Below are 283,231 nucleotides of genomic sequence, written 5' to 3'. Positions count from 1 at the left end.
CTGGCACCGGTCATACAGGGACCGAACCGCCCTTAAAAGGGAGCCCGGTACCCCATACTCCCGGAGCACTCCCCACAGGACCCCCCGAGGGACACGGTCGAATGCCTTCTCCAAGTCCACAAAACACATGTAGACTGGTTGGGCAAACTCCCATGAACCCTCCAGAACCCTGCTGAGAGTATAGAGCTGGTCCACTGTTCCACGGCCAGGGCGAAAACCACACTGCTCCTCCTGAATCCGAGGTTCGACAATCCGACGGACCCTCCTTTCCAGGACCCCCGAATAGACCTTGCCAGGGAGGCTGAGGAGTGTGATCCCCCTGTAGTTGGAACACACCCTCCGGTCCCCTTTCTTAAAGAGGGGGACCACCACCCCGGTCTGCCAATCCAGAGGCACTGCCCCCGATGTCCACGCGATGCTGCAGATGCGTGTCAGCCAGGACAGCCCCGCAGCATCCAGAGCCTTGAGGAACTCCGGGCGAATCTCGTCCACCCCCGGGGCCCGGCCACCGAGGAGCTTTTTGACCACCTCAGCAACCTCCACCCCCGAGATAGGCGAGTCCACCCCCAAGTCCCCACACTCTGCTTCCATATCGGAAGGCGTGTCGGTGGGATTGAGGAGGTCTTCGAAGTACTCTCTCCACCGACCCAAAACGTCTCGAGCTAAAGTCAGCAGCGCACCATCCCCACCATAAATAGTGTTGATGCTGCACCGCTTTCCCGCCCGGAGCCGCCGGATGGTGGACCAGAATCTCCTCGAAGCCGTCCGGAAGTCGTTCTCCATGGCCTCACCAAACTCCTCCCACACCCGAGTTTTTGCCTCAGCGACCGCCAAAGCCGCATTCCGCTTGGCCTGCCGGTAGCTGTCGGCTGCGTCTGGAGTCCCACAGGCCAGAAAGGCCCGATAAGACTCCTTCTTCAGCTTGACGGCATCCCTTACCCCCGCTGTCCACCAGCGGGTTCGGGGATTGCCGCCGCGACAGGCACCGACCACCTTACGGCCGCAGCTCCGGTCAGCCGCCTCCACAATGGAGGCACGGAACATGGCCCATTCAGACTCAATGTCCCCCGCCTCCCCCGGGATATGGGAGAAGTTCTGCTGGAGGTAGGAGTTGAAACTCTCCCTGACAGGGGATTCCGCCAGACGTTCCCAGCAGACCCTCACTATACGCTTGGGCCTGCCAGGCCTGGCCGGCTTCCTCCCCCACCAGCGGAGCCAACCCACCACCAGGTAGTGATCGGTTGACAGCTCCGCCCCTCTCTTTACCCGAGTGTCCAAAACATGCGGCCGCAAGTCCGACGACACGACTACAAAGTCGATCATCGAACTGCGGCCTAGGGTGTCCTGGTGCCAAGTGCACATATGGACACCCTTATGCTTGAACATGGTGTTCATTATGGACAGTCCGTGACGAGCACAGAAGTCCAATAACAAAACACCGCTCGGGTTCAGATCGGGGGGGCCATTCCTCCCAATCACGCCCCTCCAGGTCTCACTGTCGCTGCCCACGTGAGCATTGAAGTCCCCCAGCAGAACAAGGGAGTCCCCAGGAGGAGCGCTCTCCAACACCCCTTCCAAGGACTCCAAAAAGGGTGGGTATTCTGAACTGCTGTTTAGCGCATAAGCGCAAACAACAGTCAGGACCCGTCCCCCCACCCGAAGGCGGAGGGAGGCTACCCTCTCGTCCACTGCGGTAAACCCCAATGTACAGGCACCCAGCCTGGGGGCAATAAGTATGCCCACGCCCGCTCGGCGCCTCTCCCCGCGGGCAACTCCAGAGTGGAAAAGGGTCCAACCCCCCTCAAGGAGACTGGTTCCAGAGCCCAAGCCGTGCGTCGAGGTGAGTCCGACTATATCTAGCCGGAACTTCGCAACCTCGCGCACCAGCTCAGGCTCTTTCCCCCTCAGAGAGGTGACATTCCATGTCCCTAGAGCTAGCTTCTGCAGCCGAGGATCGGACCACCAGGGTCCCCGCCTTTGGCTGCCGCCCAGATCGCCTCGCACCCGACCCCTATGGCCCCTCCCATGGGTGGTGAGCCCATTGGAGGGGGGACCCACGTGCCTTGTTCGGGCTGCGCCCGACCAGGCCCCATGGGTGTAGGCCTGGCCACCAAGCGCTTGCCATCGAGCCCCACCCCCAGGCCTGGCTCCAGGGGGGGGCCCCGGTGACCCGCGTCCGGGCAAGGGAAAACGTGGTTCCAATATTTTCATCATCATAAGGGGTTTTTGAGCCGCGCTTCGTCTGGTTCCTCACCCAGGACCTGTTTGCCTTGGGTGACCCTACCAGGGGCATAAAGCCCCAGACAACATAGCTCCTGGGATCATTGTAACACGCAAACCCCTCCACCACGATAAGGTGTCGGCTCCAGGAGGGGCAGTTGTGACTAATTACCTGCAAATGAATGTGCTTTTATTCCATTTTAAATGCTCACTTTGCCATCACTCACTTCTCAAACCCTACAGAAGCTTCCAGATCAAAGGTCTGGCAGTCATTTGGTCTGATCCATAAAAGTGATTCCAACATTAAAATGAATCGATTATCCCATTAATGTTTTCATTGGGTAACTGCATTAAGGTTTTGATGAATTGCACCATACTCACTCTATGACAGTAATTTTTTCTCCATACTGCAAACTCTAAATTGTCTCAGGTTTTGTTCCCAGCCGCTCACCATTTCAGCTTTTCCTTGCCAATGCTTTTTATTGACTATTATTTCTGCTGGGAACATGATGGAGTGGAAGTCAAACGACAGTCATTAGCAGTATGTGCTGTAGCTAGCAGCTCCCACATTCTGTTTGATCCAGCGACAGGATGCCGTCTCAAAGCTGACGGCAACACTGACCGCTATCCTACATTGTTTCCTGGATGAAAGGGTCATGCTCTTTTTTCCTCCTACAACGAACATGTTATAAAACATAGAGGAATGTCACATTGTCAGGGCAGGCAGATGTGCCTGAGAAAGAGGTAATGCTATGTTAACGGCCAAACGAACGACGTGACGAGGCTTCTTCACCAGCTTCCTGTGAACTTTTTCCATCTTTAGTTATAAACGAAACAGAAATGAGACTTTCTGAGAAATGCCAAGCCCCAGGAGGTGCAGTGTGCATGCGACCTCAGGACTCTGGGCATTAACCCACCTTCAGGTTGGTATTTCCTGTCAGACTGGTCCACAGGCTATGGCCATCCTGTACCACCACACCATTTCCAAAGCGACCCAGCAGGACATTACCCTGCAAATGGGAAGGCTCTTTTACGAGCAGTTCCAGTTGCCCCCCCCGCAGGTCCATCAGCTGTCAGCCAGCTAAGCACACAGTAGGACATCTGTTCCCAGCACTGATATGTCCTAACATCGAAAAGCACTGTCTGTGGCCCCTGTCATCCCTCAGCCTCCCTCAGAGGGGACTCCAGTGGTGAGGTTACAGTACAGTGGCAGCCATTTTCCTGGACATCGCTTCACGGACAGTGACTCTAATAGTGAGACGGAAACCTCACTGCCATCAGAGTCACTGGGGGCATGGCTGCACAGTGGGAGAGGTGCCGAGTCTCGGGAAGCCTGGTCCACATTCCACCACTGGAGCCCGCTCACACAGGTAAGTCAGTAAGATGTAAGGAGCTGGCACTGCGAAGGAGAGTACGACCCAGACTGGGACGAAGGGGGGCGTGGTGCTGTGGGGTGGACAGGCACAGAAATGCAGGGGGCTGGGCATGTGCTTCAGGCTGCTATTTAAGGCCGAAATTAATTTAACTTTATTGGCAGGACAGCCCCCCTACATCCCAGCCTGGAGGTGTCCGCAACCCTGCCTGGTAAGGAACTGCTGAGGACATATTCTGAGTGTGTTCGCTCTGTAGATCCTCAGCTGTTACAGGATTGAAGCAATCTGCAGGTGAGTGTCAGAAAGCGACGTATTTCCCAGTAGATCACAGTGGAGTCTGGTCACAAGGGGGGGCAGTGAGGGTGGGGGCACCAGGCCCGACACATAAGCTGGCTTTGGCAGGAAGGGGTGTGCGTGAAGTGTGTGGCATTATGGGCTTGTGTACCAGATAATAGGGATTAGCTGGGTGTCCAGTAGATGGCCAGTTTATCCTGGGAACACAACTGGTATAAACACAGGAAAACCCAGTTTAGTCTCAACCTGTTCTGTAACAATTAAGCCTTATTAATAACCCATTTTCAGCACAGAGGAACATTGCACTGTGGTTTAACCCACCCTGCTCTTAAGGCTGCCTGATTTGTTGATTTTGTAGGTATGTACACACGTGGACAAAATTGTTGGTACCCTTCAGTCAATGAAAGAAAAACTCACAATGGTCACAGAAATAACCAGACTGGAATTTGCCAAACTACATGTGGACAAGCCACAAAGATTCTGGGAGAATGTCCTATGGACAGATGAGACAAAAATTGAACTTTTTGCCAAGGCACATCAGCTCTATGTTCACAGACGGAAAAATGAAGAATATCAAGAAAAGAACACTGTCCCTTCTGTGAAACATGGAGGAGGCTCTGTTACGTTCTGGGGCTGCTTTGCTGCATCTGGCACAGGGTGTCTTGAATCTGTGCAGGGTACAATGAAATCTCAAGACTATCAAGGGATTCTAGAGAGAAATGTGCTGGCCAGTGTCAGAAAGCTTGGTCTCAGTCGCAGGTCATGGGTCTTGCAACAGGACAATGACCCAAAACACACAGCTAAAAACACCCAAGAATGGCTACGAGGAAAACATTGGACTATTCTAAAGTGGCCTTCTATGAGCCCTGACCTCAATCCTATTGAGCATCTTTGGAAAGAGCTGAAACATGCCGTCTGGAAAAGGCACCCTTCAAACCTGAGACAACTGGAGCAGTTTGCTCATGAGGAGTGGGCCAAAATACCTGCTGAGAAGTGCAGAAGTCTCATTGACAGTTACAGAAATCGTTTGATTGCAGTGATTGCCTCAAAAGGTTGTGCAACAAAATATTAAGTTAGGGGTACCATCATTTTTGTCCAGGCCTGTTTCATGAGTTTTTTTTTTTTATTAATTCTGTTGAAGCATGGTTAAAAATCAATGTCTGACTTTTATTAGTTAAATTTCATAGAATTTTTATTTATTATTACTTTTGTCAGATTAAAGTTATTTCTGTGACCATTGTGAGTTGTTCTTTCATTGACTGAAGGGTACCAACAATTTTGTCCACATGTGTAAGTTCCTGGCTGTGTTTAAAACCCTGCATTTCCATGCATTTCCATTTTAATGCATTTGTTAGCTCCAAATAATCTGGGGTGCATTTCCTGAAACCTTCTTAATGCTGCATCATTTGTTCTATCTTAAGTCGTCTCTTGACGCTCCAGCGTGTTTCCCGAAATGTTCTTCGGTAAGTATATCCTCCGTAAGACATTCTTTCCTAAGGTTGCTCTGAGCCACTCTTAGCTGTCTTTTATCGTTGTTGTTGCCTCATTCTACTAATTTAAAACAAGATCATTATCAGTTTGATAACCAAACATCACTAAAACGTAACTGATTGGTACGATAAAATGATTTTGTCTGAGTCATGACTATAATCTTCTTTAGTTTCGTCCTTGCGCTGTAAAGCGAATTTGCCTCAGTAACGTTTGGATTCATAATGAAAGATAAGGAACGCGGCTTAAAATATTTTCCCCCAAAAAGTACCCTGGAATAGTCCTTAGTAGTCAATAATGAAGCACATTCTCTTACTGTATGTTATGAATGAATGAATGAATGAAAGTTACATTTATATAACGCTTTTCAAGACATACAAAGGACTTTACATTAATGCAACTTTTATTTCGGCTATTGTACCATTGCTTGCCTCAGTATCAATGACATGCACCCATATTGGTGCACATAGGTGTCTTGTAGAACAAATAAAAATAAAATGTTGATACTACATTCTGGGGAGGCAGATTTATGCACCCAGTCAGCGAAAATCATATTTATGGTTGGTTTGTTAATTTTGTATTTTATTTTTAGCTTCTCCCCAGATCTGATTAATGCAGTATTTTGAAGCATTCCTACAGTGTTATTTATAAAGAACTGTACTTTTTCTCATGCGGCAGTCAAGCAATGGCTGCATGGAGGGAATAATTGATTCTCGAGCCATCAATGTCAACCGGCGCCTGTTTAGTTTCCACGTGAGAAGCTCTCCCTTAATCAATCTTTAAAGTCACTGTTCGGGAAATAGGCCTAGGAAAAGAAATACCTTTCGTACGATATATCTTTAGAGTCTTCGCAAGACCCCAAGAGTGACTGCACACTTGGACACCTCAGCCCTGGTGGTTTTGAATCACAGCAGAATAATAATATCAGTGTGAGGTTCCTGCCTCAGCTATTCGTCCACTTTAACGTTCATTTAAGAAGCTAATCTGTAGATTTTTTTATTATTTTTCCCTCATTTCTGATGGCTGCTGAATACTTATTGAAATGCTATCAGTAAGGGGTATGTGTAAGTCAGACTGACATATTTAGCTCAGTGTTCTTTACATATTTTATCAACATGGAGAATAGGTCTTATTGTACGTAATATAAGTCACTGCTTTGCATTTATGTGTGCATTTGAAATTCTCTGTGAACGCCTCTTCTGTACATTTCCATTGTCTTTCCTATTCACTGGCTCCCAACTGACATCGTTCATAATTCATCTGCTCTTTCGGGCTAAATAAATGCTGGGGAAATGACTTTCTTTAATAATACTTAGGGAAGGAAGCCCAGTATTCACAGTGGGCATACTTATGGTGGGAGTTATCCTTGTTACTACGGATTAATCTTCTAACCATCGGATTCAGTCTAAGCTAGAAAATGCCTTATAAATACTGCATTTATAAAGACTGAAAGCATGTCCTTCGGTGCCACCTTTCGAAACTTGTGGCTGTAATTGGTCACTTGCTACCTCCTTATTTCATTAAAATTGTCGTGCCCTTTTTGACCTCCTGACCCGGAGAAGGTTCCTCGCCGTGTTGAAGTCAGCGTGAGCAGCTTCGCGATCAGCATGAAGGCTGCAAACGGCCCAGAGAAATGAGATCTTGCACTTATATATGAGAATTACCAAGGAAAACATGGAGGTAAATCCTAAGTGGAGAAAAGTCCAAACTTAATGCTTTTCTGTTTAACAGGAAGTAAGAAAATGCATGTGTGCCAATGCAGCACATGTGGAGTGAGGTATGAGGTTGTGTCTGCCTGTCTGGCTCAGTGGGCTGTGGCTCTACATGTATGTCTGTGATCAGAAGGTTGCTGGTTCGAGCCTGACCTTGGCACGTCTGCCAAGCAATGCTATGGGTTGTTGCCCTGACCTACAGAGAGTGTGTTGGGGGATACCTTAAGAGAGTTTCCCCATGGCATGAATATAAGTATCTGTTATTATTATTATTATTATTGGGAGGTCCTGGTAACACCACTCACGTGCTGCCGTTAGCCTGCACAGAACTACACAGAACTACGATGTGTGCGGCTTTATGGTAACACTGACTCATTTGGGCCAAACCCCAGGAGGCAGACCACCCCCCCCCAACCACAAGGCCTCCAAAAAGTCAATCCAGTGCTTACACTAACCAGTGAGGAAATGAAAGCCCTGCCAGTGAAGTGAGCACAGTGCTGATGGCACCTTCTATGGGCAGTGTGAGCCTTTGATGCTGTGACTACAGAACCGAGGGAATGTAAACTGCCAGGGATTCCATATGCATGTCCTTTACTGAACACTTTCCAGGGATGTCCATCGGACTGTAATTTAAACTGCCAGGGATTCCATATGCATGTCCTTTACTGAACACTTTCCAGGGATGTCCATCGGGAGGTAATTTTAACTGCCAGGGATTCCATATGCATGTCCTTTACTGAACACTTTCCAGGGATGTCCATCGGGAGGTCATTTAAACTGCCAGGGATTCCATGCCCATGTCCTTTACTGAACACTTTCCAGGGATGTCCATCGGGAGGTCATTTTAACTGCCAGGGATTCCATATGCATGTCCTTTACTGAACACTTTCCAGGTATGTCCATCGGGAGGTCATTTAAACTGCGAGGGATTCCATATGTATGTCCTTTACTGAACACTTTCCAGGGATGTCCATCGGAGTGCAATTTAAACTGCCAGGATTCCATGTGCATGTCCTTTACTGAACACTTTCCAGGGATGTCCATCGGGAGGTCATTTAAACTGCCAGGGATTCCATATCCATGTCCTTTACTGAACATTTTCCAGGGATGTCCATCAGAGTGTAATTTAAACTGTCTGGGATTCTATATCCATGTCCTTTACCGAACACTTTCCAGGGATGTTCATCGGGAGGTGATTTAAACTGCGAGGGATTCCATATGCATGTCCTTTACTGAACACTTTCCAGGGATGTCCATCGGAGTGTAATTTAAACTGCCAGGGATTCCATATGCATGTCCTTTACTGAACACTTTCCAGGGATGTCCATCGGGAGGTCATTTAAACTGCCAGGGATTCCATATGTATGTCCTTTACTGAACACTTTCCAGGGATGTCCATCGGGAGGTCATTTAAACTGTTAGGGATTCCATATGCATGTCCTTTACTGAACACTTTCCAGGGATGTCCATCGGGAGGTAATTTAAACTGCCAGGGATTCCATATGTATGTCCTTTACTGAACACTTTCCAGGGATGTCCATCGGGAGGTAATTTAAACTGTCTGGGATTCTATATCCATGTCCTTTACCGAACACTTTCCAGGGATGTTCATCGGGAGGTGATTTAAACTGCCAGGGATCCCAGATCCATGTCTTTAAGAAATTGCCATAATGGTCAGACAGTAGGATCGTCATTCATACTAGTCTCTTTTTTTTGGCCATTGGAATGGAGCCCTGTGTGACCCAGAGATGGGAAGAAGGAAAGAGTCTGGTAGGTCTGAGCAAACCAGAGAAAGGAGAAGGTAGCCATTTTGGTATTAACAGATTGGTTCAGGAAGCAAACGTTCCCACATGTGACTGAGAGATCTTCGTAGGAATCTTCTGCTGTCATTTGTGGCTGAGGTGCACGCGCCTACCTCAAACTGCTGCATAAACTGACAGCTGCTGGCTTTCATCAGGTTGTGCATGCTAACCACAGGTGTGCAAATATTCCGTGACAGCCGCGTTTCACCATCTTCGTGACACGACACCTCTGCCACGTGATTCAGTGAGGCCCGAGTGACACATCTATATGGCCTGGTGAATGTGTCACAACAAGGTGGCACCTGAAGGACTTCTGTGCTTAACATCTATGGCAGCTGGGTACTGCATTTTTGTGACATTAATATAGTGGATCCAATGGCTGACTACATTAAAATGTAAAAATAGAGGCGTACATTGCTGAGAACATGCCAGCTCCAACATACCCCTGTGTCAGGTTGCTCTACTGGCTTCAGAGAGGCACGCCATGCACATGCGTACTGTATAGTAACCCCAGCCCGCTCTGTGTTGGAAACTTGTCTTTCTGGGATGAAAGGAGCAGAAGCCCAAGGGGAGGGGCCCCAAGCTTTGATGTGCATACAAGCGGGAGGCTGTGGTGGGGCCCTTCCCCTGTCACCGTGGTGATACCAAGGCCCCGTTTGAAGGCACCCTGCTGCCCTCCCATGTGGTGTTTTGGCTGCTCTCTGTCATCACCAGAGCAGATGCATCCTCATTAACTTTCATCGATGGTGTCCACCTCACCCCACTTCGTTCACCCCCAAGGCACTTTAAACAACAGCACGGGGCCCGTGGCCACAGAACCAAGCGCAGAGTGGCTCTCACTAAAGCCTCTGAAGGGACGTTCTGTCCTGCGTGGTGAGGGTAACACGTCAGTCCTGGCCTTGTGTGTCGCCGTGTCCAGGGATGTTCTGTCCTACGTGTTCAGGGTTACAAGTCAGTCCTATCCGTGTGTGCCGCCGTGTTTAGGAACGTTCTGTCCTGTGTGTTCAGGGTAACACGTCAGTCCTGGCCTTGTGTGTCGCCGTGTCCAGGGACGTTCTGTCCTGCGTGTTCAGGGTAGCATGTCAGTCCTGGCCTTGTCTGTCGCCGTGTCCAAGGATGTTCTGTTCTGCGCGTTCAGGGTAACACGTCAGTCCTGGCCGTGTGTGTTGCAGTGTCCATGGACGTTCTGTCCTGCGTGTTCAGGGTAACACGTCAGTCCTGGCCTTCTGTATCGCCATTCCAAGGGACGTTCTGTCCTGCGCGTTCAGGGTAACACGTCAGTCCTGGCCTTGTGCGTCGCCGTGTCCAGGGACGATCTGTCCTGTGCGTTCAGGGTAACACGTCAGTCCTGGCCTTGTGTGTCGCCGTTTCCAGGGACGTTCTGTCCTGTGTGTTCAGGGTAACATGTCAGTCCTGGCCTTGTGTGTCGCAGTGTCCAGGGACGTTCTGTCCTGCGTGTTCAGGGTAACACGTCAGTCCTAGCCGTATGTGTCGCCGTGTCCAGGGACGTTTTGTACTGTGTGTTCAGGGTAACAGGTTAGTCCTGGCCTTGTGTGTCGCCGTGCCCAGGGACATTCTGTCCTGCGCGTTCAGGGTAACACATCAGTCCTGGCTGTCTGTGTCGCCGTGTCTAGGAACGTTCTGTCCTGTGTGTTCAGGGTAACATGTCAGTCCTGGCCTTGTGTGTCGCCGTGTCCAGGGATGTTCTGTCCTGCGTGTTCAGGGTTACAAGTCAATCCTATCCGTGTGTGCCGCCGTGTTTAGGAACGTTCTGTCCTGTGTGTTCAGGGTAACACGTCAGTCCTGGCCTTGTGTGTCGCCGTGTCCAGGGACATTCTGTCCTGCATGTTCAGGTTAACACGTCAGTCCTAGCCGTATGTGTCGCCGTGTCCAGGGACGTTTTGTACTGTGTGTTCAGGGTAACACGTTAGTCCTGGCCTTGTGTGTCGCCGTGCCCAGGGACATTCTGTCCTGCGCGTTCAGGGTAACACGTCAGTCCTGGCTGTCTGTGTCGCCGTGTCTAGGAACGTTCTGTCCTGTGTGTTCAGGGTAACACGTCAGTCCTGGCCTTGTGCTTCGCTGTGTCCAGGGACATTTTGTACTGCGTGTTCAGGGTAACATGTCAGTCCTGGCCGTGTGTGTCGCCGTTCGCAGGGACGTTCTGTTCTGTGTGTTCAGGGTAACACGTCAGTCCTGGACTTGTGTGTCGCCGTGCCCAGGGACATTCTGTCCTGCGCGTTCAGGGTAACACGTCAGTCCTGACTGTCTGTGTCGCCGTGTCTAGGAACGTTCTGTCCTGTGTGTTCAGGGTAACACGTCAGTCCTGGCCTTGTGTTTCGCTGTGTCCAGGGACGTTTTGTACTGCGTGTTCAGGGTAACATGTCAGTCCTGGCTGTGTGTGTCGCCGTTCGCAGGGACGTTCTGTTCTGTGTGTTCAGGGTAACACGTCAGTCCTGGACTTGTGTGTCGCCGTGCCCAGGGACATTCTGTCCTGCGCGTTCAGGGTAACACGTCAGTTCTGGCCATTTGTGTCGCCGTGTCTAGGAACGTTCTGTCCTGTGTGTTCAGGGTAGCACGTCAGTCCTGGCCTTGTGTGTCGCCGTGTCCAGGGACGTTTTGTACTGCGTGTTCAGGGTAACACGTCAGTCCTAGCTCTGTGTGTCGCCGTGCGCAGGGACGTTCTGTCCTGTGTGTTCAGGGTAACATGATGAAACAGGATGAAAACACCTGTGTGGTGGCGAGGTTCATTTTACAGGTTCAAAGGCAAGAAAGCATATGTGAATGAGATACACACGTGGACAAAATTGTTGGTACCCTTCAGTCAATGAAAGAAAAACTCACAATGGTCACAGAAATAACTTTAATCTGACAAAAGTAATAACAAATAAAAATTCTATGAAATTTAACTAATAAAAGTCAGACATTGATTTTCAACCATGCTTCAACAGAATTAATAAAAAAAAAACTCATGAAACAGGCCTGGACAAAAATGATGGTACCCCTAGAAAAGACTGAAAATAATGTGACCAAAGGGACATGTTAATCCAAGGTGTGTCCACTAATTAGCATCACAGGTGTCTACAATCTTGTAATCAGTCAGTGGACCTATATATAGGGCTCCAGGTAGTCACTGTGTTGTTTGGTGACATGGTGTGTACCACACTCAACATGGACCAGAGGAAGCGAAGGAAAGAGTTGTCTCAGGAGATTAGAAAGAAGATTATAGACAAGCATGTCAAAGGTAAAGGCTACAAGACCATCTCGAAGCAGCTTGATGTTCCTGTGACTACAGTTGCACATTTTATTCAGAAATTTAAGATCCATGGGACTGTAGCCAACCTCCCTGGACGTGGCCGCAGGAGGAAAATTGATGACAGATCAAAGAGACGGATAATACGAATGGTAACAAAAGAGCCCAGAAAAACTTCTAAAGAGATCCAAGGTGAACTTCAAGCTCAAGGAACATCAGTGTCAGATCGCACCATCCGTCGTTGTTTGAGCCAAAGTGGACTTCATGGGAGACGACCAAGGAGGACACCATTGTTGAAAACAAGTCATAAAAAAAGCCAGACTGGAATTTGCCAAACTACATGTGGACAAGCCACAAAGATTCTGGGAGAATGTCCTATGGACAGATGAGACAAAAATTGAACTTTTTGCCAAGGCACATCAGCTCTATGTTCACAGACGGAAAAATGAAGAATATCAAGAAAAGAACACTGTCCCTTCTGTGAAACATGGAGGAGGCTCTGTTACGTTCTGGGGCTGCTTTGCTGCATCTGGCACAGGGTGTCTTGAATCTGTGCAGGGTACAATGAAATCTCAAGACTATCAAGGGATTCTAGAGAGAAATGTGCTGGCCAGTGTCAGAAAGCTTGGTCTCAGTCGCAGGTCATGGGTCTTGCAACAGGACAATGACCCAAAACACACAGCTAAAAACACCCAAGAATGGCTACGAGGAAAACATTGGACTATTCTAAAGTGGCCTTCTATGAGCCCTGACCTCAATCCTATTGAGCATCTTTGGAAAGAGCTGAAACATGCCGTCTGGAAAAGGCACCCTTCAAACCTGAGACAACTGGAGCAGTTTGCTCATGAGGAGTGGGCCAAAATACCTGCTGAGAAGTGCAGAAGTCTCATTGACAGTTACAGAAATCGTTTGATTGCAGTGATTGCCTCAAAAGGTTGTGCAACAAAATATTAAGTTAGGGGTACCATCATTTTTGTCCAGGCCTGTTTCATGAGTTTTTTTTTTTTATTAATTCTGTTGAAGCATGGTTAAAAATCAATGTCTGACTTTTATTAGTTAAATTTCATAGAATTTTTATTTATTATTACTTTTGTCAGATTAAAGTTATTTCTGTGACCATTGTGAGTTGTTCTTTCATTGACTGAAGGGTACCAACAATTTTGTCCACGTGTGTACGTCTTTGCAGTTAGCTTAGCTGCATCCGCCGAGTCATGCAGCACACCATCTTTACAGGTGGTATTTCAGTTATATTACATGCTTTATATCACGTCTCCTCACGCCACAGTGCTGTCTGGGCTGTGAGTTCAGGGCAGATAATCTTTTAGCATTCAAAAGCTGCAATGAACAGGTGAATAGACAGAAATAGCAATTACTCAGAGGCATTTCCAGATTTGTCCACATCACTGTCAGTTTATGTGTTATTTCATCCATCTGTAATGTATCCAGGGATGCACCAATGACCCTGTTGATGATGTGGGTCCGTGTCACTATGCCGTTTACCTGCAAACCTCTAGGTATGGTATATCTATTTAGACCAAAAAAGCAAAAATGAAGCAAAAATTGATTGTTTAGAGAAAAGAATCCTGGTCACATCCAGCAGGTATATTTCCAACAAACACTGAGAATTGCCCGTTGATGATCTCCCATGGTCGTCATGCTGTGCTTTTTTATATTGTGATAAACTGAGATGGAAAACATGAGTGTTACCAAGGAGACCATGAGCTGTGTACAAGTTCCATGACCTTGTTGCTTCTCTTGAATCCAACAGGCAGTCATCACTAATGTAATTCCGCAGAATTCATTGTAAATATCAGCAGACTGGCAAGTTAAAGAAGCATGTGTGAGGTTTAGGCGAAGGTTCCAGGAATGCACTCCCGACGCTGCCACTGCCATCCTTGGTCTTCCAAGTCTCGCTTCCCGTGACGGTGCACCCCGCAGTCGGAGGACTAGCCCCCCCCCCCCGCAGTCGGAGGACTAGCCCCCCCCCCGGGGCTTCCGCACCTTTCATCCCACAAAGACAAAATGCTGTGTTTCCGCAGCGTTTGCCTCCTGCCAGAATTAAATCAGCCCTTTTTACTCTAATGGTATTTCAGAGAAGACAATTTATTATAATTGTGTAAAACTGAATGAAGGAGAGGGAGGTCTAGGAACTTGGCACTCTCATGCGGATATGACTTTAGCAATCGCCTTTAATGCAATTTATCGACTTCTTGACCAATATCGTGTTCATTTAGTGTTATGTTGATATTTACTGGTAATTTTCTGTGTATAATTCTTAGTGAAGACCAATTCTGTACCAGAGGAACAAATGTCAGCATGTAACGCCCTATACATGCCCAGTTGGGAGCGAAAGCTGGATCTCGGTCAGGTTACAGAGCTCTGGAAGAAAGACGTGTTTTCCTGGATATGAAAGCACAGCCATGCACCTCTGCATTCTTATGCCTTAGAGATAAGCTGCATGAGCTTCTTGGAGACTCTCCTCTGCCGGTCCCCAGTCATGTGTATCTTAGGATCCACCCTCTCAGATGTCTCTGCCAAGGACCTGGCACTGGTGGGTGTGACACCGTCATGAAACATGGAGGCTAAAATTGCTAACGACACGACAGACATCCGCCTTCAAGTATCAGCTCTTACTAATGTCTGCATTTTACTCTTATTGGCCTCCCAGGTAAGCCCTAACGAACGCTGTGTTAGTCCATCACACGGCACAAAGATCTGCGGATAATGCGGAAAAGTTTAAATAAACCATGTAGATGTTTGTTTATAACGCAGTTTGCAAATAATTACGCAAATAATTAATTGTTTAAATAAATAGTATTATTTCTTAATACTGGGCTGTGGTTAATATCTGGAGGTACTCTGAATATTAAATTCTAGCTGCCAGTGGTAGGCGGTATGGCCTCGGAAGTCATCCCAGCCCCTTCTGCTATGGCCTCGGCAGTCATCCCAGCCCCTTCCGCTATGGCCCCGGCAGTCATCCCAACCTCTTCTGCTATTGCCCCGGCAGTCATCCCAGCCCCTTCTGCTATGGCCCCGGCAGTCATCCCAGCCCCTTCTGCTATGGCCACGGCAGTCATCCCAGCCCCTTCCGCTATGGCCCCGGCAGTCATCCCAACCTCTTCTGCTATTGCCCCAGCAGTCATCCCAGCCCCTTCCGCTATGGCCCCGGCAGTCATCCCAACCTCTTCTGCTATTGCCCCGGCAGTCATCCCAGCCCCTTCTGCTATGGCCTCGGCAGTCATCCCAGCCCCTTCCGCTATGGCCCCGGCAGTCATCCCAGGCCATTCTGCTATGGCCCCGGCAGTCATCCCAGCCCCTTCCGCTATGGCCCCGGCAGTCATCCCAACCTCTTCCGCTATTGCCCCGGCAGTCATCCCAGCCCCTTCTGCTATGGCCCCGGCAGTCATCCCAACCTCTTCCGCTATGGCCCCGGCAGTCATCCCAACCTCTTCTGCTATTGCCCCGGCAGTCATCCCAGCCCCTTCCGCTATGGCCCCGGCAGTCATCCCAACCTCTTCCGCTATGGCCCCGGCAGTCATCCCAACCTCTTCTGCTATTGCCCCGGCAGTCATCCCAGGCCATTCTGCTATGGCCCCGGCAGTCATCCCAGCCCCTTCTGCTATGGCCCCGGCAGTCATCCCAACCTCTTCTGCTATGGCCCCGGCAGTCATCCCAGCCCCTTCTGCTATGGCCCCGGCAGTCATCCCAGCCCCTTCTGCTATTGCCCTGGCAGTCATCCCAGGCCATTCTGCTATGGCCCCACCGTCATCCCAGCCCCTTCTGCTATTGCCCCGGCAGTCATCCCAGCCCCTTCCGCTATGGCACCGACAGTCATCCCAGCCCCTTCTGCTATGGTCCCGGCAGTCATCCCAGCCCCTCCTGCTATTGCCCTGGCAGTCATCCCAGCCACTTCTACTATGACCCCACACTCATCCCAGCCCCTTCCGCTATTGCCCCGGCAGTCATCCCAGCCCCTCCTGCTATTGCCCTGGCAGTCATCCCAGCCACTTCTACTATGACCCCACACTCATCCCAGGCCATTCTGCTATGGCCCCGGCAGTCATCCCAGGCCATTCCGCTACGGCACCGACAGTCATCCCAGCCCATTCCGCTATGGCCCCACCGTCATCCCAGCCCCTTCTGCTATTGCCCCGGCAGTCATCCCAGCCCCTTCCGCTATGGCACCGACAGTCATCCCAGCCCCTTCTGCTATGGTCCCGGCAGTCATCCCAGCCCCTCCTGCTATTGCCCTGGCAGTCATCCCAGCCACTTCTACTATGACCCCACACTCATCCCAGCCCCTTCTGCTATTGCCCCGGCAGTCATCCCAGCCCCTCCTGCTATTGCCCTGGCAGTCATCCCAGCCACTTCTACTATGACCCCACACTCATCCCAGGCCATTCTGCTATGGCCCCGGCAGTCATCCCAGGCCATTCCGCTACGGCACCGACAGTCATCCCAGCCCCTTCCGCTATGGCACCGACAGTCATCCCAGCCCCTTCTGCTATGGTCCCGGCAGTCATCCCAGCCCCTCCTGCTATGGCCCCGGCAGTCATCCCAGCCACTTCTACTATGACCCCACACTCATCCCAGGCCATTCTGCTATGGCCCCGGCAGTCATCCCAGCCCCTCCTGCTATTGCCCTGGCAGTCATCCCAGCCACTTCTACTATGACCCCACACTCATCCCAGGCCATTCCGCTACGGCACCGACAGTAATCCCAGCCCATTCCTCTATGCCCCCACCGTCATCCCAGCCCCTCCTGCTATTGCCCCGGCAGTCATCCCAGCCCCTTCCGCTATGGCACCGACAGTCATCCCAGCCCCTTCTGCTATGGTCCCGGCAGTCATCCCAGCCCCTCCTGCTATTGCCCTGGCAGTCATCCCAGCCACTTCTACTATGACCCCACACTCATCCCAGCCCCTTCTGCTATTGCCCCGGCAGTCATCCCAGCCCCTCCTGCTATTGCCCTGGCAGTCATCCCAGCCACTTCTACTATGACCCCACACTCATCCCAGGCCATTCTGCTATGGCCCCGGCAGACATTCCTGCCCCTTCCGCTATGGCCCCGGCATACTTTTAGTATTCTCAGGTTCCCTGTGTTCACTGCCCCATTAATGGGACCTAGATCCTCGATGATTCAGAGCTCTGTTGAAGGCATGGAGCTGAGGTTTCCTGGTCTGTCTTCGGTGTTGTATCAGCGCCTTTACAATTGCAATAAATCTCACACTTCTGAATCTCTGAAGGAAAAGCTTTAGTCACAATCCCATGGAGAAGGGAACTTCACATCAAAACGACCTGAAGAGGGATCCTTTAACACTGCGGATAAGTCCAAACAACGTCTCATGCATGGTATGTCCAGTGAAATTGAAGTTCAGCCTTCTTCACTATGCATGTGCACAAGTGTTACTTAAAATGTCTGACCATGATACAAGCAAAGAGGTCTGGGGGCTCTTTGCTGATGTTTTACACTGTTCTCAGAATGTGTGCCCCCAGGCAATTACCACAGTAATCTACAGTAAGAATTATGGACAATCTATTTTTTAATTCCTTTAAAAATAAAATTATTTACTAGGGGCACCTGACTAAACGATTAGGCAAAATAATAATAAATGAAAGCTTCACATCACTGATGTACTTTTATACCGTTTTATGTAATGTGGCTCTCATATTATGCAGTATGGAGTCTGCCTTGCATTACAGTGTGGGCGCAGTGAACACACGCGACCTATGGATCAGACGCACCCAACACCAGCTGAGAACAAGGACAAATGGCAGATATTAATAACTCGCCATGGCTGATTTGCCTGGGCCCAGCTCTCCATGGAAACCCTCAATTACAGTACATTCACACACTGCGTTTAATATTTAACGTGTCGTGTGACATTAAGCCACTATCTGTCCTGTTCTTTCTATTATATCCACTTTACCAGATTTATATTCTTCTCTTATTAATGGTATAAATTGATTTTGTTCTCGAATTGTTTTGCCTCAAATCGAAATGATTCGCTTTTTTTGTGAGGGCTTAAGCATTCGCAGTTCCAGCCAAGAATCTGAACAGCCAGTGGAATTATTAGATTATAACGCTTTCTGTATTTCTCCCAAGGGAAAATCCAGTGACTGTGTTTATCTGTGTCGATTACTCCATAGGTCCCTGGACACTGGGGATCTGTATGTTCTCCTGTGTCCTGACCCTCCCCTTGATGATCTGTATGTTCTCCTGTGTCCTGTCCCTCCCCCTGATGATCTGTATGTTTTCCTGTGTCCTGACCCTCCCCTTGATGATCTGTATGTTTTCCTGTGTCCTGACCCTCCCCTTGATGATCTGTATGTTTTCCTGTGTCCTGTCCCTCCCCTTGATGATCTGTATGTTCTCCTGTGTCCTGACCCTCCCCTTGATGATCTGTATGTTCTCCTGTGTCCTGACCCTCCCCTTGATGATCTGTATGTTCTCCTGTGTCCTGACCCTCCCCTTGATGATCTGTATGTTCTCCTGTGTCCTGTCCCTCCCCCTGATGATCTGTATGTTCTCCTGTGTCCTGACCCTCCCCTTGATGATCTGTATGTTCTCCTGTGTCCTGACCCTCCCCTTGATGATCTGTATGTTCTCCTGTGTCCTGACCCTCCCCTTGATGATCTGTATGTTCTCCTGTGTCCTGTCCCTCCCCCTGATGATCTGTATGTTCTCCTGTGTCCTGTCCCTCCCCTTGATGATCTGTATGTTCTCCTGTGTCCTGTCCCTCCCCCTGATGATCTGTATGTTCTCCTGTGTCCTGTCCCTCCCCCTGATGATCTGTATGTTCCCCTGTGTCCTGACCCTCCCCTTGATGATCTGTATGTTCTCCTGTGTCCTGACCCTCCCCTTGATGATCTGTATGTTCTCCTGTGTCCTGACCCTCCCCTTGATGATCTGTATGTTCTCCTGTGTCCTGTCCCTCCCCCTGATGATCTGTATGTTCTCCTGTGTCCTGACCCTCCCCTTGATGATCTGTATGTTCTCCTGTGTCCTGACCCTCCCCTTGATGATCTGTATGTTCTCCTGTGTCCTGTCCCTCCCCCTGATGATCTGTATGTTCTCCTGTGTCCTGTCCCTCCCCTTGATGATCTGTATGTTCTCCTGTGTCCTGTCCCTCCCCCTGATGATCTGTATGTTCTCCTGTGTCCTGTCCCTCCCCCTGATGATCTGTATGTTCCCCTGTGTCCTGACCCTCCCCTTGATGATCTGTATGTTCTCCTGTGTCCTGACCCTCCCCTTGATGATCTGTATGTTCTCCTGTGTCCTGACCCTCCCCTTGATGATCTGTATGTTCTCCTGTGTCCTGTCCCTCCCCCTGATGATCTGTATGTTCCCCTGTGTCCTGACCCTCCCCTTGATGATCTGTATGTTCTCCTGTGTCCTGACCCTCCCCTTGATGATCTGTATGTTCTCCTGTGTCCTGACCCTCCCCTTGATGATCTGTATGTTTTCCTGTGTCCTGTCCCTCCCCTTGATGATCTGTATGTTCTCCTGTGTCCTGACCCTCCCCTTGATGATCTGTATGTTCTCCTGTGTCCTGACCCTCCCCTTGATGATCTGTATGTTCTCCTGTGTCCTGACCCTCCCCTTGATGATCTGTATGTTCTCCTGTGTCCTGTCCCTCCCCCTGATGATCTGTATGTTCTCCTGTGTCCTGACCCTCCCCTTGATGATCTGTATGTTCTCCTGTGTCCTGACCCTCCCCTTGATGATCTGTATGTTCTCCTGTGTCCTGTCCCTCCCCTTGATGATCTGTATGTTCTCCTGTGTCCTGACCCTCCCCTTGATGATCTGTATGTTTTCCTGTGTCCTGACCCTCCCCTTGATGATCTGTATGTTCTCCTGTGTCCTGACCCTCCCCTTGATGATCTGTATGTTCTCCTGTGTCCTGACCCTCCCCTTGATGATCTGTATGTTCTCCTGTGTCCTGTCCCTCCCCCTGATGATCTGTATGTTCTCCTGTGTCCTGACCCTCCCCTTGATGATCTGTATGTTCTCCTGTGTCCTGACCCTCCCCCTGATGATCTGTATGTTCTCCTGTGTCCTGTCCCTCCCCCTGATGATCTGTATGTTCCCCTGTGTCCTGACCCTCCCCTTGATGATCTGTATGTTCTCCTGTGTCCTGACCCTCCCCTTGATGATCTGTATGTTCTCCTGTGTCCTGACCCTCCCCTTGATGATCTGTATGTTTTCCTGTGTCCTGTCCCTCCCCTTGATGATCTGTATGTTCTCCTGTGTCCTGACCCTCCCCTTGATGATCTGTATGTTCTCCTGTGTCCTGACCCTCCCCCTGATGATCTGTATGTTCTCCTGTGTCCTGACCCTCCCCCTGATGATCTGTATGTTCTCCTGTGTCCTGACCCTCCCCCTGATGATCTGTATGTTCTCCTGTGTCCTGACCCTCCCCTTGATGATCTGTATGTTTTCCTGTGTCCTGTCCCTCCCCTTGATGATCTGTATGTTCTCCTGTGTCCTGTCCCTCCCCCTGATGATCTGTATGTTCTCCTGTGTCCTGACCCTCCCCTTGATGATCTGTATGTTCTCCTGTGTCCTGTCCCTCCCCCTGATGATCTGTATGTTCTCCTGTGTCCTGACCCTCCCCCTGATGATCTGTATGTTCTCCTGTGTCCTGACCCTCCCCTTGATGATCTGTATGTTCTCCTGTGTCCTGACCCTCCCCTTGATGATCTGTATGTTCTCCTGTGTCCTGACCCTCCCCTTGATGATCTGTATGTTCTCCTGTGTCCTGACCCTCCCCTTGATGATCTGTATGTTCTCCTGTGTCCTGACCCTCCCCCTGATGATCTGTATGTTCTCCTGTGTCCTGTCCCTCCCCCTGATGATCTGTATGTTCTCCTGTGTCCTGACCCTCCCCTTGATGATCTGTATGTTCTCCTGTGTCCTGACCCTCCCCCTGATGATCTGTATGTTCTCCTGTGTCCTGACCCTCCCCTTGATGATCTGTATGTTCTCCTGTGTCCTGACCCTCCCCCTGATGATCTGTATGTTTTCCTGTGTCCTGACCCTCCCCTTGATGATCTGTATGTTCTCCTGTGTCCTGACCCTCCCCTTGATGATCTGTATGTTCTCCTGTGTCCTGACCCTCCCCTTGATGATCTGTATGTTCCCCTGTGTCCTGACCCTCCCCTTGATGATCTGTATGTTCTCCTGTGTCCTGACCCTCCCCCTGATGATCTGTATGTTCTCCTGTGTCCTGACCCTCCCCTTGATGATCTGTATGTTCTCCTGTGTCCTGACCCTCCCCTTGATGATCTGTATGTTCCCCTGTGTCCTGACCCTCCCCTTGATGATCTGTATGTTCCCCTGTGTCCTGTCCCTCCCCCTGATGATCTGTATGTTCTCCTGTGTCTTGTCCCACCCTCCGGGAATCTGCATGCATTTGTGTGTCCTGCTCACCCCCTGGTGATCTGTATATATTCTTGTGTCCTGTCCTGCCCCATGGTGATCTGTACATATTCTTGTGTCCTGTCCCACCTGCCCCCAGAAAGCGAGACCCCAGCATGGCCTCCATTCTGGAACCTGCGACCATATCATGCTCATCAATGCAGTTTGTTTACATTAACAAGGCATGGCAGCCCGGCCTTCCTGAGATCTTTATTCCCAAAAGGGTGGGCCTTATACCCCTCCCCACTGAGTCCGTTTTAGGAGGTTCTGTTCCATCACGAACCAGAGCTTGCAGAAACATCATACTGACCTTATTCTCATTCCTCCACCGTTCCAGATTAATTGTATGGAAATTTTTGGGAAAGCAGTGCTTATCTGACACCAAGAATCACCCAAAGCGTAGCATGCAAATGCTGGCTGACTATTATTTATTTCTTATTCTATTCTGCACACATATGGCTGATCTGGCCCTATAAAAGTCCCCAAGGAAGCAATTAGCCCAAGCGGCCCGGCTGGGGTCCACACGGGTGTCATGCGAGTGCAGGGTGGTAGCCCAGCCGGATGCCTGTGTATATATTAATGCACACGTGTGTCTGTCTGGAGGCGAGGTGTCCTAACTGGAAACCTGATTACACCCAAAACAGGGCTGCCTGCAGCCCAAATGGAAATGTATTCTTTTTGGCCATATTTCTTTAGTTTTAGTGCATATTTCTATACTTTGGGGATGCAGACTGCTTTTGTTTTATTTGTATGCTCTAAATTGTTATAGTTCGTATTATAATTAAAATATACTTGATACATCTGCAGTATGCACCATCCAGCTCTTTTAGGCCAAGCGAGGCCTCGGCTTGGCTCCCACTCCTGACTGAAGTCTTTTGAAGGACTGTCTGCGTCCTAATATGTCTGAACACCACACAGAATTCTCTTCATCTTTTGGTTTCATTAGTTCCTTGTTTGACAGGTTATTTGTCCAAAGCTGAGGAAAGGAGGAAGCATTTGGTCTGGCATCCTGTCCAGGGTGTCCCCAGCCTTGTTCCCTGTGCTGCTTACACTTGTGCCCTGTACTGCCTATAGTTGTGCACTTTGTAGACTACATACACACACACACACACACACACACACACAGGCTTGTAATTATATGCTTGTGGGGATTCTCCATTCATTTCTATGGGGAAAATTCCAACATGACGACCCTTAGCCAACCCTAACCAAGTAATCAAAGTAACCAAACAAAATATGAGACTTTTGGCATTTTTTATTTTTTGATTGCATTCACAGATCTTTGTGGGGACCTGAACATTTGGTCCCCACAATCGAATATAAACATCACACACACACACAAACACCCACACATAGAAACCTCCACCTCCCTTCCCAGCCCTGTGACCATAACCAGAATCAGCTGTTAGAATTTTAGCAGATGGATATTGTTTTAAATTCTGGGTAATTAATTTTGGTAACCGAATTTCTTCGACTTCAGTTCACTTAAACTATTTATGTTCTTTGGGCAGAGAAACACCAAAATATAGGCATGTCACCTGTGTTAATTTTGACTGCAAATTTTTATTTAGTTTTTGTCATAGTCTTTCGACTAAAATGTAATTTAATTTGTCATAATTTAGTCATCTAAATTATTTTAGTTTTACTTGTTATAATCGCGGGTTGGATGGGCAAACAGGCAGGCAGGAAGCAGGGAAGGATGAGGCAGGCAGGCAAAATAGAGGGAAATGAGGGTTTATTTGGGGAGACCCGGTAGACAGCGACGCACTAACATCAATGACAGACACCCGACTGAGGAAGACGTGGACTGATATAGGTAAGAAAAGGCAAAATTACAGGGAACAGCTGGGCACAATTGGGGAAGCACACGTGTGTGACCAGGGGCGCGTGGCACTCATGAGGACTGGACGCGCAGGTCATAACATTACTCTAGTTTTAGTTGACTAAATATCATAAGATTACAGTCGACTAAAACTACAGTTCATTTAGTCGACTAAAATTAAAAGTGCAAAGAATAATGTTTAAAGTTTCCCTTTGATTTCTGAAAGTGATTATGTTCACCAAGATGAAATGAAACCAATGTTAAGGAATGGTGTTAAGGTCTGATTGTGCAGTACATAAATACACAGATTTCACTCCTATTTGAAACACAAACATGTGTTTATTTACCCGGAAACTGAGTACTGTAAAATCAGTAGTGCCATTCGTGCAAAAATAAAATTACTTCAAAGAAAAAGGTCATCGGCTATAATGCCACCAGGCCTGCTCTCTCTGGATATTAAAATAAATATTTGTAATATTTTTATTTGCTATTATTCGCTGTTTAATGTTTCACCTAAAATTCTCAAACATGTTCAAAGAAAAAGAACAATAATGGTCTCAGGGATTTATACCCATTATCAGGAAAAACTAAATTCTATCAGTAGCTGGAAGTGCAACCATTCTATTTTAGCATTTTCATCATCAAAATAATCACCACAAGGCTGCAATTCTATTAGTGCATAGAGCCAAAAATCAACTCTCTTCTCTTTCAGGTGATTTCATGTTTGTTGAAGTTTCCATTTTTTAACAACTGTATAAAGCAGGGGTCTCCAACCTTTTTTGAAACTGAAAGCTACTTCATGGGTACTGAGTCATATGAAGGGCTATCAGTTTGATACACTCTTCTTAAATAATGTAATCTTAAATCTTCTCTTCTCTTCTTAAATCATGTATAATACACATGCTTTACATGCTTTACATTTTTTTTTTAGATATTGCCATTTTCAAATCTATATAAATGCAAATGTGATTAAAGAATAATAGCAACAGGATAAAATAAAAATTTATACGCTGCTCACTGGTGAGTTGTGCTATTTTTAGAACAGGTCCGCGGGCGACGCATGTGGCCCTTTGGGGCGTCCTGGTGCCCACAGGCATCATGTTGGTGAGCCCTGGTATAAAGTAATGTTATTTGTTATATAAATCAACTCAGGTGAAAAAAAAATTTATGTTTCCAGGTGCCAGGAAGCGGGCGAACGTGCTGGCAGGCGAGCAGGAAGGAAGCAGGCGAGCAGGCGTTAGCAGGGTGAACGGGGATTTATTATAATAACGCGGACTGGGGAACATGGCACGCCGACTGACATCACGTAACATCAATGACGGACAAAGGACTCGGGTAAGACACGGACTGAAATACACAGGACTGATTGAAAATAAGCAGACACAGCTGGGTACAATCCGGGAAACACACGTGGGTAAGCAGGGGGCGTGGCACACAGGAGGAGCCGACGAGCAGGTCATGACACCAGGATTGCCAAATCACAAGCATCTGGCATGACACTTTCAGACTCAGGACACAAGAAATCTTACGGCAAATCTATATTACTCCATTATAAACCTAAAATTAGCTATGTCAGAAGTGTATTTACACCGTTAAATATAAAAGCAGACTATTTGCATGGTAAGCACTGTTAAATATGTGTGCAGACAACTCAAACTGAAAACACAAAAGTTTGTACTGTATGTACTTATATTAAAACGAGATTTTAATTGTATTACCAGTGTGGGATTATCGAAACCAGAACTTAAATCCATGAACACTAATATATATGACATAAAAACTGAATTAGGGTTTTACGGCTTAAGTTACGCACTTTATTTAAAGATGCACAATTTTCACATTTTATCTTATCTCCTTTTGAAATGCAGCCCTACTTTTAAAATGTCCTTTTAAAACTAGTAAATGAGAAAACATACTTATCGGCAATAAATATTGTCAAAAAGTTTTTGAATTGTACTGAATTCATTTGATTTGACAGTCAGGTATTGATTACATGCAATGCTGATACAACTAACAGGCTACTTAAACATATGTCACACTAAATAGTTAGACGTTACGATCTTCCGGACCTTTGCTTCAAGAAATATATTCTCTAACTGGACCTCCTTAAATTTCAGTTGAATCCCCCTATATGCGAACTACATTATTTCTGATTGGATCTTGTCTCTGGCAAACATTTTCCTCTCGTTTTTATTCGTTGATGAAAGTGTCAGTACACTTCGTCATAGTTTTAGGCCTTGCGAAATCATTTTTATTTAGTTATCATCTCATTTTAGTCTGAAAATAATGGTCGTTGACGATAACTATGACGATAAGTTTTGAATCTTAGGTGCATTCTGCCACTGACTTAAGTCCACTTAAGTGCATTTTTCTGTGTGTCCTGAAGGGATGTATTAAGTTACATGCCTCTACATGGCCAAACGTAATATTGCAGTTTTCAGAAAGCCAAACATGTAACAAAGCAAAACGTTTAAGGCATCATACATTCCATGTATCATTGATTGTAGAATGCACCATTTTGAATTGCGATTCATGCCATATTTTCATATACTTACACACCTACAGATTGAGAACTACTGCACCTTAGTGAAGTGTAAGCAGTAACACATCTCAGACCAGCATCTGGGAGGCTGTTGTAGTTGCTTCTGCTAATATAACAGGTAATAAAATTGATTTTTGATCAAATAAAAAACTTGACAGGTCCAATGGATAACAGGCATAAGATAGTCACTGAGAAAAAAGATGTCAACACAGAGCAGTAATCCTGCTAAAGTGGACTGCATAGAACAGGCAATAGCGTATTCTGTTTGTCCACTGAATAACTCCTTTTAACTCTTTGTGATTATTATTTCTCTGTATGATACAGTAAGAACAATCTATTTTCTGAATGACTCTGCACATGCATAATTCAGTGTTTTTCTTTTGTATTTGTTTGTTTCCGGGTGGCATGCTGGTGCAGTGATTAACACTGTCACCTGACACCTCTGCGACCTGGGCTCCGTGTGTGGAGTTTGCATGTTCTTCCCGCATCATCGTGGGGGTTCTTCCGGGTTCTGCGGTTTCCCCCCACAGCCCAAAAAAATGCTGAGGTTAACTGGAGTTACCAGTTTGCTCATAGGTGTGCATGTGTGTGTACAAGAAAAGCGGTTTCAGAAATTGAAGGATGTATGGGTGAATGTAACATTTTATCACTGCCTAAGATTATCATCAGGAACAGCACCTGCCTACTTAATCTGCTCATGGTATTCTATTGCATGTTTGTTACCTGACTGGTATCAGAGGTCATTTAACGCTAAATCTCAGTTGTCTGCAGTACTGGGATTTTTAATATATAATGATTTACTAGGTGGAACTTGAGGAAGACTCTCTGTAATAATATAGTTTCTCCCCTGTTGTAATATGCAATGTAGATTATACAGTGTAACACATATTCAGCACTGGGGTCAGGATAGACGTGACCAGAGTGTCTTCCCACATCTGACAGGGATGTGAGGTCCTGTCTGGGGAAGGGTTTGGCAGGGGGTCCTCTGCTAGGTAGCACTGGGTTTCTGCTATTATTAAAATGAGCTCCGGCTGTAATAACAGGGGTGAGGGGTGGCGGTGGCCGCATGGGGGGCTGCCCAGGGGAATTCTCCCATTGTTTTTCTAACTTTCACTTGCATTTTCCAAGCTTTGCTTGCAGGCAGATGGCTTTGGAGGTTTTTTACTTTTTTTTAAGAAAAACATTCGTTTTTGCTGTTTCCTTCAGCATGTTTCCTGAAGGCGGCCGCAGTCCGCAGACAATATTGTAAAATGCATGACAGCCCCAGTGCTAAATCCACTAAGTTGGATTTAATCTGCACCCTTCCCTGAGCACAGCGACGGGAAGGACCACGATGCTTTCGTTTGTTAATTGATTACTACCTCTGGGGCATGAGAGACTGACTATCCTGCAATTAGGCATGATGCTGCATGGAAGCATTATCCTCAATGTGATAAATTCCTTTTTCTTGCAGCAATATCTTATTTCCAAAATAAATCTGTAAGTAAATCTGTTGTGTAGAATCTCGACATTAATCATGCCATCCTAATAAATGATAATTGGTGCTATTCTAATTAGAGCCATTGAGAGTTTTTTAGTGGTTTGTTAAAGTGATGTCCATGACACAAAAAATGTTACATGAGTGTCTATATATCAATTGTTGTATTTAAATTAAAACCACCCTTTAAATTAGAGCACCTCCTACTGGACCACATGGCCCCTTCGGGGTCGGATTGTGTGGAATGAGCCCAAACATCTGATCAGTGGTAAACATGCAAATACCAGTGTGCACTTGGCCTATGGACTTCCTGTCAGTTATGGCTTCACACAAAGTAACCATCTGAACTTACCATTCAGAATAATACTGGGGTGGACCACGCACCCCCCACCATGAGGATCTACCAGGCAGGTGTCCTGAACGAGGCGTGAGCCTCTTCGGGGAGCCAATGAATACCACCCAGGGAACCTTGGCTTGGCAAACTGTATGTCATAAACAAGCACACCAGAAAACAAAAAGCTTATTAAAGCACTAAGGATCTCTTCCGTGTTAATCGTGCTCCTCTCAAAGCTGCTGCCTTCACAGCTTGTGGCACGTCGGTCCTTCACATCAGTTTCCTCAAACAGGAGCCGTGACTTATTAACACTTCATTTTGAAAAGAGCTGTATGTGGAAAGCTGCCCCTGACTTCTGGCACAACAGTCAGTAAATAAACCCGTACACCCACGGTCACCTCCAGGGTGACACTTCTGTATTGTCTGAAAACACAGCTGGTCAGATCCCACCCACCCATCTCCACCCTCAGCGTGAAGCACTTAGCGTAAATAACAACAAATTAAACTAAACTAAAGATTGTAATGGCCTAAAGAGGGAGAGAAGCAGAGTACTGCCACTCCCGACCTTAAATTTTGGCCAAAAGTGTAGCTTCAAATGTTGATGGACATAAAATCACAATCCAGGTCTGAACGATGACTCACTCTCAGTTGAACATTCCTTGGTTTGTTTCCATAACCCTAAAATATTAGTTTGCTCCACAAAATAACAAAAACATCAAACACAAATTGTCTGCGATTAAACGTGGGAGCCTGGCACCACCGTGCAGAGTGCAGCAGGGCGTCCGACCGGCCACAGGCATGTAGAGAGTGGCTGTTTCTGCAGCTAGGCAACAACGTGCTTTGGTTTCAGTATCAAAAAGCACAGACACAATGCGAACAGACGGCCCCCAGAAAGGAGCACAAGCTGGCAGCTTCTGAAATGCTCTCAGCTGCACATGAACCTGGCGTCTTTGGTCCTGCAGATGATGTCTGAAGCAAGTTTCAATGAAAAATCGCATCTACGTAAAAAACTCCTTCCTCTGGCCGGCCCTGTTTTATCCTGAAACTCAAAAGCTCTAGAATCGCAGACTGTAAAGTCCCTTAAAAAATGGTTCCAGCAAGGCGCTGAGTGTGGTCAGTCTCCGGCATTATGCTGCGTGTGGCCAGTCTCCGGCGTTATGCTGCGTGTGGTCAGGCTCCGGCGTTATGCTGCGTGTGGTCAGGCTCCGGCGTTATGCTGCGTGTGGTCAGGTTCCGGCGTTATGCTGCGTGTGGTCAGGCTCCGGCGTTATGCTGCGTGTGGTCAGGCTCCGGGATTATGCTGTGTGTGGTCAGACTCCGGCGCAACGCTGCGTGTGGTCAGGCTCCGGCGTTATGCTGCGTGTGGTCAGGCTCCGGCGTTATGCTGCGTGTGGTCAGGCTCCGGCGTTATGCTGCGTGTGGTCAGGCTCCGGCGTTATGCTGCGTGTTGTCAGGCTCCGGCGTTATGCTGCGTGTGGTCAGGCTCCGGCGTTATGCTGCGTGTGGTCAGGCTCCGGCGCAACGCTGCGTGTTGTCAGGCTCCGGCGTTATGCTGCGTGTGGTCAGGCTCCGGCGTTATGCTGCGTGTGGTCAGGCTCCGGCGTTATGCTGTGTGTGGTCAGGCTCCGGCGCAACGCTGCGTGTGGTCAGGCTCCGGCGTTATGCTGCGTGTGGTCAGGCTCCGGCGTTATGCTGCGTGTGGTCAGGCTCCGGCGTTATGCTGCTTGTGGTCAGGCTCCGGCGTTATGCTGCGTGTTGTCAGGTTCCGGCGTTATGCTGCGTGTGGTCAGGCTCCGGCGTTATGCTGCGTGTGGTCAGGCTCCGGCGTTATGCTGCCTGTGGTCAGGCTCCGGCGTTATGCTGCGTGTGTTCAGGCTCCGGCGTTATGCTGCGTGTGGTCAGGCTCCGGCGTCATGCTGCGTGTGGTCAGGCTCCGGCGTCATGCTGCGTGTGGTCAGGCTCCGGCGTCATGCTGCGTGTGGTCAGGCTCCGGCGTCATGCTGCGTGTGGACAGGCTCCGGCGCAACGCTGCGTGTTGTCAGGCTCCGGCGTTATGCTGCGTGTGGTCAGGCTCCGGCGTCATGCTGCGTGTGGTCAGGCTCCGGCGTCATGCTGCGTGTGGTCAGGCTCCGGCGTCATGCTGCGTGTGGTCAGGCTCCGGCGTCATGCTGCGTGTGGTCAGGCTCCGGCGTCATGCTGCGTGTGGTCAGGCTCCGGCGTTATGCTGCGTGTTGTCAGGCTCCGGCGTTATGCTGCGTGTGGTCAGGCTCCGGCGTTATGCTGCGTGTGGTGAGGCTCCGACGTTATGCTGCGTGTTGTCAGGCTCCGGCGTTATGCTGCGTGTGGTCAGGCTCCGGCGTTATGCTGCGTGTGGTCAGGCTCCGGCGTTATGCTGCGTGTGGTCAGGCTCCGGGATTATGCTGTGTGTGGTCAGGCTCCGGCGCAACGCTGCGTGTGGTCAGGCTCCGGCGTTATGCTGCGTGTGGTCAGGCTCCGGGATTATGCTGCGTGTGGTCAGGCTCCGGCGCAACGCTGCGTGTGGTCAGGCTCCGGCGTTATGCTGCGTGTGGTCAGGCTCCGGCGTTATGCTGCGTGTGGTCAGGCTCCAGCGTTATACTGTGTGTGGTCAGGTGCTGCCGGTACGCCGGACACTGACAGAGATACTGGCTGTACGCCAGACACAGACACAGCTACTGACTGTACGGTGGACACTGACACAGGTACTGGCTGTACGCCGGACACTGACACAGGTACTGACTGTACGGTGGACACTGACACTGGTACTGGCTGTACGGTGGACACTGACACAGGTACTGGCTGTACGCCGGACACTGACACAGGTACTGGCTGTACGCCGGACACAGACACAGGTGCTGGCGATACGCCGGACACTGACACAGGTACTGACTGTAAGGTGGACACTGACACAGGTACTGGCTGTACGCCGGACACTGACACAGGTGCTGGCGGTACGCCGGACACTGACACAGGTACTGACTGTACGGTGCACACTGACACAGGTACTGGCTGTACGCCGGACACAGACACAGGTTCTGCTGGTACACCGGACACTGACAGAGGTACTGGCTGTACGCCGGACACTGACACAGGTGCTGGTGGTATGCCGGACACTGACACAGGTACTGACTGTACGGTGGACACTGACACAGGTACTGGCTGTACGCCGGACACTGACACAGGTGCTGGCGGTACGGTGGACACAGACACAGGTACTGACTGTACGGTGGACACTGACACAGGTGCTGGCGGTACGCCGGACACTGACACAGGTACTGACTGTACGATGGACACTGACACAAGTATTGGCGGTACGCCGGACACAGACACAGGTACTGACTGTACGGTGGACACTGACAGAGGTGCTGGCTGTACGGTGGACACTGACACAGGTACTGGCTGTACGCCGGACACAAACACAGGTGCTGCCGGTACGCCGGACACTGACAGAGGTACTGGCTGTACGCCAAAACTGACAGAGGTACTGGCTGTACGCTGGACACAGACACAGGTACTGACTGTACGGTGGACACTGACACAGGTGCTGGCTGTACGCCGGACACTGACACAGGTGCTGGCGGTACGCCGGACACTGACACAGGTACTGGCTGTACGCCGGACACAGACAGAGGTGCTGGCTGTATGCCGGAGACTGACACAGGTCCTGGCTGTATGCCGGAGACTGACTCAGGTGCTGGCAGTACGCCAGACACTGACAGAGGTACTGGCTGTACGCCGGACACAGACACAGGTGCTGCCGGAACGCCGGACACTGACAGAGGTACTGGCTGTACGCCAGACACTGACAGAGGTACTGGCTGTTCGCCGGACACAGACACAGGTGCTGCCAGTACGCCGGACACTGACAGAGGTACTGGCTGTACGCCAGACACTGACAGAGGTAATGGCTGTACGCCGGACACTGACAGAGGTAATGGCTGTACGCCGGACACAGACACAGGTGCTGGCGGTACGCCGGACACTGACAGAGGTACTGGCTGTATGCCGGACACAGACACAGGTGCTGGCAGTACGCCGGACACTGACACAGGTACTGACTGTACGGTGGACACTGACACAGGTAATGGCTGTACACCAGACACTGACAGAGGTACTGGCTGTACGCCGGACACAGACACAGGTGCTGACTGTACGGTGGACACTGACACTGGTGCTGGCGGCCTCCTAATCATTTTGTTCAGGATGCTTCAACAGAAGCAACAAATTGTCTTGGAGCATCAGTAGGAGAAAATATATTTCACTGTATACAAAAAAAAAAAAAACATTTGATTGTTTGCATATGAAATCTTTTACTCTTTGGAGCATTTCTTTAGCTCAGAATCCCTGAAGAAATATCACGCCCTCCCCCAAAGGACATCGAAATGCAGGAAGGAGGTGGAGGGAGGTAGTGTGAGGACACTGTGAGCGGCTGCCTCTGCATGGTATTTATGAGGATAAATCGATCAGGCTGTTTAAAAATCCCCAATCGACCGTTTGTCCCGGGCATCATGTATAAATAATAATCACACAGCTAAGTGCTGATATGTATATTAATCAGCATCATTTGGGAAGAAGAATAAAAATATTCATTTGTATCATAGAATTTTCCAGAACCTTTTCAAGGATGAAGAGTGCCGGCACGGTACTGCTACCTCCCGCAAGCGGGGGGCGCTGACCCCCTTCCTGACAGTCTCAGCCAAGGCTGAGGTTTCAGACAGACATTATTCTACAGAAGCTTCCAGGACGCAATGTGGCCCCTGGGGGGGGGGGGGGGATTCGGCACCAGACCCGCATGAACAGAAATAAAAGATCTCTTATATTAGCCATGAGCTGAAGCCGAAATTGAAATTGATCAAGGGCAGCACCTGTGAATCTGCCATAGCAAGGCGGAGAATAAGAGCCAGGACAGAAATGACGGTGTGTCCAGGGGCACCAGCAGAGTCCGGCATTGTATTACTTCGGGGGGAGATGAGACATGAGAAGGGCGGAGGAGCACCTTCTCTTTAAAGGTACTGTGTGCTCAAAATGACCATAATCCCTGAAAAGAAGCATCTTCATGTTTCTGAAGACCCAAGGGAAGCAAAGGGCCACTATGCCTGCAGAATATACAGGAAGAGGTTAGACAAGCTCCTGCTCAGCGCTCTGGCAATTAGATTCTCTATATCAATCTGATTCCCTGTTGCAGAATGATGGCTGTTTGAAAATAGCATGGAAGGATGTAGGGTAATTTCACGTTGTATGTTCTATGTTCTGTGATGGATAAGGTACAGAGGCCATGCTCACCTTTTGATTTGACGCAAGGTAATTTCACGTTGTATGTTCTATGTTCTGTGATGGATAAGGTACAGAGGCCATGCTCACCTTTTGATTTGACGCAAGGTAATTTCACGTTGTATGTTCTATGTTCTGTGATGGATAAGGTACAGAGGCCATGCTCACCTTTTGATTTGACGCAAGGTAATTTCACGTTGTATGTTCTATGTTCTGTGATGGATAAGGTACAGAGGCCATGCTCACCTTTTGATTTGACGCAAGGTAATTTCACGTTGTATGTTCTATGTTCTGTGATGGATAAGGTACAGAGGCCATGTTCACCTTTTGATTTGACGCAAGGTAATTTCACGTTGTATGTTCTATGTTCTGTGATGGATAAGGTACAGAGGCCATGCTCACCTTTTGATTTGATGCAAGGTAATTTCAGCTGACTCAAGGTGCTCTTCTTCCATCCACATATTTGCCCACAAATTTTATAATTAAAGGAAACATTAATCCCTGTTGCAATTGTTTTGATCATTTCATTTTAAACAATGTATGCAGGTACAGTTTCGTAGATACAACATTTGACTGGTTCATACATGTGTGAGGAGCCAGTAAAGCTTTAATCCACGTTTCTGACTTTAAGCTTCTTATATTTTTCACAGTGTCTTTAAGACCTTTACACAATGCTGTCATTGTAAATAAAATTAAATAAGCAAATTGTGGGAAATTAGTGGGTGTTTTCCCTCATAATTTTACTTAATAGATGGTATTTACTTATTATTTTCATTGAATGAGAAGATAAAAAATAATAATAAATTTTTGTAATTTAGTCAGACTGGATGACTGATTAAATGGTAAAAAAATTGTGGGTGGTCTGTCTGCTAAAGCCACCATTCCGGAATGCTCTCAGGAAGGGCCTGAGACAATGTGGAGAAGCTTACATCTGCAAAATGACTGCAGCAGCTTTGACAATGAGAATAGAAGTATCTTCGATGGCCCTTCATTTCTCCACAACCTGCCCCTGGAATTCTTTACGTCTGACTGATGAACTCTCTTTCTGGATGGTTCTGAGATGGCCTCAGGCATGATTGACACCCATCCTTGTCCTGTAACTCTGCTGACATCCTTGTGAGGGTGATGTTATTTCAATGCCACTGAAAAATGTAGCTCTGTTGCATGAGAACAAACAGAATACAGCAATATGATCCTGTTTGGTTGGCTTATCCATCGCCCGCCTCATCCATTGCCCACCTCATCCATCGTGGGAGATGTGGCAGATCACAGCCGCCAGTCGTATGTACTGCGGCATTCAGACCTACCCCAGGAAGCATTCTCTCATTAGCAATCAGCAATATAAATTACAGAACTCTGGAAGGCACAACAGGCCCATCTCACCCATCCAGCTCTTTCTACCCCATTTGAAGGACAATTCTCATTCTCCATGACAGCCATTACAAGACCAATCATCTTTATTTATGTCTTTCTGTTTCCCAGTTGCTCTGGAGCTAAAGACCAGCGGTGGTGTTCAGTGCTTAGGATGCGGGAAGGGGGGTTTCTTATTACCTCCCCTGTGAAATACAACCGTGTTTATTTTCCATGCAGAATCTATTCTGGAACACCCTGTCACCTTGTCTGTGAAACTCCTCAAGGATGTTAAAAAACATTATTCGCAGTGCAGATCTGGAGTTTCATGGATAGTAAAATGACAATAACAGCACTTGAGGCAGTCGCTCTTGCTGGACCTGAGTCCTGCCATGGGCCTAGTCAGACCTGTCTGTGAACTAACTGTACAGGCCTTGAAGAGCTACAGGAAGCGTATGGCACCCAGAGACACATAATAGGGATCCATTTAGAGCTTGCGGAAAAAAACAGAACTGTTTATCTGCCAAACACGTGATGTGCCACAGAGACACAGGGCCACCCAAACAGGTGGCAGGGCACAGAGACACAGAGCCCCCCAAACAGATGGCGTGGCACAGAGACACAGAGCCTCCCAAACAGGCAGCAGGGCAGAGAGACACAGAGCCTCCCAAACAGGTGGTGTGGCACAGAGACACAGAGCCTCCCAAACAGGCAGCAGGGCAGAGAAACACAGAGCCTCCCAAACAGGTGGCGTGGCACAGAGACACGGAGCCTCCCAAACAGGTGGCGTGACACAGAGACACAGAGCCTCCCAATCAGGTGGCGTGACACAGAAACACAGAGCCTCCCAAACAGGTGGAGTGGCACAAAGACACGGAGCCTCCCAAACATGTGGCGTGGCACAGAGACACGGAGCCTCCCAAACAGGTGGCGTGGCACAGAGACACGGAGCCTCCCAAACAGGTGGAGTGGCACAAAGACACGGAGCCTCCCAAACAGGTGGCGTGGCACAGAGACACGGAGCCTCCCAAACAGGTGGCGTGGCACAGAGACACGGAGCCTCCCAAACAGGTGGCGTGGCACAGAGACACGGAGCCTCCCAAACAGGTGGCGTGGCTCAGAGACACGGAGCCTCCCAAACAGGTGGCGTGGCACAGAGACACGGAGCCTCCCAAACAGGTGGCGTGGCTCAGAGACACGGAGCCTCCCAAACAGGTGGCGTGGCTCAGAGACACGGAGCCTCCCAAACAGGTGGCGTGGCACAGAGACACGGAGCCTCCCAAACAGGTGGCGTGGCTCAGAGACACGGAGCCTCCCAAACAGGTGGCGTGGCACAGAGACACGGAGCCTCCCAAACAGGTGGCGTGGCTCAGAGACACGGAGCCTCCCAAACAGGTGGCGTGGCTCAGAGACACGGAGCCTCCCAAACAGGTGGTGTGGCACAGAGACACGGAGCCTCCCAAACAGGTGGCGTGGCTCAGAGACACGGAGCCTCCCAAACAGGTGGCGTGGCTCAGAGACACGGAGCCTCCCAAACAGGTGGCGTGCCACAGAGACACAGGGCCTCCCAAACAGGTGGCGTGGCACAGAGACACGGAGCCTCCTAAACAGGTGGCGTGCCACAGAGACACAGGGCCTCCCAAACAGGTGGAGTGGCACAGAGACACAGAGCCTCCCAAACAGGTGGCGTGGCACAGAGACACAGAGCCTCCCAAACAGGTGGCGTGGCACAGAGACACAGAGCCTCCCAAACAGGTGGGGTGGCACAGAGGCACAGAGCCTCCCAAACATGTGGCGTGACACAGAGACACAGAGCCTCCCAAACAGGTGGAGTGGCACAAAGACACAGAGCCTCCCAAACATGTGGCGTGGCACAGAGGCACAGAGCCTCCCAAACACAGAGCTTCCTAAACAGGCAGCAGGGCAGGGAGACACAGGCAGCGTGGCACAGAGACACAGAGCCTCCTAAACAAGCAGCTGAGCAGAGGGACACAGGCAGCGTGGCACAGAGACACAGAGCCTCCTAAACAGGCAGCAGGGCAGAGAGACACAGGCAGCGTGGCACAGAGACGCGGAGCCTCCCAAACATGTGGCGTGAGACAGAGACACGGAGCCTCCCAAACAGGTGGCGTGGCTCAGACACACAGAGCCTCCCAAACAGGTGGCGTGGCTCAGAGACACAGAGCCTCCCAAACAGGTGGCGTGGCACAGAGACGCAGAGCTTCCCAAACAGGTGGCGTGGCACAGAGACACGGAGCCTCCCAAACATGTGGCGTGACACAGAGACACAGAGCCTCCCAAACAGGTGGCGTGGCACAGAGACACGGAGCCTCCCAAACAGGTGGCGTGGCACAGAGACACGGAGCCTCCTAAACAGGTGGCGTGGCTCAGAGACACAGAGCCTCCCAAACAGGTGGCGTGGCACAGAGACACGGAGCCTCCCAAACAGGTGGCGTGGCACAGAGACACGGAGCCTCCCAAACAGGTGGCGTGGCTCAGAGACACGGAGCCTCCCAAACAGGTGGCGTGGCACAGAGACACAGAGCCTCCCAAACAGGTGGCGTGCCACAGAGACACAGGGCCTCCCAAACAGGTGGAGTGGCACAGAGACACAGAGCCTCCCAAACAGGTGGCGTGGCACAGAGACACGGAGCCTCCTAAACAGGTGGCGTGGCTCAGAGACACAGAGCCTCCCAAACAGGTGGAGTGGCACAGAGACACAGAGCCTCCCAAACAGGTGGCGTGGCTCAGAGACACAGAGCCTCCCAAACAGGTGGAGTGGCACAGAGACACGGAGCCTCCCAAACAGGCAGCAGGGCAGCGAGACACAGGCAGCGTGGCACAGAGACACAGAGCCTCCCAAACAGGTGGCGTGGCACAGAGGCACGGAGCCTCCCAAACAGGTGGAGTGGCACAGAGACACAGAGCCTCCCAAACAGGCAGCGTGGCACAGAGACACAGAGCCTCCCAAACAGGTGGCGTGGCTCAGACACACAGAGCCTCCCAAACAGGTGGCGTGGCTCAGAGACACAGAGCCTCCCAAACAGGTGGCGTGGCACAGAGACGCAGAGCTTCCCAAACAGGTGGCGTGGCACAGAGACACGGAGCCTCCCAAACATGTGGCGTGACACAGAGACACAGAGCCTCCCAAACAGGTGGCGTGGCACAGAGACACGGAGCCTCCCAAACAGGTGGCGTGGCACAGAGACACGGAGCCTCCTAAACAGGTGGCGTGGCTCAGAGACACAGAGCCTCCCAAACAGGTGGCGTGGCACAGAGACACGGAGCCTCCCAAACAGGTGGCGTGGCACAGAGACACGGAGCCTCCCAAACAGGTGGCGTGGCTCAGAGACACGGAGCCTCCCAAACAGGTGGCGTGGCACAGAGACACAGAGCCTCCCAAACAGGTGGCGTGCCACAGAGACACAGGGCCTCCCAAACAGGTGGAGTGGCACAGAGACACAGAGCCTCCCAAACAGGTGGCGTGGCACAGAGACACGGAGCCTCCTAAACAGGTGGCGTGGCTCAGAGACACAGAGCCTCCCAAACAGGTGGAGTGGCACAGAGACACAGAGCCTCCCAAACAGGTGGCGTGGCTCAGAGACACAGAGCCTCCCAAACAGGTGGAGTGGCACAGAGACACGGAGCCTCCCAAACAGGCAGCAGGGCAGCGAGACACAGGCAGCGTGGCACAGAGACACAGAGCCTCCCAAACAGGTGGCGTGGCACAGAGGCACGGAGCCTCCCAAACAGGTGGAGTGGCACAGAGACACAGAGCCTCCCAAACAGGCAGCGTGGCACAGAGACACAGAGCCTCCCAAACAGGCAGCAGGGCAGCGAGACACAGGCAGCGTGGCACAGAGACACAGAGCCTCCCAAACAGGTGGCGTGGCACAGAGACACAGAGCCTCCCAAACAGGTGGCGTGGCTCAGAGACACGGAGCCTCCCAAATAGGTGGAGTGGCACAGAGACACAGAGCCTCCCAAACAGGTGGCGTGGCACAGAGGCACAGGCAGCGTGGTACAGAGACACAGAGCCTCCTAAAGAGGCAGCAGAGCAGAGAGACACAGAGCCTCCCAAACAGGCAGCAGGGCAGCGAGACACAGGCAGCGTGGCACAGAGACACAGAGCCTCCTAAACAGGCAGCAGGGCAGAGAGACACAGGCAGCGTGGCACAGAGACGCAGAGCCTCCCAAACAGGCAGCGTGGCACAGAGACACAGAGCCTCCCAAACAGGCAGCAGGGCAGCGAGACACAGGCAGCGTGGCACAGAGACACAGAGCCTCCCAAACAGGTGGCGTGGCACAGAGGCACGGAGCCTCCCAAAGAGGTGGAGTGGCACAGAGACACAGAGCCTCCCAAACAGGTGGCGTGGCTCAGAGACACGGAGCCTCCCAAATAGGTGGAGTGGCACAGAGACACAGAGCCTCCCAAACAGGTGGCGTGGCACAGAGGCACAGGCAGCGTGGTACAGAGACACAGAGCCTCCTAAAGAGGCAGCAGAGCAGAGAGACACAGAGCCTCCCAAACAGGCAGCAGGGCAGCGAGACACAGGCAGCGTGGCACAGAGACACAGAGCCTCCTAAAGAGGCAGCAGAGCAGAGAGACACAAAGCCTCCCAAACAGGTGGTGTGGCACAGTGACACAGAGCCTCCTAAACAGGCAGCAGGGCAGACAGACACAGAGCCTCCTAAACAAGCAGCTGAGCAGAGAGACACAGGCAGCGTGGCACAGAGACACAGAGCCTCCTAAACAGGCAGCAGGGCAGAGAGACACAGGCAGCGTGGCACAGAGACGCAGACCCTCCCAAACAGGTGGCGTGGCTCAGAGACACAGAGCCTCCCAAACATGTGGCGTGGCACAAAGACACAGAGCCTCCCAAACAGGTGGTGTGGCACAGAGACACAGAGCCTCCCAAACAGGTGGTGTGGCACAGAGACACGGAGCCTCCCAAACAGGTGGCGTGGCTCAGAGACACGGAGCCTCCCAAACAGGTGGCGTGGCTCAGAGACACGGAGCCTCCCAAACAGGTGGCGTGGCACAGAGACACAGAGCCTCCCAAACAGGTGGCGTGCCACAGAGACACAGGGCCTCCCAAACAGGTGGAGTGGCACAGAGACACAGAGCCTCCCAAACAGGTGGCGTGGCACAGAGACACAGAGCCTCCCAAACAGGTGGCGTGGCACAGAGACACAGAGCCTCCCAAACAGGTGGGGTGGCACAGAGGCACAGAGCCTCCCAAACATGTGGCGTGACACAGAGACACAGAGCCTCCCAAACAGGTGGAGTGGCACAAAGACACAGAGCCTCCCAAACATGTGGCGTGGCACAGAGGCACAGAGCCTCCCAAACACAGAGCTTCCTAAACAGGCAGCAGGGCAGGGAGACACAGGCAGCGTGGCACAGAGACACAGAGCCTCCTAAACAAGCAGCTGAGCAGAGGGACACAGGCAGCGTGGCACAGAGACACAGAGCCTCCTAAACAGGCAGCAGGGCAGAGAGACACAGGCAGCGTGGCACAGAGACGCGGAGCCTCCCAAACATGTGGCGTGAGACAGAGACACGGAGCCTCCCAAACAGGTGGCGTGGCTCAGACACACAGAGCCTCCCAAACAGGTGGCGTGGCTCAGAGACACAGAGCCTCCCAAACAGGTGGCGTGGCACAGAGACGCAGAGCTTCCCAAACAGGTGGCGTGGCACAGAGACACGGAGCCTCCCAAACATGTGGCGTGACACAGAGACACAGAGCCTCCCAAACAGGTGGCGTGGCACAGAGACACGGAGCCTCCCAAACAGGTGGCGTGGCACAGAGACACGGAGCCTCCTAAACAGGTGGCGTGGCTCAGAGACACAGAGCCTCCCAAACAGGTGGCGTGGCACAGAGACACGGAGCCTCCCAAACAGGTGGCGTGGCACAGAGACACGGAGCCTCCCAAACAGGTGGCGTGGCTCAGAGACACGGAGCCTCCCAAACAGGTGGCGTGGCACAGAGACACAGAGCCTCCCAAACAGGTGGCGTGCCACAGAGACACAGGGCCTCCCAAACAGGTGGAGTGGCACAGAGACACAGAGCCTCCCAAACAGGTGGCGTGGCACAGAGACACGGAGCCTCCTAAACAGGTGGCGTGGCTCAGAGACACAGAGCCTCCCAAACAGGTGGAGTGGCACAGAGACACAGAGCCTCCCAAACAGGTGGCGTGGCTCAGAGACACAGAGCCTCCCAAACAGGTGGAGTGGCACAGAGACACGGAGCCTCCCAAACAGGCAGCAGGGCAGCGAGACACAGGCAGCGTGGCACAGAGACACAGAGCCTCCCAAACAGGTGGCGTGGCACAGAGGCACGGAGCCTCCCAAACAGGTGGAGTGGCACAGAGACACAGAGCCTCCCAAACAGGCAGCGTGGCACAGAGACACAGAGCCTCCCAAACAGGCAGCAGGGCAGCGAGACACAGGCAGCGTGGCACAGAGACACAGAGCCTCCCAAACAGGTGGCGTGGCACAGAGACACAGAGCCTCCCAAACAGGTGGCGTGGCTCAGAGACACGGAGCCTCCCAAATAGGTGGAGTGGCACAGAGACACAGAGCCTCCCAAACAGGTGGCGTGGCACAGAGGCACAGGCAGCGTGGTACAGAGACACAGAGCCTCCTAAAGAGGCAGCAGAGCAGAGAGACACAGAGCCTCCCAAACAGGCAGCAGGGCAGCGAGACACAGGCAGCGTGGCACAGAGACACAGAGCCTCCTAAACAGGCAGCAGGGCAGAGAGACACAGGCAGCGTGGCACAGAGACGCAGAGCCTCCCAAACAGGCAGCGTGGCACAGAGACACAGAGCCTCCCAAACAGGCAGCAGGGCAGCGAGACACAGGCAGCGTGGCACAGAGACACAGAGCCTCCCAAACAGGTGGCGTGGCACAGAGGCACGGAGCCTCCCAAACAGGTGGAGTGGCACAGAGACACAGAGCCTCCCAAACAGGTGGCGTGGCTCAGAGACACGGAGCCTCCCAAATAGGTGGAGTGGCACAGAGACACAGAGCCTCCCAAACAGGTGGCGTGGCACAGAGGCACAGGCAGCGTGGTACAGAGACACAGAGCCTCCTAAAGAGGCAGCAGAGCAGAGAGACACAGAGCCTCCCAAACAGGCAGCAGGGCAGCGAGACACAGGCAGCGTGGCACAGAGACACAGAGCCTCCTAAAGAGGCAGCAGAGCAGAGAGACACAAAGCCTCCCAAACAGGTGGTGTGGCACAGTGACACAGAGCCTCCTAAACAGGCAGCAGGGCAGACAGACACAGAGCCTCCTAAACAAGCAGCTGAGCAGAGAGACACAGGCAGCGTGGCACAGAGACACAGAGCCTCCTAAACAGGCAGCAGGGCAGAGAGACACAGGCAGCGTGGCACAGAGACGCAGACCCTCCCAAACAGGTGGCGTGGCTCAGAGACACAGAGCCTCCCAAACATGTGGCGTGGCACAAAGACACAGAGCCTCCCAAACAGGTGGTGTGGCACAGAGACACAGAGCCTCTTAAACAAGTGGAGTGGCACAGACAGACAGAGCCTCCTAAACAGGCAGCAGGGCAGAGAGACACAGGCAGCGTGGCACAGAGACGCAGAGCTTCCCAAACATGTGACGTGACACAGAGACACGGAGCCTCCCAAACAGGTGGCGTGGCTCAGAGACACAGAGCCTCCCAAACAGGTGGCGTGGCTCAGAGACACAGAGCCTCCCAAACAGGTGGCGTGGCACAGAGACGCAGAGCCTCCCAAACAGGTGGCGTGGCACAGAGACGCAGAGCCTCCCAAACATGTGGCGTGACACAGAGACACAGAGCCTCCCAAACAGGTGGCGTGGCACAGAGACACGGAGCCTCCCAAACAGGTGGCGTGGCACAGAGACACGGAGCCTCCTAAACAGGTGGCGTGGCTCAGAGACACAAAGCCTCCCAAACAGGTGGAGTGGCACAGAGACACAGAGCCTCCCAAACAGGTGGCATGGCTCAGAGACACAGAGCCTCCCAAACAGTTGGAGTGGCACAGAGACACGGAGCCTCCCAAACAGGTGGCGTGGCACAGAGGCACAGGCAGCGTGGCACAGAGACACAGAGCCTCCCAAACAGGCAGCAGGGCAGCGAGACACAGGCAGCGTGGCACAGAGACACAGAGCCTCCCAAACAGGTGGCGTGGCACAGAGGCACGGAGCCTCCCAAACAGGTGGAGTGGCAGAGAGACACAGAGCCTCCCAAACAGGTGGCGTGGCTCAGAGACACGGAGCCTCCCAAACAGGTGGAGTGGCACAGAGACACAGAGCCTCCCAGACAGGTGGCGTGGCACAGAGGCACAGGCAGCGTGGTACAGAGACACAGAGCCTCCTAAAGAGGCAGCAGAGCAGAGAGACACAGAGCCTCCCAAACAGGCAGCAGGGCAGCGAGACACAGGCAGCGTGGCACAGAGACACAGAGCCTCCTAAAGAGGCAGCAGAGCAGAGAGACACAGAGCCTCCCAAACAGGTGGTGTGGCACAGTGACACAGAGCCTCCTAAACAGGCAGCAGGGCAGACAGACACAGAGCCTCCTAAACAGGCAGCAGGGCAGAGAGACACAGGCAGCGTGGCACAGAGACACAGAGCCTCCTAAACAAGCAGCTGAGCAGAGAGACACAGGCAGCGTGGCACAGAGACACAGAGCCTCCTAAACAGGCAGCAGGGCAGAGAGACACAGGCAGCGTGGCACAGAGACGCAGAGCCTCCCAAACATGTGGCGTGACACAGAGACACGGAGCCTCCCAAACAGGTGGCGTGGCTCAGAGACACAGAGCCTCCCAAACAGGTGGCGTGGCTCAGAGACACAGAGCCTCCCAAACAGGTGGCGTGGCACAGAGACGCAAAGCCTCCCAAACAGATGGCGTGGCACAGAGACACAGGGCCTCCCAAACATGTGGCGTGACACAGAGACACAGAGCCTCCCAAACAGGTGGCGTGGCACAGAGACACAGAGCCTCTTAAACAAGTGGAGTGGCACAGAGACACAGAGCCTCCCAAACAGGTGGCGTGACACAGAGACACAGAGCCTCCCAAACAGGTGGTGTGGCACAGAGACACAGAGCCTCCCAAACAGGTGGCGTGGCACAGAGACACAGAGCCTCCCAAACAGGTGGCGTGGCACAGAGACACAGAGCCTCTTAAACAAGTGGAGTGGCACAGACAGACAGAGCCTCCTAAACAGGCAGCATGGCAGAGAGACACAGGCAGCGTGGCTCAGAGACACAGAGCCTCCCAAACATGTGGCGTGACACAGAGACACAGAGCCTCCCAAACAGGTGGCGTGGCACAGAGACACAGAGCCTCTTAAACAAGTGGAGTGGCACAGAGACACAGAGCCTCCCAAACAGGTGGCGTGACACAGAGACACAGAGCCTCTTAAACAAGTGGAGTGGCACAGACAGACAGAGCCTCCTAAACAGGCAGCATGGCAGAGAGACACAGGCAGCGTGGCTCAGAGACACAGAGCCTCCCAAACATGTGGCGTGACACAGAGACACAGAGCCTCCCAAACAGGTGGCGTGGCACAGAGACACAGAGCCTCTTAAACAAGTGGAGTGGCACAGAGACACAGAGCCTCCCAAACAGGTGGCGTGGCACAGAGACACAGAGCCTCCCAAACAGGTGGCGTGGCACAGAGACACAGAGCCTCTTAAACAAGTGGAGTGGCACAGAGACACAGAGCCTCCCAAACAGGTGGCGTGACACAGAGACACAGAGCCTCCCAAACAGGTGGTGTGGCACAGAGACACAGAGCCTCCCAAACAGGTGGCGTGGCACAGAGACACAGAGCCTCCCAAACAGGTGGCGTGGCACAGAGACACAGAGCCTCTTAAACAAGTGGAGTGGCACAGACAGACAGAGCCTCCTAAACAGGCAGCATGGCAGAGAGACACAGGCAGCGTGGCTCAGAGACACAGAACCTCCCAAACTGGCGGCCAAATAGGTGGCATGAGCGATGAACTCATTTTTTCAGAGGAATGCAAGATTAAGGCCCCGACACTGCACATAGAATCCCTGCAAGCAGCTCTTCTTCCAGCAAAGTAAGAGAAAGGTAGATTTATTTCCAAGGGCCGCTATGACTTTATGACACACTGGGGCTTTACTTGACTGTAGGATACTTTATTTCTCCTGACTGTTATATTAAAGAACAAAAGGTCATGGCTGACTGGGGAGCAGGAAATCGCCAGTCGTATACAAAACATGTACACAGTTTACAGGTTGTAGAATTATATTAAAAAAAAAACGCTTACATTACACAGTCTCTGAATTAATTGTAGTTATTTGTAAGCATCGCTTACCGAAAGGGTAATTCTTAAAATGCCTTGTCAAGTCCAGGGTTATGACATCACTACACACAGATTTAACATAGTGCAGTGGCGGGACTATCAAACAAGCCCTATAACGAGTTCACTAGTGGTGTAATAGGGAATTCAGTGACCAGTTAAAACACGGTTCTCTTCAGCATATAAATCTTTACGCATGTAGACAAGCCTCGACCAAACAATGCCACTCGGAGCAGCTCCCATTTTTCACAAGTGAATTTTGGCAATGAAGCTAAATGGAAGGTGGCAGGTGGCTAATGCAATTAGCGGCGACGCGAATCGGGATCGGCGCCGGCTTCTGCCGCCTGTCATCTTCAATAGGAAATATGTTAGCATCTGGCTATTAACACAGAGTGTTTTTAGCTATAGCCTGAACCGTGTTTTTTGCTTTTGTGACTTGACTTTTAACGATTCTTTTGCTTTGCATATGGTCGTGTTGGGTGTGTGCGTGTGCAGGGGGGTGGTTCTCCTTGGAGAGTTCACATCTGGTTCCGTGCATGGCTATGGTGTTAGCTAAATGCTAAATGGTGCAAATCAGGCCTCATAGAGACTGCACTTCTACTAAAGACAGCTTGAAAACAGTGTGGGCCCTAGTGATAAAGACGACTGCCACCCCCCCCATCCCCCCATATACCATCACAATTGCTGCTGGCACTCACCAATCTAAAAGAATGAGGGTTTCTATGGATTTTCCATAGAAATATCACACAGCACAACCAGAATCCACCACTCACTATGCTATACTGAATAAAGTTTAATTTATTGATTAATCCTGCTAATTGTTCGGAAGTCGATCATTCCACTAGCAGCCATTGGCTGATAAATAAATGTCGCCAGATGGAAATAACATGAGTAGGGGTAGATGGTAATAATTAGCACCTGTGTTCACTGACCGATCCCATTGTATGCCCTACCACCCCCCACCCCAAGCCCAGGAATATTTGGTTTGTTTTCAGCCCTGTGTTGACTCGTTCCCTTCTGGCACTCGCTAGCACATGCTCCATCCAGCATGCCTGGCACCTTCAGGATCACCTGGGCTTCGAGCTCATAGGAAATATGTGACAGGGAGGTAGAGATCCCTTCATAGATGTAGGTGTGATCTTGCTAACCGCTGTTCATTTGGGTCAAGTAAATGGACAACAGAAATATACACCCCTGTCTGGGTGAGTCTGCGTGTAACTTAAATACATGCAAGGGTACTTTTCCACATCACTGGGTATCATACTTCTAGTGCTGAACTTTTCCATTGACTTCTGTTTGAGCACCAGCAGAAAAAGTTCCACTGCCAAAAGTGCCAAACCAGCTGTCCTAGCGATATCACGGCGCGCTGTCCTAGCGATATCACGGCGCGCCGTCCTAGCGATATCACGCCGTGCCGTTCTAGTGATATCACAGCATGCTGTCCTAGCGATATCAAGGCGCACTTTCCTAGCGATATCACGGCGCGCCGTCCTAACAATATCACGGCGTGCTGTCCTAGCGATATCTCGGCGCGCTGTCCTAACGATATCACGGCGCGCTGTCCTAGCGATATCTCGGCGCGCCGTCCTAACGATATCACGGCGCGCCGTCCTAGCGATATCACGCCGTGCCGTTCTAGTGATATCACAGCATGCTGTCCTAGCGATATCAAGGCGCACTTTCCTAGCGATATCACGGCGCGCCGTCCTAACAATATCACGGCGTGCTGTCCTAGCGATATCTCGGCGCGCTGTCCTAACGATATCACGGCGCGCTGTCCTAGCGATATCTCGGCGCGCTGTCCTAACGATATCACTGCGCTGTCCTAGCGATATCTCGGCGTGCTGTCCTAGCGATATCACGTCGCGCTGTCCTAGCGATATCATGGCGCGCTCTCCTAGCGATATCTCGGCGTGTTGTCCTAACGATATCACGGCGCGCTGTCCTAGCGATATCTCGGCGCGCTGTCCTAACGATATCACGGCGCGCTGTCCTAGCGATATCTCAGCGCGCTGTCCTAGCGATATCACACCGCGCTGTCCTAGCGATATCACGGCGTGCTGTCCTAGCGATATCACGGCGCGCTGTCCTAGCGATATCACGCCGCGCTGTCCTAGCGATATCACAGCGCGCTGTCCTAGCGATATCACAGCGCGCTGTCCTAGCAATATCACGCCGCGCTGTCCTAGCGATATCACGGCATGCTGTCCTAGCCATATCATGGCGTGCTGTCCTTGCGATATCTCGGCGTGCTCTCCTAGCGTTGTGATTTTCTTGTAAAAATATTGGGGTATTTTTGCTGATGCAAACAATGATCCAATCCATGGCTCAAAACCCTGAGTTTTGTATTCTGTTGTACAGCTTGTGACCTGTGCTGTCTGGGATAGGCTCCAGGTGCCCACCATGATCCTGACCTGTATAACCAGTCGGAATATTTAAAATAACCTTAAATGATGCATGTTCACTCATACAGTGTAGATGTGATCAGAAATTATGGTTTTTCCACTTCTTCACTCTAGGCCTCGTGAGACCCCCCTCCCTGCATGGAATCTCCCAGAGCTCATCTCCCCAGCTGCCTCTCAGAGCCATCAGCTCCAGCTCAGCATGGAACCTGGTGTGGCCCTGCTTAACAGATGCACCGGAAGGATATTGGATCTGACGGGCAACTGGAATACGCGACACACCGAAGATCGCTTTTGTTCTTCCAGTTTGTGCTGTGAAGCGAACCACATTTTCCATTATGGCTCCACCTGCCTCCATTACCCAAGACAGTTTGAGATGGGTGGGGGGGGGATTTAATTCTGTCACCCGGGTCCTGATGTGACCGGCTGGGTGCAGGAAATCCTCAGCATCACCGATACCCTCTCATTGCCTAACGCTGACATCTTACAGTAGCTATAGTATGCTGTATACTAATGACATGCATACTAAGCATTTCTCAGCCATTACTACAGAATTCTTTGTACTGTCTAAATGTGCTACTGTAAATTTGCAATTCCCTTCAGGATTAATAAAGTATCTATCTATGTAAAATAAAATACTTTTTTAATCCCAGTCCTTAATCAATTATTGATCCATCCATCCATACATCTATACAGCTATGCAGTCTTTTGTTAAAAATAAATAACCGGATGTTTTGGATATTGATGATATCTATGTACTGTGTGTGTTTAAACTCATATAATGAGGTAAAAAGGACAATGGAAATGAATAAACATCACAAGATAAAAAGATATAATTAATATGCATTAATAGGAAAAATGTTTTAAATGAAAGGGATTTAAAAACAATGTGGGAGATACGTATGGACTTCCTTCTCTGGCTTTTTGTTTGGGGCAATAACGTAGCAGCGTCAGATTGCCTTTTCCATGTGAAATATCTTAAATGGTCTTTTAGAAAGCCCATCTCTGGAGACAAAGAGGCAGCCTGAAAGCATATCCGGAGCCGAGGGGTCAAGCACGTTCTTTAGAAGCAGCAGTCATGCCCTCGTGGACCCCGAGAGCCACTTCAGTCGATTGACCGTAATTTTGTTCCATTTCCTCTTTGTCATGCCTTTCTGTAGAACTAAGGTGTTAAAAGTCAGCCTGTTACTCTTAATGGATTGCAGGAGATTAAGTGCTACTTGTCGAATAATGCAAAATACACCTTTAACTGAAATTAAAAGATGTCATTGCTGGAGTGTGAAGACGAGGCTGGATATCCGAGGCGTGTCCCTTGCCCTGGGCACTCCAGGAAGTTCTTTTCACGTCTTTAGTGAATGTTTGATCCTTCCCTGTGAAAACCAAAAGATCAGCAAGGCCTGCAAGCAGATAATGTCCCTGTCAGGGTCTGTAGCGTCCGCCCCTGCCCACTATGACCCTTCCTTATTTGGCCAGCAGGCATTACTGGCCATTCTGCCTTTCCCTTCTCTATCCTATTTCCTAGAGTACCCTAATGTGCTGCATGGTGTAGTGGGCTGAGCAAGTGGATCAGTCTACAAACCCAGGAGTTCTGGGTTCGAAGCTGGCCCACCCCTGTTTTGGGTTTTGTTTGACTTTTGTTCCCCAGTGTTTGTAATTTTGGGTTGTTTTTCCTAGTGTTTGATGACAGTTCTCCCATTCATGGTCCAGCCTCCCTGTGTTAGGGTTTGTTTTTTTTGTACTTGTATTTTGTATCAGTCTTGTATTTTCAGTGTTTGTATTAGTATTTTCTAGTTTAACCTCCCTGGTTCTGTGATCTCTGCCTGTTCATTAGTTTCACCTGCTGCTTTCCTTGTGTTCTGTTTTGATTGGTTATTAAATTAATACTTTTATCCTGTGTCCTCGTTAGATCAATCTGGTTTGTATATTTAAGTTCTTACTTTAGTTCATCTCCCCAATTTGCTCCTTGAGTTACTTTGCCAGAGTATGTTGAGTTGATTCTCTCTTTGGGGTTTCTAGTTCGGCTCCCTGTGTTGCCCTTTTAAATATTTTTATAGTTAGTTCTTGTTTTCCCCCGTTTGCTTTTGACCCCTCGTGGTCCTTTAAAGACTTTGTTCCTTCCCCAGGGTTCAGTTCCCTAATAAACCCCTTTGTCTTGTGAGCCACCTGTGGCTCGTCTCCTGCATCATGCCCTGCGTCCGCGACAGTCCCTCTCTCACTGGCCTGATCCCGCCATCATTCTGTCCATTATTTGGTGATTTATCACCAGTTACATATTGATTTGCACTTTTAGTAGTAGTTATGTGAGAATGAAAATGATCTGCTGAAGAAGACATGGGCTGGACAGTGCACTGCCAGCCACAAACAGAGTGGGTGGAGGGTGTGGAGGTCGGGGGGCAGTGAGTTAGGGAGAACGGACGGGCGCCGCTGTGCAGCAAGGAAGCAAACGGTGTCCCCTCTTTGCAATGACACATCTCACATGAGGCACTTTCACACCAAAGTTCTGAAACCTGGTTCTGGTTTAAACTTGCAGGGCTGCCTGGACTGCAAACCTTTGTAGCTCCTGACAACTTTTGTGTGTCAGTTTCACACAGGAGTTGGGACCTTCATGTTAAATTCGCATGGCAGATACAAAAAAGATTGTAGGGGAAACTTCATAAATAATTGGAAGCTACACCGCCATGCCAAAACAATGGGGGGTTAATCAGTCCTTTTGTTAGTTATTTATTAGTTATTGGGGTGATTGATCACCAACAAAAGGGAACACAGCCTTTTATTTATATTTTACTTGTATGACCTGTGACATGTTCATGATTCTTATTAAATCTGGCCAGCAAATCAATCTTTCTTCTTCCACAGAATAGAAAAGAATGTAATGTTATACTGCTAATAAGCTCTGGCACGCTTCATTTCCTGCACCACTGATATTAAAAGTGTGTTGGTCAGTGATGTAATTTTCAAAAATATGGAAACACAAGCAGAACATTATTCATTGATCTATTAAAAAGTAATTGGGGTACAAAAATAACTCCATCTGCACATTTTTTGTTTTGCTACATTTCCTTTTCTGCACTTTCACTTAACTTACAAGCTAGCGGTGGTGCTTGTGGTGAACCAGTCAGCGAGCTATTGCTGTAAGCACCTTCCCAGCAGTTTGTGTTCAAGAGAAAAGTACAGAGTCTGGAGTTAGTACTAAAAAAAGGCTTCTGGAACTGCCTGCGAGGAATTACAATCAGTAATTGTTGCCAAGTTCCTGCGGTATGAACAAAAGTCCTTGGTTCCAGAAAAAGGTTCTGGTTCCAGAAAAGTTCTGGTGGTGAGAAAGTGTCCATGGAAATGCTAATGCTCCTGATCCTGGATCCTGGATTGGCTGGTACTCCTGTGATGATGTGTACAGTAGGTACAGTTTTTTTGTGTGTGAACCATCTGTGCACACATTGTATGCATAGAATGGTATTTATCAATTTCTTCCTGTGCTTAAAATGTGTGCATATTTACAAACATACCCAACCATGTGTACGCACAAACCCCTAGGGGCAGACACTGATTCAGCAAGGCTGTTATCCACAATATGGAAAATATTTTATCATGATTTTTTTTTATATATATATATATATATATATATAATCAAATGATATTGATAATTATTACGATATAATTCAGGTCACTGTTTCTTAATCTTTATTTTTTCAGTGCTCCATTTTTACTTAAAATTCCCGTACAACTGCCCTTAAACAGGTTCAGTACATGATCCGCTGACCCGGTCAGCAGCCCTGCATATTCTAAGATGAATATTAGCTGTTAGCCAATGTCCACATTTAGACAAAGACTGGGCTCATTTACAAATAAGCAGTAATATTCCTATCATTATGAATTATGTTTTTCTAGGCCCATTTCCTTCGAACTTGCTGCCAAATTATTTTGGTTCCAGCTATATTGCAACTATGCTTTAGTGACTCCAGAGTAAGATACTCACACTTGAGTAAACTTAAACTCCAAAATCATAATCAGTGTTTCTGGAATCACAGTTATGTTGTTTCAGGCTCATTAAATTCAGAGTTCATGTTAAATCCTGAATATCCTGATGATATCTAGAGACTCAGGATTAACAAAATGTTCTTTCTAGTTACTTTTAATGGACACGGTCCATTTGGAGAAGCAAATAGTGTCATCTCCGGATGAAGCATATTTTAAATAAATAAATAAATTTTTTAACTATTTTAGAAATTGAAGTGCTGTAATACCAATTAAAAGTGAATTTTGTGGTTGTCAAAAGATGGATGATTCTTAATTGCTGTGAAATGACCAAGTGCAGGAAATGAAAAGCACATGAATGAATCTGCAGCAAATTTGTCTTTATTTCATTTGTCTTGTTGGTCATAAATGATCACTAAGAAAAGTAGTGATTTGCACTGAATTCCCAGTGAACTCTGGCATCTCTGAGGCCTGCAAGGAGGGGGCCTGTTCTTCCTCACTCAGTGTGCGGTGCAGCAGGATGGGGCCCTTAATTTAAACTGAATGTAAAAGTCACATCCCATGTGCAAATTTGTTGTACAATGTACATCCCCTATAAATCCATGAGTCATGCACAGAGCCTGACTATTTCGCCTGGACATTGAATGTAATTTGTATGATCTTGATAATGTCTGCAGGGAAGCTCTAATGAGTTACAACATATCGGCAACTAAACTTTGAACTGAATTTGAATTAATGCATTACACTAATGCGAATGTGAATTCTATGCTAGTAATCCTGCAGTATTTATACAATTATATTTATTCATTGTGATAATATATTTAGTGCCATCACCCATGAACATTCCTTTAATAAATGACAAACAAGAAACCTGCAGGCACTGTCCTTTAATCGATATGCGAGGTTTATGTCTGGGGAAAAACGAGGAAAACAGGCAGCGGCGTTTTGACTGTTAGCATTTTGCAGTCGCATTTGACTGCTTTCATTTCCAATATTATATAAGAGGCTTCCAGTAGGATGAAAACGGAGGCAAATACATAAGGTTTGTAAAGATGTGAGTGGAAATCCACGGTGTGTAGCATTTTTAATGATTAAGATAAAGTTTAATCAAACTTTACTGGTCCCAGGAGTATATTAAGCTATTGAATAAATCATGAACTGGAATGAGAGACAGAACCGTTTGCAAAGATATTCACAGGCAATGACACAATGACTAACAGGAGAAGAATTTCCGCTAAAACGGGCACGACGAATCAAACCACCACACTCTGCCAACACAACGGCTGCCCTGCACGCTAAATCAGCAGTTTAATTGAGCTAAACCGCGGAGCAGCAATGTCTTGATTAGATGTACATTTACATCCTTATTCCTGTTTGTGATGTACTTTGCACTACATGCTTGCATTGTTATTTGAAACTGGACTTTGCTATTAAGAAATAGAGCAAGAAAAAAACATCAACATGCAGAGGAGGGAAAAGCGGAACTTCAGTGAGAATGAGGTGGAAGTTTTGCTGGATGGAATAGAAAAAAAAATAGGGGGCGGGTCAAAGACAGCGAGGTTCCCAGCATGGGGACAGGTGACACATGCAGATCATGCTGCGTAATACGCACACTGTACGCTACAGCAAATCATATAAATATCACTCTATAATGAAAAGAGATTTCACTTACATTTCACAAAATATAAGGCATGAACATGACCTGCCTGCACATACTTTGTGTGAACATAACGACGTTATTCTATTTGTCAATCTATCACAGTTAAGCGGAAGTCTGTGCATGTCCAATGTGCAGAACGGTTTGCTTCAGTTCCACTTCTTTGCCGCTGCGGGTTTGTGTTCTGAAAAGGAAGCGTCAATGAACAGGCCGACTGATTAACTTCCATGCCTTTAACGATGCCCCCGCCTCACCACTGAACATGGGACACTGGGCGGAGCCCAAGAGGGAAATACGATGGATAGAACGACATCCCCACACCGGCAGGCTAGCTGAGAGGCCGTATGGTCTGCTTGTCATGTGCCACATACTGTACCATATCAATCAGGATGCCATTTCACTTCTGTGCAATGGGACCTTAGCTAACCTACCCCCCGCCCCACTGAGTCTGCCCTCCTGACATTTTGTACAAGCATTTTGGTGCCAGCAGCGAGTTCATTGCTTTAGTGAGCGTCAAACCATAGGGGGCAATGCGGAGTGGCCTATTATTTACGTAAAAGTTTGCCAGCCCACATTCACCGGTTTCCACGGTGACTGAACTGTCATGGTTCACATATAAAATATGCCTTGCTCATATATATAAAAAAAAATCTCTTGCTGTTCTTACACTTACCGCGGGCTTTCTGCACTGCATGGTACCAGTGAAAGGCTGCATGTGGCCTGGACCTGCTTTGTCCGGAGCACAAAAATAGCTGGTGTCAAGAGCGTGTGAACGAGGGCCTGGGGAAGGCGGCTGTGGGCCCCCGCCAGCAGCCCATGCTCACACAGGCAGACTGCCTGCAGACCAGGGCAGCCCCACCTGCCCCTAACCCTCTGGCCTTTATTTTGCTCTAAGAAACCACATGGCTGGGAGATATACTGTGGACACCTTGCAGTGTCCTGTGCACCACCGCTTGTGGATACTCAGTAAATACTCAGTGAATAGTTGCTTTGGCTAATTATTATTTCAAATAGACAGCAAGAAACTCCCACTATGGACAACTCACCCTAAAACAGAGGTGGCCAGTCTTATCCAGAAAGGGTTGTTGTGTGTGCAGTTTTTCTCTGCAACTTCCTAGTTACTAATTAGAGGACTGATTGGCTGAGCATGTGACCTGCATACACAGCAGCCCTTTGTGGATAAGATCGGCCACCCCTCCCCTACAACATCGTTCTGCTCCCGTTGTGCTGAAAATATGAGCATCTGCTTTAGGGGGTTGTTGCAGGCGCCCAGGGTTTGTCCGGTGGTGAGCATTTGGGATGCACGTCTCTGTTAAAGCTGGCGCGGGAAGATATTCAGGAGGAGATCAAAGCCGCTGCCCGTTAGGGACATGGACTTCAGCTCACCGTGCACCAGCAAATTCCCACATTTTCATCAGTGACTTCAAACTCGTTTGCGTTCATTTCTTTGTGATCAGAGGAAATCCCAGCTTCCTTTGATTACGTCCCTAAGCTGACGGGGGTTGTGGCATTGTGCTCCTCTCGCAGAGCAGACTTTGGGAGGCGCGGTGCAGCTTGTAATTGCACTCTGCGGGATTCTGTCCCACTAAACAGTGACGTTGTTCATTAGCATGGCGTGGGGGGAGGCTGGCAATGACAGTCAGGGATCCCTTTATCGGGAAAAACGAACACACATATGCATTAAGGAGATTTGCTGCTATAAACTCTAACTGCCGATGCTGCCAGGTCCCTGGGGAGTGGCTGTCCTTTCTGAGCTGTACAGTTCACAAATGCAGTTAAGAATGTTTCACAAACCCCATACTGCACTCTTTCCAATTTTTCCAACCAGTTTTTTTTCTGATAGCTGACTACTGCAGCACACGTACCGCGCCTGGGGAAGAACGGGGGCTGAATGTTCCGGATAACTAGGCAGATGTGTTAAGGGAACATATACGGAAACATTTCAGGGCTGCTAACAGCCAGGACGGCTTTCCTGATGAGAGGGTTAGGAAGCCCGGCTGGGCTGCCAGAGGACACACACGGGCAGGAACCCCAGGCAGGCAGCTACAGCAGGCAATGTCCAAGTGTTTTTTCCTGTCTGTTCTTCCATGGCTCCTCCCGAAGTTTCAACACTGCCCAGCGGAGCCGGTTCACTGGCTTCCAGGCCTGGAATACAGCCTTTGTTTGAGATAAAAGAAACGCATGGAATCGTTCTTTTCTGTCAGGAATCTCTTGCGGGATCAAATGATCAGCTTCAGCTGGATGGCTTCTCATCTTTCATCTTGGCAAGTTCACGCAATACAAAATGTTTAACATTGGTTCCTCCATTAAAACATCATTTGAGGACCTTAGCTGTGACTGAAATCATCTGTCTGATAGGCGGTGAGATCGGACAGACAGTAGGACTGTCGTCTGAGAACACGTCCGAACCCCCCACAGAGCACACCTCCAATGAGTGATGCACCACAGAGGGGGGGTTAATGCCAACAGGCCTCGCCACCACACGGGGCGGCTCACTGGAAAGCTCCATCTTCATGAGGCCCCTGAGAGTGCAGTAATTTGTAATAATGATGCCGTCTTTCTTTTTAATGAATTAATTTGTACACCTGATCTCCCCTGTCCAAGAGTGCAATATCGCCAGGCCTCAGTGGAAACATAAATGTGGTAAATGGGTTTTCTTTTGAAATAAATCTTAGAGAAAAGAATAATGCGATTATGATAATAATTTGCTGATTTAGGAATGACTGTATATGAAAAGTCAACAGATTTTATTGATCTGCAACATGAATAATGAGGCGAGGGAGACAAAGTAATTCCTGCTTTAAAAACATCCTTGAGTGACCCAGCTCTCAGGCAAATGCACTGCAAAAGCTAGTCGAGCCGACAGGGAAATCAGCAATGGCATTGGGAGACACTCACTCACACTTACAGGATGCAAAGTGTCTCCATAAAGCACGTTAAGGAGATGGAGTACTTTTAAATCACTGGAAAACAATGTACATATAGTCATGCCTCCATCTGATGGGCTGTATTACTCCTGTACCTGCGGTCACTTGTAAACCTTGACCTTTGTCACACTGACACCAGCCCAGGTGCTGCATGCAGTGACAGTGATTGGCTGTGGGTGGGCGGATGCGGCGGGGGGCAATTACTCTGGGGACTCCGTAGCAGTGCATAAACATGAGCGAAGCCTTGAGTGACTGCTCTGATCAAATGTGGAACGTGGCGGAGTTTGTGCCATGCTCCCCCACTGAAGGGCAGCCTGCCCAAAAGCTTGAGACCTCCAGGGAAAACAAACTGCACATTTTACCCTCCATTTCCATAACGCATTAGAATTGCGTGGATGGTGTGTCTGTGAGCGCAGTGATGGTGCGGGCGGTAATGGCTGAAATGCACAGTGCTGTAAAGGAGGCTCCGTCTCAGTATGTACACGGGCATGTAGTCAGCATTTCGCAAACACAGAAGGCACCGATCCAGACAGCCTCGTTTCCCATGTTCACAGGGGAGATGAGCGGTGCAGGGGAAGGGGGCCCCTGGCTGTTTGGCTGAATATTAACCCCCGACCCTTAGGAATATTGACAACACTTGCCGGAAATTAGAAATAGGTTTTCCTGACTCTGTACCAGTGCAGGTGACAATGGCAGTTACCGGGGCGGCGATGGAGCACAACAGGCTTGGCAGGAAGCTGGTATCTCCCACACACCACAGTGCAGGCCCAACTGTAATAGTCAGTGTCAAATTCATCACTAAGACGACAGCACAGAGAAAACCTCCCTGATCTGTAGGTTAATGCATTTTCCGGGCTCACGTCGCGTTGCTTTTCACCTGCATTCCGTTACACGATGGGGAAATGTCAAATAAAGGAGAGGACAGCAATATGTACTATAAAAAGGGTGCAGGACCCCCCCCAGGGAATAACGGAATAAAGGACCATAACTCTCATGGGTGTCATGTGGTCGGGTATATAGGTATGGGGGGGGGGGGGTGACACAGGGCAGAGTCAGAGCTCCCTTAGTGAGAGAGCAGACCTGTGCTTGTGAATGCCACCCAGCAGCTGTGTGACTTCTAATAGAGCTATTATATTAGAGTTTGGACAAATTAGTGCATTAGCTGTTTGTGCCAACATGCTGCAACTCATGCAACATGACAAAATGCATTAGTTGTCTGTGGCAACGCGCTGCATCTCTGATAATATGGCAGTGTATTAGCTGTGTGTGCCAACATGCTGCATCTCGTGCAATATAACAAAGTGCATTACTATGTGCCAATGTGTTGCATTTTGTGCAACTTGACAAAGTTTATTGTCTGTGTGTGCAAACATGCTACATCTCCTGTAACATGCCACAATGCATTAGCTGTGTGTGCCAATGAGCTGCCTCACCTGTAACGTGATAAATGCATTGGCTGTATGTGCCAACATACGCATCTCCTGCAACATGGCACAATGCATTAGCCATGTGCGCCAACATGCTGCATCTCGTGCAACATGACAAATACATTAGCTGTATGTGCCAATGAGCTGCATCACCTATAACATGATAAATGCATTGGCTGTATGTGCCAACATGCACATCTCCTGCAACATGATGCACTCCATTGGCTGTGTGTGACAATGCGTTGCACCTCCTGCAACATGACAAAATTCATGTCTTGTACCGTCTACTGTATATTCATCTACTGTTATATTTGCATTTAAACACTGCCATTTCTGTGTATATGGTCTTATTTACCTGTTGTTATCCATCTTGCTGCCCCTTGCATATCACTTCTACACATACAGTATCGTACACAGTCTAACTTAATCTGCCATCTAACTGAATCTTGAACATAGAGGCTGAGCACCTAACCAGATGCTGTGGCCCGGCAGACCAAACTCCGCCCACAGCACCACCTCTGCTCTTCTCTCACTGGCCCAAGTGTGACCCAAAAAAAATCACACATATAGTGGCACTGAAAAAAAATCAAATATGGACACGCTCTTCAGTAATGAAATCGCATGAAAGTATTATGGAGAATTAAGGGGGTTTGGGGTGCCCTGTGGAGGGCACCACCCTGGTTGTTCATGCTTTTCATGTCATGTTATTGATAAAGTGCATATCTGCCCCCCCCCCCATGTCAGTGTTCTCACGGGGCTGGGGGGTAGTATGAGGCTGATTGAAAATGACAGTGCAGATGCCCCTAGGCTCAGCCAATCACAGATGCGACACAGTTCTGTGATTTATATAAAAATTAAAAGGAAAAAAAGCACAGTTTTTGTTTTGGAGGGTTAAAGCACGCCGTGGACTTCTGACTTTCAAGCCTTGGAAAAACGTAACACAGAAACAGCATGGTTACTGCACTCATCAGCAGCGACACATTCAAAGGTGCCGCATTTCATTACATGTTAAATGCATCACTTTTAACCTTTACAGCTCTCATTGTCAGGGGAATGTGATACATGTTGTGCCACAATTATGTGTAAATTCATTATTTTTAAAAGATCCAAGATTAGCATCTGTGCCCCCGGTGGTTGCTACACTAATGGCAGTGTGGGGCTCAGGGGGCTCAGTCTCGGTGCCTGTCATCAGAAGGTTGTCGGTTCAAGCCCAGCCCTGGTACGTCTGCGGGTCCTTGGGCAAGACCCTTAACCCCCAGGTCCCTGGGTGCCACAACAGGTGGCTGCTCTTCTCAACCAGTTTGCCGAAGTGTAAACAGCATTTCTTCACAGGGACCAATAAAGGATCATCAATTATTATTTTTATTATTATTATTATTATTATTAATGGATACAAATAGTCTTCAACACTCCCCAGTCTTTCGCTGCACGCCAGATGCTTGATGTCCAAGGCGACCTTGTGCCCTACCATGACCTGGGTACTGACCTTTGACCTTTGCATGTTCATTTGTAGCCCAGCTAACAGGCAGGCGGGGTCTAGCGAGTAGGAGCAGTGATTGTGAGGTAGGGGGCCCAACTCTTGAGCAGGCGAGGTCTGGCAGGTAGGGGTGGTAGTGGTGAGGGAGGGGGGCATTCACATTTACTGTTAGTACAGCTAGTTAAGCCTGCACTAAAGCTACAAGTGTATAGGCTTAAAGCCTGCTGTCTCCAGTCATTTAAAAATGTGGGGGGGGTGGGGGGGGAGGGGTGCAGTTCAGCCTTCACCTTGTAAAAGTCCCTCAGCAGTATCGAGGCAGATGAAGGCGAGTCTCTGCTCGGAGCGCAATGAAGAGCCGTGTTCTCCGAGATAAAAAGAGCCGAGTTTCACTTCAGTGGAAATCCCTGGACGAAAGGTATGCCTGGTTTTCTCAAACGAGAGAATCCAAAGTGCAGCCTTACTCCATCACTATCCCCTCACTTTCTGTCCCATTTTTTTCTCTTTTTAAACATTTTCCCTGGCCTAGTTCGGGCCCATTGCTGTGGAGAGATACACATATAAGTGGAAACATCCCGACAGGTTTTATTTCACCCAACAACAGGTATCAGAGCTTTAAAGTAAAATGCAAAGTAGGAGCAGCGTCCTGGTCCGGAATAGATAACATGAGCCGTGAATCGGAAAGAATGACTCCACGCACCTCATTGAAACAGCCTGTTTTAGCTGTTTATCTGTGCTTTAACCAGCCAGACTGGATTTTCCCATTCACTCATGTCTACCTGCTCACACCCAAAGCTGATGCCATTGAGAGATCTAAGTGAAGGACCTCAGTGAGTGTCTGATCCCCATGTGGCCAGGCCCTCCTTCACACAGAGATGCTGTTATTCCCACACATGGTCCTGAAAGACCTTCTCCATGCTCCATTTTAAACTGATGCACAGCACTGCTGTGGAAGTCTCACCAATGAATTTCCATGCTCTTCTTGGTGTGATGAGTTAAAGGGAATCTGTGTTCGTGGTCATTATTTGGCACCAGTCTGGCTGTTTGGCATCTTGTTTACTGGTTTTAGGGGAGCAGACTGCCAGCACCTTCCGGGTACCACTTGGCCTGAGTCCAGCCTTGATAGCCAGTGAGACATCAGCTGACCTACAAGTCTAACCTCCCAAATCTTCAAAAACCTGCCTTGTGCCATTCTGAGGAAAACGTCTCAATGTTTTCATGTCAGATCCAGTTATAGAAATTGTTGACTGTGGTCATCACTCATGGCTGAGCTGTGTGGGGCCCCCTGTTGGCCACAAACAGTCACCACACTATTTATTAAAAAAGGTGTCCCTGATTTAGGATTTGCTGAAGCAGTTTGTTCTGCTAACCAGCTAGTTAGCTACCATATTCTGCCTTTACTTGCTAGATATTTATTTTTGTTTTTGAAACACCTGAGAGAGGAGCACAAAGTGACTTTTCAGTTGTGCCCCTGAAGCAGCAAACCTACCCCTGTGTGTGTTTGCATAGTATGTGTGTTTTGGGGAGGGGGGAGTCAGTTAATCCACACAACCCCGCCCCAAGATGCATGTCTACCTGTTTCCACACATCTGTAGTCTGTTGTCTTACTATGCCGTTACTCTTTTTACAGGCTAAGCTCCTCACCACACGTTGAGTAATGGAAGGGCTTCCTTCATGGGCCCGGGAAGGGAGGTGGGGCCAATTTAACCACCAGTCACACAGCCTTTTTTAGCACACCCTGTCCACCTGTGAAATCCTTCCCCTCAGATTCAGACAACCTACATTTCAAGACCCACCGCTTGGTGAGGATCCATGACAGGTTTGGACAGCGCCGTCATTGGGATGAGAGCCTGTCCAAAAGAGGGTCTCACATGAAATGAGTTACCACCTGCCTGTCAAAATTACCCCTGTGCCAAGCGAAGATCAAAAAAATAAAACTAAGTTCAAACTCCTGTGGCAGAGAGCATTGTCCGCGTGGATGCCACAGAAGAGAGATCTCATTATTTAGCTCCAAGAGTGATAGCTTGAAACATGATCATTTACTGTAAGTGCAAACTTCTGGCTTTAAAACTTTTTGCATGTTCCCCGAGGGCTCCACCGGCATGCATCAACACACTCCCTGTATTTCTATCCCGATCTCCGCACGCACAGCTGGCTCTCATCATTAACAGAGCGGATGGGAGGATGCTGAGAGATGCAAGCTGATTTGTTCACCATAGGTTCAAGCCTTCTAGTAACAGTGGAAACATTTGTCACCCTTAAGCCAAAAATCACTGGATTAAAGGCTCTAAAAAAATTGAAAGGCAGATTTCATGTTTTCTAACATTTTATCAAGGCTTCTTGGTCACGTGAAGTAGGTTGATAATTTGCAGATAAAAAACTAAATCATACAAACTAAATGACCAAATCCTTGATTTGAATGATGTAAACAGTAACTGGGTTCAGAATGGGGTCTGTTCAAGACAATATTTGCCATTTCGGTTTTGTTTGACTTTTAGTGGTTTACATCAAACCCTATTATACAAGTTATATTAGGTGTCATATGCTGGATGCATAAATATTTAAAATTCAACAAATGCAACTAATGGCTGAATGATTTAACCAAGCTACATGACAGCTAGTAGCCAAGACAGCATTCTGATGCCGAGGAGCAGCGGCTCCACTTTGAGCCCCTCCCGAATGTCTGAGCTCCCCACCCGATCTCTAAGGCTGACACCCCCTGAGGAGGAAACTCATTTCTCCAGCTTGTATTTGTGATCTCACTTTTTCGGTCACTACACAGGGCTCATGACCATGCTATGCCTTCCAGCTCCGCTCCCTTTTTACCACAACAGAACAGTACAACATTACTGCTGATGCCACACCGATTCATCTGTCGATCTCCTGCTCCTTTCTTCCCTCAGTCATGAACAAGACCCCAAGATACTTTAAACTCCTCTGCTTCAGACAGCAACTCATTCCCCACCGGGAGAGAGTAATCTGACCAGCTTATGCATTTGGATCTACCAGGTATATCCGGCATCTTCCCCCACCATCCAGTTCACCCAGTAGGTCAGATACTCTGAACTGCTGTTCACACACACAGACAGCATTCAGAGCCCATTCCCCAAGTCAAAGTTGAAGAATGGCGACCCTCTCGTTCACTGGGGTGAACTCCACCACACAGGCACCGAATTCGGGGACTAGACCCACCCCTGCCAAGTGCCTCTCCCCATGGGCAAATAAATATATAAAATTATTCATCATGGGGGATTTTCTGAATTGTATTGTCTGATCGTTCATTTAGGACCAATTTGCCTTAGTAGACCCTACCAGTTGCACCTGCCCTGGAAAACATAGCTCTTAGGATCATAGAGTTATACAAATCCCTCCACCATGAAAAGGTGGCTATTCAAGGAGAGGGTGACGGTTTTTGTTGTGCTAATACAGAAAACCAAATGTGAAATTGCCTCCAATTTGTGGTGGGTGAAAATAATCACAATCAAGGGTTTAATGCAGCAGAGGAGGTGGCGGGTGCATGCTGCAAACACTGCATCACGTTACATCATATTACATCATGTTATGACACAGAACATTACAACATGATACATTGAGTCATTTTATAACATGTTACATCGTGACATCAAATATCACATTCTGCCATGTTACATTACATCATGTTACGACATGTTACACCATGGTACCACAGTGTTATTCAGGGTCTCAGTACACCACTGTCCAAACAGAGGTGCTTCGGTAAAAAGCACATTTTAACCAGCTAACTGTCCTGGCTGGATAAGAATCGCTCATCGAACAGCCAGCCAGCCCCCATTCCCATCATCACGTGCCTCGCTGTTCAATATATAGATAACAACATGTCTGGTCTAAGAGCCACCCCTTCTGCCCACAATTCACTGACTAGGATGCAGCATCAAGTTCCCGCTCTCTGTGGCAGAGCAGGCAGTAGGAGCTGGCTAAAGTCCTCAGGAGAAGCTGCAGGTGCCCTTTGGTCCAACCACAGCCACAGACTTCATTCGCTCTATCCACGGCATCCGTCATCATTTCCGTCAGGGATTTTCACTGAATGTTCTTCCTTTCTTAATTCAGGCAGGCCCTGGGTGTACCCCAGAACTCATACAAGTTTGAGTTTGTTCCTTTCTGCATCTCCAGTTTTGTTCCTTGAAATTCTCAAACTGACCTTAAGCAAACTGTTGTATTAGAGGTCCTCATGCCAATGCATTGTGCCCACTTTCTCATCATGTTTCAGGAAACCTTGGTGGGTACTGGCTTTCTGGCACAGTGGCATGCTGCTGTACCACTGGGGGTGATATCTTCCTTGAGAGTAACCTGCTCTCCTTTGTGACAGATGTCTGGAGTCAATCAATTGTATGCTCACCACACACCACACCAAACAGCATGACTGGTATACAGATGATAGTACAGGGGTCATAATTACCTACTGTAATCATTCAAAACATCCTTTACTCATGAGATTAAAGGCATGGGGACAGAGCTCTGACTACATGTTACAAGCTCACACACATGCCCATAGTGACTTGCAGACCCTGAGCGGAAGAACACAGTGACAAAATGAGTATTAATGGCTGGCAGAAGGCACGAGGAGCAGAAGGAGTGGTGTCCGTTTGCCAGGTCATAATTTGCATTCAGGCAGGGTACAGGGTGTGGGGGGGGCAGGGTTGATCTCGGGGAGGCAGCCAGGGCACAGTACCTGAGGGAAAGTGTCATAATGGGCTTCATGCAGAACCAAGCCCTTAGCTGGGGATGGAGTCCAAAGAGGTCCAGCCTTAAGGCACTTTGGAGGGCGTGGCATCCAGGATGGGAACTGGAAGATAAAGTGGTTCGCAGTGCCAATTCCTGGGGCTCTCTTGTGTTTAAGACTCTGCGCTGCCAAGCCCTCGGGATGGTGGAGACACAAAGGCCAAAAGGGAAATAAAAATCATGGAATTTGAGCAGAACGGACCAGCAGCTAAATGCTAATGCTGAACGAGCTAACTTACATTCTCACTGGCTATCACTCGTGTGGTCAACTGTTTAAACACCGACTTTTTTTTTTTTTTTTCTGCTTGGTGTTCAACAGAAAACTGAGGCGAGCTCCTGTGGCACTGATACTAATCGGGTTGTGAGCTACCCCTTACAGTCGCCTCAGTACTGGGCGAACACACTGATCTTCAGTGTTACAAGTCAAACCTACACGCTGGAACTAAACCAAATATATTTGTTATGTCAGTGAGGAGAAAAGGAGGAATGCATGAATACAAATGCAGAGTTTCCATGGAAAAAAATTCACATGGCGATTGAACTTGACAGATGGGATATAAACTGCATTACTTTGCATTTTGGATTCCAGAACCTTACAGAACAAAGTTAGAGGAATCCTGCCGTCAGTCTAGAGTTGGAAACATCAGCGTGAAGTTTCTTTGCCTGTGCTCAAGATAGATCTACATCCCAAAAGCACGTAGGCAGCAGCCCCTAACGCATGTCATCTTGAACGGCATTAAAGCATGGATCCGCCCGGAACATTCCACTCCAGTCAGATGAAGGGTAGTGCATTTGTCGTGGTGTGCAACAGAAACTCTGTGAACTGCCCCACTGCAGGTACATGACATGCTTTTATGAAATGTGAGCGCGCTCTGGTAATTACACGCAGATCTTCAGGGTAGGAGCATTCACATGTAATGGCATGAGCCAAAATTAACCAAACGCAAAAAACATATATTTTCAAACCGAACATCTAGCAGCTCAGGGAAGTAATTCTCACCATGGTGACCATATGGCCAATAAATTATTGGATTCAAGGTAGGTCTTAATGAGCTGAAACTTGAGCGTTTCCTCAGGGTGCTGAACACACTATGGAGACATTATAGCCCCCTTTTTATGGGATCCCCACATCATTAAGGCAAGGTGGATGCATACATGGATGGATGGATGGATGGATGGATGAATGAAAGGACAGAGGTCATTATAGACTGTGCATATCCGGCAACTTGTTTTTTGGCAACTTCTTCAGCCAATGACATGACAGAGAATACTCAGTCATGTGACAGAGAATACTCAGTCATGTGACAGAGAATACTCAGTCATGTGACAGAGAATACTCAGTCATGTGACAGAGAATACTCAGTCATGTGACAGAGAATACTCAGTCATGTGACTGAATCTGACCATCACAGAGTGCCCCTTCCCTCACCTTCTCTGCCTCTCTCAGACAGTACACGCCCTGATGTGGAGTTGTGGGGACCCCATTTCCTGCTGGAAAGGTCTGTGGGCAATATCAATTTGGACATGATTCTGCTATTTGTGTTTCTGGGCAGAAATGGACTTTTAGAAATGCATCTCGTACAGGCGCCCCTGCCCTCGATCTATTTTCGGGAAAGAGAGTGATATGCAGAGAGTGCAGCTCCCGGTACACCCTGCTGCAGTACCCCTTTCCTCTCTCTCTCTCTCACTCCCTCTGTCTTTTTGCCATTCACTTAAAAAAAAAAACAAAACCTGACCGTAATTGCCTTCCTATTGCGTTGATTGTGTGATTAATCGTGACGGTCTGTGTGTAATTATAGCTGCAACAGTCACATCGCTGACAGGGCTGATTAACACACAGCTTACTGTGGTCTCTCCATAAAAACAAAGTAAACATTTAAAGCATGAGCCCTCCTGAGATGCTGCACTTTAACCCTGGGAGGAGGGGGGGCTAGATCTCACAATTACTGAGTGGAAATGTGGGCCTGACCTTGATGTTCAGTAGCTCATATGTGTCCAAAAATACTCTGTATCCACTTGATGTTGCTAAATCCTAAAACGTCACGTTTGTCCCACCCTCGATGCCATAATCAAGTGTTTGTGACAACTCATGCGTGATACACCTGATATAAGACAAGCCCTGCTGATTGGCTAGCACGTAGTTCCTCGTCATTCAGGCTGCCTTTTCATTGGTCTGTCATGACTAAGTGTTGAGAGCTCACTGGCTTTTCACACAGAAGACAATTCCACACCATCTGTCATGGATGGATCACAGTGCCTCCTAGCCTGTCTTCTTCCACATCGTCATTCACGACTTGTGGATTTTCCTTAATGTGGGAGTTCTAGCCTCTCATTCTCTGATTCTACCTTTTTTATGTCATTCATTCGTTGTTATATTTCCCTGTAGCCATTTAACAGACCTTACATTCTGTAATATCAATTATCTCAGGTCATTATCACCATAGAAACAGCAAACGGGGGTTGGCTAAAAACAGAGCACCCCTGTATGTCTATGCCAGCTTTCTGATACTCACCTCCCTGCCTGGTTTGGTCACTCTGGCCGATCCTGTGATCCTACCTGTTCCGCGGACTACACAGTCTCCTGTGCACTACACACCATCCCACGGAATACACAGTCTCCTGTGCACTACACACCATCCTGCGGAAGACACAGTCTCCTGTGCACTACACACCATCCCGCGGAAGACACAGTCTCCTGTGCACTACACACCATCACACAGACTGTCGCTGTCTCTGAAATCACATTATCCTGCAGACTGTTTTGCAGTAAACAGACTATCCAAAAGACTATGTACTGTCCCACAGACTACACACTATCCTGCAGACTATGCACTGCCCCCAAACTACACGCCATCCTGCAAACTACACTCTGTTCCACAGCCTAGGTATGCTTCCTCTCATGAGAGCAGCTGCATTGTGAGGGCACACTCTAGTTTTATGTTTTGCGTTTTATGGTCTGACCTGAAAATCAATTAAGTAAAGGCTAAGTATTTAACTGCTTGTCAACAATTATTGCCATGCAGTGGAGATGTAAATGATATTGGAGTCATGCACTGGGGGAAAGGTCATGTGACCCTAAGCATGCGTTTATGTGCCTATACAAATACAGTATATTAGTGACACTGATGGGGTCACTGACAGCTCAAATTAAACACCCTTTCCCCACAGAAATACCTCCCCCTCATGTGTACATGCTTCACGGGGGCTTGGTAGCCTCACCGAAGTGACAGACGGATAGAGGCGTGACCATCACCTGGATAATGGATTTGATGGAGAGCTTTACAGCCTGATCCAAATGTTCCTGGGACATAATCAAACATTTGGACTGACCTTCAAATTCCACTTCATTTCCCAATAATACAACAATTCATCTTTATTTTACAGAAATAATCGTACATTTAGGACAGGTCTAAGGGACTGGGAACAATCGTACATTTAGGACAGGTCTAAGGGACTGGGAAGTTGGCATTATCAATTACCAAATGATTGATTAACTTATACTCTCTATATAAGTCCATTATCGTACTAGTCTGTCCGTATTGGTTGTTCAGTTGTGTTTCCTTGTAAAAGCCCATAATGTGTCCAGCTTCCTTAGCTGATGGCTGATCTTCAAAGAAGTTCTTTGACAGAAAGTTCACTGACCGTTTGACTAGGATCTGTTTTCGTTAAGGAGCAGTTGCTGCTCTTGAAGAGAAGATCATGCCCTCTGCAATATTTATTGGCACCGAGACCACATGAGAAAATAACAGAACTTTATCTTCTGCTTCACTTTGACGACTTGCTTATTGGCAGTTCAGCAAATGCCCTTTACGATTGTGAACTCACCAAAGAAATGTGTGCATTTAATGATGGTGTGTGGTGTTTGTCTCAGTGAAGATCTGTACTGGTAACTAACATTAGATGGACTTTATGAAACAACATGTTTCCGAAAATGGTCTTTGACATTGCTAGATGATACACTGAAGCCTAAAATAAATGTATTTAATCTATTTAATCTGCCATTTATACAGAATGTTGGTGTTTTTAATTAAAGTTTTCAAAGTAATTTACATATGTAACAAAAACAGCACCTACTGTATAAAGGAGCTAGATAAGGAGTTGTGTGTTCACTTGTTCCCAAGACATAAAACTCACATCTGCCTTGGAAGAGTGTTTTCCTCCATTAAAGTGCCAGCCTTAATGTTCAGTTTTAATATAAACCAAATGGCTTATTTTCAAGCCAGATCTTGTTCCTAATTCCCCAAAATGACAATTCTTCTCTCTTTTAATGTAAACCTCAAGTTCTCCATCCTTGCTGAGGACAGATCAGCGGTCTGTTTGCACCGTCAAGGTTACCCTATCCAATCAAGAGTCAACTCAGTGTGATGCCCGGCTCGTCCGCTCCTCGTGTGTGCCACGCCCCCCTGATTTCCCACATGTACTTTCCTGATCGTCTCCATCTGTGTCCGTTTACTTTGATTAGTCCCGTCCTATTTAAGTCCTGGTCTTACCTGTTCCCCTTGTCCGTCATTGTAGTATCGGTGTGGTAAATGTCTCCTGGTCCCTTTTCCCTAATAAAACCCAGAGTTTTGCCCCGAGTTCTGCCTGTTCCCTGCTCCTTACCAGCCTACCCGCACGATCGCCGCTCGCCTCTGCCGTGATCGTGACACTCAGACATCGTCAGACCAAAATTGGGGGGAATCTCTGAGGATTCTATAAATCTACTTATCGACCACTGAGCAATGAGGACTGGAGTCCATAACTGGCCATGACATGTATATAAAGAACTGAAGATGGTTTGTGCTGCAGGTCAGAGCTCAGTAAGTAACTCAGGGTGGAGAGCGAAGTCTGCAAATCAAAATGTATATTTCCCATGTGAAGATTTCCCCAGCATTGTGTTTACAACATATGTCGTTATTTCATCTGCATTGTGCTGTATTTTCAGTTGTGGGGTTATCAGCTCCCCCTTGTTCCATCTGAGATTATCCCTGCTCTGTCTGATGATAACAACGGCCGCAGATTTAGCACCGAAAAGCCATCACACATTTGTGTTTATTATTCTTGCTAAAACTGTCTTTTTCTTATAAATCAAACTGCATCTGAAACTATTTAAAAAAATCCTATACAGTTCTGTCAGAAAATGCTGAATGGGCATGTGAGAAACCGTTCTCAAGCAGCTCCAGCATTGGAATACGATGCCATTCGGATCCTTCCAGATTATTTACAGGGTAACACAATACTTTTCCCTAATTATGTGTATTGGACATACGCACCCCCCCTAACAGATGTTTACTTTTTGATGTCAGTGTTTGTGAGAAATTTCTTTCTTTCCCATCTGACTGTCATTCCATTGTTGTGTTTTTGGTGGTGGGAGGGGTATTTAATACACAAGAAGTAGTTCTCTGTTTCACCATTCCACAGGAAATGATTCCTAAATGTGAAGCACATGACTGGGTGTCTTTGAGTAGTAACCCCGGCCACTGTGGGGTGTAGGTGGACTTCTCGATGAAGGAAGAGTGCCACCATGTGGCCGTTCACTTCTTTAAAATCACCCCCATGTTGGAAGTGGGGGCACAGGCCATGAAAACACAGCGGGTTTGTTCTGGATCCTTCTTGTTCACCCTGTTCCCAGGGAGCCGCGCTAAATTCAGGGTTTTGTTCGGACTTCGGTTGGTTTTAGAGAATATCGACTGGTTGGGTGTCTGTCAGGTATTTGTGTGAAATCCTTTGAGACAGCAAAGAAATCTTAACGGGGGCTGGGGGGTCAGGCAGAGGGGCTTCTGCACAAGTACAGAGGTGCTTTTGTTCATCAGCACCTCTTAAAAATAGTAATGCTCATTAGTATGCAAACGAAGAGATGAAGAGAGCAGGAATGAGAATCACCATGGCCGGGTTTGGATAATCAGGTTTGGATAATCAAACCAAAACTGCAGGCCTGTTTTGGAGCTTTTCCCACACAAGAATAATTGGGCTGTTTTTGAGAAGCACGGTGGCCGTGTTTATCTTTTTTGTTAAAATGAGTCACTGTAAGCACCCGGCTTTGAGAAAGCGCTCAGAGCTACGCCGGAACATGGCGCCAGGACGACAGGGACGCGACGCAGGCTGGCGCGAGTTACCATGGAGACCATGGAACGTAAACAAATCATTTTCTCGCATTAAATATGTATGAATTAATAAAAATTTTATTTCCTTTAACAAAATGTAAATAAATAAATAAACAACTAGAAATACTCATTCTCCTCTTATCTTTCCAAGATAATTCACGTATAAGGTGGCAGTTACTGAAGACTGTTATGTAGCTGGGGAATGAGAGGGCGCTGGTTACAGGAGTGGTCAGTCAACAGCCTCATTCGACTTCTGCCTTCCGGCTGCTTCTTTGTTTATTTAAGCCTTGGGCTTTCGCTTTGGTTTGCGCGGCTCGATTGTGGGGTGCGCACTGTACTGAAGTGTCAGTGACCTGGGGCGGAGCCTCCGGCACCAATTAAGCAGTGAATGACATTGTGAAAGAGCGGTGAATTAATCGATGAAGTGGATCTGTGCCTGTCTGAGTGAGATTGGTGTCATCTGTATAACGGCCACTTGAAATGGGCTGACCGCTCTCCCACCCTCCCCCCTAGGCACATACAGAACCCCCAAAGGATGACACGTGGAAAGTGGCTTCTCATTCATTTATTAACACCCATGAAGGAGACAGGGCTACACGCCAAATGGGATGAGGTGACATGACCTGCAGGGAGTAACGGCTGAACTGGGCCGAACTCAGAGCACAGGAGTGGGAAGAAGGTTGTTTATTCGCCCTCAAGGCTCCGCTGAGCTAATTGAAAGTGCCGGTTTTTAAGACAGATTTAATTCACAGAACATCAAAGCTGGTCATTTTTCATGCGAGTATCCTGGGGGGGAGGCAGCCAGGTTCATTAGTACTAGGAAACCCCCCCAATGGCAAATGCTCTTGCAGCTGCAGTCTCGCCTCACAATGATGCACTTCCGGCGTTACTAAATATAGCTCCATTTTCTGTAGCCCCCCCCCCCCCACTGGCGCTGTCGTGAGAGATGGCAGGAATACCTCCCCCAATACCTTCCCCTTTCCTTTCATAAGTCATACTGTAACATTGTCGTTGGGTAGCCACCGTGTCTACCTGACATCAGCAACTCCATGGTGTGTTCTTTACTTTCTCTTGGAGGGGGTGACTCCGCGGCCCACGGGTTTGGAGGGGGCAGCGGTCTTGGCTGCTGGGGATGGGGCTGGGGCAGGGGCAGGGATCTCAATCTTGTTGAGCACAATTCGCTTGGGTGACATGGTGGGCTTGACGTCGGGAACCTTGTCGCCATGCTTATAGACACTGACAGTGATGTCCACCTGCTCCCCGCCGTACTTGTTGTGTACATCCAGTGTGTACTTGCCCGAGTCCTCTAGAGACACGCCTTTGATGGTAAGGCTGGCGAATTTGCCCGAGTCCAGGGCAACCACAAAGTGGTCATCAGGTTCAACTTCCTGGTCATTCCTGTACCAGCTGACCTGGGGCTTGGGGTCTCCACACACAGTGCAGGTGAGACTCAGGGTCTTAAAAAGACATCAACAAATGGAGATCAGAAACAGCTCAACTTAGGGCAAATCGTTTAAGAGTTTTTACAAGGAAGCATAAGTGCAATAAATCTGCCTTTTAATAAAGATAAACGTGCATATTTAGAGCACTGTGATCAATTAAAAGCTGATGTATTTATCTTGTGTGCAGAGATTTGTGTATTTGTGTGATGCATAATTTTTGACATGATGCATCTCTTCACAGAGGTTCAAATTGTCCCATCCGGAGATCTCAGAGGCACTGCAATATTTCAAGCAGTTGGGGGGGGGGGTCTCTGAGCTTTCAGCTCCTCCCAGCAGTGGGCAGAGGAAAATCAAGCGCAGATGAACCAGACAACAATGAGTGCTGAAGCCCCAGGAACAGGGAAGGCCTTTCTCCCTTCAGACCAAAGTGGAATATGAATACAACCCAAAGACACCAGCATGGGAAACCTTCAGCTGACACTGCAGTGCCCCCATGTGGCCATTACAGCATTACAGTGCCCACAGCTCAACAAGTAAGCCAGACAAATAGGGTGACTTTTCAGTTTGGGTCAACAACATATCCGAAGTCTCAGGTTCAGTCACTGAAGAAAAGAAACAGGGATGAAAATGGATGACTATATATACTTTATATTTTGACTACACCATAACTGCTCTCAAGATCCTGGGCCTTTAAACGACTCGCTGCCGCTAATTCGAGAAAATGGTGTACATACCTGGTCTCTTGTATGTCTCACATGCCATATTGTTTTGGCTTACAGACTTCCTTAGATTGACTTTAGCACATTAGCAATCGGCAGCTCACCTTCTTCTCCATAATAGTAACAACATCAGGCAGGCCGCCGACCACCTTTCCACGGTCTGGGGGTGTAAACACGATGCGGTTAAATATCAGAAGTTAATGCCCCTTGTGGTGGCAAAGCATCCCCAGCTCACCTCCCTCCTGCCCAGCTGTACTTACTCTTCTCGGCAAAGGCCTCGGCCCTGCAAGACAAGGATGAAATGGTATGGTTATTACCAGCCGTTTGCTCGATGGAGAGGCTGCCTTCCCCACACGCACGTTCCATGTGCATGTTATGCATTTCAAAATCTCAAAGCTCAAAATCATATATTTATTTTTTTCCAAGGCTGTTTAAAATTACCCAGGTCCCACAGCAACGAATGGATAGAATTGAGAGTAATGAATGAGAAGGATTACAGCGATGATTGCCTTACTTGAGCCTCTGGAATTCTGCATAGGCGTTATCATAAGCTGCAATGAAAAGACATGCAGATTATGAATAAACCATCTTATATATTTGCTGCAAAATATATACCACAATTACTATAGTAAATGTAATAAAAAAAAAAAACAGGCCTCTGCAGCTCGTGTTTCTAAAGACAGGCACATTGGAATGTCATTTGTTAGTGCCTCTTTAATTCCACTTCTGCTCAAAACGAGCTTTGCGGATTCTTCCTATCGTTTGCTTTGCTATTCGGTGGAAACAGCGAGCCCGAATCAGAGACTAGCTACTTGTCCTTAAATAACAAACCCAACTCAGAATTCAGCCTCAAAAGGCAAGCCCAAGTCAAAGACCAGCCCTTTATCCTCGAATAGCAAGCCCAAGTCAAAGACTAGCCTTAAACTGTGAGCTCAAGTCACAGACCAGCTACTTGTTCTCAAATGATGAGCCCGACTCAGAAACCAGCCTCAAACGGCAAGCCCTAGTCAGAGACTAACCTAAAACGATGAGCCCAAGTCAGAGACCAACCGCTTGTGAGGCAGGGCAGCTGCCTCTCTCTCTCTGAGGGAGACATCTACGTGTATGTGTACTGCTGAACAGCTGACCTTTTCCTGCTTTCAGCTACCACAGCTGAAGAGAATGGCAGAGGGCAGAGTGCCTCTATTGACTTAATCATTCCCTGAACATAACCCCCAGCCACCACTGTGAACATGACAGCACTCGCGTCCCTGAATTACAACTGTCATAACAGCCGAATGCCTAATTAACGGACTTCTTGGGTGATGTCATGTGGTCTTCCTTAGCCTGAGTCTTTATAAATGGGCCCTCATGTCATCTGGTGAGTAGTTGCTGTACTATAATCACAGCAAACACATCATTGCCCAGTCAACAGAGATAAGATGCCTAAATATTAACATCGGCAAACATATGCTGAAATATAATGTACAAATATAGCATCGTGGTAATTCTGCTTTGCATAATGGCTTCAATAATAATTTCCAACATTGTCAAACAAGTAAACATATCTTAATGATGACTATGTAAATGTGTTTAACCAATAATTCAAATCTATTCCTCATTTCCCTCTAAATGCACAATTAATGACATCAACGGGAAACTCCAGTGTGGTATTTGTGTATGTCTGTCACACATAAATTGAGTCCTAATCAATGCTTAATTAATGCTCTAATGAATGCATGATGTGTGGCGTGTTTTCCGCAGCTCAAACTTTCACACAAAGGATTCGTAATCTCCCATGGCATGAGGAGAAAAACACGGCACCTGCCTTTTCCAGAAAGTTCCAGGGTGCGAGTGTAGGTCTTCTCCACATCCAAAATCTCTATGGTGTACTTTCCCTTGTCCTTCTCAGTGGGCTCCACGATCTCCAAGCTGGCCATATCCGGAGTGCCACCAACCCGAAGCCTCCCGGAGGCCGAGACTCTGCTCTCCCTATGTGACCGGCGGGGACGTAAAAAGAGCAGCACTTTGGGAACTTTGGGGGCTTGGGGTGAAAGGCAGAGTGATGCAGCGATGGACACAAGCTTGTTCGGAGACATTTAGCTTATTGCCTACTTTGAAGGAAAGAGATCCACTTTTCTCCATTTGTTAATTAGAGCAGATTGGAAATTATGTGTTAAATCATGTATTCCCGTCTGCATTAAAGCAGGATGATACTTAGTGAGTTAGTGAGTTGAGTGAACACCCTGCTCTGTGAGTGTGCACTTCACATGTCCTCCGTGTCTCATGAGTGTTTCCTCTCTGTTCTCTGGCTTCCTTGGTAGTCTTAAGACATGCAGTCAGTTTGGTTGGTGACCTGAAATTGCCCGTAGTGTGTGTGTGTGTGTTTTTGTACCCATTAATGGAAAGGTATCCTGCCATGGTTGCCCTCTGCTCCAATCTCCATGGTTCCTACATCCCCGTATAGGATAAGTGACTGGGAGATGCATGGATGGAGCTTAATGTTTCGTAAAGTGGTGGAATCAGGAAATACTAAAAGTTGTTTTTCATATCCTCCAGATTTCACAGCCGGCAAATATGCAGCCTTAAGGCTTCACGTGTCATTTAGGCTTTCCCATTCTCGGGTAATTCATCAAATAATTATCTCGTAGAAAGCTCCAAACAATGCTAAATAATTTGAAGATGCTGGTCTCAACCTCCTGCAGGAGCCTCCGGGTACCAGAAATGAATTTATGTTCCTCCAAGAAAGAGGGAAAGGTGCAGAGTTAAGGTCCAAACTGGCACTACATTCTGCACCCCCACCCCCCACCTATGAAAAACTATCCATGGTATTTACACAGAGACTGCAAGAAGTATGGATCTGAGCCCTAAAACTGCCTTGCACTGCATCGAGTTTTTCCTCTTTTTCCCAGAAACCATCCTTTCCTGCAGGGAGCATTTTCTTATGATGTAGATATTCTCCTCACTGGCTAAAGTGCCTTGGGGCATAACATGTAAACTGTGAGTCTGCGAGATGGTGAGAACGTTAGACTGGGGTGTAAAAAAAGGCAGGCAGGAATAGCATCCATTCTGCGCTTTTTTCCCCAGAATCATTTTATGTGTCATGCCAAGGCAGTAATGATTTTAAGCATTGTCTTAAACTACGTTTACACGCAAAGCTCGGTCATGCCCGGGACAGATTCTCGCAAACACGGAGACGGGTTGCATCTCATTACAACGACGGAATGTCTGCATACTTGTGGGACCACTGGATTTTCATCTCCTCTGTGTAGTACTTCATGTGACACTGCAGGCGGATGCCCTCTGCAGTGCACTGAATGGCGAGGTCGCCAGCCGAGGACCCTGCGAGGGAGAGAGAGGGTCGCCTTAAAACCTGAAATCCCGAGAGTAAAGGCCACTGCTGGGACGCAGATTCTGAGGCACGTTGTGGTCAGGTGACAAGCGGCGTTACAATGTGAAGTGTTTACAGTAACTGTTAGTCCGTGAGATTGAAACACTGCCATCCATCAGAGAGTCTGGGTGTTCTCACGTCAGGCCAGTTAATCAAGGACCAAAACTGTCTGTCTATCTGATGTGCATTCCTGTGTATGTGCCCAAGGTGAAAGGACTGTGAGAAAATTGTCTGAGGGCAGGAAGACAAAGATAACCATGTGACACAGGGAAGGGGCGTGCAGTAATATGTTTATTAGGGTTGGGGTTAAGGATTGGATTAGGGTTCAGTTGGGGTTTTCCGTTCACAGGGGAGGTGAGGAGATGGGGTCGGCAAAGACAGGAAAAACGCTAAAGGTTGTTTTCAGCAAGGAAAGAGGTTAATTCTGATGTGGGTGACAGTGAGCGGGAATCAGGGTGGAGCCTGGGATCAGGACGGGCGTGCTGGGGGTGAGAGAGACAGAAAACAGAAATTCACACCATCATCTATGAGCAGGTGGTTTATCATGTGGTATATGCAGCAACATGCTGTAATCAGCACATGCCCCTCTCCTTCAGGACAACCCATTTTCACACACATTCGTAAATATGACTGCGTGGCCAGGGGCTTGATTTTATACACTTGTGGCAATGGGTCTGAATGAAACACCTGAATTCAATGACTGAGAGGTGTCCCAATACTTATGTCCATATAATGTATTTTCACCTTCTGATGTATCAGTATCACCCCCCCCCCAGTTCCCCCACACCTGAGACAAGACAAATATTCAGCCACACATTTGTTCATGATGAATGGCTTTAACTGATAACAAGCCTGCAAAGAGAATCAAGAAGACAGGAATGTCTCTGACAGAAACGTCACTAACGGGGTCGACAGCACTGCTGTTTTGGATAGATGGGAAAAGCTCGCTAACCTGCGAGATCTAGCCACTAACCCTAACCCTAACTCCCTCCCAAAATGAGCCATTACACATAATCACCAGTGTGTCTTAAATGGGAAACACAAGACATACCAGCAATGCGGGTCAGGTCTTTGATGATGTTCTCGAACACTACAAGGGGAAGTCACAGAGAAGATCAGGATTAGCCTTTGCCTTTTCATTGCACTTAGTCTGGTATTTGGCTGGGAGACCAAGGGATAAATACCTTGACCGGCAATTTCGATCTGAGACACATCTTTCCCTCTGCTGTCACTGATCGTGGCTTTGTAGACACCCTGGTCTTTCTTGGAGAACTTCATACAGTCAAGAAGACGTAAAGTGTGAGGAAACAAAGCGGCCATGATTCAGAAGAGCATTTTCTGCCATCCATCCATCCATCCATCCATTTTCCAAACCGCTTATCCTACTGGGTCGCGGGGGGTCCGGAGCCTATCCCGGAAGCAATGGGCACGAGGCAGGGAACAACCCAGGATGGGGGGCCAGCCCATCGCAGGGCACACTCACATACCATTCACTCACACATGCACACCTACGGGCAATTTAGCAACTCCAATTAGCCTCAGCATGTTTTTGAACTGTGGGGGGAAACCGGAGTACCCGGAGGAAACCCCACGACGACATGGGGAGAACATGTAGACTCCACACACATGTGACCCAGGCAGAGACTCGAACCTGGGTCCCAGAGGTGTGAAGCGACAGTGCTAACCACTGCACCACCATGATTTTCTGCCATCTTTTAGGTCATATGGGTAGCTATTAGCCAAAAGCTAATACATAACATACATCACCTAAACTGCTCACTTCATAATGTTTGATAAAATATCAGACTGACTGTTGCTAGCACTTCATGTGAAATTGTCTCACTGAGTTATATGAGTTATGTGGATGTCTGGGGGGCACCCACAAAGTCTCTCTCCCCTCTCCACAAGGTGGGATGGCCCAGGTAGGCTGCCCATGCTGGATGTGCCGTTTGTCAAGCTGACCTGGATACCCTCGCCGACAGGCTGGTATGGATTACCGGCCCACTGCTACTTGTTTACTGCTCCTCCAGGGCTGCACTCTGCCCTGGCTCCGTTTCACTGCTGGCTACACACGCTCTTGGACTCAATACGCATTCTATACTCGCTGTCTGACTGGCTCTTCTTTTACGCATCTTTGGCCTGGCTGGATTTTTCGTGGCCCCTGGGAGACAGTAACCTTGTGCCACAAAAAGCCCCAAAATTTCACCCTGCCCAAATTCCTGGGTTACAACGAGGTTACGACTGACATGATCCTCTGCGCCTATCTTTCAGAAAAACGTCCAGAGTGTTTAACGTGTAACAGCCATGACAGGGCAGCCAATAACAGAAAGGCACTTCAAATTAAAAGCTCTCTCGGTTAATAGAAGGTTACCTGAGGGAGGGGCAGTCTGCACAGGCCAGAGGTCAGATCCGCAGGGATGTCAGGCACAATCTCCTCATCATTCTTGAACCAGTGGAATACAGACTCTTTCTTCAAGTTGGCCACCTGCAGAATAAGGTGCGGGCACTTCCTGAGTCTCCAGAGTGCAGTAGCGGCCATAGGCATGCCTACGCTAAGCATGTGTGACATACGGTGCCTTACCTTACAGATGAGAGTGACTGAACAGTCGTCCCCAACTTGCACAGACAGGAACTCCATGAAGTGGGGACCTGGAAGGAGGGCAGCATCTGGGATGATGCTCGCTGGCATTTGCTGATGAAGTCACATCAGCTAAATAGCAACATTTTGCTACAGATATATCAGCAGACTGAATTCTCCATGATGGGCACCGTATGCATAAAACACAGACATAAATCAGGCAACTTTAGCATAAATATCATTCGTTCTTTTCTATTTAAAGGACCTAAACATTTTTGCATCTTTAACACCCGATATAAATTTTAAATAGAATATATTCCAACACAGGAGAGTGAGATTCTGGGCGGATGTTTCGCAAGCAGCACCTTCTTTCACACGGATGTACTCCTTCCTCTGGTATTCAGCCTCTGCCAGGGCTGCCTTGAAAGCTGCCAGGAGACAAAGGGCAAAGGGGCCATGTCAAAGCATGTCAGGCAGCGGGGGGGGGGGGCGTAACTGTCCATCAGCTGGGGGTCCTCACCATCTCCAATGAGGACCAGTGAGGACTGCCCCTTGCCCTTGCCATCCTGCATCTGGATGGCATAGGTGCCCTCGCTTTCTGCGGTGAAATGGTCCAGCACCATCTCCACAACGCCAGTTGAAACATCATGACTCATCTTGTATTGCTGTGAAGCATCAAGAACAAAAATCACTCTGCTCATTCCAGCGTAGGGCAGGGGGCAGTAGAAGGCCTATAGATCAGGCTGGCTTTCTAGAGAACCCCACCCCCCTCCAAGCAAGCCCATTCCCTCAGTAAACCACTGAAATGCTTAATCATCACGCACGGCCTGGGGGCAGCAATCCAGGTCTGGCAGCCAGCCCACAACTTGCCTCGCTTTTCACCACCTCCATGTTGTTGATGAAGAACTTGTATGTGACAGCAGAGGAGATCCTCTCGGCCTGGACCCAGAAGCGGACGCGACCCCTCTCCAGGATCTTGTAGGCCAGCTCAGTCTTCATGGGAATGACTGGAGACAGACAGGAGAAGCTTCAGCCTGCAGATCCATATCCAAGCAAGGGAGCTGAAAAGCCTTGCCCCAAACACGCGCCCCCCCCCCCCCCCCACTCCAATACAAAAGGCTGTCACTGTGCCAAGATCCCGTTGACACGACAGGGACACCAGCAGGCCCCGGAAAGGCAGAGGCACTGCAGTAATTCAGGATCTTGCTAAAAAGGCAGCATGCACATTCGAGGAAGGCCCCAAGCCTGAAGAAAATACCCAGTGGTGGGAGAGACGGGCTAAGCTGCGAGATGCGCACGCCGCACATCGTGTGAAATATCCGCTGTTTCATTTAAGGGCTGACTAGGGCCTGCGAGCTAATCCTCTGAGATCTTCCTGAGCAGATGGGTTAATGAATGCTCACTGGGATTCCTGATTTCATGGCTCTGGGCCAGCATCTTCTCCATTTCTGTAAAACAAAAGGAACAAATGAAGAGAAAGGCAGGAGAAAAGAGCCTGAGGAATGTCAGTACAGGAAGCAGCAGAAGTACTACCTTGTTTGGAGATCTCATAGCTGGCAGAAATGCCGTCGGTGTGTGTAACGGCCACAGAGAAGACGCCAGTATCCTCCAAGTCGGGGGTTTTCAGTATGATCTTGGACCTGAGAATACATGTGTGTGTAGTAAGTGAAATGGCCTTGTGCTGGGTGCACAGTCACTTAATTACTTACTGCTTGCCCTCCGTTTTGATCACAATGCCTTTGGAGAAGTCAGTTATTTCTTTGTAGGACTTCTTCCAGATGAACTTCGACACCTCGGACACCTCACAGCTCTCAAACATCATGTAGATGTCCCCTGTCTCCTTGTCCACGCCGCACTCGATCTCCTTGGTGCCTTGGCGTTCAGAGACAGCGGTAGCAGATCATTCAGAAGGCACTTTACTGAGCCCAGGTCATGCTGCTCCTGCTCCTGCTACAGTTCCTGCTGTGACTCCATACTGCCCTCTCCTGGCCACCAGCTGCTTGTTCCTTTATTATCATTCTGGTGGATAAGTAAATTTCTAATTTCCAGCCTTCCCACTTCCTTCCCACAGTTCCTTATCTCTTCCAACCACAGGCTGCCCCCCTCCCAGCCACTCCTTAAGCCCTCCCCACCACACACACACCCTATAGTCAGCCTTTCATCGGCACATGATTCCAGTAACCTGGTGAATCTCTGTCATAACACATCCTGCTCCTTATATTTCTCAGCTGTGTTTTTGATCTTCGACCCCTCATTCCAAAAAAAATGCTCTGACTCATCTCCGAGAGGGACCTTCTCAAAGGTCCCTCAGCATTCATACAACCAATGGATGGAGGTCCTGTTTGTGCATGTTGGGGCTACCGTTCCGTCACCCTCCAGGGATGAGTGAATATGTAGGTTTCAGGGGTATGGATCTACTTTGTGTTTTTCATCCATTACTTATGTGTTTCTGATACTGTTAGCAGCGATACCTGGCAGCGACTTGGCGATAACAGGATCTGAGATGCAGGACGCTTGCCCAGTGCCATCCGTGTTCTGGGCACGCACTCTGAAGATGTAGGTCTGGCCCTCCTCCAGGCCGGTGACCTGAGGACCGCACAGGATAAAATGTCGGAAGGTGCCTGCGCTCACAGGGCCACATGCAGTGCCCTCCCCTCCGCTCACACACAGCGCCCTTCCCTCTGCTCACACACACGGCGCCCTCTCCGGCACTCACACACACGGCGCCCTCTCCGCCGCTCTCACACGCGGCGCCCTCTCCGCCGCTCTCACACGCGGCGCCCTCTCCGCCGCTCTCACGCGGCGCCCTCTCCGCCGCTCTCACACGCGCCGCCCTCTCCGCCGCTCTCACACGCGCCGCCCTCTCCGCCGCTCTCACACGCGCCGCCCTCTCCGCCGCTCTCACACGCGCCGCCCTCCCCTCCGCTCACACACGCGGCGCCCTCTCCGCCGCTCTCAAACACGGCGCCCTCTCCGCCGCTCTCACACACGGCGCCCTCTCGGCCGCTCACACACACGCCGCCCTCTCCGCCGCTCTCACTCACGCCGCCCTCTCCGCCGCTCACACACACGCCGACCTCTCCGCCGCTCTCACACACGCCGCCCTCTCCGCCGCTCTCACACACGCCGCCCTCTCCGCCGCTCACACACACGGCGCCCTCTCCTCCCCTCCACTCACATGCAGGACCCTCCCCACCGACCACACACAAGGGTCTCCTCACCAGCCACACACAGGGCTACATGAGGCGCCCTCAATGTCGCTCACCTTCAGGAAGCAGTGCTTTACGGCCATGTCACCCATCACCAGGCTCCACTCCTCCGAGCCCTTCAGGGACTTCTCCACGATGTAGCCAGTTACCTCACTTTTGCCGATGTAAACCGGCGGCTTCCACTCGACCACCAGGGAGTCATTCCTCACCTCGCAGCTGGTCACGTCATATGGGGGGCCTGCCATTTGTAAATGGGACTGTGATACACATCACTGAGGACTGTCACATTCACCGCATGTGCACACGCATCAGTGTGTTCTGTGTGGCTGAATGGCATCTGCATATTGCACTAATAAGAAAGTATAGAAAATTCCATCTGTCTGTCTGTCTGTCTGTCTGTCATCAAACCTTGGATCCTGGCCAGGGGGTCATGGGGGGTGTGGCGTTCCCAGGCAGGGATGTCAGTCATACACACAATCACACACTACAGTGGATTAAGTAACAGCAAGTTCAAATTTACTGTGGAAATCTGAGTATGAGCTATTGTGGCATCCTGTGACTGTGTCTGCCTGTCTGTTTGTGTGTCTCTCTGTCGGTCTGTGTCTGTATATATGCGAGTGAAATGGTCTGACTTACATGCCTGCTCCTTGTCTGTAACTATTGCCACTTTACAGTAAATTTCAAACGCTCCCCCCTCCGTTCCCACCTGGCTCCGGGAAGCTCCAGGCCTGGCACAGGAATGCCTTGCTGGTCTCAGACGGGGCCCCCAGTCCTACCAAGTTGGCACCATAGACTCTGAACTCGTAGCGGGAGCCGCTGTTCAGGCCCGTGACCTGTTGCCATCGGGAGAACCGAGTGTGCGTTACGTGGGGATGAAATGACAGGCACTGCAGCCAGCCGCTTGGTGGGGTGGTCTACCTGCATCAGCCTCTTATGGACAGGGCTGGTGTTCACTTCTCTCCAGCGCTCCTGTGGCACCTCACGCTTGTCGAAGTAGTAGTCGGTGACGACGGCACCCCCTGACTGTCGGGGACGCCTCCAGCTCAGCGTCATGGCGGCACCATCGCAGTAGAGCAGCGCAATGTCATAGGGGGCGGACGGTTTGGCTGTGGGGGGGGGGGGGATTCAGCACCATCTGACAGCATCGCCTTACACATGCATACATTCCCCACTGTCACAACATTACATGTATCAACATTAATTATATCCCATGATAATGTCTCTATTATGCATAACAGTGTGACATATGCAGACCTGCTACATGATATTTTGCATAGGCACTAGTCGATGCGGGTTTTCATTGCAGAATTCTTAGTTTTAACCTTAACTTGGTCTGGATTTGCAAGCTCTCAGAAGTCAGTCCCATGCAAGGAGAATGCAGATGCATGGTTCTGGGGGGTTCAGGCCAATAGCACTTACAGAGAGCGGCTTGGACAGAGAGCGGCGACGACTCCTGCGACTCCTCACTCAGTCCCAGCTCGTTGATGGCTTGCACTCGGAACACATACGTCTCTCCGGTCTTCAGTCCGTATACGACAAACCTGACACAAAACTAGCTGTAGTGAACAGAAACCCAAGCTGGACACCTGCAGATAGTTGGGAGTGTTTCCTGTTTACTTTAGGGATGAGGCTGAACAAGCACACAGTGGGTGGGGTTTGCTGCATGCTATCAGTGGACTACACTCCCGCCCACTCTGACGCCCTACCGGGTGTCCTTGTTTGGCTTGTGGTTACTGGAGAACCAGTCCTTGGAGCCTTTCACGCAAGAGTCAATATAGTAGCCAATGAGGTTGTTGGGCTCTTTGGGTGGGGCCCACTGCACCAGAAGTGATGTCTTGGTATCACGAGTGGCCACTACCTGTCCAGGAGCCGACGGAACACCTGGAGGAGGCAAAGCACAAAGTGGAGCACTGACGTTCAGAGGAGGAATGTTAACAAGCAGATTCAGCTGCAAAGCTTACTAATGAAGTGCGTGGACTTGGCGGTGTTCTGGGTTGACGCTCAATAGGAAAAGCCTCAGGCTATCACAAATACGCACGGCTCGCCAACAATACCACTCAGACACGTTACTCAGATCTCTCAGGGAGAGAGAAACAATTTGTAATTATACAGGTGTGACAGCAAGACAGTGCAGCTGAATGCAAGGAATCTGATCTTCCATCTCTATGACACCTTTACACGAAACAGTGCAAATGTACACAGGGAAACATTGTCCTCCCTGTAGGGACATTAAACTCCCACTAAAAGCATGGCAGATATTTTGGATCAGATCTGATAGGAGGGATATGCTTCTGCCAGTAAGCACTCAAGTGTCCATGCAAGCTGCTCTGCTGCTGTATGTCCAGGACGGATGTGCCGTCACGGTATATGGGGTAGGAATGTTTACACCTGGCGTGGGCTGGGCCTTGCTGGCATGGGGAGGGGTGCTATCTGAGACAGCAGGCCACCCGACAGGGCCTGAGGTGGCATCGTGTGAGGAATTCACCACGTCTAATGCTCGGCCACTCGGAAGCATTCAGATGGAACTCATCATGCTTTTAATAAAGGGCAAGAAAACAAATAAAGGATTTAACAAAGTGAAGAAGTGGTGCAGTTCTGTGAGAATGGGGGTTTGGGGTCAGTACGGTTCTGTACCACGCAGCTGCTGGGTCTTGATGGGCCTGGTGGACTCGGACGGCTCACTGGCGCCGTGCACGTTGGCCGACAACACGCGGAACTGGTACTCCTTCCCCTCGGCCAGGTCAAACACAGCGTAGCGTGGGGACCGCACAGGGACCTGCGTGTTCACACGCTGCCAGGAGCTACTGCCCGCCAGGCACTGCAGGGGGTGGGGGGGGTCAGTTACAGGATGGTGTGGTCAGGGTCCCATGTGTGAGCATCCACTGCAGCGGAGCAGGGCAAACCTTCTCAATGTAGTACCACATGGGAGACTTTCCTCGGTAGCTGGGCGGCTGCCAACTCAGCACGACATACGTGCGGTCCGTCTCAGAGACGTGGACCTGGGAAGGGCTTCCAGGCGGCTTTCCCTCTCCTAGAGGAGTGATGAAGAGAAAGATAGAGAGGAGAGAAAGGGAGAAAGAAAGAGATGAGGAGAGAGCAGGAGGGAGGGAGAGAGAGGGAAAAAGGGAAGGGGGGACAGGCAGTGGACCAAATGGTGTGAGGGTCTTATCAACAGCCAGTGGGGTCCTTGCAGATAAAGCATAATTACCACATGCATAACGACTTCTCGTCATTTAAAGGGAAAGTCCAATGGGCACATGTGCAGGTGACACTTTAGCATAAACGTACGTGAAAAAACACTCAGAGAGGAGGAGCTTGTGAAAGACACAACACTGTTCTCTATACAGATGGTGCATCCCAAAGCATGACACAAAGGCCATGTGACTCATTTCATTACTGTAATTAATGTTTCAAAATGTTCATATTCTAAATATAACATGAATACAAATGTAATTATATGTTAGAATGGAAAGTGACAGGCATCCCCTACCTTCCTCTTCTGGCTGACAGGTGACAACTTGAAGTTTTCCCCCCAGCTTCATAGCTGTTATTATACAAAATAGTATGGTAGACTGTCAGGGTTGAGGTATATAGTATTCAGTAATACTTCCTGTAACACTCATTAACACTTCCTGTAACACTCATTAACACTTCCAATCTGGATTGAGATATACAGCACTCAGTAACACTTCATGTAACATTCAATAATATTCAGTAACACATACTGTAACACTCAGCAGCACTTCTTGTGAGGAATGAGATATGCAGCATTCAATAACACTTCCTGTAACATTCAGTATCACTACCTGTAACACTCTGCAGCACTTTCTGTCAGGACTGAGATATATAGCACTCAATAACACTTCCTGTCATTCATTATACAAGCTACAAGCTCCACTAATGGTCCAGACTATAAGTGCCCATAGGTATGCCTATATCAGTGAATGGCGTGTGAGTGTGCCCTGCGATGGATTGGCGCCCCATGCTACGTTGTTCCCTGCCTTGTGCCCATAACCTCCGGGATAGGCTCCAGACCGGGGCTGCCAATTCCCACTCCTAGAGATGTAGCACCCTGGAGAGCTTAGGCGCAGCCCTCATTTAACACACCAGATACAGATAATCAAGTCCTTAAGTACCATCTCAGTAGCTATATTGAAGCAAAGCTGGCTCTAGTTAAATTAAGGCTGCACCTAAGCTCTACAGGGTGTTGGATCTCCAGGATCAGGGCTGGGCAGCCCTGCTCCAGACCCCCCTTGTGCCTGAGTAGTTTCAGGAATTGGGAGGCTTGATGGAAGTATATATTATTATTATATAAAAAAACTAAATAGGCCTGCCTGGTCCTTATAGATGAATTAAAACCCTTAGAGTTTTTGTCACACAGCCACAGACCCTGATAAGTGAATGATACCTTGAAGTCTTTCGAATTCGGTTGGGTCGAGAGCAGCAACTGGATCAGACATCTTGGAGGGTCGGCTGATGCCGTGGGAGTTGACGGCCCGCACCCGGAACTGGTATGAGTGGCCCTCAAAGAGACCTGGCACTGGGTATTTACATATCTTAACAGGCGAGTCATTGCACTGGATCCAGTTTTCCATTCCGACTTCACATCTGCTGACCCAGAAGCAGCAGGCAACCGAGCTTTAGACACAGGACATGCTCTGCTAGAAAGGAGACTGCGTTCCCTCTACACACAGACACTATGTTTTTGGGTCAGTGAACATTTTCTTTCAAAACAGTTAGCACACACAAGCCTAGAACTGTGGAAAAAAAGAATTTCATTTGCAGCAGAAAACAACCCTGGGCTAAATTTTGATTTACAAAGCTGTCCCACTTGCTAAACAATGTGAAAAGGTGGCCTTTGACATGTCTTTGTGATCTCTTCCAGAATTATCTGGGCTGGCATTTACAATGGAATGATTTGTTTGGTTTGGAAGACAACTTTTGGGTTATTTCAAAAAGCCGTTGTAATGGAGAACACCGATAGATATGACCTGTCCACAAAGTATCCGATAATGGGGCCCTCGGTGGTAGTGTTGGGGGGCTTCCAGGACACAATGACGTAGTCCCTGTTGGCGTCATGGATCTTTATGTCCATTGGGGCACCGGGAGCCTTGGGTACTGGAGGGGCCGCATCTGTCAGACGAGCACAAGGAACTCAAGCACATCAGCTAGCTCATTCAGCCACAGTCCTGCCACCTTCTCCCTGAGCACCTCAGCTAGCTAATCCAGGAACAGTCCTGTCATCTTCTCCCTGAACACCTCAGCTAGCTCATCCAGCCACAGTCCTTCCACCTTCTCCCTGAACACCTCAGCTAGCTCATCCAGCCACAGTCCTTCCACCTTCTCCCTGAACACCTCAGCTAGCTCATCCAGGAACAGTCCTTCCATCTTCTCCCTGAACACCTCAGCTAGCTCATCCAGGAAATGTCCTGTCATCTTCTCCCTGAACACCTCAGCTAGCTCATCCAGGAACAGTCCTTCCATCTTCTCCCTGAGCACCTCAGCTAGCTCATCCAGGAACAGTCCTGTCATCTTCTCCCTGAACACATCAGCTAGCTCATTCAGCCACAGTCCTGCCACCTTCTCCCTGAGCACCTCAGCTAGCTCATCCATCCACGGTCCTTCCACCTTCTCCCTGAGCACCTCAGCTAGCTCATCCAGCCACGGTCCTTCCATCTTCTCCCTAAGCACCTCAGCTAGCTCATCCAGCCACGGTCCTTCCACCTTCTCCCTGAGCACCTCAGCTAGCTCATCCATCTACAGTCCTTCCATCTTCTCCCTGAGCACCTCCACTAGCTCATCCATCCACAGACCTGCCACCTTCTCCCTGAACACCTCAGCTAGCTCATCCAGCCACGGGTCCTTCCACCTTCTTCCTGAGCACCTCAGCTAGCTCATCCATCCACAGACCTGCCACCTTCTCCCTGAACACCTCAGCTAGCTCATCCAGCCACAGTCCTTCCACCTTCTCCCTGAGCACCTCAGCTAGCTCATCCAGGAACAGTCCTGTCATCTTCTCCCTGAGCACCTCAGCTAGCTCATCCAGCCACAGTCCTGCCACCTTCTCCCTGAGCACCTCAGCTAGCTCATCCAGGAACAGTCCTGTCATCTTCTCCCTGAACACCTCAGCTAGCTCATCCAGCCACGGGTCCTTCCACCTTCTTCCTGAGCACCTCAGCTAGCTCATCCATCCACAGACCTGCCACCTTCTCCCTGAACACCTCAGCTAGCTCATCCAGCCACAGTCCTGCCACCTTCTCCCTGAGCACCTCAGCTAGCTCATCCATCCACGGTCCTTCCACCTTCTCCCTGAGCACCTCAGCTAGCTCATCCAGCCACGGTCCTTCCATCTTCTCCCTAAGCACCTCAGCTAGCTCATCCAGCCAACGGTCCTTCCACCTTCTCCCTGAGCACCTCAGCTAGCTCATCCATCTACAGTCCTTCCATCTTCTCCCTGAGCACCTCCACTAGCTCATCCATCCACAGACCTGCCACCTTCTCCCTGAACACCTCAGCTAGCTCATCCAGCCACAGTCCTTCCACCTTCTCCCTGAGCACCTCAGCTAGCTCATCCAGGAACAGTCCTGTCATCTTCTCCCTGAGCACCTCAGCTAGCTCATCCAGCCACAGTCCTGCCACCTTCTCCCTGAGCACCTCAGCTAGCTCATCCAGGAACAGTCCTGTCATCTTCTCCCTGAACACCTCAGCTAGCTCATCCAGCCACGGGTCCTTCCACCTTCTTCCTGAGCACCTCAGCTAGCTCATCCATCCACAGACCTGCCACCTTCTCCCTGAACACCTCAGCTAGCTCATCCAGCCACAGTCCTTCCACCTTCTCCCTGAGCACCTCAGCTAGCTCATCCAGGAACAGTCCTGTCATCTTCTCCCTGAGCACCTCAGCTAGCTCATCCAGCCACAGTCCTGCCACCTTCTCCCTGAGCACCTCAGCTAGCTCATCCAGGAACAGTCCTGTCATCTTCTCCCTGAACACCTCAGCTAGCTCATCCAGCGACAGTCCTTCCACCTTCTCCCTGAACACCTCAGCTAGCTCATCCAGCCACAGTCCTTCCACCTTCTCCCTGAACACCTCAGCTAGCTCATCCAGGAACAGTCCTTCCATCTTCTCCCTGAACACCTCAGCTAGCTCATCCAGGAACAGTCCTGTCATCTTCTCCCTGAACACCTCAGCTAGCTCATCCAGCCACGGTCCTTCCACCTTCTCCCTGAGCACCTCAGCTAGCTCATCCATCCACAGTCCTTCCATCTTCTCCCTGAGCATGCTTGTAATGTAATTTCTGTAATTTGTACACCACTTTGGACAAAACCATCTGCAAAATAAATGCAAGTATAAATGTAAAGATCAAATTGCAAGCCAATCACGTATATCTTGCAACGGTACAACAAGCCCCTCCCCTCCAGTGGCGTGCCCTCCACGCTCTACCTTCCACAAAGACGTAGGCACTGTGCTCAGAAGTGCCCCCTTTGGTCACCATGCGTAAGGTGTACAGGCCCTCATCATCCTTGTAGAGCTGGGGCAGGGTCAGCCTGGCCACGCCGCCCCCCGCCTCCATTTTTGCCCACTTAGACTCCTTCAGGAGCTGATCTGGAATAGAAAAGACGAGTGTGTTAACCCCCAGGGCCTCATTCACGTCCGGTTTGCATCCTCAAATGTAGCTTTTACTCCATCAAAAGCCTGTTATTTTCTTGTATCCTGTTACCTAGGGGACTGACCTAACAACATTCCGAATCCTCAACCCCTAGAACAGGGTTCTTCAAATATGGCCCTCGATTGAAATCCAGGCCTTTTTTCAGTTCTCTCTGGTAGTTTCATAATTACTGATTCTGATTGGTCAGAGGCTTCACACCTGGCTCACAGGTAAAGGAAGGCTGGAAAATCAGCTGCTAAGACCTTGAGGACCATGGTTGGAACAGCCCTGCCCTAGAGGAGCAGAGAGGATCCTCCCCCACCTGCATGAGGGTGGCACTCCAGCCCAGTCAGCGCCTGTGTGACTAATCATATAGCCTCCTGTAAGTACCTCCGAACCTGCTCTTTCCACTAATTACTTTCATGAATGAAGTTTTGAATATGACCTGACTGGGGTAAAACACTGAGAATGAAGTAACCAGTCCAATTCTCTCAGTCATTTGTTTCACGTAATAATCATATTAAGATAAGAAATAAAAAGAGATTTACAAGCATCCCGGCTTAGCTGCTTTCAGAAATGTGTATCCATGAGATAAAATTAAATCAAATGTCCATTGGTGCTGAAGTTCTGTTGATAGACTTTCTCATCTTCGCATTTTTTGACCTGATGGCAGAAGTCTGCGTTTTTAATTCTGCCCTTCCCACCACATACCACTGGGGGGCAGCACTGCTAATGTAATGCAGAGTCATGTTCCAGCGGGAGCTCTATCCACCTGATTGCCATCCTGCCCCACAACACCTCCCAGCCACCACCCCAGCAGATGATGTTCACCTACCGTCTCTGAACCACAAAGCTTCGGGCTGCAGGTTAGCCAGGTTCGGGCTGATAATCATCTTGCAGGAGAGAGACAGGCTCTCCCCCTCGGTCTTGAACTTCACGTCAAATGTCTCCAGGAAGGTGATGTCAATCTGGGTGTACTGGATCTCTGGCAGCATGGAGACTGGGAAGAACAATCCCATTCACCATGAGGTCCCCGTAAGATTGCATGATCATAATAACCAAATAGCTAAATGGTGCTGTACATGCAGCAGTGTCACTAAGGTTTAATAATAGCAACTCTGGAGCAGGAGCAGCCTGTTCTGGTCTTACTGCAGCCACATACACTGGTAGGGAAGCCAGGCGTAGGCACACAACTCATCTTCTGCCCTGAACCCTGTTGGAACGCAAAGAGACGCTCAGTGATTTGGTGCCTTCCACCCTGAGGGCTCACACCAATGTAGGATGCCTTGCTTTATCTAGTTAGCTGGTCAGATGTGGCGTGATATTATCAATGAAAGGTCAAATGGCATTTCCTAATGTGGTCAAATCAGCATCTCTGCAAGACCCACCATGACCCCTGTGCATCACCGTAAGCAACAGCTACAACAAAAAGATCATAAAAGGTTTCTGCATTTGTTTTTCAGTCTGTCCTCAGAATGTAAGCAGATGTTCCACTGAACTACTGCGATACTTCATAGCAATCCCACTTACTTTTGACAATCAAAGAGGCCTGAGATGAGGCTTGGCCATGCGTGTTGGTTGCCACAGCAGTATACTGGGCCGTGTCCTCAGGGTTACAGCTGATGGAAGAACACGGTTTGTTATGAACATTCCCTGAAGCATGGATGGTACAGGTGAGGCCGAGATTAGTTCAAGCAGGGCTATGGAGGCTGGGATGGTGTTGATAATGATGCAAACACACTTGGCTGCACTTTAGGCTGCTTTGGGCACAGCAGAAAGGCAGCAGAATCCCTCCCAGTATGCAGAACTTAATTTCTGAATGGTCAGGGTAAGAATCATTTTGGTGAAATTGATGATGCCACGTCAGGGTGTAGCAGAGAGCCACAGAAGACCAAATCAGAGGCGTTAAACCTCCGGACAGCTTTGGGTGGCATGTTGAAGTTCAGAAGGTTGTTAGGAGAAGGTCAGGGGTCTATCATAAGCCCTGACGAGGCTGACAGAGCAAACCGGGCTAGACTGGGATTAAGAAAATGTTTGTTTACATTTAAAGGAATTGGGGATATGAATCAGTGTCCTACGGGAGTGCTACAATCACAGATCTTCCAATTACCCAAGTAAGGACTACGTTTCACATGATATTTTCCCCGGTCCTCAGCTGCAAGGGCAAAGCCTCCGTCCTTTGTCAATGCTGGGCCATTTTCAGGGAATCACAAAAGTTATGTTTAGATACAATGAACATACAAACTTTGCAATGTCTCACATTCCAGTTGTTCCATGCACAGACAAATACATTTTTTGTTTTCCACTGAACATTTAAAGACCTCATAAACACCACGTTACAAATGATGCCTTTAAAAAAATCAACAAAGTACTTCAGCTACTTGCCAACGAGGCAGCATAATGAAGGAAGTGCCCTTCGACGGGCCCTGTGACCTTCAGAAGGGACTTGATGTCCCAAAGGCACATTCCCAAGGCTCCCGAGGGGCGCAGCATTACGCATGAGAAGGGGGGTCACGTGCTCGGCAGTCCAGGAGAGTCCAGGTGGTGGGGTGGGTGGGGGGGGAGTCACACGATCTCAGGGCGTGACACTTTAGAGCAGGCCGTCTCTAATCGCCTGCAGACGCCCCCTTCCCTCAGAGCTCACCAGTCTCAGGAGACATTGGGCTCAGTGGACTAGGATACCATGCCTATGATCGGAAGGTTGTAGGTTCAAATCCCAGGACTGGCAGCATGACTTTGCCGTTGGATCACTTAACGGCTCCAGGACAGTCTGATCCTGCTTATTCAAAAAATGTATGTCGCTTTGAATAAAACCATCTGCTAAATACATGAAATGTAAACGTTCAGAGCAGCTTTTTCACTGGGACTGCTGACAACTCCTCCGTCTTTAGGGGAGTGATGGGGTGTAACATGACACTGACCTCAGCACTTAGGCATGAACAGCTGAGTTGGGGGGAAAAGGGGGAGGTGGGTGGGGGCCAAGGGCCGACACTGAACTAAACTGGGAAGGCACTTAAGGTGCCACCCAAGGCGTTACCTTTCCCGGATGGTTGTGCGCATAGCGAAGCTATGCTGGTAATTCACCAGCATTAACGCAGGACATAACCTGCCTGCAGATGGTGAAAGAGTGCTACCTTCCTTAGTGCATTCTAGAGGGACTTTATCAGCCTACAGTGAGTTCTTGCTCTCTTCACCCCCTGCGCGCACCTTAACGTGAAATGGGACTTCTGGAAATGGACCCTCTGCTTTCGTCACATGTGGGCCATGTGAGGGATGTATGAGCACATTACTAGCATGTCCTTTGCCAGGAACAGCAGCTTCTGCGTGACTCAGAGGACTACCTGAAGATCTCCAGGCTGTGCATGCCGTAGCCACCATCCACCTTGTACTTTCCCGGCATTCCCGCAGTGTTGATGAGGATCCCATCCTTGAACCTACAAACCATAAAAGGGAGAAGTCACGCATGCCTACATTTGCAGTTTCTGCCGCTTAAGAAAGGTAGGGCCCTAGGCCTCATTTATGATCCTATAGGAAGTGGAGCTCCTCCTAGCATGTGATAGGAGACGGCAACCCGCTAATTGGCGATTTAGCATTATCATTCCAATGGTGATAGTGGCCATGACTCAAATGCTCAACGCCAAAATGGTCTATGAATTACAAATCCGTAAAAAATTACGGATTTCTGGGCACTAACCCTCGTTAACCTCACAACGCACCCGCCTGATGGCCCCACCCACAGAAAGGCCATGGAGCCCCAGGAAGAGAGCCCACATCCTTAGCCACCACGTCACCTACTAATCTACACGGGGCGGAAATGCTTTCACTATCTCTTATGCACCCATATGGAGACAGCAAACATCATGGCACTAAGCAAACATAAATGTATATACACAGTGTATACGTTACCATCTCAGACTGGGGGTGGGGTACCCAATCACCATGCAGTACAGCCTAACTGGCGTGTTCTCCCACACGGTGTGGGACCGCAGCCTTGCCACAAACTTCGGACCACGGATCATCGACTCCTCGCGGATGTACTTCTCCGTGGACGCCATCTTCTTCTCCACCTGCAGGGGCAACAGTGAGGTCAATTGCATTGCTGGGAGTCACAGGATCACAGGCAATGAATGGTGGGAAGCAAAGTCCTCCAGGACACAGTGGTAAAGAGATGAAAATTAATGGGAAGTAGAATGGCTTCCTATTCCAGGTTAATAATATACGTTATGTCATCGCAGCTCAGCATGCAGCACACTTACTGGTGATCATCTTCCCCTCATACTCATACATGCAAGCTGGGTTCCTACCACTTGATGGACCCTCCTGTCCACCTGGTACTTGTAGTCAGACACTTCCTCCTCATCTAGCACCTGTCCTGCCCTGCAGAAAACGCAGGAAATGTGAAAACAGGACCCACCTGCCACACATTTTAAACACAAGGTGATAGTTCTGGGATGTGTCCCAGACTGCCTTGATAAACAACTATGAGAGAAGCATGCTTAGATGTAATGCAAACACGTTTGCAGAAGAACACATCTATTCGTCACGTATGGAGTTTGATTTGCCGTATGACCTTAATTATGTTTGGTACCACTGAATAGATATCGATGATTTGAAGAAGCAAAATGAATTAAGGTTGGAGTAACTGAAATTATGAGCATGTTGGCATTTCCTTAGGCCCTACAGAAACTCACACCTGAGATTATCTAAATCTAACATATGTCTGTCTGATTTTAATGATCTAACTACACATTACAAAAAGTGAGGATGTCTGTCGGGTTTCCTGCCATGAACTTCCCCTTCCTTCTTATCGGAAGCTGCAGGATTAATCGTAAGGCTACCGGTCGCATCCCTTATATGAAAACTCATTTCCCACATCCACTGTCATTTCTTACACCCAATTTAATGAATAGCCTGGTGATAAATGCTGTTAACCATGAGCCAACTGAGCGCATCCTTCACCGACGTGTCACCCCACATTAATCATCATAAGCAGCGGGCCGCTGTGACGGACAGTGTAAATGCTGCCTCAATAATGCGCAACAAGAAATATGACATCCAGTCACATCTGAAAATTTGGCTTGAATAATTATTTCTGCTGCAGAATTTTATTGAACGACTACATCGATTGCCTGTCTCCTGTCCCACTTTTTTTCAAGTAAAATGTCCTTAAACTGGGATTTTACAATTTACTTCTGGAAATAACCCCGAATATTATTAGTTCATTTCAGAGCATTATATCTTGCTTTGGGAAATATACAACTTAAAGGATCCCCGGTAAGAGCAGAATGATTGATATTAATTCTGGCTGAGTTTATTAATGTCTTAATGTTTTAATAAACTGCACATATGTAGTATTTCATCCATCCATCCATTTTCTGTAATCCTTTATCCTACTCTGGGTTGTGGAGGCACCAGCACTCATCCCAGAGGCTACAGACACAAGGCCTATTTCATTTATCTCTTTATTCATTTTTCTTTTAATAGGGAAATTTCTCTAGTGTTATAGCAAGTTTGAAAAAAAAACTTTATTTAATCTGTTGGTAAAATAACCATAACCCACTATATAAAGTAGTTGATTTAGTGATTTAAGATAGTGATTTGAGAATTTTCTAACAAATGACGGCAGAATGTTGCACAGTTGCAGTCGTTACCTGGCTGAAGAAGTAGAGTATTCCTGGACTACATATTTAGACTGGGAGCTCCGGTAATCCTGTCCAAAATGCTTGTGTTTCCGCTGGTAAAATGGCAGGACCTTAGAAGCCATGACTGATTTCAGAACCTACAACAAAAAACATATATATATTATTTGGTTTTGAGGAAATAATACTGTACAGGAGAACATTGATTATTTTTTTAAATCATCATTCACCCCTCCAGCCACTAGGTGTCACCCATGGTTATTTAAATTAAATTTATTGACAATTGTTTATAACAACCTTGCAGTGCCTAAAGGTCAATGAGTTGCATTAATGCAATTTAACTTTTAGGCCATTTCCAGTTTTTAACTGGTTTAATAACATTTACATTTGATTTTTTTCTGCAATAAAGAGCAGGTTTGCATCATGGTTTTTGCGTAGTTTGCAGCCTCTTCTAAAAGCAACATCATTCTGATGTATGTTTAACAGGAAAGACAGTAGAATATTTATATTCTACACAGTAGAATATAAAAGATCCTATGTTTTTGATTCTCTTTCCAAAGTTTTATAAGTCACCTAAACAGAAAACAAGATTGGTCAACAAGTCATTTTACGTGATAACTCATTTCCTCTTTATTACATTAAATGTTATGCAATAAATAACACAAATTGTTGACAACAATGCATAAATAAACATTTTAACTCATTATTAGATATTATTAGGTATTAGATAATACTGAATATACAGAATACATAGGAAAGAAAAACAGTAGATTGTAACATAAAATGTTTGTAAAATGTTTACAATCTTAATTCAATAAGAATATAACTAAAGACTTGCCCATTTGTTTTAATATCATGCTATTTTTTATTTTTAAAATAAATAATTAATAATTATATTTTAAATATAATAAAATTATGCATTTTAAAATACGTTATTGAATCTGTTTTCTCCACTGCAATCCTTAATTTCCTTCAAAAGGCAATGCAACAAACTGTTTTGCAGAACTCAGCTCAACATAATGTAACAGGCAAAAACCACTGTAATCATTAATGGCATCGTCTGTCCCATCATTCCCATCACCAGTGCACCGCAGATCCCAAATGGCATTTCTCAAAAACGGTCCTGCATTTTTAAACGAGGTATCATTAACCTGCAAGAGAAGGAACAGCTAATAAAGACTTACCCCAAGAGAATACAGCAGCGCAAAGCAGAGAAAGAGCAGCTTAGCCACACCAAGGAGGATCTGCTGATGAATATAAAAATATTACCCATACAGAATGCCAGCTCACTGGCCACCCATTTATGGAAAGACATCAGACTATATATAGCATTACCTCAAGTTTCTGCTTCAGTTCTACCTTTCAGCAAAACCATCTTCGAAGGACTAGGAGACACTGAGTTTCCCCAACCATAAAACTGAAAAATGTGTTTTTCTAGCTCTATCTGAAGCATCCATCCCCCCTTGTGGAACTTTGGAACAGAGCGTTTGAGGAAGTTGTGGAAGATGGTTGTGGAAGTTGTGGAAGATTTGTCTTCACAAGGTGAAAGAAAAGCAGAACGCTGGCTCTGAAGAGCACGACTCAGACCACTCACATGAAGATTTCTGGGGTAGCAGGACCTTTAGCTGGATCTCTGAGAACTGCCACAAAGGTGCAGGCAATGTAACTGGCACACAAACGTTTTCCTGGAAGGAAGGTCATCTTAGAAAGCTTTTAAAAAAATGTTCTTGGTTTCTTTGTACTTCACAACTCTGCATCTCCCAAATCTGTCAGGTTCTGTGAGGCGTCAACCCTAACCCCCCTCCCACCTCCCCAAGCTGAATATTTGCCAGCCGCTATTTTTAACATCGTCTTAAGTTTTTAGAAAGTCTGGAAGCTGATCTTCCCACAAATTACAGTAGACTCACAGGCCAGAGCTGACAGGTGTGAGCCTGTGCTTTGGAGAGTTCCTCTGTCCAATCAGCACAAAGCAATCTGAGCCTGCATGCTCATTCATGGATGACAGGTACCACTGATAACCGACTGCTAATGAGCTTCAAGATAGATGATATGTCATTAATAACAAACCTTAGTATTGTAAACTTCTGATTTGACTTTAGATTTTTGAAGCGAAGAACTGACTTATTGATGGACTTTGTCTTTGACCTTGAACACAGTTTACACCTTGCTTTTAGTAAGCAAGTCCACTCTTTCTGTTTCGATAATGTTAGTGTGCCTGGGGGCAGGCAGCCAGCTAACCTTGTACCCCCAGAGTGTTTTTTTTCTCCTTTTTGGGAGTTTTTGATTCCTCTACTCTGCTGTCATCTAGCTTTCTTTATCTTTCTTTCTTTTCTTTCTTTCTTTCTTTCTTTCTTTCATTTCTTTGTCTTCCCCTTCTCCGTGTTCTTGAATTACTCAGTCTTAATGATGTTGCAATATATCACAACATACACAAGTAAAGTGCTTCCAAATGCATAATTATAAATGCCAGTATAGACTACCTGTGTAGTATTTTGATTAATGCTAAATAAGAAAAACTGAATAAAAATAAGTTTATGCATTTCTATTTTTTTTCATATATTTTCTTTTTATCAAAGCCTAATGCTCAGTAATAAATCTGTACAGTCAAAAGGTGACAACGCTGCCTTGCAATAGTGATACAATGCTTACTCATTTTTTATGTGAATAAAGAGAAAAATGTTCTCATATTTAACTAACTTCAGGTCGTTCATTCTGCGCCGCATTCGCTGGCATCTAGAAGTATTTTTTTATAGTATTTTTCCTATAGGGGGTGCGCGTACCAATGTTCTCGGTCGCACCCAGCTCGCGCTCGGAGCCGCATCGGGAGCGAGCAAACACGTGACTCAGTGTGCGCTTGCGCATTGACGCGGTCTCTTAGGAAGAACTGGGAGGTAGGTGGGAGTTTGTGCCGTGATGATCTATGTGCGGGAGCGTTCAGGCATCTCTCTGGAGGCTGTCACCGAGTGAAGAAAAAGTAAGATAAATCCAGGTAACTCCGAGGGCACCGTGTATGTTCCTTGGGACAAAATGTCATTTGTGAAGCCATTCAAGTTTAATGAAAAGTAAGAGTCTTTCCTTTTTAAAGGACCTGCTCTTCAACAACAGTACTTGACAGTCCCAAACTTGAAATGATTGAAATGTTTTTAATTAGCGTGTTACTGTAACACTGTGTTCGCTTATTCGTATTTAGGTTACGCAACTGCATCCGCCCGTAAACTTCCCAAAAACTTCTCATTATACTCAGTTTCTAAGATCGAGCGAAAACAACATGCCGATCACTCGTTGGTTAATGTTACGCCAAGCAAAGTACAGTCTTTAAGCATGGCCGTATGATATACGGTGATCTCCGATGGTGGCCAGTGATATAGCTTAACTGGAGTGATCTCCCGACGCAAACATGTCAGTTGATGGTGATCGCGTACTCTATAGCTTCATGGACGCTGTCTGAATTAATTATCATGTATATAATGTGCGTGTTCTGCCGGTCATGTGACAGTAAATATTGCTTGGGGTCAGCCTTTTCCCCTGTCTTACACACAGGTTCCCCTTTCACTGATGATGGGCTACTCGTGTATCACCGCCCTGCTTTGCTTAAGCTGCGGTCTGCTCGTTTCTTCATACAAGATCGAGGCGTAAGTGACAACATGTTTCTCAACATAAGTGTTGCTTAAGAACTGTTTTAACTGTGTTTAAATGTGTTGAATGTCCCTTTGTGCAGTGCTGCTTCTGCAGTATCAGCAGAAATTTTGCGGTAGGGTGTTTTTTCGCGATTGTTGGCGTTACTGTTTCTGTGTACATACAGACATGAATGGGACAAGCTGATTCTCACTCACCAGTGGCCTCAGACGTTTTGTTCTGTAAGTGAAGTGATCTGTCGTTTCCAGCAGTTTCTCAAAACTTAAACCCATCACAGAAATTTTGTCTAATGACCTGTTACTCCAAAGGACAGCATAAACTAAACCATTAGTAGTAACTACAGTACAGCATATTCAGATGAGTAGACATTAACGATGCGTTGACAAGGACTGACTGCAACATGATCTGTAGATTTCAGAACCAGGTCTAGTGGGTTTTGCTCATGACCGGTGGGGCTGTGGGTTGGATGTGTGACCATGTGGTCATCTCATTTTTCTTAGATGGAGTCTTGTGAAACCAACTTGACGTACTGGACCATTCACGGACTTTGGTATGATGTGTCCGCGAGCGCCGCTCTGTCCGCGAGCGCCGCTCTGTCCGCGAGCGCCGCTCTGTCCCCGAGCGCCGCTCTGTCCCCGAGCGCCGCTCTGTCCGCGAGTATTGCTTATCTCTGAGATTCTGCTGCAGATGACCTTGTGATTAAGGCTGCTTCGTCCCATTGCAGTACTCAAGCAAACGTTTTTCACACATGGAATCTTAAAGAGTTCTGATAGCAACAATATCAGTCTGTTATGTGAAACTGCTTCTTCTCTTATGATTTACGGTTGGCATCTTTTTTTCCAGGACAAATAAAGGAAACATGTGTAATTCGTCTTGGCACTTCAATGAGAGTCAAATACAGGTACTGCTCCCCTTTAAATAAAATGGGGGTCCTCATTGTAGTGATGTATCCATGGTATCCCACTTTGCATCTGAAGGGTGCCTTTCCTTAAAGCAGAAACTTGAGGCCATATTTCCACAAAGAAACTTGTATATCATTGTCAGCCACATATTAAGTAAATAATCAGTATTTTTTCCTGGCTTTCTGTCAGGATTTGTTGCCAGAGATGAGGAAATGGTGGCCTGACCTTCTGAGTTCCGGCCCCTCTGCTACCTTCTGGTATGTTCTGTGATGCAGATTTGGGAAGTTAGCGGTGCTCACTTTGCGGTGCTGCAGAGAGGACCGGATGTGACCCCACCCCCCCCAGTGGCCTTCACCCACACCTTCATGAGAGGTTATGATGCCACATCAGAATAACCAGGCACTGGGAAATCCGATTAGGCTGCCCCCCCCCCCCCAGCATTAATCTTACAAAAGCCCAGATTAGGAGGGGAGTTGGAGTGGTGCAGGCTGACTCACTCCTTATGTGTGTATTTTGCTTTCCAGCGGTGACCCTGCTTGTGACAACAGCAGCCATGTGACTGTATGCGCAGGCTCCTAGCACCATGACGGATAGAGGACATTAACGCCCCCCCCCAGTAAATTGTGTGCAATGTGTCTGCACCTTCAGGAAGCACGAGTGGACGAAGCATGGGACCTGTGCTGCCAAGGAGGAGGCCATGAACAGTGAGCACAAGTACTTCAGCAAAGCCCTGGATCTCTACCACAAGCTGGACCTCAGTGGGTGGGTGTCTCCGTGCAGCCCAGCCCCCCCCCGGCTAATCCCCCGCAATCCGGCCATGTCTGTCAGGTCATACTGGCTGTTTCTCCAACATAAACAGGCTCTGTGATGGCAGGTGCTTGTTTCTGATGATCCTGAGGCGTGGCAGAGGCTAAGTAACGACTTTGATTAATCTGACTTTTAGGGTTTTGACGCAAGCCGGGATCGTGCCAGGAGAGAATCCCTACTCTGTGAGTGAACCATTACTTGACCAATGCAGAGCACCGCAAACCCCTTTGCGTAAAAATGTCTCTCGAGTTGTTGCTTGCCAAGAAGGTCTTGACCTTGATCTTCACTGCACTCTTGACTTTGATCACCATGCCCTGCACTTCCTGACTTCCTGTCATGGGTTTATTCCCCTTCTGCTTTCATGGTAGTTTATGGTAGTTCATGGAATAGTTTTCCATCTTTGTCTTTCGTAGGAAGACAGAGGTGTGTGGTTGTGGCATGTCCACATGCCCGTTGGACCCATGTCCATGTCCCGGTTCTGCTGGGCCGAGGCCCCTGCTCTGAATACTATTTTGTTTTCCTCCTGCTTTAGCTGGAGAAGATCGAGGGGGTGATTGTCAGTGTCTACAGTGCAAAGCCAAAGATTCAGTGCACTCATCTTAATGTGAGTTCTTTGTGTGCGTGCATGTGTGCCTGCCTGCGTGCATGTGTGTGTATACACACTCAGTTGTTGCGTCTCAGAAACTTCCCACCTGTGGTCTGCATGCAGCTATCTTTACAATGTTTATCACCATGGTGGTGTTCTGCAGGGGCAGATGGAGCAGGCCCTGGGCCAGATTGAGATCTGCTTCGACCGGGCATTCCAGTTGACGGACTGTGAGGGGCACGAGGCAGATGTTTGGGGTGGCCTGAACGACGTGCTGGCCTACGAGCTGGACGAGTGGGGGGGATTCGGCGTCTGTAACAGCTCGATGCCTGTGGTGTACCCCCCTTATAAAAGTGCAAAGCAGCGGGGGGGTGGGTATTTACCATGAAGGGATGACTAATCAGCTGTTCTTGTAAAGGGGATCTGTATCAATCATGATTTAATCTCTCAGGTGCTTGGCGAGGGTTAAGGGTAAAAAAATACTGATAGATAGGTGTCTCTGTGGTGACCAAATCCTGCCCCCTTGGGGTATCATCCTTTCCGCGTCTTTGTGATATTTCCCTAACAGTCCATATGATTTCCCTTAATTAAGTGCTTTCAGACTGAGGTCAATTGGTTGATTAGTTTAATTAGATTGTGTGGTGGTGTAATGAAATGGGTGATGGGCTCGGGTGGGGCTTGGGGATCCATGGAATTGGGGGACTTTCCTCTCAGGGAATTCCAGAGAAGCAGGTGGCATTGACAGCCAGTAGCAGGGGCTTAACATGCTCCACTTCCTATGCAGTCACGTTCCCAGCAGAGTGGCTGTCGGAGTCCCTGCTGATTTCTCAGGCTCCGTATCTGACTTGATCTTACTTTCGGTGCTTTTGAGATTGAATTCAGATACAAGTGGTTCTGTACAGTAATAAAATGCATACAGGACGACAAACATGGATTCCCCTCTGTGTGTCTCTGTGTGTCTTCCTGTTTCTTTGGCTTTAACCGGAACCTGCATTGGGGTGGATATGCCACTAGATGGCAGCATGTTTAAACAGACGTTTGCTCATTCTGTCAATATCCACGTTTTCTGCTTTTTTTACTTGGTTTATTGGAAATGGTCGATTCCATTGCCGTTTCCTCCTATAGCCTTAACACATGCCTTAACACCACGAGGGCTCTGAATCATTTCCTCTTCATAGAACATGTTGCCCTGTGATATTCACTTCCTGCCAGGACCAAAACCACCTAGCCCTGAGTTGTCATAATGTTATTCTCGCTGTGTACAGCGCTGAACGCTTTATGAGCGGCGACGAGGGTCTGTAAGCTGTGAGTTTCCGGTAGCTTCCCCTCAGCTCCCCTCAGCACATCTCCGCAGTCTGCGCATAGACTACACCCCCATCGTGTGATGTGGCAGGAACAGATAAGGTCACTGCCTTAGCTACTTACCATCTCAGACTGAAATTGTTCCCCCTGAAAGGAGGATCACACTGAAAACACTCCCACACTTATCTGCGCTTGTGACATTTGTTTTTGGCACCAGGTCGGTAACAAAGTCACCTAATTCAATGTCATTCTGGGTGTTAAGTTACAACATACCAGCTAATACCCTGGTGCCCTGTGCCCCCCCCCCCCAGGCCTTAAAGGGGATAAGCAATGGGTGAATGGCCACAGCGGTCATTGTGTTCTGCTGGATGCACATGTTCCAGTGTCTCTGAGGCTGTTGGCTGGAAAAGACCAGTTTGACGTCCAAATTACAGAGGCAACACCTCTGCCCCCCCCAGCCAAAACACACAAAGGCAGAGTGCACTGTAGCAAACACCTTCAGCGTGCTGTAGGTGCACTCTCACCCTGTGACCTTCATCTCTGTTGGTGCCCTGAGGTCACCTCAGGGTCACGTTAGGCTCAGCAATCGCAGCACAGCATCAAAGCACCAGGTTGGGTGATCACCTTGGGACCCATTTTGATTATGGAGGAAGCTTCCAGAAAGATTGCTGCAGTGCTTCTGGAGTATGTTTGGTCACAAATGTCATATAAGAGGGTCATCCGGACTCAGTGTCACTGTCCAGTCACATTTTCCATGTGGGGGGGGAGTGGATGTGCTGAAGCGGAGTATTCTCCCACACCAGTCAGAAGGCCTGCATTGACCATAATGAGGTTTCTGCAAATGATGGGGGGGCCTTCTGGCAGGATGTGCCCCCTCCCCCCCGAATAATCTGCGTGTCCTGCGTGCCGTGTGTGATGCCCACCAGGGCCTTGGGAATTGTTAACCCATTTTTAAAGGCAGGGCTGAGGGGGGGTGGGGGGCTGTGAGCAGGTACCACAGATAACAGGTCAGTACCGGCAGCCTTCCTGTAATCCTGAAGGACCTTGTGCCTTTATTTAGACAGTGAGAATCCCCCCCTGACCCCAAGCAGAGAGGGAAGCGTGAAGATGCCCTTTGAGGACCATGGCAAGGTGAGGGTGCCCCCCCCCTTCTCCCAATGCTGGTTCCCCATGAGTGTGTGTGTATGTGTGTGTGTGTGCGTTTAACCCTCAATCCCATAATCCTCCTCAGAGAAAACAAAAGGGACCTGTGAGAAGAAGACTCTGCGAGGCTTAATCTCACTTCAGAGATTCAGGGGAGTGTCAGAACATTCTAGAACATGAATAACGGTTTTAAAAAAGACAATAATAAATGTAGCAGATTCCTCGCCGAGAAGTATGTCTCGCTGTGTTGGGTGTAGGCAGGGCCGTTTTGGTCCTGACATTCCCTCGTCATCATGGCGGCCTTCTCCGTGAGGCACCGGCTTCACACCACGCGACCATCGTTTAAATTCCCAGCTGGCAGCAAGAACGCAACATGATCTTGGCCCCTTTCCGGTAACTTAATTCTCGCCAGTCAGCACTTTTCCTGTGCAGCAAGCTTGTGTCAGGAGGCCACACAGAGGCCCCAGTGCTATCTGGGCCACCGTAACCACAGGGCATCCTGCCATGGTGCCCTCTTACCAACCAGAGAGAACCGCGCTCCGATTTTCACCATGTTTCTGGACATTGTAGATAAAATACCGCTGACCTCTGCAAACGAGGAAGTGACTTCACTAACAAAGCTCAGGCCTTAAATGCCATAGATGGATTTCTGCTCTTGTATACAGCAGAATAGCATGACGGCTTGGGAAACTGAGTCAGCTGGCTGTGGATCGATATGCAAAGCCCTGGTTGCTTGTCAGAAGCTGTGGTCAGCGCTTCTCTCTGTGTCAGTCACGCAGATGGCGTCTGTGGGAGCATGGCTGTGCAGGGGACCCTGACTGCGAGGTCCTGGTCGCCTGTCAGAAGCTGTGGTCAGCACTTCTCTCTGTGTCAGTCACGCAGATGGCGTCTGTGGGAGCATGGCTGTGCAGGGGACCCTGACTGCGAGGTCCTGGTCGCCTGTCAGAAGCTGTGGTCAGCACTTCTCTCTGTGTCAGTTACGCAGATGGCGTCTGTGGGAGCATGGCTGTGCAGGGGACCCTGACTGCGAGGCCCTGGTCGCCTGTCAGAAGCTGTGGTCAGCACTTCTCTCTGTGTCAGTCACACAGATAGTGTCTGTGGGAGCATGGTTGTGCAGGGGACCCTGACTGCGAGGTCCTGGTCGCCTGTCAGAAGCTGTGGTCAGCACTTCTCTCTGTGTCAGTCACACAGATGGCGTCTGTGGGAGCATGGCTGTGCAGGGGACCCTGACTGCGAGGCCCTGGTCGCCTGTCAGAAGCTGTGGTCAGCACTTCTCTCTGTGTCAGTCACACAGATAGTGTCTGTGGGAGCATGGTTGTGCAGGGGACCCTGACTGCGAGGCCCTGGTCGCCTGTCAGAAGCTGTGGTCAGCACTTCTCTCTGTGTCAGTCACGCAGATGGTGTCTGTGGGAGCATGGCTGTGCAGGGGACCCTGACTGCAGGGTATTGGTCTGTCATTTTGCCTAAGTAATTTTTTTTATATAAAAATTATGGCCATTTCAGAATAATTCAGATGTGAGAGATGTCACTCCATATATATTCTTTTTCAAAGTGTAGACACACAGACTCGACAATGATTTATGGATAAAGACACTGAAAATTAACATCCTCATTTCCGACACCACACTCAGCATGGCATCAACAACATAATTGCACTTGCTAGAGATTTTTTGTGACATGGATTCAAGCTTCCGTTTTTAACAGCATAATCCCACCCTTCAGGGCCTTGTCACCGGGGCTGTCCGTCGCTACAAAAATACAAGTGGAAAAGAGCAGATTAAGGGCCTCGAGCTGGCTTGGGATTTCCTGAAAAAGCATCTGCTCAGCACAGTGGTGCCTTCAGCAGGGGGATCTTCTTCTCTCTGTGAATGTTTTTATTAAAGCTTGTTAGGGATACCTTTTGAGGGCCCAGAAAGCTGATGATTCACAGGAAGAAAGAAAATCTGTGAGCAGGGGCTTACAGCTAAAAATGTCTCTTCCCAAAAAGAAGAAGTCTATAGACAATAAATGGCTGGTATCTTAAGAACATCACCAGGATTAGTGTTTCACACACACATATTTATCTTCTCGGTGAATCTTTCTGAAGGATTATTACATGAATATGCTGATCCATCAATGTAAAGTTATTTGGATGACCTACTCTGAAGTTTGGGTTAGAAAAAGTCAGGGCATTAATATAACAGCCAGTGGATCACTCCCAAAACTTAGACCTTTCTTAGCAATCTGTCACTGGTGTGTGCATGCTGTGCGTGCTTGTGTATGTGGGGGGGGAGGGGCGCAGCAATGAGGGTTTCTCATTAAGCTGAAATACAAATGGCAAGTATTTAATTAGGAAAACAGGCAGGACACAGATTACTTCTGTACCAATGACTGATGAGTCTCCTGTATGCCCAGTCATATTCATCTCTCATTACTCATTTACAGAAATGTAACTAGTAAACACAGTCTCTGGCAGAGAACTCTTACTTGAGTATTTGCCACCAAGGGCAGTGTTCACCCTGCAGGTCACGTCGTCAGGATGCTGTTTACCTCACAGATGACACTGGAGGTATGCTGTTCACTGTGCAGGTCATGCCTTAGGGCACTGTTAACTGCACGGTTACACCATCAGGATGCTTTTCAATGTACAGTTATACCATCAGGATACTGTTCACCACATAGGTCATATTGTCAGGATGCTGTTCACGGCACAAATTATACCATCAGGATGCTGTTCACCATACAGGTTATATTGTGAGGATGCTGTTCACCGCACAGATTACGCCATCTGGGTGCCGTTCACCGCACAGGTTACACCATCAGGATGCTGTTTACTGCACAGGTCATGCCTTCAGGATTCTGTTCACCATGCAGGTGAATATTATGTATTTTTTGTTTGAAGATGGCTTTTCCATATCAGAATGTTGGTTCAGTTCAGTGAATACCGTAGTACTTTGGAAGTAGCAACTTTTTCATAATGTTAGGACCTTTTTCTGTGTTTTATGTAGTAATAAGTAAAACATAACTTTGAAACCAATGGAAAATGGATATTTCAGTTAGTCACTGACAGGTTTAACCCAATGTAAACCAACTTCTGAATAACTTATTAATCCACTTTCATCTTTTTACTTTATGAGTTAAGATTGACTCAACCCAGTCAGTGATTAACAGGACACACTCCTACCTTTTTGGATACTAATTTAACGTGTGAAACTTATTTTGTGTCTTGGAAAAACAATATTACAGGCTGAGCAGTCGGCTAGCAAGGAGATGGAAATAATCTGTGTTTATGCCCATGAATAACAAAAGATTAATATAAGAAGTTTTTATTAAACAAATTAGGATATTTTAATACCCACTGTGTTCTGTAAATCGAAGTTGACATGGATATAGTTAATGGATGTCCTAAAAAGATCTGACTTTTCAGTTCAGTTCCAGATTTGTAAGGTGTTTCACAATAGGGATTCAGCTAAAAATGGGCATACAATTTTTATGATAATTTCCCCATCCTGGTCGAGCTCTACACGTATCAACGGCCATTGAGAACTTGGCTGTGATGTATTATGTGAGAAATTAGTTCCTACGATACTCCCTGCTAGCGTGTCAAAGGACCTCTATCACCATGATTCAGCCTCTAAGCTTTGCTGTTATGATGTACATTACATCCGTGAACATGCGTTCGTACAACAGGACCAAACAAAATACTCATAATGAATGTGCTAAGAAAAAAACCACAAATACAGAAGAATGCCATTAAAACATAGTCTGTTATATTAATGATATTTACAATTAGCCTTACTCAGCCTTATTAGGCTTACTCAGAAGAGGAACATGTTTGAAGGGAGATTTGGGAATCTGCACATAACGAAAAATGTGCTTTTCCCCGTCAAAATCTAAAGGCACCTCCGGAGAAGACTCTCCGATTACAGAGGTGTCTGGAATGAACTTTATCCCTGAGAGGAAACTGGGTGAAAGATTGATTTTCAAAGGGTGACTGATTTTGTTCGAAACGTGTTACACTTTCACGAGCCTCAATATGCATGTGACTGAACGGGGATCGATATTCTCATAAAACAAGGAGTCCGGACGAACCACTCTGATGCCTGTCAGTTTGGAGGATGACTAACCGGCCTGGCTAACCAGTCTGACTAACCAGCCTGACTCATTCTAATCAACCAACTAATGCTCGTCTTTAGCGATGCACAGTGCTGTACATTGTTGGATCTGAGAGTTTGGGGACAGACTCACATGGGGTCAAAGGTCATCTGCTTATCGTATAAAAACTAGTGATGGAAGGATTCACCCATTCACATCGGTGCACCAGCGTAAAAGTTCACACTTTTTCAAGTGTGCACCAGACACGATTCGCAATGAGATCCTAACAATGCATCTCAGTGATACAGATGGTTGTCGTGTCCCCTCAGGAATGGAGATGTGCATCACATCACCTCAGGGTTCCCCTTTTGTGGTTGTGGGTTCGAGGCTGGCCAGAGGCCAGTCTCAACCAATTAATGTTCATTGTCTTCCTCCTTGTTTCCTGTTCATTCGGTTGGTCCTAGTTTTGTTTCCCTTAATGTTTGGTCCTTTTCCCCATCTGTTAATTGCCCTTTGCTGCCTGTTAATTGCCCTTTGCTGCCTGTTAATTGCCCTTTGCTGACTGTTAATTGTACTACCCTTAATGATCAGTTTGATTTTATTGTCCTCACCTGCTCCTTGTTGCCCCTAATTCTGTGTAGCCACACCTGCCCCTTGTTAGTCATTGTGATCAGTGTATTTAAGTGCCTGCCTTTGTTCTATTTGTTGGTCAGTCATTGTTAATGTCATTCTGTGCTACTTTGCCTGGGTTCCTTCGTAGGGGTCGTCATAGTTCTGTTTGTGGTGTTTTCCCTTCTTTGGTTCTGACGCCTTGTGGTCCCTCTTATTTTGTGATTTTCCTGTGTGTTCTGTTGTTGTTTAGTAAGCCCCTATTGCCTCTTGGAACCATAAGTGGATTGTCATCTTTTTTTCCCCTGCATGCGCCACACTCCGAGTCTGTAACAAAACATTTTGGCATGAGGTGTTGTTCATTCAATTGAAGCCCTCAAATACATGTGAAGTCTTGTGTGTGTGTGTGTGTGTGTGTGTGTGAGCCCAATCGGTGGCCGCTTCACCTCATCTGTCCCATTTGGTAACAGGGTGGACCGCTGTCTAACATGTTATCAACATTAATTCAAGAAGTAAGTCTCCTGTCATGCCAATGAAAGACTGTCCAGTGTGGTGCCCTTCGGGTGACTGGCAGCGTCACTGCAGCGTGCCAGTGTGCCCCCGTGCCAGGAGCCTCAGAACAGGTGCCACGTTACACGAGTGGCAGGACCAGCATTTAGCACAAGCAGCCTCCAGTGATCACACACAAGCATTTCTAACCTAGTCATCAGATGTGACCAGTTATTTTTAAATTGTGCTTTCCACCTCAACTAATACATCAAGGGGCTTTTACCCAATTTTGTAGAACCCTTTCACTGCAGGAAATTGTTCCCAAGCCAACGATTTTTCGCAAAGGCTGCTCCTCCCAGCTGCTAATTCACACCCTACACCTACAGTTCACATGGGAGAGAATGGTGAATTTTTATGGAATCAAAGGTTAAGCAATTTAAACGGTTTGCAAGTTAAAACTGCGGTTTGTACCTTCGGTTTGGCTACCTGCATATGAGTGGATTTGTTTTCAGGAATTCACTACTTATACGATACTAGTATAGCAAATATCACGGCATTGAATCAAGGTATTTCTTGGTATGAATTTTAAATAAGCGGTAGCTGGATGGGTAGGGTTAGTTGAGAGACCTGTGTTGGTAAATTGTTATGCTTTGAGTCACCAGAGTTAATATGCTGGTATAAAAAGGCAATCCGGTAAGAGGAATATATACCTATAACAGAAGCCCATAATACACAAAACCATTGCCCAGAGTCTCCCCCGGCCCATATCTTGCTTTGATGGCCCTTCTGGCAGGACACTGTGTAGCTCCAGCCATTCCCAGGTGCGGGGAGGCGGGCTGGCGTTCAGATGGGGGATTTATTAACGCGTGTGGACTGGAGCCGGGGGTGGGAGCTTTCCGTCGCCCTCGCCTCCCCACGGGCCGCCGGTGCGTACAGTCAGAGCTCCGTCTGCTCGGGCTGGGAGGACACTCATAAACGTCGTGAAGCGGAGGGGAAGCAATCGCACTGCAGCTGAACGGGAGAGGGGGACGGACTGGCCGCCGACGGCGGCATAGGTTTAAATGGCCCCTTCGCTTCAAAGCACGATCCGCGATTTAAAAAATCTAAATTAAAACCACCTGAAAGTCTGCATCTCGCAGAAAGCGCCGTCATGGCATAGCGAAAGGTAGCGAGGAAGCGACAGTCAGTCCCCATTGTTCTGCTGTTCTGTGGATTATCTTGGAAGAAGAGCGGAGGTCCGACACCGAGCCGGGGCACAGAGATGGACGCGAACATGCGCAAATTCACTGTGCGCCGCTTCTTCTCCGTCTATCTGCAGAAGAAGTCCAGGTCCAAGAGTTCCAGTCTCTGCAGGTTGGAGGTGGGTTTCTGCCGAGGTTCGGCTCACCGCATGCAGGTGTGCGGTTGTCCATGGTGGAGTCGCCCCGAACCGTGGTACCGATAAATAAACAAGCCCGTATGGGGAGGGGACCAAAAGTAACGCACTGATCCACTGATAGGCTGTATATCTGCCCATCCAGTGTGTTTATCTACACGCATTATTTATATAATCAAGCTGTAATTACAGTGTAACGTTATTCGCTGGTTAATTAGGTTACTGTAATTAAAAATGCTTGTTTAGTTTAGGTTCAGTTTTAGGAATAGCTGCTTTCTAAATTTCTTTCATTTTCTTAAATCTCGTCAGATTGATCCTGTATCTTGCGCAGACATTTCAGTCCGTCTAACCGAAAATAAATCACGATGTAAAAACACTCTTTATTGATCAGTCTATTGTATAAGATTTAATGAGCTCTAACAAATGAGTGACGTTAAGATCAATTCAAATAACAAGCACAAACACGTGTAACCTCTTTTTTTTAAGGAAATTAATTTATTTCAGTTATGGACTTTCTGTTGAAGAAAAACCCCTTACTGCGGAAGTGGTCTGGGTTAAATGATGCTTTTGATTGTTTAACATACTGCATTTATCAGTGTACTATTGTGTACTTCATGAACTAAAATGTGATAATCAAACGAGAAGACTACAGATTATATAGGCCTAATAAAGGACCAGTCCATCACAGATGAATGTCTATAGGGTTAGGAGCCCGGAGCCCGGATCCCGTCCGAAGCTTTGCCGGTCACCTGGCTTCGCACGTGGAGATATTGAGATACGGGCATATTTAATAGCAATAAACCCAAACCATCTTTCCGTTCCTTAACTGTTTCAAAATCGAAGGTTTTAGTGTGACATTAAGCACTTGTTCGGCAGTTAGTTTCCTTATCTTAATTTTAAAAATCATTTTAATGAGGAAGCGTACATATTATCCCAAGGTACATTTATAACACTGGGAATTTCACAGGCGCTCATTTGTGATACGTCGCCTGCGGAGACAGACATTTATATACGGGCCTGTTAGCAAACGAGCATGTCAATCATGCAGGGCTGCCATCAGATCTGTCCCTGCACACCCTAACCCCACACCAGACGGCTGAGAGCATAATGATTTTTTAGCGCATTTCGCTTACTGTGTGACATTTCATTTAAAATACCGACACTGTGCTTTGCGATTAATCTCCGAAACGGAGCAATTTCACAGCCACCATTCCTTCATAAGCCAGTGAATTTGCTGTCATGAAACGCAGCTATTCGATGGAGAAACATTACAGCCTAATTGACGGTTTTAAGTTACCTCAGTAGGGAGTGGTGTCGCTGTACCGAGAAAAACAATCATTAAAACCAAAAGAGTTAAAGAGAGGTAAAACAGATAACCGATGTGGTGGCTGCAGAACAAATAGTAGTCTTTGCAGTGGTTTACAAAACGGTTTTAGTAGATTTTTATAACATGTTCATTATTTATATCTGACATTTTACGTTAATATTATTCACGTTGCAACCACAGACGTAACTGAGTAACCAGAAACGATAAACATAAAATCCATTTTGAATGTTTTATTTACAGTGATTCAAAATGCCCAAACTGTATAAATATTCCATTATCAAATAGTTTGTCCAGTACAGTAGAAGTACAGTGGTAAAATATATGAAATGCTACTGAAATAAATGGCTGCTGAGCATTGACCAACGGTGCACATCCCAGTCATCAGAGCATGTTAAGGCACCGTCTCCCATGAAACATCTGTTGTGATTGATTTCCTTCCCCAGTATTCCCATATTGACTTTCCGCCTGCTCCCAGTTGACTGTGTAATGACTGCAGCCCCAAGCTGGGTGTTTCCAAACACAGTATCCTGTGTGAGATGCATCCCGGATAAGCCGCATCCTCACATAGCTGGGCTTGCTGCTGGGTTTGCTTCATAGCAGTCCGCCTCTTTGTCGCTTTTTGTTTTCTCATGGGGGGGTGCAGGGGTCACCAAAGAGGGCAGGCCTGGATCACCCACCCCAGCAAGACCCTTAATTTTTTTCATGATTTTTATGCGCATGATATATTTTATTTATTTATTATATGGTATGATAGTTGAAAAACAGTTAAACGACAAAAAAACAGGCCAATGACCATGTTAATGATTGAGTGTGCTGTGGTTTGGATAATCTACATACAGAGAGGCAGTGGAGGAAACACCCTGGGCTTTGTTACAGTGAACAGATCGATGGGACACAGTGAGCTGATGATGATATGGGCTGATTCTCCCTCGCAGTACAGCAGGCTGTAGGTTTGGTTTCAGCATTGGTAGGGGCCAAATCAGCCCCCCGCGCCCCTAAACTCCCACAGCATTGAAATGGACACGTCCCTGTCACCCGTACCCAAATCTCTGCCTTTGTACTACAGAGCTTTTGCTCTCTAACTTGAACAACCAAAACGCAAAAACCCCGAAACTCAGACTGAACTTTCCCGCTAACAGAACAGACAGTTTATGCATTTCTCAGTATATCGCCCATCCCTGACCCCTCAACCGAAACATCCACAGCTATCCCATATTCCACAGTCAGAAAACTCCAGTCTGAAGCCTTTTGACACCCGGCCGGAAGCGGAAAGTGGAACGTTTTGGCAGATTTTATTCATTTAGCATCTCGGTAGATTGTGTGATAGTTATTACGGTGGTAGAAGCCACATTAGTGCTAACCGGATTTCCAAGATAAACAGCCAAGTGTGGGCACGCTCATTGAAGAAAATCGATATCCAGCTATAGCAATAAGCCGGATCCATGCTTGTTACTGAATTCCATAAACTGACTCTGGAGAGGCGAATGCTTGAGAGAACTGTCTCCAATTTCAGGGGACGTTAATGTCCGGCGTTTAATGGAAACCGCTGCCATTCTGGAAATCACATTTCATAATCCGGCACTTTGCTTGCCTGACGGAAGCACCACATGTGACTTAGAGAACGCAACAAACTCAAGCAATGTGAGCTCGATGTCCAGCACGTTGTAGGATCCACAGCAACATATGAAGCACTTTTCTGTCTCTTTCATTGGTTTTATTGTAGGGAGGCGACTATCTGAGTGAAAGAGGAGGTGCTCCTGCTCCTGGTGGAGCTCATGGCCACACAGTGTACACAGTTCTTTCCTGTGGCCTCTGCATGCTGAAAGCCGTGTCAGCATCAAGAAAGATACACAAAATAGAAACCAAAAGTAATTCTTAAAGAAATCGCATCCTGTGAGCACCAGCAATCGGGTAGTAATCGTGTTGTTATTAAAGTGATTTGAGCCATTAACAGATTTGAAGCAAATTGTTAACAGGTCAAGAAACAGAGATACAAACTCAGTCTGATGCTTTGGTCAGCTCTGTTATAAATACAGTGGCAGCCTCTTCATTATGAACGGTAGTAATGCTGGTTAAAATTAAAGGCATTTTATTTCTGAACATCTGGCTCATATTTATGTAGCTAAACACTGGGACTCGCTGCTTAACAAATATATAGTGGCTGGAATCCCATCCAGGGCATCTCCTGGAGCCTCCTCGTCCCTGGGAGAGGCCTCCTGTCCTGGATGAGTGGTAATAGATGGTGGGTAGAAGGATGCAGAGTCAGTCTGACAGACACCAGCGTGCAGTGAGCAGGATGGTCATGCAATAATGGCTGCTATGAGGCTGACTGCAGAAGAGGCTGAGGACAGCACTGGAGGGAAACATCCAGTGGATGGAGCTTACTGGCGCCTCAGTAAATACTCTGGTGTAAAAATTATGTACGGGAGCATGCAAGGGGAGGCACATGGACCCAGAGTCCGATTGGCTTTTGGTGTGGTCGTCGTTTTTATGTGTGAAGAAGCCGACAATAAAAGATTCCCCAGTGGCTTTGAGAGAGCCCCATTCGGGGTCAGACAGAACATTCTTGAATATAGTGTGGGGGAAAAACCCTGAATTCCTTGCTGTTTGATCTAGGAAGCATCTGCAGAGATGCTGTGTGATAAATGCAACCTTGTGCATATTGCAGTAAAGCAAAAATGCCTGCAGATTTATTCTCACACATTGCAGAAGTGAAGGACAAATGATTATTATTTTCTGTCTTCTTAACATTTTCCTTAACCCGTCAGCATGATTTTAAGGTGTATTATAAAACATCGCTTTACGTTTGCGCCTGTTAGCCGCTATGTTTGTAAGACGAGGCTTCAGTCTCCCCTCCAGGTGTTGGTTTGGTCAGCAGAAGATTAGATATTAAGCTACACTAGTATCTAGACCTGTCTGTGTATGAGTTTCACTCCTTGAGGACTATGCTCTGCTTTTGACACCAGTCCTTCGATGAGCCCTCAGAAGCCGCCCCGTTCCTCGATGCCTCCCCATACAGGCTCTGGACCTTGTCTCTCTTTTATCTGTTTATCTTTTCTGAGATTATTGTTGCCTGGACTCGGCAGTATGCTTCAGCAGAGCAAAATATTCAGAATGGTTAATGAATCAATCCATTGTCGATACATAAAACGTCATCTCTATGGATACACCACAGCACGTATTCCTGTTTTATTTTTTGTCTGACTTAAGCCAATGAGACCTCGCGCGTATCATTTTAAAACTATTCATGTTTTGGTTCTTTGAATTATTTTTCACGCCTCACATAGAGCAGAGAAGCCACCGTCTCAGGCTCCACGCCTCCAGTCCGACGTCAAAGAGAGTTTTCCCGAGGGAGAGAGCGGGAATGCTGAGCCGCCCGGGAGCTGGGAGTGTGGCAGGAACACTGGGAAGCTGTGAGCATGAATATGGATCGATTCTCTGGAGATGAAACAGTGGTGTTTGGCTGCCATGGGTCAGCAAGTGACCCCTCACATTAACAGAGGGTGAGCATTCAGGCATTTCAGGGGAAAATGTCAAGCAGGTTTCATTTTAAAACTGGGTTACAAAGTGTAAAGTGGTTTAGGCTGAGAAAACCTTTAAATAAACAGACAGAGACAGTCTGTCGCCCTCCAAGCGGTTATCAGAATATAACCTGCGCTTCCTAGCATGCTTGTGTGACATACAAACGTGGAAAAGGCAGTCATGTTGTATCTGGAGTAAGGGGACAGAGAGCGGCTCGCTCCACGTTCCAACTTTTGAGGATCTCCTGCGACTCCCTGCCCCTGTCCTGCAGAGTGGTGCGGACAGGCGCATTTGCTCTCCTCGGGCAGTGACAAGATGGCCCTCTACACATCACCCACACAACGTAGCCTCCCAAGAGAGCACGTGTGCGCGACATGTTGCAGTCAAGCTAGTTCAGTGACTGCTGAAAGAGTCCTCCATAATCATGAGGGACAGGAATCTATGGGTAGCATAGCAGTGCAGAGAGAGAATTATGGAGGAACCTAAGACTGCAGGAGTGAAGAAGGAGCTGGTGACAAAGACAGAAGTGGCCTATGAGGTGCCAGTCGGCCAGAAAGGAGCTGTCTGAACAACCCTTTCTCACAAAGACGCCATGTTGGAACAGTTTGTAAGTGAAGGCCTCTTCTGCCAGAGCAGTCTGCTAGTGGAGCAGTGTAGTCATATTGGGTCATATTGTGGGCAGAGCATCATTGGGAAGAAGATGTTGGGGGTTGGACATCATTGGGTGGGGCTCATTGGGGGATGGAGCAGTATTGGATGGGTCATATTGTGGGTGGAATATTCATGGGGCTGGGCATGAAAAAGTATTACTGGGTGGTGCATGTAATGGGCAGAGTCTCATTGGGCAGGGCATGCTGGGATGGAGTATCAGACGTTTCCACGTCTCTGTTAGGCCTTCGTACCCTGGCATCGAGCCCACAAGCGTGTGAGCAGCAGTCCCACCTGTCCGTCACTATGCCATGAGTTTGGTGTTGCTGGGCAGTAGGCAGCAGACATATGCAGTGAATTCAGTCCGTGGGAAACGTGAGTAAAAACAGACGAGGCAGCTTGGCAGCGACAGTGTGCGAATAGAGTCAAACCCTTGGATATATATATATGCATTAGCCAACTGGCAGTGGACTGTGTTTCTGTTTAAGGGCATTATTTTGATGAATTATAAAATTATGCAGCGCTGCCTGTTTCTGCAGTGTAAGCTGCCCACCGTCGACAGCTGGTGACCCAGATCACCGAAAATGTAATGAGGGGAAACGCGACATTGTCCATGTGTAGCACCTGGTGGGCGGCACCCATGCAGTCATCTGCATCGTTGGGGGAGAGGAGGGGGCAGACTGGCCTAGAATGCAAAGTATCTCCGCTCAGTGATAACACATGTTATTACAGGAAATGGTAATGGCCAGTTCCGTTTTCTGGGTACATACCAGCAGCGACGTGGTTAAACCTCCGAGTTACACAATGTTTCAGGCTCTAATGCCGGACGTGGTTTCATGGGACACGTGGTGCCCGGCAGACGGGGGTGTCATCTGGTAGGGGTGGGCGTCCGTGTGAGCAATGGCGCCTCTCCACCACACTGCACTCCACCACACTGCAGTCCACCACACTGTACTCACTCCACCACATTGCACTCCACACTGCTCAAACATTATGTACGGTGTATTTTTTGTATGCCTGATAAGCATAAAACAGAGAAGGACCGAATGGCTTCTGATCTTTGTGTCTGCAACCACACCCTGCCCCCCGACCCCCCCGCCTATGTCAATTCGTTTGCAAAGGGTGAGAATAACATTTAGTGACAGCTTGGGGTCTCTGCATGCTGGCTGCATCCCTTCGGGCTTATGTAACAGCGCTGCGGGCTCCAGAAAGTGGACATATTTGCAGGGATAAATGAATGAAGAGAAGATGCCGACATTTCTGCGGGAATTACAGGCGATCCGCATTGTTATTCAGGGTAGCACCAGCGGATTAGTGAATGTGGTATACATTATTAGTGAATGTGGTATACATTATTAGTGAATGTGGTATACATTATTAGTGAATGTGATATACATTATTTGTAAATGTGGTATACATTATTAGTGAATGTGGTATACATTATTAGTGAATGTATTCTGCGTTCATTGTAGTCTGTATGCCGCTCGGTCAGCGCTGACAGCAGATGCTTAATCATTTTTAATTTGTCTTTATGATGAAAGAGAGTTTGAATCAACATTGCTGACCTGTTCTTCTCTGAAAAAGCCACTGACTTTGTATCAGTATTACATATTATGTACCACTATACTGACACCCTTACACAGCATTAAATTGCCATTTCAGCATTTCATTGCCACACATTTCAGTATTAATTCCCACAGGTGCACAGTGAAAGCTCCCATTTTATCACCCCATACAGAAACATATTTAGAACATTTATATGAAAAAAAATCTAATTTAAAGTTCAAAAATTCATGGCCCTAAAAAATGAAAAAAATATATATACGGAGATCACGTAGGTGCATTGCTGTAAAGATGTCTGACCTATTGCTGTAAAGACGTCTGGCCCATTGCTGTAAAGACGTCTTTTAAAACGTTCTGCTTATAAATAGCTACTAACAGTTAGTCGTGTTGGCAGCATCATATTGATTCAGAAGCACTGAGTCAGCTGCAAATAGCAGGTTTGCCGTAGCACCTTGTGTCAGCATAACAAAGAAATCTGAAAATTTGAAATACTTCACTGTGACTTATTTAAGGAATAATGCAAAATGTCCTGCTGCAGGTTAAAGGCTGCTGTAATGCGGTTTAATAGGCGCACCATGGCTGTTGTCAGACATGTGCTTCTTCCCTCTCTTTTACCACAATGGTGACGGCGGATCCTTTCTGTTGTAGCGGAGACTTTATATACTCACAAAAATATAAGCTAGGGCCGCATGTGCAGGAAGCCCTTATTCATAGCGCACAGCCCGGCACCACGCTGGGGGCTCGCACCCAAGACCCACACCCAGGGAGCTTCGGCAGGCCCACCAAAGGATCATCTCTCACCAGTGTCCAAAATGCTGCTTTTAAAGGGCACCAAATAAATATTCTTATTATTATTATTATTAGCAGGAAAATTACAACTCTGAATGCAACTTCACTTCATGACAGCCCTTCAGTAATTTTAATCCAAATGCAGAGCTTTCTGAACATGCTGCTGTAAGTGTTTTGCACCGTGGAACAGTACATTCTGCTGTAGCCATCGCAACCTGTAATTTCACAAAACTGGAGGGTATCTTCATAATGATTATGTTACCTTTGCAAAGTATCCTAAATAAGGTGAGCACTTAAGTCACGTAACACTGTCTGCTGAAGTATGATTACCTTTGTACTGAAAACAGACAAGGATAATTAGCATGACCTCATAAAGTGAGTGGGCCAGTAAATATACATATATATTTTATTGTAGTACAGTAATAAGGGACATTTGTTAGCAGCTTAAGTAACAGGTTGCTTTGAGGTAAGGGAAGGTAAAATGTCCCACTCCGGCAGAGCTGCAATTATGTGCTATGTTGCCGTGCTTAAATGTGCATGTTTTGAAACTTTAAGCAGTCTCATTAACTGTGACTAATTGCGACCATCTGCGTGCAGAAGTAACTTTTTACAGCACTAAGCAGGTGTGATGTGACGCACCACTGACGGGGACCCACAGCCTGGACCTCGCAGATGGCAAGCTTTGGCACCTCTCTTTGGTCTAAGACTGTTTATGTCACCGAAGGACTTGTTAAATGAAACATATTTGAAGAATCGCCCGGCACAGCTTGAAATCAGTGCAGTATATACTGGCACCTGCTACGCAGCCGTGCAGTGAGATGCTGATTTAGTCTCTGTTATGAACAAGCTGTCAGCACGGCTCTGCGTTTCTCTTTCTCCTGATTAAGGTCACTCCTGGCATCACACGACTGCATTTTATTGTTTTATAAAGTGAATCATGGTGATTCACAGGGAAACCACACACTGGATGTCAGCCCCTTTCCCTCACACGCGCGGGACGCATCAGTCCACCCTGGCCCACATCTCACTAGCTTAGGACCGCCGGTGGAATCGCGATGGCACAGGGTGACTTTGAGATACCCACTTCCCTGAAAGCAGTGTGCTATTTAAGCATGGGGGGGAGGTCACATGACCTTCTCCCAAGCCGATTCCCACAGTCTATACAGACTGCACACCAACGCAGACCACCCTGTCCCCCACCATGTCAGCTGGTCATTTGGCTGCCCCCAATCAATGTCTATTCTGGCATGACATATGTTGGGTCTCATCCAAGTATAAGTGGTGCCCCCTTCTGTCCTTCCTGCTCCCTGCAGGATGAAAGCATCGTCAAAGAAATCGACATCAGTCATCACGTCAAAGAAGGCTTTGAGAAAGCGGACCCTTCCCAGTTTGAGCTGCTCAAGGTGCTGGGCCAGGGTTCCTACGGGAAGGTAGGTCAGCCTGCTCATCTTTCTGGAGCCTTTGGTGACCCAGTCACTGGAGCCCGAGGGGATGAAGCATTCATCTTGAAGATTAAACTAATCAGATTAGCGAAAGCAGGCGCACCAGTGTGCCACGCCAGAATCCTCTGTAATCTTTCATTCCATCATATTTTAATTTTCCATGGTACTACTATGTTTGTAATGGGAACAAAGAAATCGGCAAAATGCATTTTTCCCTGCACTTAATATGAATGAATAGGTTTCATGTTTTGCACGTTTCTTTACAAAAAGGTTAAATATCAGAATGATCTGCCCTTATCGCTGATAGTTGCACCTACAGTATGTGTAGCAGCCTCCTTTTTTATAATGTTTGCAAAAACTATTTCTCAGCAGCTGTGAAGAGCATCGGCGAAACCTGATATTTTTACCCCTCTGCAACTCAAACTAGGTGTTCCTGGTGAGGAAAGTGAAAGGCTCAGACAAGGGTCAACTCTACGCCATGAAGGTATTAAAGAAGGCCACCCTGAAAGGTTAGAACCAACAAAACCTGTGACTGGTTCCCTATTCCTCCCACCTTCCTGCGGAGGCTCCCAAACATGGTTGCTGTGGGGCTGCTGCTTTGCTGTGACTCGAGCTCTCCTGTCTCACATGGCATATTTGGGCAATAACATTCGACAGGCAATCACATGCTTCAGAGTGGGCAGAGACAAGCTGTGCTTCACCCAGTGGAAAATCAGTAGTTCCAGAACAGTCCAGTGAGTTCTGCCATGGGCTGCTCCGTCATCTCAGTGCCCATCGGCACTCTCTAATGTGATATCTAGTCTGCATTTCATGTGCTGCACCAAACCAGAGGCATCGTCTCATCTTAGTGAAGATTCCAGCAGTGTAATTAAGAGTGAGCAAATAACAACATCCTCACATCTTCCCAGGCACTCCAGGATCTGTGAAACAAATGCGAGATGCAATAACTGTGACTAGGCTGTGTTGTGCTGCAAAGATATTTAGTATTTTGTATTTCTTCACGAACGCTAACTATACCACCTTTGATTCCAACCACCCACACATGAGATGTAACCATGGTTACAATGTGCTGATGTCACCTGGGGATGGTGCAGGGTTTCTAGTAGCCAACATCAGCACCGGCACAGGTTACTGAGGCTGGATGCTGCTCACACACGCCTGTTAGGTAACAAGGGTGTGTCTGTGCCAGGACCCAACCTCAGGGGGACCCATGGAGGCTGCTCATGTGTCACTGCTTCTCATTTGGAAGTGTGGGGGAGTGGCTTTAAATCTGAGTCCTGCAAAGAGGATATTTTCCTCCTTTGTCACATAGAAGGGAGGAGCACCAAGCAGAACTCAGGGGCCTGTTTCACAAAGCTAGATTTCTTGCTCAGTTGGATAACTTGCTGGCACCAGATAACTTGTTGTTGACTACCTTAAATCATTCGGCTAGCAAGAAATCCTGCTTCATGAACAGACCCCAGAAGAGTTTGACGATGTCAGGGCCATAGGTGTTTCTCAATACCAAGAACACAAAAATCGTAGTTGTGGTCTCGGCAAGACTGGTCTTGCTAGCTTGCTTCCCAAGAATGAACTTGAACACAAGTAAAGTTGTACGCTTTAGATGATAGGCAAAATATTTGTCAGGACGCCAGCTTTTCAGTACGATTTGAACAATTATTTACGCCCACGATGTGGCACTATTTGGTTATGTGGTTGTCCAGCTCCCTTAAAAGTATCCTGGGAGAAAGGTCATTGCTCCTGAATGGAAGTGGATTTTTTTTACCTTTCCATCTGTCATAACTTGCCTTCCTGTACAGAGATGGGGGCTAATTTTTCTGTGGGACTTCACAAATCTTACTTCACTCCCTGTTTCTATGCAGCTCCACTTGGTTACGTGATGTTCTGTCCAATAACTTCTCTTCGATGTTCATGTTGTTCTGGAGTGTCATGTCTCCATGTAACCCTATTTCATTACTTCCACTTGTGATCTTCCTCTGACTTCCCTTTGTCTTCTCAGTGCGAGACAGAGTGCGATCAAAGATGGAGAGAGACATTCTGGCTGAAGTGAACCATCCATTCATAGTAAAACTCCACTACGGTGAGACTTATTTTGTTATGATGCTTTTATCTCACGGTTTTAGCCATTTACTAAGTGGGTTTATGCCACAGGCTTTTATGTGAAGTACCTTCCTTGGGGGGGTGTGAGCTGCCCCCTGGGGAGCCATTAGCCTCCTCCTGCTCACTCATGTCTGCATATAAACAAACGGGAAGCCGCTGAGGCCGTGACTGGCAGCATACAATGATCCTGCCCATTGTAGGTTTCAGAGTGCCAGTTTGCTGGCACCTCTTTTTGTCTCCAGTGACTACACTGGAGTTTTGCAGTTTTGGAGCAATTCTGCGTAGGAGCTAGAAGCTGCTTTGTTTCGTGTGCCCAACAGGGGGTGCCTGGTTTGAGGGGAGGTAGACACCACCAATTTGGGCAGTAGTGAGTAGACAGGGACACATGAAGAGGTCAGCTGCTGGGGAGTTTTGGGGGGCCTCGGTGAATCTGTCACACTTTTGTGCCAGCCTGACAAGAGTCGCAGCACTGCTTAGAAGGTAAACCTGCCTTTCCCACCGTGCGCTCACAGATCCACTGTCATGAGGTCCTATTGCTTTCCTGTCTCCCAGCCTTTCAGACGGAAGGGAAGCTCTATCTCATCCTGGACTTCTTGCGGGGAGGAGATCTCTTCACCAGACTCTCCAAGGAGGTCAGTGTCTCCGTGTTTGCAATCTGTTCCCGCTGCAGATCGGTAATGAATAGGTCCACATGGGTTTGCAAAGCTCTCGACCGTGATTCCAACTTCAGCATGATTAAGTAAGCCTTTAATGCACAGGCCATAATTAAATTCATCAGCCTTCATTAGCATATCCATCAACAGATCACAGCAGAACCCAGGAGCCCTCAACCCTTGATCAGATTTGAATTTCTAATAAAAATGGAAGTGGACTAATTTAATAACTCTGCTCTGAATACTTCTCACGAAATGCATTCATAGTGAGTGTTTGCTAAATCTTGTGACAGTAACACCAGACAGCAGAACAATATCTCTCAGTCTTGTGTCTGTGTTGCTGGCTTGTGCTTTGCTGTAGTAAAAATCACTGAGCCTCAGCTGAGACATCGGGGTCAGGAACCACCCCGTTTCGACTGCAGGCAAAGACTGAGGCCCCCGATGCTCTGTAAGCAGCACTCAATACCCACAGCTCAGATTGGTGCCCCCTGCTGGTCTGTTGGCTGCATCTGGGGTGTGGGGGCAAGGCTTGGTGGCTAAAAGGGTTGATATTAGTTATGACCATCAGCATCCAACCATCCAGAGACGTAAAAAATGCTGTGTCTCCTATGGTGACGTCATCATCTCTGATGGCAATATCCTTTTCTCTGATGGCAATGCCAATGTCTTTGCCGATTTTTGCCGATTATGGCCGTGTCTCAGATGGCAATGCCCATGTCTCCAGTGGCGATCATCTCTGATGGCGATGCCGTCATCTCTGATGGCTATGCTGTGTCTCCGATGGCAATGCCTGTGTCTGTGGATGACATCCGATGGCGATGTCATCATCTCCAATGGCAATGCCCGTGTCTTTGATGGCGATGTCCTCATCTTCAAAGGCAATGCTTGTGTCTCCGATGGCAATATCCTCATCTGAGATGGCAATGCCCATGTCTTCAATGGTTATGTCCTCATCTCTGATGGCAAAGCTCATGTTTCCAATGGCAATGTCCTCGTCTCCGATGGCGATCGTTTCCAAGGCCAATGCCTGCGTCTCCGATGGAATGTCCTTGTCTTCAATGGTGATGCCCGTGTTTCCGCTGCCAATGCCCACGTCTTCACTGTTGAAGCCCGTGTCTCCGATGGCGATGTCCTCATCTCCGACTGTGATGTCCGTGTCTCCGATGGCAATGTCCTCATCTCCGATGGTGATCCCTGTGTCTCCGATGGCGATGTCCTCATCTTCGACTGTGATGTCCGTGTCTCCGATGGCGATGTCCTCATCTCCGATGGTGATCCCCGTGTCACCGATGGCGATGTCCTCATCTCCGATGACGATGCCCACATCTCCACTTGTGAGGGTTTTTTAAGGAAATAGAGGACGCTGTTATGAAAACAAATACAAAGAAACTCCTTTGATTATGAAACGGGTAGTTCGTTGTCAAGCTCGTACTACGGAGAACACAGACCACAAAAAACCTAAGCTGACAGGATTAGGGTTAGGGTCGTGGGGCAGGCTGGGATCGGGAAACCGCAGGCTAACAGCTTGTTGAAATGGAGAAAGGTGGATCATGGAATCCCCGGAGGCGTAGTCTTCCTGACGTCAGTATGGGATCCCCGGGGTTGATCCATGACATCGCTGCTTATCCCCGCATCTCCGATAGTGAATTCCGCATCTCTGCTGCATCTCCAATGCCTGTGTCTCCGATGGCAATATCCTCATCTCCAATGGCAATGCCCGTGTCTCCGATGGCGATATCCTCATCTCCGATGGCAATACCCGATGGCAATGTCTGTGTCTCCCATGCTGATGTCCTCGTCTCCAATGGCGATGCCCATGTCTCCGATGGCGATGTCCTCATCTCTGATGACAATGCCTGCATCTCCGATGCCAACATCCTTGTCTCCGATGGAATCTCCTTGTCTTTAATGGTGATACCCGCGTTTCCGATGCCGATGTCTTCATCTCCGACATTAATGCCCGTGTCTCCGATGCCGATGTCCTCATCTCCGACAGCAAAGCTCATGTTTCCGATGGCGATGCCCATATGTCCGATGGCAATGGCCACATCTCCGATGGCAATACCTGTGCCTCCGATGGCAATGTCCAACATCTCTGATGGCGATGCCCGTGTTTCCGACGTCCTCATCTCCGATGTTGATGCCCATGTTTCCGATGTCCTCATCTCCGATGGCAATGCCCGTGTCTCTGATGTCGATGTCATCATCTCTGATTTCAAAGCTCATGTTTCCAATGGCGATTTCCTCATTTCCGATGGTAATACCCATGTTTCCGATTCCATGCCCATGTTTCCGATTTCATCATCTCTGATGGCAATGCCCGTGTCTCCGATGGCGATATCCACATCTCTGACGGTAATGCTCGTGTCTACGATAGCGATGTCCTCATCTCCAATGGCAATGCCCGTGTCTCCAATGCCGATGCTCTCATCTCTGATGGCGATGTCCTGATCTCCGATGGGAATGTCCATGTCTCCAATGGTGATGTCCTCATCTCCGATGGCAATGCCTGTGTTTCCGATGTCCTCATCTACGATGGCAATACCCGTGTTTTCGATGGCGATTTCCAACATCTCCGATTGCGATGCCCGTGTTTCCGATGTCCTCATCTGCGATGGCGATACCCGTGTCTCCGGTGTCATCATCTCTGATGGCGATGCCCATATCATCGATGGCGATATCCTCATCTCTGATTTCAAAGCTCATGTTTCCAGTGGCGATTTCCTCATTTCCGATGTTAATACCCGTGTTTCCGATTCCATACCCGTGTTTCCGATGTCATCTCCGATGGGATTGCCCATGTCTCCGATGGCGATATCCACATCTCTGATGGCGATGTCCTGTTCTCCGATGGAAATGCACAAGTTTCCAACGGTGATGTCCTCATCTCCGATGGCAATGCCCGTGTCTCCGATGGCGATATCCACATCTCTGATGGTAATGCCCGTGTCTACGATGGCGATGTCATCCTGTACGATGGCAATGCTTGTGTCTCTGATGGCAATGTCCTCATCTCTAATGGCAATGCCTATGTCTCCGATGGTAATATCCTCATCTCCAATGGCAATGCCCATGTTTCCGATGTCCTCATCTCCAATAGAAATGCCCATTTCTCCAATGGCAATGTCCTCGTCTCTGATGGCAATGCCCATGTCTCTGATGGTGATGTCATCATCTCTAATGGCGATGCCCGTGTCTCCAATGGCGATGCTCTCGTCTCTGATGGCGATGTCCTGATCTCTGATGGCAATGCCCAAGTCTCCAATGGCGATGTCCTGATCTCCGATGGGAATGCCCATGTCTCCAATGGTGATATCCTCTTCTCCGATGGCAATGCCTGATGGCAATGTTCTCATCTCTAATGGCAATGCCTATATCTCCAATGGTAATATCCTCATCTCCGATGGCGATGCCCGTGTTTCCGATATCCTCATCTGCGATGGTGATACCCATGTTTCCCATGTCATCATCTCTGATTGCGATGCCCGTATCACCGATGGCGATATCCTCATCTCCGATTTCAAAGCTCATGTTTCCAATGGCGATTTCCTCATTTCCGATCTCCATACTCGTGTTTCCGATTCCATGCCCATGTTTCCGATATCATCATCTCTGATGGCAATGGCTGGGTCTCCGATGTCGATGTCCTCATCTCCGATGGTAATGCCCGTGTCTCCGATGGTGATATCCTCATCTCTGATATTAATGCCCGTGTCTCCAATGGCAATGTCATCATCTCCGATGGCAATGCCCGTGTCTCCAATGCCGATGCCCTCGTCTCTGATGGTAATGCCTGTGTCTACGATGGCGATGTCATCCTGTACGATGGCAATGCTTGTGTCTCTGATGACAATGTCCTCATCTCTAATGGCAATGCCTATGTCTCCGATGGTAATATCCTCATCTCCGATGGCAATGCCCAATCCTCCAATGGCAATGTCCTCAGCTCCGATGGCAATAGCCGTGTCTCTGATGGTGATGTCATCATCTCTGATGGCAATGCCCGTGTTTCTGATGGCGATATCCTCATCTCCAGTGGCAATGCCCGTGTCTCCGGTGGCGATGTCATCATCTCCGATGGCGATGCCTTTGTCTCTGATGGCAATATCCTGATCTCCGATGGGAATGCCCATATCTCCAATGGCGATGTCCTCATCTCCGATGGCAATGCCCGTGTTTCCGATGTCCTGATCTCCGATGGCAATACCCTTGTTTCCGATGTCATCATCTCTGATGGCGATGCCGTGTTCCCGATGTCCTGATCTCCGATGGCAATGGCCGTGTCTCCGTTGGCGATGTCCTCATCTCCGATGGCGATACTCATGTTTCCGATATCATCACCTCTGATGGCGATGCCCGTATCACCGATGGCGATATCCTCATCTCCGACTTCAAAGCTTATGTTTCCGATGGTGATTTCCTCATTTCCGATAGTAATGTCCTCATCTCTGATGGCAATGCCCGTGTCTCCGATGGCGATATCCACATCTCTGATGGTAATACCCGTTTCTCTGATGGTTATATCCTCATCTCCGATAGCAAAGCTCATGTCTCTGATGGTGATGTCCTCATCTCTGTTGGCAATGTTCTCATCTCCAATGCCGATGCCCTCATCTCTGATTGCGATGTCCTGATCTCCAATGGGAATGCTAATGTCTCAAATGGCGATGTCCTGATCTCTTATGGCAATTCCTGTATCTCCATTGGCGATATCCTCATCTGCGATGGCGATACCCGTGTTTCCGATGTCCTGATCTGCGATGGCGATACCCGTGTTTCTGATGTCATCATCTCCGATGGCGATATCCACATCTCTGATTGTAATGCCCGTGTCTACGATGGCGATGTCATCCTGTACGATGGCAATGCTTGTGTCTCTGATGGCAATGTCCTCATCTCCAATGGCAATGCCCAATCCTCCAATGGCAATGTCCTCAGCTCCAATGGTAATGCCCGTGTCTCCGGTGGTGATGTCATCATCTCCGATGGCAATGCCCGTGTTTCCGATGTCATGATCTCCGATGGCGATACCCTTGTTTCCGATGTCATCATCTCTGATTGCGATGCCCGTGTTCCCGATGTCCTGATCTCCGATGGCAATGGCCGTATCTCCGTTGGCGATGTCCTCATCTCCGATGGCGATACTCATGTTTCCGATATCATCACCTCTGATGGCGATGCCCGTATCACCGATGGCGATATCCTCATCTCCGACTTCAAAGCTTATGTTTCCGATGGTGATTTCCTCATTTCCGATAGTAATGTCCTCATCTCTGATGGTAATGCCCGTTTCTCTGATGGTTATATCCTCATCTCCGATGGCAAAGCTCATGTTTCTGATGCTGATGTCGTCATCTCCAGTGGCAATGCCCGTTTCTCTAATGGCGATGTCCTCGTCTCTGATGGCGATGTCCTCATCTGCGATGGCGATACCTGTGTTTCCGATGTCATCATCTCTGATTGCGATGCCCGTATCACCGATGGCGATATCCTCATCTCCGATTTCAAAGCTCATTTTTCCAATGGCGATTTCCTCATTTCCGATCTTCATACCCGTGTTTCCGATTCCATGCCCATGTTTCTGATGTCCTCATCTCTGATGGCAATGCCCGTGTCTCCGATGGCGATATCCTCATCTCCGATGGCAAAGCTCATGTCTCTGATGGTGATGTCCTCATCTCTTTTGGCAATGTTCTCATCTCCAATGCCGATGCCCTCATCTCTGATGGCGATGTCCTGATCTCCAATGGGAATGCTAATGTCTCAAATGGCGATGTCCTGATCTCTTATGGCAATTCCTGTATCTCCATTGGCGATATCCTCATCTGCGATGGCGATACCCGTGTTTCCGATGTCCTGATCTGCGATGGCGATACCCGTGTTTCTGATGTCATCATCTCCGATGGCGATATCCACATCTCTGATTGTAATGCCCGTGTCTACGATGGCGATGTCATCCTGTACGATGGCAATGCTTGTGTCTCTGATGGCAATGTCCTCATCTCCAATGGCAATGCCCAATCCTCCAATGGCAATGTCCTCAGCTCCAATGGTAATGCCTGTGTCTCCGGTGGTGATGTCATCATCTCCGATGGCAATGCCCGTGTTTCCGATGTCATGATCTCCGATGGCGATACCCTTGTTTCCGATGTCATCATCTCTGATGGCGATGCCCGTGTTCCCGATGTCCTGATCTCCGATGGCGATATCCACATCTCTGATTGTAATGCCCGTGTCTACGATGGCGATGTCATCCTGTACGATGGCAATGCTTGTGTCTCTGATGGCAATGTCCTCATCTCTAATGGCGATGCCCATGTCTCCAATGGTGATATCCTCTTCTCCGATGGCAATGCCTGATGGCAATGTTCTCATCTCTAATGGCAATGCCTATATCTCCGATGGTAATATCCTCATCTCCGATGGCGATGCCCGTGTTTCCGATATCCTCATCTGCGATGGCGATACCCATGTTTCCCATGTCATCATCTCTGATTGCGATGCCCGTATCACCGATGGCGATATCCTCATTTCCGATCTTCATACCCGTGTTTCCGATTCCATGCCCATGTTTCCGATATCATCATCTCTGATGGCAATGGCTGGGTCTCCGATGTCGATGTCCTCATCTCCGATGGTGATGCCCATGTTTCCGATGTCATCATCTCTGATGGCGATGCCCGTATCACCGATGGCGATATCCTCATCTCCGACTTCAAAGCTCATGTTTCCGATGGTGATTTCCTCTTTTCCGATAGTAATGTCCTCATCTCTGATGGCAATGCCCGTGTCTCCGATGGCGATATCCACATCTCTGATGGTAATGCCCGTGTCTCCGATGGTAATATCCTCATCTCCGATGGCAAAGCTCATGTTTCTGATGCTGATGTCCTCATCTCCAGTGGCAATGCCCGTGTCTCCGATGGCGATATCCACATCTCTGACGGTAATGCTCGTGTCTAAGATAGCGATGTCCTCATCTCCGATGGCAATGCCCATGTCTCCAATAGCAATGTCCTCATCTCCGATGGCAAAGCTCATGTCTCTGATGGTGATGTCCTCATCTCTGTTGGCAATGTTCTCATCTCCAATGCCGATGCCCTCATCTCTGATGGCGATGTCCTGATCTCCGATGGGAATGCTAATGTCTCAAATGGCGATGTCCTGATCTCCGATGGGAATTCCTGTATCTCCATCGGCGATATCCTCATCTCCGATGGCGATACCCTTGTTTCCGATGTCCTGATCTGCGATGGCGATACCCGTGTTTCCGATGTCATCATCTCCGATGGCGATATCCTCATCTCCGATTTCAAAGCTCATGTTTCCAATGGTGATTTCCTCATTTCCGATCTTCATACCCGTGTTTCCGATTCCATGCACATGTTTCTGATGTCCTCATCTCTGATGGCAATGCCCGTGTCTCCGATGGCGATATCCTCACCTCCGATGGCAAAGCTCATGTCTCTGATGGTGATGTCCTCATCTCTTTTGGCAATGTTCTCATCTCCAATGCCGATGCCCTCATCTCTGATGGCGATGTCCTGATCTCCAATGGGAATGCTAATGTCTCAAATGGCGATGTCCTGATCTCTTATGGCAATTCCTGTATCTCCATTGGCGATATCCTCATCTGCGATGGCGATACCCGTGTTTCCGATGTCCTGATCTGCGATGGCGATACCCGTGTTTCTGATGTCATCATCTCCGATGGCGATATCCACATCTCTGATTGTAATGCCCGTGTCTACGATGGCGATGTCATCCTGTACGATGGCAATGCTTGTGTCTCTGATGGCAATGTCCTCATCTCCAATGGCAATGCCCAATCCTCCAATGGCAATGTCCTCAGCTCCAATGGTAATGCCTGTGTCTCCGGTGGTGATGTCATCATCTCCGATGGCAATGCCCGTGTTTCCGATGTCATGATCTCCGATGGCGATACCCGTGTTTCCGATGTCATGATCTCCGATGGCGATACCCTTGTTTCCGATGTCATCATCTCTGATGGCGATGCCCGTGTTCCCGATGTCCTGATCTCCGATGGCGATATCCACATCTCTGATTGTAATGCCCGTGTCTACGATGGCGATGTCATCCTGTACGATGGCAATGCTTGTGTCTCTGATGGCAATGTCCTCATCTCCAATGGCAATGCCCAATCCTCCAATGGCAATGTCCTCAGCTCCAATGGTAATGCCCGTGTCTCCGGTGGTGATGTCATCATCTCCGATGGCAATGCCCGTGTTTCTGATGTCATGATCTCCGATGGCGATACCCTTGTTTCCGATGTCATCATCTCTGATGGCGATGCCCGTGTTCCCGATGTCCTGATCTCCGATGGCAATGGCCGTATCTCCGTTGGCGATGTCCTCATCTCCGATGGCGATACTCATGTTTCCGATATCATCACCTCTGATGGCGATGCCCGTATCACCGATGGCGATATCCTCATCTCCGACTTCAAAGCTTATGTTTCCGATGGTGATTTCCTCATTTCCGATAGTAATGTCCTCATCTCTGATGGTAATGCCCGTTTCTCTGATGGTTATATCCTCATCTCCGATGGCAAAGCTCATGTTTCTGATGCTGATGTCGTCATCTCCAGTGGCAATGCCCGTTTCTCTAATGGCGATGTCTTCGTCTCTGATGGCGATGTCCTCATCTGCGATGGCGATACCTGTGTTTCCGATGTCATCATCTCTGATTGCGATGCCCGTATCACCGATGGCGATATCCTCATCTCCGATTTCAAAGCTCATGTTTCCAATGGCGATTTCCTCATTTCCGATCTTCATACCCGTGTTTCCGATTCCATGCCCATGTTTCTGATGTCCTCATCTCTGATGGCAATGCCCGTGTCTCCGATGGCGATATCCTCATCTCCGATGGCAAAGCTCATGTCTCTGATGGTGATGTCCTCATCTCTGTTGGCAATGTTCTCATCTCCATTGCCGATGCCCTCATCTATGATGGCGATGTCCTGATCTCCAATGGGAATGCTAATGTCTCAAATGGCGATGTCCTGATCTCTTATGGCAATTCCTGTATCTCCATTGGCGATATCCTCATCTGCGATGGCGATACCCGTGTTTCCGATGTCCTGATCTGCGATGGCGATACCCGTGTTTCTGATGTCATCATCTCCGATGGCGATATCCACATCTCTGATTGTAATGCCCGTGTCTACGATGGCGATGTCATCCTGTACGATGGCAATGCTTGTGTCTCTGATGGCAATGTCCTCATCTCTAATGGCGATGCCTATATCTCCGATGGTAATATCCTCATCTCCGATGGCGATGCCTGATGGCAATGTTCTCATCTCTAATGGCAATGCCTATATCTCCGATGGTAATATCCTCATCTCCGATGGCGATGCCCGTGTTTCCGATATCCTCATCTGCGATGGCGATACCCATGTTTCCCATGTCATCATCTCTGATTGCGATGCCCGTATCACCGATGGCGATATCCTCATTTCCGATCTTCATACCCGTGTTTCCGATTCCATGCCCATGTTTCCGATATCATCATCTCTGATGGCAATGGCTGGGTCTCCGATGTCGATGTCCTCATCTCCGATGGTGATGCCCATGTTTCCGATGTCATCATCTCTGATGGCGATGCCCGTATCACCGATGGCGATATCCTCATCTCCGACTTCAAAGCTCATGTTTCCGATGGTGATTTCCTCTTTTCCGATAGTAATGTCCTCATCTCTGATGGCAATGCCCGTGTCTCCGATGGCGATATCCACATCTCTGATGGTAATGCCCGTGTCTCCGATGGTAATATCCTCATCTCCGATGGCAAAGCTCATGTTTCTGATGCTGATGTCCTCATCTCCAGTGGCAATGCCCGTGTCTCCGATGGCGATATCCACATCTCTGACGGTAATGCTCGTGTCTACGATAGCGATGTCCTCATCTCCGATGGCAATGCCCATGTCTCCAATAGCAATGTCCTCATCTCCGATGGCAAAGCTCATGTCTCTGATGGTGATGTCCTCATCTCTGTTGGCAATGTTCTCATCTCCAATGCCGATGCCCTCATCTCTGATGGCGATGTCCTGATCTCCGATGGGAATGCTAATGTCTCAAATGGCGATGTCCTGATCTCCGATGGGAATTCCTGTATCTCCATCGGCGATATCCTCATCTCCGATGGCGATACCCTTGTTTCCGATGTCCTGATCTGCGATGGCGATACCCGTGTTTCCGATGTCATCATCTCCGATGGCGATATCCTCATCTCCGATTTCAAAGCTCATGTTTCCAATGGTGATTTCCTCATTTCCGATCTTCATACCCGTGTTTCCGATTCCATGCACATGTTTCTGATGTCCTCATCTCTGATGGCAATGCCCGTGTCTCCGATGGCGATATCCTCACCTCCGATGGCAAAGCTCATGTCTCTGATGGTGATGTCCTCATCTCTTTTGGCAATGTTCTCATCTCCAATGCCGATGCCCTCATCTCTGATGGCGATGTCCTGATCTCCAATGGGAATGCTAATGTCTCAAATGGCGATGTCCTGATCTCTTATGGCAATTCCTGTATCTCCATTGGCGATATCCTCATCTGCGATGGCGATACCCGTGTTTCCGATGTCCTGATCTGCGATGGCGATACCCGTGTTTCTGATGTCATCATCTCCGATGGCGATATCCACATCTCTGATTGTAATGCCCGTGTCTACGATGGCGATGTCATCCTGTACGATGGCAATGCTTGTGTCTCTGATGGCAATGTCCTCATCTCCAATGGCAATGCCCAATCCTCCAATGGCAATGTCCTCAGCTCCAATGGTAATGCCTGTGTCTCCGGTGGTGATGTCATCATCTCCGATGGCAATGCCCGTGTTTCCGATGTCATGATCTCCGATGGCGATACCCGTGTTTCCGATGTCATGATCTCCGATGGCGATACCCTTGTTTCCGATGTCATCATCTCTGATGGCGATGCCCGTGTTCCCGATGTCCTGATCTCCGATGGCGATATCCACATCTCTGATTGTAATGCCCGTGTCTACGATGGCGATGTCATCCTGTACGATGGCAATGCTTGTGTCTCTGATGGCAATGTCCTCATCTCCAATGGCAATGCCCAATCCTCCAATGGCAATGTCCTCAGCTCCAATGGTAATGCCCGTGTCTCCGGTGGTGATGTCATCATCTCCGATGGCAATGCCCGTGTTTCTGATGTCATGATCTCCGATGGCGATACCCTTGTTTCCGATGTCATCATCTCTGATGGCGATGCCCGTGTTCCCGATGTCCTGATCTCCGATGGCAATGGCCGTATCTCCGTTGGCGATGTCCTCATCTCCGATGGCGATACTCATGTTTCCGATATCATCACCTCTGATGGCGATGCCCGTATCACCGATGGCGATATCCTCATCTCCGACTTCAAAGCTTATGTTTCCGATGGTGATTTCCTCATTTCCGATAGTAATGTCCTCATCTCTGATGGTAATGCCCGTTTCTCTGATGGTTATATCCTCATCTCCGATGGCAAAGCTCATGTTTCTGATGCTGATGTCGTCATCTCCAGTGGCAATGCCCGTTTCTCTAATGGCGATGTCTTCGTCTCTGATGGCGATGTCCTCATCTGCGATGGCGATACCTGTGTTTCCGATGTCATCATCTCTGATTGCGATGCCCGTATCACCGATGGCGATATCCTCATCTCCGATTTCAAAGCTCATGTTTCCAATGGCGATTTCCTCATTTCCGATCTTCATACCCGTGTTTCCGATTCCATGCCCATGTTTCTGATGTCCTCATCTCTGATGGCAATGCCCGTGTCTCCGATGGCGATATCCTCATCTCCGATGGCAAAGCTCATGTCTCTGATGGTGATGTCCTCATCTCTGTTGGCAATGTTCTCATCTCCATTGCCGATGCCCTCATCTATGATGGCGATGTCCTGATCTCCAATGGGAATGCTAATGTCTCAAATGGCGATGTCCTGATCTCTTATGGCAATTCCTGTATCTCCATTGGCGATATCCTCATCTGCGATGGCGATACCCGTGTTTCCGATGTCCTGATCTGCGATGGCGATACCCGTGTTTCTGATGTCATCATCTCCGATGGCGATATCCACATCTCTGATTGTAATGCCCGTGTCTACGATGGCGATGTCATCCTGTACGATGGCAATGCTTGTGTCTCTGATGGCAATGTCCTCATCTCTAATGGCGATGCCTATATCTCCGATGGTAATATCCTCATCTCCGATGGCGATGCCTGATGGCAATGTTCTCATCTCTAATGGCAATGCCTATATCTCCGATGGTAATATCCTCATCTCCGATGGCGATGCCCGTGTTTCCGATATCCTCATCTGCGATGGCGATACCCATGTTTCCCATGTCATCATCTCTGATTGCGATGCCCGTATCACCGATGGCGATATCCTCATTTCCGATCTTCATACCCGTGTTTCCGATTCCATGCCCATGTTTCCGATATCATCATCTCTGATGGCAATGGCTGGGTCTCCGATGTCGATGTCCTCATCTCCGATGGTGATGCCCATGTTTCCGATGTCATCATCTCTGATGGCGATGCCCGTATCACCGATGGCGATATCCTCATCTCCGACTTCAAAGCTCATGTTTCCGATGGTGATTTCCTCTTTTCCGATAGTAATGTCCTCATCTCTGATGGCAATGCCCGTGTCTCCGATGGCGATATCCACATCTCTGATGGTAATGCCCGTGTCTCCGATGGTAATATCCTCATCTCCGATGGCAAAGCTCATGTTTCTGATGCTGATGTCCTCATCTCCAGTGGCAATGCCCGTGTCTCCGATGGCGATATCCACATCTCTGACGGTAATGCTCGTGTCTACGATAGCGATGTCCTCATCTCCGATGGCAATGCCCATGTCTCCAATAGCAATGTCCTCATCTCCGATGGCAAAGCTCATGTCTCTGATGGTGATGTCCTCATCTCTGTTGGCAATGTTCTCATCTCCAATGCCGATGCCCTCATCTCTGATGGCGATGTCCTGATCTCCGATGGGAATGCTAATGTCTCAAATGGCGATGTCCTGATCTCCGATGGGAATTCCTGTATCTCCATCGGCGATATCCTCATCTCCGATGGCGATACCCGTGTTTCCGATGTCCTGATCTGCGATGGCGATACCCGTGTTTCCGATGTCATCATCTCCGATGGCGATATCCTCATCTCCGATTTCAAAGCTCATGTTTCCAATGGTGATTTCCTCATTTCCGATCTTCATACCCGTGTTTCCGATTCCATACTCATGTTTCCGATATCAGCATCTCTGATGGCAATGGCTGGGTCTCCGATGTTGATGTCCTCATCTCCGATGGTGATGCCCGTGTTTCCGATGTCATCATCTCTGATGGCGATGCCTGTATCACCGATGGCGATATCCTCATCTCCGACTTCAAAGCTTATGTTTCTGATGGTGATTTCCTTATTTACGATAGTAATGTACTCATCTCTGATGGCAATGACGGTGTCTCCGATGGCGATATCCACATCTCTGATGGTAATGCCCGTGTCTCAGATGGTAATATTCTCATCTCCGATGGCAAAGCTCATGTTTCTGATGCTGAGGTCCTCATCTCCAATGGCAATGTCGATTCTCTATTGGCGATGTACTCGTCTCTGATGGCGATATCCTCATCTGCGATGGCGATACCCGTGTTTCCGATGTGATCATCTCTGATTGCGATGCCCGTATCACCGATGGCGATATCCTCATCTCCGATCTTCATACCCGTGTTTCCGATTCCATGCCCATGTTTCCGATATCATCATCTCTGATGGCAATGGCTGGGTCTCCGATGTCGATGTCCTCATCTCCGATGGTGATGCCCATGTTTCCGATGTCATCATCTCTGATGGCGATGCCCGTATCACCGATGGCGATATCCTCATCTCCGACTTCAAAGCTCATGTTTCCGATGGTGATTTCCTCTTTTCCGATAGTAATGTCCTCATCTCTGATGGCAATGCCCGTGTCTCCGATGTCCTGATCTGCGATGTTAATACCCGTGTTTCCGATTCCATACCCGTGTTTCCGATGTCATCTCCGATGGGATTGCCCATGTCTCCGATGGCGATATCCACATCTCTGATGGCGATGTCCTGTTCTCCGATGGAAATGCACAAGTTTCCAACGGTGATGTCCTCATCTCCGATGGCAATGCCCGTGTCTCCGATGGCGATATCCACATCTCTGATGGTAATGCCCGTGTCTACGATGGCGATGTCATCCTGTACGATGGCAATGCTTGTGTCTCTGATGGCAATGTCCTCATCTCTAATGGCAATGCCTATGTCTCCGATGGTAATATCCTCATCTCCAATGGCAATGCCCATGTTTCCGATGTCCTCATCTCCAATAGAAATGCCCATTTCTCCAATGGCAATGTCCTCGTCTCTGATGGCAATGCCCATGTCTCTGATGGTGATGTCATCATCTCTAATGGCGATGCCCGTGTCTCCAATGGCGATGCTCTCGTCTCTGATGGCGATGTCCTGATCTCTGATGGCAATGCCCAAGTCTCCAATGGCGATGTCCTGATCTCCGATGGGAATGCCCATGTCTCCAATGGTGATATCCTCTTCTCCGATGGCAATGCCTGATGGCAATGTTCTCATCTCTAATGGCAATGCCTATATCTCCAATGGTAATATCCTCATCTCCGATGGCGATGCCCGTGTTTCCGATATCCTCATCTGCGATGGTGATACCCATGTTTCCCATGTCATCATCTCTGATTGCGATGCCCGTATCACCGATGGCGATATCCTCATTTCCGATTTCAAAGCTCATGTTTCCAATGGCGATTTCCTCATTTCCGATCTCCATACTCGTGTTTCCGATTCCATGCCCATGTTTCCGATATCATCATCTCTGATGGCAATGGCTGGGTCTCCGATGTCGATGTCCTCATCTCCGATGGTAATGCCCGTGTCTCCGATGGTGATATCCTCATCTCTGATATTAATGCCCGTGTCTCCAATGGCAATGTCATCATCTCCGATGGCAATGCCCGTGTCTCCAATGCCGATGCCCTCGTCTCTGATGGTAATGCCTGTGTCTACGATGGCGATGTCATCCTGTACGATGGCAATGCTTGTGTCTCTGATGACAATGTCCTCATCTCTAATGGCAATGCCTATGTCTCCGATGGTAATATCCTCATCTCCGATGGCAATGCCCAATCCTCCAATGGCAATGTCCTCAGCTCCGATGGCAATAGCCGTGTCTCTGATGGTGATGTCATCATCTCTGATGGCAATGCCCGTGTTTCTGATGGCGATATCCTCATCTCCAGTGGCAATGCCCGTGTCTCCGGTGGCGATGCCTTTGTCTCTGATGGCAATATCCTGATCTCCGATGGGAATGCCCATATCTCCAATGGCGATGTCCTCATCTCCGATGGCAATGCCCGTGTTTCCGATGTCCTGATCTCCGATGGCAATACCCTTGTTTCCGATGTCATCATCTCTGATGGCGATGCCGTGTTCCCGATGTCCTGATCTCCGATGGCAATGGCCGTGTCTCCGTTGGCGATGTCCTCATCTCCGATGGCGATACTCATGTTTCCGATATCATCACCTCTGATGGCGATGCCCGTATCACCGATGGCGATATCCTCATCTCCGACTTCAAAGCTTATGTTTCCGATGGTGATTTCCTCATTTCCGATAGTAATGTCCTCATCTCTGATGGCAATGCCCGTGTCTCCGATGGCGATATCCACATCTCTGATGGTAATACCCGTTTCTCTGATGGTTATATCCTCATCTCCGATGGCAAAGCTCATGTCTCTGATGGTGATGTCCTCATCTCTGTTGGCAATGTTCTCATCTCCAATGCCGATGCCCTCATCTCTGATTGCGATGTCCTGATCTCCAATGGGAATGCTAATGTCTCAAATGGCGATGTCCTGATCTCTTATGGCAATTCCTGTATCTCCATTGGCGATATCCTCATCTGCGATGGCGATACCCGTGTTTCCGATGTCCTGATCTGCGATGGCGATACCCGTGTTTCTGATGTCATCATCTCCGATGGCGATATCCACATCTCTGATTGTAATGCCCGTGTCTACGATGGCGATGTCATCCTGTACGATGGCAATGCTTGTGTCTCTGATGGCAATGTCCTCATCTCCAATGGCAATGCCCAATCCTCCAATGGCAATGTCCTCAGCTCCAATGGTAATGCCCGTGTCTCCGGTGGTGATGTCATCATCTCCGATGGCAATGCCCGTGTTTCCGATGTCATGATCTCCGATGGCGATACCCTTGTTTCCGATGTCATCATCTCTGATTGCGATGCCCGTGTTCCCGATGTCCTGATCTCCGATGGCAATGGCCGTATCTCCGTTGGCGATGTCCTCATCTCCGATGGCGATACTCATGTTTCCGATATCATCACCTCTGATGGCGATGCCCGTATCACCGATGGCGATATCCTCATCTCCGACTTCAAAGCTTATGTTTCCGATGGTGATTTCCTCATTTCCGATAGTAATGTCCTCATCTCTGATGGTAATGCCCGTTTCTCTGATGGTTATATCCTCATCTCCGATGGCAAAGCTCATGTTTCTGATGCTGATGTCGTCATCTCCAGTGGCAATGCCCGTTTCTCTAATGGCGATGTCCTCGTCTCTGATGGCGATGTCCTCATCTGCGATGGCGATACCTGTGTTTCCGATGTCATCATCTCTGATTGCGATGCCCGTATCACCGATGGCGATATCCTCATCTCCGATTTCAAAGCTCATGTTTCCAATGGCGATTTCCTCATTTCCGATCTTCATACCCGTGTTTCCGATTCCATGCCCATGTTTCTGATGTCCTCATCTCTGATGGCAATGCCCGTGTCTCCGATGGCGATATCCTCATCTCCGATGGCAAAGCTCATGTCTCTGATGGTGATGTCCTCATCTCTTTTGGCAATGTTCTCATCTCCAATGCCGATGCCCTCATCTCTGATGGCGATGTCCTGATCTCCAATGGGAATGCTAATGTCTCAAATGGCGATGTCCTGATCTCTTATGGCAATTCCTGTATCTCCATTGGCGATATCCTCATCTGCGATGGCGATACCCGTGTTTCCGATGTCCTGATCTGCGATGGCGATACCCGTGTTTCTGATGTCATCATCTCCGATGGCGATATCCACATCTCTGATTGTAATGCCCGTGTCTACGATGGCGATGTCATCCTGTACGATGGCAATGCTTGTGTCTCTGATGGCAATGTCCTCATCTCCAATGGCAATGCCCAATCCTCCAATGGCAATGTCCTCAGCTCCAATGGTAATGCCTGTGTCTCCGGTGGTGATGTCATCATCTCCGATGGCAATGCCCGTGTTTCCGATGTCATGATCTCCGATGGCGATACCCTTGTTTCCGATGTCATCATCTCTGATGGCGATGCCCGTGTTCCCGATGTCCTGATCTCCGATGGCGATATCCACATCTCTGATTGTAATGCCCGTGTCTACGATGGCGATGTCATCCTGTACGATGGCAATGCTTGTGTCTCTGATGGCAATGTCCTCATCTCTAATGGCGATGCCCATGTCTCCAATGGTGATATCCTCTTCTCCGATGGCAATGCCTGATGGCAATGTTCTCATCTCTAATGGCAATGCCTATATCTCCGATGGTAATATCCTCATCTCCGATGGCGATGCCCGTGTTTCCGATATCCTCATCTGCGATGGCGATACCCATGTTTCCCATGTCATCATCTCTGATTGCGATGCCCGTATCACCGATGGCGATATCCTCATCTCCGATCTTCATACCCGTGTTTCCGATTCCATGCCCATGTTTCCGATATCATCATCTCTGATGGCAATGGCTGGGTCTCCGATGTCGATGTCCTCATCTCCGATGGTGATGCCCATGTTTCCGATGTCATCATCTCTGATGGCGATGCCCGTATCACCGATGGCGATATCCTCATCTCCGACTTCAAAGCTCATGTTTCCGATGGTGATTTCCTCTTTTCCGATAGTAATGTACTCATCTCTGATGGCAATGCCCGTGTCTCCGATGGCGATATCCACATCTCTGATGGTAATGCCCGTGTCTCCGATGGTAATATCCTCATCTCCGATGGCAAAGCTCATGTTTCTGATGCTGATGTCCTCATCTCCAGTGGCAATGCCCGTGTCTCCGATGGCGATATCCACATCTCTGACGGTAATGCTCGTGTCTACGATAGTGATGTCCTCATCTCCGATGGCAATGCCCATGTCTCCAATAGCAATGTCCTCATCTCCGATGGCAAAGCTCATGTCTCTGATGGTGATGTCCTCATCTCTGTTGGCAATGTTCTCATCTCCAATGCCGATGCCCTCATCTCTGATGGCGATGTCCTGATCTCCGATGGGAATGCTAATGTCTCAAATGGCGATGTCCTGATCTCCGATGGGAATTCCTGTATCTCCATCGGCGATATCCTCATCTCCGATGGCGAAACCCGTGTTTCCGATGTCCTGATCGGCGATGGCGATACCCGTGTTTCCGATGTCATCATCTCCGATGGCGATATCCTCATCTCCGATTTCAAAGCTCATGTTTCCAATGGTGATTTCCTCATTTCCGATCTTCATACCCGTGTTTCCGATTCCATACTCATGTTTCCGATATCAGCATCTCTGATGGCAATGGCTGGGTCTCCGATGTTGATGTCCTCATCTCCGATGGTGATGCCCGTGTTTCCGATGTCATCATCTCTGATGGCGATGCCTGTATCACCGATGGCGATATCCTCATCTCCGACTTCAAAGCTTATGTTTCTGATGGTGATTTCCTTATTTCCGATAGTAATGTACTCATCTCTGATGGCAATGCCCGTGTCTCCGATGGCGATATCCACATCTCTGATGGTAATGCCCGTGTCTCAGATGGTAATATTCTCATCTCCGATGGCAAAGCTCATGTTTCTGATGCTGAGGTCCTCATCTCCACTGGCAATGTCGATTCTCTATTGGCGATGTACTCGTCTCTGATGGCGATATCCTCATCTGCGATGGCGATACCCGTGTTTCCGATGTGATCATCTCTGATTGCGATGCCCGTATCACCGATGGTGATATCCTCATCTCCGATTTCATAGCTCATGTTTCCAATGGCGATTTCCTCATTTCCGATGTTCATACCCGTGTTTCCGATTCCATGCCCATGTTTCTGATGTCCTCATATCTGATGGCAATGCCCATGTCTCCGATGGCGATATCCTCATCTCTGACGGTAATGCTCGTGTCTACAATAGCGATATCCACATCTCTGACGGTAATGCTCGTGTCTACGATAGCGATGTCATCATCTCCGATGGCAAAGCTCATGTCTCTGATGGTGATGTCCTCATCTCTTTTGGCAATGTTCTCATCTCCAATGGCGATGTCCTCGTCTCTGATGGCGATGTCCTGATCTCTGATGGGAATGCCCATGTCTCCAATAGCGATGTCCTGATCTCCGATGGCAATTCCTGCATCTCCATTGGCGATGTCCTCATCTCCAATGGCGATGCCCGTGTTTCCGATGTCATCATCTCCGATGGCGATGCCCGTATCACCGATGGCGATATCCTCATCTCCGATGGCGATGCCCGTGTTTCCGATGTCATCATCTCCGATGGCGATGCCCGTATCAGCGATGGCGATGTCCTCATCTCCGATTTCAAAGCTCATGTTTCCAATGGCGATTTCCTCATTTCCGATCTTCATACCCGTGTTTCCGATTCCATGCCCATGTTTTCGATAACATCATCTCTGATGGCAATGGCTGGGTCTCCGATGCCGATGTCCTCATCTCCGATGGCAATGCCCGTGTCTCCGATGGTGATATCCTCATCTCCGATATTAATGCCCGTGTCTCTGATGGCGATGCCCTCATCTCTGATAGCGATGAACTGATCTCTGATGGGAATGCCCATGTCTCCAATGGCGATGTCCTCATCTCCGATGGCAATGCCCATATTATTGATGGCGATGTCATCATCTCCGATGGCAAAGCTCATGTTTCCGATGGTGGTGTTCTCATCTGCAATGGCAATGCCCATTTCTCCAATGGCGATGTCCTCTTCTCTTATGGCGATGTCCTCATTTCTGATAACGATGTCCTGATATCCGATGGCAATACCGGTGTCTCCGATGACAATGTCTGTGTCTCCCATGGCGATGTGTTCATCTCTGATGGCAATGCCCTTGTTTCTGATGGCAATGTCCTCGTCTCCGATGGTGATCATTTCCAAGACCAATGCCTGTATCTCCGAAGCCAATGTCCTTGTCTCCGATGGAATGTCCTTGTCTTCAATGGCGATGCCCATGTTTCCACTGGTGATGCCCGTGTCTTCAATGGCGATGTCCTCATCTCCGTTGGCAATGCCCGTGTTTCCGATGGCAATGTCGTCATCTCCGATGGCAATGCTAGTGTTTCTGAAGGCGATGTCCAACATCTCCGATGGCGATGCCCGTCTTTCCGATGTCCTCATCTCCGAAGGGAATGTGCATGTCTCCGATGGCGATGTTCTCATCTCCAATGTCGATGCCCACGTTTTTGATACCCTCATCTACGATGGCGATGCCTGTTTTTCCCATGTCATACTTTCTGATGGCGATGCCCAGGTCACCGATGGCGATATCCTCATCCCCGTTGGCAAAGCTCATGTTTCTGATGCAGATGTCCTCATGTCCAATGGCAATGCCCGTGTCTCCAATGGCGATGTTCTGATCTCCAATGGCAATGCCCATGTCTCCAATGGCGATGTCCTCATCTCCGATGGCAATGCCCGCATCTCCAGTAGTGAATCCCGCATCTCCGCTGCCGATGATCACAACTCCAGTAGTGAATCCCATACCTCCGCTGCCGATGCCCACATCTCCATTAGTGAATTTCGTGTCTCAGATGGAAATGCTTGCATCTCCTTGAACTAATCTAGTCACCTTTGCCATGATGCACTTGTCACCTCAGAGTTCAGCCTGCCATAGGTTACCCGCATAATACAGCAAGTCATTCAGTGCCATTGTGAATCCTGTCCTGGCAGTTTCAGGTATATTAATAGGACAGATTGGTGTCTTCATGTACAAAAAGCTGACCAGAGCTCTGTGTAACACAATGGAAGGTAACACTTTGACGCTGTGCATGACCAATTGGTTGCCCCTGTCCGATAATGTCTTTCTCTCACTGGAAATTTTCCCCAATGGTAACTCATGACCTGAAACAAGGTTTCACATTGATATGTGAGTCATCTTTAATGTTTATTGACTCTAATGCATGATTTGTTATGCCCCTGCACAATGCAGTGGGCAACATCCTAACAAAATTACTGAAACTAGCCATCCATTGTACTGTTATATGTAATGAATTTATACTGTGTTTATGAATGAATTATGCCTGACAGTAAAATTGATGACATCAGGGAATTACGCTATGCCTTAAGAATGGATTAGTCATGCCTAATTATTACATTTAGCACTGAGTGCATTGCATTATTATTTATCTTACCTGACTCATTATTTCCCATTGCTGTACTCGATAATAGCATCTCTCCGCCCTAGGAGACCAAGCTGCCCATACAAGGCCGTGAATAATATGAGTTGAAGTGTTTAGAACAACTTGGTAGACTATAGTGACGATGTTAAGGAATGTCTGAAGACTCAGATAACCTGTGTGCAATGGCCATCACCATTTGCCTTTTGTTGGGCCGCTGTGCTGGAGAGGCCTGCACTGCTGCTGAGACTGCATGCTGCTTCTCCCAGGATAATGAATCGTTACTCACGCCATAAATCCACTCATCTTCATGGAGCACGTGTTAAACCCACGTGACATGCAGAGCAGCTGTGATTCCAGCTGTGACTCCAGGTGCTTCTGTACAACACATCTTCGGAAAGCCACTGGAACAGCCCAGAGCTATTCTTCACTGATGCTGCGGTGTATTCAGTCTACATCCACTTTGGTGGAGCTCCTTAAATCTTGCCCAACCTGAGCAGACCTGAATTTAAAGCTCTTCCATGTCACAGCATAATGGTACATCAGCTGTTCTGGTTTCCTTTGCTAGGTAATGTTCACGGAGGAGGACGTGAAGTTCTACCTGGCTGAGCTGGCCCTAGCGCTGGACCACCTTCACAGCTTGGGCATCATCTACCGGGACCTCAAGCCGGAGAAGTGAGCCCTGACCACTACACACTTCCTGCTGCCCTGGCCTGGGATTGGCCTTTTGGTTTGATGTCCCTATGAGTGTTCATGGGGGATTATTACCATTTGTAAATGAAATTGAGGTAAAGGGCATCTGGGTGAGATGGTGAGATGTTCGTGAGATGCCCCCCCTCTCCCCCAGATGAAGGATGTGGGTGCAATAGCCCCTTGTGATGAAAATTCCCATGAGCCAGTTGAGGAGTGAAGAAAGAACACCATAGTTTATCCTCATCCATCTGTCATCCACCTAGCAGTCAGTCACCCAGTACAGGGTTACGGCCTGACTCTAATTCCACACATACCGTCTGATTCCATTGTGTCTTTCACAGCATCCTCCTGGATGAGGAAGGCCACATCAAAATAACCGGTGAGTCTAAGGTCTGCCCCCATCTGTCATGGGGTTGGGGATCCCCTCTCACCGTGTGCCTCCTCCGTTTCAGATTTTGGCCTGAGCAAAGAGGCAATAGACCATGACAAGCGGGCCTACTCCTTCTGTGGGACCATCGAGTACATGGCCCCTGAAGTGGTGAACAGGAGAGGCCACACGCAAAGCGCAGACTGGTGGTCCTTCGGGGTTCTCATGGTACAGGCCGGCTGCTCACCCTGCTCAGATAGCTAGCTTAGCGGCTGCTCACCCTGCTCAGATAGCTAGCTTGGCGGCTGCTCACCCTGTTGAGATAGCTAGCTTGGTGGCTGCTCACCCTGTTCAGATAACTAGCTTGGCGGCTGCTCACCCTGCTCAGATAACTAGCTTGGCGGCTGCTCACCCTGCTCAGATAACTAGCTTGGCGGCTGCTCACCCTGTGTGCCTGTAATCAGAAGGTCGCCATTTCAAACCCAACCTCAGCACTTCTGCGGGTCTTTGAGCAAGGCCCTTAACCCCCAGCTCCCTGGGTGCCCTAACAGGTGGCTGCCCTTTGCAGACAACTTACTCTACAACAGTGGTTCTCAAACTCGGTCCACGGGACCCACTGCCCTGTTTGTTTTTCAGCTATCCCTGCCTTACACACAAGTCCCAGAGGAGTTTGAGAACCACTGCTCTACAAAGAGCAAGTTGAGGGAGGTGTAAAAACAATTTCCCCACAAGGATCAATAATGTATTATTATTATTATTATTAGCTTTGTGGCTGCTCACCCGCTCTGATAGCTAGCTTAGTGGCTGCTCACCCTGCTCAGATAGCTAGCTTAGCGGCTGCTCATCCTGTTCAGATAGCTAGCTTCATGGCTGCTTATCCTGCTCAGATAGCTAGCTTAGTGGCTGTTTATCCTACTCAGATAGCTAGCTTAGCGGCTGCTTATCCTGTTCAGATAGCTAGCTTCATGGCTGCTTATCCTGCTCAGATAGCTAGCTTAGTGGCTGTTTATCCTACTCAGATAGCTAGCTTAGTGGCTGTTTATCCTACTCAGATAGCTAGCTTATTTGGCTGCTCACCCTGCTCAGATAGCTAGCTTAGTGGCTGTTTTATCCTACTCAGATAGCTAGCTTAGTGGCTGCTCACCCTGCTCAGATAGCTAGCTTCGTGGCTGCTTATCCTGCTCAGATAGCTAGCTTAGCGGCTGCTTATCCTGCTCAGATAGCTAGCTTGGTGGCTGTTTATCCTACTCAGATAGCTAGCTTGGCGGCTGCTTATCCTGCTCAGACAGCTAGCTTAGCGGCTGCTTATCCTGCACAGATAGCAAGCTTAGCGGCTGCTTATCCTACTCAGATAGCTAGCTTAGCGGCTGCTTATCCTGCTCAGACAGCTAGCTTAGCGGCTGCTTATCCTGCACAGATAGCAAGCTTAGCGGCTGCTTATCCTGATCAGATAGCTAGCTTAGTGGCTGCTCACCCTGCTCAGATAGCTAGCTTCATGGCTGCTTATCCTGTTCAGATAGCTAGCTTAGCGGCTGCTCATCCTGCTCAGATAGCTAGCTTAGCGGCTGCTCATCCTGTTCAGATAGCTAGCTTCATGGCTGCTTATCCTGTTCAGATAGCTAGCTTCATGGCTGCTTATCCTGCTCAGATAGCTAGCTTAGTGGCTGTTTATCCTACTCAGATAGCTAGCTTAGTGGCTGCTCACCCTGCTCAAATAGCTAGCTTAGTGGCTGTTTATCCTACTCAGATAGCTAGCTTCATGGCTGCTTATCCTGCTCAGATAGCTAGCTTGGTGGCTGCTTATCCTGCTCAGATAGCTAGCTTAGCGGCTGCTTATCCTGCTCAGACCGCTAGCTTAGCGGCTGCTTATCCTGCTCAGATAGCAAGCTTAGCGGCTGCTTATCCTGCTCAGATAGCTTGCTTAGTGGCTGCTTATCCTGCTCAGATAGCTAGCTTAGTGGCTGCTCACCCTGCTCAGATAGCTAGCTTGGTGGCTGCTTATCCTGCTCAGATAGCTAGCTTAGTGGCTGCTCACCCTGCTCAGATAGCTAGCTTAGAGGCTGCTTATCCTGTTCAGATAATTAGTTGAGTGGTTACGGCTAATATCCATCCGGATGAGGTTTTAAGCGCCTCCTTTGATACGTAGTTTAAGTCTCTCAAGGGAACATCTACACTGAGCAGGTCTCCGTGGTTTATATGGGTCACCATGGATACGGGTGTTTTCTGGGCAATTAAGTCAGGCTCAGGAGACATGAGCTTGCAGATTCAGAAAGTCACTTAATGTCACTGGGATGGGAAGCAGAGCTGTCATCAAGAGTCAGCGAGGCGTGCTGTCCTGTCACACCCCGGCAGTGCTGGGGGGATCGGGGGGGGGGGCTTTTCAGTTCAGCCAGGATGAGCATGATGTGCTGAGAGCAGAGGGTGGAGCCACAGGCTTCAGATCTGTGCAGCTGCATTTCAGCTGCAGAAATGGAAGGCAAAGGTGTCCTATCCTTTTAGGTTAATGTAGCTGACTTCATATTTATTTCTCTAAGTGGGAGAGACTGTAGGACGGGGAGTTTGATATAAATGGAAGCATTACGTGGACACTGGGAGTCCCGGGCTCTGTTTTGAGTCTGATTTGTCTGATACTGTTCACACATCAATTAAATGCCTTACGTAAGTGGCCCTGTGGTAATTTATGTTGGTTGGTTGGTTTTCCTGCTGACTTTGTTTGGGTGTCCTGCGTGACAAAGCCGGGGGGGTGAGTGCCGCAAATGGCAGCCCTGTTCCGCGTCTGACGAACGGCATCTCTCTGTGTTTCAGTTCGAAATGCTGACGGGGTCTCTGCCTTTCCAAGGGAAGGACCGCAAGGAGACGATGGCACTCATCCTGAAGTGAGTGGGAGGGAAAGCAAAGAAGCAAAAGACATACCGTAATAACTCACCCCATGCCAGGGTTGTGCATTAATACATATTATTTATCATTTTTGTTTCAGAGCTAAACTTGGAATGCCTCAGTTTTTAAGTCCAGAAGTACAAAGTTTGCTACGGGCCCTTTTCAAAAGAAATCCCACCAACAGGCTCGGTGCGTAGCCCACGTGACGTGCTCAGGCCTGTTCATTTCACACATGCTATTCCTGCTCTGTGAAAATAGGTGTTAATATCTGTTGTAAACGTTACTGTATTTCTAAATTCAATTAATTGAATTAAGGCAGTACAGGGATGGAAAGTGGAAATGATAAGGGAGACAGTGGTTAAGCAGTGTTTTCAGTAGATGCAGCATGCATTTGTGTGTGTCTGTGTGTATGTGTGTGTGTGTGTGTGTGTGTGTGCCTGCATGTGTGTGTGTGTGTGCCTGCGTGTGTGTGTGTGTGTGTGTATCTGTGTGTGTCTGTGTGTGTGTGTGTGTGTGTGTGTGTGTACTGGGTTATAGTAACCCTCGGCAGGTCAGCTCCGCCCACCATGTGCGTGTGATTTCCCGAAAGGAGCGGGATCCGACGGTGTGGAGGAGATTAAGAGGCACCCATTCTTCACCTCAATTGACTGGAATGTGAGTATGGTGTGGATGCAGCACAGGGGGCGCCACTCAACAGGCAGGGATTTCACATGAATTTTAAATATACAAGGATAAAAATGTAAGAAAAAAAAATCAATATTAAGCATATAATTTAGATTCTGTCAGGTAAACTGATGTGCAGTAAGTGTTCTTTATGCTAATTGGGCAGGAATGTAAACTTGTATTTATCTGTTTGTTTTTTTTGGGTGGGTGGGGCAGAAACTGTACAGGAAGGAAGTAAAACCTCCTTTCAAGCCGGCAGTGGGACGGCCAGAGGACACCTTCCACTTCGACCCCGAGTTCACTTCCCGCACGCCTACGGGTAAGCCCCGCCCCACCACTGTGGCGCCTCACACTAATGCTCGTTCAGAGACTGAGGTGGTTTCTCATCCCATGTTTACTCCCTAAACACCTACGGGTAAGCCCCGCCCCACCACTGTGGTGCCTCCCACTAATGCTCGTTCAGAGACTGAGGTGGGTTCTCATCCCAAGTTTACTCCCTAAACACCTACGGGTAAGCCCCGCCCCGCCACTGTGGTGCCTCACACTAATGCTCGTTCAGAGACTGAGGTGGGTTCTCATCCCAAGTTTACTCCCTAAACACCTACGGGTAAGCCCCGCCCCACCACTGTGGTGCCTCCCACTAATGCTCGTTCAGAGATTGAGGTGGGTTCTCATCCCAAGTTTACTCCCTAAACACCTACGGGTAAGCCCCGCCCCACCACTGTGGTGCCTCCCACTAATGCTCGTTCAGAGACTGAGGTGGGTTCTCATCCCAAGTTTACTCCCTAAACACCTACGGGTAAGCCCCGCCCCACCACTGTGGTGCCTCCCACTAATGCTCGTTCAGAGATTGAGGTGGGTTCTCATCCCGAGTTTACTCCCCACACGTCTATGGGTAAGCCCCACCCCGCCACTGTGGTGCCTCCCACTAATGCTTGTTCAGAGACTGAGGTGGGTTCTCATCCCGAGTTTACTCCCCACACGTCTACGGGTAAGCCCCGCCCCACCACTGTGGTGCCTCCCACTAATGCTCGTTCAGAGACTGAGGTGGGTTCTCATCCCGAGTTTACTCCCCACACATCTACGGGTAAGCCCCGCCCCGCCACTGTGGCACCTCCCACTAATGCTCGTTCAGAGACTGAGGTGGGTTCTCATCCCGAGTTTACTCCCCACACGTCTACGGGTAAGCCCCGCCCCGCCACTGTGGCACCTCCCACTAATGCTCATTCAGAGACTGAGGTGCGTTCTCATCCCGAGTTTACTCCCCACACGTCTACGGGTAAGCCCCGCCCCACCACTGTGGCGCCTCCCACTAATGCTCGTTCAGAGACTGAGGTGCGTTCTCATCCCGAGTTTACTCCCCACACGTCTACGGGTAAGCCCCGCCCCACCACTGTGGCGCCTCCCACTAATGCTCGTTCAGAGACTGAGGTGCGTTCTCATCCCGAGTTTACTCCCCACACGTATACGGGTAAGCCCCGCCCCACCACTGTGGTGCCTCCCACTAATGCTCGTTCAGAGATTGAGGTGGGTTCTCATCCCGAGTTTACTCCCCACACGTCTATGGGTAAGCCCCACCCCGCCACTGTGGTGCCTCCCACTAATGCTTGTTCAGAGACTGAGGTGGGTTCTCATCCCGAGTTTACTCCCCACACGTCTACGGGTAAGCCCCGCCCCACCACTGTGGTGCCTCCCACTAATGCTCGTTCAGAGACTGAGGTGGGTTCTCATCCCGAGTTTACTCCCCACACGTCTACGGGTAAGCCCCGCCCCGCCACTGTGGCACCTCCCACTAATGCTCATTCAGAGACTGAGGTGCGTTCTCATCCCGAGTTTACTCCCCACACGTCTACGGGTAAGCCCCGCCCCACCACTGTGGCGCCTCCCACTAATGCTCGTTCAGAGACTGAGGTGCGTTCTCATCCCGAGTTTACTCCCCACACGTCTACGGGTAAGCCCCGCCCCACCACTGTGGCGCCTCCCACTAATGCTCGTTCAGAGACTGAGGTGCGTTCTCATCCCGAGTTTACTCCCCACACGTCTACGGGTAAGCCCCGCCCCACCACTGTGGTGCCTCCCACTAATGCTCGTTCAGAGATTGAGGTGGGTTCTCATCCCAAGTTTACTCCCTAAACACCTACGGGTAAGCCCCGCCCCACCACTGTGGTGCCTCCCACTAATGCTCGTTCAGAGACTGAGGTGGGTTCTCATCCCAAGTTTACTCCCTAAACACCTACGGGTAAGCCCCGCCCCGCCACTGTGGTGCCTCCCACTAATGCTCGTTCAGAGACTGAGGTGCGTTCTCATCCCGAGTTTACTCCCCACACGTCTACGGGTAAGCCCCGCCCCACCACTGTGGTGCCTCCCACTAATGCTCGTTCAGAGACTGAGGTGCGTTCTCATCCCGAGTTTACTCCCCACATGTCTACGGGTAAGCCCCGCCCCGCCACTGTGGCACCTCCCACTAATGCTCATTCAGAGACTGAGGTGCGTTCTCATCCCAAGCTCACAAAGAGCAGTGGTTCTCTTGCTTACATTTCTAAACTGGGACATGGCCTTTAGGGACAGATTCAAAAGAAATTGCTCTGCTCAGGAATTAAATGGTAGTGTGTACTAGATTTCATTAATAAAAACTAAGCAGTAAAGACCTGAGAAACACTAACGGGTTTTCAAAGTGTAATCACATTATATAAACTGCAGTTTTATGTCATTTAATGCCATATTTGTTCTTACACATAATTTCATTCATTTAATCTCAAAACTGCACCACAGGTTTTAATAGGTATTAATATGTGCATTTGCCTTTTTTCATTTTGTTTCAATATGATGAATACACTTGTGACAGCAGTAGCCACTGTGAGGCTGCAGAATGTCTGATGCTGATGAATTTTAATGCATCTGATGCTGTAGCCGTCTGTCCCCCAGGTCCTACGCCCCCCACCCGCACCTGCACCTGGGCACCACTTACATCAAACCACGTGCACAAATCACCCCACTCCATGTACAGAAATGGCTTATTCATACCGATCCTCCATTTGGTGTATTTTAATGCTCCCAGAGTCATGTTCCCAGCGGTCTGGGTGCAAGAGGAAGCAGCAGTGAGGGTAGGTGCCTCACAGGCATGTAAGGGATCGATGTCTAGGGAGCTGGGATTCTGTAGAATCACTCTCCTCTGTGTCCTTAACATTTAACTGTTTACTACACAGTAATGTATGGCTGGGACACGTGCCCGAGTGATGAAACAGACAGCAGTGACCTGAGTGACTTTCCCAAAACACTTGCCCAGCATGAGAGGCGTGCCCTAGCAGGCGGGTCAGAATTAATGCTGCACAGACAACTCTCTGATAAGAGCCTCACAGTCTTGGTGTAGTATAGTGCTGGTATTCCCCACAGCAACCACCAGATGGCAGCATGCTAAGTCTCCACTCTCATGTCGCAGACTCACCGGGCGTGCCCCCCAGCGCCAATGCACACCAGCTCTTCCGCGGATTCAGTTTTGTCGCTTCCAACGTGAGCCAGGAGCCCTCACAGACTGAGCAGAGTGTCAACACTGTCAACCCAATAGTGCAGGTAGGCACCACCTCCTAAGCTGATTGGCTGATCGGTCTTACTATTCACACATATAGCCATATAGTAAAAATCAGTGACTGAGGACAGAAATTGATCAGCATGACAATGATATAAGATAAGATAAGATAAGATAAGATAAGAAAAAACTTTATTTATCCCGAGGGAAATTCTTTTGTCCTTTACATGCTCAGTGCAACAATAGGAATAAAGGTAAGGTAAAGAAAATAATAGTGCAAAATAACTATGAGTGATACTTGTATTGTAACTCTATAAATACTCATAAATACTCATACTCTGTAAAAAGTAAAAAATTTGTTAAAAATATCTATGGAAATTTGAACAGACTATAGCTAGCAGAAATGGCAGGTGTTGAAGGTGTGAGACATGGTCCCTTCCGGATAGCAGTGAAGGGGCTCCTTCAAATCTCCTCTTCCGGACGCTGTTCTGGCTCAGCACAGACTCCTCTGTGCTGGACGCATGAAGTTGTGTTGATGCCATGGCCCCAGCAAGCCTGACCCAGAGTGCAGCTTGATGCAAATCGGGGTGACACCAACCGCAAATGTTAACAGGCATCGATTAAGCAGGAGTGCTGTCACCCGGCAGATCTCCCTGAGGCCGAAGCGGGAGCCAGGCCATCACTCTGCTACTTACTTGTCCTTTTCCTCAATATTGTACTATATCGTACAGTTACATGTAACAGCATTTTACATAATGTGCAGAATATCAGAGGGACTTGAGGATACAGCAAAATCAAATGTTTATAATCAGGCTGCTCTGAGGAGAATCGTAATCCTGGGATATGAGGATTTCTAAGTCTCTGTCGATCCAAACAAGAAAATCGCCACATTACACTGAAACGTATGCTGAATTAGCTGTTCAACCAACGTTTCTATGGCCCTTGTTTTCTCTTTATCGAATAGTTTAACTTCCTTTTTTTTCTTTGCAGCAATTACATGGAAACAACATCCATTTCACGGACGGTTATGAAATAAAGGAGGATGTTGGTGTTGGGGCGTACTCCGTCTGCAAACGCTGCATCCATAAAATCACCAGTGTGGAGTATGCTGTGAAAGTACGTCTTTTCTGAGAAGTGACTACCAGCTTGTAATTATAAATCATCTGTTCCCATTGAAAAAATGGTAAAACTACATTTTTAATTGGCCTGAAATCATTCCTGTGGCTAATTGTCTGGAGAAGATAGTGCTAATTCATGAAAACCTCCAGGTCTGCTGGGAAACCCAACCCATTGATGGGCTTGACCTTCTTGCAGATTATTGACCGTGCGAAGAAGGATCCATCAGAGGAGATCGAGATCCTGCTGAGATACGGACAGCATCCTAACATCATCACGCTGAAAGATGTGCGTAAGATGCTGGACGGCTAGCCAACTGTGAAGCAAGCAGGGTTTGGGGGCCTTTGAATGAAAGTACATTCATAACTGTGTACCTCTGCATGTCTTTGGTGGCTCAGGTGTACGACGACGGGAAGTATGTGTACCTGGTGATGGAGCTGATGAGGGGCGGCGAGCTACTGGACCGCATCCTCCGCCAGAAGTGCTTCTCAGAGCGAGAGGCCAGTGCTGTTCTCTGCACCATCACGAAGACGGTGGAGTACCTCCACTCACAGGGGGTGCGTGCATAAGGAGCTGGGAAACACAGGGGCACCTTCCGGAAGCCATGCCTCATCTTTTATACATTGTTTGTGACCCTGAAGGTCGTCCATCGAGATTTAAAGCCCAGCAACATCCTCTATGTGGATGAGATTGGAGACCCCGAGTCCATCCGGATCAGCGACTTCGGCTTCGCCAAGCAGCTGCGGGCCGAGAACGGCCTTCTGATGACACCTTGCTACACTGCCAACTTCGTAGCACCAGAGGTGCGAAGACGTCTCAGAATTTCTGCTATGGTTGTCCAAAACAAGTCAGCAAATAGCTATAAATGCTAGAAATGCCATGTGTGCTGTATAATGCTCCTTCCACGGCTCATTCTGTAGCTTACTGTCATGCTTTGGGTTTGCCCTCCTGCTCTGTGCTCTGTCTAAATTCTACAGTTTTGTAGGTAAGTTAAGCAAACATAAGGCACTTTTTGAAGTCAGAGGGTACATACAAACGAAGATGCTTGTAATGTAAATAATCATTCTGAAAGTGGAAAGAAGCCAAACAGGAGTGTAACCTACTCAGTTCGTTTAGGCTTTCACTGGCTTTGGCTATGTTGTTCCCTCGCTCCGTCACACTGACAGTTTGGGGTGCTTTAGTGAACTCTTGAGATACGTTAAGGTTTCTAGATGATAGATTATATAAGAATGAGAGCAGGGTAGCCATCTCTCCATCTGGTGGGGGCACCATGCTGGTTTATGTAACTTTCTCCCCCATTATGGCTGTTTCCCTTTCTTCTTGATATGGGACTGTGTCTGTAAGCATCCAAGAACCTGTACCTCGTAGGATTATCATCTTTCTGCTTATCGGTTCACGGTTGTTGTTGGTTGGGTGAAATCCCACTCAGCTCCATCCCTGCGTGGCCTGAGCCGTGCCGCCTTTCCCACAGTACATCTCCTCTGCCGCAGGTGCTGAAGAGGCAGGGATATGATGCGGCCTGTGACATATGGAGCCTGGGCATACTGCTGTACACCATGCTGGCCGGGTGAGTCATCACACAGGACTTCACTGGAAACACCTGTAACTGTATTTTGCTCTTCCTTTTCTTCCTTTTATTCCTTTTCTTCCTCCAAACCTGAACTAAACATTCCCTTCCATGTACATTTCCCATTCTGTTCATGTACTCTCTTCCTGTAGAGCGACCTTGAGATTGTGAAAGGTGCTATATAAATGTAACTTATTATTCTCATCTGACTACAGCTTACTGCACCACAAAACAAGCTCACACACTACAGCCCTCTGTTAAGTGATTATGTTGCTCTCTGTGATGTTTACGGGTCTATTCTTCCATGACACGTCTGCAGATAAGTCATATTTTGTTGTGGTTACAGGAGCTACGTCAATCCATACCATTTTTGTTTTCTGCAAGATGATTCTCAGAGGTAGAGTCTAGACAGCTGGTGGACAGACACTGTCCATCATCTAAGTGCTGTGGTGTGATGCTGGTGTTACTCTTTGGACATGGCTAACCCTGATAGACTCAGTCTGGTCTGTCTGGACTGAGTCTTAATTGTCATTTATTTCTGCCACAATGCACTGCAGCAGATCTTCTTGGCGAGTCGCTTGCTTACGTTCATAGCCTTTGTCCCAGATGAAGACCTGTTTACTCATCCAGAATTCACTGTTTAGTTAGCTTCATTGTCATTTGCCCTGGAACACCATTGCTAAACTAGAGGTGGTCTTGGCTTGGGACAGGTATCAGAAAACAGGCTAAAAAAGGGCATAACATTGAGGCCCGTGGAGGAGCAATTACAGGGTTAGGGTTTGGGTTAGGGTTAGCCAGGCCCAGGTTAGGGTTTGGGTTAGGGTTAGCCAGGCCCAGGTTAGGGTTTGGGTTAGGGTTAGCCAGGCCCAGGTTAGGGTTTGGGTTAGGGTTAGTCAGGCCCAGGTTAGGGTTTGGGTTAGGGTTATCCAGGCCCAGGTTAGGGTTTGGGTTAGGGTTAGCCAGGCCCAGGTTAAGGTTAGGGTTAGCCAGGCCCAGGTTAGGGTTTGGGTTAGCCAGGCCCAGAGTAGGGTCAATACTGTCTAACTGCAACCCATGCAGGAGTCATGCAGGCATGCTGCTTGTGGTTTAAATCCCCCTGTAATCAAGGTTTGGAGCAAAACAAATCTTTTGTGGCTGAAAGAGGCAAATCAGGAACTGTTGGTGGAACCTTTTCGAAAAAAAAAAAAAAAACATGTATACTTTGATTTTTGAATCAGCACACTGACCTGGGAGTGATGTTTGCGTATGACCTTATTACAGGAGCCCAGTGAAACAACAGTGTATATTACAATGTCATTCATATGTCATTAATATGGCCATGACTGCAGGGGTGCTATGGGTCAGAATTATACTCTGTGAATTGAAAACACTCAGCTTTTATTACCTCATGCTAAGGAGACAGGTCATGTGACAAGAAACTCAACACACTGCCCAATCCTCATTCACCAAAGTTTTCCGGCGACTGCTGAGGCCATGTGGAACCTGGTAATGAACTGATTTGGTGTGGGTTAGATTAACACAGGTTTCAACTACAAAGGAGTTAATATCGGTGAGCTATATGTGAGCTTTCTGGAGGTCAGGGAATGTCAAGTTAAACCAGTGACATTGCTTTAAATCAGTAACATCGCTTTAAATCAGTGACATCGTATGCATGCAGAGGTTCAGACACGATCTGACAGTTCTAACCCCTTCTGACAGCTTCACCCCATTTGCCAACGGGCCAGACGACACCCCCGAGGAGATCCTAGCACGCATTGGCAGCGGGAAATACGCTCTTTCAGGTGGCAACTGGGACACAGTGTCAGATGCAGCTAAGGTAACTCTTTGTGAGTCCACTTCCAGGGAAATGTCATTGGACAGAAACAGTGTACTGTCCCAATCACACTGCAAATTGGCACCAGATGTTTATGCGCATAAATTGACTGTGTAGTTTATCTTCATTCTGTGAATGATAAAGATACATGATATCCCAGGCAGCAGGGGGCACTGTGGACACATCACAGAACACACAGACACAATCACACACTCAGCCCACAAAACCTGCAAATATTTTTGTGATGGGTGGGTATTGAGACACATGCTGGAACCCCTCCCTCCCGCCAAATATGTCGAGAACATGAACATGCAAAGTGCACACAGCAGCCGCCTCTCTCCCCAGGACATCGTGTCCCGGATGCTCCACGTGGACCCCCACCAGCGGCTGACAGCCCCCCAGGTGCTGAGACACCCCTGGGTGGTGAACCGAGAGCAGCTATCCCAGAGTCAGCTCACCAGACAGGACGCGCAGCTTGTCAAGGTGCGGTGTCTGCCACACACCGTCAGCATGGTCTGTGTCCCACAGCTTAGTGGTTAGGAATGTGGGCTTGCAGTAATTCAGAGTGCTTAGCCTGTAGTGTTTAAGGAAAACATCCATCTGTATAATAGTAGAAATTATTCTGGATAAAAAGTATCAGGCAAGTAACTTATTATAATCTAAACATAAATGCAACAATCAGCAGACAGATCAGCTTTGGCTAAATGCTAATCCTTCAGGGACATATAAATGCTTAATGCTCTAGTTAATGCAGATAAATGACCTGATGCTGTTTCACTGTGCCGCTCGAATTTTCTCTGCACAAGCACTTCCCCTCTTCCATTACTCACTGTCGCCACCTACTGACAGTTACTGCAACTATACCTGTAAGAAGTGAGTGTCCCCACTGGTCATTCTGTGTAAATGCTTTTGCTGCTAATGTCTGCTGTTTCCCAGGGAGCAATGGCTGCCACCTACCTGGCCCTGAACCGTACGCCACAGGCCCCCAAGCTGGAACCCGTGCTGTCCTCCAGTCTGGCCCAGAGGAGGGGCATGAAGAGGCTCACTTCAACACGCTTGTAGCCCTGCCTTCAGCTCGCCATCACTCTGGACGTCAGGGGCCGTGAGTCAGGGGCCGTGAGTCTGGGGCCCATTCAATGTCTTCTGCCACGTTCAAGATAGACAAGAAACTCACAAAAAAACACGATAATAAAGTGAAGCAGTCTTTGTGGGTCAGGGTGCCGAGCGCAGCATCCTACCCAAGCTTTTGAGGGACATTTCTCACCAAAAACTGTAAGAACAGCCCCCTTCCCCAGTCATACTGAAGAATATGTAGCATTTACTAAAAGTAATATATCTGCGTGGCCCCCTAGTGGAGTAATGAGGGTTTGACCAGCAACACTGGAATGCGCAGTGATTATCGTTAAAGCGAGTGCAGGGGAGGAACACGCGTGTGCTGTGTGTGTCGCAGGTGATGCAACAACACGTCTCATTTGTATGATTCCATGTTGCTTACAGTCTCCTTAGTCCCTTTTGATAAAACATGTGGTATATGCTGCTTATGACAACAAATCAAAGTCCTTTTTAATTAAAGCTAATCAAAGTAATATTACAAAGAGTGTATAGCAGTGCTTCTCAGCCCGGCCCTCGCGGACTCCCTGTTGGAATACATTTTTCCTCCATCCCATCTTTCACAAAAACATGAACGTCTGGGAGCCCTTGAGGATCAGCTTGAGAAACAGTGACGTGTAGAGTACAGTGTACAGTTACCGCATTAACTACTGAAATATACACAGATGTTCTGCAAAACGTGTTAAGTACAGGAAATCAGTTTCAGGGAGCAACCTGGCAAAGTCTGCATTAGGAATAGGACAGTTTGCGAATCCTTCTCTTGCAGTTACTTTAAGGCAGAAATATCTGTAAGTGGTAAGTGACACGGTTTCGTGTGTTTGTCTGATTAGGAAGGCAGGCCCTTGTATGTTTGTAAGCAGATAGTCTTTATGGGTGTACAGTGTATATACATGTTCTTTGGTTTTGTGTTTCTTTTTGATGAAGTGCACTTTACGGGTGATGTTGCCTGTCTTTCGGTTTTGCTGCACATGCTCTGACAGCATATCCTGTCACCTTGGCCATGGGGGCGGAGATGTCAATGCATGAAGGTTCTTCTCTCCCCTGCCAGTATAGATATCGACATTTTAAAAAAACCTATTTAAAAGGCCATAAGTGTTTATTCACCATAAGTCAATTTCATTGTAAATCTAATTGCCCCATAATTTACACACAGAGCCCTGAAACTGTTTTCAGTGTAACACGAATGATTCAGTAAGCCTGTGGAATGTTAAAGGGTGCTGTGTGTGTTTTTTTTAAAGAAAGTGACCTTCCACCTCCATTGACTGATCTAAACCAACCCTTCAAACCCAACAGGTTAGGGGGAACAGAGAAAAATAAAGAAAATAAATGAGAAAATGGTAAAAGATGCGGCAATATAGACAAATGTACCATGGGCATGTAAGTTTATGAAATAATGCACATTGAATTACAAATCTTTATACTTTCAGATAAAATTTGTGATTATTACAGAGAATATTGAGTTTCCGTTCAAATGGCATTTACTTCCAAATCTGTCTATCCAGGAGTAGTTTCAGGAAACACTTTTGTATTGATCTTATTTATTAAGATAAATTGTATTTTTTAAATGAGGCAACAGGACCGTGGTGAAAACCTACTGGAAACCAGCAACCCGACCGCCTGTGACATGCTGTGCATCTGCTGTGATCTTTCACTGTTTCTCTTCTCTGGCAGGAATTTCTTTCGTACATCTCAGTCCTTATAGATGACTCATGTTTGACAACTGTGCAATTGCACTCTCATTGTTGTGTTTGTTCAAGGACTTTGTGCATGAGATTAGGTTGTCTGGGACACTAAGCAGCTGCGGATTTTTTCACCTCTGCAGTACTGTCCCGTCAATTTGCCAGGTTAAGGATCCCGTTGGTCCCAGATACCATGATGCATTCTAAATGATAACACATTACTGGTTGATTATTGTTGACAGAAGTCAATGGAGTCACATGGGTTGAGGTGTGTAAAAGCCTTAAAATTTTCCACTTGAAATCTGTAAAGCTTTATAAATGCACTTGCAATAAGGATGTCCAAAACGATGTCTATTCCTCCCAATAAGGAGCTTAAAAACTTAAAAATGTCTGTTCCTTCTAAAAAGGATGTGCCAAGCAATGTCTGCTGCACACAGCTCATGTGAGTCAGTCTTTTGCTGTGTTATTTACGTTTGTCATCCTGTAATTTTAATGATCTGCATCTATGTAGTGATGTAAGAAACATTGTTCCTTTTCACCAAGTCTCACAAACTCCACAAGTTTATATAAAAAAACTAATGTCTGACATTAATAGGAGCTTAGATACAACACAGCACTGTGAAAATCAGAGCAGAGATTTTTCTATTTTTCGAATGCAGAAGACCTAGTCTGTCCTCAGAGCTGTCACAACAGACCACCTCCAGCAGGGGGCTCCTCGGAGCAGCACTGTGGCTTGTTCGTGGGTGTCACCGCAGGTGTCATGTACCTCTCTGCACGCTGGCCGCGACCTGCTTCTGGGAGTCTGCAAACCAATGCAGAACAGCATATCCTGACAAGACAGCGCCCTTCCACTGAACACTCGCAGTTCCCGAAGCTGTAGATGCGAAACTGTGGCAACGCTCCCCCATCATCCCGGCGTTACGCAGTGCTATTCGTATGAAGAAACGTTACGTGGTTGTCGGCCTGTAAATGTTGAATCTGCTTTGTACTGGTTTGCTATGCCAAATGCGTTTATAAATAAATAATAAAACTGCACAACTTGTGTCTATAGAACTGTTACGCTACGCTACGCCACGAAACACTTTATACATTTATACACTATATCACATTTCAGTAGCGGCGTGGATCACCTGCAGTAAGAACTGTGGCGCCATTATTTATTTGTCAGCGATTGTTTGGAGACAATAACATGGATTGCGCGGACCTTTAACAGGCGAAATTGTAAGTTTAATGATATGGTGATCTGGTTGGGGGAGCCCTTGCTTTAATTAGAATATTCGCAACCTTCCGAGTGGACAACATAAAATACATAAGAAATAAACATCAGCGTGACCACCTAGGGTAAAAAACAACGGATTAATGTAATTTGTGTATGCAGTTACCATAACAGACATATTTGAAATATTAAATTCACAGAATAACACATTGTTCATTATCTGAAGCAGGCATCAGAACCTAATGACAATCCATGGTTGTAATTTGATAATTAATTATTCAATTGACGAACAAGGGATGCCAGCGGCTGCAGGTTTTTGGAATAATTAAAAAGGCCATATATATATGGAATATAGGGCTTAAACGGGGATTTACAGTAGACATTTTAGGCAAACTGCTACTTCCTAAAATTCCAGAAAAGGCACTTTGAGCTTGCGACCTTGGAAGAGAAACAACAGATATTAGATGTCAGTTTTAATATAAAAGTAATGAATTGAAATATAATGTAACGCATAATTTTCACCAAATGTTATTAGGGAAAAATTACTTTATTATCCAGAGACCGGATAAGAAGTTGACTACAGGATCAGCGAGTTTAACTGGAACTAATGTTTTGATATATAAAAACATTCTCTGTGATTTTCATGTTAATAATATGCCAAGGCAAACAGAGATTGTATGTACTGTTGAAGGAGACCGCCTTCAATCTATTAAGAAAAGTAGATAAAAGGTCATTTGTGACGGTGGTTCACCACGAGGGATAAAGACTGGTAGATTTTTGAACACTTTGCTGGTTTATGATGTTAAAACTGTTAACTACAAGTCAGAGACGATATCATATACCCATGTAGCAATACAATATGTCTGACCCAGCTGGCTGCTGAAAGATGTGATTCCCACATTAATTGCTAATGTAAGGGTAAGTTACAGGCCCCGGAATAAATGCACCATATTTCTGTTTAATACTAGACGGACATTTCTACAGCAATAAAAAGAGCTCCAGTTTGACTGGTTAAGAAACAAAATTCAGACCGAGCATAATTAACAGATTCCACATGTTACAAAGCAGTCTGCATTTACTCAAGATTGCTGGTGTGTCATGGCCCAGTTATAAGGTATTTCAAAATACACCGCATTAGACATCGCATTACATAAAAAAAAACTGATTCGTACTGTCATAATCATTCAGTCATCTTGAATAATCGACTGTATACACATATGCGGATAACGTAAAAGAAAATGTTTTCATTAAATTATCTCCAGCTCAGTCAGCCGCCGACGTAAGGTGGCCTGTGACTTTGTGACAGTGTCGTAAAACCGTGACGTAAATGCTGTCGTCAGTCGCGTTACCTAAACGACCTCGCTTGGCTAGGCTAAACTAGGTTAGGCTAGCAGACACAAGAGGCGTCTCCTCTGTTTGGTACGACATTGCTGGTGTTTAACCTTCACGTTAGACTCGATGGCGGGCACTTTGGTTCGTAAAGCTGTTGACCAGCTAAAAAGTAAAGAGTTCAGGGAGTACTTGATGAGGTACGTGCATCTTATGCTTATGGTTGGTAAATCCATAGCTTTCTATTGCATAATAATGTTAATAAAGTGTCACCCGCGGCTCGCTAACTGGCTAACGAGCTAGCGGCGTCTTGGATCGGTGCCTGCCGGACAGTGGGACCGGCTTCGTCGGCTGACTTATCTGCGTGAAACCCGAGAGGACAGTGCCGACCTTCGGCGGTTTTTCAGTCCCAAGCTCCTCTGCATGATCCTTTTTGCCGGCGTCCTCATTGAATAATAACAATAGTAATAATAATAAAGAATATGATGCTACTTTGTATTTAAAGTGTTTAATAAATTACCTGGGATGTTTGGTTTCTCTCTACATATTATAACGAGGTAGAAAATTCATACTTAATATCCATTAATATGAACCGCGTGCGCGTTTTATGTTATGTAGGAGGATTTTGCAGCGTTTATTTTGTGAACCGAATCAGGACCGCAATACTGATGGCCTGGCTGTTAAGTGACGAAATGAACACCGTATTCGTTTAAATGTAATTTACCCATGTAAAAATTCAACACGTAAACTTCACCCAGCGGTAGTACTTAATGCACATGGAGCTTAAACTGCTCGCTATAAGTAACTATAAATTCACTGCTTACGTTTTGCTCCCATCATTGCAAAAGTGCTGCTGGTGATTACAAAATTGTAGCACTGCTGGTGATTACAAAAGTGCTGCTGGTGATTACAAAAGTGCTGCTGGTGATTACAAAAGTGCTGCTGGTGATTACAAAAGTATGCTTATAACCTTTGTTTTTTTGCCTGTTGGATGCTGCTCTTTCTGTGATCTAAATGTACCTGTTGGGGAAAAACTTCTAATAAAAGCACGGTAAGAGTCACATAGTTTTTTTTCTTTTAATCGTAAATATTATTTTACTACTACTGTGTTGTACATATTTTCCCACTGGAGCTGTAATCTCAGATTAATACGCTGCCCCTGTCCTTTCTGTAAGTCCTCTGGGATTTTTTAAAATGGTTTCTTGACTCTGCAGCATGTTAGATCGACTCTGAGTTTGTGTTTGATTTCAGCACTTCTGGGGTCCGGTGGCAAACTGGGGTCTTCCTATAGCAGCGATTAGTGATATGAAGAAAAGCCCTGAGATCATCAGTGGCCGGATGACCTTCGGTAAGAGGCAGAGGGCTCACCTCCTGTGTGAGAGTGTGTCCCTGGGGTCCCTGGGACTCCTGAGAAGGTTTTAAGGTTGTTGCTTTGAGCTGTAGCAGTGACACCTCCCTGGCCTTGGGGTCATGGCAGTGGCTTCCTCTCCTTCTTTCCAGCCTGACCCCTGCCTGATTTCTGTCTCCTCAGCCCTTACGTGCTACTCCCTCCTCTTCATGCGGTTTGCGTACAAAGTTCAGCCGAGGAACTGGCTCCTGTTTGCCTGTCACCTAACCAACGAGACGGCGCAACTGATACAGGGCAGCCGGCTCATCAAATATAAGTAAGTTGACCCTGGGACCTGGAACTGGCTCACTGTTCATGTGGGGAGCCCCTCAGGACAGCCACACTGCACTCCTACTGTACTAGATACCGGCTAGGCCAGTTTCACAGTGAAAGAGCTCGCATAAACTGGCGTTGATATTCTTGTTTCGTGGGCTGAATTCACTTGCAGCTTTTTGATGGGTTTTTAACCTCACCCAGGAAGATGTTCAGGACTGTATGTCAAGCCCACAATGCCTTGACTTACTCCTGCTGAGCTGAATAAACCAGTGACCCAATTTACTGGGTTATTGTACAGTGAGGAGTTGAGTCCACAGTTCATGCCCAGTAGAAGTTATTCAGCTGTTCTGAATGATCTTTGGAAGCCTGTTTGGTCTTTAGGGGGAGCCAGTATACAGTGGTCCAGCTTGTCCAGGCACTGATAGGATTATCAAGACGGGGAAGCTTCCTCAGGTGATGCCTTATGGGAGTTTCAGGTCCTATTTCTTGTTAAATCGATTTGTACAATCAGTTGCATGACAGCTCTTTTCCATTTCGATGATTTTCTTGTGGCATACTGAACACTAATAGTGCCACTCAGTGGGGGTGGAGCGCAGTGCCTTCCGCTTGCTGTCACATCAGGTGCATACTCTTTGCAGTAGGAGGAGCATAAGAATATCAGATAAGTGTGATGATCTGGAAGCATTTTACGCTTGAAACAAGAGCTAGTAGCATAGCGATTAGCAATTTGTAAAAACAAAGTTTTGAGACATGGAAGTAACATTTAGTGTAAAATCCCACTAAGTACAGCGCATGCAAGTGTGCGAGACAACGTGAGTAATATGAAAAATCAATGGATAAATTGTACGTCATTTTAAGAATTCTCCATTTGTCTATACTCTCTTGGAAGATGTTCAAATGGTGCTACAAATGACTCAAAAATACTTAGAACAAAATGTACAGTCGAGGTGGAACAATACCCTATGCATGTTTCTAGTAACCTAATTAACAAAGCTTTTTTGGCGTACATTGTTTTCCACTTGTATTTACTAGTTTAAAAAAAAGAGCTCAAGTATCAAATTGGTACTCATATCGGCTGATACCCTTCAGGTATCGGGATCATGTCGGCACTGACAAAGTGGGATCGGTGCACTTCTAGTTATACTGTAATTTTATGTTGGGTAATTGGATAAGTCCTAAATATCCCCAGGTAATCCCTACAACCCAATTGGAGTGGAACTAAATTGGTAAATGGGTTAGAATTTCAGCTTCAGGTTTCAATACAAAACCACTGCTAAATTCATACAATAAAAGTTAGCGGTTATCATTAGCTTCCTCTACATCTTTTAGTGATTTATCAGTTTAGTGTTATCAAATTAATCTTTTGAGTTAGCAGATTAGTGGTTATGAAAACTAACTTTTCGTTTAGCTGTGCCCACCACTGTCTTCCAATTTCATGAGGCACTGTCTGTTACATTGATAACCATCTCTGGTATTAGAATCTGTCACTTCTGCTCTCTACCTGGGATGCATTTCCCAAAACCATAGTTGCTAACAATGTTAGCAACTTGCGTCGTTCGAACTATGCAAGTACGACGCAGGTGTTTCCCGAAAACATAGTTCGAACAAACATTCGTAAACACCGTCGTTAAGTTGTGTAGTTCGAACTACAGTTCTCGAGCTGTAGTTAGAAGCTTAGTTCCGGGTAAATACGTCAGCGATTGGTGGAAAATGCAATCTAAGAAGTTTCCTTGTAAGTAAGAAATTTAATAATCTTTAATACCTAAGAAGTAATAATTTAGCTGTACGATCACATATAAAGTGAAGTTGTCTGAAAATGTAGCTTGAAACATAATTATGTGGGTCTCTGGTCATAAGTACGACAACTGTCTGTAGTGAGCAGTAGGGACAATTCTCAGACTGCAACGTATTGTATTAGCACAGGGGTTGCTAATTTTATCCAGAAAGGGCCATTTGGCATGCAGCTTTTCGCTGCAACTCCCTACTTAGAATAGTACGTAGAAGACTGATTGACTGAAGAGTTCGCACATATGGGTTTGAGCAACTGATCGAACGGTTATCCCAAAAAAACCTGCAAACACACCGGCCCTTTCTGGGTAAGATTGCCCATCCCTGTTGTAGCTTATGCAGTTAGTGTGTATTGCTTGGTAAAGGATGTTGTACCCAGTGGTCATTGTGCTATCTGGTACACTTCACCATATATAGTAAAAATAATAATTATTATAAAGAAAAGAATAAAACCCCATAATAATAATAATAATAATAAATCATTATCCCTTGTATGTATACATGTGTGTATTTGTAGCCCTATGCAAACCATCGGATGTTGTGCAGTTTCTTCATCACACACACAACTTCAGAGGGACAACAGTCGCCTTAGAAAAGAGTACAGCACTTTGAGGTACTCCTTCATCACTGACAGGTGTCATTGCCATAATGGAAGAGCAGAATGACACTACAGCGGTCAGATACAAATCCATGCCTTTGTACTTCAGAAATGACGTCTGTGATGTTTTATACGCACCTGTCTATTCCAGTCAGCCACTAACATTCTGTAAGCGACAACGTCGGACCAGGAATTTGTAAGTGTTCATAGTGTGATTGAAACACAATGAACTGAAATCACCGTAATTACAGGTGGTGCATCTTTCACAAAATGCAATCTCATAGCTAAAAGTTCTTCTGTCTACCACTCCAAGGAGCGTCATTATTTTGCCGCTGTTGCTATTTCTGAGTTTTACATATTATTGGTGTTATTTGACAGACACAATAAATTGATTACACATATATATGTGTGATTTTTATATGGTATTACACAGTTATGGAAGTTTTTGTATGCGACCGGCTGTGAAAGTTACACCATTGATATTATAAAGTTTAAATGTTTGTTCACCACTCGCCATCAGTCTGACCAATCAACGCTGGAACCATTGTAGTTCCAACTATGGTGATCCCAACAAACTAATGTGGTACGACGGTTTTGGGAAACAGTTGTACTTCGGATGTTGGTTTGTTTGGACTGCCATAGTACGATGCATCGTTAATGCTAACTTCTGATGTTTGGGAAATGCACCCCTGGTTGGGTTTGGTTGCTCTGTGTCTCCTACTTCACAATTTTCTTGTGTACTGTCGTCTTACAAATTATGAGCCTGGAAGTAAGTTGCCTCTTAATGTAGCACTCTGCCTGTACAACCAGAATTAAACCATGATTTAACCTCATAAATCTGGAGTGGCCTCTTAATTTTTTCCAGAGCTGTATACCTGTTGATTGAAATTGCAGGCATCAGTAGTCCGCTGTACGTTCCGATAGAAGGTCCACATATTCTCTGCCAACTTCCTTGTCAGTCTCCATTACTGGAAAGTCTTGCTGTGTGTATAAATACCCACAGGATCTGTCTTATGGCTGTCCACTAGGTGAAATGGTCAAGGTTCCTGATATGGATTTGGCAGCAAATGTTCTAATCTTTGCTCTGTAGGAGTCTTTGAGGATTAGAACTGCAGCTGGCTTTGTTGGTGTGATGCCTGGGACCGTTTTATATGACTAGCGTAGGAAAAGTCAACTTTTTTCCCAGTGTTGTCCTACCTTGGTGTCCCAGGTGTCTTTTATATGTTTATGTTCTTTATAAATGGTTTTGCTCTTCCTTTTCAGAATGGAGAAGAAGAGTGCCTAGTGTATTTAGGCATACTTTCTTCAGACGGATGAATGGCTGCAGAATGAAGAAGCATTTATGTGTGTTTGATCATGGGTGAAATCTGTGCAAACCTGGGAATTGTTTCTGTTACAAAGGTATCAAATGGGTGAGGACTCTGAGTGTGTCTAACTATGAGCATCCATTAAAGGTTGTTACTGAATCTGTGATTTGTGTTCCTTTTTGGGGATGTTTGAGCATTGTTCTGTGGATTACAAAAAGCATTATTCTTATTTTTAAATGAACGCTCGTGCAGTACGCAGACAGTCACGAGGCTAAATTACTGTTCAACCAAAAATGGGCAGAACTACTGAGCTGCTGTTAATGTTGGTGCCTCAGTATTTCTGTATACCATAGATGTTGAGGAAACACCCCAATTTACTTTGTCTTAAATTAACAATGAAATATGTATTTTCAGGCTCTCCACCTATTGGAACACATATCTTTATAAAAAAAATACTTTTGTACTTAAAGCATTAACATGAAATACAAATATTTATTGAAAGTAAACACATTTTCACACACCCATCTTCCATGTGCTTATCCGATAGTGTCACATATGGTTGGTTATGTCTAAATATTTTATGCAAAATGCTTATGCTCATACATTACATACATTTTTGAAGTAAGTCCCTAATTGGTTGACTAATACATGCTATTGGGTATTCCACAGTTTAAAACCACGCGTCAGCATAACTGCTTACTCGAATTTTTGCTTTTGTTTTTTTGTTTTGTCTTCTTCAAAATAGCAGAAAAAGAAACTATGATAAATATTTTTAGTAACGTCATCAGGAGCCTCATAAGTCATCGCTGGTGATGACCAGGCCGTTGGTGGTGGGGTTTTCATAGGTGACACAATCTTCATCCTCCTGTGTGAATAAAGGAAAAACAGAATTAGGGCGATTAGATGTATCGCTCCCTGGATTCGGCGGTGGTGGCCTGACGTGATTTGCGGGTATGTTCTGCCTGTGTCCTCCTCCATTTCTGCCTGGCTGCCTTACTACTGATTGCCTGGCGATCTGAAGGAATGCCAGCACCGGCTTGTCATCACCTCCCTGCTCCCCGGTTGTGTCTCAAATCGTATGACTTGGACAGTGTGACTTGGCACTTAGCCATCTCTCCTATTTGATTCTCCCTGCCGCCCCAGGAGGATGGGCTGCCCCTTTGAATCTGGTCCCTCCCAAGGTTTCTTCCTTCTAAGGAGTTTTTCCTTGCCTCTGGCTTACTCACTGGGGGCTTTGGGTGGGGATGCTGTAAAACTCTTTGAGACAATGTTGTGATAATGCGCTATATAAAAATAAATTAGTTGTTTGTATGTATATTCCAGGTCACTCACATCATTGGCTGGCTTGTAGTCTTTTTCTGTGCTGATGTAGGACAACACATGGATGAGAGTATAGATCCTGTAGGAAAGATAAGGTACCGGCAATAAATATGAAATATAGCTGTTTAGCCTAGAGATTGAGCTTATGTATTTTGTCTCCAAAAATGTTGGACATTTTGGGCACAGCGATGTCGGCTGCCCTTTTGAGCCCGGGTCTGGAGGTGGTACCTGTGATAGAGCATGGCCAGGAATTGCACCAGCAGCAGGATGGCGAAGCTGAGCAGGAACATGAGGCTTAGCGGTTCCACCTTCATGTTCTCGCCAGACATGGTGCCGTTTGGGTAGTACTTGGGGATATGGATGCTGATGGTGTCGCCAATGGTTTGCAGGAAGAAGGTGGCGACGACCCAAAGGACGTTCAGGATGAAGTAAAGGAACACGGCCTGCAAGTACCATGCTGTGTGAACAAGGTGCACCTTCTCCTCCAGATCTATTCAGGCACTGTGCAAAACTCCCTGCATGGACTGACCACAACACCCCCTACCTTGTTTCGTAGGGATTTCAGTTCCCGGGTCACCTCTTCTGTATGTGTTTTGGTGTCAACTATAGGTTTCAGGTATCGGTCTATGAGTTTGCCCCAAAAGTCAGTTTCATCCTGCCAGACCGCAGAAGGAGATAAACTGTTAGCTCAGCCGTCAGAGGAGATCTGGGGAGCCATGAGGGATTCGGGGCCTCACCTCATTGAGCTTGTCCACCTGGGGGGCAATCAGGGTCTTCTCGATAGCCCGCTTGACCCTTCTCTCCAGCCTCTCGGCCCGGTTGGTTTTCAGGATCCTCCTGGCTGCCTCGTTGAGGGCATACTGCAGCTCCTCCAGCTGGCTGTCACACAGAACGTCCTCGGGATCGATCTTGTCTCTCAGCTCCCCATTTACCACGTCTGTCAGCATCAGCACAAGCTCCTCACACACGTCATCCTGGTCCTTGTTCCGCAGGGTGTAGCGGATCTGCTCCTGTAGGTTCCTCTTCATGTTGGCATATGTCAGCTTCTTCAGGAATTCCGTCTTGACAGGATTGACCCATTCTTGAGGAAGAGGAAACGGCAAGTGAACACAGGCATTTTTGTCAGCTATGAAATAGTTGTAGAAGCTAGACTGCATATTAGTTTCTGTTATACTCACCACTCTCAGGAACAACCTTCAATTCCTCTTCATCAACATCATCATCATAATTATCATCATCAAAAGATTTTTCATACTCATTTCTGTCCATTTTTTTGTTGACGCTGTCATCACTCTCACTGTTGTAAATAACACATTACTAAGTGATTGCAGAATATTACATTTAAAGGGTAATTTTATTTTAATGCCAATACAGTTACACAGTGAGTAATGCTTGTGTAGGCCATACTGACTGCTTTGGACAGAAATTTCTATGCTGTAATATTTTTCCACTATCTGAATTCCCTTCATACTATATAACATTAATTTTGACATATTGGTGTTATTGGTTCAAAGACCACACCCACTGATATTTAGATTTTCAGCTTTTTTTTTTGCTTTGATGTCTGAATCCCCACCTCATGTCGGAGGCATCATCATCTTCCCGTTGTTCCTTCTGCAGGACTGTACCCTTCCGTTTGAGGCTGTGTCTAGCTGGTGTGATTAGCTGGTGACTTTCCATAGCTTGTTGCAGCTGTCCATGCGGTTTCTCCTTGTGTTCCTGGGCATTCGTGGACTGCCCTTGTGCATTAGGTCCGACGGCATTCTGGATCTGCTGCAGGATCAGGTTCTCTGTCTCCTGCGTGACCTGGATCTTGAGATCCCAGCAGCAGAGCTTGCAGTTGCGGTCGCACAGGACACCCACAGCTTTTCCCACTTCCTTCTCCCGGTTCGACTCACGTGTCCCCCAAGACACATTGTGCATGTTGACCAGGGAGTAGATGGTGAGAAGGAGGTACCCGCTAGGGATGCAAATGAAGTACATTAGGCCGTAGATGATCATGCTGAACTCCTGAGGGTGCAGTATGGCGGTCACCAGGTACAGGATACTCATGGACACCAAGAAGATTCCAGTGGGTGTGATGAAAGTCTCCTGTATGATCATGTCACCTAATGCAGAGAGGATGATGATGGTCAGACATCACTCCTATCTTAAGAAAGCACAACACAGCCACAAACAAACCGGACTTGAATTTAATCCTATTTATATAATGTCTAAATTTGATCATTGTATCCTTAGCTGTAGACAGAACTTCTATCAATTTTCCGTAACCACTTGTCCTATTCAGGATCACATGGGGTCCAGAACCTATCCGAAGGCTACGGGTGCAAGGCAGGGAACTCTCACACACCATTCACTCACCCAAGCACACCAATGGGCAACTTGGCAACTGCAATCAGCCTCAGCATGTTTTTGGACTGTGGAGGGGAAACCAGAGTGCCCAGAGGAAACCCCACGATGACACAGGGAGAACATGCAAACTCCACACACGTGACACAGGAAGAACATGCAAACTCCACACACGTGACACAGGGAGAACATGCAAACTCCACACACGGAACTCAAACCCAGATCCCCAAGCTGTGAGGCAACAGTATTAACCACTGCAACACCATGCCGCCCTGGGTAGAATTTGTGGATCATTATTAGATATCATTAAACTGCTTTATGGATTTTTATACTACTTTAACTTTGTTTATTACCAAAGTATTCGTGATGAGCCATCTGTACACACATGTCTGTGTAAATATCTCCCTTTCAATGAGGAAATATGATACCATGTTGTAAATGCTCAAGATTTACAATCGCATTCTTGTACTGACTATCTTTTTTATGAACGTCTTGCTTGACACATAAATGACTCGTGTGTGAACCTGCGTCAGATTAGCGCTCAAAGTCCATACCTATGATGGAGAAGAAAGAGGCAGTCATCAGGAAGGCATAGAGCACACTGAGGATGGCTGCAATGGAGATCTGGAGGTTTGTGTTGCATACAAAGCAGATGAGCATGTAAACGACGGGAGGGATGACTGCCACAATGATGGCCAGGCTGCCATCCATCCTAAAGACAAACTGAAAGGCCCCTGAAATGGAAAAGGCCAAGCGTCATGGGGTCTCACAGCAAACACTGTCGGAAACATCGAACGTGGACAATTGTATGGCATCCTAATCTGGTTACTGTACCAATCAAAAGTCTGGACACACTTATGTGTATTTGTCCATATTTTTTTTTACTTTATGGTAGAAGGTCTCAAGGCAGTGAAATAATATATATCAAATATTGCAATGACTAAGAAAAGTGTTTAACATCTCATAATTTTCTCAAATTTTAAACTCTTCAACATATCCCCTTTTTGCTTCGATTACAGCACTGCATACTCTTCTTTCATCCACCTTCAAGATGCAGCAACCCAGAATGCTTATCCTACAGTCCTGAAGGAGTTCCCACAAGTTCTGGGCATAAACTGGCTACCTTGTTTTTACTTTTACTAAAGAAAGAAATGCTGTCCAGGAACATAACAGATAAAGTAATGAGGGTAAATGACTAATTCAGTCATCACACTGTACTCTAAACCTTTTATGTATGTGTTTCCATTATATTTTGTTATGGATGAGGAGAATGAAGAATTCTTTGATGAAGATATGAAGCTTTCTTGATTCCTCAAAGATCCCAGACAAGACTTGTAGACACGCTGATCAATGTGATCTTCTAGGGATCCATTATAGATATCATGAAAGGCACATACCAGCAATCATCAAGGTGACGGAGGCAGGCCCCAGAATGGAGGATCCCACAGTAAAGATCTGGTAGATGATGTACAGCATGGAGATGGATGAGTTCCGTTTGGCTGTCTCCTTGCCACTGTGCAAGAGATCTAGCGTATTAGCCAGGGTGGAGGGTCCCCAGCGCCGCCTTTGGTTGTAGAACTCCTTAAACTCCTGTGGGGCGTTGGTGTAGGCATCTGAGGCGGCATTGTACTCCACCCTCCAGCCTTGCTGGAGCAGCAGTGTGCACAGCCAGCGGTCCTCTCCTGTGCAGGTGGGTAGATACAGGTTACCAGCGGCTCACTAATGTTCATGATCATAGTCACCTTCCCCAATAGAGAAATGGTGATGATCAGCGACAGCACATACTCATTCCTCCATCATTCATTCATCATTTATTGTTGTTAAAACACTTCTCGTTGTTAAAAACAGCCACCAGCAGATGGATGAAATACTGCAAGCTAAACTCCATCTACAGATGCTAATGCTTCTCCTTATATCAACCAAGGCAGGCACAGTACATGGTAAATGCCTTACAAAGCCTCATTTCTCCACCTCTGCCAGTGTACTGATTCTGACATGCTCTCCAGCTGTAGAAATGAACAGCTTGTAAACCTTAACAGTTTCCTTGGCTAAATATAGCCACAGCACAACAAAAATTGCATTTATTAGCTAGGAAGTGGAAAGTCATGGAAAAATGCAACAGTGAAGGTGGTCACCTTGATCATATTGGACGTACTCAGCCGCCTTGTTGGACTTTGTGGTGTATCTCTTCAGGACATTATCGTCCATCAATGCCGAGCCCCTGAACAGGCTGAAACATCCAGGGCTGCACAGGACCGACCCAAATACATGTTCTGCAGTTTTTTGAAGCCAGTGGCCCACAGCATATTCAAACTTCTGGTACCAGACCATGGGCCCTGCGGTGATAGACAGAATGTCATGTTGCATGTCATGTTGCAGGTTTAATGGAGCCTCTAGTTCAACTGTCATATATATAAATAAATAACCTGTAAATAAACATACACTGCATTTTTCCACACAATTCCTGGTGTGTGCTCAAAAGGAAATATGTAATACAATGAAAAATAATATAAAAGATATATTTTAATTAATTACATAAAAATGGTAAAATAAACAATGTAAATAAAATAGATAAAACAAAGTAATATAATACAAATAAAAAACATCAGTACTGTGCTTTCTGTATCTACATAGGAGAGAATCGGTTTATGTCAGTCTGATGCTTCTTTATGTTTCCTGATGTTTTTATGTTGCACTTCTAGTCCTTGAATAGTGCTATTAGGTTCTGGTTCTTGCTTTGCTAGAATATATGGTGTCGTTGCTATAAGGTTGTGTAGTTTTTGTCTAGCACATTCATTCTCTACAGGAATGTCAACCAGGCTTAAGTGCCGCTAGGCTGAGCTTCCAGTGAACGGCCAGGTGCGGGTGGGAGCAGGATCAGTGGCGCATGGCTTCTCAGTCGCTGAGCTCTCTCACCCATTCCTGTGGGATGGATCCTTCCACAGGCCGCGCCGACATTCTCATACATCCTGAGCCGGTCCACCAGCAGGATAACAGCGGAGGGGTGGAAGTCGGTATCCCCATCCAATGCCAGGATGTACGTGTTTTCGTCAGAGATGTACTTTCTCTTACTGTCGTTGTCGTAAGTCGGCAAGAATAAACTTTCACCGTCCATTGAAACAAGAGAAGCTCGGCACGGATTATTCTGCCTCTATAAGCCAAAAAGACGGTGGTTTGCTGAGATTTTCCATGTTTGTTTACCGTCATATTTCAATGCTATAGCTATATTTTACGAGAAAACCTACCGTTATTTTCTGAGGATTTTTGGCCACGTAGCCCTTCCATCCCAGTAAATAGTACATGTACATGATCTGAAACATGCATGTGTGTGTAAAAAGTACAAAGTTCCATTGACATGCTTCTTTTACTGTATATTTATCTATGTCAAAAAGCGCAGTATTGGGATACACAAGCGCAGTTCAGCAGTGATGGGGGTCACTCACCTGCGACCATCTCTTTTTGTGACGAATTAGCTGCTTGTCCTTCAGATGTATGTATAGCATGTTTCCATCAGGCATGACAAACATCAGCCGCCCTCCATAAGGTGTCTCAATTATGGACACGTCGTCCGGCTCTTTGTTTGTGAAAACCCTGGAAAACAAACAAAACTGGGAGCTGAGGAGCTGAAAAGTAAACCGCAATGTAGACAGTGCACACAAATTCTGCTGCTTGTCCACACGAAAATGGATTCCCTAGGTATATATTTTGAGCACAGATTTCTCATATATTTACCTGTACACCTCTATGACCACCTGAACGAGGTCATTCACATACTCATTGACAAATTTCTTTCCAGTGTCTTTGTCTTGTCGAAACGCATCATCTACAAATATGTGGCATTCGAAGTCAAACTCATCTTTGTGCTGCTCCTTCGGGTCGCCCCTGTAGCGGTCCAGCCTAAAGTTTAAAAAGATTGATGGTCACACATCTGTTTCTCTACTTAGGCTAAAGCACATTTGGGTTGTGGTTGTGGCTCACAGTTTACCTAAACATGGACGTGAGGATTTTGAGCATCTCGTCGTATGTTTCATGCCACATGGTGGCACAAAGGTAGATCACACAGCTCTCGAGTTCATCATGACTGCAGTAGAATAAAAACAAGTCAAATAAACCTTTTTTTTTTTTTAAATCACTAGATGTCAACTTACATTTCAAAGAGGTTAGTAAAGAAATTAACTTAATTTAAGTTGAGCTATACAGGGAAGCACAAGTTGGACCTGGCCTCTACTCTCCTTTTTATAGCTATTTTTGTGGTTATGTTTGTAGAATGTCACCCAGTTTCATGGCTGTATCATGTAGAAGAATGATATTGTTCCTTAAAATAATTTAGTTTCACTTGCAAATCTGTGGATTAATGCAGAACATCAGTGTGTGATGTGGATCTATGAAAGCCATGTGACTGAGTAACATCTGACAACATGCTGTTCTGGGTACGGCCTCTCTTGGTTACTGGCCTCTCTTGGTTCCTCGCCCTGACGACCTTCATCCTGGTATTGAGCAGCATCGACTGGTCGATAAAGGCAGATTCATAAAGTCGCCGCACAAATAGCTGGGAGGTCCTTTCTATCCTCTGCACCTTGGTCTTCCACACATAGTGCGTGGCAGTGAGGAGACCCAACCACATGCAGATGCCCTCAGTGACCAGCATGGCGAACGGCCATGAGCGGTAGTGGCTGTTCAGGGTGGTTCTGCAGATACTGTTGGAGATCTCAGCCAGCACAATACCTGTGGCGTTCCTCATTTGGGTTCTGCGCAGAGTCAAGCAGAATGTGGTGAAGTTGCCCATGGCCATTGCATCCATGTTTTTAGCCTCTGTGATGAACAGGGCTAAGCCGACAATGAGGACTGTGGGTCCCGTGAAGCACGCGGGAAGAGCGAAGCTCATGCGGACGGCATGGATCTTACAGGCCACCACCCCAAACCAGTGACATGCTGCCGACATGAATGCCTGTAGGCAAAAAATCCCAATTCCCAGGTTGAGCGTCTCCTGGGTGATGTTAGAGAAGTATAGCCAGTCAATATGGGGCTTCTGAAAAAATTGAAAATAAATGGAGTAGACGATGCCGATCACCACCACCCTCAAGATGCTGGTGATCACAAAGACAAAGTCACGGAAGCCCTCCAACTCCGTGAGCATCTCCTGGATGTTATTGCTGGCCTGGAAGGGGTTCTCCCACCAGTTGAGGGAGACAAATAGCGAGGCAACAATCGCAATGGCGACGTACGCATAGTTATCTGTCGGCTCAATGAAGGAGGTCACACGCACATGGTAGTCAGTCACCAGGAGTCCGTAGCCGGTCAGCACAAGGATGAGAGAGCAGATGGGGAAGAGGATCTTCCAGCTTTCTTTTTGCAAGCGGAAAATTATCTGCAAAGCACTAGAAAAGATGCACACACCCCCGGTGATGAAAAGGTTGGTGAGGGCGTCAAACTGTGGCATCACGATAATCACGAGGACCGATGTTCCCAGGGAAACCAGACACTCAACCAGGCAGATCTGTGAAAGAGATTTAACGTGCTGTCACCACTGAGCTTTGTCTGTCATTCGTCTGTGTAATTATACAAACACAGGTCTAAAGACCGACATTTACAAAGGATTACACATACAGCAGTGAGGATCAGATGTAAACAACTTAATACTGTTGTATAATGTCTCAATCATTCAGAACCTCAGGCATTGCTCTGTGATAACATCAACAATAAGTTAAGGACACTCTGCATTATGAATCTCTCCCTTAGGTTTTACAGTTTGGTTAATAACGGCCAAATATTTCAACTGTGTTTTTCAACATGTCACCAATTAGGAATTAGGAACTAAGAATTAACTCACAATTCCCATGGTCTTCTTGTTTGGGTTTACAAAGCTCTTGAAGGTGCACTTCCACAACGACTTAAGAAACATCAGCACATTTGGCACTACCAAGGAGAACACCAGCATGAGCAGGTAGAACTGCTGGTCATGGTTCTTTACCAAGGATTTAGGACTCGCCAGCATGCAAAGGACCAGCAGGGAACCCTGGAGTTGAGGAAGAAGTACTGTACTGAGATGAAGAACCCCTGGTGATATGACAAATTTATACGTCAATTTGTAATATACTGCTTTTAGCTGAGTCACTCACATATTGCATGTTAGAGAATTACTCTACAAAACTTTGATGTTTTGCAGTTATTGCTGAGACTCACGCTACATCACTAAAAATATTTGTCATAGCTACTGAGAGTTACTTTGATGTTTAATGGAAAGGTTTTGCTTTTGTCAGTCAAGAAGTGGTTTTGTTTGATAATGAGAGGGACTACTGTAAAGCCCTTTGTTTCCCAGTCATCAGGTTTTGCAGGTTTTCATTGTGTCATGAATACCCAGACTATCACCCCTCCCTCCCAGTCCCCCACCCCTGCTCACCCGTATCCAAGTAGAAGGAAAACATGCATCATAACTCGAAAGAACGTGTATGATTTCTATCTCGTGCGAGCGGGGAATTAGACAACGTCCCAGTCGTGCTCTGAACTTTGGACACTGTAATAATGTGTAACCTTCTGGCACAAAAACAGACGCCAGTTTCCTTCTAGCAGTCCCTATGCTGCCTGACACCTTGTCCTTTCAGTCTGAGTGTGATACACGTCGGTCTGTACAGGAAGATTTATATTGCTCAGCTAAACCTAAATGCTTTGGCCAAATTAAGACTCAGGTTGTCAACCAGTGTACTCTTTCACTTCCTCTGTAGCCTGATGAAATTAATATGAGAATCCTGAAAACGGCAACCCATGGCAGCTGCACCTTGCTCAAGATGGCGCTGACCAGCACCAGCAAGCCCACGATGATGGCCACCAGGTACTGGATCAGGGAGAAGCATCGCTTCTCCTTCTCCTTCTCTGAGCCGACAGGGTTCAGCTGGAAGGGATCCCATGTGTCCCTGCCAAGGGAAGATTCCTGTAACTCACAGAGCAGCAGTGGGCGAGCGTGCCTTCAGATCGAAAATGGATATACAGAAGGTTTCCAAGTGTGCACAGAGCAGACAGCATGGACATATGCCTGCAGTTTTATACATAAGCCAATGAAACAAGCTGACAAGACACAACAAGAAAGTGAAATTTTTATCAGATATTAGTAGTTTTATCTAATAATGGTAAAATTTAATGGAAAGATCAGACTTAAATCTTTGCTTGCGACTGTGAGATTGCAAAGGTCTTAGCTGACGCTGCCTGTCTCCTTCACGATGCTCCATCCATGAGCACCCTGCCATGCAGTGCTCAGAAGCTCGGCTGGAGTTCCTGCCTTTGAATTGGGAGTTCCTAGCCAGAAATTTCACCTGGCACACCCTCTGATGTCGGAATTATACCTCCAAAAGTTGGAAGAACATTTGCAAATCTGATCCCAGAATTCAAGATGGCTGCACCATTCATCCTCAGAAGTGAAAGCTGTAGTTATATACTGTACATTGGCACTTATGTCTTATTTGTATTTCATGAAATTGGTTATTGACAGACTGTCCTGTCCAACCACTATCTGGGGACATGTTGCTACGGTGTTTGTACATGATGTTTTCAGCTGGTGTTGCTGACAATGGCTAACAATGCTCCTGTGTAGAAGGGGGGACCTGCTAAGCAAGAAATCCTGCTTTTTGAAACAGATCGCTGGTATTGCTAAATGGCTTCTCACTTGTACTGGAACGCGGTTAACTCATGTGTGATGTCATTCACAGCTCCGACTTCTGACCTCCAAGGTAAATGGAATGCAGCAAAAGCATCCCAAGTGCCTGAGCGACCATCAGCCAGGCGGGATAAAACCAGGCCAATGACAAAATCCAGCTTTTTGGTCCAGTTTGATGTGCGCTTAATGTGCTCATCTGCCCCATATTGTTAGTAGTGCCTCAGAGCTCCCTAATACCCCCAAAGAGGAGCAGCCCCGCCTCACCTGTGCCTCTGCTCTCGTTTCTTGTGCCGATGCTTCAGTTCCTCCATGTCTGGGCCTCAAAGCTCTTCCTCCATATGGCGATCCTGCTGTCCGTAGGGCCGATGCAGTCAGATAAGGTGATGAAGCAAGTAGCTTTATTTCAGCCTCTCGTCTCTATCAGCTGAACTTGAGTCCAGCCCCTTTTTACTGGCCCTGGCTGTACAAGGATCACCTGTGAAACGTTATTCTTTAACAACCACTTTCGACTTCCTGCTCATCTGAACTCTGAAGCCCAGCTCTGTATTCAGCGTTTCAAAGCTGGCGTGGAGCTGGTGTTTACAGACTGATTCTGGCAGAGTAATGAAGAAAGTAGCTTCCTGGTTTAGAACAGGACCCCCTACTCACCCTAAATCAACCTAGAATTGTTATTAAAGTTAGATGGATTTTGAACCTACTCTGGTGAATTAGAGGAGGCCATTCGGCCCATCAAGCTCGCTTGGGGAGAACTAAACTAATAGCTCAGAGTCGTTAAAATCTTATCTAGCTCTGATTTAAAGGAACCCAAGGATTCAGCTTGCACTACATTATCAGGAAGGCTATTCCATACTCTGACTACACGCTGTGTAAAGAAGTGCTTCCTTAAATCCAGCTTGAAATGTTCTCCCGCTAATTTCCACCTATGGCCACGAGTTCGTGTATTTAAACTAATGCTGAAGTAACTATTTGGTTGAACAGCATCCAAACCTGTTAGAATCTTATATACCTGGATCATGTCCCCCCTCAGTCTCCTTTGCTTGAGACTGAACAGATTTAGCTCAAGTAACCGTTCCTCGTATGACATTCCTCTAAGACCAGGAATCATTTTTGTGGCCCTACGCTGCACCTTTTCTAAGGCCACAATATCCTTTTTAAGATATGGTGACCAAACCTGCACACAATATTCTAGGTGAGGTCTCACCAAGGAATTGTATAATCTTAGCGTTACCTCCCTTGACTTAAACTCCACACACCTGGAGATATACCCCAACATCCTATTGGCCTTTTTTATTGCTTTGTAGCTTAGGAAGAAGCACTGTTTCAATATGTACAAGATAGGAAAAACAATGGAAAACAGCCCAGTGTCCAAGTTGGTGAAATCATCTTAGGTTATTCTTTGTGCCATTTTTCATCATTGTTCCTGCTAGTTTTTTTGTTTGTTTATCTTGTGGACACTTTTATGTATTGACACTGTGCCAAGTAAAGCAAGGAAGATAATGGGGAAAGTGCTGGTGCTTAGTTACCTGGTATGTTACCGTGGTATGGCTCTCAGTTTTATGAACTTATTTGTAGGCATTTATAAAATACGCAGTTATGCTGACAGGACAGATTATTGCAGCAATATGAACAATAAAACCACGAACCTTGAACGCAAACCTTTTATTGATACGTGTTCCCCAGAACCCAGGCATAACTGGTAAACAAACAGTAACAGAAGAATCAAAATGGATCACTCTTTAGAGGTGAAATAACAATAAAACACGCCTTTTAAAAATAAAAAGCAATGGTGGGATGTTTTTGTAGTTATCATCTACTGGGACCAGGTAGCATCCCTCCCGCCACCCCTGTCACATCTGGTGCCCCCCAAATTACTGAGTAATTCACTAATTCAAACTATTAGATGGGTCAGGAATGTATGTGTTTCAAAATGGTGACAAAGGGAGCTAAAGCAGAGATTGCGTGTCTATTTCAATATCTGCTAAAAACTGATATCATGATTCATGATTCTTACAGAAGAGGGACATTATGCTGAATGCAAGTATGTTACATACTGTCTTTGTAACCCTGTCTTTGAAATGGCATTTATGGTTAGTGAGGTGATGCTGATTCTAGGATGGGAAAAGGAAACTGTGTGTGTGTGTGTGTGTGTGTGTGTGTGTCTGTGTGTGTGTGTGTATATGTGTGTGTGTCCCCAACATGAAACATTTACCGAGAGAATAATACTTTCCTTTTTACTGACAGGTGGGAGTGGGTGGGGTTCTTTGGGGAGTGGGCGGGGTTCTTTGGGGAGTGGGTGGGGTTCTTAGGGGAGTGGGCGGGGCTCAGAGCTGTATGTGCCATAATGACCCCCCTACACTTACACTTACCTACATGCGCTGAAGACCGGTGTGACGCAATGCAGTTTTAATCAGTGCGGTGGCTCATCCTGCCATGTCACACAGACCTCGCTGAGGGGTGGGGTCACACCTCCCCTGCCCACCAGGGGGGAATGTTATCTAGCACAATCAAACCAGGAAGCTCCCTGCACACACCCTGATAAAGCATACCCCTTGCTTACATCAAGCACATTATTAGGGACACAAGGGCAGGGAGTGGCTTTTACTGTCAGTAAGACACATTTCCCGTGTCTAATGATGCAGCCTTACAGCGACAATTGTAATGTCAGGTGGCTCCTTAGTGATTACAGCCCCGCATGGAGTTTGTATATTCTCCTCGTGTTCACACACCTTTCCTTCCAGTCCCCGATGACATGTAGTTGGATGAACTGGTGTCTATTAGTTACCCATGTGTGAGTGTGTGTGTGTGTGTGTGTGTGTGGATTAGGTTTATATTACATTGTGAGGATTTGCATAATGTAGCATTTGACACAATAGATCACAAAATACTCCTGATTAACCTGGACACTTGGGTGGGCCTCACTAGAAATGTCTTCACCTGGTTTAGGGCAGGCTTAGAGGGCAGAGGTTATGCTGAAACTGGCAGGCATAAATCGAAGTAGACAGCTATTAACCATGAAGTTCCATAAGGATCTACCCTAGGGCCCTTCTTCATCTACCTTTATATGCTTTCTTCAGGCTACATTCTGCAAAATAATAATGTGGGTTACCATAGTTATGCCGATGACACACAGATTTACGTGGCTCTGTCACCCAATGATTTTGGCACCATAAATTCCTTGAGCAAGTTCATTTCTGGATGCAGCACAATTTCCTCCAGCTCAACAAAGAGAAAACTGAGGTGATTGTTTTACCACCTTTGGAATATCATACACTGGCTTTCAGTTGCCATTAGAATCCACTTCAAAGTGCTGCTGCTTGTTTCTAAGTCACTCTGTGATCTCGACTCAGTTTACATCACAGACTATCTAACTGAAAATAAACCTAACAGGCCACTAGTATCATTAGGAGCTGGTCAGCTAATAGTGCCACGAATGAAAAGTTAGCAGCTAAATTACCTCCAGCTACTGTGCCATTCATAACTAAAACAGACTCCCCAAGGAGGTTAGAAACACACCAAAAACAAAAGACTCACATCATTTTTGTTCCATTGTGCCTTTGATTAACACTGTAAGGATGTTGTTGCTTTTTGTTCTACTTTTATTTTAGTGACATCTATTTGTAATTTAGGTGTTCAGGAGGGAGGAGAATTCCTCAGCTCACAGGTGTGGTGGTTTATCGGGTTCATCGGGCTCCTCCAAGTCACTGTCACTGAGCAGATCTATCAGCAGGTTATCCACGACCCAATGAGGTGTGTGGCCCGGGGCTGGTTGCAGGGCAAGCGTGCAAGTGGAGATGCAGAGCCGCTAGGAGTCCAGTCATTCTGTCATTACTTGAGGAATGAATAACTCGTTGAATTTTCTGAACATATCGTGGAAATAAACAAGATCGCGAGGGATCAAAATGGGAGGAGTGGAGCAAGGAAGGACACAGGCAACACAAGGGTTCAAAGTCACTGACCGGATTGGGACTGACGAGACAAACATGGACTTAGATGCAAAAACAAACAAACAGTCTTCCAGCGTGGCTCATCAGGGCCACATGAGGGAGGAGACAGGAGGGTCAGACATGCAGGATGTGACAAACGACAGTCATGCATAAAGCAAGCACATTTTATTGCTTGTGTTCTTTATTTATTCTTATAATTTTATTGGCATTGAATTTTTTATCTTTTCAATGTAAATAAATAATCAGGTTTCATCACCATTCCCATTTACATCAGTCAATTTGGCATGTTCATAGGAGAAGCTGAGAAAATTGTAAAATGTCCCGAAATTTACAAAACAGCCTAACTGGCTGTAAGGAAATATAGAAACATGGGATCCACAACCCAAGAAAAGCAGCTATTTAAAAACATTTTAAAACAACAATCTTAGTTATCATTCGAAGCAGGCTTTCCAGTGATGAGCTGGACTTCACCAGAACCTTGTCCAGAGTGATGAGGGGCTACAGGAAGTTCTGCAAAAGAGAATGGGAAATTTACAGAACGTTTCATGGAACAGCAAACATCCATGTGAGGTCAAACTTAATATATCCAAGTCAGAGCTCATTGACCGTGAGAGCCTTTCAAGGATATGCAGTTGGTAAATGGGTGGCTTGTTTGGTTTATTTCATTCATACTTTTCATTTAAATACTTACAGTGGCCAGTCTATTAGGAACAACTGATTATTAACGCAAACAGTGTGCTCCTCCAGCTGACGGTTGGGAGCTTCAGTCACTGAACAGCTAAGGCAACAAACCTGAGTGAATTTGGACGAAATGCGATTGTTGACTCCAGATGTGGAGGTGCAACATGTGAACATGTCAGAAACAGCCGCCCTCCTGAGATTTTCACACACTACAGTGCTTAGAGGAAGGTGTGATAGAATAAAACAATGCAGTCTGTGGCATTTTGATGTCTGAAACCATCTTGTTATTGAGAGAGGTCAGAGGAGAATCACCAGACTCATTATAGCCAACAGGAAGACCACGAGTTCAAGAGTAACAGCTCATTATGATAGTGCCATGCAGAAAGGCATCTTTGATGCACAACTTGACAACCCTTTGAAGTGGCTTCTGAATGAGGTATTGAGATGGGTTACCTAATCATGGGCCCACTTAGTGTGTCCTGTAAACCTTTAGTTTCACAATGATGAAGCACAGATGCTGAGCAGTGAAAATGTGCTGGAGTCCTGTACCTTCTCAAAGCTGGTGTCCTGCATGCTCTTTTTGAAAGCCCTCCGCTCTTTGGATGCTGTTTCATTGTAAGCCATGTAGTGCATCAGTGTCCCAATTCTGAGGGAGAAACTCACCGTCACGAGAGCAGAGAGTGCAGATATAGCAACACTATTATTTATTGACACTTTGCATGACATCCCTGACCACACTTACATATAGAAATATAGTCCTTTATAATTCCATACTGCTATGCTATACTGTAGCATGCTACACTACACTATACTATACAATACATGCTACACTACACTGAACTACTTCTGGTTGAATTACCTGTGCCAGAGCATCGCCAAGAACTGTATCACTATCAAGGAGACGAAGCCGAAGAGAAACATTAACCCAATTGGGTCGATGTACATATACTGGTCACGGACAATAAACCCAGTGGAGTTGATTCTTGGGAGCTTTATGCAGACAACTGAGCCAATTTCCTGCAGGAAGAAGGTGGCGGCCAGCCACAGAGCGTTGCAGAAGAAGTAAACAAAGGTCACCTGGGAAGGAAGAAAGGAAAGAGATCCACTCATTTCTTTAACGGGGAGCCAGTGAACAACTTGTGTTCCAGAAAGATCTATCACACTTCTGAATAAGGACGTAGGAACCAGTGGGTATAGGCGGACATATACCCCCCAATATTTAATTTGGCTACATTGCCCCCCCCCCCATTAAAAAAACCTTTATATATAATTTTTAAGTTGTGTCTCCCCCAATATCAAACTCTCTCCTACGCCTTTCCTTCTCAGAACGATATTTAAATCCAGAAGGTCCTTTCTTAAAGTTGTAATTGTTTTTGGTCATTTTCATGAAACAAATTTTAAAAATTTAACCAAGAAAATTTCACCACAACATAAAGAAGCAGAAGCTTCTGGAGCAAGACCTTATTCCGCAGATCCTTCAGGTCTGTGCTGATTTTCTTCTGCTTCCCTTTATCCTCATCAAGAGGCTTCAGGTATCGCTCCTGGAGGTCTCTCCAAAACTCTGCTTCTTCCTGTATATGACATAATGAAAGGCAAAACATACTTAAAGGAGTGTTTATACCCATTTAACAAGCAGGATTACTCTCTGATGAGCCAACAGCAAGGCCAGGGTAGTGCTTCAAAACACCTCGTCAAGGATGTCCTCCTTCAGGCTAATGTCATATGACTTCTCTTTCAGTTGTGAAATCCAACCTGCAAACAACATTTAAAGTGTAACCTTTACTGACATGCACACTCAGTGGCCACTTCATTAGGTACACCGTATGAGTGTTGCTTATACCAAGAGCTTGCTCCTATATGCAGTAAGTTTACAGTGCTGAGTTTTTACAGAGGTTGGGTTAGCACTCTGTGTAAGCTGTATAGTGTTACTTACACATTTCTGAGGAATCTTTCTCCCTAGAAGGGATAAAGGAAGGAAAAAGAGGGTGAGTGATTCGCCCTCCAGCTTCTCCAGGGTCTCTCAGCATGTCCTGTGTTGTGTCCCATCCGCAAACTGATGTATACAAAGACCTTCCGTTTCAGACGGCAGTCAGGTATCAATTTGAATGTGTCTTAAATACAAATTCAAGGACCACCCCCAAAATGACAAGAGACATGTAGAACCAGGAGTGCTCTGGCCATCTATACCTGTTGTCAAACAACTGTTGCTCCTTCTCATCCAACTGAGTCATCATCGGGGTCGGAACATCTCCAGGAATTACGACCACCTTCACGTCCTCGTCCACCTGGAAGCGGATATTCCAGCAGCAGCACCTGCAGCTTCTCTTGTACTTCACCACTGGGGTGCTGGCGGGCGTAGGCTTGGCGGCACTGGCTGTCTCCCGTGTTCCCCAGGATACATTGTTCAAGTTCACCATGGAGTAGATGGGAAGCAGGACATAGCCACTCGGGATGCAGATGAAGTAGAGGAGCCCGTAAATGATCAGAGGGAACTCCTGGGGGTGCAGCACTGCGGTGGTGAAGTAAATGACCGTGATCCCAATGAGGAAGAGGCCACTGGGGGTCATGAAGGTCGAGTTTATGACCAGATTCCCTAGATGGGTCCAAAAAGATGTCAGCAGGTGGCCAAAATCTCCTCATGCTACTGTTATGAAAGTAGAGGCTATATCCATTCCCTCCTGCAATCAATAATATTTATCAAATTTAATCTATATTAAGGAAGAAATTAATCACTGATCTTTCTGGATATTGTAAATTACAAATAAAATGAATCTGATTTTCAACAGATTAATCTACTTTAAATATCGATACCATAATTTCCTCTCTCTTTATAAAGATCATACAAGCGTCCCTGTGCCGATGTCTGAAACTGCAGGCCTTCGATTACCTATGACCTATTCGTTACCTATGATGGACAAAATGGCCGCCGTCACGAGGAACGCATATCCGATGCTCATAAGGGCTGCGATGGTGATCTGGGTGTCAGCTTTCAGCTTGTAGCACAGGATCAGGTAAATGGCTGCTGGCAAAATTGCCAGCAAGAGGCCAACGTTCACGTTAATGTTGAAGACAAATGTGAAACAACCTGCAACAGTCAGATATGCAAATGAAAGCATAACAATGGACATGCAAACCTGATACCAACTAGCATGCAGTAAAGCAACTTTGATTTCTTCCCTTAAAGTGTGGACAACTCTCACCTGCCATCATCAGGCAGACAGTAGCTGGGCCAAGAATAGAAGCTGCCGTGTTGATGATCTGATAGAGAATGTACGGTTTGGATATCGATTTGTTTTTCTGCACTGTTACAGACGCTGTGTTCAAGAGATCTAGCGTATTAGCCAGCGTGGAGGGTCCCCAGCGCCGCCTTTGGTTGTAGAACTCCTTAAACTCCTGTGGAGCACTGGTGTATGAATCTGAGGCAGCATTGTACTCCACCCTCCAGCCCTGCTGGAGCAGCAGTGTGCACAGCCAGCGGTCCTCTCCTGTGCAGGTGGGTAGATAGAAGTTACCAGGAGCTCACTCAAAGCTGATCAAGAATGAAGATACTTTATTCTTCCCTGCGGGAAAATGTTCTTTTTCCCTGTCCCACCTTGCTATCCATGAGACACATAGAAATAAATACAGGTGAAGGCAGAGGGGGTGGCCACAGAATGCTAATCTGCATATAATGCTGAGTCTTAACCTCCATTGGATGCTAACCTACAGAGTGCTAACAATCACAAAATGCTAACCTGCATAGGATGCTTAGGGTAACCAGATAATCCATGTCAGGGAGGACACATTGAGCTAAGACAGGATTTTTAAAATACCATTTTAATTAAAAGAACCTGGATCTCAGTCAAGCACCAAGTTCTTGCTGTGTGCTGATTGGTCAGTTACCTATAATCATGTATATGCCACTAATGTTAATGTGTAGCAGCTGGATGTATTTTTCAATCAAAGTAGTCAAAACACAAGAATAAGTGAGCTATTTAGCCAAGCACAGGTGCCTTTCAGTTTTAAAGTAGTTTGTAAAACCTAGAGTAGGTTGAAGTGTCCTAAAGTGACATGGATTATCTGGTCAGCCTAAGGATGCTAACTCACACATAGTGCTAACCCTCACATAATGCTGATCCACACAGAATTCTAACCTACACAGAATGCTAACCCACACAGAATGCTAACCCACACAGAATGCTAACCTACACAGAATGCTAACCTACACAGAATGCTAACCTACACAGAATGCTAACCCACACAGAATGCTAACCCACACATAATGCTAACCCACACAGAATGCTAACCCAGCCATGGTGCCCCATCAAGCAGATGGATGTGGGGGGTGGGGGTGAGTATTTTTATATTTACAATTGTAGCAACCTGGCAGCATGCCATGGACCGTACCCTGGTCGTATTGCAGGTAGTGGATGGCCTCTGTGGGCTTGGTGGTGTACATCTTCATGACGTTGTCGTCCATGAGCGCCTCGGCACGGAACAGGCTGAAGCAGCCGGGACTGCACAGCACGCAGCCAAACACGTGCTCTGCCGACTTCTGCAGCCAGTGGCCCACCGCGTATTCGAACTTCTGGTACCAGACCATGGGGCCTGTGCGATGCAGACATGGCCCGTCACCATGCTTGGTGTGATGAACACTTACGCCTGAAACTCCCTCCCTGGCATGGGTACGTGTTAACGCGCTCTGGCCTCTTCAGCCATCAATAATCCTCGCTGCCATCACAGCCCTGCAAACCCATCCCATGCACGGTCTCTTCAGCAGAAAGATGCACTTTTAGTTGCCTGATAGTTCAGGATTGTTCTCTAATCGTGGGGAACACCCCCACCAGCTCACGGGACGTCACAGTGCATATAAAGGCATAGTGCCTATTTGGACACAATGAAATTCAGATGAGACAGGGCATGCGGACAGACTTAGGTTCAGGGCGAGGGATTGGATTCTAGTGCCCCCTACCTACACCTGTTGGATGGATCCTTCCACAGACCGCACCAACTTCAGGATACAATGTCATCCGGTCGACCAACAGCATGACTGCTGATGGCTGGAAGTCAGTATCGCCATCTAGTGCCAAAATGCATGTGTTCTGCTTTTCTTTCTGGGAATGACAGAAGTACATATTAAAATTCCATATGTAACTGTGAAGGAAATAACTTCAGATGTCCTTTCATGTTTCTTACCGCCCAGCTCTTCTCCAGGGTGCTCTTGTTTTCTCCATTCTGATACCTTTGGCAATACTTCCTGTTGAGTTTCCAGCCAAGCAAATAGTACAGATACATGACCTGGAAAAGAGGTCCACCTTCAGCAATGCCCTGAGACGGACTGTGACTGTGGTTTTAGTGGACAGACCTCATTGCCATTCGTAAGCAGTGCTCCCACAGGCCAGAGAGCACTTGCTGACTTGTTGTCACTCAAGGTTTTATTTTCCTAATTTATATTTAGTTTGATGTTTTGAAGTGGAACATTATATGTTTCATATTAGTTTACTTATTTCCTAGGCTTTGAGTTATGTTACACATCATATTTTAGCACCGGTGGGGTGATTGTTATACAAGCACTGATTGGGTGCTGCCTTAACAGCCTATTTGCTAATTGCGTCGGTTTGTCTTAATAAACAGCTGTTCACACTGGTGGAAGGCCTAGTGCCAAAATGTCTGTGTTACACTCATAGTGGGTCACTAATACTGAAGAACATAAGCTACCCAAGTTCACACCATATTACTCTTTATGTTTGTCTCATCTTGAAACACCTCTGAATGAACTTGTCAAAAGCCGTAGAGAAAGCAGATGCACGGCATCCCGTTGGTCCCACAGAACTATCTGTCATCATGAAGAATGTCCCATAAAGGATGCTGCAGGACATCCACGACAAGGCTGCACTTCTTCCGCAGACCTACCTGAGACCACCGTTTCCGGTGACGGATGAGCTGCTTGTCTTTCAGGTGAGCGGTCAAAATGTTGCCATGTGGAAGTGTGTAGCGGATCCGGCCTCCATAGGGCGTCTGTATGACCTTCTGTTCTGGAAGCTGAGCCATTTCCTTGAAGATGGATTGATTGTCTTCACTGAATATCCTGGTGTGTATAAATGTATAAGTGAACATCCTGTGACCTCTTTCACACAGACAGAGCTAAACTGTCATCTTCAGGGCGGGAAGCGAGCGCTTACATGTAGACCTCGTTGATGACCTCCGCCAGGGTCTCCACGTATTCGTTCACATGGCGCTCTCCACTGCCCTCCATGGTGTAGAAGGAGTCGTCGAAGAAAATGTGGAAGTCGAAACTGACGTCGTTAAAATGGTTTCTCCTTGGGCGAAATTTATCCATCCTTCAAAAGAACATGGCGCGTTCATTCTACCAACTGCATCTTAAACGAATATTTAAGATTGTCAACAACAGCATGAAAGTTTTGGTTTCCTATGATAAAAATCTAATTTATTTATATAAATATACATCGCCCACAGAAAGCCTTGGATGCTTGTTTAATTCTGTAAAATTGTTCCAAATTTATTGGTTTCATAACAAAATTCCGTCAACAAGCAATGTTTATCTGCACAAATCTTACGCACAGACATTTTCTTTTTATTAGGTGTCACAATTATTCTTGGTGACTTATTAAATTCTGTTCTTGCAATTTTGCTACTAATTCTGGTCAATGGCTCCCAAAGGGATATTAAACAGAAATGTTTGGTGTTTTATGTTATTGCAAAGGTGTTAGTAATTAAAAAGCATTCAATGAGACAGCTTGCTAATGAACTTTTAAACTCAGAACAGCTTGTTTAGAACTATAATTTGGGCTTAAAATTTTGAAATTTAAATTAATATTTTACTTAAAACTACTGGTTGTTTCTAATGTGATATATTTTTGTAAACAAATGAAGAATCTATCCAATATATCAAGCAGGAGAAGGCATGCTCACACCGGTCATTTACACAGCAGGTCTACAGGCAGGGGCGTCAGAAGCATTTTGCATGTGGGGGGGGGGGGGGGGGGGGGTCCAAAAGAATAATTATGAAATGTGAGGGGGACCATGTCTACAGGTTTGCTTACCTGAACATGGAGATGATAATCTTCATCATTTCATCATAGGTCTCGTGCCACATCGTTGCACACAACTTGATCATCACTGTTTCCTTTCTGTCACTGGAGGAGAACAGATTGATTAGCTGCTCGTTTAATTTACAGCAGAAAAGACGAAAGCTGGTCTACTTGATGAATGATACCTGGAAGCCTTTTTGGAAAGCTGGATCTTAAAACGCGTGTTGAGCAGCATCCCCTGGTCGATGAAGGCTGCCTCGTACCCTTGCCGCACAAACAGGTCCCGGGATCTTTCAATCCGGTAGACTTTGATGAAACAAGTGTAAATGGTGCACAGTACAAGTCCGATCCACCAGCAGAAGAGGGAGCCCCCTACTATGACCATACTCATTTGGTTCTGCTTCTGAAAGATATCGCGGGCACAGATTGTCCAATCCACATCCTCAAGCAGCTGGAAAAATGTGACGTTTTGACTGTTTTCCAGCTGGTAACAGTAGCTGCTGCTTGAGTTTGCACCACGGTGAACTACAAAGATTATTGGGAACGTAATCAGGACAATGGGTGAAATGAGCCACAAGGGTGCAACAAAGCCGCGGCGAACCTCATGCATTTTACAGGCTGCTACCGCAAGACCGTGGCAGAGGGCTGTGGAAATAACCTGGATGGCAAACAAGCTCAGTATGATGGGCTTGCTTTGCTCCAAGGGAGATAGGACACTCGACCAATCCTGTGCCGACAGCTTCACGTAAGCTCCAAGGACAGCAGCTGTGACGGCAATACGAACAACACTGGAAATAATGCAGATCATATTCCGGGATCTCCTGATGTCCTCTGCGATTCTTTGCAAGAACCCACCCTTAAACAGCATGCTGTAGTTCTCCCACCAGTTAAAGGAAATGCACAAAGTTCCAACTATAGCCAGTCCAATCGACAGTCCCATTTGGTTAGTTTGTAACAGGTATCCAATGATAAACAGCACATAGCCACATATCATAAAGACGACAGCCAGGAGAGATGTTACAGTGAATCTCGTTCTCTCCTTGGTGATGATGTTGCCAACCATTTGAAGCATGGCGGACAAGATGCCCACTGTGTTCAGTATGGCCACATTGGTGAGGACATCAAAGTCAGGCATAGCAATTAAGATGAGTAATGCTGTTCCAAAGGCCACCAGGAACTCTGTGAAGATCACCTGCAAAATGCACCCAATCAAAAAGAGCATCATCTGTGAGTTTCCTCTGCTGGTGTCTGCAAAAACATTTAGGCCTAATTATCCATAAAACCTATCAAAATAATCTCTAAGCATGCAAATATAACCTAGCTCTTTAATTTGAGGTTATACTCACCCACAAAAGGGTTAGCCTCTTGGGTGTCTTTGAGTCTTTAAATGTAATTTTCCACAGTGCCTTAATGAGGGTAAAAATACTCGGAGCAATGAGCGAACAGCCGAGAAAGAGCAGGGCATAGGGCTTGCTGGGGACGGCTTTTGAGTTTCTGTTCGAGGCTGTTATTAGCAGCAGAAGAGATGACTGAAAATACAGGACAAGCAGCATCTTAGCAGTCACAGTGGAATATGGCTTTTACCTTTCCCTTAACCTCCACCATGCAGTGCCTACTAATAAATTGCAGATTTTGTTGTATTTTAACAGGAGATAAAATTTACATATCTGGATGAGAAAAACTCTGTACTGTTAGAAAAAAATCACTGGTTTATACATTTGAGTGTAGGTACAATTGTCACTGGGGCTATACCCTCAAGGGTCTGCCAATTGTACCCTGGCCATAGGCTAAATCTACCTTTTAAAGTACAGAAATAGAGTTCATTGAACATTTTTGTACCATTGGGGGTACATTAATATTATTTCTACCTTGGGGTACAAAACTGTACAAAGGCTGTACCCTATTTTCTGACAATGTGGTTAAAACATCAGTGTCTAGCAGGCAATTTATATAACGAGTTACAAAAACTATACCTATGTTATACCTTGCTTAGAAAACCCAGCGCAATAACCATGAAGCTGTTGATGGTGCAGATGACGATGCGGATGAAGCTGAGACGTTTCCTGGGTTTCTGCTCATCCTGAACGATGGGAACGACCCGACAGCTATCCCAAGCCTGCCTGCCGGTCACACACTCATGCTGACTCATAGATCTCACTTTTGATCATAAATCTCAAATGACATATTTTCACCAAAATATTACCTGTCAGGTGAATTAGTTAGGTGTCGTTGCATAAATGCTCTGAATGTTTTCAGTGAGCATGTCTGTTTGTATAATACGTCTTTTATTACATTTTAAAAATAAATCTGTTAACCAGAATTTATAGCAAATTACAGATATTTTAATGAGACCACAAGAGAAACTGGTTTGCAAAATGCACAGTCAAAATGCAGCAGAGGCTAAAGTGAAGAACACATATAAATATTAATATATTTTTATTTTATATAATAGCACAGAATGAAATAGGCTACGGTGATCATTTAGAAAATGTAATACATTGTTCTATTCATGAATTATATTTTTTCTTCTTATTTCTTTATATTTATATTTGTGTAAAATATGTATTTTTAAACAGCATTATTGTCCTTAGTTGATGCTCATTACCTGCGCTCGCGCCTTCTGTCCTTCTCACTCTTGCCGTCCCTCATGGCTTCAGCTTGTCTGGGCTGCTGGAATTAGACTGATGCCTGTTATGTTCAGGCGTGGCCTTACCGTTGGGAAACACCCTAACGAAATTAACACCAGAGATGCTTCAAGAAGGGGAGTGTTTCTTTCTTTTTTTTAGTGTGATATGTATCGACGCAATTATTTGTACAATAGTATAAGAAAGATGCATGTGTGTAGGGAATCAATAGTCCCCATATACTGTGGTGTTGGCGCTTTAAATTCCCTTGCGAAGTAGCAGCCCTCAGCGTCACGCTATTTAAAGTTACTGCCGTTAAATTTTGTCAGTATTAGACGATGCAACTAAGAGTCTTAAAACTTTGCACAAATAGTGGAGAAATTGACCCCCTCCCCCCAAAAAAAAGAGACATTGAATATGTATAGATAATTAAAATAATTAAACTAAGACACAATTATAGTTGTCATTCGTGGATTTATTTGACCTGACACGAACATGGGTGGGTACTTCGCAAGAATGTGTCGGAGGGGGGATTAGGGGTGCCTGAGGACCCAGTCCCTTTGAAAGATTTGAAAGTGCCCACCTTTAAGTCCTGGGTGTCACGGGACGCTCCGGGAAGTGGGCGAACGCGCTGGCAGGCGAGCGGGCAATAAGCAGGCGTAAGCAAGGCAAACGGGGATTTATTAGAGAAACGGGAACAGGAAACATCTCACACTGACTGACATCAATGACGGACAAAGGACTCGGGTAAGACACGGACTGAAATACACAGGACTGATTGAAAATAAGCAGACACAGCTGGGTACAATCCGGGAAACACACGTGGGTAAGCAGGGGGCGTGGCACACAGGAGGAGCCGACGAGCAGGGCACGACACTGGGGGCCCCTTTTTGATCAACGACAATCACACAAAATTAACCAAGTGAACCCTGTTCGAACACCTACTCCTCAAAAGGTCTCTGCAGTACTGACATATGTCCTGTTATGTCCTGCTGCGTAATTATCAACACTCCTCATGTCTCCGGACTTCTCCCTATTTTCCACCCCTCTTACCACTGAACTTCCAATTTACCTTTTCTCCTGACAAACTCCCCAGACTCCCCCTATTGACATTTAGTACCAGGTGACATTTAGTGAGAATCAATCCCCCTTCCGCTCGGCAATATCTTCCAATATGTTGGCAGGTATGTTGGTAGGTATGATGTGTTGCTGTATGTTATCACCCCTGGACATTGTGATTAAACACTAAATCCTTCATAAGCAGAACGTTTTGACAGGCATTTTACACAGATTACCGTCGCTTTGAAGTCGATGGTTCTGGTATTACAAGAATTGAAATAAACAAAATATAGAAGCTGCCTGGTTATGTTGTTTCATTGAAACTGTCTTCCCCGACCCGTTTTCTGTTGTGCACGACAGTCAGGGCTGACGTGCAGTTACGTGCTTAACAAGTTAATACAAAACTGCAATGACATTTTATTATTAGCACAGTTTAAACAACAGAAAATAAAAAAACCTTTATTAAGTTTCACCTTCGGTTATCTTTGGTTAACCTTGGATCACAAGTCTAATTTCAATCCCATCCCTGCACTGTTTGTATATCATGTGGAGTTTGAAGGTTCTCCCAATGTTATATCAGTTCCCACTCATATAAAAGTAAACATCTCTAAATTGTCCATAGTGTGTGTATGTGTGTGTCCTGTGGTAGACTGGTATCCTGTCCAGGGTGTCCCTTGCCTTGTGGCCTGTGTTGGACTGGTATCCTGTCCAGGGTGTCCCTTGCCTTGCGCCCTGTGATGGCCTGGTATCCTGTCCAGGGTGTCCCTTGCCTTGCGCCCTGTGATGGCCTGGTATCCTGTCCAGCGTGTCCCTTGCCTAGCGCCCTGTGATGGCCTGGTATCCTGTCCAGGGTGTCCCTTGCCTTGTGGCCTGTGGTGGACTGGTATCCTGTCCAGGGTGTCCCTTGCCTTGCGCCCTGTGATGGACTGGTATCCTGCCCAGGATGTCCCTTGCCTTGCGGCCTGTGTTGGACTGGTATCCTGTCCAGGGTGTCCCTTGCCTTGCGCCCTGTGATGGCCTGGTATCCTGTCCAGGGTGTCCCTTGCCTTGCGCCCTGTGATGGCCTGGTATCCTGTCCAGGGTGTCCCTTGCCTTGCGCCCTGTGATGGCCTGGTATCCTGTCCAGAGTGTCCCTTGCCTTGCGCCCTGTGATGGACTGGTATCCTGTCCAGGGTGTCCCTTGCCTTGCGCCCTGTGATGGACTGGTATCCTGTCCTGGGTGTCCCTTGCCTTGCGCCCTGTGATGGCCTGGTATCCTGTCCAGGGTGTCCCTTGCCTTGCGCCCTGTGATGGACTGGTATCCTGTCCAGAGTGTCCCTTGCCTTGTGGCCTGTGGTGGACTGGTATCCTGTCCAGGGTGTCCCTTGCCTTGTGGTCTGTGATGGACTGGTATCCTGTCCAGGGTGTACCTTGCCTTGCGCCCTGTAATGGCCTGGTATCCTGTCCAGGGTGTCCCATTTGATGAGGGCTTCAATTTCATGGCCTGCACTTCTGAACTTGTCTGGTTGGGCAAAGGCGCCACAGACGAGGTATGAGAGAACAGCTAAGTGCTTATTTGGCTGATAATGTCATACTTTAATTAACCACAAATATGCAAGACTCGCAATGGGCTGACCGACTAACATGCATACGTAACATAGGGGTGGGAGGGAGAAAGTGAGACATTACAGACAGGTTTGACAAGAATAGCCAGAAGGAATGAGAGAAAAAAGATGATTGTGCAAGGAAAACATGAAGAAAAGGGAATAGGTGCCCAAGGATCCTGCTTCTGACATAATCGCACGTCTCCATGTGACGTACCTAGCCTCATTCTTCACAGGTGAACAGTGTCACTGGGATACTGCATAGGGCATACACAAGAAGGCAGTAGATTCTGTGTATTTATAATAATTGATTATTTGATTGGTTTATTGATTGATTGCTCCTTCCCCCAGCATTCTTATACCTTAGAGTGCTCACACACTTCATCATAATTCTACTCACTAGGGATACTATTCATCACCATCATACCAGGAAGTAACCACATGCCAATTTTGGCCCGTAAGTGAACATGAGAAGGAAAGTAGGTTTCTGGGATGCCTTCAAAGGTAGCAGGGGCGACCAAGCAGAAAAACTGTTTGACTTCTTGACACATGAGGGTTTGTAGCCCCTTATTTGCTCACTATGACACGCCTCACCAACCATGCCTGCTTTTATGGATCCGGTCATTTGTCCTGTACAGCTTCAGCTTAAGGAAGTTTTTCTTTTCAGTGCTCATAATCCTACCTTGGACAGTGCTTTAAGGGACTGGTACTTACCGGTATGCAGTACCAGCACCTCTCAGTATCTGCTGGTACTGAAAACAAGAAGAGTACCGGCACCTGGTACTGAGTAACAAGGGGGGTACCAGCACCTGGTGCTGAATAACAAAGGGAGTACCGGCACCTGGTACTGAAAACAAGAAGAGTACCAGCACCTGGTTCTGAATAACAAGGAGAGTACCGGCACCTCGTACTGAATACCAAGAGGAATACTGGCACCTGGTACCACAAAACAAGGGGAGTACCGACACTGGGTTCTGATTATAAAGGAGAGTTCCAGCATCTTGTACAAAATGGCAAAGGGAGAACTGGCACCTCATACTACATAACAAGGGGAGTACCGGCACCTGGTATTAAATAACAAGTGGAGTACCAGTACTTAGAATTGAATAACAAGGGGTGTAACTGAATGATAAATGGAGTACTACGCCTAGTATTGAATAATAAGGGGAGTACTGACACCTGGTACTCAATAACAAGAGGATACTGACACCTGGCATTAAATAACAAGGGGAGTACCAGCACCTAGTTCTGAATAACAAAGGGAGTACCGGCACCTGGTGCTGAATAACAGGGGAGTACGGGCACATGGTACTCAATAACAAGGAGAGTTCTGGCATCTTGTACTGAATAAGAAAGAGAGTACCGGCATCTGGTATTGAACAACAAGAGGATACTGACACCTGGTGCTGAATAACAAGGGGAGTACCAGCACCTAGTTCTGAATAACAAAGGGAGTACCGGCACCTGGTGCTGAATAACAAAGGAAGTACCGGCACCTGGTGCTGAATAACAAAGGGAGTACCGGCACCTGGTGCTGAATAACAAAGGGAGTACCAGCACCTGGTGCTGAATAACAAGGGGAGTACCTGCACCTGGTGCTGAATAACAAAGGGAGTACCGGCACCTGGTGCTGAATAACAAGGGGGGTACCGGCACCTGGTGCTGAATAACAAACGGAGTACCAGCACCTGGTGCTGAATAACAAAGGGAGTACCGGCACCTGGTGCTGAATAACAAGGGGGGGTACCGGCACCTGGTGCTGAATAACAAAGGGAGTACCGGCACCTGGTACTGAAAACAAGAAGAGTACCAGCACCTGGTTCTGAATAACAAGGAGAGTACCGGCATCCTTTAATGATATCAAGGGGAGTACCGGCACCTGGTACTGAGTAACAAGCGGAGTGACGGCACCTGGTATTGAATAATAAGGAGAGTACAGCACATAGTAATGAATACCAAGAGGAATACCGGCACCTGGTACCACAAAACAAGGGGAGTACCGACACTGGGTTCTGAATATAAAGGAGAGTTCCAGCAACTTGTACAGAATAACAAAGGGAGAACTGGCACCTCGTACTACATAACAAGGGGAGTACCGGCATCTGGTACTGAATAACAAATAGAGTACCGCATCTGGTATTGAATAAAAAGGGGAGTACCAGCACCTGGTATTAAATAACAAGTGGAGTACCAGTACCTAGAATTGAATAACAAGGGGTGTAACTGAATGATAAATGGAGGACTGCGCCTAGTATTGAATAATAAGGGGAGTACCGACACCTGGTACTCAATAACAAGAGGATACTGACACCTGGCATTAAATAACAAGGGGAGTACCAGCACCTAGTTCTGAATAACAAAGGGAGTACCGGCACCTGGTGCTGAATAACAGGGGAGTACGGGCACATGGTACTCAATAACAAGGAGAGTTCTGGCATCTTGTACTGAATAAGAAAGAGAGTACCGGCATCTGGTGCTGAATAACAAGGGGAGTACCTGCACCTGGTGCTGAATAACAAAGGGAGTACCGGCACCTGGTGCTGAATAACAAGGGGGGTACCGGCACCTGGTGCTGAATAACAAAGGGAGTACCGGCACCTGGTGCTGAATAACAAGGGGGGTACCGGCACCTGGTGCTGAATAACAAAGGGAGTACCAGCACCTGGTACTGAAAACAAGAAGAGTACCAGCACCTGGTTCTGAATAACAAGGAGAGTACCGGCATCCTTTAATGATATCAAGGGGAGTACCGGCACCTGGTACTGAGTAACAAGCGGAGTACCGGCACCTGGTGCTGAATAACAAAGGGAGTACCGGCACCTGGTGCTGAATAACAAAGGGAGTACCGGCACCTGGTGCTGAATAACAAGGGGGGTACCGGCACCTGGTGCTGAATAACAAAGGGAGTACCGGCACCTGGTACTGAAAACAAGAAGAGTACCAGCACCTGGTTCTGAATAACAAGGAGAGTACCGGCATCCTTTTTTGATATCAAGGGGAGTACCGGCACCTGGTACTGAGTAACAAGCGGAGTACCGGCACCTGGTATTGAATAATAAGGAGAGTACAGCACATCGTAATGAATACCAAGAGGAATACCGGCACCTGGTACCACAAAACAAGGGGAGTACCGACACTGGGTTCTGAATATAAAGGAGAGTTCCAGCATCTTGTACAGAATAACAAAGGGAGAACTGGCACCTCGTACTACATAACAAGGGGAGTACCGGCATCGGATACTGAATAACAAATAGAGTACCGCATCTGGTATTGAATAAAAAGGGGAGTACCAGCACCTGGTATTAAATAACAAGCGGAGTACCAGTACCTAGAATTGAATAACAAGAGGTGTAACTGAATGATAAATGGAGTACTGCGCCTAGTATTGAATAATAAGGGGAGTACCGACACCTGGTACTCAATAACAAGGAGAGTTCAGGTATCTTGTACTGAATAAGAAAAGGAGTACCGGCACCTGGTATTGAATAACAAGAGGATACTGACACCTGGTGCTGAATAACAAGGGGAATACCAGCACCTGGTATTAAATAACAAGGGGAGTACCAGCACCTAGTTCTGAATAACAAAGGGAGTACCGGCACCTGGTGCTGAATAACAAAGGGAGTACCGGCACCTGGTGCTGAATACCAAAGGGAGTACCGGCACCTGGTGCTGAATAACAAGGGGAGTACCGGCACCTGGTGCTGAATAACAAGGGGAGTATCGGCACCTGGTGCTGAATAACAAGGGGAGTACCGGCACCTGGTGCTGAATAACAAGGGGAGTACCGGCACCTGGTGCTGAATAACAAAGGGAGTACCGGCACCTGGTGCTGAATAACAAAGGGAGTACGGGTACATGGTATTCAATATCAAGGAGAGTTCTGGCATTTTGTTCTGAATAAGAAAGGGTGTACTGGCATCTGGTATTGAATAACAAGAGGATACTGACACCTGGTATTAAATAACAAGGGGAGTACCAGCACCTAGTTCTGAATAACAAAGGGAGTACCGGCACCTGGTGCTGAATAACAAAGGGAGTACCGGCACCTGGTGCTGAATAACAAGGGGAGTACCGGCACCTGGTGCTGAATAACAAGGGGAGTACCAGCACCTGGTGCTGAATAACAAGGGGAGTACCTGCACCTGGTGCTGAATAACAAAGGGAGTATCGGCACCAGGTACTAAATATCATGGGGAGTACGGGCACATGGTATTCAATATCAAGGAGAGTTCTGGCATTTTGTTCTGAATAAGAAAGGGTGTACTGGCATCTGGTATTGAATAACAAGAGGATACTGACACCTGGTATTAAATAACAAGGGGAGTACCAGCACCTAGTTCTGAATAACAAAGGGAGTACCGGCACCTGGTGCTGAATAACAAAGGGAGTACCGGCACCTGGTGCTGAATAACAAAGGGAGTACCGGCACCTGGTGCTGAATAACAAGGGGAGTACCAGCACCTGGTGCTGAATAACAAGGGGAGTACCGGCACCTGGTGCTGAATAACAAAGGGAGTATCGGCACCTGGTGCTGAATAACAAAGGGAGTATCGGCACCGGGTACTAAATATCATGGGGAGTACGGGCACTGTATGATGAATAACAAGGGGAGTGCTGTGAATAGTTTAATTAACAAGATTTGTTTTATAAAGAGAAATGATACATTGATTATAGTATTCACAGAAAATGCCTTTATTTTGACGCGAGGAAGAAAAAAGGATAATTTTCTGTCTCTCAGCTGCTTCCATGTTCTTTTTTACATGTATGTAATTGGCAGAAAGGTCTGCTGCATTTCTCATGCTTTTCTCTATTTACTTGCCCTTTCAAAAAATGACCCATAAATGCATATACAACGACATCCATTCTGGACGTTATTATTAGAGCTTGTCCACTTTTTTTCCACAGTTTTGGTGCCGAAACCCAGGAAGCCAAGAGGTTTTTTTTTTTATAGGAAGTGGAAGCGGATTGCAGATGTGGCTGAGTGGTGCAAATGGATGAAACGAAAGCAAGGGACTATTAGCACCTCGACGACCAAATTGCTTACTCGCATGGACTGGGTAATGTGTTAGGAACAAAAGGAAAATGAAAACGATCAACCTACAGAGGGCTGAATTCAAAGACATCATGGAAATCAAACTGAAAATATTATGTGGCAGGCTAGGCCATTTTGCCAAAATTTCATTACAGCAACTCACAACTCGGTAGTTTGAATGCCCCCCACATGCTTGTATGCATGCCTGACAATGTCGAGGCTTCCTCCTAATGAGACGAAGGGTGCTGTCCTGGGGGATCTCCTCCCAGATCTGTACCAGGGCATCTTTGTGCTCCTGGATAGTCTGAGGTACCACCTGGCGGCGTCAGATGGACCAAAGCCTAATGTCACTGAGATGTTCTATTGGATTTAGGTCACGTGAGCCTGAGGGCCAGTCAATGGTATCAATTCCCTCATCTTCCAGGAACTGCCTGCATACTCTCGCCACATGAGGCCGAGCATTGTCGTGCACCAGGAGGAACCCGGGACCCACTGCACCAGCAAAGGGTCTGAAAATGGGCCAAGGATTTCATCTCGATACCTAATGGCAGTTAAGGTGCCTGTAGAAGTCTGTGCGTCCCTCCATGGATATGCCTCTCCTGACCATCGCACCACCAAACCAGTCATGCTGAACAATATTACAGGCAGCATAATGTTCTCCACGGCTTCTCCAGACCCTTTTGCGTCTGTCATGTGTGCTCAGGGTGAATCTCTCGTCTCTGAAAAGCACAGGACACCAGTGATGGACCTGCCAATTCTGGGATTCTATGGCTTGTTGAAGATCTCAGAATCATACCAAGGCCATAACTAAGTCCCTTTAATCACCTTTGGAAAATTGCTAAAAGCAGAGGCCTGATGTCCAAGTATGACCATGAAAAACGTTTTCATGCCTTTATCTCCAGTTGTTTGGATTATTGTAACTCTGTCCTGTATGACCTTCCAAAGAACACAAGACAGCTCCAGCTCATCTAAAATATTCTCACTGTATTGTTAACAGCTACATCAAAGAGAAAATATATCGCATTTTTTTTATTTTTAATTTAACGGTTGCTTTTATTTGATCCAATTTTACACAGTGAATGAGCTCTGTACTTGGAGGTGTGCTGCATAGATAAACTTGCCTAGGGAGGTGGTTGAATGGACACTTAAACGTCTATAGGCACAGAACTTGCTCATGCGTTTATTTGTATTTGAAACAAAAACACATACAAAAGACAAGTATACTAGATCATCACCATTCCCATTTACATTTTAAAACAACAATCTTAGTTATCATTCGAAGCAGGCTTTCCAGTGATGAGTTGGACTTCACCAGAACCTTATCCAGAGTGATGAGGGGCTACAGGAAGTTCTGCAAAGGAGAATGGGAAATTTACAGAACGTTTCATGGAACAGCAAACATCCATGTGAGGTCAAAATTAATATATCCAAGTCAGAGCTCATTGACCGTGAGAGCCTTTCAAGGATATGCAGTTGGTAAATGGGTGGCTTGTTTGGTTTATTTCATTCATACTTTTCATTTAAATACTTACAGTGGCCAGTCTATTAGGAACAACTGATTATTAACGCAAACAGTGTGCTCCTCCAGCTGACGGTTGGGAGCTTCAGTCACTGAACAGCTAAGGCAACAAACCTGAGTGAATTTGGACGAAATGCGATTGTTGACTCCAGATGTGGAGGTGCAACATGTGAACATGTCAGAAACAGCCACCCTCCTGAGATTTTCACACACTACAGTGCTTAGAGGAAGGTGTGATAGACTAAAAAGATGCAGTCTGGGGCATTTTGATGTCTGAAACCATCTCGTTATTGAGAGAGGTCAGAGGAGAATGACCAGACTCATTATAGCCAACAGGAAGACCACGAGTTCAAGAGTAACAGCTCATTATGACAGTGCCATGCAGAAAGGCATCTTTGATGCACAACTTGACAACCCTTTGAAGTGGCTTCTGAATGAGGTATTGAGATGGGTTACCTAATCATGGGCCCACTTAGTGTGTCCTGTAAACCTTTAGTTTCACAATGATGAAGCACAGATGCTGAGCAGTGAAAATGTGCTGGAGTCCTGTACCTTCTCAAAGCTGGTGTCCTGCATGCTCTTTTTGAAAGCCCTCCGCTCTTTGGATGCTGTTTCATTGTAAGCCATGTAGTGCATCAGTGTGCCAATTCTGAGGGAGAAACTCACCGTCACGAGAGCAGAGAGTGCAGATATAGCAACATTATTATTTATTGACACTTTGCATGACATCCCTGACCACACTTACATATAGAAATATAGTTCTTTATAATTCCATACTGCTATGCTATATTGCAGTATGCTACACCTCAGTATACTATTCTATACTATAAAATACAAAAATTCACTCCACTACACTGAACTACTTCTAGTTGAATTACCTGTGCCAGAGCATCGCCAAGAACTGTATCACTATCAAGGAGGCGAAGCTGAGGAGAAACATTAACCCAGTTGGGTCAACGTAAATATACTTGTCAGGGACAAGGAACCCAGTGGAGTTGGTTTTTGGGAGCTTTATGTTGACAGCCAGGCCGATTTCCTGCAGGAAGAAGGTGGCGGCCAGACACAGAGCGTTGCAGAAGAAGTAAACAAAGGTCGCCTGGGAAGGAAGAAAGGAAAGAGATCCAGTCATTTCTTTAACGGGGTGCCAGTGAGGAACCAGTGGGTATAGGCGGACATATACCCCCCAATATTTAATTTAGCTTCATTGCCCCCCCCCCCCATTAAAAAAACCTTTATATATAATTTTTAAGTTGTGTCTCCCCCAATATCAAACTCTCTCCTACGCCTTTCCTTCTGAGAACGATATTTAAATCCAGAAGGTCCTTTCTTAAAGTTGTAATTGTTTTTGGTCATTTTCATGAAACACATTTTTTAAATTTAACCAAGAAAATTTCACCACAACATAAAGAAGCAGAAGCTTCTGGAGCAAGACCTTATTCCGCAGATCCTTCAGGTCTGTGCTGATTTTCTTCTGCTTCCCTTTATCCTCATCAAGAGGCTTCAGGTATCGCTCCTGGAGGTCTCTCCAAAACTCTGCTTCTTCCTGTATATGACATAATGAAAGGCAAAACATACTTAAAGGAGTGTTTATACCCATTTAACAAGCAGGATTACTCTCTGATGAGCCAATAGCAAGGCCAGGGTAGTGCTTCAAAACACCTCGTCAAGGATGTCCTCCTTCAGGCTAATGTCATATGACTTTTCTTTCAGTTGTGAAATCCAACCTGCAAACAACATTTAAAGTGTAACCTTTACTGACATGCACACTCAGTGGCCACTTCATTAGGTACACCGTATGAGTGTTGCTTATACCAAGAGCTTGCTCCTATATGCAGTAAGTTTACAGTGCTGAGTTTTTACAGAGGTTGGGTTAGCACTCTGTGTAGGCTGTATAGTGTTACTTACACATTTCTGAGGAATCTTTCTCCCTAGAAGGGATAAAGGAAGGAAAAAGAGGGTGAGTGAGTCGCCCTCCAGCTTCTCCAGGGTCTCTCAGCATGTCCTGTGTTGTGTCCCATCCCCAAACTGATGTATACAAAGACCTTCCGTTTCAGACGGCAGTCAGGTATCAATTTGAATGTGTCTTAAATACAAATTCAAGGACCACCCCCAAAATGACAAGAGACATGTAGAACCAGGAGTGCTCTGGCCATCTATACCTGTTGTCAAACAACCGTTGCTCCTTCTCATCCAACTGAGTCATCATCGGGGTCGGAACATCTCCAGGAATTACGACCACCTTCACGTCCTCGTCCACCTGGAAGCGGATATTCCAGCAGCAGCACCTGCAGCTTCTCTTGTACTTCACCACTGGGGTGCTGGCGGGCGTAGGCTTGGCGGCACTGGCTGTCTCCCGTGTTCCCCAGGATACATTGTTCAAGTTCACCATGGAGTAGATGGGAAGCAGGACATAGCCACTCGGGATGCAGATGAAGTAGAGGAGCCCGTAAATGATCAGAGGGAACTCCTGGGGGTGCAGCACTGCGGTGGTGAAGTAAATGACCGTGATCCCAATGAGGAAGAGGCCACTGGGGGTCATGAAGGTCGAGTTTATGACCAGATTCCCTAGATGGGTCCAAAAAGATGTCAGCAGGTGGCCAAAATCTCCTCATGCTACTGTTATGAAAGTAGAGGCTATATCCATTCCCTCCTGCAATCAATAATATTTATCAAATTTAATCTATATTAAGGAAGAAATTAATCACTGATCTTTCTGGATATTGTAAATTACAAATAAAATGAATCTGATTTTCAACAGATTAATCTACTTTAAATATCGATACCATAATTTCCTCTCTCTTTATAAAGATCATACAAGCGTCCCTGTGCCGATGTCTGAAACTGCAGGCCTTCGATTACCTATGACCTATTCGTTACCTATGATGGACAAAATGGCCGCCGTCATGAGGAACGCGTATCCGAGGCTCATAAGGGCTGCGATGGTGATCTGGGTGTCAGCTTTCAGCTTGTAGCACAGGATCAGGTAAATGGCTGCTGGCAAAATTGCCAGCAAGAGGCCAACGTTCACGTTAATGTTGAAGACAAATGTGAAACAACCTGCAACAGTCAGATATGCAAATGAAAGCATAACAATGGACATGCAAACCTGATACCAACTAGCATGCAGTAAAGCAACTTTGATTTCTTCCCTTAAAGTGTGGACAACTCTCACCTGCCATCATCAGGCAGACAGTAGCTGGGCCAAGAATAGAAGCTGCTGTGTTGATGATCTGATAGAGAATGTACGGTTTGGATATCGATTTGTTTTTCTGCACTGTTACAGACGCTGTGTTCAAGAGGTCTAGCGTATTAGCCAGCGTGGAGGGTCCCCAGCGCCGCCTTTGGTTGTAGAACTCCTTAAACTCCTGTGGGGCGTTGGTGTAGGCATCTGAGGCGGCATTGTACTCCACCCTCCAGCCTTGCTGGAGCAGCAGTGTGCACAGCCAGCGGTCCTCTCCTGTGCAGGTGGGTAGATACAAGTTACCAGGAGCTCACTCAAAGCTGATCAAGAATGAAGATACTTTATTCTTCCCTGCGGGAAAATGTTCTTTTTCCCTGTCCCACCTTGCTATCCATGAGACACACAGAAATAAATACAGGTGAAGGCAGAGGGGGTGGCCACAGAATGCTAATCTGCATATAATGCTGAGTCTTAACCTCCATTGGATGCTAACCTACAGAGTGCTAACAATCACAAAATGCTAACCTGCATAGGATGCTTAGGGTAACCAGATAATCCATGTCAGGGAGGACACATTGAGCTAAGACAGGATTTTTAAAATACCATTTTAATTAAAAGAACCTGGATCTCAGTCAAGCACCAAGTTCTTGCTGTGTGCTGATTGGTCAGTTACCTATAATCATGTATATGCCACTAATGTTAATGTGTAGCAGCTGGATGTATTTTTCAATCAAAGCAGTCAAAACACAAGAATAAGTGAGCTATTTAGCCAAGCACAGGTGCCTTTCAGTTTTAAAGTAGTTTGTAAAACCTGGGGTAGGTTGAAGTGTCCTAAAGTGACATGGATTATCTGGTCAGCCTAAGGATGCTAACTCACACATAGTGCAAACCCTCACATAATGCTAATCCACACAGAATTCTAACCTACACAGAATGCTAACCCACACAGAATGCTAACCTACACAGAATGCTAACCCACACAGAATGCTAACCTACACAGAATGCTAACCCACACAGAATGCTAACCCACACATAATGCTAACCCACACAGAATGCTAACCCAGCCATGGTGCCCCATCAAGCAGATGGATGTGGGGGGTGGGGGTGAGTATTTTTATATTTACAATTGTAGCAACCTGGCAGCATGCCATGGACCGTACCCTGGTCGTATTGCAGGTAGTGGATGGCCTCTGTGGGCTTGGTGGTGTACATCTTCATGACGTTGTCGTCCATGAGCGCCTCGGCACGGAACAGGCTGAAGCAGCCGGGACTGCACAGCACGCAGCCAAACACGTGCTCTGCCGACTTCTGCAGCCAGTGGCCCACCGCGTATTCGAACTTCTGGTACCAGACCATGGGGCCTGTGCGATGCAGACATGGCCCGTCACCATGCTTGGTGTGATGAACACTTACGCCTGAAACTCCCTCCCTGGCATGGGTACGTGTTAACGCGCTCTGGCCTCTTCAGCCATCAATAATCCTCGCTGCCATCACAGCCCTGCAAACCCATCCCATGCACGGTCTCTTCAGCAGAAAGATGCACTTTTAATTGCCTGATAGTTCAGGATTGTTCTCTAATCGTGGGGAACACCCCCACCAGCTCACGGGACGTCACAGTGGATATAAAGGCATAGTGCCTATTTGGACACAATGAAATTCAGAAGAGACAGGGCATGCGGACAGGCTTAGGTTCAGGGCGAGGGATTGGATTCTAGTGCCCCCTACCTACACCTGTTGGATGGATCCTTCCACAGACCGCACCAACTTCAGGATACAATCTCATCCGGTCGACCAACAGCATGACTGCTGACGGCTGGAAGTCAGTATCGCCATCTAGTGCCAAAATGCATGTGTTCTGCTTTTCTTTCTGGGAATGACAGAAGTACATATTAAAATTCCATATGTAACTGTGAAGGAAATAACTTCAGATGTCCTTTCATGTTTCTTACCGCCCAGCTCTTCTCCAGGGTGCTCTTGTTTTCTCCATTCTGATACCTTTGGCAATACTTCCTGTTGAGTTTCCAGCCAAGGAAATAGTACAGATACATGACCTGGAAAAGAGGTCCACCTTCAGCAATGCCCTGAGACGGACTGTGACTGTGGTTTTAGTGGACAGACCTCATTGCCACTCGTAAGCAGTGCTCCCACAGGCCAGAGAGCACTTGCTGACTTGTTGTCACTCAAGGTTTTATTTGCCTAATTTATATTTAGTTTGATGTTTTGAAGTGGAACATTATATGTTTCATATTAGTTTACTTATTTCCTAGGCTTTGAGTTATGTTACACATCATATTTTAGCACCGGTGGGGTGATTGTTATACAAGCACTGATTGGGTGCTGCCTTAACAGCCTATTTGCTAATTGCGTCGGTTTGTCTTAATAAACAGCTGTTCACACTGGTGGAAGGCCTAGTGCCAAAATGTCTGTGTTACACTCATAGTGGGTCACTAATACTGAAGAACATAAGCTACCCAAGTTCACACCATATTACTCTTTATGTTTGTCTCATCTTGAAACACCTCTGAATGAACTTGTCAAAAGCCGTAGAGAAAGCAGATGCACGGCATCCCGTTGGTCCCACAGAACTATCTGTCATCATGAAGAATGTCCCATAAAGGATGCTGCAGGACATCCACGACAAGGCTGCACTTCTTCCGCAGACCTACCTGAGACCACCGTTTCCGGTGACGGATGAGCTGCTTGTCTTTCAGGTGAGCGGTCAAAATGTTGCCATGTGGAAGTGTGTAGCGGATCCGGCCTCCATAGGGCGTCTGTATGACCTTCTGTTCTGGAAGCTGAGCCATTTCCTTGAAGATGGATTGATTGTCTTCACTGAATATCCTGGTGTGTATAAATGTATAAGTGAACATCCTGTGACCTCTTTCACACAGACAGAGCTAAACTGTCATCTTCAGGGCGGGAAGCGGGCGCTTACATGTAGACCTCGTTGATGACCTCCGCCAGGGTCTCCACGTATTCGTTCACATGGCGCTCTCCACTGCCCTCCATGGTGTAGAAGGAGTCGTCGAAGAAAATGTGGAAGTCGAAACTGACGTCGTTAAAATGGTTTCTCCTTGGGCGAAATTTATCCATCCTTCAAAAGAACATGGCGCGTTCATTCTACCAACTGCATCTTAAACGAATATTTAAGATTGTCAACAACAGCATGAAAGTTTTGGTTTCCTATGATAAAAATCTAATTTATTTATATAAATATACATCGCCCACAGAAAGCCTTGGATGCTTGTTTAATTCTGTAAAATTGTTCCAAATTTATTGGTTTCATAACAAAATTCCGTCAACAAGCAATGTTTATCTGCACAAATCTTACGCACAGACATTTTCTTTTTATTAGGTGTCACAATTATTCTTGGTGACTTATTAAATTCTGTTCTTGCAATTTTGCTACTAATTCTGGTCAATGGCTCCCAAAGGGATATTAAACAGAAATGTTTGGTGTTTTATGTTATTGCAAAGGTGTTAGTAATTAAAAAGCATTCAATGAGACAGCTTGCTAATGAACTTTTAAACTCAGAACAGCTTGTTTAGAACTATAATTTGGGCTTAAAATTTTGAAATTTAAATTAATATTTTACTTAAAACTACTGGTTGTTTCTAATGTGATATATTTTTGTAAACAAATGAAGAATCTATCCAATATATCAAGCAGGAGAAGGCATGCTCACACCGGTCATTTACACAGCAGGTCTACAGGCAGGGGCGTCAGAAGCATTTTGCATGTGGGGGGGGGGGGGGGGGGGGGTCCAAAAGAATAATTATGAAATGTGAGGGGGACCATGTCTACAGGTTTGCTTACCTGAACATGGAGATGATAATCTTCATCATTTCATCATAGGTCTCGTGCCACATCGTTGCACACAACTTGATCATCACTGTTTCCTTTCTGTCACTGGAGGAGAACAGATTGATTAGCTGCTCGTTTAATTTACAGCAGAAAAGACGAAAGCTGGTCTACTTGATGAATGATACCTGGAAGCCTTTTTGGAAAGCTGGATCTTAAAACGCGTGTTGAGCAGCATCCCCTGGTCGATGAAGGCTGCCTCGTACCCTTGCCGCACAAACAGGTCCCGGGATCTTTCAATCCGGTAGACTTTGATGAAACAAGTGTAAATGGTGCACAGTACAAGTCCGATCCACCAGCAGAAGAGGGAGCCCCCTACTATGACCATACTCATTTGGTTCTGCTTCTGAAAGATATCGCGGGCACAGATTGTCCAATCCACATCCTCAAGCAGCTGGAAAAATGTGACGTTTTGACTGTTTTCCAGCTGGTAACAGTAGCTGCTGCTTGAGTTTGCACCACGGTGAACTACAAAGATTATTGGGAACGTAATCAGGACAATGGGTGAAATGAGCCACAAGGGTGCAACAAAGCCGCGGCGAACCTCATGCATTTTACAGGCTGCTACCGCAAGACCGTGGCAGAGGGCTGTGGAAATAACCTGGATGGCAAACAAGCTCAGTATGATGGGCTTGCTTTGCTCCAAGGGAGATAGGACACTCGACCAATCCTGTGCCGACAGCTTCACGTAAGCTCCAAGGACAGCAGCTGTGACGGCAATACGAACAACACTGGAAATAATGCAGATCATATTCCGGGATCTCCTGATGTCCTCTGCGATTCTTTGCAAGAACCCACCCTTAAACAGCATGCTGTAGTTCTCCCACCAGTTAAAGGAAATGCACAAAGTTCCAACTATAGCCAGTCCAATCGACAGTCCCATTTGGTTAGTTTGTAACAGGTATCCAATGATAAACAGCACATAGCCACATATCATAAAGACGACAGCCAGGAGAGATGTTACAGTGAATCTCGTTCTCTCCTTGGTGATGATGTTGCCAACCATTTGAAGCATGGCGGACAAGATGCCCACTGTGTTCAGTATGGCCACATTGGTGAGGACATCAAAGTCAGGCATAGCAATTAAGATGAGTAATGCTGTTCCAAAGGCCACCAGGAACTCTGTGAAGATCACCTGCAAAATGCACCCAATCAAAAAGAGCATCATCTGTGAGTTTCCTCTGCTGGTGTCTGCAAAAACATTTAGGCCTAATTATCCATAAAACCTATCAAAATAATCTCTAAGCATGCAAATATAACCTAGCTCTTTAATTTGAGGTTATACTCACCCACAAAAGGGTTAGCCTCTTGGGTGTCTTTGAGTCTTTAAATGTAATTTTCCACAGTGCCTTAATGAGGGTAAAAATACTCGGAGCAATGAGCGAACAGCCGAGAAAGAGCAGGGCATAGGGCTTGCTGGGGATGGCTTTTGAGTTTCTGTTCGAGGCTGTTATTAGCAGCAGAAGAGATGACTGAAAATACAGGACAAGCAGCATCTTAGCAGTCACAGTGGAATATGGCTTTTACCTTTCCCTTAACCTCCACCATGCAGTGCCTACTAATAAATTGCAGATTTTGTTGTATTTTAACAGGAGATAAAATTTACATATCTGGATGAGAAAAACTCTGTACTGTTAGAAAAAAATCACTGGTTTATACCTTTGAGTGTAGGTACAATTGTCACTGGGGCTATACCCTCAAGGGTCTGCCAATTGTACCCTGGCCATAGGCTAAATCTACCTTTTAAAGTACAGAAATAGAGTTCATTGAACATTTTTGTACCATTGGGGGTACATTAATATTATTTCTACCTTGGGGTACAAAACTGTACAAAGGCTGTACCCTATTTTCTGACAATGTGGTTAAAACATCAGTGTCTAGCAGGCAATTTATATAACGAGTTACAAAAACTATACCTATGTTATACCTTGCTTAGAAAACCCAGCGCAATAACCATGAAGCTGTTGATGGTGCAGATGACGATGCGGATGAAGCTGAGACGTTTCCTGGGTTTCTGCTCATCCTGAACGATGGGAACGACCCGACAGCTATCCCAAGCCTGCCTGCCGGTCACACACTCATGCTGACTCATAGATCTCACTTTTGATCATAAATCTCAAATGACATATTTTCACCAAAATATTACCTGTCAGGTGAATTAGTTAGGTGTCGTTGCATAAATGCTCTGAATGTTTTCAGTGAGCATGTCTGTTTGTATAATACGTCTTTTATTACATTTTAAAAATAAATCTGTTAACCAGAATTTATAGCAAATTACAGATATTTTAATGAGACCACAAGAGAAACTGGTTTGCAAAATGCACAGTCAAAATGCAGCAGAGGCTAAAGTGAAGAACACATATAAATATTAATATATTTTTATTTTATATAATAGCACAGAATGAAATAGGCTACGGTGATCATTTAGAAAATGTAATACATTGTTCTATTCATGAATTATATTTTTTCTTCTTATTTCTTTATATTTATATTTGTGTAAAATATGTATTTTTAAACAGCATTATTGTCCTTAGTTGATGCTCATTACCTGCGCTCGCGCCTTCTGTCCTTCTCACTCTTGCCGTCCCTCATGGCTTCAGCTTGTCTGGGCTGCTGGAATTAGACTGATGCCTGTTATGTTCAGGTGTGGCCTTACCGTTGGGAAACACCCTCATTAAAACGTAGCACAACTTTTATCCCACGCAGTTGCCATTACTATGTCTGTTAATTTTGTAAACATTTGTGAACTATTGAAGGAACCGCTGCAGTCACACAAGCAGGGCCAGCCATGAGTATTCCTACACTCTAGGCGAGACATTGTTGAGCGTTCCACCCCCCAGAGCAGCAAAAAACAGATTTCGTCAGTTCATTTATATTTTAAAATGCCATTAGCAGAGGGTATTTAGTTGTAAACTACTTAGCTGGAATCTGTTATAAAAAGAATTACAATAAATAAAAGAAGCTGCCTGGTTATGTTGTTTCATTGAAACTATCTTCCCCGATCCGTTTTCTGTTGTGCACCACAGTCAGGGCTGACATGCAGCTACGTGCTTAACAAAACTGCAATGCCTTGTGCCCTGTGATGGACTGGTATCCTGTCCAGGGTGTCCCTTGCCTTGTGCCCTGTGATGGACTGGTATCCTGTCCTGGGTGTCCCTTGCCTTGTGCCTGGTGATGGACTGGTATCCTGTCCAGGGTGTCCCTTGCCTCATGCCCTGTGATGGACTGGTACCCTGTCCAGGGTGTCCCTTGCCTTGTGGCCTGTGGTGGACTGGTATCCTGTCAGAGTGTCCCTTGCCTTGTGCCCTGTGATGGACTGGTATCCTGTCCAGGATGTCCCTTGACAGTGTCACTGGGATACTGCATAGGGCATAAACAAGAAGGCAGTAGACTCTGTGTATTTATAATAATTGATTATTTGAACATAAGAAGTTTACAAACGAGAGGAGGCCACTCGGCACATCAAGCTCATTTGGGGAGAACTTAACTAATAGCTCAGAGTTGTTAAAACCTTATCTAGCTCTGACTTAAAGGAACCCAGGGTTTTAGCTTGTGCTACACTAGCAGGAAGACTGGACTCCATACTCCAGCTACACACTGTGTAAAGAAGCGCTTCCTCAAATCCATTTTAAAATGTTCTCCCGCTAATTTCCACTTATGGCCATGAGTTCTAGTATTTAAACTAATATTTAAATAGCATCCAGACCTGTTAGAATCTTATATATCTGGATCATGTCCCCCCCTTAGTCTCCTTTGCTCGAGGCTGAACAGATTCAGCTCAGCTAACCTCTCCTCATAAGACATTCCTCTAAAACCAGGAATCATTTTCGTAGCCTTACGTTGCACCTTTTCCAAGGCAGCAATGTCCTTTTTAAGGTATGGTGACCAAACCTGCACACAGTATTCTAGGTGGGGTCTATATATAATGGGCAAATGTATAATCGTAGCATCACTTCCCTTGACTTAAACTCCATAAAGTGTTGATTATTATTATTATTATTGAATAACAATCGGAGTACCGGCACCTGGTATTGAATAACAAGGCAAGTTCCAGCACTTGGTACTAAATAACAAGGGTAGTACCCGTACCTAGTATTGAATACTAATGGAGGTACTGGCACGTGGTACTAAATAACAAGGGGAGTACCCGCACCTAGTATTGAATACTAATGGGAGTACTGGCACTTGGTACTAAATAACAAGGGGAGTACCCGCACCTGGTATTGAACACTAATGGGAGTACTGGCACTTGGTACTAAATAACAAGGGTTGAATGTAGGGTAGTGAAGGGTATTGAATAAAACAACAACAAACAAACAAATTAATTTTTGTATAGCGCATTATCACAACATTACATCGTTTCAAAGCGCTTTACAGCATCCGCACCCAAAGCCCTCAGTGAGTAAGCCATAGGCGACAGTGGCAAGGAAGAACTCCCAAGAAGGAAGAAACCTTGGGAAGGACCAGACTCAAAGGGGGAGCCCATCCTCCAGGGGCCGGCAGGGATAGTCAAATAAGAATCAAGTCACATTGTCCCAATCATAAGATTTGGGAAATAACTGGAAAGCAGGGAAGATGACAAGCCAATGCCGAGTCTTCTTCCAGTCACCAGGCAACTAGAAGTAAGGCAGCGGGTCAGACAGGAAGATGACACAGGCAGAAGGGCGAGCTGGATGCAGGGACGTCACTGGTGGTGGCGACGTCACATGTAGTAGGGTGTGCTGGACATCTTGATAGATTGAGGTCTCCAGGTATCACTCCCCAGGAGGAGTAGGGGAAATAAAATGTAAAATTAGTCAAAGTAGAGGAGGCTATCGTCAGTGCTAAAAGCTAGATGAGTGCAATATGAAGTCCAATGCACAAGCTCCGGCAGATATGGCTATGGCATAGTAAGGGAATACTAATGGGAGTACTGGCACTTGGTACTAAATAACAAGGATAGTATCCACACCTGTTTTTACCCACTTCAGGTATTCACCTTAGGTAAATTCAGTTGACCATGGCTCCTCTGATCCCACTGAGATTTAAAAATTTTCAGCTGAGTAAACTGGGTTTAATCAGATGAATACTTGCTTTAGTGGGTTAGATTCCTTACTTTATCTAAGTTCACCCAGTTGTATTGTATGGTCTTTCTCTCTAAACACACTGGACACTTGAGATTTCAGCCAGGAACTAGTGTGTGGGGCAGACTGGCTTGGATTCCTTGGGGGGGAACTCAGGGAATGAAGACGTATATCAACCTGAGCTATCAAACTGCTATATGACATTGAGGTATGGTCTCTCTCATCCAGTAAACGTGACCAAACACACAGACGGTGGGTGGTTCTCCTTCCACTTTTTAGGAAATGAGAAACTGTAAGGAACTGAGGAGCTGTGGGTGAATCTGAAAATACAGAGGATTCTGAGAATAGTGTAGAACAACTAACACTGAATTATGCCATCTCAAAGTGTTCTTGTAGCACGGAAGACCACTTGTTGCATTTAGCTCGAAAGAAATTTTAGGTTTAATTTAAAAGAGAATTTTCTTTCTGCAGTTGAATTGAAACAAAAAAAACGAAATTCACTTCCAACTTTTACTGCCCCCACACAGGGTCAGACATCCGGTTGCCGATGACCCTTGAAATGGCTTTCTTTTCACTGCTCCCCCGCCCCCCCGTCCCTCGCGACATGGGGGAAGGGAACACAGACAAAGATTGTGATTTAGAGTGAGCGCTGGTCGCAGAGCAGCGTCCACTCTGAGCTCCCCTTCTCCCATCGTGTGGCTTTCATTCTCAGCTCTGGGATTTCTGCACACCAACCCACAAACACCCCTCTCTCGTCATGCCCACCCCCATGTTACTCTCTCCCATGGTTCTCTGATATCACAATCGACGGAGCACTTTTACACTGAAGCCAGGTCTGTGAGATGTTATCCTTTAAACACTGTGCATTTATGTGTGTTTATCTAGTTTATTTTTTTTTTTCAATCAAACATTGTTTTGATACTTCCTAGTTGTTGTAGGTTTAATTTCTCCTGAATATAATTTTGTTTTCCTTTAAGTTATTGTTATTCAGATGATCGCCAGCTGGGAATTCACTGTGTCTGTGTATGTGACTGTTGTACAATCACTCATTCTTCTGCATTTTAATTGGATTGACCTTTCTATGGGCTGTTAGATCCAGACATGCGAGCGTTTTACAAACATTCTAAGCTTGCCATTGAAGTGTGATGGTAGAATATAAGGCAGCTGTTCAGGTTTTAAGTTTGAAGAAGTGTTTTGTCAGCAAGATGGACGTGGTTCTTTTCACCAACAGCCATCTGCTGCCGACGCTGCCTGGTGTTTCAGGATGGACACACTGCCGGTCTTCACCACGGGGAGCGAAGCCACAGGGGACACCATAGAAGTGGTGGGCTTCAGCAAGCCCCTGCACCGCTTCATGAGGGCGGATCCCAAAAGCATCGGGGTAAGGAAGATGCCCCACAAGATCTCCTGGTCTACACTGGTGGGGAGTGACTGGGAGGCAACCCAGTTCATTCTGTGTAGCATACCAGTCCTGTTACAGGAGCATTCCAGTTACTGCTATTTCTTCTTCAGTTACATGACTCTCATAAAGATTATTAATCAATGATTCATACATTCTGTATTTTTATGGCCATGATGGGAGTTGATAACAGCATCATAGATGTTCTGGTGCTGGTCTGAAATCACATACCAGTAGTATCATTTGAGAGCTGCTCAAAAACTGCATACCAGTCTTATAATTGATCTTTTCAGTGGAACCCTTTTTCTGACGCACAGAAACCAGCCTTGTACATTGACAAATAAGCTGCACGTCACATATTGAGCTACAGCTAATTCTTAGAACCATTTTATGAAAAATACTTATTCTTCACCATTTTCTAACTGGTGTTGTGTTTGTATTTCGTAACAAAATTGTCGATTCACTGGTCAAATTGTGTAAATATTCTTCTTCATCATTGCGAAAGACCTTGTAGCAGCCAGTAATATAATATGGAGGGTATTGTGAAAATGGGACACCTGGCCAAATGGCACAGTTAAACTTTGCAGTTAATACATGACTCAAAGGAAAAACGTACACATGTGTTCCCCCCAGGCCATTAATTTAACATAAAAAGATAAATATATATAAATATAATAGTAAATCACTCAACTCATAACCTTTTTTTTGACCTAGACATGTGTGTTTCCAAATTAAACTAAGGAATTATGAGCTCCAAAGTGTCAAAATGTCCAAACTGTCCCGATTAGAATTGTGATGAGAGACGTCTTTTTAAAATGTAAAAATTCTTACTAAAAATATAAAACACCCACAGCATAACTGTGTTAGTGATTGCAACAATATATAGAATAATGGGCTGCAAACTGTATCTTGAAAACTTTTTAAAACTAGAGTAACTACTAAATAAATAGAGTAATTTAAATGATGGTCATCATGTGGCAGTGTGTGATATCACTAGAGTAACTTTAAATGATGGTCATCATGTGGCAGTGTGTGATATCACTAGAGTAACTTTAAATGATGGTCATCATGTGGCAGTGTGTGATATCACTAGAGTAACTTTAAATGATGGTCATCATGTGGCAGTATGTGATATCACTAGAGTAACTTTAAATGATGGTCATCATGTGGCAGTGTGTGATATTACTAGAATAACTTTAAATGATTGTCATTATGTGGCAGTGTGTGATATCACAAAGAGGACCCCTTGAAGACCCCTGTCTCTATGTGCTAAAGTGAGGAAATCTCTCTCAAATATTTGATGATTTTATGTCCTTATCCACCAGTAACCACTGGAACAAGAACACATGTACTTCAGGACAACCCAGAAAATACTTTGAATGTTGTCATATTATAAAAAGCTATATTGAATATGGAAAGTTGGTATAATTTTAATAAATCAAGGTCATCACGTTATATAGATGGCCAAGGAACTGGCTGTTAAATATGACTATGTATGAAATCCGTCCTTCAGTATCATGCTTTTGTCATTCAGCCCAACAGTATCATGTCATACCACAATGCCACCTGCTCTGCTGAATGGGGGTAGCTTTGTTATCCAATATTTTACAACATTGCAATTCATATTCCCTATATCACATATTCATATTTACTGCCATTTTAAAGTCTTTTACGACATTTAAGGTATTTAATGGCACATGGCCTTTATAGTGTATATGCCATCGTCTAATAAGGAGAGGGCAGCTCGGCACAGACAGTAGATCACCTCATACCCAGTTGCTAGGCGGATAAAGACTAAGAAGCTAAAGGACCTGTTTTCATGGTTTCATGCTGCTGTCAGCAACAGAAGACGTTACAATAGGATAATACAAAAGGTGGGTGGGTGACAATTCACATTAAACTGCATAGTTATGCTATATTTAAAGTTTTATTGCACTGCACTTAAGGTATAACTGATGTAATATATTATTATAATAATATATTATATAGTTCAACTATGTTGCATAGTAAACCCATGTTCTTTATGTGAATTGCATGAGTCATTTCTCTCTCTCGCTCCCTCTCTCTTTTTCTGTCGTATGGAAGCAATCTGCAGTGAGCTTTTTTCAAATATTTTATCATCCATCCATCCATCCATTTTCCAAACCGCTTATCTTACTGGGTCGCGGGGGGTCCGGAGCCTATCCCGGAAGCAATGGGCACGAGGCAGGGAACAGCCCAGGATGGGGGGCCAGCCCATCGCAGGGCACAATCACACACCATTCACTTACATATGCACACCTACGGGCAATTTAGCAACTCCAATTAGCCTCAGCATGTCTTTGGACTGTGGGGGGAAACCGGAGTACCCGGAGGAAACCCCACGACGACATGGGAAGAACATGCAAACTCCACACACATGTGACCCAGGCGGAGACTCGAACCTGGGTCCCAGAGGTGTGAGACAACAGTGCCAACCACTGCACCACCATGACATAAAAATACCTAAGAAATTTTATTTATTTAATAGTTTATATTTCTGTGCTGAAGTGATGTGTGTCATTTGGGGCAACAAAATATTATTATTCGGTATAACACCAGTATTTCATCTAAAAATACAAAACTTTTGTTGACTCAGATAGACAAAAACAAAATCTCAATGGAGGAACTGAAAGATATTTTTATAGAATTTTGCATTTTTTCCAGTGTAAGATAGGAAAGTTTTGTTAAAAATCAACCCCAGATTTGGATTTTACTGGTAACACAAAAAACATGTTGCATTTAAAGTAAAATAATATAATTTTTCTGGGTAGTTATGTGTCTGCCAGTCTGAGCATGGATACATAGTAACATTTTTATGAAATGGAAAAAACACTGAATGACATTTTACTAAGGCATCTTAGTAACTACTTTACAAGCTGCCCGTAAATCAGCAAGGACATCTGTAAAGACTTGTAGTTGCCCACAAGCTGCCCGTAAATCATAGTTCTTTTTTTCCTCAAGTACAATGACTGTTTTGCTGTTTCCTCATTGTTATTGGTTTAATTTTCCTTGTAAGTAGTTTTGTTTTCCTTTAAGTATTTGCTATTCAGATGATCTGCAGTTGGGAATTCAGTGTGAGGCTGAGTTTGTGTATGTGACTGTTGTACAATCACTCATTCTTCTGCATTTTAATTGGATTGACCTTTCTGTGGGCTGTTTGATCCAGACATGTGAGCATTTTACAAACATTCTAAGCTCGCCATTGAAGTGTGATGGTAGAATATAAGGCAGCTGTTCAGGTTTTAAGTTTGAAGAAGTGTTTTGTCAGCAAGACGGACGTGGTTGTTTTCTCCAGCAGCCATCTGCTGCCGACGCTGCCTGGTGTTTCAGGATGGACACACTGCCGGTCTTCACCACGGGGAGGGAAGCCACAGGGGACACCATAGAAGTGGACAACCCAGTTCATTCTGTGTAGCATACCAGTCCTGTTACAGGAGCATTCCAGTTACTGCTATTTCTTCTTCAGTTACATGACTCTCATAAAGATTATTAATCAATGATTCATACATTCTGTATTTTTATGGCCGTGATGGGAGTTGATAACAGCGTCATAGATGTTCTGGTGCTGGTCTGAAATCACATACCAGTAGTATCATTTGAGAGCTCCTCAAAAACTGCATACCAGTCTTATAATTGATCTTTTCAGTGGAACCCTTTTTCTGACGCACAGAAACCAGCCTTGTACATTGACAAATAAGCTGCACGTCACATATTGAGCTACAGCTAATTCTTAGAACCATTTTATGAAAAATACTTATTCTTCACCATTTTCTAACTGGTGTTGTGTTTGTATTTCGTTACAAAATTGTCGATTCACTGGTCAAATTGTGTAAATATTCTTCTTCATCATTGCGAAAGACCTTGTAGCAGCCAGTAATGTAATAGGGTGGGTATTGTGAAATTGGGACACCTGGCCAAATGGCACAGTTAAACTTTGCAGTTAATACATGACTCAAAGGAAAAACGTACACATGTGTTCTGTTCCCCCCAGGCCATTAATTTAACACACAGAAATTAGACACACAGAAACCAGCCTTGTATGTTGACAAATAAGATGCAGCTACAAATCATTTTTACATTAACTGTAAATCAGCGTGGGCATCCGCAATGGCATGTATCTCTCCACAAGGTGCCTGCATTTGCACAGCGCTAAAGAGGCTACCTGTCCTGTTTCGCTACAGGTTGCCATGGTGATCCTGGGAAGCTCGCTGCTCATAACTGGAATAGCAATGATGCCCGACATCATGGGGAACAACCCGGCGTACAGGGGGCTGTGGCTCGGGACTGTGGTCTGTGGCCTGCTCCCACCCATCCCACATGCCCATGTCTGTCATGCACTAGCGAGTCTGCCCCCTCCACCCATTCCACTACTGAAACATCTGTCTGCATGCTGCAAATGTATAGTTTCATCCCTGGCATCTGATTGGTTGGTGCCAGATTAAGTTGGTCTACATTATTATTATTCTTATTATTTTATTATTATTAATAACAATGATGGGGGCGGCATGGTGGTGCAGTGGTTAGCACTGTTGCCTCACACCTCTGGGACCCAGGTTCAAGTCTCCACCTGGATTACATGTGTGTGGAGTTTGCATGTTCTCCCCATGTTGTCGTGGGGTTTCCTCCGGGTACTCCGGTTTCCCCCCACAGTCCAAAAACATGCTGAGGCTAATTGGAGTTGCTAAATTGCCCGTAGGTGTGCATGTGTGCATGAATGGTGTGTGAGTGTGCCCTGCGATGGGCTGGCCCCCCATCCTGGGTTGTTCCCTGCCTCGTGCCCATTGCTTCCGGGATAGGCTCCGGACCCCCCGCGACCCAGTAGGATAAGCGGTTCGGAAAATGGATGGATGGATGGATAATAATGATAAAATAATAATAATAATATTGGTAGTAGTATTCAGTTATTTTATACAGTGTGAGAGGCACTTCTGTTAATGTTGTACACTCACACATAAGTTATGTTGTTTGGCCTAAAACTGGTATATGTCAATTCCTTTGTAACTTCAAGTCACCCTCAAGCTTTCACTTGCTGTTGGCTTGTTTGTTCCTGACCCTTCCCAGTGACCTAAATGTTTTAACCAGTCAGTCCTTTATATTTTTCACACTCAATAACTAAACTTTTAGAAAATGCATGGCGTTTTTCACCCATACTTTCAACTATGTGCTTTTTATTTGATTAGACAACCCCTAATCAGAAAAAAGTTGGGACGGTGTATAGAATGTAAAAAACACAAACTGTCTAAATTTCTTTTGCATTGGTTTGTAGACAATATGAACATGAGATACATCTCGTCAGTTTTATTTCATTTGTAAATAGCGGTGCTCCTTGAATTATGATGTGGTTATGTTCTAATGAACCCATCATAAATGGAAGATCATAAGTCGAATATGAATATGAAATGTCAGGTCAGGTCAAGTCAGGTTGGGGAGGATATGCTGATGCAGCACGTTGCTGCACCCACCACACAGCAAAACTCCTTGGAATCCCAGCTAGCAACCCCCCAGGCAAACACATGGTCCAGACCCACCCTCTGGAAATGGCCATCCATCTGCCGCAGCCAGGTGTTACATGGGCGTCCCCTTGGCCTGCTCCAGTCCCTCAGATCCTCAGCCACGAGGATCCTGCAAGCAGGATCACCCTCAGGGAAACGCACCACATGGCTGTAGTGTCATAACTGACGCTCCCTCACAATGCAAGTAATGTGCCTCACTCGGGACTCCCTGAGCAACTGCTCATTCAACACAAAGTCAAACCAGCGGTACCCAAGAATTCTCCGAAGAGACCGAAGGAGTTCAATCTTCATCTCAGCTAACGGGATAGTGTCCATGTTTCACAGTCAAACAGCAAGACATACAGCGCCAGGACTCGACCTTCATCTTTGCAAAGATATCAGGGTCACCACACACCCCTTTCCAGTTACCTCATGACCCCCCATGCTCTCCCAATCTGTTTTCTGACTTCATAAGAGTCACCAGCGTCACTGAGTCACTGCTGAGGTAAGTGATGTCGACGAGATCGACATTCTCCCTACAGAACGACACACTGCTGAGGGCCGTGCCTAAGAAGTCATTAAAGGCCTGGATCTTGGTCTTTATCCAGGACACTCAGACTCCTGTCTCTCAAGAGCCCTGATCAGAGCCTCCATTGACTCTGTGAAGATCACAGCATCATTGGCAAAGTCAGGATCAGTAAAAATTTCTTCATCACCAAATTCCCCACAACTGCTGGATCCTACAACCCTGCCCACCACCCAGCCCATGCAAGCATTGAACAAAGTAGGAGCAAGAAGACACCCCTGGCGAACCCCAGAATCAACTGGGAAGAACACGATGGTTCTCCCTCCACTCTGCACAGCACTCACTGTACCAATGTACAGGCCGACCATGATGTTCAGAAGCTTTGGGGGGATCCTGACGCCTGACTCCCAAATGGAAGCAAAGATTGCCTGCAGTGCCAGGAGGACAGTCTTCCCACCATCCTGGAGAAGTTCACCCCGAATACCACAGATCCCTGCAGCCTTCCCTAACCCCCAGCTGATTCACATTCTGCACACATCACAAAGGCATGGCTGTGGAAGCAGAGGGTGCGGGTGCTGGTCTGGCGTGACTATAGTGACCTGTAGTGACCTGTAGTGACCTGTCCCAGTGTGTGGTGCATTTTGAAATGCAAAACACAATGACAAAGACCCTGTACTGTTGCACAGCTTAAGATGTTTGCATGTTACATTAAACCAAAATTACACTGGACCAACTGGGAAAGTGGGTTGCTGCTGAAAGAGGCGTTGGTGTGGCCAACAGGTTAGGCCGTCCTGTGGTCTGTGTGGATCCCAGTGTCCCAGTCCAGTGATGGAGACACTGTGCTGTAAATATGGGGCCGTCCTTTGGATAAGACATAAAACTGAGGTCTTGGCTCTATGAGGTCATAAAAGATACCTGGGCATCTTTTGAAAGCGTAGGGGTGGTACCCCGATGTCCTGGCTAACATGGTCCACTGTGGCCCTAGCAGATCTGGCCCCTATATTTAAATGGTTAATTCACCTCTGTAGCTACTGTGTGGTGAGCTTACTGGTGCAGAATAACTGCCATCGCAGCATCCAGGTGGGTGCTAAAGAGTGCTGGTGGTTGAACTGGCTCACCATTGGTTCTGTAGTGTCTTGAAAAGCACTATATAAATGTACCTTTCATTCATGCAAATTGTTATTTTCATTTTTAACTTTAACATACATCCCAGCTTTTCTGATTTGGGGTTGTACTTTAAGCTAATCTAGACAGTGTTCTGATTTTGTGTTTCATTTTCTCTCGCAATCATAATACAGTTCGTATTCTGTGGTATTCTTTACGTTCTGTCTGGGAGCCGCCCGTCAAAGAAGCTGGTAAGTGTCTCCTTTTTCTTATCCTTTGCAGGCCAAGCCGGGGCCTTTGCCAGCAGGTTGTGTGAAGGTGTAATGTCTCCACCTTCTGGCTTATAAAAATATGCCTGCAGTACTTAATGACTGGCCACCTTAGTTCACACTTAGTTTCATTTTACAGAGTGGTTTGGGAAAACTCAAAATTCATGAGAGAAGCGCTACCTGATTGGATAGTGATCATGCTCCCACCAACATGTGCTACCTGATTGCCTAGTGATCATGCTCCCACCAACATGTGCTACCTGATTGGATAGTGAACGTGCACCATTTAAATGTGCTACCTGATTGCCTAGTGATCATGCTCCCACCAACATGTGCTACCTGATTGCCTAGTGATCATGCTCCCACCAACATGTGCTACCTGATTGGATAGTGAACGTGCACCATTTAAATGTGCTACCTGATTGCCTAGTGATCATGCTCCCACCAACATGTGCTACCTGATTGCCTAGTGGTCATGCTCCCACCAACATGTGCTACCTGATTGCCTAGTGGTCATGCTCCCACCAACATGTGCTACCTGATTGCCTAGTGGTCATGCTCCCACCAACATGTGCTACCTGATTGCCTAGTGATCATGCTCCCACCAACATGTGCTACCTGATTGCCTAGTGATCATGCTCCCACCAACATGTGCTACCTGATTGCCTAGTGATCATGCTCCCACCAACATGTGCTGCCTGTTTCCACACCCAGCACTCTTTACAGAATCCAGATCAGTCTGCAACCTTCCAGAAATAGCTATTGACATCATATAACCTCAAAGAAGTCCTTAACTGAATTTCCTTAAGTCATTGTTTGCAATGAGAGCTTAGTCTACATTAAATTTGAGGTGTTTGAAGTTTGACTGTAAATTTTAAGCATTTGCTTTCCTTATCATAGGCTAACAGTATTCTGACTTATGGGTTCTGGTAGTCTGTGATTAGCATGGTTTCCTTGGTAGTTAGCGATTAGCATGGTTTATTATGCATTCTGTCTATGGTGATTCAATCGCCAATCAGGTAGCACGTCTGTCATGAATATAAATGAGATTTTCCAAACCACACTGTAAAACGAACATTTGTGCTCTGCTCAGCAAAATGGAGCAGTAAACAATACTTCACTTTTCCGCATGGGCTTTCATGGCCTATCAGAGTGCAACTTGCCTTCAATTCAAGTGTGAAAAGTTGCATAACGAATGCTTATGTAGTCTAGGTTACAGTTAAAGACAACCCCAAACGCAGCAAACATAAATGATTACAGTTCTAGTGTATTTCTTATTCAGATAAGAATTTCAGCTCTCTAGGTATGTTTTCAAGGTTCTCAAAGCCAAAACCCAAACCAAAACTAAATTCATATAATGAAAGTTAGCAGTAATCATTATCTTGAGCTAAATTTTTTAGTGGTTTATCGGTTTAGCATTATCAAATTTAAATGTTTGAGTTAGTAGATTAACAGTTATTGAAGCTAACTTTTCAGTTAGCAATGCCCTGAGTGTGTCAATGATGACTTAGGCACAGCCATCAATAGTGTGTCGACCTCGTCGTGAGGTTCATTTACCTTGGCAGTGACATTCATGTCTCTCGTGACTCTTGCTATGAAGTCAGCAGACAGATAGGGAGAGCATGGGGGGTGATGAGGTCACTGTAAAGAGGTGTGTGCTGCTCCTGATATCTTTGCAAGTGGACGAAGGTCCAAGCCTTTAGAGTCCTGGTGCTCCTTGTCCTGTATGGCTGTGAGACATGGACACTATCAAAATAGTTGAGGTGAAGACTGGACTCTTCTGGTATCGTGTCTCTTCGGGGAATCCTTGGGTACTTCTGGTTTTACTTTGTCTTGAATGAGTGCTTGCTAAAGGAATCCTGAATGAAGCACATTTCCTGCATCGAGAGTTACAGCAGTACGGCCATGTGGCGCGTTTCTCTGAGGGTGGTCCGGCCCTCAGGACCCTCATTGCTGGAGTCCTGAATGAGGCACATTTCCTGCATCGTGAGTTACAGCAGTACGGCCATGTGGCGCGTTTCTCTGAGGGTGATCCGGCCCTCAGGACCCTCATTGCTGGAGTCCCGAATGAGGCACATTTCCTGCATTGTGAGTTACAGCAGTACGGCCATGTGGCGCGTTTCTCTGAGGGTGATCCGGCCCTCAGGACCCTCATTGCCGGAGTCCTGAATGAGGCACATTTCCTGCATCGTGAGTTACAGCAGTACGGCCATGTGGCACATTTCTCTGAGGGTGATCCGGCTCGCAGGACCCTCATTGCTGGAGTCCCAAATGAGGCACATTTCCTGCATTGTGAGTTACAGCAGTACGGCCATGTGGCGCGTTTCTCTGAGGGTGATCCGGCCCTCAGGACCCTCATTGCTGGAGTCCTGAATGAGGCACATTTCCTGCATCGTGAGTTACAGCCGTACGGCCATGTGGCGCGTTTCTCTGAGGGTGATCCGGCCCTCAGGACCCTCATTGCTGGAGTCCCGAATGAGGCACATTTCCTGCATCGTGAGTTACAGCTGTACGGCCATGTGGTGCGTTTCTCTGAGGGTGATCCGGCCCTCAGGACCCTCATTGCCGGAGTCCTGAATGAGGCACATTTCCTGCATTGTGAGTTACAGCAGTACGGCCATGTGGCGCGTTTCTCTAAAGGGATCCAGCCCTCAGGACCCTCATTGCTGGAGTCCCGAATGAGGCACATTTCCTGCATTGTGAGTTACAGCAGTACGGCCATGTGGCGCGTTTCTCTGAAGGTGATCCGGCCCTCAGGACCCTCATTGCTGGAGTCCCGAATGACGCACATTTCCTGCATCGTGAGTTACAGCAGTACGGCCATGTGGCGCGTTTCTCTGAGGGTGGTCCGGCCCTCAGGACCCTCATTGCCGGAGTCCTGAATGAGGCACATTTCCTGCATCGTGAGTTACAGCAGTACGGCCATGTGGCGCGTTTCTCTGAGGGTGATCCTGCCCTCAGGACCTTCATTGCTGGAGTCCTGAATGAGGCACATTTCCTGCATTGTGAGTTACAGCAGTACGGCCATGTGGCGCGTTTCTCTGAGGGTGATCCGGCCCTCAGGACCTTCATTGCTGGAGTCCTGAATGAGGCACATTTCCTGCATTGTGAGTTACAGCAGTACGGCCATGTGGCGCGTTTCTCTGAGGGTGATCCGGCCCTCAGGATCCTCATTGCTGAGGACTCGAGTGGCTGGATCAGGCCAAAATTCAAGATTCAATAGTCTTTATTTGTCACATACATAGTTATAACAAGAGTAAACTAAGAATTTAAAGTTACTATTTACAATAGTTAAGAATATAAAAAGTGCAGACGATATATAAGAATGAATTTAACAATATATACATTGAAAAGAATAAACTAGAAAATGGAAGATAAAGAAGAAAGAGAGGAATCTTAGATTGAACTGACTGTACACTGACTGTAAATGTTAGTTTCACATGTAAATGTGACGCCCACGTGACACCAGGCTGTGACAGGTGGATGACCATTTCCTGAGGGTGCGACTGGACCCTGTGTCTGCCTGGGGGGTCGCCAGCCAGGATCCTCAGGTGTCTCATCATGTGATGGGTACAGCACCGTGCTGCATCAGTGCATGCCCCCCAAGCTGACCTGACCTGACCTAACTGTTTATTGAAGTTGTTTACACAATTCATATGTATATTTTAGCAGTTAGAGAGTGTGGGTTAGCCAGTGTACAGAATTGAGATGTTGTGCTCATGTCGTTTGCCACGACCAGTGGATAACATTTGTTTGCTACTTGCAACTTGCATTGTAAATGTTCTGATTTTACACACTGACAGAAATTTAAGAAGGATATGTTCAGTTTATTGTGTGATTCAGGACGCCAGTTTCATTTTCCTAATTGTTTATGCTTTCCTTTTTAGAAATTTGGTTGCGTATTGGATACTCTCGGGTTTAGATCCACATGTGGGTATGCGGTATCTGTTGGAACTATACGGGCATCATACTGAATTACAACACAGTCTAACAGAGCCCAGGGGGCAGGGTCAGCTATGCACTTCCTCATTTGGAACGTAAAGGGACTGAACGGGTATATTCGCTCACCTAGAGAACATTAATACAGATATAGCGTTTCTGCAGGAAAGGCATCTACAAATGGCAGCTCATGTGAGACTCAGGAAGTCGTGGGCTGGAGAAGTTTTCCATTTTCAATTTAACACAAAGGTGGGAGGATCAGCTATTTTAATTCATTAAAAAAGGTGCAATTTACTGTATCTAGCATTGTCTCGGATACGTCATTGTCTCAAGTTGCCTTTTTCATATTCCTGTTGTATTAATCTGTTTCCCAACTAATGATACTACTATTGTTCATAAGCTCATTTCTAAGCTTCCAGACATGAATAGATATGAAATCATTTCCAGTGGAGATTTAAATTGTGCTGTAGATCCAGCTTTTGATCATTCCAACAGTAAAACATCACACCCAAGTAAAATGACGTGGGCTTTGTCTACCAACTTGGCACAATTGGATTGTTGGGATCCACGGAGATTCTTCTTTCTGCAACACACAGATTTTTCTTATGTTGCTCATGCACATTTTTCCTGCTGGAGGACAGATTTTTTCTCTCTACTCCTTTGCCTACTCACTCCCTTTATAAATGTACGGATTCCGTGTCCAATCCAGTAGAGCTCTTTCAGTATTCTATGCGTTTTTGCGTGATGCTGGCATGAGGATTTCTCTTCATCCACTCCACTGTCACACTGGCACACTGTTTAAAAACGTCAAGTATGCTTCTAAAAACCTTAATCAGCAACGCATTCCGTTTAGATTTGCGCACAGGACATAGCATCAGGACATGGCATCAGGACATGGCATCAGGACGTGGCATCAGGACATGGCATCAGGACATGGCATCAGGACATAGCATCAGGACATGGCATCAGGATGTGGCATCAGGATATGGCATCAGGACATGGCATCAGGACATGGCATCAGGACATAGCATCAGGACATGGCATCAGGATATGGCATCAGGACATGGCATCAGGACATGGCATCAGGACATGGCATCAGGACGTGGCATCAGGACATGGCATCAGGACGCGGCATCGGGACGTGGCATCGGGACACGGCATCGGGACACGGCATCGGGACACGGCATCGGGACATAGCATCAGGACATGGCATCAGGACACGGCATCAGGACGTGGCATCAGGACATGGCATCAGGACGCGGCATCAGGACGTGGCATCGGGACACGGCATCGGGACACGGCATCGGGACACGGCATCGGGACACAGCATCGGGACACGGCATCGGGACATGGCATCGGGACATAGCATCAGGACATGGCATCAGGACACGGCATCAGGACGTGGCATCAGGACACGGCATCAGGACGTGGCATCAGGACATGGCATCAGGACACGGCATCAGGACGTGGCATCGGGACACGGCATCGGGACACGGCATCGGGACACGGCATCGGGACATGGCATCGGGACATAGCATCGGGACATGGCATCGGGACATGGCATCGGGACATAGCATCAGGACATGGCATCAGGACATGGCATCAGGACGTGGCATCAGGACACGGCATCAGGACACGGCATCAGGACATAGAATACTCCGAGACTGTGTTTTGCCTTGGCTCCTTTGTAAACTGTGCACGCTCAAAGCTCTTGGTACCTATTTCCACACGTTCTGGGAATGCCCATCTGCGGTCTCTTTCTCTCTTACCAGTGTAAGGTGTGACTGTCCCCTGTTCTTCTCAGTCACTGTTACTCTTGCATTTTTCTACCCTTTCTTTCTCCAGTTTTCAGCAACAGGCGATTTCTTCACATCAAGGGGAGCATATTGCTTACTGTGTCTCGCTAATTTCTGCTCCATTTTTTTTGTGTGTTTGTTTAGTTTCCTTTTTATCCTGCTCAAAATGCCACCAACATGGTGAACTTTTGGTTGTTTTTTGGTTTGGTTTGTTTGACTATGTTTTGATGCAACACATCTTGTACATTTTGCTCAATTTTATTCAACAGAAAATTATTACAAATATTAAAAAATATTAAATCAAGCGCCTAGCCACGCAATCAAGTTCCCAAACATTTGTGAAAGAATGGGTCATTCTGAAGAGCTCAGTGGATTCAAGTGAAATTTCTTTCCTGCCTGATATTCCACGGTCAACTGGAAAGGGTTTTATTGCAAAGCTGAAGCATTTTGGTACAACAGAAAGGCAGCCACAAACTGTCAGGTCATGTAAAGAAACAAATCAGGGTTGCTGAGTGCTGAAGTGCATAGTGTGTAAAAGTCACTAACACTCTGTTGACTCAATAACTGCAGAGTTCCAAACTTCCTTTGGCATTAACCCCAGCACACAAACTGTAGCCAGGGAGCTTGGAATAGGCTTCCTTGGCCAAGTAGCTGCATGCAAACCTCACATCACCAAGTGCAACATTTGCTAAACGTCAGATGGAGTGGTGTAAAGCACGCCACCACTGGACTCTGAAGGAGTGGAAACAGTCTGACAGTCTGATGGACGAGTCTGGGTTTGGCAGATGCTAGGAGAACATTACTTGCTTGACTGCATTATACCAATTGTAAAGTTTGGTGAAGGAGGGATTATGTTGTGGGGTTGTTTGTCAGGGGCTGTGCTGGCCCCCTTAGTTCCAGTGAAAGGAACTTGTAATGCTTCAACATACCAACACCATTTTGGTGCTTTCAAATTTGTGGGGGGTAGTTTGGGGATGGCGGGGCGGCATGGTGGTGCAGTGGTTAGCACTGTTGCCTCACACCTCTGGGACCCGGTTTCGAGTCTCCGCCTGGGTCACATGTGTGTGGAGTTTGCATGTTCTCCCCATGTCGTCGTGGGGTTTCCTCCGGGTACTCCGGTTTCCCCCCACAGTCCAAAAACATGCTGAGGCTAATAGGACTTGCTAAATTGCCCGTAGGAATTCATGTGAGAGTGAATGGTGTGTGAGTGTGCCCTGTGATGGGCTGGCCCCCCATCCTGGGTTGTTCCCAGCCTCGTGCCCATTGCTTCCGGGATGGGCTCCGGACCCCCCGTGACCCAGTAGCATAAGCGGTTTGGAAAATGGATGGATGGATAGTTTGGGGATGGCCCTTTTCTGTTCCAGCATGGCTGTACCCCACTGTACAAAACAAGGACTATGAAGACACATAGGCTGAGTCTGGTGTGGAAGAACTTGACTGGCCTGAACAGAACCCTGACCTCAACCCTATCAAACACCTTTGGGATAAACTAGAAAGTAAATTGCGAGCCAGGCCTTGCAACATCATTACCTGACCTTAAAAATGCTCTTATGCATGAAGAACCGAAATATCCAGATAACTATTTCAATGATTAGATGATCTGGGATGAGTCCTATGATCTTAGATGTTTTAATCCTTATGCGTAGATTACCCCCAGATGACTCACTCAACATGTTTACATGACATTATAAAAATCCAGAGGTGGAAATTTCAGACCCAGAAACTACAAATCCAGACCAGGATTTTGTTTCAACCAACCAGTTGAGTACTCTGTGACTTGTAACTATTTATGCTCAGCTGGTTGGTTGAAACAAAATCCTGGTCTGGATTTATACTTTCTGGGTCTGAAATTTCCACCTCTGTAAAAATCTACTTTTAATGTACATGTAAACATGTGTGTCTGACTAAAATCGTACTAAATCGGACTAAGACATCCAGAAAATGTGATTGGGAGTCAATTTACTCCAGCATGTATACATTCAATCGTGCTCAAACTGGCCTAGGCGCTAAGTGATCCAACCTATTCATTCTTTTCTTTATTTGAACTTTTGCCTGCTATTTTGTCACAGAGACACAGAAGATTCCTGAAATTAATCACAAAAACATGCTGATACTCTTTTTTTTGGACAATGATGATTATAAGGAAAAGTAGTAAAGATGACAGTGTTAGCAATTTATGATCATGGGGGAAGTCAGGGAGAGAATGGGGGGTTCCATTCGGCACCACTAGGGTGATAAGGAAGTAACCGAAATTAATGTAGCTGAACTACCATTTACCGTCACAGAAAAGCTCCGTCCTGCCTTGTCCTGTCCCTGCCTCAGGATCCTCACATTTCAGGAGGTCACTCTTCATCAGCAAATGCACTCACAACACCTACACGCCAGATGGAGTGGACGCAGTACCTTGTTGGGGGGGGGGCCTTTTGGGCTATAAAGAGGAGTGACGAACTATCCTTAATTTGTATTTCAGCTGCCTTTCAATACCCAGTGTATTTGTACACTGTATTACATTATATTATTTTTACTGTTCAATAAACCACCGTTTTTCTGAAACGAGTGGATTCCTTACAATGATGATAATGATGATCATTATAATAATAGGTTAATGTTACAAAAAATTATAATGTAGGCTATAAATGTATTACATTTCATTACATACATTTACACATACATTACATTACATACATACATTACATACATACACATACATTACATTTCATTCATTACATTACATAATGTGGTGTTTTTACATAATGCACTGTTACATGATGTGTAGCAATGCATTATGTAATAACACGACATTAGTGATGAAAATTTGTAACACTGTCAGTTTAGTACAAAGTACATTACAGACGCTCCTCTACTTATGAACTTTCAACTTACGAACTTTCAGACATACGAACAAAGAGGACTGTAAGTCCAAATTGTGTTCGTTGGGCTCCCGTTTCCTGTCCGCCAATTCTGGGTAGTACAACTTCTGGCCGATACTCCTGCCGCGCAGCAGCGTAGCGTGCGTACTCCCTGCATCCTAGTTCTTTATACTTGCGTATGCCCTTAAAATGACGTTGAATAATTACTTATGAACATTTCAAGTTAAGAACGGCCTTTCGTAATGTATCTTATTCGTAAGTAGAGGAGTATCTGTATTACAGGGTATTACAGTAGCTGGTGTTTCTGGCAAAAAGGATCCACAAAAATGTAACTGAAGACTTGTTTGGAAGATCCAACCTTCATACAGCTTTCATTTTCAAGCACATAAATATCGGATGGCACAAAGCAGGTGCACAAATAGTTACATTTATGGCCAACATCCACATTTTGGAGAGGACATGTTCTGGGTTACCATCCTGACTTTGAAGTTGTGTCCTTGTTAGTCCTAATAACTCGTCTACCTTGCCACTGTCCATTTCTTACACATGAGTATTTCTCAGTTATACCGAGACCACACGCCTCCCTTTCCTCTTCCATCAGGTGACTGCCAGCCTGGCCCTGAGCATCGCCTCTTTAATCACTGGAGGACTGGCTTTCATGATTAATCTCTCCACCTTCATCATTCAACGTAGAGAAGACATCTATTACTATGATTACGACATCAATTACAGCAACCTGACAGACATTGATGACTTCTGGGGAACATTCCATAAGGTGCCATATTCACGCTCAGAGATACACATCTTTGAACAAGATAACATTCATTAAGGTGTTAGGTAAGTGTTAGGGTTAGGTCTTGCAGAGCTGAGAGTGTGTGCCCTCCCCCTCACAGGGCCAGGTGTCCTGCATGGAAGGTATCTGGCTCCTTCACTGCTTTGTGGGCTGCGTGATCCTCATCGTCATGACGGCGTTTTCCAGAGCTGCTCTGGGGTCCACTAAAACACAGGTACAATGTGGTCACTGTCATCTCAGTGCCATCACTACCTACTGCTGTCCCAGCTCATGCTGGCAGAGGATGCATGGCTGATCGAAGCCACGTCGTGTCACGTCTTTTGATCTTAAACTGAACTGTCCCTCTGTCTCCTTTTGCTTTTAGGCGACTGTCATAATGTACAATCGACCATCAGAGTAAGTCTGGATAGCTGGAAAAACTGTGACATACACACTCAGTGCAGATGAATGAATTCCTTGATTTAACCTTTAGAAGTTATATTTTGATACTGAACTTAGGCGTGAAACCTCCTTGTCCCAGAAAATGGCCAGAGAAACTTAACTTCTGCTCCAGTACAGTAATGTGGGATCCATGGATTCCTGGTGTTCTGGAGAACTTGGTCCGGTCCAGCATCAGCTTGAAGTTGTGCTTTAGAAACACAGTATTATGCCATAAGATGTGCTTTACTGAAATAAACACAAAATACTTCTAGAAATCAAGATTGGATTGAAGTTTACCTGTACTAAGCATAGTTGTATAGTGTTATCTCAGCATATTAAAATAGTATTAATAACCTTTTAAAAAGTTACTTCTGGCTTTTAAAGCACCTTATAATATGTTACTGTTTGCTTCCCCCCCAAAGGAATTTACTTTGCGCATTTTATGGATCAAATGTAATGCATGCAAACTAACAAAATACTTAACAGGCCACATGTAAGGAAGATATGTAACTTTTTTATATGTAAGTATGTGTTTGTCTGTAATAAACACAATAAACACAGACCCTTGTCTTGATGTCGAGGTTTCTTGAGGGCGTCTCACTGACATGGATCCAAGCATTTCAATGTGCATTGTACTTAGTACAATTGTGTATGTGTCAATTAAAACTTTGATTGGTTGGTTGATTGGTAGGTGAGTTGACTGACTGACTGACTGATTGATTGATTGACTGATTGATTGATTGATTGATTTGGTTGATTGGTCTCCAGCCGTAGGGGCTCTTAGGGTTACATGTTCACCCACACAAACCCTTGTCCTACTCCCCATTCCCTTGTTATATAAAAATCCTGCTGGTAGTCAGTTAGCTAGTTTTCATTTCCCAGTCAACATCATTATTGCACAGCACCGTCTTTTTTATTTGCATACAGTGACCAAGATTCTCTTTAACTTTTTAAGGATTATATGTATTTGGCCTTTTCATGTAGTTTAACTGGAGAAAAAACAGAAAGTGACACAATAGCTGTGCTATTCCCCAACACAGCTCTGCTTCGTGGGAGTCTGTGGCTTCCCAGCATCCAGCAACCATAAGGAATGCCAGGATAATGAGGAAATACGGCATCTTACTGGTCAGACCGTCCCAGGCCAACCCCCCCCCCCACCCACCCCCTACTCCAAATACCACTGCCTCTTTTGATTTCCCTCCCACTCTCTTCCTGCTTCCCTGTTGTCATCCAGTTGTGCAATATTCTGTTATTTTTCGTTTAGCTCTAAGCATTTATGCGAGTATTTTTACTCATCCCTGCTATTTATAACACCTACACTGTACTTTAGCATGTAGGCATATCTTTACTGTTGTACCATATTTGTGGCATGTCGGGCAGCCGACTTTGCCTCATTGCAGGGATCTAAACATGCTATATTTGTAAAGTGTATGTCTTGAAGTACAAATCTAATATAGTTACAGTTGCTGATTTGGTGAATTCTTTGCAGACACCCCCCACTTTATTGGCTTTGTCTCTTAGTGCTGTTTGAAACAAAAACATGAAATACTTCCTGCAAAGTGGCAGACATATATTCGTGATCATTTACATCCCATAATATACAGCATGAAGATTTTTTTGTGTTGATGAGTGCTGGACATGAACAAGGCCCTTAATCACCCGAAATGGTCCCGGGGCACCAGATATAGCTAACTCTTTGCTCAGACCCCATGGGAAAAGTAACACAGCTTAGTATCACTCTGCTCATGCTTGTTCAAATAGCCAGTCATGATTTGAGCATATACTGTGCATTAGATGCACATCCCAGTGAGCAGCACCTCACTGGCCATGTTAAACTCAGGCAGGGCAGCATCCTGGAGGGTGTGTGGTGTGTTGAGGCTACAGGGGGCATTTCACTTCAGCAGGGCAGATCCCAACATCTTCAGATCCTCTCATATAATTTTATCATTGCAGTTGAAGAGGAGATTAGGATGAACGTCAGCTGCAGTCCATAGAGAGAAACTCCACAGCACAGCTGCCCCCCCCCCCCCCCCCCCAGTCCCCAGCGTGTCTATTGTGTCTCGGACACGCTGTGGGACTTCGGCAGTGCTGCCAATGCTGAGAAATAACAAAGATGTCCTCATAGAGATGGCCAGCCTGGCTGGGGGTGGCATTCCTTCCCCAGGTTCTGCATAGGATTCATCATAAACTCTAGCTGCCGATGTGGACTCACCCCTCCTCCCAAACCCAAAGTACCACATGGGATTCATTCTGAACTTTAGCTGCAGATGTGGACCCTCCCCCTCCCCTCCCCACCCCCATCTCTTCTCCCCCTGTTGTGTAATACACTCAGCTCTTTTTTCTGCTAAAATCAGGTCAGTGTCCCTCCTCCCTCTAACCACTTTGTTTGTGATTGCTTGTTTATCTGTGTACTTCACCAACTCCTGGTATGTTTAGTGTACTCATGCTTTCACCTCCTTGATGACTCTGTATCTATTCATTTGTGTTTTATTTCTCTGTTTTTCACAACTTTCTGCCTTTATAAAATGGAGGGAGTCGCGAGCTGCAGTGATAGTAGCATTTTTTGTGCGCAAAAGTAATTGCTTCCTGTCACGTTCTGTCATGTTTATGTAAATCAAGCTCCATTCTCCTCACCCTTGGCTCTGCTATCATTTATTAGATTTATTAGTGACGTCTGTTTAACTCTGTCTTTCCATTATGAAACTCGAACGAATCTGGGCAGCTAATATACATTGCTGCTGCGGCTGTGACCATTGTCAGAAGGGCTGCAGCGGGCACGCGCATATTTCAGTTGTGACTCGATCGGATTAGGGGTCTTCAAGCGCTTTCAAACCCTCCGTGGCACAAAATGCTATGGTTATATAATCTCCACGGGAAAATATTTGTTGATTAACTTTATATTTGGTTTATATCCGAGGCTTCTCCAAAGGAAAAAATACAGTAAACCTTTCACCCCTGCAGTTTGACATTTGCGGTTTCGGCTATTCGCGAGTTGGGCGAGAGCAATAAAAACTGGAATATTTTTGGAGTTTACCGAAAGATCGCAGGAACTTACAGATGACGCGTAAGCAAAATAATACTGAAAATGATTCAGATCACATAAAATCATGTAAATATTACTGACACAATATTTGTTAGTGCAAGTGTGTAAGTACGTACTATACCTTTTAATATGTAAAAGTCTTAAGTTGGATACGCCGAGCATCTTTGTCTCGGCAACCAGCCTCTCTCCCAAGTTAGCTGTTGTTATGACTGTGGAATCTCGCGTTTCTTGCAATAACTTTTAAACTTTTTTGCCGGTAATTTTGCATTTCTAATACTGTGCCCTAAACGTAAAGCTCCTAATGCGTATAACAGTAAGTTTGTACATACAGGGGCATCATTTAGATGGATTGTATATTACATGAAAGGTATAGATAGCGAATGACAAAGCAATTTCACAAGAAAAGTGTACAGTACAGTACTGTTTGTTTAGAAGTAGTTGTTTAGAAGGCATTAAATAGACTGTTATCGGTCAGTTTAACAGTCTGGATTGAAGTTGAAGTGCGAATTTTCACCCTTATCCCTCGCAAATGTGAAGGGTTACTGTACATACTTTTAATTCCTGGCACTGTGCATGCTAATCTCTCACCATTCCAAAATATTTTACAAATAATTACAAAATATAAGTATGTGCATTGCACATTTCAAATTGCATAGGTATTTTATAACTAAATTTACAATAGTAGTCAAAAGTCTGGACACACCTACTGAAAATATTTTCAAAATATGAAGCACACCTCAAGGTTATGCAGTAAGTTTATTATCTTATGAACAAATAAAGAAAAAGTGCAGTGATAGATGACCTGGCCCCCACAATCCCTGACCTAAACCCTATAGAGCAGGTTTTGGATTAGCTGAATTGAAGAGCAAGACCGTGAAGCCAGCTTGTGCGCAGAACTTGAGGAAACGCCTTCAGGACTGTAGGAAAAGCATTCCAGGTGGCTACACCTGCAAGTTGGTGCCACGCCCTGCCCTCCATGCCTTCCTGACTCCCCTGTCCAAAGTTTTGGTGGTGTCTGTCCTGTCATTTCCTGCTTTGTCCGGTGTCCTGGCCCCATACCCTATACCCTGTTGTCTGGTCCTATGTGCCTAAAGGGCACACTTGGGGGGGGGGGGGTACTATCATGTCCTGCCCGCCCTGTCTGCCTGACCCTCCTGTCCAAGGTTTTGGTGGTGTCTGTCCTGTCATTCCCTGCCTTGTCCGGTGTCCTGGCCCCATACCCTATACCCTGTTGTCTGGTCCTATGTGCCTAAAGGGCACACTTGGGGGGGGGGGGGTACTATCACGTCCTGCCCGCCCTGTCTGCCTGACCCTCCTGTCCAAGGTTTTGGTGGTGTCTGTCCTGCCATTCCCTGCCTTGTCCGGTGTCCTGGCCCCATACCCTATACCCTGTTGTCTGGTCCTATGTGCCTAAAGGGCACACTTGGGGGGGGTACTGTCACGTCCTGCCCGCCCTGTCTGCCTGACCCTCCTGACCAAGGTTTTGGTGGTGTCTGTCCTGTCATTCCCTGCCTTGTCCGGTGTCCTGGCCCCATACCCTATACCCTGTTGTCTGGTCCTATGTGCCTAAAGGGCACACTTGGGGGGGGTACTGTCACGTCCTGCCCGCCCTGTCTGCCTGACCCTCCTGTCCAAGGTTTTGGTGGTGTCTGTCCTGTCATTCCCTGCCTTGTCCGGTGTCCTGGCCCCATACCCTATACCCTGTTGTCTGGTCCTATGTGCCTAAAGGGCACACTTGGGGGGGGGGTACTATCACGTCCTACCCGCCCTGTCTGCCTGACCCTCCTGTCCAAGGTTTTGGTGGTGTCTGTCCTGTCATTCCCTGCCATGGTTCTTAGAGTCAAGCTGGATGCTCATTTGTCTTTCCTTTTGTTCCTTCCTTCATGATAACCACTCCCAGTTGCCTGTCTGCTCCCTCTTTAGTCACATATTTCAATGTCTCCCAGTCCTGTGTTCCCCAGATCTGTCATTAGCATGGTATCATCTGGTTGCCTGTGCCTTCCGCTCTGATCCCCTGTGATCCCATTTGTTTCCAGTTTTGTTAGGTTCAATAAATCCCCCTTTTGTTTCTCCACCACACTTGCTCCCTGAGTTCTTTGTCCTAGCAGTTCGTGACAGCTGCTTCAAAGAATGTCAAGAGTCTGCAAAACTGTCATTAAGAAAAAAAGATGCTGAACGCTTCTCTGGGTTATTGCAGTACTTAATATGTATTACTTCAATGCCTTGAGGCTTTCTACTATCAGGTGAATAACAGCTAAAATAGAGACAAATGCATTAAAAGCAGGTGTGTTCAATCTTTTGAGTGGTACTGTTCATAGTGGTACTGTTGTGCAGCAGGAACATTCTCCATAATGTCATTGGAATCATTTAGCAATTTGATCATTTATGACAGTAAAAGTCACTTCCCTCATTTGCTTAGGAGACCTATTGAATCATTTATATTAAAAAAGGTCATTAAGCTTTTACCCACTAAAGTAAGGTAACACAGAAAGTGTTGGTGTCCAGTGCTGGACAGGATGGATATGCTGCCAGTCTCTGCCATGAGAAGGGAAGCCGTAGGAGACACTACAGAAGTGGTGGGCTTCAGCAAACCCCTGCACCGCTTCATGAGGGTGGATCCCCAGAGCATCGGGGTAAGACCAACGCCCAAAAAGATCCCCAGTCCACACTGGTGAGGAATGACTTCATCACCATCGTGACATGATGTGCTTGTCCTGCTTACGTGTGACCTCTGTGATTTGGCCCCTTGTCCTGCTTATGTACAGGTTGTGATGCTCTTCCTGGGAGTCACGCAGTTCATAACAGGGATTCCAATGAAGTGTGATATCACAAGGAACTCCACTAACATCTACAGCTCATTCTGGCTGGGGATCCTGGTTGGTTGGTGTGGTGTGTCGTGTCCAGCCTGATAGCTACATCAAGCTAGCTAAGCAGTTCATTCTGTCAATTAGCAAATGTCTGCAGATTTAATGCTTCACTTGCATCAAGGTTAATCAAGAGAATCTGATCCAACACTCGTCGCAAAAAACATTTATAATGTCTGGTTTTAAATTGCAGTTTGTACTCTACCAGCCCCTGTACATCTTCTGTGCTATTGATTCTCTTGTAGTCTGCAGTTACAGCACGTGGGTTAACATTTTATGCTAATATGGAATTTTTAGATGTCAAGGCAGAAAGGTTCACTTTATGTGTGTAACTTTTTTAAATCCGTGCTTGAGAGTTATCACGATTCCTGTAATTACAACGACTGTTATTATTATTAATAATATCATCCAAATAGTCTCTAAAAGTTATTCTCTCTCCAAATTTTCACACAGTTCAGCATCTGTGGTATTATTTACATCATTTCTGAAAAGAGAGTGTCCAAAAAAATGGTAAGTATCTGTTTTTCCATGGATTTTTCAATATTGTCTTTTCATAAAGATATACATTCACATTCCGCCTGTTTCCTAATAAAGGCACCGAGAGAATCATAAATCCTATAGCCGGGCCACATTTCCTATCGGTAGCCTAGCCTGGTGCTGGATTACAGTATTACTGTACTGCTGAAACATGTACGTTAGCATAGCTTGGTGCTGGATTACAGTATTACTGTACTGCTGAGACATGTGCATTAGCCTAGCTTGGTGCTGGATTACAGTATTACTGTACTGCTGAGACATGTGCATTAGCCTAGCTTGGTGCTGGATTACAGTATTACTGTACTGCTGAGACATGTGCGTTAGCCTTGCCTGGTGCTGGATTACAGTATTACTGTACTGCTGAAACATGTACGTTAGCATAGCTTGGTGCTGGTTTATTACTGTACTGCTGAAACATTTGCGTTAGCCTAGCTTGGTGCTGGATTACAGTATTACTGTACTGCTGAAACATGTGCATTAGCCTAGCCTGGTGCTGGATTACAGTATTACTGTACTGCTGAGACATGTGCGTTAGCCTAGCTTGGTGCTGGATTACAGTATTACTGTACTGCTGAGACATGTGCATTAGCCTAGCTTGGTGCTGGATTACAGTATTACTGTACTGCTGAGACATGTGCATTAGCCTAGCTTGGTGCTGGATTACAGTATTACTGTACTGCTGAGACATGTGCGTTAGCCTTGCCTGGTGCTGGATTACAGTATTACTGTACTGCTGAAACATGTACGTTAGCATAGCTTGGTGCTGGTTTATTACTGTACTGCTGAAACATTTGCGTTAGCCTAGCTTGGTGCTGGATTACAGTATTACTGTACTGCTGAAACATGTGCATTAGCCTAGCCTGGTGCTGGATTACAGTATTACTGTACTGCTGAGACATGTGCGTTAGCCTAGCTTGGTGCTGGATTACAGTATTACTGTACTGCTGAGACATGTGCATTAGCCTAGCTTGGTGCTGGATTACAGTATTACTGTACTGCTGAAACATGTGCATTAGCCTAGCTTGGTGCTGGATTACAGTATTACTGTACTGCTGAGACATGTGCGTTAGCCTTGCCTGGTGCTGGATTACAGTATTACTGTACTGCTGAAACATGTACGTTAGCATAGCTTGGTGCTGGTTTATTACTGTACTGCTGAAACATTTGCGTTAGCCTAGCTTGGTGCTGGATTACAGTATTACTGTACTGCTGAGACATGTGCGTTAGCCTAGCTTGGTGCTGGTTTATTACTCTACTGCTCACTTATGTCTGTGAGTAAGTTTAGTTTTAACCTGGACACTAAATTCGAGTATGAAAAGAAAAACATAAAATGGAATAATAAGTGAGCTATTTTAAATACTACTTAGCGGCAGTATGCCAGGATCAGCAGCCGTCTGACTCTGTCCCGTGTGGCCAGCAGACCCATTTGCTGTTATATCCACTGTGTGGCTCGATGGGCCGAGCGTGTGGCTCGAAGACATGCTCCTTGTGTCATGAGGTCGAGGTTGTCCTGAGGCCAGTCTCACTTTCTTTAATATATTGGTTTTATTTTATCCCCTGGTGTCTGGTGTTGTTAATGTATGTGTTTTCTGTAGTATCCTTGTTAATTGTTACCCTGCCCGTGCCTTGTTTAGTTATGTTCTGTTTTACTTGTGTTCCGTCTCTCTCCTAGTCCTGATAGCCCTCAGTATTTGTTAAGATCTCCTAGTCTCTAGTGCCTGTTAATTCTAATATACCTCACCTGTTCCATGTTGTGCTGAGTCCTTAGGGATTGGTTGATTGGTTATGGTTCTCACCTGTCCTGTGTATTTAAGTGCCTGTTCAAGGTTGCTCTGATTCTCAGTGATTCATTGTATCGGTTTCTCTGTGTTAACTCTGTGATTATTGTAGTCATGATAGTTATCCCAAGTCAGTTATTGTAGTTTTCCTGTGCTCCTCCCTGCCTTTGTTGATTTTAATGAAAGCCTCTACGTGGATCATACCTCCTTTGCTATGCCCTGACATAACACAGTATCATTAGTTGTGATTTGTCCTTTGCCTTAAGTTTAGGGTTGGAGGTAAACTTGAGAATGAATCATTGTTTTTGCGTAAGCTCAAGCCAAGTGGCTTTTTACTGTGATTTCAACTATGTTTGGTATAGCATACAGTGCAATGAAACAACATTCCTCCAGGACCAAGGTGTTGCATAAGACAACACAGGACTACAGAGCTACACAGTATGACATAAAGCATATGTATGTGCAAACAGTGCAAGACGGTGGCACAAACGACAGTGCAGTGCTAACTGGCTGCATGCACACTCATTGAATTCAATTTTTTATATTTATAATTTGGTGATCAGTGGCCATATAGCGCCTTTCACAATAGAGCTGCCCTGACGGTCAGTGAGACATTGCAGCTGCTGTATGACATGGTGCATGGTCTTCCTGTTGTAACGTGACATTTCTTGTCTGACAGTTTGCCGCTTTTACTCATTGCTGTGGCATAGGCTGCTCGAGGTTTGGCCGCCCCCTGTTGGTCACAGATAGCCACTACAATAATATTAAATAAAAATAATATTTTTAAATCATGGCGCTTATTGAAATGACAAAGCAGCCCCTGCTCCCCTGGGGCCTCGGTGGCCTTGCAGAGCCCCCCCCCCCCCAAGTGTCCTGCATGGAGCCGCTCTTCATGGGTGTGTTGTGATACATTCTTGCATCATTTATACAGAAAAATTCTATAACAGGTAAAAGGGAAGACAAATAAAGAAAGAAAGCCAGATGACAACAGTGGATAGGAACCAAAAACTCACAAGTAGGAAGAAAAAAAATCTCTGGAGGGTACAAGGGCAACTGGCTGCCCACCATGCCCTCCATCTCTCCCCCCTCCCTCCCAGCAAGCTAACATTATAGAAAAAGGAAGATTGGTCATAGGTTGAATACACAATGTCACCCTTCCATGGTACTGAAACAGAACAGAACCAATCACAATCATATTCATCCTTGATCACTCGTAGCGTGACTCATTTTTAATAAATTCAATAGAAATGAACAAGAAAAACTAGTGAAGAAGAACTAACCACCAGAAGAAAGACATTCCTTTTGCTCTGCATGGAAATGTTTTGGGTTCCACAGAGACGACATTAAGCAAGTGATTTGTCCGCACTGTGCAAAGTGATTTGTCCACACTGCTTTGTGCTTGTTTGCACAACCTGCAGCAACAAGAGTAAGAGAATCTGATAATGCTGCTGTTTTTAATTCTATATGTACATTTCGGTTGTCATGGTTGTTGTTAAAAATGATTTTGTGAAATTCGTTAATTAAAATTTTAATGAGTGAATTGTCAGTGAACTAGTAGAGAGTTTTTAGCAAGTGAAGCAGAATGTGAACTATTGATTTGCCGTTCCCAGTAAAACAGACTGTACTGGTAGATAATAACACATTCTATTAGGATTAATTTTGGGGGGATACATTTTTCAGCTCCTTTTTTGTTTAATAATTATCTTGATTTTTATTGGAACAGTCCAAATATCACAGCGACTGTTAATATTTTAGATTGTCCTTTTGCAGTAATGTTCCATTGTATGGAAATAAATGACTGGAGGAGCCCATAACCCAGAGAAGTATTGTTAGGATTGTGTTGTTAAAAATAAAGAAATCGCCATTCGCCACATCAGCTCAAGGCCCTGGCTGTTAGATGTTATTGTATTCTACTTCACTTTCAGCTTTCACTGTTAATTTAATTTATTCAAGCTACTTTTGAATGTTTTTGTTATCCTTTTGCAGCAACATGTAATATCTTTTTTTATATAGAAATAAATACTTAGATGTAGAAGCTGAATGACTAACGAAGCTCAGCACTGTCAAGGTCACACCAAAATAGGAGTGCAGCTTTGCCACCCTTGCTGGAAGTGATCATAAACCAAACCTTCATCTTCCAAAAGTTTCGTCTGAACCAGGAGCTTGGATTAAACCATGTTAGCCATTCTCATCTCTGCCTTGCAGGTAACAGCTAGCCTGGCCATCAGCATCATCTCCACCCTTGGTGCCATCAAGGCCTTCATGGACTACGTACACTACATGATTCGTCTGCTGTACATTCCCCTTTATGACCACTACTATGAGGACAGCGACGAGCCATACAATGCGACCGAGCACATCACAGAGAGCCCGATTCCCACCAGGAACAGCGAGAAATTGTGGCTGCTGTATCACAGGGTGCGTCATCTTCTTATCCTGTGACATTATTCAGCTGAAGGCTTGCTGCATTTGCTCATACTTGATAGCCACTACACTAAATATTAAATAAACATGGTCCTTATTTAGAAGATGCTGAAGCAGCATGTTCTGCTAACCAGCTAGCTAGATACAATCTACACACTCAACTTGCTATTTATTAAGTTCTTGAAACACCTGGGGGGGCCAAAGTGACTTTTTGCCCTGGGGCCTTGCAGAGCTGAGAGTGTGTGCCCTCCCCCTCACAGGGCCAGGTGTCCTGCATGGAAGGTATCTGGCTCCTTCACTGCTTTGTGGGCGGCGTGATCCTCATCGTCATGACGGCGTTTTCCAGAGCTGCTCTGAGGTCCACTAAAACACAGGTACAATGTGGTCACTGTCATCTCAGTGCCATCACTACCTACTGCTGTCCCAGCTCATGCTGGCAGAGGATGCATGGCTGATCGAAGCCACGTCGTGTCACGTCTTTTGATCTTAAACTGAACTGTCCCTCTGTCTCCTTTTGCTTTTAGGCGACTGTCATAATGTACAATCGACCATCAGCGTAAGTCTGGGCAGCAAGCAGAAGACCCAGTGCACGTGAATTAATTAAAAAACACAGCACTATAATGATTCACATTGTACAGCTGGCCAAAGTGCAGTTATAGCACTGTTATAGCACTGTAAATAAAAATATACCGAAAAGCAACATTCAAAACAGAAGCACAGGCTCCTCATAAGATATGAAGGTATACCTTATTGTAAGTGCAATTACTGGCTGTCAGGTATTTAGCACTAATTTTTCAGTGTCAAACATGGAACTAGAATTAATTTCTGCATGACCCTGTCATTTTGTATCTTTGAATTAGTGCTGGGAGTCATAACCTGTGAAGTGCCGTAGTTTATCAATCACCAGATATACAAAATATATAAAAACAACAGGTACTTAGGATAAAATCTCAATCTTGTTCTTTAAAATTGTTGAATAAACAGATTCTTCTTGTTTGAGGCTTTATGCAAACATGTATCTGTAAGAAATGTATTATGTTACACTAAATTTGCTAGCAAACCATAACCATGCATTTTTGTTATCATTGTTAAATGTAGTGTATGCTATTAAAAAAAGAGGATTTCTTTTAATTTTTCTTTTTAGGTAATCATCGTTCAGTAACATATACTAAATACTTAATCAGGTGTAGAAACTGGTGTTGTTAAGAGCAAAGGAGACACCTGATAAGACACAACTGCTGAATGCTGAGAGCTAGGGGGCGCTGTGGTTCAGATGGGAGTTTCAGCTGCGCTCCCGGCAATAACATCATGGCAGCTGGACCAGCTGAAATGCACTCAAGCTGCATCATACCCTATTGTTTTGTATTTCTCACAAATAAAAAATTATCCTGGAAGACAGAGAAAAATGGCAGTTTGGTGCTGAAGCCTCGCATGGGCCAGTAGACCCTGTGGGGGTTGGCTTCTACCTCAGCAGAGGATTTGCCAACGTGAGCACGGAGCCATGGGAAATCCCCGATGCCAGGATCGCCAGATCAGGAAGGATCCGCTCTGTGGGGGTGCGCGCAGCTCCTCTGGTGCACGCGCAGATGCTCCTGGACGCGGTACTGCCGCGAGAAGGTCATGGGGCAGCAGGGACAGGGATAGGGCCGGACCCCCAAGTGAGAGCGCAGGTGCCGGTTCAGAGAGCCGCGCTGACTGAATGCGCGCTCACACATGCCACACCAGTACGGCTGGGCAGGTCCCTCTGCGTTCCCCAAAACCTCATCAGAGCTGCCGGCTTCCGTGGTGGGCGGCCTGCCAGGCATCGGGCTGTTTGTGGCGGGAGCTTGGCCATGCACACGAGTCGCTTCATCTTCCGAATCGGTCTCCTGTCTCCTCTCCAGACAGTGGTAGGTCACACAGCCCCGATAACCTGCCAGCTCCTGCTTCTGTGGCTGAAGCAGCCTCTCTTTCCCTTTCTCACCGATTCCTAACGTCGTGGAATTACTGGCCAGTGTGTTCTCTCCGGATGAGTTCAGCTGTGGAATTTCTGGATAGCCTTCCAGGTTTTCTCCGCAGGAGCTGGCCATGTCGGGATCACTGCTAGCGCTTTTCTTTGAACATTGTACAACACAGATCTGGCTCCTGTCACTGCAAGTTTCCAGACAGGAGTCTAGAGCTTCCCTGTAGCCAATGAGGTTATATTTCCTGTCCTCAAAACTCTGATGAGTTGTGAAAATTTTATCTGACTGCGAACCATCTGTATCGCCCCTGTCATCTGTATTGCCGCCCATTTCATGGTGAATACAGCCCCGCCCTGAACTGACCTCTGTAGAATCTTCAGTTTTTTTTATATGTCTAACAGGAGACCCACCAGCTTGGAATCCATGCTCATAGTCAATTTCCGAACACAGAACGGTAGTGATGACGGTTTGCCCTGTACACTGTAATGGCGGTTTTTCACTCTCTTTCACAGCCCAATGCAGGAGCTGCGATTTTTCCTTGTCCTTTGCACTGGAACTGCACACATACGCACCTGACACCTCACCACGCTGCACTGAAGACCGACCAGGATGCAGTTCCAGCATGCAGTCTGCTCCGAACCCTCTTGCACCATCGTGCAGGAGGTATGGCTTGGTGCAGCACCGGTGCTCTTGGAGACGTAAGGGCAGCTCCCCTTTGTTCTCCGCAACGCCCACATGATGTATGACGGGAACGCCCTCCCGCAGTGGGGCTGATGTGCAAGGCCACTTGGACCCTTTACAGGTACATAAATCCATCACATTCTTCTCTGCTGAGGGGGAATCAGCCAACGCAGCCTGTATGTCACCTAAAGGACAAGAAACCCCTATGAAGCTGTATGTTTCAGTGAATCTAAAAATCTGCTGTTCATGCTTGTCCTCTTTTATTCTATTGTGACAGTAGTACAAAGACAAGTTGCATTATATGTAATTACTGGATGGGTGGATGGATGGATTATACCCAAATTCAAAATAGTACAATTAAATGCTGGTATTTGAATCTGATTCTTACCAGTTTCCATATTCTTGGGTGACTCTGACAAAACAGCCTGCCTATGAGTAAGAGCCTGTTGTAATTCTTCCATTTCAAGAAAGGTGGCAGCAGAGTGGACTGAGTCCTCCAGACCAGGTGGGGGCAGGCTTCCTGTATAGATGAATTCCAGCAGCAGCGTCAGTGTTTCAGGTGTGAGGCTTGGATAGTGTAAATCCAGCAGGGTGCTCTGATCAGACAGGAGGGATGCGAGGACAGGACTCGAAGCAGCTAGGATATTTCTATGAGCCAAATAAAGCTTCCCCGTATGGAGGTGTAGTCGGATCACACAGTCACAGAAACATCCCAGCTCCCGCTGGGAATTCAATTTCTTCAGTAGGGCCATAGCATGCGTACAGGACTGAAATGAGTGAGCCATCATCTGCAAATAACATGATGTACAAGATTATTATCCACAGTCACTATAGACTCAAAGCATATAGCAAACACATTTGTACTAAAGCAGTAATATAACATTCTTATGACCAACTGCATTGAGTGAATATTAAAAAACACCATCAAATATCATTAGAATCAATTAGACATCATAGGCACCGTATCATCTGCAGCACTTGTAGATGTACCTGTTACTGTGAAGAAACTTGTAAAAATGCTGGTCTTGTAGAGACTCGACTGGTGAGAGGTCCCAGCGAACTGTACCTGCTGATGAAAGCAGCGTCTTAAATAACTGAGAATATAACGTGTCATGGGGGCGTGACAGTCCGGTCTTGTGAGCAGCGCTGGCCAGCGGACGGTACGTGCGCTCACGGGCGCAATGTGAATCACACGCTGGTGCCACTACGAGCCGGACGTGACTCCGACCCCCCTGCTTTGTAGGGAGTCCCGACTTCTACGTCGCAGTGTGCAAGTCCATGTACTGCCGGGCCCCCAATACGGGTCCTGTAATGCTTTGTTGATATCCCATAGATGTCACAGCATGGCAGTGTACGGCGTGTCAAGTTACACTCATACCAGTCATCCTCTCTTTCCTTTTCCATCAAATGTAAATCAATTCGTTTCCGCGTGACGAAATGTGAATTAAAACTTTAAAAAAATCCGAAAGGATAGTCCGGTACTGACATGGTCCATATTAAAATATTTAACGCTTATTGTTAGACTTTTGAGATTTCAGTTACTTCGGTCTTTTTGCAGTGACAGATGTTGATGGTTTGCACGTAATTATTAACGCTATAAAAAAAAATTGTTCGACTTTGGTACATGTGAGAAAGTATATCTTTATAATACGCAGCAATTCTTTTCAAATGTATTACTCTTAAGTTTTCATATTTAGTAAATGTTTACTTCCATAAAATACATGAATCAATTAATAAATACGATTTCTTAATTATTCGAATGTTAATTATATAGTATATTATGGTTATAGTATAATTTACACCCTTGCCACTCAGATTAGTAGTAATTGACTATTGCATGACGCACCATAGAAAGATAGTGAGATGACTTATGGGAGCTTGACGCATCACGTGAAAATGTTTTCAGTATAAATGACACCGACATCACAGTGGACCGTGTCACACCCCCTGCCTGTGACCTCCTCGCTGTTCCCGTTATAGTAAGTTCTGGCGGCACGCCCCCGCGGCTACGTGCGTTTCTACCGGGACAGCGTCTGTCAGCTGAGGCGGCGTCCGCGCGTCATGTGACCCGGCTCCACACTGCTAAGCAGATGCTGTTCCGTTCTGTTTTTATACTAACTCTGGGCATGGGACGCATGCCGCTGCCATGCTGACAAGCCCCTCATCTAATATTAGAGAACTAACATACCAGCCAGTTTAGCATATATAAATAGAAAGTGGGCATGATGTTTGTATTAGAACAAGCAATACATTTGTGTATGTTTAGATGCGTAAAGGACATGACTGGCGAGTCAGGTAATTGCCTGGGGCCCCCGAGTTCGGCCAATTATGTAGTACATTGCATCGATAAATCTGCTTTAATTGTGTATTCTGTTTTTCACAATGAATTGAATATGAAGGAATTGTGTTTATTAAGTTCTCTTTGTTGATAATATTCATTTAGACTTTACGCTAAAATAATGGCCATAAATGATACATTTTACCATGTTGGATGGTGTGCATTGGGGGGGGGGGGGCATAGAGCTTTTTACCAAGGGCCCCCAGAGTCCCTAGAATCGCCCTTGTGTATGTTTTCCTTTAGCGTGCTTTAACGTTATGTAACATTATATCTTTATGTAATTTTCTTAATAATCTTCTAAAAAGCAACATATTTTTCTTTTTATTATGAAAAAGCAGTTAGACTGATTGAGTTTGCTAACACAAATGAATGGATTTAACTTTTTTCTTGAAGAATATACAGAATGGCACAGCCCTACATGCGTTAGCATTTCTTTAACTGGGTGAGTAACAATGGTCCTGTACATGCCCATAAGATGCCTCAGTATAATAATACTTATTTTTAATTATTTTAATAATCCATCCATCCATTTTCCAAACCGCTTATCCTACTGGATCGCGGGGGGTCCGGACCCTATCCCGGAAGCAATGGGCACGAGGCAGGGAACAACCATGGGGGGCCAGCCCATCGCAGGGCACACTCACACACCATTCACTGTCACATGCACACCTACGGGCAATTTAGCAACTCCAATTAGCTTCAGCATGTTTTTGGACTCCATCCATTTTCCAAACCGCTTATGCTACTGGGTCGCGGGGGGTCCGGAGCCTATCCCTGAAGCAATGGGCACGAGGCAGGGAACAACCCAGGATGGGGGGCCAGCCCATCGCAGGGCACACTCACACACAATTCACGCACACATTCACACCTACGGGCAATTTAGCAACTCCAATTAGCCTCAGCATGTTTTTGGACTGTGGGGGGAAACCGGAGTTATTTTAATAATACTTATTTAAATTATTTTATCCATCATAAATAGAAGCACAATACCACTACGTACAAAATGGGATTTTAGGAATCAACAATAATTATGCCTTGATTCTGACAAATGAAACACTATGTCTGTCAAATGACAGCCCGCAGGTAATCTTCATATTTCTGCTACCAATCGAATAAAAGTATAGACATGGCCAATTGTCCCTGAGTTTTACCCGTTTAAAACCAGTTACAGACACAGAATTGGACATATAAACGTGACCAGGAAGAAAAAAGAAAGCTGAAAAGTTAAATGCGAGATCAGCCTAAACACTGGAAATTAACATGATCGTCACGGCATTTTAAAGTTCGCGTGAATCGTTGACGCCTATGGGCCATTTGTGCCTCCCTCGGCTTTCCGTAGAATCCACTCTGATTCGACGCTGCGCCCGTTTCCGGTCCTTTTTGCGTCCGTGGACCATCTGACGGAACGCTGCTTTGAACCACGATGCCAGTTAAGATCATACTAGAAGCGGAGGATGAACCGGAGACCGCCATGGAGAACGTTAAACCCCCGAAGGTAAGAAGGCGTGTGTTTCGGTCCGGGAGTCGCGCTGTTTTACAGCCTCCAGTAACAAACAGCCAGCGGAGTCAGACGGACTTCCCTGTACCACGTGTTCATGCACCATGTGGCCACCTAGAAAGTTTTACAAGTATTTTGTAAGCTATTTTTTAGTTGGTTTATTTTGAGGGTTAGCTATCGGGCCGTACAGATGTCTTATGTATCCTGGTCAAAAAGCCCCATATTCGGCGGCCTGGTTGGCTCAGGTATTTCCCCGATAGTTTGTTGTCTGTCTGTGTTTTGGCACCAGACAGCTGAGTGCTGCTCGTTTCTGGGTCTTGGGATCGTCAGCCTGTCCGTACACAGATAAACGTGTCCGTGACATGACTCGGCTGTGTCCGTGGCAAAATATTGTGTTGAGGGAAAAAACAATGAGGGTTCTAAATACCACGTATGTGATTAAAAATTGCATTTTGATCAAAATGTCTATTATAATTCATCATGGCGATACCGCATTATCGCATTGACCCAAATCCCCTCGTTTAGAGACGAAAACTACAATTTAAATTTGAGGTGTCCTCCTATTCGGTCTCTTTCCCTTTACATTTATACAACCAAACTTGACTATTATGCCAAGCGGTGGCGCTTAATGAAGGCAAAAGCGTTCATTAATCACCCCGGGCTTCACTTTAACAGTGGTCGCCTGAAAAGCTTTTGGGGATCATTTTAGTGGCACGTGTTTTGCAGCACCACTTGTTTAAAGGGCACAGACCGTGTATCCTGACGTCACTGGGCGCCGCCCATAAGGGGTGTATGTGGGCCTTATCTCAGCAGCAGTCCTGGACAGGGTTTAATATAGGTCTCTTTATAATTACGACACGGCTCCGGGATTTACTGGTGCACTTCGGGACGGACCTCGTAGGACAATGTTTGACTCGACCTTATCGGACTTGTCCGTTAGATGGCGGCGTCTCGCTTGCCTACTGTGTTTAGCGGGGCCTTTTGGAGTGCAGTAGTATCGCATCGAGTGATGTCCCTTCTAGTACATTGAGACCTGTTTCTTAATAGTGATTAAGGTTTACATTCGTTAAGCAGGATTCCAGTGATCAAAGAAATTAGTCTGTTAATAGATTAGTTTGAGCAAAGTAAGTGAATATGTCTGCATTCGTAGGCATTTTTCTAAATTCGCTTTATGTGCTGGCATTTAAAATTGAAAGATTAAATGGATTAATTAAAGTTATGGAATTCAAAGTTTTGTTTTGGTCTATACGGCACTTAGAATAGACCAGATGGTATTGCCAAAATGTATTTGGCTTAATTACACTTTCAGTGATCATTATTCAACTGAAAATAGCATCAATAATTCTAATGAATCTATTTGGCTTTCCACCTAAAATCTATAATGTCCCCAACATGCTTCACATAAAAGGATTATTCTCCCCCTTTGTGAGAAATGAGTTTCAAGCCCTGTATGCATGTGCTCTGTGGACTTCCATAACATCGAGATTTAGGGAATTATTACTTTAAAAATGAACAGCGGCAGTAAAACTGTATGTCACACCCCAACCCCACCCCCGCCAGTGTCACAAGTAAACTGTTTCACTGCATTTTCTGCTGTCGTAGTTGTAGGACATGGAGTTGAGTTTTGTTTGTTAATCTGAACTCGTCTGAAAATGAAGGTTAAGAATGGAAAGATGAAGAAAAAGAAGAATCTTCCAGCAGATGAAGCGGCTGAACAAGACCTGCCGATCCCGAAGAAGAAGAGGAAGAAAGAGGGGGCGGAGCCAGCCGTGATGGCAGGCATGAATGGCGCCGCCAACGGGAAGCTGCCTGTCGAGACCGCAGTGACCCCACAGGTCAGCGCCACTTAGGGCTGCCTGATGTCCAGTTTAGATAGAATGTTGTGACAGTGCTGTTTATATAACCATACTGATTGTGAGTTAAAATACTATGAGTGAAGATTGTTAATAGAGACCTATAGTATTCCTTTCTGGCTGTAAAGAACGTTAGTTGTGATGATGCACGGAATTCCAGAATTTACAGGTAAAATCAAAATATTCAGTCTTATGGGGATTCAGTCTTTCTGGCTTTATTTGGAGTATTTCCAGACTCTCTTTGCATATCACTTTGACCACACTGCATTTTAATAATGTTTGACATCTCACATGTGGCTTTGACTTCATGGAAAATACCGAGATATATATTGTGTATCATTGTTCTGCCTTAAGGTATAGATCTAATTTTTGGTCCACATTATGTAACCCAATTGTTACACTCTGCTATGCCGTGCTGGCTCTCCTTCCATTGACCTTGATATGTGTGCATTTTCTGTTTTTTACATTTGGTGGGTACGCTGTGCAGTTCCATGACAGCATGATGAAATCTCGTGTTTCGGCGAACATTGGGCCTGAAATCATTCTTCTTTGGCTTCTTTCAGAAGCAGCAGGATGTGCTGGCCAATGGTGGCCTGCCAGTCAGCAGCCAGGAAACAGGAGGTTCACCGCCAGACTCCTCGCCCATCCACGTGAGCGACCAGAGCACCAGTGATACCGAGACAGTTAGTCCCCGAGCCGCAGTTCCACATCTGACACCAGGTTCACTAACTCCAGAAGTCAGGTTCTGGACTTAGTCATATTCATAGTAAACAGTTTTACCAATGAACATTTAATTCTGACGTCCTTCCAGCCTACAATAAACGCAAGTGCAACATGGATTAAAAATTTGAGCTAAGGTTCTTCAGTAAGACTATAACTACATATAACAGTGCAGCAAGACACTAAATCATGTCTGAAGGGGACTGCCTTTTCTGCAGAGATCATTTGTGCTTCTATAGCTACTGAACTACCTCTAGAAGGTTCTTTTATGTTTCGGGGGCCCATTGTGCCAAGTTGGTTGTGATGGCATGATTTGAAGATTTTGTTCAGGTGGGGCTATGGTAATGTGAGCCATGTTTTTTTTTTTTTTTTTTTATTGTCTGGTGGGGTGAAATCCCAAAGCAGAAGGCCTAATTGTCCTTTTCTTAAAGGAGGAAAGTCCAGAACAAAGAGAGGGGGCCTTCTCTAACTTCAGGATTTCCAAAGACACCATTAGACTGCTCCAAGGTAGCGTTCCTGTCCGACTGGCCATGCTAGCTTCTGGACAAGGGCCCAGCGTGCTGTTTGCTTCACCATAGGTCTGACTTCTGCTTGCAGCCCGTGGTGTGACCTACCTGTTTGACATTCAAGTGAAGACCTTCAACTCTGTGTATGACGGGAAAGACGTGGTGGCCCAGGCACGCACTGGCACTGGCAAGACCTTCTCCTTCGCCATCCCACTCATCGAGAGGCTGACGTCGGCTACCGAGGAGCGAAAGCGCGGCAGAGCTCCCAAGGTACACCGGCATCCCATAAAGTCAGTGCAGGCTTGGAGGGAGGCATGGCATTCACTTCCTTGTCTACCCCCCCCCCCCCCCCCCGCCAGGTCCTAGTTCTCACCCCTACCAGAGAGCTTGCCATCCAGGTCGCCAAGGACTTCAAGGATGTGACCAAGAAGCTTGTCGTCTCCTGTTTCTATGGTGGAAGCTCCTATAACCCTCAGAGTGAGTTTGCCGTGTTTCCTGGGACATCTTCATCGAGACTAAAAATCTGATTCCCACTTTAGCCGTGTTTGAGGGTGGACCGGTCACCAGCCAGCATGCTCACTGGGACCGGGAGTCTGGTTACTGGTGTTTCGTAGAAGTTACCATATACGCTCAGCATTGCCTTCCTGGGATGGACCTCAGGCTCACTCTGACCCTATACGGGTTGAGTGGAATACACGTCACCTCCATTATCCCCACTTATGGTAGCGTATGGTAGATGTTCCGGGATTGACCTCACCATGCCTGTCTGTGACAACCCCCGCCCCTCCTCCATCCGGCAGTGGAGAGCATTCGCAACGGCATCGACATCCTGGTGGGTACTCCGGGCCGCATCAAAGACCTATACCAGAACAGCAAGCTGGATCTGACCCAGCTGAAGCATGCGGTTCTAGATGAGGTGGACCAGATGCTGGACATGGGTTTTGCTGAGCAGGTGGAGGACATCCTGGCGGCCTCCTACAAAAAAGGTGTGACCTCGTCCCAGAGTCGATGTGCTGAACCCAGGTGTTGTATGAAATTTTGGTGGTGAGCGTCAGCCGCATTATCCTTGTCTCCCCCGGCACTCCCAGGGTCACAGGTCAATCCGCAGACGCTGCTATTTTCGGCTACCTGCCCCCACTGGGTCTATGACGTGGCCAAGAAGTACATGCGTCCCGAGTATGAGCATGTGGACCTGATCGGCAAGAGGACTGCGAAGACTGCCACCACTGTGGAGGTAGGTGGGGTTCACTCCAAATTTTGGGGAGCTTGAAAACATCACAGACCAATCCAACTGTGTTCCAAATTTTAAGGGCCTCTGTCACCCACTAACCCTTTAAATCATCTTAACTTCCCCCCCATCGAGGGAGAGGGGCAGGGTTGGGGTGGGTGGCTTCCAGGGAGGCAGTGACGCATGCTGGAGGAACGCAGCAGCTTTCCATGGAAGCTCAGCCGCCGTCGTGCTCCTCTGTAACACGAGGCACGTGCCGCCAAACCGGCTGCGGTGGCTGACAACGATGCAGAGATATAACTCCATGCGGGGGGGGGCAGGTGGCGGTGTCTTCCCCTAGCTGTTGATGGCGTGCTGGTGTCTTCTCACAGGCATGAGGTGCAGTGCCCCCAAGGCAGCTCGTACGTGACTGATCCACAAGCCGCCCTCTCACACCAAACCAGTTTTGCTTGTGTCAGCATGTTGGCTCCTTTAGTGTCTCTGTCGTCAGGCATTTTCTTTTGCATTCCGTGGCCCTTTTATTGCAGTGCTCATTATGGCCTGCCCCCTCCCTTCCCATCAGCACCTGGCAATAGCGTGCCATTGGTCTCAGCGGGCGGCGGTGATCGGCGACGTCATCCAGGTGTACAGTGGCAGCCATGGCCGAACCATTATCTTCTGTGAGACCAAGAAGGAGGCCACAGAACTCTCTCTGAACACATCCATGAAGCAGGTAACCTGCCCCCCCGACTTCCTTAACTGAACCAGGGATATAAGCCAGTTGTACCCAGCTGTCCCCCTGACTGCCCCCCTCTCCAGAGTGCCCAGTCCCTGCATGGAGACATCCCCCAGAAGCAGAGAGAGATCACGCTCAAAGGCTTCAGGAATGGCTCCTTCGAGGTGCTGGTGGCCACTAACGTGGCAGCCCGGGGCCTCGACATTCCCGAAGTGGACCTGGTAATCCAGTGCTCGCCCCCTAAGGTAAGCAGGGCACTCTGGGACCTCTGGGCTGCATTAGCTTCTGGGGGCTCCTCTGCAGGCTAAGCCAAAGCTGTTGACCCCCTTTAAGGACGTGGAGTCCTACATCCACCGCTCGGGGCGGACTGGCCGGGCAGGTCGGACAGGTGTCTGCATCTGCCTTTACCAGCGCAGGGAGGAAGAGCAATTGCGTTTCGTGGAGCACAAAGCGGTGAGCATGTCGACCTCCTCCTCTTACACCCCCTAGGGGTCCATCCGGGGTTCTGCTCCTGTGGCTCCATCCTGATCCTGGCCTTCCTCTGCCCCCTCTTCTCCCTGCAGGGCATCGCGTTCAAGCGTGTTGGGGTGCCCACCGCAAACGACATCATCAAATCGTCCAGTAAGGACGCAGTAAGGTGGGACCACTGCCCCAGGCCATTCATTGGTGCCTGGCCACAATAACAAGGCTGAATCAGGATCATGTTCTTCTTGTGTGCTGCTGCCCCCTGCAGGTACCTGGACGCAGTGCCCTCCATAGCCATTGAGTACTTCCGCTCGGCGGCAGAGCAGCTGATTGCAGAGCGGGGGGCAGTGCCGGCACTGGCGGCCGCACTGGCCCACATCTCCGGGGCGACAGCACTGGAGCAGCGTTCGCTGCTGAACTCTGATGCGGTATGAGCCAGCCACATGCACACTTCTGCAGAAACACAGAGTAATCTTGTAGCTTGCCTTGTCTGCCCTCCGCTGAGTGCCCCCCCCCTTTCTTCCTCAGGGTTATACCACCATCCTGCTGAAGTGCTCCCAGGAGATGCACAGCATCAGCTATGCCTGGAAAGCCCTGAAGGAGCAACTGGGGGAGGAGATCGACAGCCACGTACAGAGGATGACTTTCCTCAAGGGCAAAATGGTGGGTCAGGGGGCAGGACCAGTATGGGCTCTGGATTACTCGCATTTGGAGGGTTATGGGTGCAGTGACTGCTGTTTGTTTCCTGCCCCAAGTCTCAGTGTCTTGCTGGGCAGTGTGAGAAGCATGTTTCTCCATCCTAACTTCTGCCTTTCCTTTCCTCTTAGGGAGTCTGCTTTGATGTCCCAGTTGACCGAGTGAAGAGCGTCGAGGTGTGTGCTCGCTCGCTCGCTGTATGTTTGTCCGTCTCTCTCGGTCCTTAGCCGGTGGGTGGGGTCAGACTGACCTGCTCAGACACTGGGCTCAGTCATGTCCTTGGGCTCTGCCGTTTCCGCCTGTGCTTCTCAGCCTCATGTTCTCAAGTTAGGAGCTGCACACAGGTTCAGATTTCGCTGCCCTGCGCGTCCATATCTGTGTTACCCAGTCACAGGTCCTGGACTGCTTCTGCTCTGTCAGCTAGCCCTTGGGGCGGGGGCCCTCTGAAGCCTAGAAGGCCCGGGGGGGGCAATTATCTTACCTGTATGTGCTCCTTCTAGTAGGCCTCTCTTCTGGGTAATTTAACATCATATCGGCAGCTGATGGCTAAACACCGTTTGTTTGCTGTAAATGGATGCCCTCTAGGGGGCGCCACTGGGTAATCCTCATCTCGGCTGGTACCCATACCCATATTCCATACCCATCTGCAGGAGGTGTGGCAGAATAGCCGTCGGTGGCAGATGTCTGTTGCCACAGAGCTCCCGGAGTTGGAAGAGAGCCGGAGGATTGGTGGAGGTGATCGGAATTCTGCAGGAGGTGGCAGACACTTCTCTCGTGGTGGCAGTGGCCGAGGAGGGGGCGGCCGCGGTGGCAGTGGCCGAGGAGGGGGCGGCCGCGGTGGCAGTGGCCGAGGAGGGGGCGGCCGCGGTGGCAGTGGCCGAGGAGGGGGCGGCCGCGGTGGCCGGGGCCGGGGTGGCTGCGGGAGCCATGGTGACCGTTCCAGGAGTAACGACAACAGTGGAAGAGGTCAGAAGAGAAGCTTCAACAGGGCCTTCGATTACTGATGAACCATCAGCCTCCGCTGCTGGACCCTGGGCCTTGACCAGACTGTGGACTCCACCCCCAGACTGCCACATTCCTGTCCCCCTCTCACTCTCTTAGGAGGGATCTTCCATCTGAAACATAAATACATGTCAGTCTTGCTTTCAAAGCTTTTATTTGTCCGATGCTGTGTATGAGTCTCAGTAAAACTGCTTCTTAAGACCTTCTGGTTGTTTCTTTCATCGTCTGTCTCACCACGTTACTGCATCTCTGGCCCTTGCCTGTTTGCTGCTGAAGATCATGGGACCATGCAGCTTATGAGGTTGCTCAGGCCTGGCAATGCTCAACCGCATTGTGGTGGTGGCAATTGGCTGGGCAGTCTTGCGGTGTATTGAGGACGCGGGAACTGGACAGGGGACGCCTCCCACAGCGCATGTCATGACTGGAAGGAAGATGAGAGTGCACCGGCTGCCAGCGACACATGCAGTGAAGCGTGGCAGCCAGGAAGGGAGCCGATGAAATGCTGGGCTGCTGTGTGCTGCTTCTGGGAAAACCGGTTTACCATCGTAGCGGCAATGGGACTTACGATGCAGCCGGGCGTCTAGCAGCTCCTGTATTACTGCCCTCCGTTGGACATGCGATATGAGCGGCGTTTTATGGCTCCTGTGTTGCTGCCCCCCGTTGGGCATGCAATGCAGCTGGCATCTTGCGGCTGCTATGTTACTGTCCCCCGTTGGACATGCGATGTAGCTGGCGTCTTGCGGTTGCTATGTTATTGTCCCCCGTTGGACATGCGATATGAGCGGCGTTTTATGGCTTCTGTGTTACTGTCCCCCCGTTGGACATGCGATGCAGCTGGCGTCTTGCGGTTGCTATGTTATTGTCCCCCGTTGGACATGCAATATGAGCAGCGTTTTATGGCTTCTGTGTTACTGTCCCCCCGTTGGACATGCGATGCAGCTGGCATCTTGCGGCTGCTATGTTACTGTCCCCCGTTGGACATGCGATATGAGCGCCGTTTTATGGCTTCTGTGTTGCTGCCCCCCGTTGGGCATGCAATGCAGCTGGCATCTTGCGGCTGCTATGTTACTGTCCCCCCGTTGGACATGCGATGCAGCTGGCATCTTGCGACTGCTATGTTACTGTCCCCCCGTTGGACATGCGATGCAGCTGGCATCTTGCGGCTGCTATGTTACTGTCCCCCGTTGGACATGCGATGTGGGCGGCATTTTATGGCTTCTGTGTTACTGTCCCCCGTTAGACATGCGATGCAGCTGGCGTCTTGCGGTTGCTATGTTACTGTCCCCCCCTGTCAGACATGCAATGCAGCTGGCATATTGCGGCTGCTATGTTACTGCCCCCCATTGGGCACGTGACGTGGTCGGCGTCTAGCGGCTCCTGTGTTACTGTCCCCCGTTGGACATGCGATGCATCTAGCAGCCCCAGCCAAGGTCGAAGAATCTAGCAGCCCTAGTGGCGTCCTCCTGTTGAGAACTTGTTCTGCTGGGTGTCCTTCGTTCCTAGAAACTACAGCGATTCCTCTGAATTGTCATGCTGCCCAGCTGATTGAAAAATATGAATAGTGATGTGATTCCTGAGTATTTTGCTTCAGGTATGTTTTTGGGGAAATTCAGCTGCAGTTTCAGCTTGTTTAGATGTTAGATGTGATGCTGAAGCCACTAACACATTAATGTAAACACTTGACACTTTTTTGTCATATTGTTGTAAAACCAAAGTACAAATAACTTTTATTAAAAACAGTCATGAATTAAAAACAGCTGCTATATTTTAACAAAGGTTAGATTGCAAATATTTTGTAGTAACCAAAAAAAAAAATTACCGTACAAATTCACTGCTAAATATGTTAGCTATATAAAAGACAGTTAAAACACTTCTTCTTTGCATATCTGTAGATGCTTGCCAGGCAAGCCACTGCATTTCAGCTTTATTCAAAAGGCACTTTCACACTGAAGTTCCAGACCCTGGTCCCTCATTACGAGTTCCTGGGCTGTTTCAACCTGGAACTTTTGCAGCTCCTGGACACTGCGTGTGTCACTTTCACAGCACACAACAGGAACTGAGACCTTTGTGCTAAATAAGCATGGAAGATAAGAAAAGCTCATAGGGATAGGGGTTAGGTTTAGGGTTAACTAAACTGCCACCCCAAAACAACAAAGAGCTCTTTTGTTCATGTTCAGTTATTTGGGGGGGGGGCAATCGTGATGAAATAGAACATAGCATTTTATTTATATTTTATTCATGCAACATAACTCATTAAATCTGGCCAGCAGATTGATCTTTCCGTTGCATAGGATAAAATACAGTGTAACATATTTCACTAATAAGCACTGTTAAGTTTCACTGCCCGCACTGGCCATATTAGACAAAAGTGTACTGGTTATTAGTCAAATATGAAGACTCAAGCATAAAATGCATTCATTAAATGTAACTGAAGTATAAAAATAATTGTTCTGTGTAATTTGCAAGTTAGCGCCAATGCCTGTGGTCAACTAATTAGCAAGTTATCACTGAAAGCGCCGCCCCAGTAGTTTGTGTTCAAACAAAAAGTACCTGGTTTGGAGTAGGTACTGAAAAGAGGTTCTGGTTTCCGAAAAAAGTTCTTACGGTATGGAAGCGCCTGTTATCTCTTCCCTCTCTTAAGGAAATCTGCAGTTGTCCCAGAGAGACAGAAAACCTTGCTGGTGGAAGCAGGCAGGAAGCTGGAGGAAGTATGGGCTGAGGAAGGTGCAGGATATCTGGGCTGACAAATATGGCAGGACATGTCCATGTTCATCTACAAGGTCCCCGCGGAGTCCCTGAATCCCATGATATTATCTGCTCACCTGAAGTTAAGAGAAAAAAGGTCTTTGTTGCCCACTGTAGCTGTGGTAGCTTGTTTGTAGAGATGTAGAATGATCCATTCCTTCACCTGCTGGTGTAGAAATGCAAAAGGAGTTATTCAGGCAACAGGATTTTTTTAAAAAAAGGTCAGGAAGTTTGGTGTTAGCTCGCGGAGAACTTACAGTAAAAGCCACCCCAGCTCCAGCCGCTGTCATGAGACTGAGTCCACTGCTCTGTGTTCTTCAGATGCTCCACTATCTAGAAAACCACAAAGAAGCAGCTTCAGTTCCAGCTAGTGATGGCCAAGTGAAGCTCCATGAACCATTTGCTGTATTTTTTGACCCCACTAGATGGTGCTCTTGGTTTACTTTGTGTCATGCTTTAAGCCCTTTTTTGAACAGAGAGCATTATCTGGTGGGGTCAGAAAATACAGAAAATGATTCATGAAACTTCATTCGGCCGTCGTATTCCCGGTTGACTAAATGATACGATTCATGTTTGGTCTTGAAACAATGAAAGGCTAAAAGTGTTTTAAAAGTAGTGAAGTGTCAGCTCACCTTCATTACAGCTTGTGTATGTTCGTTATTTCCTGAAGGGCTATGCACATTCCCTGTGGAATAATTAAAATACATCATTTATTAACCTACTCAACAGTCTGCATCGCCCCCCCCCCCCCCCCCCCCCAAAAAAAAAAAAAGACAGCATTTGTATTTCACTTGCCATTTGGATCAGAGGAGTATGGGGGCTGCGTAAAATAGTAGTCCTGAGCTTTGTCTGGTGTGGCAGAGGTAGCGTGGCCTTCTCTAGGTTGCAGTACTTCCTGCACGTGCGGCCCATCATCCATGTACCTGCAGCAGGTGTCTACAGAGAACACGTTTCGTTAGTGGATCCTCGGCATGCATTTGATGAGGCAATACAGAAACAATTGACTTTAAAAATTGATCTCCATTCCACCCCTCAGCTCTTTCATTTCATGTTTCTGCCACGGTCACTAATATTTCACATAAATCTTTAAATGCTGAAAACCAGTATTACCCTCTGAGCTTATTCCCCAGATCCCTCTTCCACTAATTATTTCATGTCTATGATGGGAAAACCAGATTTCGAAAGATGCTGCTGGAAGCACCACCCACTTTCCATTTCTGAAACCAGTCGAAAGAGGGTAAGGGAAAGATTGACAGTTAATAATAATCTTGTTTATCTTGGCTCAGAAAACCTAACTTGTTCTTTCATTGATGGTCTGTGGCTTTATGTTTCTAGCGTGGCGCTCTCAGACGGTGCCGTGACTTGCAGAATGATACCAGACTTGGCCACTCACCTGGATAGTGTTCCAGTGGGGTGCATGCACCAGCCGGGATGCTGTCGGGGTACGAGAAATACCTTCCTGCCGTGTATCTGAAGTCTGTGTCTGACTCCCTTGGTCCTAGTACAGGACAGAAATTAGTTCTCGTATCAATTTTTGCCACCCATGCACACATGGATTCCTTAAGCTTTACACTGAGGCATATTGGGGTTTAAGATCTCCTCGCCCGTCCTAATATCTGTGAAGCAGAAAGCAAGAGTCGTGGTGGGTGAGATTACTAGAGCATAGACACGCTTCCCATTGGTTACTTTACTGATTTCTATTAAAAGCCAGGCAATGATTGACAGCCCATCAGATTCCAATAAGTATCACTAATTATGCATTAAGACTGAGACCGAATAACTGGAGTCATGTCTGCTAGATCATTGTTACTTTGGATTGCATTGCACTTTAGTTAACTAAACATTAATACCCAGTTTATTTTCTGTCATTAAGTAAACTAGTAACTAACATAAACTAATAGCTTGCCAAGATAAATGGTAACGATAGCAGTGAAATTATATTGAGGTCTTCAGGAGTAATAATGTGGCCTTTATAATGCTCTATGTTGTATACAAATTCTCTGCACAGGTACGTGTGTTAGCGCGAGCATGAGGCACAGAGAATGAGGCACAGGAGACTGGGCGTGGGGCATAGGAGACAGGGCACAGGGGATGGGGCACAGAGAATGAGGCCTAGGGGATGGGGCACAAGGCACAGGGAGTGGGGCATAGGAGACAAGGCACAGGGGACGGAACACGGGTGGGTGAGCAGCACTTGCCTCTTCTCCTTTTAGCCGGTTTAACAGAGGGCAGCATCATGTAGACCCTGAATGCGTTATTGCCCTTCTTGATACTCCTGTCATGCAGTTCTTTCACATCTGGCAGGGAGTTGAGGGCACATCGGAAATTGGCTTTCCAGGTCTTGGGATCGGGTTTGTCGATGCCAGGCTTGTACCTCCCTGTGGACGGCGAAGGGAAGCGGCTGGTAAGTAAAGGAGGCACACCGTCTGGGGCGCTGTGGCAAGCGTGTGGACTTTTAGGCCTAAGCCAGTAAAATTACAGGTTTGAACATAAATTTACCAAAGGGGACCTATCAAACGGGTTGCCAGGCACCCAAAAAAAATCATTTCTGGATTCTTGTCTGTGGGAAACCCCATGAGCCATTCCCAAGCACAGAGATCCGCAGCAATCGCGGCCGTGTCAGGTGTCACATTCCTCAGAGAAGTAAATAAAAAAGGTGACATGAGGGTAATGGGCTGTGTGAGAGTGACGGGAAGCCAGGGACAAGCAGGGAGCAAAGACGTCAGGGAAACTGTGCGAGCTGCTGCAGGGGGAGATTATGATCAGCAAGGTGTTATCCAGCTTTCTTGAGAAATCCCGCTCGGGTGGAAGGAGCAGATGAAAGGTCGGTGATTTCTGCCACTGTAAAATGAGTCACTGCAAAGTATCTGTCACCCTGAAGTATTTGCTGAGATTAATCACCTGCTGCTGGTTCCTAAACATTGTCAAGAGCACAGTTACTGAATATGTTTTACATACTGCTGACACTGTCCCAGAAAAATGTATGTGTATGTGTGTCTGTGTGTCTTGTGTACATTGCATTGTGGGGACATTTTTTCAGTCTCCACAAGGAGAACTCAATTTTATAAAAATCTGTTACTGCAGTCCAAAAAATAGAAATGCCAAAAGTCTTGTATTTTGTTTGGTTACTTATGCTTAAGGTTTGCTATGTAGGGGTTAAGTCGGATGTTTGCCATAAAAATGACTGGAGAGCCCCCAACAAGATATAGGTCATCTGTGTGTGTGTTTAAAACTATTTGTCTAGGTAGTAAGCACACTTTTGCTCAAAACAAAAAACACAATTTAGCATTAGAACATATGCAAATTGAGAATAACACAATAAGTAGTAAGAATTTCATCTGTTCTCCAAAAAGTTACTGATATCTAGTCGGATGGTTATAAGAACAAGGGGCGTTCATGTCTACCAATGCCAAACACTCCTAAATTACAAGGATTACCCAAAAACCGACCTCCAACATGATCTGCTTGACTTGAACACCACTTCAGGGGCACCCAGCCAGCACATCTATTTATTAAATTTCACCACCAGCTCACTTAATTTTATTAGTTTTAAAGTCAGTGAGATATTGATTAGCTGTACGAGATGTACTACCGGTCACTACATGGCAACAAAATCTGAGATGTTCTTAGCAGAAAGTTTGAAATGCCTAAGATGACACACTTTGACAGGCAACACAACATAATTTTACACCAACATGAAGATCATTTATACATAATTTCCTTGATTGCCAAAGACTTGCATAATACACATACACTTATTTATAAGTTACAGATTTGGGCAGCTAAATAAACTCTGTTTCAGTCCCCAAACCTGCTCCTCAGGGGCACCAACATGAAGATCATTTAAACTTCATTTTCTGTGACTGCTGAAGACCTGTGCAGTACTGTATATAATCACTGTGCATGTATTATAGATAAAGTTAGTTTTTTCGTTCCATTAACCCTATATATATGTATAGTGTGTTTTTTCATATTAATAACTGAATCAGGGCGAGAAGATCGAGTGTCCGTAACTGCTGATTCTGTAGATGTCCTGCTGTGTGACGGATGGCTTTCAACGGCAGCCGGCTATGCGATAGGCGTGCATGCATGCGACTCTCTGTCCGCCGCCGTCCAGGCTTGCCCTCCTTACCGGTGTGCATGGCCCAGTTTCGGAATAAGGTGGCGTCCTTGTCGATATTCCAGCCGTGTCGGGCGGCGTGTTTCCATGGGATCTGGAAGACGCCGGCCGTCTGGGGTGAAAGAGAGGAGTGCGGGGCTCAGGGCTGCGCCGTGAATGTCATGGGGGTGCAGGGCTTTAAAAATGACAACGGTGGGTTTAAACGTACATGTACACCCCGCTGGAAATACAATGCTAACAGCAGGAGAGGATGAAAAGGCCACCAGCAGCCTTTTATACTACAGCTGTGAGACAGGGAGCTCTGTCTGTCTTTTAGGGGAAAAATACATTTCATTTGCTTGATGAAAACAGTGTGTTTGTAAACCATTTTACTACCGGCACACATTTACTTCTACTGATAAGATGCAGAATTTTATTTTTTAAATTTTAATTGAATAATGCACTATACACAGCAGAATTAAAGTATTTTAAATTGTAGTAAAAAACATTTTACAATCTTTGAAAAATAATCATATGAAATATATATATGCTTATGATATATAGATTCTTCATTTTCAAAAGAATCAAAATGTAGTTTTTTAGGCCTATGTTATATAACTGCAAAAACATTTCTTGGATGAGTATTTCTTCTTGCCTTATATTCTGTCGCACTTTTATATATCTAGTGTGACTATTACAGGTTATCCTGTAATGAACTGGGTGTCACAATGTTTCACTAGGGATGATTTTTGTGTATATATTCTTCTGTATCTTATGTGAACACACTAACATCACATTATGCGTTTTTTGAGAGTGCAGTTTAAAAGATGCACTTAAATGAACAGAATGTTACACCTACAAAAGTTCTGCCCCTATTTTAAGTTTTAAGCAAATTTAAAATCAGAAAATCAGTGATCTGCCACATGATTCAGTTATCTCAGTTATCTCCCTCAAACCATTTTACATGGTTTGCAGCTTTGCAGATGGACTCAATGCAGAAGATTTAATTTAAAAGATGTTGTGAGTATTTTGTCCCATTGCTTGTGCCGGCGTGTTCCCCTGTTTTACCTGTCATCTGAAGTAACCTCTGCATGTTGCTTATCGACACAAGCAGGAATGTTTACCAGAGAAAAACTTTTGAACTCGTTCTGCCCCTTAAACCCGCATTTACCGTGAAGCTGAAGCTATGAGGCACGTCTTCATAAAGCATGACCTCCTTTCAACACTGACAGCAGCAGAGATGTGACTTTACTCTTCTCTGTTTCATGCAAAACAACATTTCCCATCCGGAGGGCACGGCGATGCCTGTGCAGATATATGCTGCTTAATCGCTTCCTCACAGAGGGCTGGAATATATGGGCCCTTCGTGGTCATAATGAGCGAAGATTTCTTTCAAGGAAATGTTAAGGCCAGGCATTGCGTTCTTCTTAGTTGAGCGACCAGCGTGTGACCCTCATACCTCATCGATCCAGGTTACGCCTGGGTACTTCTCCGACCGGATCTGCTCTTCCAGCCACGGCCGCAGTCTCAGCCGGCCCTGATGCATCTGGTCCCGAGTATCCGAGCCCGACGGCCCAGTAGGGAACAGGTGTCCGCAAGCCGCCGTACTGTCGCCGCCCCCTAGGGGACTGCCTCAGGTTATTCAGTGTGTCTGTTTATGCCAGGGCAGATGTGAAGCATCCAGCAAGGCATAAGCGTAAACCGCCAGAGATCCTCGCTCTCTTGGCTGCGATGTCTTTACAAAGGCAAACATGTCACTCCTCCTCACTTCCCTGCCCGTTTTTCCGCCCCCCACATATCCTCAAATACTGCATTTGGTGTGTTAGGGAGACTGACAAGCTCCTCTAAGCTGGTACCTAGTACCTATTAGAGAGACCAAACAGCCCCCCATAGATCCGCCATTGCCTTCCTCAGCTTTAAAATCCTAACTTACTGCAACAATCTACCAAACAGCCGTATCCCCCCCTGCGCTAACGCAGTCAAACAGCCTCACTTACCTACTAATGGACAGCCGTCTTCTCATCCGAGGTGTTATCCACTTTTTATCTGCTTCCTTATGAGAGAAGTAGAATTTCCAGATAAGTTCATATATCATACACTTGGAGGCTCCACCCCCCCCCGCCTCTCAAAACAGGAATATAACGCCCACCCTTTCATCTGACAGCGTTTGGCAGCAGACGCCCTGCCAGAGTTCATTCTGAGGAAACAGAAAAGAAAACTGACAAAATCCACGCCCCCCCCTCCCCCCCAGAGCACACATAGCTGGCGTGAACGAGCACCGTGAGGGACAGCCTCTGCACCCTGCATGCAGACAACATGCCTATATTTAACTGGGGGCCCTTTCTAAGCAAGAAATTAATCAAAAAATATTAGTGCATCCTGGTGCCATCTTTTCCCCAGGTAAACAGCGTACACACACCTGGCCAGTCACATGATATAACAGATAATGTGACTCATCAGACCAGGCCATCTTCTTCCATTGCTCCATGGTCTAGTTCTGATGCTCACATGCCCATTGTAGGCACTTTCGCTAGAGGACAGGGGTCAGCATGGGTGCTCTGGCTGGTCTGTGTCTACGCAGCCCCATACTCAGTAAGCTGCAGTGCACTGTGTGATCTGACACCTTTCTATCACAGCCAGCATTAACTTTTTCAGCAGCTTGTGGTACAGTAGCTCTCTTGTGGGATCGGATCAGACGGGCTGGCCTTCGCCCCACACGTGTATCATTCAGCATTATGCACCCAAGACCCCTTCACCGGTTAGTTAAGTAACCCTTAACCATAAGTTAGACATGTACTGTACCGTTATACACCAGCTACACACTGTAGCCGCTTACATCTGCGTTCCGTCAGCTAATCGGGGTTTTTCTCATCTCTTTGGGACCTCGGACATGCACCCAGTCGAATGCTGTGCCAAAGGACGTTTAAGCAACACGTAACGATATGAATGTAGTATTTCTATGTGTATGTGCATCTCGGCCGCTAGATGGCGTTGGGGATGCCGTGCGATCCACTGCATTGCTGTTAGCAGAGACCCTGTTTTCGGTGAGCTTTGCTTCATCAACTTTTGTGAGATCTAGCAGTACTTTTGGTCAGAGCTAATAAGGGGACAGAGTTCCTAAGCTGCTTAAAAATAATGTTAACACTTTACTTGACGAAGTACAAATAATGTAGTATTGTGCTATTACTTATGTGTTAATTAACCACAAACAAAGTCTTAGTGAGATACTGCGATTAACGCGTTACAATTACAGATCTCATGTATATTTATGATTAATGAATTGTGACACATCATTTATCCCAAGCAGTTACTATATTTCTTGCTAAATCTGTTAATTCTGTAAATCTTTGTGAACTAATGAGGCACTGAAGGAACAAGTAATGAATCACACAAGTGAAATACTGATCTCATGTTTATTCATCATTAAATAATCATAACATCTTTTATCTTAAGTAGTGACTACATTTGTTAATGATTTGTACTTTAATTTGTGCCCCCTTAAGTAAAGTGTTACCAATAAGATTTTTCAGCCCTCTGCCTTTATGGAGTTTTGCATCATCTTGCGATACATTTTATTAATTAATGACAGCACTGTATCTGTTCAAAGCACAAACAGTAGAATCAAAGAACTAATAACCCTAAAACTAAGTGACAGGCAAATCCGCTGAAGTCTGCTTTAAGCAGTATGATTTGGGGGGCCTTTCACACCATTTAATTTTCAGATTGTGCATTTTTATGCATATAAATTAATAACTGTTGTCTCCCTTTTCCTCTTCATTTTAGTTGCATTAAAAGTACTCATATGTTGGAGACTGAATTTATATTCGGCCACCTGTAATGGAAGAGGCCACCTTGCGACAAAATAATCTAATGTGGCCCTTGGGCCAGAAAGTTTGCCCACCCCTGAACTAGTCCTCTGCTTTGTGTTTTTTAACATATGTGGTGCTGTTTTCAAAGCGCAATGGACGGTCAATCAGAGCTGCTACAGGGAGTTTGGCAAACAGACAGACACTAACAGCAGCACAAGACAGCGACAAACCCCCCAGTAACACTTGGAGATCCAGCATAGGACAGAATAGCCATCTGGCAGTGTGGAGCTGACATCTCTGCATCTCTGTTGTGGTTTAAAACTCATAGTATCTTCCAGTCCAACCTGTCGCATGTACATTATAATCTCCTCTCGCCTGGCTCAGGTACGGTGGGCAAGAAAAAGAGGATTTATATTTTGATCCTGAGGGTTTGCAGTGTGGCTTCTGTCATTCATGCTGTCATCTTAGGAATGGAAGTTCTCTACTACATTTCAGCGTAAAGTGCATTGTGTTTCCCTCAGCCTGCACAGGCAGGCTATTCCTAACGTTTTAATATGGCTCATAAATAAAAATGTGCACACTAGGAGTCAGCCTGCTTCAGCCAAACCATCACTGTCACCCTGGGCAGGGTTATACCCAAAGACTCTGGAACCTTAGATGATGTCAAACAGGTACAATTGGCCCAGAGACAATAAAACTGGCAGTGTTGCTTGTAGCATGAAAATATTACAAAGTTTTGATAGTTTGTCAACAATTTGAAAAAAAATGCAATGGGACGTTATGCCAAGTCTGAAGCTGCCTTAGCCGTTTGATGCCAGATCAACAGCTGAAAGCCTTGTTCAAAATGGCATCACTTTGTCTTGTATATATTTTTTGAATTTTCCATTCAATTTTTAGTATAGATAATGAAAAAGATCAGGCTAAAAGTGTGCTAAAAGTAATTTAACCACATTCAGACAAAGAAGAACATATGATTTTTAAACAGCTATCAGCAAGCTACACCTTTTAATATCAAATTATAAGGGGCTGTAATTCCTAAGGTAATAAATTAATTTCATCCAGCAATATAAAAATATTTATGGTTTAAAATAAAATGAGAAAGCCATCTCCAATTAACATGACAAATTCACATTCTGTAGTTTAATTACTCAGCAGACACTTGTATCCAAAGCAACATACTTTTTTTTTTTTTTTTAAGAAGTCTGGGTCAGACAGTCCTGGGAGCAACTGGAGGATAAGGGTCTTGCTCAAGGGTCTTCCAATGACGGTCATTCCGCATAGTAACCCACTGAGCTACACAACGACTTGTGAGAAATTACAGAATTCCGATTGTTTTTTTTTCCAATCCCAGCTGGACTGTCCCTTTTCCTTGTCACCAGTCTCTACGGAATCACGTCACTGACTGTTATCCATAACTAGATTCGGCCCAGACAGAAAGTGGGACATGTTAAAGACTGGCCTCTTCCACAGCCGAGGAGCCCGGCTGGCTGTCTGTCTGGGGGCGGGGAAGAATGCCAAGGGGGCGCTCTTGCTGAGCGGCCAGGAGCTCAACGACACGGTCATGCAGACAGTTGGTGGCCTCGATGCTTTCGCTGATCTTATGGTGGACGCCCATGAGTTCATCAGCCACATCGCAGACGCTCTCGCTCCGCTCAGCGATTCGCGACGCCACGCACGCCACATTCCTGTTGGTCTCACACAGTTCACGGTATAGCAGCCGGTTCTGCCTGGCCAGCAAGCGGAAGCCCTCACGCAGTGCTGCTGTGTGCTCGCGATGTGCCTGCAGCAGCTGTTGCTCAAAGGGGCTCAGTGGAGCCCTCCTGTGGCAGGCCACACCCACGGCCTTCTGGGGCGCCCTCAGTCCAGGGTAGGGCGTCAGCTCACTGCAGTGGGTAGCCGACCCCCCTCCCTCTGTGACCTCCACCCTTTCCTCAGATGGATACTGGCAGTAAACCTCATTTTTGACCATTACTTCAGGGCACGAGATGGACGGCTGATTCTGTTGGGTGTCAGGTGCCCCCAGTACAGCCGCAAAGCTTGGCTCCTCAGCAGGGACGTCCTTTACGGAGGCTGGTGGCTTTTCCACGACCTGTGGGTACGTTTCCAGAGACTCTGCCCCTGCGTCAAGAAAAAAGTCTGAAAGCACATAGAGGGACTGTTACCTCTAAAACAGGCTTCTGTAACTTAAGGTAGGATAACAAAGGACATTAAATAATCAACAAAGGATAGCATAAGTACTGTTTAATCAGAAATAAAACAAATATAATTAAAGACTAAATAACAGTGCATAAAATGTACCACTTTTGTAAATACCGTGCAAAATGGTTGATCTGAGCGTCCGAAGCCATATGTGAAGCAGAGTGGTGGAGCCCCCTACCTTCCGGGAGGTGACATACAGCTGCGTTCTGCTCCTCATGTTTCACCGCACTGTGGACATTGCGCGAGTCGAATACCCTCCTATCCACGGAGGACAGGCAAAGGGAGGAAGCCGGACGATCCCGGCACATCTGCCGCCGGGCCTCCAGCACTCTGGTCTTGGTGCGTCTCCGCAGGTCCTGCCAGCGCCGTTTGACGTCCTCGATGGACCTCTGGAGGCCAGACGCAGCACACACTTGCTCCGTGATCCCAAACCAGATCTTATACTTCTCGCGTGCGGTCAGTCTGTTCCCCTGCAGGCCAAACAACGTGTCCTCGTGCCGAGTCACCTCCTTCACGAGGATGTCCAGCTCAGCATCCGTGAACTTGTGTTTGCGTAACCTCTCTCTAGGAGGGGCCATGTTTTGACCCGTACTAATTATCTATAAAAGAGAGAAGCCCCTAAATATTGAGTGGCTTTAAACAGCAGTTTGCATATTTTTTATAAATTTTTATTACTGTCATGTCATTGTATATAAAATAAAGTAGCACAAAAACCAAACTGCAGCCTATATATACACACACATATCCACACGCATACAGGAGATCTTCCCTCGTCTGGTGTTTGCATTGTGAAACAGCAGCTAATCTGTATTTTGGGGCAGAATCCTTCGACAGCTGGACCAGATATTTATGCAACTTACTGGGAAACTGAGAGAAAGCAGGCGGGACAGCGAGTCAATGAGCAGACATGGCGGGTCATGGGGCTCGCAATTCTGTCCACTTCACTCTTTTCTATCTTCCAACAAAGCTGTTTTTTAAAAAAAAAATTTTAAAAAACATCAAATTGTGCAAAGTAGGTCTGAGTCAGCCAAGAAAATGGCCAGTACAATACAACTTTCTTCAAACTGTGACGCTTACAAACAGCAAATCATTTTCTATCAGTGGAAATTATAAAAGAACCTCCTGGCATAACGGATCCAAAAGAATTCTTGTTGTGCAATGAACTTAATTATGCATGTTAGTCAAAATCTGCAATTGAATGGGTCGCTGGATAAATCGGCACCCTATAATTTAATGGGCAAAAGTATCGATTTTTTATTATTATTTTTTTTTACAGTTCCTAATTATCTTTTAGTAATGTGTCAATCAGTTTGGTGTATGTCTGCGATAGTGTATATTACACACTTTTATTTGTATTCTACAAACTGTATCGAAGAGGCTACGGATCTGATCGCAATTTGTTGTCCTTCGTGCAATTTTAAGAGACGCTTTTTGACGCAGCCATGACTCCAAAATGGTGGAAAAGCAGCAACAGTCATCTACTCTGCACGTCTCCTAAAGTACAGGGAGCCCAGCAATGTTTAACTAAAAAAAGATGAAATAAACCTGCGATCCTACAACAAATACAGCTGAGATACCTATATAACAATTAAATGAACAGGGCAATGCAATGCGCCTACCTTTAAACGTAGCGTGCAGGTTTGCGTGTCTGCGCTCGCTCAGTGCGCTCGTTTTGGTGAATTACAGGAGACCGAGCGTTGTTATGGTAACCTGCGCAGTCAGCGCAAACTGCTATAGGGCAATAACCTGGGAGTGAGCAAAATAGCTGGCAGAAAATAAATGAGCAGGAGGAAGTGTGTTATTGTAGACGTTCGATTTCTTTTAAAGTTTGCTAACGTGTTATTTTTCTGGCCTGATCAATGATTATCGCGGATCAGTCTCTCCGTGCGCCAACTGGTGTCATACGCTATTTGCGTTGAATTGCTGCAGACGCTAAGGTTCCCCGTAAAGCCATTCCAGGCGGAAACTGTGTTGTGGACAGGGGCGCTTTAATGCACGGGCTTTACTCGGGCCTGTCCAGGGGCCTCAGCAAACTGTGTTTAATAAGATTATATAAAAAACGATACCATTGTAGGGGCTGCTCCTCTGCCGCTTAGCGACTGAAGCCTTTATGTTTCTGAAACAAGTTTAGTAATTTCGCCCCCCATTATTCTATAATATTACGTACTTTAAACGGAAAACTTCATAAACTATATTATTATTATTGTTGTTGTTGACATCTGATAATTTTGTATGAAAATGATTAATAATCATTAACATCTTATGAGACCAGATTCTGGTCTTGCTTCTTCGAAACATTTTCATAAATAATTTAACTGATAATTCTAGGATATACGTCACCCTAAACTGACCCTTTGCGACCCCTTTCAAATAAACCATTTATGTGATTTAAGGGACAAAGTAATCTTACTGCATCTGCTGGATATTTGCGTCACGTAGCCGTTGTAAACTATAAAGAGAGGGGAGGAGGGGGGAATAATGCACTTTGCAGATGTCATGCATCTACAGCACAACCATGAACAAACCAGACCGGATCACTGATGCCGTATAGTGACGAGCCAATCTCTGGTCAGGCGCAGCTCCGTTAACAGCAGCGCAGGCTGCTGTGTACACTCTGCGCATGCGCAGCCAAAATGGCGTCCTCCTGTGGCCCGTTGTGGAGGTCTGTCTGCGAGAAATTTCGTAGTGCGCAACATCAGTCCGAGGTCGAGTCCCGCAAAGACCCGGAGAACGATCCTTTTAGGTCCAAGTATAATGCCCGAGAACTGCTGAGGGAGATCCACTGCACGCTGAAGAGCCTCGGCGGTGTCGAAAACGACGAGGACGGCGAGGCTGAGCAGCTCCAGAGAGAGATTGCAGGGGATGAGGACCGGGGAGGGGGCGGCCACTCGGGCGATTCAGCGGCCGGGATGAGACTTGCCAGGCAGGGAGTGGTTGAGTACTACCTGGGGGTGAACCATGTGGAGACCGAGGAGCTGTCAGCAGGAGAAGAGCATCTGATGAACTGCATGAACCTACTGGACAAGTGCGCCATATCCAGGGAGAATGTTTCGGTGTTTATACATGTCAGGGTAATGCAAACGTCTTTAAATGTCCTTAAAACAGATCTGCAACAAAAGTAACTCCGGATTACAGTTGATAATCGCTAAATCCAAAAAGGATTGCCGAGTGTTTACGTGACATAATTGTGATTATTTTAAAACTATAGCATTCGTTTAGCGGTGTTCGTAATGCATATTCATATGTGAAATGTTTGCCTCTTAAGAATCAGTTGGGAATATTGTGGGCCGGCCGAGATGAGATCGATAAGGCGCAGGGCTTTCTGGAGACCGCCGAGGCCATTTACGTCCGATATGTGAAAGAGGTGAGAGCCAATCATAACTAGCTCACCCGTTTGCTGTAAACGGGCGACTGTTCATGAAGATGCTTTCTGTTTTTAAGGAATTTTAAATCATATGCAATGCGCCTGCGTTTTTTTGTTATAGGACGGCCAGCCACCAGCGGACCTGACAGATTTTTTTGTGGAAGGACAATATGAACTAACCCAGCAAGAAAGGATGAAGAGGTAGGCAGTTATATGGAAATAATTGGTTACACTTGTGTTTAGTCTGTTGTGTGTGTATGTATGTAGGCTTTGGGATTCGAACTGTGCCCGTGTGTGTGCGCACGCACTTGGACACATGGGTTTTCTCCTGCAGTCCAAAGACAGACAGTTAGAATGATTGGAGTCTCTGAATTGTGTGGCTGTCTGTGCGTGTTTGACGCATGTCTGTGGTCTGCAGCCCTATGCTTACCTCCGCACCAGGTGCCTGACCAGGATAATGGATATATGACATAAAGAGATGCATTATATTACAACAGATCTCATTCCAAGTCTCACCAGCTGTAAAATTCATAGTAGTAGAGGGTAAACACCAGTCATATAAATTAATTACATTTTGGTATCCTAAAAGTAAATTGTTTAAATTGTTGAGGTGACTGCATCATCCAAAATTCAGCAAGCAGTTTTTCATTAGATATGTGTGGGATGCAAAGTTTTGATAAGTGTGCAGAATATTTAGGCAATAAATAAATATATTCATAATATCAACCAGACTGTTTGAATACATAAACAGAAATATCGTTTTGTTTGTTTTGCGCCTTTGAAGGGGGAAATTGGCCGATGTTGCTGCAGATTCCTGCATGTGTTTGTAGGTCTTTGCATGATTGCAAAAATCTGAAAGGCGTCACTTTGGCTCTGCCTTGCGGGCTGCACCCTTTCAGACAGACCCTCTGTTCTCTGTGTCCTCGTCCCCAGATGCTTGTTCATGCCCTCGCTGTTGACAGTGGCATTTTTCTGCTTTAAGTGGCCTTTCACCCAACAGATTTGAAATGGCATACACCCACACTCTTTATTACCTGGCACAAGTGTACAAGAATCTGGATGAGTATGAGAAGGCAGCCCGGTACTGTCACATCACCCTGCAGCGGCAGCTCCAGTTTGACCAGTTTGTTCCCCTAGAGTGGGCCATCAATGCCGCTACCCTCTCCCAGTACTACATCACCAAGGTAATGTCTCTGTCATGTGGCTGGCCTCTTGATGTCTGTTGCTGCATAACATTCCAGACACCAGGTGGCACAGTGGCTAAAGACCAGTGCCAGCCCTATTCAAACCACTTTGGTTAAGGAGACCCATGGGCTTTTTGTCCTTTTGTGAGTCCTTGATCCATGCACCATCGCCCCCCAAAACCCTGCTTCTCACCTCCTCTCCTTGACAGTGTTGTTACATGGAGGGCCGGCACTGCCTTGCCGCGGCCAGCATCGTCGCCAACCAAGCTGGAGAGCTCCCATCGGAGGCAGCCGCTCAGGAAAGTAAGTATCTCCCCTTGGGGATGAAAGGACTCAAAGGGCATGATGCTAACTGTTTCTAAAGTGTAGCAGTGTTAGTATTCAGTGTGAGCACTCAGCCAGGGAGGAAATGATCCCAGGGTTTGTGTTCCAGGTGAAGTTGAGGGGGAGAAGAGGGAGCAACTCCAGCAGAAGAGGGCAGAGATTGCCAGGTGCTGGATCAAGTACTGCCTGAACCTCCTGCAAGATGCGAAGAAGCTGTTGGAGGTGAGCGGCGGCAGCAGCGGGCCATTTCTCTGTGAGCGGTATGACGCCGGCCAGCTGGTTGGTCTCCGCGCGCTCACTCTGTTTATGCTTTGGCGCGTTGGGAGTCGAAACTGACGCCCGTAAGCTGCTGTTTCAAGAGGTGTGAATCGGAGTGCCTTGACCTTTCCCGCTGGGACGTCTCATCCCTGTTTTTCCTGAATTCCTGCGATGTGGGGGGCATGCTGTCCTTGTATTATACTTCATTTGTGCTGCCTGAGCTGCAAGGCTTGGACTTTTTAATTGCAAAAAAATGGGTTAGCCCACTGTGCCTGTGATCAGGAAGTCATCAGTTCGAGTCCCTTGCTCGGCGGAGTAGCAGCATTTCTGCTGGGTCCTTATGCAAACCTCTTAACCCACTGAAATGCTCCAGGGACAAAGAATGAGTGGCTGAGCCTCCACTCGGACTCCAAGCTTAGCTCCCACCTGTATGAGTGTGTTTATGTCTCAGAGGAGAGCATGATGGTATATGTGAGAACCATGACACTCATATGTGTAAAACTGTAAGTAAAGCATCATTTCAAACTGCCTGTCAGGATAACATTGGCGAGCTGGACGTGGAGAGGCAGGCGGAACTGAAGAGGGGGCGGCGGCGCGAGGAGGAGCAGGAGGAGCGCGGGAGGAAGAGCGCCGTGCTCTTCAGCTCCAGTGACACCTTCGACTCCATTTGTGCCCTGGAGGAGAAGGTGAGCTGCTCCTTCCCACTGGACTTTGAGGAGGCCCGTGCCATCTTCCTTGTGGGCCAGGCTTACGTGGTCGAGGCCAAGGAATACTTCCAGATGGACGGTCACGTGACAGACCATATCGAGGTGCTGCAGGACCACAGCGCGCTCTTCAAGGCCCTGTCCTTCTTCGAGGAGGATCTGGAGCGCAAGTGCAAGATGCACAAGCGGCGGGTGGACATGCTGGAGCCTGTCTGCAAGGACCTGAACGCCCAGTACTATCTGCTGATTTGCCGGCAGCTGCAGTTCGAGCTGGCTGACACTTACTACGAGATGATGGACCTCAAACTGGCTCTTGCCAACAAGCAGGATGAGCTGGATGCTCACACCATCAAGAAGTTCAACCACCTCTGCAATGCGTCCATCAAATACTACCAGAAGTTCCTGGACTCAGTGCGCTCGCCCGAGGGCAAGTTCCCAGAGAAGCTGGATGAGGAGGTTCTCCGCCCTGGGCTGGTGGCCAAGTTTCGCTTGGCCCGGCTGCACAGCCGTCTCATCTCGCCAGATGCCTCCTCGCAGCTTCAGAACCTCAACCGCTCGCTGGAGTGCTACAGCTTTGTGGTCCGCTACTGCGAGGAGAATCCCGAGTCCCGTAAGGCCGTGGAGACAGAGTTGGAGCTCAGCGAGGAGATGGCTGGTCTCCTGCCTCTAAAGATCAGCCGCCTGAGAGCCGAGATGGCGTCCTCCACCTGATGGGGTGGCCCCCATTCGCTTCCTCCAGCTCCCCTAACTGCCTGTCCTTCTCGACCAAAAAGCTGATTATAATTTCTTTCTTTAATTATTCTGACTGTTTGGTGATTATTAACTGAACTTTGACCCCTGAAGGGTCCTGATCTAAAAGCATTAAGTTGTAACCCTCTGTTACGTGTGCATGAAGCATAGCTCCTTGTTCATTCCCCATTTGTCGTCTCTCCTTAATGCCATGAATTAACACCCATATCCGAGTGTATATCCTTACAGAAATAAATGCAGTAACCAAGCCAGTGAAAGTGCTGTGTCCAATATGTCAAAAGCAGCAGTGTATCTGATGCCAGAGTGCCCTGGGCAGGAACTTTCAAGATTCATGCGATTTAGTTCTTAGTTTGTTCACTGTTCCAGATTCTACAAAGGAACAAGACAGCAGACAGTAGACAAGCATATAATATAATATATGTATGTATAATATACATCTACCATAAATATAAATATCAAAGTCATGAAAAAGTAGTTGACAATGCAAAATATGTACAAATAAGTATATTTTTATTTGTGTATGAATGCTGTAGGGAATATGCAGCGTAAAGTGACTGGTGCTTATCAGTCCAGTGTGAAAAACATGTGCAACTGCATGTAAGGTCCAGAGTGCAGTGAGGTGAGTGATCATTGTCATAGTGGCTGGGGTGGGGGCACAACTGGCAGAGGGAGGCAGTTCTTGATCCTTCTGTTGGCCTGGGGGTACAGATTGTTCCGGAGCCTCGATGTTCTGGTATTAACACTCTTGTACCTCCTGACAGACATAAGAGAGTAGATTTGGTGGGTGGGGTGGTTGCGATCACTGATGACGCTGCTGGCCCATCTGCTGATTCTCCTGTCACAGATGTCCTGCAGTGAATGGAGATGCGATTGTCTGGGCTAACCCGCTGCAGTGACTGTTCTGTCCAGTGCAGCTGGAAGCATACACAAGGTTCCAGATGGTGACTAAACTGGTTGCCAGTGCAACTAGATTTTTTATTTTGTGACTTTTTTTCATTTCAGTTTGCAACTTAAATTGCAAAAAAAGTGGCAGCTTTTAGTTATGTGCATTCTTGTCCCGCATCTGCCTTTCCTGCTACATTATCAGGTGATTAAAGTGTGAATCGATCCCGAGCCATGTTGGGTTTTGTCAAATAGTTGCATTGGAAGCCCTTCATGCTGTCTGGCAGCCTGTTGCAGAATGTGTGGAGCCCCGGAAGGGGAGGGAGGGAAAGTAATCAATGGTTGGGGAAAAAAAACACAGATTGGATGGACTTTTCCATTACTATTGATAACTGTACTCTGTCCATTCACCGCCAGCTGGACTATTGAATGTGAAGTGCACAGACAAACATTGTAAAATATTACAAACAGTGAAAGATATTACAGCCGGAAAACCGCTTATAAAGCAAACTTTACTGTGGTGGTGTAGTTAAGGTTTAAACTTGAACCCGCTTTCTGGAATATTTCAGTATAGATTCACAAATCCCCACAAACAACATCAAGCGAGAATACCAGAGAGGTATCCCAAAACTGTGTTCCGGTTTAAACCCTAACTATAACGCTGCAGTAATATTAACTTTATATTCAGTTTTTCAGCTGTAATATCTTTCAACATAAGCAAGCAATACTCCTTGGTTTTACAGATTTCTTTATGTGTGAATTTGAGTTAATATTTCAGTGTTTGTGTCTGCACTTCACGTTCAGTGGCCCAGCTGTCTTACTTACATGTTACATGCTGCCTATTTCTGTGTAATTTATTGTGTTATTATGTATAAGATTGCAGAAGGCGATAGTAGGCAGATCAGCTAGCTCAGATAGGAGAAAGAAAAGGCAGTGTGAGGTAGACAGGAGACTAAATGTGCCATGTCTCCACAGTGCACCTGTAGTTGCTGTTGACACAGCTATGCAGCAGGTTAATTTGCTCTCCACAGTGCACCTGTAGAAGCTGTTGAGGATTATCAGTGACACACCAAACATCTTTATCTTTAGTGCAGTCTTGTCTTGTTGTGTCGATCCTCACTGATGGGCACACCCAGGACCTTGTGGCTGTGTGCTCTCTGCACCTCGGTGTTCCCAATCAGAAGTGGCTGGCACTGCCCCTTCTCTTTCCTCCAGTGTCTTTCCATGGGTCCGGACAGCCCAGGGCAGTAGTGTGTGATAGGTCTAATGCCATGTTTATAATTTTCTTGCTTCCTGCCCAATTAAAATTTTTCTGTTGTATAGGAAATGCTTAACATTTGCTTTTTATATTACTTCAGAAAAAATAATAATATAATATAAAAATAATAATAAGCCACAGCAAAATTTTCAGTTTCACTCATTTCTCAATTTATGCTATGTGCCTGTGTTAGATGTACATTTTGCAAGCTCCAACATGGCTCTTCCCTGCTTCTCATTGATGAAGGGCTTCTTTCTTGTTTTGAGTCTTCAGTGCTGCTTCTAGGAGCCTAATACAACCTCTCCTAGCAGTGCACTTCACGCCTGCACGTAATGTTTTCCAGGTCACTTGAGGTCATCCTCTGATTTATGAGGCACTGTTGGATAAGTTGACAGTCATCTCTGCCATTAGGAAGTTGTTTCTGCCCTTTGTCTGGCTGGTTTTTTGTTATTGCCAGTGTCCCGTTTCACCTTATTTTTGTGTCCTGCTGTCTTAGAAATGTTGAGCCTGGAAGCAGCCTGCCTCATAGTGTAGCCTTCTGCCAGCAGAACCAGGATTAATATAGGATTTTAAAATGATTTTTTTTAAATATAGAGTGGTCCTTTAATTTTTTCTGGGGATGTACATATATAGGTTCTACTTTATGCTTTTCAAGTGACCTCCTCACAGCTAGGGGGTGCATATGAGTTCACCCCATAGATTTTCTCCAGATCACATTCCAATGTTGGGGTGGGCGTCCAGCATTCATGCCTCAGTCATCTTTCTGCCTCCCTGTCTTGCTGGTGGTTTGCTTCAGGCTCTTTACCAGCATTTCTGTAGCCTGAAGCCTCAGAATTCTTCTGGCTGTTCAAAAAAAATGAGAAATGAGGTTTCAGGAGTCTTGGTGGCGAAGGATATGACCTCAAAACCAGAAGGTTACGAGTTCAAAGCCACAACCTGGCTCTGCTGGAATTCAGCCAGGCCCAACTGCTGCTTTGAAATATACAGTGTTCTAAATGTGTAAAAATGCACCAAAAACAGCCAAGCCCTGAAGCAGCAGGAGAAAGCTGTCAGCTTTCACGCAATACTGCATGCAAGACAACCCTGGGTCAGAACGGCCGTGTTCATACTGGTGCTTAGTGTAGGACTTTAATCTCATATCTGCAGGTCTGGAGGTTCGAGTCATACCTCTGCTGTCTGTGTACAGTTTGCTTGTTCTCTCTTTGCTGTGTGGGTTTCATCTGGGTTCTCCGTTTTCCTGCCGCAGTCCAAAGACATGCAGTTACTGTAATTGGTAGCTCTAAATCACATGTTGTGTATGATTACGTGTGTGTGAGCTGCACTGAAATGGCATCCCAGTCCAGTGTCCCGAGTGCCTGGGGCAGGCCCCTTGTGAAAACACGTAATCGGAATATGGATCGGATATAGACATTTACCTCAAATGCTTTTATTAAAATGCATTCAGGAATTACCAAACTACAGATGTAACTCACCTGCAATAAAAAGGCATAATATATCAAATATATACTTTGTGAAAGTGATAGGGGGCGCTATGACACTGTTGATATTATATACAATGTTCAGTTGTTTTTTGACCAGTTCCACTGGCATCGGCTGCATTATGTCACAAAACCATTCAGTGTTAGTTCATGCATGTAAATCCAGTCATATTGATCGTTATCTGCCATGGTAAACAGTCAAATTACAATTTGTGCACTTTTTTAACATTTTGAATGAATGTCTCATGAATTACTACTACCTAAATGTCTTCATTGGCCAGCTTTTGTTTATCAGTGTGAATAATCCCGAGCTGTAATGTCTTTCGTGAGCAGCTTGTCGTTAATCAGTGAATAATTTCTTAATTAATCAGGTTTTAGCTTCCCATCTCTTTCTTTGAGCTACAAATGAACCTTCCTCAGTAGTATTTTCATTGTCACAAGCTGATTATAAAAGTAGCTGATGTTTGCTCCTATTATAATCACTTTATTTTAATTACCAGTCATGTGAACTGCAGCCCCCACAGATCCACTTTCTCATTTATGTAAATAAAACAGAACAGTTATTTAATATTATAAATTGATTCAAAATAAGTTTCCTTTAATTTCACGATGGTTACTGATTGTTGATTGATGTTACTGGTTTTAAAAATTGATATTTTGTAAGTACAAAAAGTTGACAAGTACTTCTTCACAGGAAGAAGAAGCTGTTGAAGCAATACATAATCAGTATCACCACATTCTATTAGTCAGAAATTTATGTTTGAATTAAAGGTTTTTTCGCAGGATGCTTTTGTAAAATAAATTTTAACAAAAAAGTATTTAATGGAATAATATATTGATTATAGTGTGATGAATGAGGTCAAGATGGTATTTTCACCATCTTAGAAAATGCAGCTTTCGTGAGTTTGTCGTCGGTATTTCTGTCATTGGTGTTACATCTGTTGCTTGTAACACCAGTGACAATCATTAACATCAGGAGTAAAAAATGTGGACTGAAGAGAATTATAAGGAACTCTGAGATAGATTAATCAAAATGTAGCCAATCAGAACAGTGTAAATAAATTTCTTCCAAGAGGTTAGACATCCCAATAAGCACTCTTGGATCAATACTGTAAAAGTGGAAGCTGCATCAAACCTGCCATTCCTCAAAACTCACAAACTCACAACGAGGAGGTCACCAAAGCCAAAATGAGGCCAACCGTCACTCTGAAGAAGCTCTGTTCAGGGGAGAGTTCAGTGGCTGACAGTGGAATGAAGGTGCACGAGTCAGCCATGACGAGAGCAAACTGCATACCATGGCAGTGCACACTGCCGGCCTATGGGCAGGTGGCTAGAATGAAGACCTCAAACAAAGGAGCTGTATGAAAGAAAGAGTTTGCCAGAAAGTATGAGAGCAACCCAGTTGGTCTGATCAAGATAGAGATTTTTGGCCAAAAGCATTATGTGTGGTGCACACGTAATACAGCCCATGCTTGAGTTAACACCATCCCTACAGTGAAATATGGTGGTGACAGCATGATTTAGTGATGCATTTCAGCTTCAAGAGCTGGACATTTTGTCAGAATCAAAGGGAGAAAGGATGGGGCAAAATACTGGACGATATTGCGAGAAAACTTGCTTCAATCTGCAAAAAAACCTGCATAACTTCATATTATTTTGCAAGTCCGAAAATCATCATATTCTGAAAATGACTCAGTTGTGTTTTGACAGTATTACTTTTGGTTTTCATTATTACGTGATTGAAACATTATCCATTTTAATACTTTGTTTTATTTTGTGTATGTGTAGGGTAAAGTATTGTCTAAATTGTTTGTTTGGGCGACAGAACACATCTAGCGGGCTTCATTGGAATCTATACGAGTGCATTTAGCTGTTCTTGAAGAGATGGCCAGAAAAAAGTTTAAGGTGTCAGCTGTTTAAGCAGAACTAACTAGTACAAGGTTTTGAGGTTTCCTGACAAATTTTCTAAGAGCTGTGTGCATGGTTAAAATGAACACAGTGAGGGTGCCCTCTACAGGTCAGTGGTCCCCATACTCCCCCAATGAAAGATCCCAGGACCAAATCTGCATTCCCAGAAGCGTCTTTGCTCACGACTCGTGATGTCTGCTGGTGCAGTCGCTTCAGCTGGGCCCCAAAGTAAGAAACTGCTAGTGCCCAGCCAGTGAGTGAAACAGTCTACTGTTCTTTGTTCAGTTCTTTTCCTAAATATGGTAAAACCAAGTATAGCATATAATTGTACAGATCGGAGCTTGTTAATGTCAGCGTTGGCTGTAACGCTGCATCACTGTGCTATTATTTGAACCAACACTTTTATTGCAGCACATATATAGCTAATTAACTATGAGGAGGTGAAGGAATGAGGGGTTTAGCTGTTCGGCACTGATGGAAACGACACAATGTCCAGATGGTGTATTAGCTTTGGACTGGTGCATCAGACGTGTGTGTGTGTGAACACGGAGTGCGTGAGAGGCGTCTGGTCTTGACTTGCAGAGCTGGTATCAGTGCACGAGCCCGGAGGGCCGGTCATGTGGCAGCGGCTCTTTAGCCGTCTTCGGTCCACAGGGCAGGGTGAGTAGAGTGAGGTCTGAGGGCCGGGGTCAGCACCTCGCTATCTCATTTGACTGCAGCGAACTGACATAGCAAAGGAAATTAGGCTGTAGTGGAGTGTGTTTCCTGTCTGTCTTTTGCAGAATAGGGTTGACTGACTGTTCTAAAGGCAAGTGTATGATTGCAGGAAGTCCTTTCTTAATCTCTGAGGAAATGGCTTTCTCAGCATTTTGGGATAGTGTCCCAAGGTGATATTGGAAATTTAGGTAGTTTCTGATTCATGAAATCCCCTCACAAAAACTTGTTCAAGGCTATAGTCATTACTTAGTGAAAGCCACAGTAAAATATATACCAGGATGACTCACCAGTAGATCTGCTGGTTTACTGTAGGTTGTGCCAGCACTTTACCTGGTAAGTGATACAAACTGATTAAGTGGCCCAGTACCCCTTTTCAAACAACAAGCAGAATATTCACTGAAATCCATATGTATGCTGAGGAAAGGACGATCTTTCAGTTAACGGAAGGCTCCGGGTGTCAACAGCGCCACGTGTGACAGTGCCGAGCATTTTGTTTGCAGGGCTACCACTGCCCTTGATAAACATTGCGAAACTTCCTCCTGGCTTGTCACAACTTGGTGAGCTTCTCAGGTTGCAGCACACACACTCATACACCGATGGAGGTGATGCTTATGTGCTTATCATATGCCTTTCTGCAAATCGGTAGGGTGTTCAGTGGCACCATAGCCTCTCAGAAGCCTGAACTCCACTGCTGGGCTTTTAATGTTATAGAAAACAATGCACACTGAAGGTATTCTGCACACTAACTGCTTTTTTGTCCTGATATCTCCAATCAGATTATTTGTGATCTTCCCTCCCCTTCATGTGTTTGGTGAGCAGAAGTCTCACTCTATCTCTCCTCCTGTGGCCCTCACCACATTTCAAAATGAGACCTTGATCAGATCCTTAACACTTACTGTAGAGTCTCCCTTTTTCTGAAACTCTTTTTTCCAAAATGTTCTACACAGTATGGCACCATGCGATGTAGAGGGACACAGTGCATAGGGACACAGTATCGTGTGGCATAGAGACATACACTGCATAATGAAAGTGTGGAAAGATGCAGTGCATAGGGACACGGCACCATGTGGTATAAGGATATGCAGTGCATAGGGACACGGCACCATGTGGTGTAAGGATATGCAGTGCATAGGGACATGGCATGATGTGGAATGGAGAGACTCAGCGTATAGGGACAGACACCATGCGGCACATAGAGACATGGTACATGGAGACACGACACCATGCGGCATAGAGAGATGTAGTGCATAGGGACACGACACCATGTGGGGCATAGAGACGTAATGCATAGAGATATGGCATCTAGAGACACAGCACCCAACAGCGCATACAGACATGGCACATAGAGACACAGCACCCAACAGCGCATACAGACATGGCACATAGAGACACATCCCCCAACAGCGCATACAGACAAGGCACATAGAGACAGCACACCCCGCAGTGCATACAGACATGGTGCATCGAGACACGGTGCCTCGTGGCACATAGAGACATGGCACATAGAGACACAGCACCCAACAGCGCATACAGACATGGCACATAGAGACAGCGCACCCCGTAGTGCATACAGACATGGTGCATCGAGACACGGTGCCTCGTGGCACATAGAGACATGGCACATAGAAACACGGCACCCAACAGCGCATACAGACATGGCACATAGAGACAGCGCACCCTGCAGTGCATACAGACATGGTGCATCGAGACACGGCACCTCGTGGGACATAGAGACATGGCACATAGAGATACAGCACCCAACAGCACATACAGACATGGCACAGAGAGACAGCGCACCCCGCAGTGCATACAGACATGATGCATCGAGACACGGCGCCTCGTGGCATATAGAGACAGGGAACCCAACAGCGCATACAGACATGGCACATAGAGACAGCACACCCTGCAGTGCATACAGACATGGTGCATCGAGACACGGCGC

The 283,231-nt window shown here is 46.7% G+C and overlaps 17 protein-coding genes and 1 long non-coding RNA gene across 82 annotated transcripts; 8 read left to right on the top strand and 10 right to left on the bottom strand.

The window, feature by feature from the left end:
- Positions 1-69,943: 69,943 nt before the first annotated feature.
- On the bottom strand, positions 69,944-95,243 carry myom2b (myomesin 2b). The gene is made up of 36 exons (XM_049008287.1): positions 95,181-95,243; positions 94,009-94,136; positions 92,662-92,734; positions 92,264-92,424; positions 91,699-91,791; positions 89,888-89,976; positions 89,520-89,570; positions 89,193-89,357; positions 88,153-88,314; positions 85,703-85,844; positions 85,120-85,319; positions 84,202-84,255; positions 83,615-83,742; positions 83,346-83,529; positions 82,418-82,592; positions 82,131-82,252; positions 81,630-81,817; positions 81,418-81,544; positions 80,768-80,949; positions 79,974-80,088; positions 79,212-79,374; positions 79,036-79,142; positions 78,906-78,950; positions 78,373-78,509; positions 78,023-78,167; positions 77,868-77,930; positions 77,506-77,573; positions 77,296-77,409; positions 76,109-76,196; positions 75,976-76,014; positions 74,770-74,875; positions 73,362-73,525; positions 72,069-72,105; positions 71,815-71,837; positions 71,659-71,714; positions 69,944-70,850 (listed from the first exon to the last, which is right to left on the bottom strand). Exons 2-36 carry the CDS (start codon positions 94,119-94,121, stop codon positions 70,455-70,457), a joined length of 4,275 nt encoding a protein of 1,424 aa, XP_048864244.1. The 5' UTR covers positions 94,122-94,136; positions 95,181-95,243; the 3' UTR covers positions 69,944-70,454.
- LOC125738837 (uncharacterized) lies at positions 85,840-88,107 on the bottom strand. Of its 33 annotated transcripts, none has more exons than XM_049008268.1 (6): positions 87,511-88,107; positions 87,207-87,413; positions 86,933-86,965; positions 86,740-86,835; positions 86,581-86,643; positions 85,840-86,435 (listed from the first exon to the last, which is right to left on the bottom strand). In XM_049008268.1, the coding sequence occupies exons 1-6, from the start codon at positions 87,988-87,990 to the stop codon at positions 85,932-85,934; spliced, it is 1,383 nt and encodes a 460-aa protein (XP_048864225.1). In that variant the 5' UTR covers positions 87,991-88,107; the 3' UTR covers positions 85,840-85,931. The 33 variants fall into 33 exon arrangements, with proteins under 33 accessions (XP_048864225.1, XP_048864224.1, XP_048864213.1 ...); XM_049008267.1 differs by having other exon boundaries at positions 85,840-86,450; positions 86,596-86,643; XM_049008256.1 differs by having other exon boundaries at positions 85,840-86,450; positions 86,596-86,835; positions 87,207-87,269; positions 87,318-87,413; positions 87,511-88,106.
- A 1,605-nt stretch (positions 95,244-96,848) lies between the features above and the next one.
- rnaset2 (ribonuclease T2) lies at positions 96,849-100,855 on the top strand. Of its 3 annotated transcripts, none has more exons than XM_049008096.1 (10): positions 96,849-96,985; positions 97,537-97,628; positions 97,799-97,853; positions 98,133-98,182; positions 98,476-98,533; positions 98,724-98,791; positions 99,183-99,296; positions 99,478-99,523; positions 99,874-99,945; positions 100,091-100,855. In XM_049008096.1, the coding sequence occupies exons 2-10, from the start codon at positions 97,552-97,554 to the stop codon at positions 100,313-100,315; spliced, it is 765 nt and encodes a 254-aa protein (XP_048864053.1). In that variant the 5' UTR covers positions 96,849-96,985; positions 97,537-97,551; the 3' UTR covers positions 100,316-100,855. The 3 variants fall into 3 exon arrangements, with proteins under 3 accessions (XP_048864053.1, XP_048864052.1, XP_048864051.1); XM_049008095.1 differs by having other exon boundaries at positions 96,851-96,970; positions 100,097-100,855; XM_049008094.1 differs by having other exon boundaries at positions 96,851-96,970.
- A 71-nt stretch (positions 100,856-100,926) lies between these two features.
- Positions 100,927-158,915, top strand: rps6ka2 (ribosomal protein S6 kinase, polypeptide 2). Of its 3 annotated transcripts, XM_049008076.1 has the most exons (22): positions 100,927-108,904; positions 113,534-113,749; positions 118,082-118,198; positions 118,638-118,719; positions 120,210-120,290; positions 120,863-120,942; positions 143,048-143,154; positions 143,514-143,551; positions 143,625-143,767; positions 146,345-146,415; positions 146,517-146,605; positions 147,006-147,070; positions 147,296-147,398; positions 150,519-150,649; positions 151,596-151,721; positions 151,920-152,009; positions 152,120-152,278; positions 152,363-152,524; positions 153,212-153,288; positions 154,987-155,104; positions 155,447-155,584; positions 156,038-158,915. In XM_049008076.1, the coding sequence occupies exons 4-22, from the start codon at positions 118,689-118,691 to the stop codon at positions 156,161-156,163; spliced, it is 1,935 nt and encodes a 644-aa protein (XP_048864033.1). In that variant the 5' UTR covers positions 100,927-108,904; positions 113,534-113,749; positions 118,082-118,198; positions 118,638-118,688; the 3' UTR covers positions 156,164-158,915. The 3 variants fall into 3 exon arrangements, with proteins under 3 accessions (XP_048864033.1, XP_048864031.1, XP_048864032.1); XM_049008074.1 differs by lacking the exon at positions 113,534-113,749 and having other exon boundaries at positions 100,927-105,225; XM_049008075.1 differs by lacking the exon at positions 113,534-113,749.
- Positions 147,454-150,512, top strand: LOC125738777 (uncharacterized). Of its 16 annotated transcripts, none has more exons than XM_049008081.1 (4): positions 147,454-148,126; positions 148,223-148,510; positions 148,895-148,990; positions 149,183-150,512. In XM_049008081.1, the coding sequence occupies exons 1-4, from the start codon at positions 147,531-147,533 to the stop codon at positions 149,694-149,696; spliced, it is 1,494 nt and encodes a 497-aa protein (XP_048864038.1). In that variant the 5' UTR covers positions 147,454-147,530; the 3' UTR covers positions 149,697-150,512. The 16 variants fall into 16 exon arrangements, 15 of the variants coding, with proteins under 15 accessions (XP_048864038.1, XP_048864036.1, XP_048864037.1 ...); XM_049008079.1 differs by having other exon boundaries at positions 148,895-149,086; XM_049008080.1 differs by having other exon boundaries at positions 148,895-149,278; positions 149,375-150,512.
- A 1,542-nt stretch (positions 158,916-160,457) lies between the features above and the next one.
- On the top strand, positions 160,458-165,950 carry mpc1 (mitochondrial pyruvate carrier 1). The gene is made up of 4 exons (XM_049008519.1): positions 160,458-160,639; positions 161,687-161,783; positions 161,967-162,099; positions 165,748-165,950. The coding sequence occupies exons 1-4, from the start codon at positions 160,565-160,567 to the stop codon at positions 165,767-165,769; spliced, it is 327 nt and encodes a 108-aa protein (XP_048864476.1). The 5' UTR covers positions 160,458-160,564; the 3' UTR covers positions 165,770-165,950.
- Positions 165,951-166,263: 313 nt separating this feature from the next.
- Positions 166,264-177,509, bottom strand: chs1 (chitin synthase 1). The gene is made up of 19 exons (XM_049008516.1): positions 177,373-177,509; positions 176,236-176,371; positions 175,291-175,476; positions 173,915-174,957; positions 173,446-173,541; positions 173,193-173,357; positions 172,904-173,051; positions 172,706-172,771; positions 172,377-172,611; positions 171,596-171,796; positions 170,858-171,142; positions 170,015-170,194; positions 168,688-169,219; positions 168,290-168,408; positions 167,849-168,192; positions 167,656-167,766; positions 167,340-167,554; positions 167,124-167,190; positions 166,264-166,656 (listed from the first exon to the last, which is right to left on the bottom strand). The coding sequence occupies exons 1-19, from the start codon at positions 177,417-177,419 to the stop codon at positions 166,585-166,587; spliced, it is 4,248 nt and encodes a 1,415-aa protein (XP_048864473.1). The 5' UTR covers positions 177,420-177,509; the 3' UTR covers positions 166,264-166,584.
- A 3,720-nt stretch (positions 177,510-181,229) lies between these two features.
- Positions 181,230-191,416, bottom strand: LOC125738959 (chitin synthase chs-2-like). Its single transcript, XM_049008517.1, has 19 exons — positions 191,370-191,416; positions 190,749-190,884; positions 190,111-190,293; positions 188,950-189,956; positions 188,777-188,869; positions 187,895-188,053; positions 187,626-187,800; positions 186,909-187,010; positions 186,685-186,826; positions 186,120-186,320; positions 184,934-185,218; positions 184,639-184,818; positions 183,921-184,326; positions 183,667-183,689; positions 183,421-183,485; positions 183,194-183,304; positions 182,593-182,810; positions 182,283-182,379; positions 181,230-181,562 (listed from the first exon to the last, which is right to left on the bottom strand). Exons 1-19 carry the CDS (start codon positions 191,411-191,413, stop codon positions 181,551-181,553), a joined length of 3,639 nt encoding a protein of 1,212 aa, XP_048864474.1. The 5' UTR covers positions 191,414-191,416; the 3' UTR covers positions 181,230-181,550.
- An 8,815-nt stretch (positions 191,417-200,231) lies between these two features.
- Positions 200,232-202,321, bottom strand: LOC125738568 (chitin synthase chs-2-like). Its single transcript, XM_049007702.1, has 5 exons — positions 202,244-202,321; positions 202,017-202,127; positions 201,463-201,680; positions 201,137-201,233; positions 200,232-200,416 (listed from the first exon to the last, which is right to left on the bottom strand). The coding sequence occupies exons 1-5, from the start codon at positions 202,319-202,321 to the stop codon at positions 200,405-200,407; spliced, it is 516 nt and encodes a 171-aa protein (XP_048863659.1). The 3' UTR covers positions 200,232-200,404.
- Positions 202,322-202,374: 53 nt separating this feature from the next.
- LOC125738960 (chitin synthase chs-2-like) lies at positions 202,375-209,024 on the bottom strand. Its single transcript, XM_049008518.1, has 12 exons — positions 208,917-209,024; positions 207,756-208,762; positions 207,583-207,675; positions 206,701-206,859; positions 206,432-206,606; positions 205,715-205,816; positions 205,491-205,632; positions 204,926-205,126; positions 203,757-204,041; positions 203,462-203,641; positions 202,744-203,149; positions 202,375-202,512 (listed from the first exon to the last, which is right to left on the bottom strand). The coding sequence occupies exons 2-12, from the start codon at positions 208,703-208,705 to the stop codon at positions 202,482-202,484; spliced, it is 2,724 nt and encodes a 907-aa protein (XP_048864475.1). The 5' UTR covers positions 208,706-208,762; positions 208,917-209,024; the 3' UTR covers positions 202,375-202,481.
- A 4,304-nt stretch (positions 209,025-213,328) lies between these two features.
- Positions 213,329-231,893, top strand: LOC125738816 (uncharacterized). Of its 5 annotated transcripts, XM_049008209.1 has the most exons (7): positions 213,329-213,523; positions 213,922-214,071; positions 218,292-218,399; positions 221,427-221,483; positions 230,708-230,881; positions 231,000-231,113; positions 231,264-231,893. In XM_049008209.1, the coding sequence occupies exons 2-7, from the start codon at positions 213,955-213,957 to the stop codon at positions 231,297-231,299; spliced, it is 606 nt and encodes a 201-aa protein (XP_048864166.1). In that variant the 5' UTR covers positions 213,329-213,523; positions 213,922-213,954; the 3' UTR covers positions 231,300-231,893. The 5 variants fall into 5 exon arrangements, with proteins under 5 accessions (XP_048864166.1, XP_048864169.1, XP_048864168.1 ...); XM_049008212.1 differs by lacking the exon at positions 218,292-218,399; XM_049008211.1 differs by lacking the exon at positions 221,427-221,483.
- Positions 221,721-222,160, bottom strand: LOC125738818 (uncharacterized). 2 transcript variants are annotated; one of them, XR_007396919.1, is made up of 3 exons: positions 222,080-222,160; positions 221,801-221,959; positions 221,721-221,761 (listed from the first exon to the last, which is right to left on the bottom strand). It is a non-coding gene; the product is annotated as an uncharacterized LOC125738818 (long non-coding RNA). The 2 variants fall into 2 exon arrangements; XR_007396918.1 differs by having other exon boundaries at positions 221,801-221,880; positions 222,080-222,144.
- Positions 231,894-233,607: 1,714 nt separating the features above from the next.
- LOC125738817 (uncharacterized) lies at positions 233,608-243,031 on the top strand. Of its 3 annotated transcripts, none has more exons than XM_049008216.1 (7): positions 233,608-233,673; positions 236,868-236,995; positions 237,128-237,238; positions 237,680-237,736; positions 241,747-241,959; positions 242,226-242,339; positions 242,490-243,031. In XM_049008216.1, the coding sequence occupies exons 2-7, from the start codon at positions 236,879-236,881 to the stop codon at positions 242,523-242,525; spliced, it is 648 nt and encodes a 215-aa protein (XP_048864173.1). In that variant the 5' UTR covers positions 233,608-233,673; positions 236,868-236,878; the 3' UTR covers positions 242,526-243,031. The 3 variants fall into 3 exon arrangements, with proteins under 3 accessions (XP_048864173.1, XP_048864170.1, XP_048864171.1); XM_049008213.1 differs by lacking the exon at positions 233,608-233,673 and adding an exon at positions 233,813-234,383; XM_049008214.1 differs by lacking the exon at positions 233,608-233,673 and adding an exon at positions 235,850-236,605.
- Positions 243,032-243,236: 205 nt separating this feature from the next.
- Positions 243,237-245,778, bottom strand: LOC125738815 (ras-responsive element-binding protein 1-like). The gene is made up of 3 exons (XM_049008206.1): positions 245,580-245,778; positions 244,978-245,377; positions 243,237-244,774 (listed from the first exon to the last, which is right to left on the bottom strand). The coding sequence occupies exons 2-3, from the start codon at positions 245,375-245,377 to the stop codon at positions 243,498-243,500; spliced, it is 1,677 nt and encodes a 558-aa protein (XP_048864163.1). The 5' UTR covers positions 245,580-245,778; the 3' UTR covers positions 243,237-243,497.
- A 2,486-nt stretch (positions 245,779-248,264) lies between these two features.
- On the top strand, positions 248,265-255,811 carry ddx21 (DEAD (Asp-Glu-Ala-Asp) box helicase 21). 4 transcript variants are annotated; one of them, XM_049008126.1, is made up of 16 exons: positions 248,265-248,422; positions 250,084-250,260; positions 250,845-250,928; positions 251,430-251,505; positions 251,596-251,774; positions 251,864-251,981; positions 252,305-252,490; positions 252,593-252,738; positions 253,295-253,444; positions 253,531-253,692; positions 253,781-253,900; positions 254,011-254,084; positions 254,181-254,340; positions 254,441-254,575; positions 254,740-254,784; positions 255,259-255,811. In XM_049008126.1, the coding sequence occupies exons 1-16, from the start codon at positions 248,351-248,353 to the stop codon at positions 255,610-255,612; spliced, it is 2,238 nt and encodes a 745-aa protein (XP_048864083.1). In that variant the 5' UTR covers positions 248,265-248,350; the 3' UTR covers positions 255,613-255,811. The 4 variants fall into 4 exon arrangements, with proteins under 4 accessions (XP_048864083.1, XP_048864079.1, XP_048864080.1 ...); XM_049008122.1 differs by having other exon boundaries at positions 250,845-250,961; XM_049008123.1 differs by having other exon boundaries at positions 250,842-250,928.
- A 1,497-nt stretch (positions 255,812-257,308) lies between these two features.
- On the bottom strand, positions 257,309-264,531 carry irf1a (interferon regulatory factor 1a). Of its 3 annotated transcripts, none has more exons than XM_049008127.1 (9): positions 264,452-264,531; positions 263,914-264,082; positions 262,488-262,587; positions 260,554-260,733; positions 259,749-259,853; positions 259,151-259,291; positions 258,988-259,040; positions 258,613-258,688; positions 257,309-258,521 (listed from the first exon to the last, which is right to left on the bottom strand). In XM_049008127.1, exons 1-9 carry the CDS (start codon positions 264,475-264,477, stop codon positions 258,439-258,441), a joined length of 933 nt encoding a protein of 310 aa, XP_048864084.1. In that variant the 5' UTR covers positions 264,478-264,531; the 3' UTR covers positions 257,309-258,438. The 3 variants fall into 3 exon arrangements, with proteins under 3 accessions (XP_048864084.1, XP_048864085.1, XP_048864086.1); XM_049008128.1 differs by having other exon boundaries at positions 257,309-258,518; XM_049008129.1 differs by having other exon boundaries at positions 263,914-264,074; positions 264,452-264,520.
- A 1,322-nt stretch (positions 264,532-265,853) lies between these two features.
- LOC125739460 (uncharacterized) lies at positions 265,854-270,393 on the bottom strand. 2 transcript variants are annotated; one of them, XM_049009600.1, is made up of 4 exons: positions 270,082-270,393; positions 269,323-269,429; positions 268,641-269,061; positions 265,854-268,381 (listed from the first exon to the last, which is right to left on the bottom strand). In XM_049009600.1, exons 3-4 carry the CDS (start codon positions 269,038-269,040, stop codon positions 267,711-267,713), a joined length of 1,071 nt encoding a protein of 356 aa, XP_048865557.1. In that variant the 5' UTR covers positions 269,041-269,061; positions 269,323-269,429; positions 270,082-270,393; the 3' UTR covers positions 265,854-267,710. The 2 variants fall into 2 exon arrangements, with proteins under 2 accessions (XP_048865557.1, XP_048865556.1); XM_049009599.1 differs by having other exon boundaries at positions 265,854-268,399; positions 270,082-270,391.
- Positions 270,394-271,050: 657 nt separating this feature from the next.
- Positions 271,051-275,297, top strand: LOC125739138 (kinesin family binding protein). Its single transcript, XM_049008947.1, has 7 exons — positions 271,051-271,533; positions 271,728-271,826; positions 271,948-272,027; positions 272,827-273,010; positions 273,220-273,313; positions 273,444-273,556; positions 274,129-275,297. Exons 1-7 carry the CDS (start codon positions 271,096-271,098, stop codon positions 275,005-275,007), a joined length of 1,887 nt encoding a protein of 628 aa, XP_048864904.1. The 5' UTR covers positions 271,051-271,095; the 3' UTR covers positions 275,008-275,297.
- The last annotated feature ends 7,934 nt before the right edge of the window (positions 275,298-283,231 follow it).

Source organism: Brienomyrus brachyistius, chromosome 3, assembly GCF_023856365.1.
Source record: "Brienomyrus brachyistius isolate T26 chromosome 3, BBRACH_0.4, whole genome shotgun sequence".
Taxonomy (NCBI): Eukaryota; Metazoa; Chordata; class Actinopteri; order Osteoglossiformes; family Mormyridae; genus Brienomyrus; species Brienomyrus brachyistius.
Note: the sequence above shows the minus strand (reverse complement) of the source record. Positions and strands in the feature narration are given on the sequence as shown.

Bases quoted from the DNA above. Each gene is read 5' to 3' on its own strand.
- rnaset2 (XM_049008094.1), top strand. From the start codon at position 96,917: ATGTGCGGGAGCGTTCAGGCATCTCTCTGGAGGCTGTCACCGAGTGAA. The intron at 97,854-98,132 runs GTAAGTGAAGTG...CATTTTTCTTAG, and splicing joins GGCCTCAGACGTTTTGTTCT to ATGGAGTCTTGTGAAACCAA. The intron at 99,524-99,873 runs GTGAGTGAACCA...CTCCTGCTTTAG, and splicing joins CAGGAGAGAATCCCTACTCT to CTGGAGAAGATCGAGGGGGT.
- LOC125739460 (XM_049009599.1), bottom strand. From the start codon at position 269,040: ATGGCCCCTCCTAGAGAGAGGTTACGCAAACACAAGTTCACGGATGCT. The intron at 268,400-268,640 runs GTAGGGGGCTCC...ATGTGCTTTCAG, and splicing joins TGTATGTCACCTCCCGGAAG to ACTTTTTTCTTGACGCAGGG.
- LOC125738815 (XM_049008206.1), bottom strand. From the start codon at position 245,377: ATGATGGCTCACTCATTTCAGTCCTGTACGCATGCTATGGCCCTACTG. The intron at 244,775-244,977 runs GTAAGAATCAGA...CTTGTCCTTTAG, and splicing joins ACCCAAGAATATGGAAACTG to GTGACATACAGGCTGCGTTG.
- myom2b (XM_049008287.1), bottom strand. From the start codon at position 94,121: ATGGCTTCTAAGGTCCTGCCATTTTACCAGCGGAAACACAAGCATTTT. The intron at 71,715-71,814 runs GTAAGTACAGCT...TTACACCCCCAG, and splicing joins CGAGGCCTTTGCCGAGAAGA to ACCGTGGAAAGGTGGTCGGC. The intron at 70,851-71,658 runs GTGAGCTGCCGA...TGTCTTTTTAAG, and splicing joins TTACTATTATGGAGAAGAAG to ACCCTGAGTCTCACCTGCAC.
- chs1 (XM_049008516.1), bottom strand. From the start codon at position 177,419: ATGGAGGAACTGAAGCATCGGCACAAGAAACGAGAGCAGAGGCACAG. The intron at 167,191-167,339 runs GTACCACCTCCA...TCTTTCCTACAG, and splicing joins CTGGCCATGCTCTATCACAG to GATCTATACTCTCATCCATG. The intron at 166,657-167,123 runs GTGAGTGACCTG...TTATTCACACAG, and splicing joins ACTACAAGCCAGCCAATGAT to GAGGATGAAGATTGTGTCAC.
- LOC125738568 (XM_049007702.1), bottom strand. From the start codon at position 202,321: ATGTTGTTTGCAGGTTGGATTTCACAACTGAAAGAAAAGTCATATGAC. The intron at 201,681-202,016 runs GTCTTGCTCCAG...CTTCCTTCCCAG, and splicing joins TGAAGGATCTGCGGAATAAG to GCGACCTTTGTTTACTTCTT. The intron at 201,234-201,462 runs GTAATTCAACTA...TTTCTCCCTCAG, and splicing joins TTGGCGATGCTCTGGCACAG to AATTGGCACACTGATGCACT.
- LOC125738837 (XM_049008251.1), bottom strand. From the start codon at position 87,990: ATGCTCAGGGAGAAGATGGAAGGACTGTGGATGGATGAGCTAGCTGAG. The intron at 87,077-87,173 runs GTGCTCAGGGAG...GAGCTAGCTGAG, and splicing joins GGATGGATGAGCTAGTGGAG to GTGCTTAGGGAGAAGATGGA. The intron at 86,436-86,580 runs GTGGAAGGACCC...CTCAGGGAGAAG, and splicing joins CTGAGGTGCTCAGGAAGAAG to GTGGAAGGACCGTGGCTGGA.
- LOC125739138 (XM_049008947.1), top strand. From the start codon at position 271,096: ATGGCGTCCTCCTGTGGCCCGTTGTGGAGGTCTGTCTGCGAGAAATTT. The intron at 272,028-272,826 runs GTAGGCAGTTAT...TTCACCCAACAG, and splicing joins CAGCAAGAAAGGATGAAGAG to ATTTGAAATGGCATACACCC. The intron at 273,314-273,443 runs GTAAGTATCTCC...TTTGTGTTCCAG, and splicing joins GGAGGCAGCCGCTCAGGAAA to GTGAAGTTGAGGGGGAGAAG.
- LOC125738817 (XM_049008213.1), top strand. The intron at 236,996-237,127 runs GTAAGACCAACG...GCTTATGTACAG, and splicing joins TGGATCCCCAGAGCATCGGG to GTTGTGATGCTCTTCCTGGG. The intron at 237,737-241,746 runs GTAAGTATCTGT...TCTGCCTTGCAG, and splicing joins AGAGAGTGTCCAAAAAAATG to GTAACAGCTAGCCTGGCCAT.
- ddx21 (XM_049008121.1), top strand. From the start codon at position 248,351: ATGCCAGTTAAGATCATACTAGAAGCGGAGGATGAACCGGAGACCGCC. The intron at 253,445-253,530 runs GTAACCTGCCCC...CCCCCTCTCCAG, and splicing joins TGAACACATCCATGAAGCAG to AGTGCCCAGTCCCTGCATGG. The intron at 254,341-254,440 runs GTATGAGCCAGC...TTTCTTCCTCAG, and splicing joins CGCTGCTGAACTCTGATGCG to GGTTATACCACCATCCTGCT.
- rps6ka2 (XM_049008074.1), top strand. From the start codon at position 105,112: ATGCTGTTCACCGCACAGATTACGCCATCTGGGTGCCGTTCACCGCAC. The intron at 153,289-154,986 runs GTGAGTCATCAC...CCCTTCTGACAG, and splicing joins CTGTACACCATGCTGGCCGG to CTTCACCCCATTTGCCAACG. The intron at 155,585-156,037 runs GTGCGGTGTCTG...GCTGTTTCCCAG, and splicing joins AGGACGCGCAGCTTGTCAAG to GGAGCAATGGCTGCCACCTA.
- LOC125738959 (XM_049008517.1), bottom strand. From the start codon at position 191,413: ATGAGGGACGGCAAGAGTGAGAAGGACAGAAGGCGCGAGCGCAG. The intron at 187,801-187,894 runs GTAAGCGCTCGC...TATACACACCAG, and splicing joins GTCATCAACGAGGTCTACAT to GATATTCAGTGAAGACAATC. The intron at 184,819-184,933 runs GTGAGAGTTGTC...TGACTGTTGCAG, and splicing joins TGTCTGCCTGATGATGGCAG to GTTGTTTCACATTTGTCTTC.
- LOC125738777 (XM_049008077.1), top strand. From the start codon at position 147,531: ATGCTCGTTCAGAGACTGAGGTGGGTTCTCATCCCAAGTTTACTCCCT. The intron at 148,127-148,222 runs GTGGGTTCTCAT...TCAGAGACTGAG, and splicing joins ATGCTCGTTCAGAGACTGAG to GTGGGTTCTCATCCCGAGTT. The intron at 148,511-148,894 runs GTGCGTTCTCAT...TCAGAGACTGAG, and splicing joins ATGCTCGTTCAGAGACTGAG to GTGCGTTCTCATCCCGAGTT.
- LOC125738960 (XM_049008518.1), bottom strand. From the start codon at position 208,705: ATGCCTGACTTTGATGTCCTCACCAATGTGGCCATACTGAACACAGTG. The intron at 206,607-206,700 runs GTAAGCGCCCGC...TATACACACCAG, and splicing joins GTCATCAACGAGGTCTACAT to GATATTCAGTGAAGACAATC. The intron at 205,633-205,714 runs GTAAGAAACATG...TGTCATTCCCAG, and splicing joins CCCTGGAGAAGAGCTGGGCG to AAAGAAAAGCAGAACACATG.
- LOC125738816 (XM_049008207.1), top strand. From the start codon at position 213,955: ATGGACACACTGCCGGTCTTCACCACGGGGAGCGAAGCCACAGGGGAC. The intron at 218,400-221,426 runs GTCTGTGGCCTG...ATCATAATACAG, and splicing joins GGCTGTGGCTCGGGACTGTG to TTCGTATTCTGTGGTATTCT. The intron at 221,484-226,293 runs GTAAGTGTCTCC...CATTCCGTTTAG, and splicing joins GCCGCCCGTCAAAGAAGCTG to ATTTGCGCACAGGACATAGC.
- irf1a (XM_049008127.1), bottom strand. From the start codon at position 264,477: ATGAGAAGACGGCTGTCCATTAGTAG. The intron at 264,083-264,451 runs GTAAGTGAGGCT...AACCTGAGGCAG, and splicing joins AGACGGCTGTCCATTAGTAG to TCCCCTAGGGGGCGGCGACA. The intron at 260,734-262,487 runs GTAAGGAGGGCA...CGCCGTCCACAG, and splicing joins AAACTGGGCCATGCACACCG to GGAGGTACAAGCCTGGCATC.
- mpc1 (XM_049008519.1), top strand. From the start codon at position 160,565: ATGGCGGGCACTTTGGTTCGTAAAGCTGTTGACCAGCTAAAAAGTAAA. The intron at 160,640-161,686 runs GTGCATCTTATG...GTTTGATTTCAG, and splicing joins GGGAGTACTTGATGAGGTAC to CACTTCTGGGGTCCGGTGGC. The intron at 161,784-161,966 runs GTAAGAGGCAGA...CTGTCTCCTCAG, and splicing joins CAGTGGCCGGATGACCTTCG to CCCTTACGTGCTACTCCCTC.